The sequence below is a fragment of the Lemur catta genome, chromosome 11 (genome assembly GCF_020740605.2).
Source record: "Lemur catta isolate mLemCat1 chromosome 11, mLemCat1.pri, whole genome shotgun sequence".
Lineage (NCBI taxonomy): Eukaryota > Metazoa > Chordata > Mammalia > Primates > Lemuridae > Lemur > Lemur catta.
The window spans coordinates 46350970-46639327 of NC_059138.1; the positions used below are offsets into that span (position 1 = coordinate 46350970).

At 32.9% G+C, this 288358-nt stretch overlaps 1 protein-coding gene and 1 non-coding gene across 2 annotated transcripts; both read right to left on the minus strand.

The window, feature by feature from the left end:
* Positions 1-2165: 2165 nt before the first annotated feature.
* Positions 2166-205451, minus strand: SEMA3A (semaphorin 3A). Its single transcript, XM_045564699.1, has 17 exons — positions 204937-205451; positions 150681-150838; positions 146157-146219; positions 128931-129050; positions 88059-88152; positions 80026-80145; positions 48023-48165; positions 45568-45682; positions 45404-45473; positions 42254-42398; positions 40177-40396; positions 36515-36606; positions 27117-27158; positions 23008-23165; positions 19535-19602; positions 7286-7428; positions 2166-5590 (listed from the first exon to the last, which is right to left on the minus strand). The coding sequence occupies exons 1-17, from the start codon at positions 205046-205048 to the stop codon at positions 5135-5137; spliced, it is 2319 nt and encodes a 772-aa protein (XP_045420655.1). The 5' UTR covers positions 205049-205451; the 3' UTR covers positions 2166-5134.
* Positions 194163-194295, minus strand: LOC123647890. The gene has a single exon (XR_006738417.1). It is a non-coding gene; the product is annotated as a U6atac minor spliceosomal RNA (small nuclear RNA).
* Positions 205452-288358: the final 82907 nt, after the last annotated feature.

The following is a 288358-nucleotide window of genomic DNA, read 5'->3' on the forward strand; positions in this document are numbered from 1 at the left end:
AACAAATACAGCCTTCATATTTTATCCCTTTGTGAAGTCTTGTTTGTGAGCCACCTTGCTAATTAGCAAGGCAACGTTGGAACGTTACAGAGTAGTCTAATACTAGATGAGCGAGGTAAAGCTGTAGGTGGGTGGAATGTAACAGAAAGTTTCATTCGAACTGAGTTAGAGCACAGAGGAGTCAACCTGATGAGGCTAGCTTCTCCCAAAACTTTTATCTGTAGAATTTCAAATTCCAGCTGAAGCATGGTGGTTTGGACTAGAGAAGAGACTATGGAGTAAAGATTAGTTTGAAGGTGGTTGTGGGAACACTGCCCAGTGCCATGACTTTAGCTGAGTAAAGTTAAGTGAGGTAAACATTAAGAGGGAAGGTGATGAGATCGGTGGAGGGTGTAGCAGGCAGAGTGGATGACATATGACACCATGTGCCAGGAAAGAGAATGTGGGGTACAAATAGAGGGCAATAAATCAAAATCCAGGAAAAACCAGACAAATGTACCACTTTAACTCATAGTAGTGGGACATTTAACTTTTCTTTATGAACCCTGTGCTTTTTCTGTTTGGAATACTTGTTCTCAGAAAAAAAGCATTTTTCATACCTCTCTTCCTTTCTTATTTCTTCTACCCTACTCTTCTTTTAGGCGACTAATAATTCAATTCACAGCTCTCAGGTCACTTATTTGATGCACTCTATGAGCTCTTGCCACAAATTAGTCCCTCCTTCCTCTTTGTTCCCATAGAACTTTTGTGAGCTTGCATTTGGCACTTACTACCTTGTGACCTTTTTCATTTTGGCAATGATTTATTGAGCTCCTTTTTTGTGCCAGGCATCACGCTAGGCACTAGGCACAGAGATATTAATAAATTAGATGTAAACCCTGTCTTCAAGGAGCTCACAGTCTAGAAATGGAGATGGGGCTATAAACAAATAAATCACACCACTGCAATAAGTGTAGCAATTAAAAGTATACACAAGGCACTGATTTAGCACAGAGAAGGTGGTTAGCTTGACCTAGGGATGGGAGGACCAAGAAAGACTTGCTGGATAAGATGATAGACAGTCCTGTCATTCTCTGTTTCTTTCATTTCATTGTGAACTCTTTGAGGACAGGGGTTATGTCTCACTCATCTTAGTATCCTCATCACCTAACATAATGCCTAGCACAGAACAGATAGTCAAGATCTATCTGTGGATTTCACCTGAATAGGTAGGAATCTGGTTCTAAAAGGTAATGTGTCTAGAAACCTACTTTCTTTATATTCAAAATTATCTTTTTTTTTTCTTTTGGTTTGTTTCGACCTTTGCCTCTTCCTGTGTGTGCCTGCATGTTTGAAATGAATCTGTTTGGTTTGGTGAGGTTGATTGTGAAAATGTCCTTAATGAGGCACCATTTCTGCTGCTTTATTGTCTTTTTGATTTAGAGATTCCCCTTAACTTACTAACTTAAAAAAGTGTGCTTCTTCAATTAACTAGTATAAGAAAATCATTCAAAATCAAACAAACTAATCGGATTTTGCAGGCTTTTTGAAAAATAATGTTTTCTTCTTTATGGAAACATGTATTTTGCAAACATTAACATTGACTTTAAGTAATTATCACAGACAAAGTTAAAATAAAAAGCATAGGTGTCTTTGGCCTTAGGCCAGTTTATATCTAACACGTTGTTACACAATAAGGTGACATTGAATCCTATTTGTTAAGTGTATCTTTGAAACCATGAAACCTGATAGAGTTTCATTAAACTGAATACAAATTGTGTTTAAAAAAGTAATTCATAAAACAAAGGTTTCGAAATGTTATACTATTGGCTCCATATTAATAAAATGCTTGCCTGTGACCTTCAGGATAGGCAATTTCAATAACAGTCATCTGGCATCTTTGTAGCTCTTGAATAAAACCAAACTGATTATGATAATGACACATTATAGAATTTTATCCCCACATTTCCTTTTCAGGCATGACATTATAGAGAACAATATGTAATTTAAAGGATGTAAAAATTCACATCATCACCATAAATATAGAATTCAGTTTACAGATGACTACGATGAAGAAATCTGTTAGCTAATTATAAAGCAACCTGACTCTGGTTCTCAACATTTTCTAAGCTTATGTTCCTTAATACCATATGTTAGAGGGAACAGTAAAGACATCTGAATTCAAATATTTTGAAGAAATGTGTATTTAGCAACTGAATACATGCTAAAAGAAATAATTTACAGCAGCAGTTTCATTACATTTTTCTCTCCAATTTTCTAGTTCCCATCTGAAATGCAATGATAAATACAGATATGGAACATATTTCCTACCTGGCAAAAACATGCTTAGTTATCGGGCACATACCTTCTGCCCTTAAGTAGTACATAAACCACCTTGTCACCTGTGCGGGAAAATCTTGCATTTTAGGATGATGTTGAACACATTGAAATGGAGTACCTGCAGAAAGTTTTATTTTACACTGTTCTTCTTTTCTCAAAGTATTTACATCTCTTTTGCCTAATGTGTAGGTAGCAAAAATATTAAACACATACCATTGAAAATCACTAAATAATACATTAAAAAAGCATTAAATGTGCATTTACATGCGTTTACATTTTACATTTGATTTCAACTGGGCTATAATTTCTCTGCTGTGATGCATCTTTTTCATACCTTAAGACTGCTGTTATAATTTACTTAAGGTCACAAGTCTCTTAAACAAAGTTTCATCTCTGATGACACATGCATATGCCAAAGTCTATTAAAACTGAATTATTAAATGGGATATTCTTTTTCGTGCAAATTGCCCCCTCTCAATACACATTGGCAGAAGATTATGACTGCATAAGAGTTATTTATCTGTAAGTTGTATCTATAATTTTCTTCAAAAACTTAGACCTGATGGTATATAAAGACATGCCGGTAGATTTGTCCTTTTTTGCAACTTTTAATTAAAGTCTAGACTTTTTTTTCTATTGGCATTTCATAATGCTAAATAAAATGCATTCAGATTTTGGAAGGCATTCATGAAGTTATCATACAATCTCTATCCTTTCAAATCCTTTATTTTGAGTGCTAGTAAGAAATAAGATACTTCTGCTATTGCAAATAAATTTCTTTCAGCTGCAAATTTAGAATGAAATGCAACACTGAATTTTAGTACAGTTAAGATACTCTATGAAAATAAAAGTATGGCCTATTTCTGAAGCACTCTTTGTTCTTTGATTTGCATTTCAAACACTATCTTCTGTACAGGCGTGTATCCTTCAAATAATTTAACAACGCAGCTTATATGAGTTGTATAGCACTTCCAAAAGCAACACCGTATTAGTCAATGAAGCTTAAAATTGAATGTAGATTATTTATAGGCTTTTATTTGAAACAAGTGGCAACAAATTGTTTATTCAAAGTAATCATTAAAATTGAAACATGAGCTTCCATCTGTGAAATATTTTAGCTGATAGGGAATAAAAATTCACTGTAGTCTGAAGTGAGAAATTAATGCTGAGTTAATTAGAATCCCAAGACAGCTAGAGTTAGAATTTCAATGTTGCTTCATTAATTAGTTATAAGATTTTGTTTTTGCATTTTTGTGCATGATGAAGGACCTAGGAAAGGATTCCTGAAAGGTGAGTGCAGTGCAAAAGAAACCGTATTATAATGTTGAAAGTCTTACCTATCTTGAAGTCAATGATTCTCAACAAATCATTTTAAGACAATGAAGGAGTCAAATCCTTAATTATAAATCATTTACCTTATTTTGTAAGTTGGTGCAGGAAACAAAAGTTTTAACATCTTTCAAAGGTGGGTTGCATCCTGGAAAATAGTTTGTATAAAAGTCACTCCCAGCGACATAAAAACAGTCATGTGTACCTTGTACAGATAATTGTCTTAAACAAGAGGCAGCTGATACAGATGTAAATGGTTGAGAAATTTGCCTTTAAGGTGTTGTTCTGAATATTACTGATCCCTCTCTTTTCAAAAAATATTAAATGACAGAGATATAATTCCTAGCGGAATCATGAGAAAGATTTTATGTCTTAAATATCAAGTGCAGAATTAGATATTTCTATTAACACTATATTAAGACAATGCTTCTTATTTTCATGAGAAACACAGTTCCTTTTCATTGATACTTTAGATATAATAAAAATCAATTTGTTTCTCCCTTTTTTGCTGGTTAAATGCTCTATTTTTCTAAGAACATTATGCAGGTTAAAATTAATTTAGATAATACTTAAAGAATGGGAGGTGTGAACAGCTTCCATTTGTTTGATTTACTCAAAGAAATAGAGCATACTTTATATTCTGGTTTTAGAAATTCACTGTTAATGATGTACATATGTTTCTAGAACAATATCAGCTACCCCTCTTATGGAACTGAAAATAAAATGTCAAAAAAAAAGCAGCACACAATTGGAATTTTTAAAGCAAAAACTATATAGCACAATAACTGTAAGACAAAAACCTACTCTAGCTTAGAAAACAATTAATTTTTACTGCATATTTGTCATGGTACATTTAAATTATAGTTTTAATAAAATACATCTTTAGATCAAAGCTGAAAGAAGACATCAGTAGTAGATCAATGTATTCCATTTTTCTTCTGGATGATGGATGGTTTATGTTTTTAATATTTCCACAGACCATTTCATTCAGTATCATTTTACTCGTTTTACTCCTCCAGTACATACACAAGGGCTGGTAGACAAAAAATATCCTTGAATCCAACCACGTTTTGGAATATTCATCAGCTTAGTAAATCCATGCAGTTTATTTTAAACTTTTAGTTCAATAAAATGGCTTTGCTGATGCAGTTTTTCTCCTTTAGGTGGCAGTATGGCAAATGACATTTTTATTTCTCAGGCAAAGAACAAAGCGAAACCTGTACAATGAAATCTCATAGGAAACATTAAGTCTGCTAAAGTGAACATCTGCATCACCTGTGATCTCTGTTAAGTGGTGGTGTTAGGAAGAAAGCCTGTTAGGAAAGTTACTCATGGATTTAATTTATAATTGGTGGAACTCAGTTGAATTTCCCACCATTGTAAACATCCACATAATGCCATGAAAAAAGTTCATGTATATTGCATTTTTTCCAGTTATTGTCTAGGCAAGTTTCCACTTGCTTGAGGTTTCTAGAGGTAATGCAGCTCAGACACTCCTCGGTGCCCTCTCAAATTCGTGGGTCCTCCTGTTTCTACCTTTCTTATTTTCTTGTAAGTGCTTCCACTTGTTACTGTTCCCTTGGGTATGCCCTGGCCTTTGTCGACGTTGTTTTCGGTCCCTTTTCCAAACTTGTTCACAGAACTCATCCATCGTGTTCAGGTTAGGGTGGTTGATGAGCTGCATGAAGTCTCTGTACCAGACCTTCTGGCTAGGTGTCATACTGTTGGATATTTCTTTGGTCTTAGAGCCATCTCCATCATCATCTTTATGAAGAAGTTCTTCCAAATGTTCTGTGTCTATGACTTCCAGGGTCACTTTAAGAAGAGTCTGCATGAACCCGTGTTCCACGGCATGACAGAGGTAATTGCCTGAATCCTTCCGCTGTAGGCTACGCAGCAGAAGTCCTTGTTCTGTCCTGATGATATGATCATCCACTCTGATCTAGCAGGGGGGAATAAAGCAGTATAAAATAGACATATTTAAAAGCAGTATAAGATCTGAAACTCTTGTGTCAATAAAAATTTATATTTTGTGTTGACCCACATTTTAACAGTTATTAACCTTCTTAATTCAAGATTAATTATAGTATTTTCCTATCGTGAAAAAGGAGATATAATATTTGCCTATTAATTTTAAGATGCATTGGGAAATACTTGTTTTACTACTGTTTAATAGAATTTCTTATAATGATTTAAAATATTCAAGATAACTGGAGGGGCCAGCACAATGGCTCATGCCTATAATTCTAGCACTTTGGGAGACCAAGGCAGGATTGCTTGCAGTCAGGATTTGAGACCAGCCTGCGCAAGAGTGGGACCCCTGTCTCTACAAAAAATAGAAAAAAAAATTAGGTGGGCATGGTGGCATGCTCCTGGAGTCCCAGCTACTCCAGAGGCTGAGGCACGAGAACCACTTGAGCCCCAAAATTTGAGGTTGCAGTGAGCTGTGCTGATGCCACTGCACACTACCCTGGGCAACAGAGTGAGACCCTGTCTCAAACAAACCAACAAAATAAGGTAACTGGAGGAAAGAACAGAGACATACTTTATTTTATAAATTTGAAAGTATGTATATAAGTATGGGAGAAAGCTAATGTTAAATATTGAACTTGGAATACAGAACCGTGATGCTAAAAAACAATGGGACATTAGAATGAATTTATAAGATTTCAAAAAATGAAATAAATAGTTGAACAAGCAGAAGAAAATATGGGCTTTCATGCTTAATAATAATTTATTCAATTTAGTAGAGACATCTGAGGAAATGCTCTTGAATATTTTTAACCTCACTTTTACTTTGAATACAGTTCATGATAGAGATCTTGAAAAGCCTAACTCGGTAATGTATAAAATCAATCTTGGCATTTGTACGAGGTAATTATATAGTTTAAGGGCTGCTTAAAGTATACAAAAAGATAATGGAGAGGAATTTCACCTTTATATTCATATTGTTTATAAAATTGTCCACACATAATATATTTTACTAATCAACAAAATAGTCTGGTTACCCATATTTAATGCTTTTAAAAAGCTTTAAGGGATCAGAGTACTCACTAAGATTTTCTGTATACATTTCTTGACATTTACAGAGGAACAAATGGATCCATTGAGAAGGAAGATCCGCCTGATGCTACATCAATAGTTTATATCAGACTTGGTACTGTGACCTCAGGTCCTTCACCCTAAATTTACTACTCCCTTCTCCCAACCTCCCCCCTCTCATTGAAGGAGATAGTTAATGGAGAAAGAAAAACAGGCGTGGATAGCAAAATTAATTGAACAAAAGTTAAAATGAGTAGACGGATTTGATTTTTTTTTAGTTGTGCACAAATACAGACAATATAATTGATTTGTAGATAACCACCATAAGAAATAAAGGGACTCTAAAATATATCCCCAAACTGCTTCTAGGACAGAAACTCTCACAGGGTCACCTTTGTTTCTCCAACTCCTAGTGCAAAGTGGGTCACGTAATCAGCCTGCAATGAATACTTGCTTAATGAATGAGCTATCGATTGGTTTAGAAAAGAATAAGGGTAGGGTTCTCAGTACTTTTTCTTCCTTCAAGTCTACAATGCTGGGGTCACTTAATAGTATATTTTAGATAGAAATAATCCAGTCAATTTCATTCCTGTACCTCTTCTTTTCGCTCTTCATTTCGCCTCTGGAATTGCCAATAGACCAATGCTCGCTGTGACTTCGGACTGCATTCCAGGAATGTGCTACTATTTTCTACTCCGTAGATGATTCTCTCTTCAAGGCTGTGGCCATGGTGATTATCTGGCCGGTGATGAGGAAACGAATTGAGAAAATGTTAGAGAAGTAATCTCAACTTTCTGTAGTATTTATTTGGAAATTCAGGAGATGAATTGTTGCCAAGTTAGAAGTTGTTTTCAGATTGGTTGAGGATGGCAGAAATGTCAAGGATGTAAGGTCTCAGAACTCAAATGCCTACCTAAATAGACTATGTTTTTGGTGTGGATTATATAAAGCATATACAGAGATTTGTCTACCAGAAAATGGCATTACATTAACAAAATCAGTCATGTGTGCAGTATAACTATACATCTTTATACACCATGATAGTACTCTACAAGAAGTTATTTTCACTGTAAAACTCTGTGCTGTGACTAATGTGGCCAGTTTATATTGAACTATTTTCTAGTACAAGAGTTATTGGCCTGGGCTTTTGGCAACAAGTATCTGTTTCTGAGAAATTATTTGCTCCTTGTATTTGTTTTTGATCTGTAAAATTAAATTCACTAACCAATAATATTTTTCTAGCATTTTACAGAAGGTAGAGTTCAGGAAGTTTATTTTTCCCACCAGTAACTCCTAAATAATCCACAAGTTTGTTCTGAAGATCAATTGGTGTGAAATGTTTGGGATGGCTCAGGAGAAAGATGCATAACTATAATGCAATATGGTTTCAATTGTCCTTATTTTAAAATGACACATCTTTTATTATTTTCAAGAATTAGGCTACGGAATATGGCAAGGGTATATAATAAAATTCAGCAATAGAAAGACCTGTTTCCTGATTAAGTTTCTATTATTTTACCCTTTACGTAACCTTCTTCAATGCGGTAAATGAAACACAGTTCAGATCAAAAGTACAGCACAGGGAATCTAGGTAAAACTCATTTAGAGAACAAAACTCCTTATTATCTTGTATAATCCTGTTTCCATTATGACATCCTGTGTGATCTGGAACTCATTAAATTAATTTAGAAAATAATAAATATATTTTCACATGCATAGAAAGCTGACAGTGCAGACAGATGAAAAATTTTGCCTTTTACTTCAACCTCAGCTAGATTTTTAATTTAAAAAATGTTTCCCTCCCCCTTTTTTTGGCATCACTTTGACAGTTTTACTCTTGTCATAATCAACGAAGAAGCTTTGTCTGTCAAAGCCAATATAATTTACTCTCACTAGGTTTAAAGATTTTGAAAACCCTGTTTCCATACATCTCTGTATGAGGCCTAAGTCCTTCATCTCCTGCTCATCCTGCTGCAGGCAACCTTCTGCCTCCAATTGCTCTCTCCAGCGATGTCAACCACAATGCCTGCTTCTCAAATGCCCTAGGTATGAAACAAAACCCTTCTAATATTGGGAAGTATCTATCCCTTCTTACTGAAAAGATCAATTCCCTGGAAGTACGAAAAAATAAGAAATTACTAAAATGTAAAGAAATAACAATATTTAACTGATTCCAAGTGACTTTTTAAAAAATATTGGAGTTGCACGTCTTTGTGTGTCAATATCTACCTTGAATAGGCCGGCTTTTTTTTCTAAAATTATTAGCGCATATTGAATTGAATAGATATGGAACATATTACTGTGCTAGTTTGCAAGATATCTGCTTCCTGGGTTAGAGGTGAAGAATTGCTATGCTCAACAGGGGCTAGAAAATCTTCTGTGATTCAGGAGCTACTACGAATAATTAGAATGTTTTGTCACACAAATTAATACTATTATTATTAAATACATCTTTTTCTGTTAATTGTTCTGCAGTTTAAACTTTTTAAACCAAGAAATCCTTTTACTTTAGGAAGAGACATTCCATTCAATCTTTATATGTGAATGAATCACACTGTATTAATATATGATGGCATAACATAGAAAAATCCACTGGATTTAAAAACAAATGACACTGTGATCTGCCAGTGTATTCTCTACCAATACCCATGTCTCCCAGGCCTACTTTTTACATGTTGCCATTTATGATAATAACTGACTTGTCTTTTGTTTACTCTATTTAAGTTACCATAGAAATCTAAGGAATAAGTAAGTATTGCTCTCAAACATAGAACTCTGTTTCGATCCTTCAGTTCATTAGTTGACACAGCAAAGAAGAGCAATGTAACTTGTATAATAGGAAAGAAAAGTGTTTCTATACAAATGTAACATCAATTGGTACTTTGAGAAAAATCACTTTGAGTTCTCTTCTTTCTAAATAATTTAACCATTCTAGCTGATCCATAGATAGTTTTCTGGTAATCTTTCTTATAGTCCTGGGTAACTTGCTCAGTTTTTATGTTCTCTTCAATATATCCTCTAATGGTGACAAACTTTTCCCAATGTAGCAGAAAAAAAATAAAAATTAATCCTCTTAATAGTAAATGTTTTCTTATATTTAAAAGTATTTTATTTTTTACTTCCTATAGTAGAATTTAATATAAGATGGTATTTGGTTTAGCAAAGAATTTATACCAAGTTGTTTTTAGTTTTATATAGCAATATTTCATGGTCTTCTTCAAGAAACATGGCACTTGGGTATTTTCTCGTTTGTGTAAAATTAGAACTACAAGTGGTGAATTTGGTTCGTTGGTGTCCTTAGTTAGTTTGCTTTAATAACTACACTAGCCAATACCTTAAGGTCTCATTCTCCCCTTAAGTTGACCCTTTCTTTCTCCCTTTTTTTCCAAAAAAAGGGAAGAGAAACATCTTCTAGCTAATAACCAATAAAGCTAAAAGTCTTGTCAAATTAACTATCAATCATAGCCAGTATACAGAAGTACTATTGTATTTCTTTGGTTTAAGTTCTCCTATTTTATTTTTGTTAGGTTCTGTTGCCATCAGCAATAATCACAAAAAAGTAGATTTCTATTGAATACAGTTATTTGTTAATTCCTCTGCCAAAGACTGTTTCTACCATAAGCAACTTTTAATTTAAGAACAGAATTTTCATTTAAAATGGCCTCAGTCAAGCATCCATATATTTGGGTGCTCAGATGTAATAACATGACCAGTTTTTCTGTTAATTTCTCATCACCTGACACCTTATAAACAAATACCTAATAAATATTTTTTAAAATAATGATTAGGAGACACTCAATAAATATTCATCCCCTTTCCTGTCCTGACTTTTCCTTTTTTTTTTTTTTGAGACAGAGTCTCACTTTGTTGCCCGGGCTAGAGTGAGTGCCGTGGCGTCAGCCTAGCTCACAGCAACGTCAAACCCCTGGGCTTAAGCGATCCTACTGCCTCAGCCTCCCGAGTAGCTGGGACTACAGGCATGTGCCACCATGCTTGGCTAATTTTTTATCTATATATTTTTAGTTGTCCAGATAATTTATTTCTATTTTTAGTAGAGACGGGGTCTTGCTCAGGCTGGTCTCGAACTCCTGACCTTGAGCGATCCACCTGCCTCGGCCTCCCAGAGGGCTAGGATTACAGGCGTGAGCCACCGCGCCCCGCAACCTTTCCTGACTCTTCTATCTCAACTGCTTGCATACATTTTGCACAACATAGGAAACACTAGAGATCCAATGGCAATGTGTTCTATTTCCCCCTTCCTCCTCCTCCAGAAAATTTGTAAGTAGGAATAATATTTTGATTTTTACCTTCTAATATGATTAGATTCCTCACTTTTTCTTAGGATGTCAAACATACTATCAATTTTTAAATTATTTTTATTTTTAATTGATACATAATAATTGTACATATTTATGGGGTGATGTTTAATGCATGTAAACATTGTATGATGATCAAATCAGGGTATTTGTAAGTACCCAATATTTGTACCAACCATATTTGTAAGTACCCAAGCATCTATCATTTGTTTGTGGTGACTACATTCAAAACTTCTCTTCTAGCTATTTTGAAATATACACTATATTGTTCTTTGTTCTAGTCACCCTAATACATATTATCAGTTTGATTATTTATTAAAGCAAATAGCTCTACATGTAATTGGCAGCATAGCATAGCTGTAATCTAAATACTTTTCAGAGAGTATAATATTGAACCGTTACCCAATATAAATCAAAAGTCCCACTGGGAAAATATTATTGATCATAGATTTCCTGAAGGATATGAATTCTTATATATTCAGGGTAAGAGTAATCTAAAATTTCCCTCTGGATTAAACCAGTTGATCTGAGGGCAGTTTACACAGAACATATTGTGTTAATCGTGTCAGATAATTGATTTTATTAAAGTGTGTTTGGTCAGGTCCCCCTGGCCTATATTGAGGAAACCTATAAGCAATACTTTATTGGTGTTACTCACTATATTTATGTCACAATACCGTTGAGTACAATGTTCATTGCACTGCAGTATTTTCTCTATGGTCACCTTTGCTAAATTTTTCTTTTTGGTCTTAGTTTTTAGAAATTATTGAGATTCTGTTGAAAAATCGATTCTTTTTTTCTGTTTAATGAACTATGTGATCATATTTCCTCTCTACATTGAATGACAAAAATCTGTTAGATAAATTTATATTTTACTTGTATAACTTCTTGGTAAATATGTTCTTGCTGCATGCCTGGTTTTGTTCTGTCAGTATACTTGCTTTGTCTATGTGGCAGTGTTGTTATTTTTATATTATTTTCTTTTACTCAAACAATTGCAAATTGTCTCAAATATATTGTACAGGTTATTTAGCAATTCTAGACAGTGTAAAATTTTTATAACACCTTTTAACATATATTTGTTGTTCTTAGAACATACCTATATCAAAACAGTACGTGTGGGCACAGTAATAGTCATAAACATATGAGGTGACATTATTGTTATTATAGCTTCAGCTGTTAAATTAAAAGTTAAAGTCATTTATTCAGAATCCATACTAAGACAAATTATGAACTCTCCTTCCTAACATCAATCCTACTTCCCTACTACCATCACAGAAATTATTTCCTTTTTTATACTTCCTAAAAATTTCTTTTATTACCTCCTTATATATGATAGATACATGTAGTTTTATTTGTTACAATTATTGTTAAGTAGTTATCTTCTCCCATACTTTGTGTTTCATAATCCTGGCAGAAAGGTAATCATAAACCCTTAGCTGATATTTGCTGAATGGAAAATCTGGGTAACTACACTGAATTTAAAACCTGAAAACTCATGTAACTTTAATATCCTCAAGACATAGACATAATTACATAAAAGAAATGATTAAAAGTTTCACCAAAAAGAACATATATATATGAACATTTATAACCCTGATTATGATATAATACTTTATTGAACTGCTAGTGGATATAAGCATTTCAGATTTTTAAAATTTGTTAAGTTTAATAATGTTATAATAGTTGATTTGAGATATGGGGGAAGCAGATGATTACTAATCAAGTACATCCAAAATCAAAAATTCCAAATATGGAATAATAAGAAGACAAAGAGATTTGAGAATTCATATGAATATAGTCTCACATCTCCAGGGAGACCTATACCACAAAAAGATGTCCAGGTCATAGGTAATTTTGCAGATTTCCAGAAATAAAGCAATCTCACATTTTTAAACACATTTCACACGTAGAAATCAACTGCTTTGAGTACAAACTTTTGTCATGAAAATTACCAGTAGACAGAAAGGGTATCCTTGATAATTTGTCATAATGAATTCTCATGGGTTCAACTATCTGAATGGTTAGAACAAAATAATTGAGAAAAGCAAAACGTTAAAATTATTTTAAAAGCACAACAGTGTATTTGGATAACACAATGTTACACTATGTTGCAGCTGTTAATGACAAGAAATAATGTTTTTAAGGAAGCAATCTTCAATTAATCATTTCCTCTTTTAGTGGGATAATTTATGGAAATGAAATGAGGCTAATAAACCAGAAAGAATGGGAGGAAAGAAAAAAGTTAAATAAATTGCTTCCTTTTGTAACAACAAAAAAAGTCATGATATCCATCATTTGGCCAGAAATATCATGTTGCTAAAGGCCTTATTTAGCATTTGATTCTCTTCCAATATAGCAGAAACAGAAGGCATCGCATTTCAGCTTTCCATTTATTTCACTCTCCATTTTAACCCCATAAATGTCTCCCAAGATTGAAATGTTAATAATGCAACAATCTTGGGAAATTTGATGTCATATAGAAAAGACAGAGATGGATTGGGTAGTGAGCCATATATTAATTCAACTTTGATTGGTTATCAATTTTTATATTCTTTCCCTTTATTAAAAGTTGAATTTTATAAATACTAAAGTAAAATTTAATTTAGGAGAGGAGAGGATGCAAATTATTTTAAATTTTTAGTTAGGTTATTTAACAAATACAGTTAGTTGCTGGACTACATAAAGAAAAATAAAATTCTAGTTGTTTTCCTTACATTGTAATTTTAATACTTTTCTCAATAATATTCAATGTGAAAGGTCAACTAAAGGAGGAAAGAAAATGTTGCCTATGAATTCTTGGTGACATAGAAAATTGTAGCAATTCGTAACTTAAGTATAAAAAGCATTACTTAGGTTTTCCTTACTGGATTCTAGATGATTTTCTGCAGAAATACAACAGATAATTTATCAACAGAAAAGACTATAATTTGACTTCAAGTGGATGGAAAACATCTCTTTCAGTAGCAGTAGCTGTTGGGCATGTCATGGGATGAATCAGTATCTCTCGGGAAAACATAAAATATTTTAGAATTTTCAAAAATGAAAATAAAATATCATTTTTTCTTAACATTCAGTATATTTTGGACCTGAGTAATGAAGATGGCTAACAAGTGGTTTAATAGTCTTATATGTTATAGTGCGCTTAAAACAAACTCTATAGTATATGCTGAAGTATGTAACAGGGATCATGTTTATTTTATTAAGATAAGGCCTAATACACTGTTTTTCCAATGCTTATACCAATTAGATTCTCTGTAAATGTTTGTTTATTGTATGTTTTCAGGGATGCATGCGTGCCTGCACCAAGAAATGAATGTGTGCATGTGTAATAAAGCACATACATCTGTGCTTAATACATCTATAGATATGACCAATACATATAAAGTTTAGTGAATGTTACTTGCCAATTACAAAAAAAATTTGATGAAACCTTAGAGAAATTTTAAACATGTAATTAATCAACTTACTAAAATCAGTTTAAATTTTAAACTGCATTGTTTTACGTCCTAAATTAAGGTCTATCTTTGTTGCTGGGAAGTAACTATCAACCAGGATATAGTATTTAGAATTTTACAATTCAAGTACTTCCCAATCTTTCTTGAATCCACAGATTCCTGTGGATTTTTGTTTAAAATTTGATAGCTAGGTAGATGGATAAACAGACAGATAAGGCCAGGATATTTTAATTTTATTGCTCACTGGTAATTATTTTATTGGGAAAAGTCATCAGTATCTTATTTTTAGAATTAATTAATATAAAATATGATAATGATGTGTTATGACATTAAATATGAACCCATTTGAATAGTTATGTTTAACATTGTATTTAAGCTTGTGATGTCATAGGCTGAAATGCTTCTTAGTATAGGGCAGGCTGAAACTCATTTACTTAAAAAGCAGTACCAGTATGAAGATATATACTATAATATTTATTTAGTCTATATTGAACATCTGGTATGTTTTATTTTCATGATTTTGCAGCAAATGCATTACCAAGGAAAGCACAAATAATCTATATGCCAGAGCAAAATTACCATAGAAACGTTTACTTTAAACATGGACTTTAATGTTTCATTTACTTTTCCCCAAGAGATATGATGGGAGATGGAAAATACCCATTTGCTGAAGCAGAAACCTTCCATAAACAATAATGAAAATACCATCTTGTATTTTAATATGTGAATTTAAAAAAATAAAGCATACTTTAAAACTCTCTGTTTACAACAGTTAAATTGTAAGGGTATGAACAGGTGATCTCTGATGACATACATAAAGACTTTAATAAGGAACAAAGGTAGCATAAAATATTTCAAACCTGTTCTTATTCATGTTATTTGTGCCTGTGCCTTGCATACATATAATATGAATAACTGAATTGTTTGCCCAAGGTAACAACAAAAGACAAATATTACAATGACTGATTTATTCCAATGAAAATAGTTTCAAAAAGGGCATATAAAAATCATAGAAGGTAACACTGCAATGATTTGATTCTAGGATGCATCCTTCTTTATATTTTAATGTCTCTGATATCAGAATGTGTCTTATAATTGCTCTTGATCTGAACTGAAGTTGCTTTCTTCCAGAAAGAATTCTTTCTTGTTTGTGTGAATTCAAAAAGTAAACCTTCTTAAGTGCCACCCAGGAGTGGTACTTATGAAGTTCAAATTCAATTTCAAAGAGTATTTTTGTGTTTTACCACTTTCCACCCACCACCCATGATTATGATTGAAACAGGCAATATTCCTTGCTATCTTCATCTGCATAGGAGTTTATTTCTCCTTTAAACTAATACTGAGTCATTTTGTGTCCTACTTTGATGCTGGGATTATCTATTAGATTGTCCATCTTGGGTAGTTTATCTTAGTACATAAAACAGTGGTGCATTTTACATTCAGTGCCTTCTTAGACTTGATGAAATTTGATAATTTATTAAAGTTAGGGATTTTTTTGAGGCTGACATCATGCTCATCTATCAAAACTTGGAACTAAATGCTCAGATTCATAGTTGGAAGAGGCTAAGGCACAGACCATAATAGCACTGCTACAAAATACTAAATTTATAGTTTTGGAGACCATAAAGATGGCACTGCCAAAGATATTTTATGAAATTTTGGAATGATTTTGATGCCAACCCAGGCATAAATTGAGATGGGGTGGTTGTGGAGATAATTAAGAAGATCGAATTCTATGGACATTTTACTGTGTGATGCTAGAAAGGAAATGCATGGATGCAGAACAGCCAAAAAAACTATTAGGAAGTGAAATTCAACGATGCCATTAAATTAGAAGATAGGACATAAAATATTTCGAAGGTCCAGAAATCTGAGAAAATGTTATGATTTTAAAAAAATATTGGTACTTATGGTGTAGCTTTTTCCTTTTTGGACACATAAATAATATTATGGCTCATTCCTGTTTAGTAAAAAAGGGGAAATGGGAGATAGTTTAGAGTTAAATTGACTTGGCCAGTTTCTTGAATGCAAAGTCAGACAAGGTCCAGTTTTGTACACAGCAATTATTTTAGCAAAGGGAACAGATTGGAAACAACCTGAGATTTTTCTTTAGCATCCTTTATTGAGGTGTGAGTGGGAAGAAAAGATCTGCCAGTACATATATATTTAGGGCTTGATACTAAAAGCTCTCTAGGTAAACAGCCACCAGTGATGGAGGAGAGCGTGCTAGGATCAAGGGGAGGTGGAGATGGATTTTTCTATTTCACCTAGACCAGTTCACCCCTTGTGCTGCTTCATATGAAAGAGAGCATAGTACTGAATGAGTGTTAAAGGTTTCATCTAAAGTGAAATTTCTCTCACCTTAATTCTGAGATATTTTACATATAGTTTCTCTATTAAAACCTCAGGATATGTAAAATATAGAGTGTTACAGAGTATGTTTACCATTACAGCTGGAACTGATCATCCTGAAGTGTGTAATTTGGCTTCATGTTGCTTAGCAGCTTTCTGTGAAAACATCTCATATCTTTATATGTTTCCATATGAGCACATATATTTTATTCAATGTGAGAAGTGATATTAGCAAGAGAACATACATGATTTAATAGGGCTGGGCTCTGGATTCTTGCCCATTTTACTTCCAAATACTGACATCAACTATTCCAAAATAATTACTGATTCATTCCTAATGGTAAGACTCAGCCTGGCCAAAAGGGAATGCCTGACTTAGTTTCCAAACATTTGACATTCACGATAATCTGTGGTGTATGTGTTTTATGTCTGGTCAATTAGCAACACAAGCAAACAAGGAATAAAGAGGCTTTCAGAAAAAGATATGTTTTATTGCTGCAGAGCTTCTTGGGCTATTTTATCCTTTCCTCCCATATATCATAAACATCTACTTAGAGTTGTTTACCCACACACAAAAAGACCCTGTATCACTGAACTACAGTAATTCCCTTTTCGTCCTACAGTATGCATTCTGATTGAAAAACCAGGAGAAGAATTCATTTATGGTCACTTGACTTTCTATAGTTATGCAAGTCTATATGCCCAATTTTTACAGGCTTTATCTGTTCTAATTTTATAAAAAAAATCTTTAAAATCTGAAGCACTTTCCAAAGTCCATTAATTCAATGGCCAACAATATTTATTTATCCACAGTCTTACTTTTTTAAAATATTCTTTTGGTCAGTTTTTCCCTTTATGTATGCATACTTATGACTCTAACAAAAATTTTGTTTTGAAATATTAACTAAATCTATAAAGGGACTGGATTGCTAAACAAATAGATGTGTCAGTAAGATTATATGAATATATATATGTAATCGCTAGCAATCTTCAAAACATACATGATGCTATATGCACATGATAGTATATAATCGATATTTATTAGTCAATCAATTGGTTAAAAATTGTATTTCTTAAGATAGATTTTATTTTTGAATATGAATGGTGTTAACAATGTATGTCAATTTTTTTTAAAAACTAATGGATGCTATACAGTTCAAGTCTTTACTGAAAAACAGAAATAATAAGTACCTACATTATAACTTGAAATTTTTAGATCATTCATTCAACAAATATTTATTGGATATATACTATATTCATAATGTTGTACCTGTTGTAAATCTAGAGATATAACAATGAGCAAGATAACAAGGTTCATTTTGATATTGAGATTAAAATATGATTGGAAATGAGTTCTGGTCACATTCTCTTGATTTCTTTACTTGCAGTTGTTATCATTTACTCTCCACACATAAGAAAATAGATTCTTTAATATAATGGGTTACTACTCCTTACTACTTCATTGCAGAAATGGTGCTGATCATAATTCAATATTTTTACATGAAATAAATTAATGGAAGACTGGAAAATATTTTCTTGTCCAATTGAAGTATGCCATTTGAAAAATTTAAGGGGGGGGCATATCAATAAATGCACTGTACCCATGAAGGGACAGTCATAACATTTTCTCCCATTTAGTGGTCGCTTTCTCATTTATAATGAGGATATTGACACATAGCAAAATCCTTGGTGAGAAAATTCTACAAGCAAAGTGAGTCCAAAACATTGGCTTCTTTCATGGTTACCTGTCTCTTGGTATTGGCATTCCCAGCCAACCCTTCAGAAAGATAACTAGGATTTGGAATGTATGCCGGGGTACTATTTGTGGCCGTGTTTTCTTAACATGCATGTAACATGAATATTCTACACACAGAATTAGTACATCAAAACCATGTTAATTGATAAAAAAATTAAGACTGCTTTTAGAATTATTGTGAAAAGCACCAACAAAGTTACTAGGATAATTATGTTCAATTACAATGTTCACTTTGTACATTTTAGCTGTTTTACCTATGAATTGCTCATTAGCAGTGTTGTCATTGATAATTTTTCCCAGCAGAGGGAAGCATAACCTCATTATTATTTCCTTAAGTGGTTGAAGGTGAAAGAGATAGTACTACAATTTTACTGCATCTTAAATAAAGATTGCTTGATATTTTATCATTAATAAGCAACTTTGATATTACATAGGCCTTGACATCTTTTAGGAAACAAAAAATGAATTTGGGCCAAAATGCCCAGTTTAAGGGAATATCCCACTAGTATTTCAGTGTAACAACATTTGCATTACCTTCTATTTGACTAGGAAACACAATAACAACATTGGGTTTATATCATCAGTGTGTGTATGAGTAATTTGCATGAATTATTTTAAGACTATATTTTCTTCTTTAATATATTTTAATGAGGATTTTTTTGCCTACTTTTTGCAGGTTGCTACCACATACAAAAGTATGTACTTAACCCTGTCTTCTTTTTGTTAATGTAAGAAAGTTGAGTTTTAAATCTCATAAATCTTGAATTTATCACACCTGTGATAATAAAATATAATCTAGTTCTTTAGGATTTTCTTTCTGCAAGATTGTATTTCTCTTTAGCTGCATTTCTTTATGTATTCTGGGAAAGATGTGCACGCTGTACGCATATGTGTAGATATGCTTTATTGCCTATGATTTTAGCCTGGTCTTAGCAGGTTGAAAGATGAAAAATGTGACTTACCATGGTGCTGTAAGTCTGAACAGTGTGTCAGTGGGTCTCCATTTCTTATATCTTGTCGTCTTGTGCGTCTGAAAAAATCACATTTAAAAGGTATGATCATATCCTGATTTTCCCTCTTTGCAATTTGTCATAAGAAGGAAGAGCAATCAAGAATATGTATATCAAAAGACTCTAGGAACTTATAGGAGGACATACATCTACATTCGACCAAAAGACTTTTAAAAGAAATTCATTATCCCTGTAAGAGTAGTCTCCAAGATGATCAAAATAGGAAGCAAATATCCAAATGTACTAACAATGTTAAAATTCTAAAATATAGGATAACAGAGAATTTATGGCTTTTCACTACCAGATGTCAATCAATAACAATTTAACATCTAGAAACTCTAGGCTTAAATTCTGAGGAAAGAGCACAGAATTTAGAATAATAACGCACTTCTTCAATAAAAGGAATTAAACTTTTTTTCTGATTAGTAATAAGGGAGTAAACTTGAAAATTAAAATTCACATGAATGTTCTCTTTCTCTTAATTCTTGTACCTAATTCCTTAAATAGACTTTTGTTACATTTTATAACATTAAGGCTAAGAATTCTATTTTTAAGTTAGTTTTTAAATTTATTTTTTTGGTTGCTACATCAACTGTTTTTTTTTTAATTATTTTTTGATCATATGGCTATGATTGCAAACCCATTTACCTGTGTAGTGAATAAAAGGAGAAAAACAACAAGTGTTGGACTTAAGGACAAGCCTCTTTTTGTCAGAGGAAGTGAGAGACAAGAAGTGGACTTCTATCTAAGAGAAAAGTCAAATTTGTTTATAAAAATGAAAATTAAATTTTGTTTGCATTCTACTCTCAGATCATATGTTAGCTGCAGTAGATTCTAGACATCCTTTCTCTATGCTGTATTAATGATTGCCTGGGAAGGAGGAGGTGGGCTCTAGCCATTGTGGTGCAAAAAAGACGTGTAGTTCCAGGAAGAAGCTAAAAATGGAGATTGGCTATGTGTAACAGACTGGAAAAGATTGAGGGACACTTGCCCAACTGTTTTCCACAGCTATTTTAATGGGTATTGTCTTGCTGCAAAATTAGTTACTATCCCTAAAAAGAGCTCTCACAAAGGCCATTGAGAATTGCAAATATGGAATTTGTTACTGTATTCATAAATTTAGAAGTTTCAAGTATTTATAGATTTCTATTTGTAGAATTAGTGAGACTATCAAACAGATGTTGCACATTTCAAAATTGAGCCAACAAGAGAACTTGTGAAACACGAACCACAAAGCATTTGGGAAGGCATTTTTTCCCTGCCATTTAAGCTTTTGAAAAATGCCATCACAAAGAATATATAAATCTTGAGGCCTCTAAACATCCTTTTCAAAGATGGAGTGTCAGACTCATGAAACTGGATTAAGTAAAATCTGTAAGGCATAACAAAAATGTGTTAATGAAAATTCTTTCAATCTTGAATTACAGGTGTACAATAAACACTTTTCAAATATATAATAATATACAGGTTTTCAATTATTATAGGTGTGGTTATGAGTTTTTACTCTTTTCTTATTAAGAAAAGCTTAGAATTCAAATGGATTATTATTAAATTAAGCAATATTATACACTTTCACATGGAAAAGAAATAATACTTGTTTTTAGTTCAAACATGAATTCCATATTTTTAAGCAATCTAATAACCCTCTAGAGCTAAATGTTTAGAAGCATAAAATTTTAATCTTAAATAATTTAATTTTATTGCTGTAAAGATTTCATATTGTTATTTATTAAACAACCCACAGTTTCTTTAATCAATAGACATTATCTCCACACTAAGTTTTTATTTTAAATTTAAAATTCCAGCAAAATTAATGGATATCTGAAAGTCATCTAAACACGTTATCTCAATTCTGAATGTTGAATGCTTAAGAAAATTATGAGTATTTTTTATATGGTACGAGTTAGTTACATTTCCATTTAATATTATTAACAAGATATCGTGTTTTAATCCACATATACTGATTATATGATAGACTTAAGCTGTAGATGATTTTACACTCAGTCAATAATATCTACACTGTGTAATGAAAAAATTTAAGTAGATACTAGGGCCATTACTTTCCCCTAATATTTTTTCCAAACTTTTAAAATTATCCAAATGTTGTAGAACATACCTCACTAGCTATGAAAAATCCACATTCATAACTTCTTTGAAAACATTAGCTATAATAAAAAGATTATATTGCTCTTAAAATGCAATGCTTTGATAAGGCTAGTTTCTATTTTATGTTTCAATAGGTTTATGTACATGCCATTAATCTTTAGGCTGATATTAATGAGATACTGTATATTACTTTCATCAATCATTGCTCATTTCCTAAAGTCTGGCAAATATCAATAGAGAAAAATAGCCTTCAGTGAGTGGTAGAGGATATGTTGAGATGGCTATTTTGTCAAATGAAGGAAGTATTTTTATTTCTTATTTTTTAAAGCAAAAGCAAACCAAGTTCACTTTGCATTGTAACTTCATCTTCTGAAAATAACACTATATTAAATGATCAAATGTACATTTCTAATGCATTTAGTCCCATATATAGTAACTTACAGTTATATTTCATAAGAATGTATTGTTTTATATAATTCCTAGGTATATCTGAGCAACCTTTATTCAAACATGTCCAAAAAAATACTTCTAAGTATTATCAACAGTATACTTAAGATTTATGTATGAAGTGTATGTATAGAAAGATGGGTATTTTATTACATGGTTTTAAATTTCAAGTTCAAACACTGCAACTATGATCACAGAGTGGCATTTAAATTTTTGTGGAACAAATAAAGATATATTTTGGGATGTTAACCAACATTACATATATCACATACAAAAATGTGATATTTTTAAAACTAGACATAAATTCTTCTTGTCTTTTCACAATTGAGTCCCTGTGTGCTCTGTAAGACTGTAAAGGAAAATAAATTCCTTTCTCTGAGAATTTTCTGTTCATCTAGGGTATAAATTGCCTTATTAAAATTTAAAAGCAGGTACAATGTTGCTGATAGAAACAGAAGAGCATGTTTGGACAGCAGAACAGTTTGGTCAAAGTCACAAAGCTCAGTCAAGATTCTGTTCGTGACTTTCTCTGTGACTTAGGCCCTCAGTTTCCCCCCCAATGTAAAATGAAGTTGCAAAAGTGTATAATTTCCAAGTGTAAACATTATAGGATGTGATTGTGTTGCCTTAAATTTCCTTCAGTAATTTAGTAAAACCATCTGCTCTATTACATTTAGTACCCCTTTCCTCTTATACATTTTTCTAATTGTTTTGACTATTTTAGGGGAAAAAAATGATCCCCACTGCCTGCCCACAAACCTCTTTTTATTTATCGGTAAAAGATGATGTACTCATTGGAAGAAAGCAGTTCCAAACATGAATCAGGTAAGGTAACTAGCGGACGTTTTCTTTATTTTTAATATGTTCCCTACCTCTTTGCAGTGGGAAAGTAGCGAGAGCAGGCCGAGCCGTCCCAGGCGCAGTAGGGGTCTCTGGCGAGGCAGCACTCGGCACAGGCTTTCCCGTAGACGTCGCAGCGATGCAAAGGCAGCTGCGCCACCCCGGAAGCCGATCCGATGTAGAGTTGTTGCTGTGGAAAAAGCTTACTGTTATGGCAGGAACTATCTTGTTGTTGTTGTTGTTTTCTTTAATCTCCCCTTTTTCTTAAAAGAACGTTTATTTACATGTAACTCAACAGAGATAAAGTATATGGGTTTAAAAATATATCTTCTTATGATAGTGTCTTTAAACTCCTGGTAGATAATGTGACAGTTTAAAATGGAGGAAGAGCAAGTTCTAAATATTTGACTGAAATAGGTGTCTTCTATTAAGTATAAAAGAAAGGGATGATAAAGATAGTAATACAACAAGAAAAAACCTTCAGTTTTGTTCTTAGCAAGTTTACTTTTTCACTTCTACTGTTGATAATGTTGTTTAACCCACATGCCTTCATTGTCATGCGTTCCAGATTGGCTTGAGGCAGGACTCATTTGCTTCTGACTCCTGGGTCCCCTGTCACATTGCCTGAGATGGGTATGCCCTTCTATAAGAAGGGAAAGGGCAAGGTTTTGGTGCTTGCTGAAAAAAGTTCCGCTAAATGCCAAGGACGGCCTTGCCCTTGCACTACCTTCAGGAAGATGATTTTAAGCAAAACTATTAAATTATTTCCCTTTTGAAAGATTATCAGAGATAGGAATCAAGGATACTCTGGTGCAGTCCAGAAACCAAATGCTGAGGTGTTGTGGGAAAAGCACTGTATTGGGCATTGAGGGACCTGGATTCTAGGTCATGCCATATATTAGCTCTCTGTGTAATTTGGAGCTGTTCATATAATTTTTCTAAGAATTAACTTCATTATTCATAAAATAAGCATGTTTAACAGATCTTTAAAGTATGCATTCAGATAAAACATCCTACAATGCCATTATCCTCAGTGAAACTGCTGTTACTAAATTAGGCAGAATATGGAAGATTAAAAACATTTTTTTCTAGCAGCTATTGATTCATGATTTCAGTACAGCTTTCACAATGCCTTCAACAAAGTTGAGCCAGTGTAGCATATTAGCTGCAAATTTATGTACACACAAAGTGAAATAAAAATAAAATTATTTTGTGATTTTCTACATTTACTGTAATTGATACCAGAGCTCCATTTTCTTGCTCTAGATGATTTTACATAATTATAGTCAGGCTAAAATAAAAGTTATGTAAATATTGAAACATTTAATAGTGCACACTGAACAGACTTCAAAAGTGTATTTTAATTTCTCTAGCATATAAATGAAAAATAAGTTTCAGACAAGTCAGTCTCTGAACAGTGGTGTGCTTTTTAAGTATTACACATTGTCTAATAGTCAGCAATGGATATAATGAAAATTGCATTTTCAAAGACTATCATATATGGACTACTTTATAGATAATCAGATAAATTGAATGCAGAGTGAAGTATCTAGCAGAATCTAAGAAATTAATGAGGTTATAAGGAGAGTTTATGTAGAATATACTTCTGTGAATAAATCTAACCAGCTTATAACTTAGTATAAGAAAAGAAAATGAGGAAAAAGTAACACAATAAACACTAAACCATTGTGGAAGCATTTATCTTGATGAATATTGCTATTCCATTTCACTAAATGGAAAAAGAATTAAGTTATATATTACTTAATGCTCTTTTTACTATATTCAATTTTTATTATTATATTGAATTAAGCTATAAACCAGGACAAATTAAGAAATGATGGTTAAAATCCCTGGGAGGAAAAGGTGAAGTATTGTTAAGGTATTCCCTCTCCCCATCTTTTCTTTCTTCCAACAGTCTCTTTTTTAAAAAAAAAAGAATAAACTTAGATTCTATTGAAGATAAGCAATTTCAGTGTGATAAAAAATAAAACAAATACATAATATTTAAATCATAATGGAATTAGTTAGAACAGGGTAGTAATATCCAGAAACATGGTTGACAATAGGGTATATGGTAACCATATATTGTGATTGTGACTATTTATAAAACCTACTGATCAAGTGAGTCATGCTTTGAAAAGAGTTCTATGTTTGGTCAATAACTTCCAAGAAACATGAAAAAAATACATATTTATATATTTTTAAGAATATGATATTTGATTAGGAAAAATGTTATCTAAATAACAATATCTAAACCTGTCATACTCCTTTAGGAGAAAACAGAGAAATAATAAATGGAAAGAATACAAAACCAAATATACATCGGCTAAAATTATTTTAATGAACCTAAAGTGTGATAAAATGCCAAAATTTAAATACAACTCAATGTTATTTTCATTTTGCCAGGATGCTGCACGATTATTAATGATGTGCAAAAATAATTATGCTCTCCAAATGAAATATAGGGTAGGCTTGCAGGCACCATTGAGCATAATCCAGTCACTAGTAAGTAACCTGATGTGCTTTTTCTGCCCAATTTAACATCACCACAGGCTTTCTCACTATCCTCCTTAACAAGTTGAGAGCATAAGCAGGAGATGAGTCCATTTATCCAGAAAATTAGTTGCAACACTACTTGTCCCTCTTGAAACTACTACCTCGCTTTTAAAATGCCCATAAGCATGAATGAAATGGCGTCATAATCTGAATGAAATCAAACTTGCAGTAATAGAAGATGAAGGTTAGAGCTACTTTCTGATGTCGTGGTATTTTGAACTGATAGATTGTTTTTGTTTGCTGTTGAAATGTGGGGTTAATAGGAAATCTTTCAGGTAGCCTTAAAAAATCTCAAACAGAAAGTAATGTTTTGCAAAACTAGATGTGGAGGTAATGCAATTATGATTGGCTGTGAAGCCTAGCAGAGAAGAAATAAATAATTTTGAAAATCATTATGGGAAAGAATCTCTCAGTCTAATTCCCATCCTGGAAATCCCCAGATTTCCTTGCCAACCACTGACAATTTTTAGATTACAAGAACAGGTGAACACATATTTATGAAGTGTAAGGTAACAGTATCAGGTCAATAATATCTGCACTCTGAGTTGCTCTAAATATCTTGGAGATTATCAACCTATTTTGATACATCTGTGTGGAAAGGGTGCATGCTGAATTATATTGGCACAGTAATTAGGGTCTTTTTTAAGACCCTAATTAGTCAGAGATAAAATATGTAAACAGTCAGCAGTCAGCATTGAGATGAGTGAGCTGCACCCTACTTCATCCTGGCTTTTTCTGCCTTTTTTTTTTCCAAGTTGCCATTGAGATACTGGATAGAAAGTGTAGGTAACATTTATAGGGAAAAGATAACTTACTTGAAGTTAAAAGTATATTTGTTTTGCACATATCTTGTAGCATTTAGAAGTCATTCACTTTTCTTAAGTGTCTTGCCAAAGCTTTCATTCGATATAAATGGAAAAACTATTAACAAGCTGCCCTTAACCTTTGAATTCATGGAGTTTTAGAACTTATTATTTGGCAGTGGCCATTTTTTTGTTTTCCTTTTATATTTAGCCAAAATGAAAGACATTTTATTTTCTCTAACACACAATGCTACTGGAAAAGTAAAATTAACTTTTAAGTCAAGATCTTCCAAACATATATACCCAGTGAATAATTTTATTTGCCCATAAAACATATTTTGTTTATATTTGTAGAGTAAAATTAAATTATAAACTTCTTTGTATTCTGAAATATCCACCAGTGATTTTCAAGTATGTTTACATAGATAAATCTATACATACAAATAAAATCATAAAAGATGAAAATAATTATTGAGTATTGGAGTAAATTATATTACAGTCACCAAAAAAGAAATGCTAAATGAAAATTTACAACAAATAATGATCCAGGAAATGTGTCTATAGTATACAGAAAAGCTTGATCAAAAACTTGGGAGCAATGAAAATTATCTTTAGTTTTTAGTCTACTAACTTGTAGGAATAATTTCTTTTCTCTTGGTTTCTTTTCTTGTACAGTTGTTAACAAATCTGGACAATTTGATAGATAATAAACAGATCTATCTATTGGAAACACAAAATTAGCAAAACATAGAATATGGCTACATAATACATAATGATAATACCTGTTTGGTGGAAAGCTCCATTGCTGAAATGGTAGTTGGTTCCTAAAGAAAAGAAATATGTAAAGTGTTTGGTCAATTAGAAAAGTCATATACATAAATTAACACAAGGCACAGACACAAGTTTTCAGAGAGATAAATAACTTCAGTGCCTACAAGAAGTAATGCAATTGGGAAATAATACACATGAAAGAAACTGCATATATAAGTGTCAGATATGTGGGGCAGACAGTAAGATCCTGTCAATATCATACAGCTTACGTATCTGTAGTTGAGCAAGTTGGGTTTATCACTTGTTGCAATATAAGAGAGAACGTGGGACTGCACAGTAAGAGTACTGGAAAGGACGTGTTTTGGGCTTGTGTTAGGTAATTGGAGTGGGGTTTAAAAGTAGGGCTTTGTTCCACATTGGATGCTGTAAAAAAGCAGGGGTAATTCTATGATTAGGTATCTTCATAAATCATTTAGAAGGAGGGAATAACAGAGTGAGGCTAAAGCTGTGACTGGTATAGAAACAGTAATCACTCATGTTAGGATAGGGAGATATTTGGTCATTTTTGTGGTTTGGACAATGTTCATGTTTTTGTCTATTTAGACATGATTATAGAATGGTCTTGCTTTTATCTTTATTCACCGCGGTCTCAGAGTGGCCCTGTCTGATGTTGGTATTCTGTGAAAATTATGTTCACTGGAGAACAGTGTGGTTCTCCACTGTGAGAGTGTCAAGTCAGCTCCTAACACCACCAATGAAAGCTGATAATATTAGGCCAGTTTTCAGCTGTCAAGGACTGCAAGAGTTCAGTTGGGATTGGATTACTTTATTATTATTAAAAAGACCGTTTAATGTGCAAGGACCTACACTCAGGTCCTTGCCAGAGAATATAATCTCTTTGATATCTATCAACAGGTTAACATAAAGAACAACCAGGGCAGCAACACTCACCAGCGCACTTCATTAGGTGTTCTATCTGGAGTTTATCATGAACATATTATAGACTTGCATAAATAAATCTTGTTGTTTGGTGAATGTAGACCGCCAAAAGGCTATACACCTGAACACATTAGCTTATATACTTTAGATTCACTTTCATTGAACTGTTCTCCAGCTCGTATCTTTCATCCAAGACAAACACATTGCTAAGACAGAGATTCTTGTGGGTCTCGGAGGGGTGTGATGAGAAAGAGGCTTGGATCTTAAAAGGCCTCATTGTGTGGGTGACTGAAGCTGAGTCCTGAAGAAAGTGTGAAGAGTGGACTCTGCAGCCAAACTGCATGGACTCAAATTGTGACTAACGCCACAAACACAGCCAGTGGTATGGTGATTAGATAAGGTATTTCATATATAGACTCTTTGGAATTATTTTCATTTGAAAAATGAGGGTGATGGTACCTTCTTCATAGGGTTGGCAAGAAGATTAATGCATGTAAGACACCTTACAAATGTTCTTGGTGCATAGTGTTTATTCAGATCTCTCCTCCTTTTCTCCCTCTCCCTTTCTCTCTCTCCTTCTTTCTCATACACAAACACACACACTAATTCCATCTCATTTCCTTGCTTTAAATTTTCTCTTTAGTGCTTGTCACTGGAGAGATATATATAATGAATTAATACATTGCTAATTAATATAATGTGTTATTAATAAATTGTATATATAAGTTATCTTATGTCTTGTGAGTTCCCCACAAATCTCAAAGCAAAATTTGAAGTAAGAGCCTGTTGAAGCTACAGAGTAGGAGTGAAGAATTGAGGATTGAGAGGAAGGAGAAGTAAAAAAAAAGGTATGTTATGGAAGTCACCACTAAGAAAAAAATCTGTGGACAGTAAAAAATGACTCTAAAAATTGTCCACTGAGGTCTGTACCAGAAACATTATTTATTCATTCTGTTACTCATTGGATGCTCTCAGGGGTGTTCAATCTCCCATACCCCCTGCTGTGACTCTTGCTTGTCTTTTGGTCTTCTGTCAGAGGAGTCCTGGGGCACAGGTAAGACTCCAGGTGGGAATTAGAGGTGAAGCTGCCAGGATGTGAGGAGGCAGCAGAGGCATCTCATGTGTCTTATTAAATCTCTGTTCTCATCAATTTGGGACAGAGATTTAGGCTTTTTAGTTCACTGCCATATCTCTGACACCCAGAATTATACCTGCTATATGCAAGTTCTCATAGTTAAATGCATGCATGAATAAATGAATGAATGAATTCTTTACCAGTTTCCCCCTTTCTCCTATCTCTTCAACTTACCCCAATATACTGTCTTCCTTCTACTGAATTTGTGTGTAAGATAAGGATAACCATCTCATTAAAAAGTCTTTCCTTGATCCTTATAGCTTAGCTGGAATTTTTTCAAAAATAATCTAAATATTCTGCACTCACTGTCTTTACTTGTTCATGCCTTATCCAATGCCATCTACCCTTCAATCCACTGACTCCAGCCCTTACTCTAGAGAGGTGGCCTGCTATCCCCAGAAGCAGAAATCACCAATGAACTCTGTATTGCTGAATGGACACTTTTCTGTCTGAAATATTATTATTGGGCTTTTTTGTTTTATATGGCCCCACTGACCACTTATTTCTTCTTGACTGCTTTTTATAGTATATTCCTTCATGCCTTGGAATTCTTTCCTGACCATTTCATAATAGCCTTTATCACAGTCTTCTTCTCATCCTCCAGCCATTCCTAATGTGCTTGCTTTCCCCTGCCTACTCCTTTCCACTCTCCTTTGGATGCTACCTTTTTTTCCTGGTGAGCTCATTCACTCTTGTGGTTTCAATTATCCTCTATGTGCTGCAGAATTGCAAGTCTCCACTTTAAACCCTGATGGCTGAGCTGAGAACAGGATTTTATGAACAAATTTAAGGCAATCTGTCTTAGACATAAATGAGACAAATGATTTAAAATGTACATTAATATAATGGTATAATTTAGAGATTTTCCGTAGTTTTCCATTTTTATAGCTTAAATGAATGATATTAATTATTAACTATAATAATTTTCTACAGAAATTATCAATCATAAAGACAACTATGATGAAAGAAATGTCTACCAATTCTATCTATGGAGAGATAAGATCTTTAGAATTTAGTAGTATCAAATCACAAAAATCAAGGGTCTAATTTATCACAGATATTTAGCTTTAAAAGACAGAGCTGAAGATAGTGTTTAGGTTTGTAAAATATTGGAATCAATTAACCAAAACAGAAAATTTAGAAGAATTGGGAAAATTTTCCGCAGAAACTTCTTCCATTCCAACAGTTGCACATGAGTAATAGTTATGTGGTTACGTAAGCAGCTAACGTCATGCAAGTTTTCATGAAATACATTGTATGGTCAAAGTTCAAGGAAAGAGTTTCTTAAGCAGAGAAGCTGGTGCAATTGAACTGAAAGTTAGCTATCTCTAAGTTCTTTTGAAAAATGAAGCTCATTAATATTCATACATTTCATGTTCATTGACAATACAAAAACAAATATCCATAAGACTAATGAAAATTAATTATTTCATATATAAGTTGTAAAACATAAAAGAATCACTAATACACACCAGACTCCAACATGTTATATTAGGATTTCAACATTCTTAAATTAAGATCCTAGGAACCCTTAATTAAAGGAACTTATTTATTATTTAGACCAGAAAATTAATAACAGTTTGGAATAAGACATGCTATATGCTGCCTGAGGTTGAATTTTAGTAGACAATATATTAAGATGACATCCATTTAAATAAGCTATGTTTTTCCTGAGAAATAGCTGGTGGTGAATATGACTGCCATTTAAAACAGATGTAGTTTCACAGGCCTTTTTTTTTATGAAACTGGTTTCAATGGCAAATTTAATTGGTGTTCGAGTAAAATTGAAATTAAAAACTTAGCATCTTTTCAAGATTTTCTATGACTCCAATTTACCATTTTTTTTCAGATATTTTAATCTAGTTCTTATTAAACTTTCTTACTCTCAAAGCTTTCAACCTGCTCATCCCTGGGGATTCTGACACAGCTCACTGGATGCTAACCACAAGGACGCTCCTTTAGAATGAGTTAATAGACTAGATTTTGGAAAGCACCAATTATGTTTTACATTTGAATGAAAATTAAACTCTTTCATTTGTTTGCTCAGCTGTTCATGGAACATTGCATAAATTGGGTTTAAAATGCATGTGTTACTGATGTAACTGCCTTGAAATCCTCTGCAGTTCATGGGACCACAAGTAAAACCCACTGTCTTAAGTCCACTGCAACTTGATGTTGATACTTCACTGTCTCAAAAGTAAAACTCTCTTTGATGGAACTGGAAAGAAAATCCCAAACTGAGTAAAGTAAAATCAGCATGAGCCATGCTTTTATATCTTATGAATATCTTTATGAAAATAAGGTATATATGGAATCTTCAAGCATTTTTAAAGGGATTTTCATCTGTATAACAAGTTAACAATAGCCACCATTTACTAGCAATCTTAACTTTTAAAAAACATTTTAAAGGAAGTGTTCATAATCACAATTTTCATTAGGAAATGAAGAAATTGAGGCTCAATTGACTTTAAGCAACTTGTACAGAATCACATAGTAAATATGATTCAAATTCAGGTTTATGATTATGAATCATATTTAAAATTAGGCTTGTGTCTCAGTACTTTAATGTCATTTGAATATTTAATAGCAAATCAAAATCATTTCTAGAGTAGTACACCAATGCCAGTTTTATTTCACCTCTTATTACTTCCTAAAAACTTTAAAATGGAAATTTTTATTACCAAAGAATATTGTTCTTTCTACACTCTGATTGGGATTTGATTTCACTGAAAGTTAAAGTATCTTGGATGTAACTGAAACCACCGGAATGTTCTGTGATTAGCCAGGGTGTTTTCCTAAACCCAACCCAAGATGGCAATGGGCATAGTACTGGTTTTAATTCAGTGATGTATATGAGGTTTGGTTATTCAGTTTAGCAAAACCTCATAACAAACATGGTCACATGGTGATGATAATATGGCAAAATTAACTGGCTGATTAACATAAAATGTCTTTTTAAAAAAAATCCAAGAATATCGGATACTGCCGTGACCCTAAATATGTACCTTTTCTATTTACCTTGTCAAATTTTCCCTGAACTTTTTGTATAGTACTTTATTTTAAACGTAATGTCTTACAGGGCTCAAATAGAAACATAGAAACTGTAACCTTTCTTTGCTTGTTTCACTGTATATGGCTATGGCTTTAATGTGTTGTGTTTTTTTTTTCTCTCACTGCAAAATTAAACAAAGTTTGACAGTGAAATATTCCAATTGCTAGACCACAATATATGTATGAACTTTGCCTGATAGAATAGAATGTTGAAAGTAAATATTTCTCTAAACTTTGCCCAAATATGTTTTGTCTACTTGAGTGCCAAAGAAATAATAATGACAATGCATAGCAGAGAATATGGAAGAAAACTGGAACAGTTTTCTATGGGAGGATAGGGGTTCCAGGTTGCAAACAATCTTTTTACAAAATTGTAGACTCACAAATAATCATTTCTGTGCCAGCACAACATTGCTTATTTAAATTTAATTGTGAAACTGATAAAGAACCTTTCACATGATTATCTTAAATGCCACACAAATGTCATCAAATAGTTATCACAGGTATAAGCTGATTATGTATTTCTCTGGAAACTGCAAAATACTAACAAAATCTAATAGATACTAAATATTTTTACAGTCATGTGGCTTAATGATGAGGATCTGTTCTGCAAAATGCGTCATTAGGTGATTCTGTTCTTGTGCAAACATCGTAGAGAGTGCTTACACAAACCCAGGTGACACAGCCTGCTACACACCTAGGCTGTGTGGTACAGACTATTGCTCCTGTACAGCATGTTGCTGTACTGAACACTGCAGGCAACTGTAATGCAGTGGAAAGTGTTTGGATATTTGAACACATATAAACATAGAAAAGGTACAGTAAACATACAAAATAAAAAAAGAAAAAAGGCACACCTGGATAGGGCACTTACCATGAATGGAGCATGCGGAACTGAAAGTTGCTTTGGGTGAGTCAGTGACTGAGTGGTGAGGGAATGTGAAGGTCTGGGACACGACTGTGCACTACTGTAGACTTTATAAGCACTCTACACTTAGGCTACACTAAATTGAAATTTTTTTCCTTAATAATAAATTAACCTTAGCTTACGGTAACTTTTTTACTATATAAACTTTTGGATTTTTTTAACTTTTTGACCCTTTTATAATGACATTTAGCTTAAAATACAAACACAAGAATATATTCTGTCTTTATATCTTTATCCTATAAACTATTTTTATTTTTAAAACTTTTTATTTTTATTGTTTTGCCTTTTAACTTTTTTGTTAAAAACAAAGACACAAACACACATATTAGCTTAGGCCTACGTGAGGTCAGGATCATCAATACCACTGTCTTCCATCTCCAAATCTTGCCCTACTGGAAGGTCTTCAGGGGCAATAACACACATCTCTAACATCTCTGTATCAAAGGAGATAGGAGATTGTTATCTCCTATGATAGCAATGCCTTCTTCTAGAATAACTCCTGGAGGACTTGACAGAGGATGTTTTACAGTTGAATTTCCTTGTAAGTAGAAGTACACTCTAAGATAACAATAAAGAGTGTAGTATAGAAAATACTAGGCAAAAGGAAATTTTTATCTCCATTATAATCTCATGGGACCACTGTCATATACGTGGTTCACTGTTGACCGAAACCTCATTATTCAGTGCATGACTGTCCTTGCAAGATTATTGGCTACTAATATCTCATAATTTTGTTAAAAGTCCCTTAATAGGTCAGCTTAAATTAATAGCTTTTAAAATTAAATTTGTATTAATGTGCTAAAGAATATAGCTAAGAGATGAAATATAAACTTAAAATCCCTGTGATATGAAGAATACAAATTAGCTAGAACACAGTATTACTGCAAAATAATGCATATTCTGATTCATAAAATCCCCCAAATAAATAATAAAAAACAACCTTATTTTTTAAGTGTCATGACATAACTGGAAACATTTCTACAAAATAAACTTTAATTGTATTAAAAAGTAGAAAATCAAGTCCTAGACTAAGAGGGATGACACATCAAAGTCTATACGATGCATGAGGTCAGGGACCATATCTATAGTGTTCATCTCTGTATCACCAGAACTAAGCATTGTGCCAAGACCATGGTAGGTACTGATATCTATTTATCTACAGTTTAATTAGTAAATAAGCTACGTTTTATAATACATAACAACTGAAGGAAAATATGCAAAGGGACAAAAACAAAAGTAAGAGAGTCTGTAAATAAATTCTTACGGTATTTTAGTGTCTCCTATAACTTCATTTGCAACAGTGGTGGCAATATTAATCTCCAAATATATATAATTGGTAAATTTTTTTCTACTAGAGAATAATATGAGACAGAATCAGCAGGATAACTTGTGGCTATTCCTAGTTTATCATCCTCATACTCTGGTGTCTCACTTTAAACATGGTCTCCTTAAGAAGGCCTTAAACTCCTTAATTTCTCATATTTAATTTTTCCATCAATACTAATTTATTTATTCATTTAATAAATGTTAATTTAAAAGATATTTTAGGTTCTGGAGACATAACAATGAACATAAGACAGCAATTTATGTATCAACCCCTCAGTGCTCATAATTTGTTTGCTCAGTCTAAATGGACTCTTCATTGGTTAACATAGTCCATCTGGATAATTGTTTTTGTTTTTTTTTTTTAATTTGTAAGCTAAAGTACCAATGTGGTCTAAAGGGATTTTATGAATAATAGGGATTAGTCTTCACTCTATATCAGATTAATACTTTAGACCATGTATTTTAGACCAAATAAAATGAGGCCAATATACCTGATTTTAAAAATCATAATATATTTATGATGATTTTATTATTTTGAAGACTTAAGCCAAAGATCAGCAGAAAAGACTAAGGAAAATGTAGCTCATTTTCAGCTTAGCTAAACTAAAATAATAATATTATATTCACCATAACATTTCAAGCTCAGTGCCTGCCACTGTCTCTGTTGCTTTACATGTAGTGTCTCTAATTCTTCCAGTCTCCTGGTGAAGTAGGTATTATTCTCACTGCATTACTGATGAGGAAGCTCAGAGGGACCGTTTAAGTTTTCCAGACAGAATTGCCATGTAGATATGACTGAGGAGCCCCAACTCTTTCCATTAGGACATTGTTTAGTTTGTTATTACAAAATGTCACAATGTGCCAGTTATATATTTCAATGCCAATTATAATTTTAATGAAATGAATATATATTAGAAGCTTTCCATATTATACTTTGTTTTCTCTTTAAAATGCTACTGAACAGTGACCAAGAGCCTTTTGGGTTTGTACATTGGTATAAAAAAATACAGGGGTAAGAGAAGTCTTGGGAAGACTTTTCTTGCTGTTAAAATATTGAATCAGCTGAATGTTTTAATCCAGCCCCTTTATTTTATAGATAAACTATCTGATGAACCTGAAAATTAAGTGAGATCACTGAAGATTGTAAGATTAGATCCAATGTTCTCTCATTTTTCTGTCCACCATCTTCTTCTAATTCAAGTTTATTTTACATTTATAAATGTCTCAATTTGTGTGCACTCTATTATCAAAATTTTAAAGGCATCTACTTCCCTGTCATATTATAAATAATTCTTATCAAGGTGTGCTTCCATCCTATTGGCTAGCTTCCCAAAAAGAACAGCAGGCACAGTGGTGTATGTTATACTACTCCAGTTCTCCTCTTTCCCTTCAGCTCATGTCCTGCCGTTTCTACCCTCAAATCCTCAACTTTATACAAACTTACCTGATTACTTGGGCCATCCGTGACTCATGAGAAAGGGACAGATATCTGTACATTTCTTAAGTGTGTAGACTAGGAATCTATAACAAATTTACTATCAGTGATATAAAAACCTCAAGCTTTCTTTTACTAACAAGTGATTTTTTTACAAAATATTATAAAATAATGCATGATAAGCTAAAAATGATTGAAATGTCTCTTATTCTGTCACTATGAATATATTTCCATTAATACATCCATGGAAGTTCCACATAATCCCAGTTATACCATAAAGTGTGAAAGAGGAAATTTTAGGAGGGGGGAGGAGTTTATTCATTGAGGTAATTACATAAATAATATAAAATGTAAATCATATATTTTATCATTGAGAAAACAAAATATGAGCCAAGAATATATTTCTTTACATCTTTAGATTTAACTAGCATTGAAAGTTTCAAGGTTTATTTTGACTAGTGTCTGGCTTTTTAATTGACAAGCTAATTAGAAGGGTATGCTAGACTACTTGTCCATACCGAGTTCAGTTTGCAGCTGTCCTGGGGGAAAGACGTACGACTGAACTTGTTGACACTTGAAATTAAGCAGCACTCACCCGAAAAACTGTCATTTCTTCCAGCAGAACCTCTTCTAAATCATGCCAAGTCTCCTTAGGAATTGAAACTACTTTAAGAACGGTCCCAACATCTTTGAAAGAAAGAGGGGGAGAAGACCACGACTTAAATAGATCTGAATAGAATTTAGTGCTAATGCATGAAATTAGTATTTGCCCAAAAAAGAGTATTTTGACATCAATTTTCCTTTGATTTTTTGGTCAAAACATGAGTAAGACATATATTTAAATGCATTTTATACAATTAGACAAATCATAAAGGTAAATAGTAGAGATAGCCTTGGAACATAAAAAAATTAAATTTTAGTAATATATTAAGTTTGAAGACGGTTTTATCATAAGGTTGCATAATTTTTTTTTAAAACATGTGATAATCACTACAGAGATTGGCTAGGTTGAATTAATTGTTTTTATTATTTTTTAAACTCTCCTTAATTGTCAGGTGTCCCAGAAACAAAACCTAAAAATTATACCAGTTTGGCATGAGAGATTTTTCTCACTTTTATTACAAAATCAGAGTACTACTATGAAGACTACATATAAACGTAAAATACAAGGAAGATTGTCAAGTGGCAGGGGTAGTTAGAGCTTTGGAACCCTGGTTGTTCACCTTGTCACCTGAAATCCTTTAGTATGTAGAGGCCCTAATGATGGCTCCATGACCATTAAGTGATGAAACACCGAGAATTACTTATTACAGTGGTTTTTCAATAATGCAGGGATTGATTAATCAATTTGAGAGCACTAAAAAAATTCAAAATTTAGAAGCCAAAATCACAAAACAGTTAAGTTGAATATATGAATAGATTCTCTATGAATAGAGATTTCTAATTTTCATTGTTAAAAGAGACAAATTATTTTAGTGACAGGAGCCATCACTTTTACTCTAAAATGGGTTAAGAAGATATTTATTTTCCAATATTCCTTGATAGAATGAGGAACAGGGCCTTATTAAATTCAAAAGTTTGATTCTTCAACATTCCAGTTCTGATAAAACTTGATCAATTCTTTTTAGGTTCAGTTGGTTCATTTTAACCAAGCTGAACGGAGTAATTATGAAGAAAATTTTACTAATAAAGAATAAGTTACATTACTTGATATATTGTGATTTTAACAAAGAATAAGTTATACCAGAAAAATAATTCATTTTCAGGGGACCAACATGATGTGCTATATGAGATCAAGAAAGGTTGTAAATTTATCTCTTGTAAACTTAAAAAAAATGTCCACTTTTAAAAGGATCCTTCTATGTTTACAGGACCTTAGACTACTCATAACACTAAAGATTAAAGGCAAATTAGGTTAACCTACTTAGGATCTCTGATCTGGTCTTCAGTACCCAAACACAACTTTATCTGTGTTCCAGATCAAGTTTTACTGAGTAGTATTTCAAACAATTTCACACAAATTGAATCAGATTACTCAACTAGGATCAATATACTATGAAACACAATGTAGTTAAAAGATAAAATTACTGTAATCAATTTACTTTGCTGACAAGTGACCTTGGTCTATACTGACCGATAGCCATCCAAATCATTAGACATTCAACATGCTCATGAAATTGGTGCCTTTATAGATAGTTTGCATCTAAGAGGAATTAAAAGCTCATGATTGGATTTCTTTGGTCAAATACCTGGAAGCAAGCTTTGTTGCTTTGACAGTGAATGAGGGACTCCTCCTCAAATTTAAGGCAGAGGTAAAGAAAAAGGCAAGTGTGACATTATTGAGCAGACTTAATTACTCTGCAGAGAGATTCGACTATAATTTGACATTAAATGATAAACTAATATTAATTGATGGGAAATTCTATTATCTTCTATTTTCTAAAGATATTTATAACCAGAAGTTGGTATGCTCAATTCATTGACTTTTATGGAACCCTGAGTCTCATTGGGTTTATTTGAGAAAGAAACTTTCCCACCCATAAAAGTAGACTTAATGTATTGTTCAGAACCTGACACTGTTACACCTGAAAACATTAGTATTTCACAATTTTGTTATAAAACTTTAAGTCTTTAAAGCACTTAATGCGCAGTTGCCTTTTCCCTATAGTTAATGCATTTTTTTTTTCTGTTTCTCACCAAGGGAAAATAAATGTTATTATACAAGGTTTCAATGGAGCACTCACTCTGTTTCCCATTGATTTATGTCAGTTAACAACATTAATGGAGACTAGGAATTTATTACTTGGAATCTGACCCTAAGTAGCAAGTTTCAGATTTGTAACTGGTACTTTCAAAAATACTATTACTATGAAAAAGAGCAGGGGAAAAATAAAATAATATGTCATAATAATGATGGAATTCATTCTGAAAATATACCTGTGAAAAATTTGTTTCTAATCATGGAATTTGTAAAAATATATTGCTAAATTTCTGTAGAAATGTATTGGGGATTCCTTGGATTAATTTTCTTGTTTTTCTAATGAAGTTTTTTTTTTCCTTTTCTTCTTTTCATTGTATGGGAGAAACACTGAATAAATTTTGTTGCTAACATTTATTTGCTAGAAGATTTTTAGCTTATAGTAATTTTAATGTTCACTTAATTTTACTTAAATATATTCTGGAAATATTATTGAATGTTTTGGGAATTTCAGGCATAGTTTGAGCAATACATCTTTGTTCTAAAAAGCCACTGGCCAGAAAAGAGTTATGATGCAACTATAAACATTGATTTTTACCTACATCATTAGCTTTACCTGATTAAATTTATCAACTTTAAACTGAAAAAATTATTTTAAAATAATTAATATGTCTCCACTTGTCTAAAAATATAACACATTTGTAATGGTAAAATGTTCATGGTAGTCAGTCATTTATTAGAGGTGAATTATAGCTTGAAAGTAACCATATAAACTACCTTTGGTTCTTAGTACACATTTGACCCTTGAACAAGACAAGTTTGAACTGTGCAGGTCCATTTATCTATGGATTTTTTTCTGCCTCTGCCACTCCTGAGACAGCAATCCCAAACCTCCTGCTCCCTCCTCCTCTTCAGGCTACTCAACATGAAGATGACAAGGATGAGTCTATTCCACTTAATGAATAGTAAATATACTTTCTCTTTCTTACGATTTTCTTAATAATGTTTTCTCTAGCTTACTTTATTGTAAGAATATGGTATGTAATACACACAACATACAACATATGTGTTTTTTGGTTTTTGTGTTTTTCAGAATGACAGAGTGTCATTCGGTTGCCCTGGCTAGAGTGCCGTGGCGTCAGCCTAGCTCACAGCAACCTCAAACTCCTGGGCTTAAGCGATCCTCCTGCCTCAGCCTCCGAGTAGGTGGGACTACAGGCATGCGCCACCATGTCCGGCTAATTTTTTTTTTATATATATATATTTTAGCTGTCCAGATCATTTCTTTCTATTTTTTTAGTAGAGACGGGGTCTTGCTCTTGCTCAGGCTGGTCTCGAACTCCTGAGCTCAAACGATCTGCCCGCCTCGGCCTCCCAGAGTGCTAGGATTAGAGGCGTGAGTCACCACGCCCAGCCGGGAGTCAAAATTTATCCATGGATTTTCGACTACGCAGGGGTTAGCATTCCCTAACCCCCAAGTTGTTCAGGGGTCAGGTATACGTAATTGGTTAAACACAGTGTTCTGGAAGAAAATTTACAGATGAAGTTAAAAAATTTACCTGTTCCGATAAACATGACATCATACTGGCCATCTTCTGCATCCACTCGATCCACTACAATTTGTGTAAATTGATAGTTTACATCTGTTTTAATCATTATCGGGCGGTTATTAATAGGAAACACTGGGTTGTACATGGCTGGATGGCTTCTTGCAAAGGTTATAACATCATCAGGAAGGTCCTTTGTAGAATCAAACCCACCAAATGTTTTACTGGGACACTATTAGGATAAAGAGAAGAATATCTTTTGATTAAAATCTAATCAATAAGATTATAAATTATATAATAACATATGGCTTCAACGGTGTAGGAACCTAAACCTGTGATTATTTTTTAAAGTTAGGTAACCAGTGAACTAAGAAGTTATAATTCGTTATTATCTGTTTAAATTAGTAATTGACATATACAGAATTTATTTTCTAAATGTATCTGAATTCTCAGTGGGATTTACTTATGTCACCATTTCTTACCAAAAATTGTAAATGCACCTAATAAATTCAGTGTAGCAGAGGAGGTCTGATGCCTCTATTAGTGGCACCACTGTAAGTATTAATTACATAATAGATTAAGCATTTGATGTAATGAAGGGAATATGCTACAACTAAATGCAATTAAACATTAGATTAAGGAAGTTCAGAACAATTTTTTGTATACATTTAATTTTTTATTATGGCTTCATGCTAAAATACAAATGTGCTTTTTAAAACCATTTTTGAATTTTTCATTTTTAATATTTATGCATACATAATAGTTGTATGTCTTTATAGGGCATATGTGATGTTTTGATACAGGCATACAATGTGCATTAATCAAATCAGGGTAATTGGGGTATCCATCACACCTCAGGCACTTATCATTTCTTTGTGTTAGGAACAGTCTATTTCCACTCTTTTAGTTATTTTAAAATATACCCTAACTTCTTGCTGATTACAGTCACTTTGGTGTGCTATATGGTGGGCTGGGGTGGGGATAAAGTGGAGATAGTTAATGGGTGCAAAAATATAGTTAGATAGTTAAATGCTCATTTCAAACTTAAAAAACAATATAAACTATTCTTTATTGCTTTGTTTCTAAGGTAACCCTGAAAAAGTACCACCAATGACTTTAATAAATAAAATAATTGCAGAGATGAGGAAAGGTTTTCCTTAAAATGTTTAGCAACCTGCATTCCACAAAAACTCAACAATTAGAATCGGCATCATGACCAAGGAAATGAGATAATGGCCCTAAAAGCCAGAAAAGATGCCTTGTTGTGCACTGGCATGATGTCACCTCTGGATATAAACACACCATATAAGACAATAAAACCAAAAGGAGGAAATTAAGATTTCATTGTGTCTATTTTTAATTATGTAGTACAAATGTTCATAGAGTACAATATATGTGAAATCTCTTGCTTTTTATCTTACCCTTAAGTAATTTCTGCCTTTAATGTAAGAGATTAGGAGCTAAAATGTAATTAAGAGAGGTTCCTGATCTCACAAGAACCTTAGAATGAGAAATCAATTATCTTTGCAATTAGTTTAAAAGAATCAATAATTCATGAGAGATAAAATAAACCTGTTCTGAAGCAGGAGGAATATATATAATATATGCATATATATGTATATGTATTTGAACAAAATAATATAATAGTTAAAGGATTTAAGATTTTATTTTTTGTTTTCTGAACAAATTATTAAATTATTTATTTAATGTTGTAAAATATTAAATATCAATATAAAAACCTGAAGACATAATAAAATGTATTTACATGATATTTAAAATTATTTTTGTACTCCTCTACTATCATGTAAAAGTAGTTTGTAAAAATTTAGAAATGTGCAATTGAAAATTAAAATAAGGGATTTATGGATTTTGGATTTTATCTTACACTGAACTTAAACACTGACATCTGAAAAGAACGTTTTTAGATATGGAATTTTATGGAATGACAGAATATCCTTATCTTGCTTTCACTTATATTCTTAGAATCTTTGTTCTACATTATATGTATTTAATATGTTTGTAGGTGCATTATTTTTTAACGTTTAGTGGAATATATTCATTTCATATTTTAAACAGCTAAGCCACTTACAGTTCCTGGCCGTGGATAGGGCACTCTTCCTTGATAAGGCACCCACTGATAGTTGGGGCCATCCCTGTGAGCATATGGACCAAGGAACACCCTTCTCACATCACTCATGCTATACATACACACGGCTGATCCCTTGAAGATGTTACTAAAAAAGAGAGTGAGAATAAAAACATATGTTAATCTTTATATAATAGCAAAAAAAGGTTGATGCTGAGTTTTTAAATTTCAGACTTTAATGATCAAAACGCAAATATGAATTCTTACCAATCTCATATAGTATGAGATTTTTTAGTAACGTATATTTTTCAACAATGTACAAGAGAACTAATTATGATTTCTTAAAAATAGAAGGCATGAATAAAACTGGCTTTAGTACTCAGAATATATGCATTCATATCAGACTACTAAACTTTGATAGGAAAAACAGATATATATGATCTCTATAAATAAATATTTGATTTTAATATCATATGCAAATACAAATATAAACTTTGGTTAAGTCTCAAGCATCATTACTGAAACCAGAAAACTTTTTAAAAAGCCAAAATATTTAAGAACTCATTTTATAAACTGAAACTTGTGCAAAAAATGAATAGTCAATGTCAAATGATGTATCACGTTTTATTTTTTTAACTCCCAAGACACCAAAAGTATTAGATCAAGTAACAGAGTTTGATTTTTACGAAGACATTTAAAATCATTGCTTTCTAACACAGAAAATAGTTTTAAGTTAGTAACTACTTTTCTCAGTTAAAGAATTGTAGCAATTATCCCTACCATTTTGTTAAACAAAAATAGGTAATTGAAGTAAACTGGAAGTTTGCCACTGAGCTGCCATGATTTTCATTTTATTTTGCTTATATTAATGTGACTTGAGGAATGTATACAAATATCTTAAACAGTTGTGCATGCTTATCTTTTAACCAATCTCTCCCCATAGAAAATGACATATAAATCAGACCAAATGAAAAACATATGTTTCTAAGAGTTTATTATTGGAAACTGCTCATATAGATAGTGCCTGGTAGACTGCAAGCTTCCTGAGGGACAAGGCCATGCCTGGCTTCTTTTCTGACACACAAATGACATAACACAAGGCAGTTGATAGACAGTAAGCCCCAGTGAATATTTATAGAATTTAATAACATTTTCATAATAGAATAAATAAATAGAAAATTACCCACATATTTGACACATCACAGTTTGTAAGGTTTATATGTGCCTTTCCCATTCATTGTCATATACTTTGCTCATCTTTGATTAAATTAGCCATCATTGAAAAGACTTGATGAATATTATTTACAACTCTTAAGACTCAAATACCATCACATTGAAGTAGAGAGTTGAAATTATTTTAACCCTAAACCAGTTGCTCTCAAAGTGTGTTTCCCTAGACCAACAGCATGGGCATCACCTGGGAACTTGTTAGAAATGCAAACTATTAGGCCTAATCCCATTTTGTATTGAATCAGAAACTCTGGTGGCTTGACCTTGCAATCTGAATTGTATCATGCTCTCCAGTGATTCTGATGCATGCTCAAGTCTGAGAACCACTGCACTAAACAATGAAGAAGCAGAAGTGTATTATCATTCATTTAATTTGAGCTTCTCACATCCTTTAGTCGTTCTGTTTTTATACCAAAGGTGAGAAATATTAGGTATGGAAAATTCCATATAGTTTTACCAATATGGGTTTCTTAATTTTCATGTGTTATTTTTAAAATTATTAACTAAAAATGTCCAATTTGTAATGGCTTTAATATTTACAGAATAAACCAGCGTTGGACATTGAAGTTAATTTTCTCTTTATCCTATCACAGTCACTTGCAGTGCTTTTCCTTTTGATTTCAAATTATATTTTAAACATTTTATCCATATCCCAATGCGTATCTTTCTTTACCTGCATGTAAATATGTATGTGTTTCTTTCAACAACCCCAGGTAATGTGATCTTTATACTGAATGTAACAGTCTGGAGGGGAGATAATTGCAGCTTAGTTGAGAGCAAGAGATGTGGAGAGGAGGAAGAATAGGAAAAAGAGGAGGGTAAGAAAAGTGGGGAGAAGGAGGGAAGCAGGGAGAGAAAGGGAGGAGAGGGAGATAGAGGAAGGAGAAAAGAAAAAGAAAAGAAGCAGGAGAGGAATAAGTAGAGAAGGGGAAATAAGGTTTGCGTTTGACATTGTGTATAAAAAGAACATGGGGCTGGGCGTGATGGCTCATGCCTGTAATCCTAGCACTCTGGGAGGCCAAGGCGGGAGGATCATTTGAGCTCAGGAGTTCGAGATCAGCCTGAGCAAGAGTGAGACCCTGTCTCTACTAAAAATAGAAAGAAATTATCTGGACAACTGAAAATATATACAGAAAAAATTAGCCGGGCATAGTGGCGCATGCCTGTAGTCCCCGCTACTTGGGAGGCTGAGGCAGGAGGATCGCTTGAGCCCAGGAGTCTGAGGTTGGTGTGAGTTAGGCTGACGCCATGGCACTCTAGCCCGGGCAACACAGTGAGACTCTGTCTCAAAAAAAAAAAAAAAAAAAAAAAAAGAACATAGGATTAAACCTAGTGTTGATGCAGTGCTCAAATTTTTTTCTGTTTATTTTGCTTTGATTATTTCTTTTTTAGATGGTTATTTTAAAAATCTGGATTACAAGGTGACCAATAAAAAACTAAATGGAGTCTTTAAAAAAGAGTCAATTTTTAGAATGGAGAATCTATTTACTGACTTTAAAAGCTTTAAAAATATATAACTAAAACATCCTGACTTATATTAATAATTTTTAAAAGTACCTTAAACAATTTAATAATTTCATTTGTGAACAATCAACTTTCCCTAAATCTGTAAATTTCTACTTCACTTCCACAGGTATGAGCAGGAATATGTAGCAAATATTCTGTACGTGGAATAGACAGTAACGAGAAGTCAGAGCACAGGCTGCTTTGGCATTTCTAGATTTATTTTATCTCTGGATTCACATATTAACCATCTGGTCAGAAAGTTCATAACTTATTTCAGTCATCCAAGAACACACAAAGCTCAAAGATTAAAAAAACTCCTTGGTCTTTCAAAAATATATTTTCACAACTTATGGGTACTCGGATAGCCCCCGAAAACATGAAGTATCTATGATAATAAGGAAGTAAAAAGTTATTTACCTGGAAGTTGTAAACACTCCATATACAATTGGATTTTTAGGATCTTTAGAGTTCATTAGGAATACATCCTCTGTTTAAAACAAAATTGGGGAAAGTTGCATTTTTTATGTTTATGGTAAAGTCTGAACAAATGTTCTCTCTACAAAAACACTATAGCTACTTACGTAATTCATCAAAGTGAGTGTCAATGCCATTTGGACCTGGCACTGAGCAAATCAGACGAGCCTTGAGGAATGTTGTCCATTTATTCACCAGACTTCTGTGCCCTCCGAAGTCATTCTGAAAAGAGAGAACACCAGTGTTAGGCACAGTGAATGCAAATGATAATTTCAAATATTTCTCTTTTCTTCATGTCTTGAGACAAATATAAGATGCAATTTTTTTGTTTTTCAAAAGTTTTATAATCATTTTAAATAATTAGACATAAGTACCTCACTTATTATTAAATTGTTGGTAAAATCATTCACTCAAATTTTATTCAATGAACTACTCATAACAAATATGCCTTAAAAAGTCACATCATCAACAGATGAATGGATAAAGAAAATGTGGAATATATACAAATGGAATGCAATTCAGTCAGCCCTAAAAAGAAGGAAATCAACTAGACAGGAGGAGTAAGTTTTTTTCTTTGACATACATTGCATAGTGTGGTGAATATATAAATAATAATAGATTGTACATTTCAAAATCACTAAGGAGTACATTTCAAATGTTCTCACCACAAAAAAGTATTTGAGGTGACGAATCTGTTAATTAGCTTGATTTAATTATTACACATTATATTTATAAATCAAAACATCACTTTGTACTTCATAAATATAGACTATAATTTGTCAATATATAATGAAAAAATTAAAACCAAAAAAAAGAAGGAAATCTTGTCATTTGAGATAACATAGATGAACCTAGAGGACATTATGTTAAATGAAATAATACAGGCACAGAAAGACAAATACTACATGATCTCACTTATATGTGTAATATAAAAAAGTTAAACTCATAGAAGCAGAGAGTGGAATGGTGATTATCAGGGCCTGGTGGGAAGGGTTGTGAGATGTTGGTCAAAGAATACAAAATTTCAATCAGATAGGAAGAACAAATTCAAGAGATCTATTGTGCTACATCATGAGTATAAATAACAATGAAACTGTATTCTTGAAAACTGTGAAAAGAATAGATTTTAAGTGTCCTCACCACAACGAATGTTAAGTATGTCAGGTAATGTGTATGTTAATTAACTTGATTTAGCTATTTCACAATGTACACATATTTCAAAACATCATATTATACAAAGTACTATATACAATTTTGTTAATTAAAATAAATAAATTTTTTTAAAAAACACTTAACTTTCCATTCTACTCTGCAATTAACAGTTATTACTCATATATTTGTTTTGTTTTTGTATAAGTCTCTCTCTCCTACCCACTGTGTATTTCTTGAGATCTTACCTACGTAGGCTGGTTTACAGCCAGTGCTAGGTACACAGTAGGCACTCTCTGAGTATTTATTGACTGGATAATAAATGCATGTACATGCCTTGTAAGCTATACTAAAAATATATCTCAAACAAAAGCATTCTAGCATTAAATATTTCATAAGCTTAAAGAGTGGAAGTAATTTATATTTTACAAATAGCACACTGAGAAAATATTTGCATAACCCTTAATAAAGGGAATTCATTCCAAAGAAAACATTTTGAGTTTCTTCTCACTGCAAATAACACCAAGTTTTAACCCAAATATAGCAAGAAATTCTATTATGATGGTATGTATTTGCTAGTAATTATAATCTTTTAAAATATTATTTATGTGCTATATTGAAGGAACATGTTCCTTTAAAAATAGAGCTGATTTATATTTTGTTTATATGATTTTATACATTGTAACAAAAAAAATCAAGATTTTTAAAATTTTATGATGCTTTCTTACAAAGAAAGTATTTCATTTAAAGACAATTATTGGACCTATCTTCATGATTTTCTTTATTTGAAAGGTGCTTTAGCATATACTAACAGTTGACTTTGTTCACATTGCATATATACTACACTATCTTCTCATTGATGATAATGATTGATCCATAAATGGTTATTAATTTTTGTTTTATATATCTAACATCATAATGCAATATTACATGATGGTACACCACACAATAAATGAAACACCCCCAAATAAAGCTCAGGGCTCCAAATTATGTATGTCTGTACATGTGTACATAGGTGCTATGATCAATTTGTAAAAATGGGCTTTAATGGTTTTCTTTCTTAAATTAATACTTCACATATTCCAGCAACAACAAATATTCATTCAAAACATACAAGGTGTAGGAAATTGTAATTATATTCTACCAGGTAAAATGAAGATATTTTAGTACTCTAGAATGTCAAACCAAGTTCATTTAACATAATTGTGAAATAATGTCACTTACCTCACAACCTCTACCTGCATGTTTGACTGTGAAAAGTTATTCATAACAAACTATAATTTTCAATAATTTTTTACCATTTAAATATTAGTCAAAGTTTTAGCCTTTTTATTATATATGCACATAGATGGAAAATAAGAAGTGAAATTGTGATTGGACAATGGCACCTTCTCATTTTTTTCTTTACCTCACCTTGCATATCTGACCTATTCTAGCGTGAGTAGCTTTTCCAGAGTGTTCTCCATCTATTGCATTTTCACGGAAGAAAAAATATACTTTGTCATCTTCAGGATTGTCACTCTCTGGAATGAGGTGGGCACTAATGAACCTTGGATCTGGGAGAAAATATAGCATATGTATTAATTCACAATGTAATAAATAATAGCATCCATTATAGTCTATTTTTACTTTAGCTCTTATTTGATATATTTCAATAAATTAATCTTTCCTTAGTTACTTTTTTCAGTACATGTTAACTGCTCTTTATGCATTATAAAGTATCTTCCAAATTACCTAGTATCTCCAGAAAAATTTATTTGTTTTGTTTGGAAAAGTAGGAGTAGGTACAGAAATCCTCTGTGTGATCACATATTGCAAATTCGTTACTGGATATTAAAATATTTTGCAAACTGTAAGTACTATCGAACGTTACTTATTGCTGTCATCATTGTTATTCTTCCTTTCAAGCATAAAATAATTTAAATCAAACAACTAATTGGTCTATTTCAGTTTTCAGCAAAGACTGGGTGGGAAGACAAAAGTGAGATCTATGTGAGACAAAATAACATATCCTCTCCTGCTTTTCCCCTTCTCAGTAAATGGCATTGTCATTTTACTAGAGACTTAGGCAAAAAACCCTGGAGTCACCTCTGAGTTCTTGCTTTCTGTCATACCCCACATTCTATCTATCAGCATATCCTTATTTATCACCATGTCTTACCACATCCTTCACTGCCTCCTCTTCCCAGGAAACCATTGCCAGCCTGGATTATTAAAATAAATTCCCAATTAGTCTCCTTGTTTCTACCTTAGCAACCTTAGTCTCCACACAACAGCCAGAATGAACCTCTGATACATCACTTCCTCTCCAAACCATCCAATATCTTTCCAATTCACAATAAAATATAAAATCCTTCCAATGACCAGAGCCATTTATGATCTTGTCCCTACTCTCTCTCATGCCTTTTCTTGCTACTTATTCTTCCTTCCCTGACTTACTCCCAGCTGGCAATGACAATACCCTTTCTGGTCCTCAGACATGTCAAGCCTTCTCAGTCCAGCCTCAGAGTTTTCAGCCCTGTGTAATTCTCTGCCCTCAAATATCCTCAAAGCTGGATTCCTATTTTTATTCAGATCTTTGTTCAAATATTGTATTATCAGAGAGATCGATGGTGACTACACTATCTAAAGCACTGAAAACCTTGCTCTTGGTCATTCCCTCTTTTTTTCCCCTTGCATTATTTTTCTTCCTAACACTGTTTAATAACTGATATAATACATCTCCCTGTCTATGATCTATCTATCTATCCATTCATCTATCTAATCTTTATTTGGTTATTGTTTGTCTCCCTCATCACCCCAATGGATCATTAGTTTGATGAGAACAAGGACCTGACATGTTTCGTTTGATGCTGTGACCCTAGAGCTTAAAACATAATGAATATCTGTGCAAAGAGAAAAAAAAAAAAGAAAAAAGACTGCCTAGGTTATGCAGAATGTATATTAGCAATATTTAGAGCTCCACTTCAAAAATAATTTTGTAAGTACCTGGGTTGAGATAGCTGTAGCTTATATGAACTACATAAAAATATATAATAGCTTCATGGCTTTAACATGTAATGTGCTATGAAGCTGAATTTATCTCACTGAAAGAACTTAGGACATTACAGACATTTAAATTCTTACAGTGATCTACCTTTATCCCATGGTGTATTACATTATCAAGGTAACAACGAAATAATACACATACAGGTCAGCACCATTCTTAAGAGACCAGGAAAGAGATCAGAAGCCTGAACCTAGCTTTACCCGTATATAATCCAAGCTATTTAGTCCTGATCTTTACACCTGTGAATAATTATCATTATCCTGTGTTCTATGCTTGTAACCTTTCAAACGTTTGCTCTGGGACTATGCACTGAGTATATTTCATAGAGCCATACTTTACTATCCTTTTCAGGAAAATTATACAGACTCTGTAAGTAATGTAAAACATATGAAATATTACCTATTCATATTTAAAGTTCAGTGTGCCAGTTAACAAGAGTAGGAGAATATAATTTTAAAATACAATTGCTTAGCACCAGATATTTAAATAAGATTCATAAAACAATACATTACTTTAGCCTGAATAGCTGTTGCAAAGCTTGCTTTTTTTTTTTTTGTTTTTTTTGAGACAGGGTCTTGCTTTGTTCCCCGGGCTAGCGTGAGGGGCTAGAGTGAGTGCCGTGGTGTCAGCCCAGCTCACAACAACCTAAAACTCCTGGGCTTAAGCGATCCTACTGCCTCAGCCTCCCGAGTAGCTGGGACTACAGGCATGTGCCAGCAGGCCCAGCTAATTTTTTCTATATATATTTTTAGTTGTCCAGATAATTTTTATTTCTATTTTTAGTAGAGACGGGGTCTCACTCAGGCTGGTCTCGAACTCCTGACCTCGAGCGATCCACCCGCCTCGGCCTCCCAGAGGGCTAGGATTATAGGCGTGAGCCACCGCGCCCGGCCCCAAAGCTTGCTTTTGTTCATAAATTTCTCCTTGTTCCTATGCATACATATATTTAGATATACATAGTGACACATTAGGAATTATCGTCAAAACTGAAGAATTACTACCACATAAAGTTAGCCTCCTAGAAATGCATGCGTGTGTGTGTGTGTGTACGTGCACATATGTAACACGAATCTGTACTGTATGTGCAATGACTCAGTTCAGTCACTTGCAACTTCTGTGAGCTTTGGCAAGACTCTTACCACTCTTATCTCTTACTTCTCATCTCTCAGGTGCCTAATTTTCAAATTAGGTTTATTTCCAATTGAGTTACTTCAAACTGGGTTTTATTCATCTTGTCTTTCATACATAGTTCATATAAAAACAAATTTTTTAAGCTTAAGGCATGTGAAACAACTTTGTAAAATGTTAACCAATGTATTATATTCTTATCAATATTATGATACTGAAAGAAAGCCTCTATCACATGCTGAGTTTGAGTACCTCATTATAATCCAACTGTACAATTAAAATAAAAAATCATGCATTCTTCTGCCTGTGGAACAATGGAAGAAAAATTTGTTCTACTATTACCTCCTAAATTATGTACTTGTTCATACAGACACTTGGATAACTTAAAGAATTTCAAGTAATTAAATCCAACTACCTTTTACAGGATCACAAATACATACAAGATATCATGTAAAAACAGAATGAATAATATATATTCCTTGTTCTCAGAAAGCAACAATTTAGCAAAAGCCATGTTAGTGGCACAAAACTGACTACAGAGAAAATGATATTTTATATTTATAGATTCTTATGGTCTCTTAACTTGGTGTTTGGGCCTGAGAGAAGGTATTATCAATCAACTGTAGGATAATTACTATCTTACAAATGTGGACTCTAGAGGCAAATAACTCAGGCAAATTATGAAGCACATTCACTGTTGAGGGGCCTTCAGTTCCAGTCTCTTCTTCAAAATCTGGTTCTATAAACATGGAGATGTCTCAAGTGCAGCCAAAAAACAAAAGCATACATAGAAATTGAAAATTAAATTTATTAATGTAGAACAAAAACACTGTCAATTTAATGTAACCTGTCTTCAAGAAATTTAGGTTCTATCTTAGATTTGGAAAAACATTCCTTCTCATTTCCAAATAAAATAGCACTCAGTTTTAGTTGATTTCTTCCAAAAATTTAAAAAGAGCGATTTTTCTAACATTTCACATTTAGAAAATCTTTTCTTTGGTCAAAACCTCTGCACACTATACATTTTCTGCTTCAATTCCACAAATTTTGCCTTCCCTTTTCTCCTTCCATTCTGTCCTTTTACCCCTCTCTCTTATTCTTCCAGTGCATTAGTCTCATTGATGAATCTCCTCTTTATCTAACCTTAACATTCTAATTAGTCATTCCAATCGTCTTCCATATAATCGTCAAATTTCTTGGGCACCTGAATCTCCACTGTACCTGCCTTATAAAACTCCAGAACTTATTGCCTTTGTCCCTCTACCTAGGCAAGGATGAGGAAGGCCATATAATTCTATAAAATGGATTTGTTTTAAATTCAAGCTATTTTTCCCAAACAAGAACCCCAGTATTGCAAAGGAAAATGTTTTATTTGCTTCCAGTGGCTCAATATAGATTTATTATAAGCAACTGTTTAAAAAACTCTGATTTCCTCAAATCAAGAATTGTACCATCTCTTACTTTACTCTCCAAAGATTGCCTTGTTATCAACTGTACTGATAAGACCAACAACATTTAGTAATAATTCCTTGCTTCTCCTTCCTTCACCTCCAAATTTCTCTTTTCTTTCTCTCCATAGAAGAACGATTTCCCTTTATTACTAAATCTACGGCCTCTTTCTATGTGTTCTCAATCCAATATACTTCAGACTACGCTCAAGTAACCTTCTCTATTCTTCTTGCAATCATTCACCATTTAAATTTTCATGTATCATATATGTGCTAAGCACTAACCCTGTAGATTGTGGAAAATTAGGGGATATTAAGGTGAAGTGCTTTCTATCTACACGGTGGTTACTGTCTGCAAGGACATTCTGACAATTAAACAGAACAATTATTAAACTTCACAAAAAGAAACAAAAATAAAAGTTTATAAACAATGCAGTGGGTCAAATGGTAGTTCTACTTCTAGCACCTCTTGTATTATCCTGGATAGAGCTGGAACCCATTCTACTAAATGAAGTGCCACAAGAATGGAAAAATAAGCACCACATGTATTCACCATTAAATTGGTATTAATTGATCAACATTTATGTGCACATATAGTAACATTCATGGAGTGTTGGGCAGGTGTGGTGTGCACCGTCTGGGGAATGAACACACTTGTAGCTCTGACTCTGGCGGGTCAAAGGTAATATATATAACCTAAACATTTGTACCCCTGTAATATGCTGAAATTAAAAGAATATATAAAACAAAACAAAAACAATACAATGAGGAATAGTGCACTGAAGAAATTCACTTTAGTATAAGTTTTACTCAGAAGATGTAAAATATACTTTAAGACCTGAAGAAGAACCAGGATTGTCTCAGATAGAAAGAACGTATCTGCAAGATCACAGAATCAGCAGAGAAAGTTGTACACACAGAGAATAGTCCATGAAGAGGGAGGTTGTCAGAAATGATGACAGAAAACTAAGCAGAGATGAGAAATGAAAGAAGTCATGTACAGGAGTATATTTGTCCTACTGGCTCTGGCGGAAACCACTGAAGTATTTTAAACCTGGTTGGTAATGATATTATCAGGTATCTATTTTAGGAGGATCACTCTGGCTGCTGCAGAGAAAACAAAATAAACATTACAGTGAGGCAAGAATGAAGGCAGGCAGACAGTCTGGTGGCTATCACAGAAACACAAGTGAGAAATGACACTGACCTGGACCAGTACAGGTCTATACTGGTCCAGGTCAGTATAGAGAAGGGGAATACATGAATGGAAAATTTAAAAAGAGAACTGTTGATAAGATGTTGAACTTAAGGAATAGTGAGAAAAATCATAAAAAATGGAGAAACTTCTGATTTGAACAACTGGTTGGAGAGGAGTCATTTACTGAGATAGGGAACAGGTGAGCAAGGGTAGATTAGAGTGTAGGGAAGGAAGCTCAGCCCTGATTAGTACATCTTTAGAGTGAGAGGGTTGTGAAGTTTCCTAGGTCATGGATAAAAGAGTTCAGGAAAGAAATGTGGGCTAGAGCTGAAGTTGTTTAAAATTGAGCCAGGGGAGAGATCAGGAAGGGATAGAGTAAAAAGAAAAAAAAAAAAAAGACCCTAAGACCCTAAGAAAAGTGAGGAAAAGTAGAATCAATTCTACCAAGTGGGGAGTAGCAGAAACCAAGAGAAGAAGGTATTTTTTCCTGGATTTTCAATCTTTTCTTTTTTAATGACTCTGTCTCTGTGTGAAATATTTATTTTTAAAATTTCTTTATCCCGGGGGTTGGGGGGGAGAACAACCCTTGCACCGATAGACACTCTATTCTGCAGAATCTTGTGATTTCTTGCATTCATTAAACCATAGGACTTCTTGAACCGGTACCCTGCTTTCTATTCAATTTTTTACTATCTAGCTTTTTGCATCTTTCACTACTATTTTACTGACAATCATCAGGAACTATCAAATCATAAAATATATTTTGATATTCATCCTCCTTTCGTTGTCTTCAGCCATTGGCACAATAAAATACTCTTGTCTTCCTAAAATTTTCACTCCTTTTTCTGTCTTCTTGTGGTTTTTATGAACCTGAACCTCAGTTGTCAACTATCTAACCTTTACTATTTCATTTATGACATCTATTTTCTTTTTCCTAAATCCCTAAATATAGATACTTCCTAAATTTTTCTTTGGGTAGCTTTTATTTTCTTTGACTCTTATAAATGAAGTCATCTCCTAGCAGTTCTTATATTATTTCAATATTCTTAATTTTCTTATGTTTGTTTATTTCTCTTTAAGAATTTATTCACTTCCATAGCTTCAAGTATCACCAACCTGTATTAGACTTCCTTTTTTTTCCTAGATCCCATTCTGCATTTCAACATTCTGGCTAAAAATTTCTACCTAGATATCTCAATGCAACTTTAATTCATCAGACCTAGTAAGGAATGCATAAAGTTTCCTTTCAAAACTGTTTCTGCTCCTACCTTTCTCATTTTGGTCAATGTCATCATAAAGTCCTAGATACAAAATGTTATTTTACCTTAAATATTTTGTATCTCTTGCGGGACTTCTTTTTTGTTTCCTAAATTTATTATCAAATCTATTGCTACTGTTTTCACTTCCTTTTATTGTTTTATACTGTTAATGTTGCCAGCACAATTCATGTCCTTATTACTTTACAGTAATATTTTTGGAATAATATAACTGGTCTTCTTACCTGTATTATCTATTTCCTCTGAGCTATCCACACAGTGCTACAGGAAAAAGTACAAATGCATTTATAAAATGTATTTTCCTGAACAGATTTCAGGTGTCACAGATATGAGAAATTAGCATAAATTAAGATGTAACAAACAAAAAGAACAAGATTGATGCTACTCTGAGTCAGTACTAAGGCTAAAAGTGCATACCACATTGACTAATATGTATACTTGAAGTGGGTCACAATTTTGGCTCCAAGTTCTCTAGCACAAGAGGAAAATGTGAAACCCTGTCAGTTACATTATTCATAGTGTGTCTAATATAGAAAATAAACTGAGGGCAATGAGTTTGTCATCCACAAGTTAACATTGACATATCTTTCTTTTAATCTATAGGATTAAAATTACAGAAAACATTTCTCTCCATTTTATGTAGCTAAAAATAATGTATATATTGGAGGTCAGAGATTTCCATTGTCCTGAGAAACTACAGGCAATTAAGCAGCCGAAATTGGTCAACAGAGACAAGCCAATCCTCTTGCAAGACAACGCTCAACCACATGTCACACAAACAATGCTGCTCAAACTACAGAAGTTGGACATAGAAACTCTCTGTCATCCACTGTCTTCACCAGACCTTGCATCAACTGACCACCACTTCTTCCAGGCTTTGGACCACTTCTTGCAAGAAAAAATATTCAATTCTCAACAAGCTGTGGAAAATGCCTTTGGTGATTTCATTTCCACTCACTCTCCAGGCTTCTTTACTGCTAGCATAAACTACCTACCATTAAGATGCCAAAACTGTGTTGATAGTTTCAGCACAGACTTTGATTAATTGAACTGCTTCTTGTTTTAGATATAATATACTAAACTTTTGATTCAAAATCAGACATTTCATATTTAATGACCTAATATTGTTCAGTTACTCCCATCAAATGGCAAGCAGCAATGAAAAACCCAAACCCATTAGTTAGGTTTTCTTTTTAAATCTGTGTCCTATATTCTGCCCACTTTTTAACGGTGTTGTTTGATTATTTCTTGCAGATTTGCTTGAGTTATTTGTAGATTCTGGTTATTAGTCCTTCATCAGATATATAGCATGCAAATATTTTGCCTATTTTCTCTATTGATTGTTTCCTTGACTGTGCAGAAGCTTTTTAAATTAATCAAGTCCCACTCATTTATTTCTGTTGTTGCTGTGATTGCCTTTGGGGTCTTCTTCATAAATTCTTTGCCTAGGCCAATATCTATCTATAAGTGTTTTTCTAACTTTTTCTTCTAGAATTCTCATAGTTTCATGCCTTAAGTCTGTTATCCATCATGAATTAAGTTTTGTGAGTGGTGAGAGGTGCAGATCCTGTTTCAGTCTTCTATATGTGGCTATCCAATTTTCCCAGCACCATTTATTGAATAGGGATTATTTTCCTCAGTACCTGTTTTTGTCTGCTTCATCAAAGATCAGAAGGCAATATGAGGATGGTTTTATATCTAGGTTCTCTGTTCTGATCCATTGGTCTCTGTTTTTGTACCAGTACCATGCTGTTTTGGTTACTATCACCTTGTAGTATAGCTTGAAGTCTGCTAAACTCATGCCTCCCAGTTTGTTGTTTTTGCTTAAGGCTGCTTTGGCAATTCGGGGTCTTTTATGGTTCCATACAAAGCATAGAATTATTTTTTCTAGATCTTCAAAAAATTATGTTGGCATTTTAATGAGATTGCATTGAATCTGTAGAAATCACTTTGAGTAGTACAGACATTTTAATAATGTTCGTTCTGCTGATCCAGGAGCACGATCTGTTTTTCCATTTGTTGACATCCTCTCTGATTTCCTTCCTCAGTGTTTCTTAGTGCTGCAGAGGTCTTTAACCTCCTTGGTTAAATATATTCCTAGATATTTTATTTTCTTTGTTGCTATAGTGAAAGGTATTGAGTCTTTGATTTGATTCTCAGCTTGACTGTTGTTGACGCATATGAATGCTACTGATTTGTGTATATTGATTTTGTAACCTGAGACTTTGCTGACTTTATTTATCAATTTCAGGAGTCTCTTGGCAGAATCTTTGGGGTTTTCTAGATTTAAGATCCTATTGTCAGCAAAGAGTGATAGTTTGACCTTTTCTTTCCTTATTTGGATACCCTTCATTTCCTTCTCATGCAGGATTGCTCTGGCTAGGACTTTGAGCACTATGCTGAACAGAAGTGGTGACAGTAGACAACCTTGTCTGGTTCCAGTTCTGTATAAAAGCATAAAGTACCTATTTTCAGTGTCTAGATACTAATTCTTAATTTCAACATGGCCAAACCCACGAAAACTAATAGACAGATCTTTTAATAATGTAAACAGTTACAGCACCCCTAGATGCCTTTCCACATTGAAAAGTTCTCTGCTCTCAGGTCACAACATTCCAAAGGCAATTATTTCACAAAATCTTTTTGAAATCAATTTGAAAAGATTTCTTGTGATGTGAAGCAGGAAGTCATTGTGGATGTGTATTAAAAGTTGAACATCAAAAGAAAATGACAAAATCCATTTAAGCAAGATCAAAGTGCATTAATTTTGCTAGCATAAAACTGCAATGTAAACACCATGAAAGGTAAATAGAGTTGGAAAGGATTTTCTCATCTGGATAGCTTAAATGATATGCCTTTGGGGAAGAAATTTTGTCTTTACAGATACTGTGGCACTTTTGCAATGCCCTGAGCACATGGTGGGAACTGAACGAGTAATCACATTTAATAATCTTGGGCCAGTGCTATCATATGAAGCATGGAATCTTTAGTCATGATAATAGCAATAAACACTGAGTAAATTACACCACTCTTCTTCCCTTTATCTCCTTTACCACCCCCTTGACATTCTTCCACACCTCGTCCCACAGATGGCATTTCTTACAAAATTCACGTTTGGGCACCACCTGCCACTTGTAACAGTACCACTCTGTTGAAATATTTTTAGCAGCTGCAAATTAAACTGTCCTTCAGGTGCAATCTTACACTTAATGAAAATGACACCTTGGCACAGGACAGGCGCCTGCACTTATGATTCATTTGGCAGCTTAAGCATATTTAAATAATGAACACATTCTGCTGCTCTCAGCATTAGCATCAATCTGAATCTCTAGTACGGCAACATTTTGACCAGTTTTTGGCTGGAACTATCTCTTCCACCAACAAGCCCCCCCAAAGGACAGGAACAGAAATATTTTTCTGAAAATGAATTAAATTTATAGAATGATTAATTAAGGCTTTTGAAGTACTTGTAAATTTAAACGTTAGGATGTGTATTGGTTTTCCGGGACATAAATTATGTAATTGTATAAAAGGGTAAAGGTAATGGTTATAAACTCTCTTGCACAAGTGCTGCAAGGCCTAGTTAGTTTCACACCATGAAATGCTCAGCCAATCCCTTTTAAAACATGTTAAAGTTTCCAGAGCAGAATAGGACTATAACTCCACTGCAGAAAAACAACCCCTTATAATTCTCCGAACCAATGGTGACACCATCTATGCAAGCAAAATCAAGGCTTTAAAATGTAGATAGTTCACAAAATATACATATACACTCTTCATTTTCATCACACTTGAAATATGATTCCACTGACATTCTATTTGTGAAGGAGAACCTTTTGAAAAACAAACATAAAAAGAAGCAAGTCCTTCCTTCACTGCACATGTATACAAACTGTTCTGTGATAGGAGTTAGAGAAAATGAGTAGAAACCAGGCTTCTCCCTCTCAATAGATTTCTAACTTCAAAAAATTAATATCAACTAGCCTCAGTTTCCTTGACTGTCAGAAAGCACTTATCTTTGAGGAATGTTAGGAGAATTAACTAGGATACACACACACACACACACACACACACACACACACACACACACAGACACCTAACCATGTATACCCAGTGTACCACAGGCCTTCACAATTGCTAGCTGTTACTAATTATAACACCTTATAAAACTTTGGGAAATATCCTATAAAATATACATGTTTAAAAGTTAATGGTAATATAAACTTAAATTGCTAATGAAACCAAGTTGAAACAGTAACTAGCTGATAAGCAATTTATAAGCCTGTTGAAGTCAAATGGGATAAACAAAAACTAATTGTAAACTATGCAAATTGTAAAAGTCTATTAATATTTCCAATATCACAGCCTCAGGCTTCGAAATACTTGCAAGATAACTAGCTAGGAAATTGGTAATGGGGAACACTCATCCCCAGATGACGGCCAGCGCACCAGGTTGGCAGCCATAGTAACTGGTTTCTTCCCCTTTCAGCTGTGCCACAACATACGGGAAAACAAAAGACCCAAAAAATCAATAGACCATGAATGGGAACTTCCAGCACATTAAGAATGCGGGGAATGCAGCATAAGGTCATCTCACATTCTTAGCTAACAGTCTAAGCACAGTAGATATATCATTTTTGGCTGTGGAATAGAAAAACCTCTGGCTGCCAAGGAACAGGCCTGGAAAAACTTCTGATGCTTAGCTGACTGGGAAACTGTGAATAGCCTTTGGAATAGTTTAACCCTAAGAAAGGTTCAAGATCATCTCAGGAGGGAAAGAAAGGCTGACTAGAATGAAAGATAAACACACAAGTTAAGTGAGAATACTAGGTATGGTTTATTGCACCCTTCCCTTGTTCTTTATATACATTATCTAATCCACACTCATCCCAGAAAGAAATCCTGAGATTAAGACTCAGCAAATGTTCAAGGTGCAAACTAGTAACTGGCAAAGCATGACAAGAGCTGAGTTCTTTCTACTACCTCAAGCTGCATCAAGTGTTTGCACCTATGTACTTTGCAATATGTCTCTAAGTTGCATGTACTTATACACTATTTGGTTATTTTGTTGACTATTTTAATAAAGAGGCTTTTTAACATTAATGAAAAAATAGAGGAAAAGCTTGCTACTCTCTACCACTACAAAATAAGGCTACTTGAATTAAATGGTCATAACCAAAACAAACTGTCCACAGCTTTCCTCAGCTGAAGGCAAGTTACTGAAGAGGAAGTGAAAGCCTTTGAGACATTGGATTTACAAGAACAAACACATGAAGTGATTGCAAACATCACTGCTGGGTGTGGTGCCAACTCTGCATGTCAAACCAAATTAATTACTTTGTTTCTCTTATTCAAACCTTCCTCTGAGAACACGTTTTCTTCTACTTTCATCTTCTTGGATTCATCTCCTGTTGCTATTTAATCAGCAATTCCTACCAATTCTCTCTTACCATATTTTTTGAGAGTATTTTTCCCTTACTTCTTTTGTCCTATTTAAAGCCATCTCATCTCCCCCCTGAAGTATTACTATGTCCTCTTAAAAGAGCTGCCTGCTTCAAATCATTCTTCTTTCAAATCAACACTTCACAATATTGGCAATGTATATTTCTAAGTACACACTTAATTTTTCATTGGTTTTCCATTGGCCACACAATTAAATTCAGGCTCCTTTAAAAGGCATTCAAGGTCTCTGCTACCCGGCCCTCATGTATAATTCTGGGTTCCCTTCCAGTTGGATATCCCCCTGCGTCCTCCTATCGCATCACTCTGGATTCTCAAAACTTTCATTCTTAAATTACTTCATTTATGCAGATTTCTCTACCAAGAATCATGACAGTTTTTCGGGACTCTTTTCAAATAACTAACAAAAATACTTTCTTTAAATTCTTCAGGTGGAAATTCCTCCTCTGCACTTCCATGCTGCAGTATTTTGTGTGAGTTTTAATTAGAGTCACCTGCCCACTTGCCCTCAATTATCCTTTAGAGCAGGATACATCTGTGATTCTATTTTACCAAGTTCTTTCGAGGCAGAGTTTGTCATTCGTCTTTGAATCCTCTCCTGTTTTTATGACAGTATATTACACTTTCAGATTCTTGCTGACTTGAACACAACTGAACCCTATTTTATAATTGGCTTATGGTTTGTAAACTGCTTTCACAGAGACGATGACAGTGTTACTGCACGATGATTAAGGAGCTGTCACCGTGTCCAGCTTTCCACTACCACTTGCTGTGTGACCGTGGGCAAGTTAACATCTCTGTCTTGAGTTCACATTCACAAAGTGAGGATATGGAGAATTAAGATCAAATAACCTAACAGAGTTAATACACATGGACTTAGAATAACATGCTTTTGTGAAATATGATCTATCCTTATTGTTATCCCATCCTTGGTTACTTCTGCTTCATCATTAAGCCATGTGTTGTTCACCCAAAATCATTTCAGAAGGGTGTCTTTGAAGTCCACAAAAAGCAAGTATCCTTTTTGAAAATAGTAGTGGAAGATAGAGTGCAAAAACAAATGGCAAATCAAGAGCTTCCTTTTTCATCTCTAATGGCCATAAAGAAAGGGATCAAAATGAGTCAGAAGCAAGAAAGAGCAGCAGCAGCATTGTTCTCTACAGTGATATAAATAAAGACACCAGATCTAAAAAAATCCAAAGGAGGTTTTACTCTCAGTGCTGGGGTTTGAATAGTTATGCTCTTAGTCAAGCAAAAGTAGGTATGCTGCAATATTTATAGTGTTTTCTTGTTTTCACTTGTCAACAAAATAATTTATACAGTGAGTAAACTCATTAATCATTACCCTTGAGTTATTTAAATTATTGTTTTTTAATTACATCAAATATAAGTAAGTTTATATGAGGGTGTATAATCATTATGGAGTAATTAAAATTATTTCAGCTGTTAAAGAAGATAATACAAAAAATGAAAGAAAATACTCATTTAAAAACATACCATGCAATGGTAGAATTGATGCCTTCTCTCCTTTTCTATAAACGTTTCTGGTTATCTTTCTCAGTTGCACTGCTTGATTCTGAGACTGTTCTCCTATGACTGGGCAGCATTTTTTTGCCTGACTTTTGACCATGTCCATGTAGTATTGCATGTTTAGCTCCTCAAAAATAACTCCATCATCTCCCCACCCGGTCCTCCTGGATAACTCATTTTTCTTGATACCCCCATATTTATTAGAACTCAGAAGCCTAATATTAGTCTTGATATCTTCTTCCTCATCATCAATATTTTATCAAATTTTATTTTAATCTTCCTCCTAAATATTCATCTGTATCCTTAATATCTTAATTTAGGTCCTTAAATTCATCCCATTCTTTGAATAGCTTTTCACTAGTTTTTTAGTTTTTATTATCAGTCTTACCTTCTTACCTTTTTTCTTCCACATGATAGCAAGAGTGATTATATCAATATTTAATGTTTTTGTGCCCATTCATTGCTTAACATGCTCTTTTGTCTATTTTTTGGTGAGGGTATAAAATGATCCATTTGTTTTTTGTAAAACCACACATATACCTACCCTATGTTCCAGCCATTCCATTCCTAGATATTTAATCAGGAGAAATGAAAGCGTATGTCTACAAGACTTGAACAGGAATATTTATAGCAGGTTAAGTAAACTCAGATGTTTATCAATAGGAGAACAGATAACACACTGTGGTATATCCACACAATTGAATACTACTCAGTAATACAAAAAAAATTACTTATACACAATGACACAAATGAATTTCAATAGCATTACAACAAAGGAGTACATATTGTATATCCAACTTTTTTTTTTTTAAGAGATGAGTTCTTGCTCTTTTGCCCAGGCTGGAGTGTAGTGGCTCAAACATAGCAAACTTCTGAGCTCACGTGATCCTCCCACTTCAGCTGCCTGAAGTGCTGGGATAACAGGCGTGAGCACACCTAGCCTGCATAATTCAATTTACATGAGTTTCTAGAATACATAAAATGAATCTATAGGGAAAAATCAGAACAGTGGGGTCCTCTTGGGACACAGGTATTGAAACCAACTGAGAAGGGACATGAGAGAACTTTTTGGAGTGTTCTATATATTAATAGAGGTCTGGGTTACAGAGGTATATCATTTGTCAAAACTCATTGAGTAATATACTTAAGATTTGTGAACCTCATTGTATGTAAATTTTATCTTAATAAAAAATACATAAATATTGAAGAAATCATTGTTAATCATATAAGAAAGGTGCATTGATGCTTGAAACTACTTTTATTGCATAAAAAGATGACTGATGAATGGAGAGAGGTGTGGATGGATAGATATGTGATACATTATAGTAAATTGTAAATTTGTAGAATCTAGGTGGAGGACAAAAGTGTATCATTGTAAAATTCTTTTAACTTTCTTGTATTTGAAATTTCTCATTTCAAAATATTAGAAAAAAATACTTTATGTCTCCTGAGACAAAAAGTAGCATTTGTTTTTTAACTTTCAGCAAAGGTGATCTATAGGTTAAGGTGGAGTTAAGAAAATATAGTGTGTAAATATGATAATTATTATGGGTGGTAAATGGTATCACTTACTTTCTTTTACTAATTCTGTACTTATCTTTATGGCACAGTCTTTTTCTCCACTCTTAGAACTAAGAGATGGCTCAGTCTTAAAGTGTAGCAAAAGCACCAAATGCAAATAATATAACTGAGCCTGAGCTCCAAGCATCACTACAGATATTCATAGAGATGCAAATTTAGTATGATAAAATTTCAATGCATGGTAAGTTTTCTATATCTAGATAGCAAGCATGTTCTTTTTACTTAAATATTGTGGTCTTTAACATCTTATAATCAAATAGGAACATTTTCATAATGTAATTGCCCATATGTTGTAGAATTACTTTTGGAAAGTAAATTCATAATAAATAAAGTTTCTGGGCTTCTTTTTAAAGACAATAAAGCCTGTGGTTTTCTGGTTTTGTTTTTCTATTTATCGATTGATTGATTCCCATCATGTTGTTTTAAAATAACTTTTCTATCATGGTGAATACCTCAAATTGCAGGAACATAGTGCCAAGGACAAAATATATTTTATGGAGACTGCTTGAAATGTTAATCTATTGTAGCCTAAATAGATGTTTCAAAAATAATGTTTTCATTATCATTAAATTTTGATAATTAATTATTATTTACAAAATTGTGATCTACACTTCCACTCTTTTATCATATAAGTATGTGTGGTGTGTTTTTACTGATTGGTTAAGAGGCAGTTCTTCAATATTTCAATGTGGGAATGATATAATTATGTACCTTATTTTTTATATTTTAGAGTGATTTTTTTTCAATTGCAGATTGTGGGAGTTGCATATGGCATTTGTTATTTACAAGTATACTATGTGTAATGATTTAGAGGTCTGTGTTTTATAATGTTAAATATGGATTAGAAATATTTTGATTAGATTTAATCCAGTTACTTCAAATATGTTTATAGGCATTTTTATAATTTTTGGTTATTTATTCTCTTAACTACAGGAAGCTACCATATGTATAGATGCTTCCCTGTGTTAGATCTTCAATAAATAAACTCACACTATGAATGTCCTCCTCTATCATCATCAACTGTCCTTTTATAATTTACATTATTATGTTTGGGAATTATGTTAAATATAAACTAGTATGTGATTAGATTACATGGTTTTGTCATTTGAGAATATCTGATAGAATTTAATGCAGTAAATAATCTCCAGGAAGAGTTTTTTTAATACCTCATAATGGTTATATACATGCAGATACACACGTGCACACACACACACACTATTTTGCAAGTAATATTGATATTGATTTTGATTACATTTAAAGACATCAAGGACTTAATATGGATTTTTCCCCATTGAGTTTCTGTAAAATTGAAAAGGTTTGGAGAAAAAGCTGATCGTCTTTTTACATTTTATCAATATAGGAGACGTCAACATAAAGGGACATTAAAATGAATATGAATAAAATAAACTCTGCTCTTTAAGAACAAAACTATTCTATAAATGAAGTCCATGTTCATGAAGTAATTAAAATATTTTTCATACAATACAATTAAACATAACTTTTGAACTTGGATGAAAAAAACAAAGCCACCAAACCTTAATTTCCTACATGCAAATAAAATAGAACTTTCTATCAAGAAAGCCATTGTTCCACGATAACAAGTAATTTAAATGATCTTAATCGATGACTTCACACTAAAACCTTCTCTTAAAAGGGAAAATTGGTAGAGTTTCAAGAAACATGGTATTTCCTAACCCACCTCATTTTAAATCAGAGCACGTTTTTCTTTCCTTTGCCAGAAAGTTCATCAAATTTTTAGACAGTGTGCTTACTCTGCTTTATTAAATGAGATGAAACAAGTGCATTTAAGTGTGTGTGATTTATTTTTTAAAAGTTTCAGTGCTTAAGCAAGGAGCTAGAAAAAAATCAACACACCAAAGAGATATAGTACAGGCATGATTTAATTCTTTCTGAGAAGGAAGAGAAATATAGCAGTACTTCCTTTCAACTCTTTCTCCAATCCACAGTCATATCTCACTCATTGGTAATGTTTAAAATAGGAGACTGGATAAGTTTAAGATACATTTCATATACATATACATGTTCTCAAAGAACAATTATAATAACATATTACCTGAATTAATAATGTCTTTCTATTAAGAACTTTGAGATTCAACTCTTTTTTCTTTATTATGTTAAGAACATTTTCTTCTGCTGGTACCTAATATATTTAAATTTATCAGAAAAATCATTTGATTTCATCTAACTTCTCAACACTGAACAAGAGAAAACATATTTGATTTTTAAATATTAAGGTAATAAAATGAGCTAAGAAATTTCCTATTATGGAATCATCTCTATACTATTAAAAGTGATTTTGTAATTTTATTTGGTATATTTGTGTATTTATGCATATATTTGTTTTTAGTTTTATTTTTGTCCATTGTTGTTACTAGTAATATTATAGCTTCATATAACTTGGATGACTTGAAAATCTTATCTATTTTTGTCTATACTCAGAAACATTTCTTAAAGGTTTCATGTAATTTCTTGCCCACATAATTTATACACAATTCAAAGACAAATTGGTTGAAAGAATGAAATTTTGGCCCAAAACAAACAAAACCTCTAAGCAACACAAAAACAAAAGAAAACGTAATATCAACTTATTTTTTTCTTGAAGTCTCTTAAAATATAGTGTATACTCAATTTCAGCTTATATTTTTTCTCTGAAAGATAGGTCAGAATCTATAGATGACAAAATTAGTATTTGTGAATTCCAGTAACAATTTTAATCAGAATTTAAAAAAGCATTTTCATATAATCATAAAACTTACTTTGTCAAAAATTGCTGAATATACAATATCATAAAAAATTTTACTCTGTGAAATAAAAAGTCAATTTTATGAGAAATGGAGAAAGTTTGTTTTTGATGTCTGCTTATTGCCTAGGGCATGTTAATAGTTCAAACACTCATTTAAAGATGGCATAGGCAGCGTTGGTGGCTTGTCCTCTCAGTTGCCCATAATTAGACCCTTGGGTTCTAGTGAAAGGGTGATATGTATAAGAATGTGGCCTGATTCTTAAAATAAAATAATGATTTAGGGACCAGCAAAGATTTAGGTCAATTTTTATTTGACACAGACATTGGCAACTTTTAATAACATGAATGTCATTATAGAGAGAACCTAATTATCCTGATTGCTACACTAGAGGAGCTTCAGCACTTCTATTCTTCCATGGTCAGAAAATGTTATCAAAAATACAGGAAATTCAGGATATCTTCAAAGAAGAAAAACATGTTTAACTGCAATATAATTTCCAGTTTCTATGGCTTTTGTTCTAAAGAGACAATAATAGTTTTGATTCTTGAAAATGTCTAATTATATAGGGAAGGGAATTCAAGGCAGAAAAGCAGATAATTTATAACACAATTTTCAAAGTAATTAGAATTTATGGAAAACAATCCTTATTACACACTCTGTTTAATCTGCAAGATCTTATTATCCTTTAAGAAATACCTCAAATTTAACTTTATCTACCAGGATTTTTTGTACTTTTCTAATCTCAATGTATTGAAAATAAATGATTATTATTTATTTTGGGTTTTTTTGGCTTTTTTGTTTTGTGTTTTTGTAGGATCACATGTATGTGAACTAAATAAAAAGTTGTTAAACTTACATGAAATTTGAAGTTCTTTTATATTGAGGAAGCTATATTAAATATTTATTTATATAAATAATCATACCACATGACTATAATTTAAAATGTATGGCTGCAACATAAAATTAAAAGTTGTAACATAAAATGTATAATTTGTGGGTTTATATTTGGGTTCTGTTTTGTTTCTTTGCACTAAAAATCTACCTAGTTTTTCTTCCCTGAAATCTTCTGACAATAAGATATCGACACAGAAATAGTAGTCAGTTATTACATATTTTAAATGTTCTTTTACTGTATTATTATCCACTTTATTATTTAAAATAAAATATTACTCCTAGCCTAGTTCCAGTGAAAGTTAATTCATACTAACTTCTTCTGAAATCAACTTTTTAAAAAATGACTGTATTTGAGACTTCTCTTGAGATCTAGAAATCACCATATCTACCACATGTTTTTTACTCCTAATATGTAATTTGGGAAGATTTTGTAGGCTATTATAAAGGTATTAGAAGCTGTACTAATCTGACACTGTCTCAGTGGAGTGATTCAAGCACTGTAAAGGTGCGTCTTCAGTGACAGCTGCTTGAAAATCTTACCCACCTGTTCAAAGAATACACTTAGCCTATGTTTATATCTCCCCAATTTAAATGGAACGAAAGTGAAGGCTGAAGAGCTCATCCTTCTTAAATTACAGAATTTGAATTAGACCACAACATGAGCAGTAAATTTAATCTAAATAATGACCTCTTTCTCTCCCCTCCTCCTTTTCTCTCTCCCTCTCTCATACACATACGAACACACACACACATTCTTTCCTGTTAAAAGTTGAGATATTAGATAGTCTCCATGTCTCTTTAACAATCAAAATATAATATATTTTACATTTATACATATATTCATTAGTTAAAAACACCAAAGAAAAGTAAGTTTCCCCACCCTTTTAAATAATATCCCTCAATATGTTACTGAAACCAATAGAAATGCTTACAGATTATACATAAGTAGAAGGGCAGTTTAAAAATGTGTCAACAAATGCAATTTGCAAATTTATATAGTAAAGCCCAAAGAAATTAGAAAATAACTATATTTTTATTTCTTTAATGATAGAAAGGGAAGAAAGTATAGGGATTCATATGTAAAAATTCCATAGCAAATACTGTGTTGTGTTTATTATCCATCCTGTGTTGTGTTAGTGTTTATGATCCTTTAAGATAATGTTACCTAAGAAAACTATTCAGAACGTGAGTTTTTAAGCTCCTATTCTGTCATTGTTTTAAATAATCATAAATTAAAATCTTAAAGCAAAATGAAACATTCTTAGAAAAATTTATCAAGAGCCACAATTATTTGTAATGATTAATTAATTATAATTATATATGTGAATTTTAAAGCTCAAAGACTAGATGCAGAGATCTTTGCTATTATAACAGTTCAAAGTGTCAATTATCAAACTTGTGCTACATAGAAAAGAATATTGTTTCTGGTTTCCTCCCACTATGTATTCCTTTCTAACCACCACTCTGTTTTTCATCTCATTATTTTGTTATGACTTCCCTTAAAAATGTCTTTATAGTTAGGAATATATGTCACTGAAATAACAATTTAAAAATCTTAATCATTATCTACAAATAATGTACTGTTTTTCTGATTCCAACTGATTCCCATCTTTTTCCTCAAAACTTAAAAAAAGTTTCCAATTGCTTGTCTTTTTGAACTCTCTTCTACACATATTTCCTAAAAGAAGACTGCATATATTTAGACAAAAGACATCCTTCCTCATAAGTTGTCATGTCTTGCTATCATTTTATGGTGAAATCCTCCATCTGTGTTTGTGATATTAGGTCAAAAGCCTAAAAAATCAATTGTATCCAAAAAATCATGTTTCATCTAAAAGGAAATGGATAGTAGGGACTCCTCCCTTACTTTATGAGTTAAACAATGATTTTGAGACATAATGACATCTCAGAAATATATGCATTTGGTCCCATAGATGTGCTAAGACCTCTAGGGTTTTGAATGCGATAAAAAGTACTATAAATATTATCTTGGAGTATAGGGGTCTTACTCAATTCTGTTTCTTTTTTTATGGGTTCCTAATGGGTGCTCATTTCATGTAGAAAAGGGAAGTTGCCCAGAGCAATATGTTGGTAGCTAGCAAATGTAGCAGTTCATTCACTGTGTTATTGTTGCTGACATGGAAGTACTTAGAAAAGAGCGGTGTAGGGAAAGGAGGACAGAATGAAATTTGATGTGAATAACTGGGGTGGTTTATAAACAAATTTTTGACAGATAAAGAGAAACACTATTGGATGAGATAAGAAGAGACTAGATTTGGGGAAAGAAAAATACTCATTAAAAAAACAAAATAAGAAAAGATACAAATTGATAAACATTAATTGAAATGAACACTTTCATCTCTGCCAAAACTATCTAGTCTTAACTCCCCATTAATATTGTAACTATTTCACCTCCATCATATCCTATTACACAGTACCTTAATTGTTTTTACTGACAACCATATAGTCAGATATAAAACAGCAATCTGAGTATTATCAGAAATTAATATATTTTCCAACATTTTACAATGCTCTTAATCTGTTAAAAAAAAAACCCTTGAATATGTGTCACATGTAATTGACATTACAAATTTGAGAGTTAAACCTTTAGGTAGGAGACTTTATAGTGTAATTTGTGGACGTTTATTTCAGTTGTAATATTAATTCTATTATGATGATACATGTTGTTTATTATAATTGAGTGATGATGACAAAAATCTAATCAGGAAGTTATTATTAAGCATTAGGAATTATTCTTTTCTTTTCTCCCTTTATTCCTCCCTCCCTTTCATCTTTCTTTGCAGGTTCCTTCCAAACAGCTGAGTGCTTTTTACAAAAACTATTTTTTTCCTTTTTGTGATAACCTATGTTTTCCAATGCTAGAGAGCATTTAACAGTTCTAAGTAGTCAATCAGAATAGCAATGACTGACTCAGCTTGCACAGTTTCACTAAAGAATTATCAGAGGAAGTTTTATTTTGGTATTACCATCAAAGTATTCCTTACTAATGTACTAGTAACATCTTTTGCTTATGAGCTACGATCCTTGTGAGGACAAATGGTTTAGGAATTCATGAGTAGTTTACAGGCTGTAATGATAAATAAAGTTGCAGCAGATTTGTATAAAATCAAGATGACAAAATTAACAAAAACAACAATAAATTTGGTAGAGTTTGCAAACCTCCACGATGTGACTACTTTCTTCTCTAGTGCTATCTGCTGTATCACTACCAGATGACATCTGTACAACACACCTTCTAAGGTGGGCCTGCCAACAGTTTAACATTGTTGCTTCTATTTCTTACTGCCATATTTCTAGCTCCAGCCAATTTTTCCAAATGCCTTCTACAAATTGCATTCATTCAGGAATTAGTTAAAAATTAACAAGAAAGAAAATAAAAGCAGATTCAATTAGGAAAGAAAATTTCAGACTTTATGATTCATTAACACAATTATCTCAAGGTATCTCAAAGGCATTTATGTTACAATTTTATTATTTGTGCAATGATTGTTTGATCAGAGTTGGCTGTATTTACCTTGATACGATCTATGAAAAATGTAATTTTTCTCTCTTGTATTTTTAAAAAGAAATAAAGAGGAATAACACAATAGGAGGTCAATCGGTATAGCCTTCCTATGGCAGACAGCACTATCTCACTACTTTGAAAATTTCTCTTCAGTCAAAATATTTAATATGATTACTGTAAACACATAATGCCCAGTACCTTGTTGATTAATCCTAGCCCTATACAATATTCTATAGTTTGAATTTTTAATACTAGATTTCCTTTTAATTGATCTAAAAATGAGTACGGCTTTGTGGCAATACATGTATTTCATTTTCTGTCTTCCAAATTCATGTCTTTTTATTTTACTTATAAGATTGTTTTCTCCTTCTCCTAAACATGGGTATAATTTTGTCATTTGTTCTTAAATGTTTAGAAAACACATTTGATAACAAGCAGTGATTCTATAGCAATTAAGAAATTAAGTGGCAGTCAGCAGTTTGGTATCAGCCTTGGAATTATTTAACTTTTAGGATCAGTAAGATTAAAATTCACTAAACTATAATGGGTCATAACACAATGTATAACCCCAAAACACAACTGTGTAATTTAAATTTTAGTGTATGGTATGCTGGAAACACTGTGTAGATCTCAAAGGAAAAACTAAATCTGTTGTCACTATTTTGCCATACATATTTCTTGCTAAGACTTTTATAAAGATATAAATTGGAAAACTCTGTGATATTGAAGCTGTGGTATTTTTTTAAATCAGTGATTAAAATGAGCAAAATAGATTATTAGGACTTACATGAATACAGACAAATTTATAAACATATTGAAGAAACATTTTGATAGGTATTATGTTATTAGCCTATATTAATCCAAAAATTGCTATAATTTAACAAATAATCAGGCAAAGTAATAAAAACTACACTTCTAATGAAAAAAAATTACATCTAATTATAAAATTACTAACAATAAATTATAATTAATTTTCAAATGGATGACTTTATCTTTGAATCAACATTTTAAAAATAGTAACAGTATCAAATGTATAATGGTATACAGTTTAAAATGCAAAATGTGATGATACAAATGTGCCCTAGAAAATCAATACATTGCTGAGAACAGTGTGTGAAAAGCAGGGGCAGGGGTGAAGGGGCTTTGCTTTTGTCTAGTTTCTTAAGTCACATTGTGAGCCATCAATTCTACCTTGAAACGGTCCTTTAAGGACATCTAAACATACTTAAATCAATCCTCCTTACAAATATTATCAGGAAAACATTTTAAACCTTTTACATAGATAGTATTTTGTAATTTGTACTTGGATGATATAATTAGGCTTAGAACATTTTTAATGCCTTTTTGTAATTTGTAAGTCACTTAGCAAGAAGTATGCCACTAAGCTTCGAAAAATACTTTTTTGTTTTATGGAAGCAAAGGAGTAGTAGATTTATTTTCATGAAAATGAGCAGACATCATTAGGCAAGAAATCCTGTATGTATAGTAGACTCATTCTAAGGAAAGGGCATAGATCACTATCACTTCATCTGGTCTTGTCTTCCTTAAGCCATTTTCATTGCTTTCCTAGAAGGATGTGGCTGCTCAGTTTAGTGAGATTGTGCATTTTACTATGTTTTTAGTGCCTTGATATATTTAGGTATTTTTCTTGTCCTATTCTTTGAAATTCTTACATAATATTATGAAACAAGCTAACATCAATTTAGTTTTTTTTTAATACTACTAGTAGTAGTCACTTTTCCAAATTCTCATAACAACCAAATGAGAGAGAAACTATAATTATTTCCATTTGCAAAGCAGAAGTTAATCACAGACAGCTTACACCAGCTGTCTACAGTTGCTCAGCTAGTGCCCAAGACAGGCAGGCAGCAGGGCTCCAGAAACTCCACGCTGTCAACTACCATCCCAAAGATTATAGATTGATGACTCTTCATGAAAAAATTTAAAAGTTACATTGTGATACAGCAAGAGAAGTGTCCTAGATTCATAAATGTAGCCAACATCTTCTTAATTATTGTATTGCAAAAACTTTAATAATTAACCTAACAGTTTCTTTAAGTGGAAAGTATTATACTTACCAAAGCTAAATTAACACTTACAAAAACTCATTGTTTTGAAATTTAGCCTTGGTTATTGTTCATCACTTCATTGTTTCATCTGCTAAGTTTGCTAAACCCAATGTTTTAATTTACTATTTTAATACTAAAGCTAAATATTTTATATATTCCTAATGTACTAAATTCCCCATACAATGATAGTTATCAATCAAACAAAATAAAACAAAATAGCTTAAGAACAGATGAAAGGCATGCATAAGCTTCAGACATGTTCATTGTATTAATTTGCCAAATATGCATTAGGCACTCTGGATAGAGGGGTGTACAAATGACAGCAGCAGCAGCATCCACAGTTACCATAAGCATTTACCATTTTATTAGACACTGTTCTGATTACTCTACAAGGACTGTCTCCTGGATCCTCAGAAAAACAGCATGACCCTCTTTTAACTGTGTGGTAAACATAAATTACTCCCAAAGTCACATAAGTAATAAATGGGGGACCTGGGGTACAAACTGAAAAAAATGTAACTCCTGAGTTTGCAAAGAGATTCATTAAAGATCCTAGAGTATGAGGCAGGGTGTTAGGCCTTGAGATAACTACAAACATACATCTATGTATTCTTGGGGTTCAAAGGTGGAAACATTTAAAAGCCATTGGGAGAATGGTAAGGTTAAATTGAAAAGATAGCAAATTTGAGGACACCAATTCTATTTGATTTGAGCATGGTAAAGTTTAATATTGGAGAGGTCAAGTAGGATTAGATGATAAAGGACTTGACAGGCAGCAAAATCTGGATTCAATTCACTTGTAAGTTGAGAGACATAATGATTTTTGAATGGGAAAGTTTGGTGATAGCAATCAGTGCTGTATTTAGGGAGATATCTACCACTTGTATCTAAAAAAGTATATATGACTTCAGGTGTTAGGCAAGCTTATAAAGTTAAGCATAACCAATAACTCTTTTTTATTAAAACAAATTTTAATGATTAAAAACTGCACCCAGAATTCTCTGTCCTAAGCCTGCAGACATCATTTCTAGAAAAAATTATCTAATTTGATATTTATAAAAATAAGTAGCAGAATATAGGTTTTCATGAGTCAACATTTCTCTCTGACTCAGGATTAATTTCACAGGGCATCTGAGGATTACACTTTATATAATAGTGGAGTGAATATACAAACAAACATTTTATCATCGTGGAAACAAAGGTTACTTTAAAACTTTAAAAAAATTTAGATATATTACCTTTTGAAACATTATAATTAATATCTTCCACACTGAAGGTATTTTTGTCAAACCTACATTGAATATTTAATAATATTGTAAACATATTCCTTCCACTCAGAGTGATTAGAATGTAACAAGTGGCTTTTTTTTTTTTTGGTCAAAACTATCCATGCCATTAAAATTCAATGGCATTGCTTCCCGTCATTCAGCTTTATCTGGCTAAAATCCTTTAATTCCCCAGCCCCTGCTGTTGGGGAGCTCTAGGCTCATCACACTTAACCTCTGCCTAGGCTTCTCAGAATAGAATTTGTTTCACTCCATTCATAGCTTCAATAGTTGAGCAAGCCACACGCAAGTGCACACTGGTCTTTTACCCTGAGCACACTAATCTGATTGTTTTTCCACTCTACAAACTCTGGGTCAACAATCAAGCTGCCGCCAGAAACTAATTAATTTGCAAACAGGCTTCTGTTTTCACAGAGGGAAAGCTTTTGAGAGCCATGTCAGGGAGGCCGGTCACACCATGGTTACACGCATTGTCATGGCATCCACTTCTCTGGGTAAATCTCTTGCTTGATGTCACTGCACACAGGAACCCAGATTACCCAGTCAGCAGTAAATCCCTTTTGAGGCCCACAGAGCTCTGAATGTAGTGACTCTAGAAGAGGAAATTGGTATAGACAGGCTCTGTATTCATGAAACTGATGGTGAGACGAGAGAAAAATGTAAAAAAAAGAGGAAAAAGGAAGCTGCTTTTAATGTACAGAACTGTCCAAGATATTGTCTCATTCTGGAAGCTTTGATCAACTTTCGCTCAAAAAGTGGGATTACCTTAACAAAATGTAATAATGATGCTCTAAAATGTTACTTTTCTACTTTTATTCAACTGTTAATTCTGAAATAAATAATTCTAAATTTGTTGCTAATATGCCACATTTGAGAACTGCACTTTTTATCACATCATTAAAAATATTAAAATAACATATCCTAACAATTTTATTCAGGTACATTTTCTTAGAAGCCTGAAAAAAATAAAATCAGTTTCTAAGCATATTGCCACTAATGAATTGATTTTTATTTCAGAACTTTATTCATTTTTCCTCATTAGTAATTTCAAACAAAACCGGTTAAAAGTGGTAATGTTTCTTAGATAAAATGTGACATAGAAAGTAGGTCCTTAGAAAATGACATCAAATGAAAGTATATTTTGGTAACTTAGTTCTTTAGCAAAAAAGAATATATTTAGTGATTTTTAAAATTTATCACTACTTAGAAAGTAGAGTAGTTTCACCATGCATATTTATTTTTGGAAACATTACACGGCTAATGGATGTGCACTTTTTGTTAGGATAAACAATTTTTCTAGGTAATAGACGCATGAGAAAATAAAATATTACCAGGTTGTGTTTTGGTATAAATATGAATAACTATTTTGAATTATTACATATTCAAGTTTCAATATAATTTCAGGAAAAATAACCATAAATATTCCCATTTTTTATTTCTGTGACTCTATACATTGATAACCCAGGATTGCTAACTAATGGATACAGTGTTAACTCATAGAATATATAATTCAAAAGTTAAAAAAATACTGTATCCTTGTTCCTTCTTTGTTAGGCTACAGAAACTAAGAGGACCTTTGCTGTTGCTGCTGTTGTTTTAACAGAATCATCACTCAGCTTCTATAATATTCATCTGCTCAAATGACCATAAAGCATAAAGGGCTTTTTCTCCAAAGTCAGCAAAATATTATTAACTTATTTAAGCCAAAGAAATATTGCAAAATGGCATCATAAGAAGTCTGACATTATGCAAAACTTTTGCAGATAGCTCATTTTACTTATTAAAGAAAAACACAATTGGATACTCTGACAATTTTTATGTCTCTAAAGATGGCAGGATTGAAATAGTGTATTAAAAAGGTTGTATAAGTGATTTGAGATTAGGTATCTGGTACCATGCACTGCTAATTTGTGCATTCATAGTTTATTTGTAGTCATACTTCTTGGTTCTATTTTTTCTACAAATGCATCTTGTGGAGAAATTTGAATCTTAGGAGAACATGAAACATCCTAGTACATGACCACAGAGGAAGCTATGCTGATTCCAAAAAGGGCAGGCCATCATGGTATGAATGTTACAAGTGAGAGGAAGTGGAATGATGACTTGCATGCCATTTCAATTACGGAAAAAGGCAAGTGGGTTAGTCTATCTACAGGCACGATCCTTTTAGGAAATTCCACTAAAAGAAAACAGGTCTTCCTGAAATGAGTGGGAAGGCCTCACACTCCGGGCACTGTAATTAGGTCTGTTTGTGTTCGCCGGGTCTTGGCTCTCTCAAGGATCCATGTGGTTTCATATATTAAACCCAACTCTGGCTGCCCTTTCACCCTGACTCAAATATAATCACTCACAGAATGAGTCTGACCAAGTTTCCTAAGCATGCTCCACCCAGTGGAAGTGGGAAAAAGGATACAGAGATAATTAACATTTATTAAGTGCTTACTACATGCCAAGTACTTGCTCAGTGCTTTTATATATATAATCATGGTCATTCTTTTCACAAATATAATCCATTAAATGTAAGGGCCAAAGTCAAGGTAAAACTTTGCCTCATGCTAAGGACTATAGTCTGCCCTCCAAATTGAATATCATCCTGATATTAATCCAAAACATAAACAGGTTTGGAGAACAGTCTCCATCAAATAGAAAACTACTGCTGGCCAGCCATCCATCTGCTCTAATGAATGGCTAATACATACAGTAACTGGGTAGTAGTACTTTCATGCTAAATGTTAAGAAGTCATTACTATAACAGCACTATAAACTTGTTTCCTTACTAAGAATATACAACAGAACAATTTTACTTTATTTCCACATTCTTGGTAAGTTGAAATTGGAATTGAATTTTAAAACCACATAACATTGAAAGAATTTATGTAGCACAAGAAAAAGCAGTGAATTTTGCTACATCATGTCAAACCCATACCAGTACATTTCCTGAAATCAAAAGTTGCTCTAACCTCTATAAACTTTAAATTAGAGTTTATTATCAATGATGAGGGTTTTTTAGAAACCTGTTACATATTAATACTTTAAAAAAATCAATAGATTTCATTTCTCTTAAATTTCTTCACCTAAAAGTGTTATTCATTTCTAATATTTCCTGTTAAAACTGAATTTAAACTTTTATTGGCACTATTATATAAATGTAAATTTAGTAATTATGAAAGTAGCGAAACTCCATTTTTAAAAAATCTACATGTTTCAGGATCCAATTTGAGACAACTGTTTCTGTTTTTGTTTTTTTGCTTTTGTTTAGCAGGAACAAAAATTAAAGGTCATCTATAATAGGAAAATTGATTCTTCCAAAAGAGTTGAATTGTTTTGAGAAAAATAAGCCCTATGCCAAAATTAATTTTAATAGCCCATAGACCCCTGAAAAAAAATACCTTGTAAGGCTATGTTTTACTTGTGGAATACGGATGATTGTGTAGTCTCTGCTGATGCCTCAAAACTAATTTATTTTATGCACGAGTGTGTAAACATTATGTTTCCAATTTTATTCAGTAATGGTATTTAATTTCACGAGGCTTGTGATTCAGGGGCCCTTGGTTCTGTCTCAAACATGTCTGTATCCTCCATCTTGCAGCAGTTCTGGTTTCTGCACCCTGTCAGATGTAACCTTTGTGCTAATTTGGAAAAATCAGTTCTCACGTTTAGTGCTGAGAGACTGATAACCGAATTCTCAAATGAACTACACATTTTCAGAGATGAAGTACAGAGCTGTGGACAATGACTGTGTTTTCCCACAGTGTAAATTCTTCAGCCTCAGCTGTCAACATGTGAGTGTGCAGCATAAAGGCAGCTTTAACTTGACGACTTTTTTTTCTCTGAGGCCATAAAACTGAAATGGATACTATACTCTCCTTTATGCTATTCTATCTTCTAATGAGATTTTGTTTCTCATGGACAGTGAAAGCCTGTATGCCCTTTAGGGATCCTAGTAGATCAAAGTCTCCTTCTTGCTGAATTAAAAACAAACAAACACACAAATATTTCCCTCCCACACAAATATTTCAGTTTGAGAACAGAACAGATAGCAATGTTAAAAGAGGCTTTCTTCTACTAATTTTGACTCCACACATATTCTAGACTTAATAATTGACAGTGGAGATTCCAAAATTGTCCCCTGGGCTTTTGGAGTTTTACACACATCTCTCTCTTCATCTCAGCATCTTTTCTTTTTCTTGGTGAGGCTTCTACTTTCTCAGACGTTTAGACAGGTACCATGAGACCTCCTCTATCCCCAGTGGCAGGGGGACATTTGACTACATGGCCCATCCCCTTTGATGACCACAGTGTTTGTAGGTCACTCATAAATGATTTCAGGCATAATCTTCGTTTAAAACAACCATGGAGAAATGATGCCACGTTTAAAGGAAACATAATAGAATAAGAAATGAGGGAAGTTAAGAGAAGTGACTAATTTAAAGAGAATAAGCTAGTTAGTGACAAATACTTCGGGAGAGCTTGTCTAAGTGGAGACTGATAGAAGCTATCAGAAGTCATTAATGATCTGTGGAGGAAGAGTTTCCTCGAAAAAGACTGCTGGATGAAAGTCAAGTTGAAAGTGGCTAAAGGGAGTGAAACATGTTGAGGAAACAAGTCCTAACCAACCAGGTTATGAAGTTCGACATATAAACTGAGACTTTGTGGCAACCCATGATTAAGAGAGAAGGTTTTGCATGGGATAGGTGAGCAAGATTTCAGGTCAGGGGAAAAAAAATTAGTGCTAGAAAAGAGATAAAGACAGCAAACAAAATCTAGATTGGGTAAATTTATGACAGAACAGCAATGCAATTAAGAACAAAGGCAGAAGGGTCAAACGAGGAAGTAGGAGGCATGCTTTTGTCACTATTACATGAAAAATAATAGGACAATCAGAAATCCTATCACAGGAGGGAAGAGATGCTGACTCAGGTAATTTGAGGTATGTTTTATGTTTTGAATGGGCAGCTTTGAAGTATAGGATAGATCAGAAGAAATATTGTCATACAACTCATGCTCCCTTGAAATTTCAGTGAAGTCTAGAGGCAGCCTTGTGATTTTTCTCCAACAATCCAATGAAGTATAGAAATAATGGAATGAATTTTGGGTTTCTGAGAAGTAAGGCAGGAAAAACAAGTGTGGCAGAAGTTCAAAGACTGAGATAATCAATCATCTTACCAAGAACACAGGTGAACTGTAAACCATAAGCTTCATTCTTATTAATCAGTCATGTGAAACCAGGAAAAAGTTCATGGAGAGGAAATTAGGGATGGGGTAACTTTATTTTATAAGATTTAAGACAGATATAAATATAGACAAGTAATAATTAAAAATAACCATTATAAATATACCAGGGAACATTATAAAATCTTTGGTGAATGTGTAAATGAATAACCAAAGGAAAAAAAATCAAACTCTAGATAGAAGGATTTCTAAGGATTATTTAAAAATATGAATGAAAATAATATTTATTTACTTTAAGCATATACCTTTTGTACATTTTCTGCTATGCTGAAATTATTTATATACCAAAAAGAAAATAGAGAGTAATAATAATAATAAAAAGCATCTACTTGATCAAGTACTTGAACCAGTGACTAAAGTTCAGAAAACTGGGTTCCTGGTCTAAATCTTCTACTATTGGGTTACATAGGATACTGGCCTTAATTTCCTCACCTATAAAATGGGAGAGGGGGGTTTTAGGAAAATTAAAGGTAACTCAAATGAAATAATGATATTATATAAAAAGCCCTTTGAAATTTTGAAAATACTATTACTATAATGTTATTAGCACTGCAATTTTTTCTGATATTCAATAGTTTATATGATGATGATCTCAACGCAATAATGAGATATATGGATGAAGAAAGTACCACACTGTGAGATTTACTGTGGTGCCCTTGTAAAAAGACAGGGTTGGTAAGTCATCTTATCTTTTTCCATTGCCTCCCTTCCGTAGCTCCAGCCCAGATCTCTTTCTTTCCATAGCTAACTACTGAGAAACTTCAGTTTTGGCACAAAATAAATATTTTCCTGAATTTTTAATCTGTCTTTTCTCTTTTTGCCCAACTTTCTCACGCCCACAGTCATGAAGTCACCATCATTAGCTTAACAGCACACTAAATTTCAAGTAATATTGCATGTACTATAAAAGTTCTTCAGTGACTTAATACAGTTATACATGTCACAATCCTGGGTTCTTACACATGCCACCTACCATTGAGCCACCTGGAATCATGCTGTTCTGTCCTGATTGGGTGGTGGTGTCCAAGAGTTCGGAAGATGGCAAAGTCTCGCCCCATAAAATCAGCTGCAGTTCCAGAGTATAATTCTCCATCTGTGTTGTGACAAAATATAACCACATACACATGCTTTAATTCAATTAAGGCAAGAAAAACAATACAAACAAAATACAAGTTTGATGTTTTGACCATGCTAAAGAGAAAGCAGAAATGCTCTCTGCATCATTATCCAAAGCTACTTATATTTCATCCTACGTTCTTATTGAGGGGAGTATTTTATAATCACTGATTAAATATGTGACTACTCATTTAGCATTAACTTAGAAAATTTGTGAAGTCTGATTCAGTTAACATTGCTAAAACATGAAATTTTATTCTTTTCCACTATGACCAATGGCAAAATTACAAAATGCAAAATGCAAACTACATTTATTGTATCATTTGCTTTTATGGGTGTAAAGCTACTATGGTTCTAATATCCTCATTTAGCAGGGTAAAGTATAATTGTAAAATCTTGCCTATAGCTTTTATTTTAGTATTAGTTAAATCTTCCATACACGCTTTTTTTCAGTGGGATCTGACTTAATCAGATTTTGCTATTATTTAGAAAGGACTGACATTTTATTTGCAATAGCTTGCTTTTTATTTTTAATATATCTATTGGGGAAAGTGTTCTTATTTGGTATAAGCTATCATGCAGTCCAAAAATAAACCTACCACATGGCATCAGATATTACAGAAATATGTTTGAAGGGAAAGAAATTTTGATAAATCCAGGTCATAATCACTGCAATTCTAACTTCCATTGCTTTTTGACTCATTACTATTTAAATTGAGTTAACTCGAGGTCAAAGTTTAATAATGGAGGAATCATAACCAGATGGTAAAGAATAGAAGGAAAAAGACAAAAGGGAGGAAAAAGAGAAGTTAAAATTTACTGAATTCCACTCAGTGCTTGTCAGGCAGTCAGGCACTCGCTTGACACTTTCAAATTATCTCATTCAGCTCTGTCAACAACCGCATGACGTAAATAATGTTATCCCTATTTTACAGTTCAAGAAATCCAAGGTTGCTCAGCTAATGGCAAGTCAAGGTGAAAGTCCAAACCCAGGCCTGTTTTATCCCAAACCTTTTACACTAAACCATACCACCCTTTAATAAACTGAATTTCTGTTTCTTTGAAACAGAAAGTGCCTCATGTTAATTCTTCCAGAAAACATATAATTTACCTGCCTACTTAAGTGAATTATTTGAAAACAAAATAAAAATGATCAAATTTTCTTCAAATAAGCCATGATAATTACAGTAAATCATAATATTATCTGGTTGATTGTTTGGATATGTTAATGTTTTTGCATTCATTGATTTGGAAAATATTCAGAAAGTAAGGAGGGCGCAGATAAATTATAACTTAAACACCTGTATGGCATTAACATTTGTTCGCATCCTCAATTCTCCCTTGCAAATAAGGGCTTTACAATGTAAAACAGACATTCACAGTGGTCTAAACCAAAGCAATTCCTTTGTTATAACCTGTGTCTCTCTAACATGTCTGAATGAACTTGACTTTCGAGACCCTCTTGTATAGTGGAGAAGAGCTACATGGAGAAAATCACTGAGCAACAACAAGTTATTGCTTTCAACATCCACAGGTAGATATCTTGGACATTGAGTTAAAAAAGTGATCATTTATTTCAGATTGTTGTAACTCAAGATAAATAAAAATAATGATTAGATGATATATTGAGTACAAATTACTAGCTAAATGAATAGTTCTCCTATGTTATCCTAAATTGTCACAGTATGGTATCTTTTGGATTCAAAAGCACCTTGTATTCTTTTCACTTAATTAAATATCAAGTGCAAATCTGACTTGCGCTCACAAAAATACAATGCAGTAATATTTTACCTAACCACAAGGAAAAGAATTAACCCTTTTCTGGAAATGCAAAAATGCTATGAATACAAGCTATCTGTAAATTTCAAAGGTACCTCAAAACATTTACATGCCTCTTGTTTTCTTAATATTAACCTATATTCAAGCACTGTAATGTTTTTATTAAGGTTAATATTTTATCTTTTTACAAAAATTAATAAATAGATGTGATATATTTTTAAATGTCAGGTGAATGATTTTTTCCTTGTTCTGTGTGAATAAGAGCATGTTAGTTAAACATGTGTTGTGAAAGCAGCCTACAACAGTCATGCCAATTTCAAACATTTTCATGTTGGAACATCTGTGAGACAACGCCTCTTGTCTTTTTTACCCTAAAAAATCAATAGCATTAAATTATTAGTTGAACTTCAGTGCCTCTGAACCACATATGAGGTGATATAAATCAGAAAAAAACAAAAATAGAAAAGAAAAAGGTGAAACTGAACAATTTAGTATCAGAGTATAGTCAGACAGAGCATGCCAACAAGAAGTTTAATCAGACATATTAATAAAGAACATCATTAATCATTCTTTTTGTCATTTAGCATGCTTTAGGGTAAGTAAAATTCATAATCATATTTGTTATAAAAACTATTTAAGAGGGAGCATAAGTAACAAAACCAACAACAAATAAAGACTTTTACTTGGATATAAAAGGTGTTTGTTTCTCTTGTTCATCTGGTTGTATTATAACTTTTTTTATCCACTCTCATACTAGAAAGACAAAAATCAATACAAATGAATGCAAGGCAGAAAGAATGATTTTCTTTTGCATTTCACAATAGATAGGAAGGTCACTCAGAGAAAGTGGAAAAACTATTCAGGAGAAGAGCTAGTTACTCAATTTATAACTAAAAGAATCAAATTAAATAATTGACTTATAAACAAAAACAGTTTACTGTTTAGGCACCAGTTGCCTCCAACTATAGGAAATTACCTCCTACATGAATATTATTTTTGGCAAGAGTCAGAGTGATTTTCTTGAGCTGGAGGGTACCAGATGATTAGGTGGCCATGAAAGGCACATTCTCATATTGTCCATGTTCAATGTCAGTAGCTATTTCATTGCACCAGGCCTTAGATCAGATTTCCTGCTGAGATTTCTATGGGGAGTCTTATCAAAGATGATTGCTATAGATAAGGTATGACATCTTTGTTGTTTTTACTCAGAAATATAGGTGGTGGAATATCCTATTATTGCTTATTTCTCATCAAGCAGACATATAATATCACTTCAGAGTATGTGTCATTTAACATACTCAAACATTTTTGTCATATTAAAGACTTGCTACATTCTGTGGCTGTCTGAAATGATCTTAAGATACTTGATCATAAGAAATTTTCTATACCTCAGTTGGCTTATTTTTGGAGAACACATATTTAACAACAACAACAAAAGCCTACTTGTCAAATTTCTTTTGTAGTTTCTAGGTCATTTATAAAGTAATCAAATTATATGTTAATTTTTGAGCATAGCATTAACTTTATAATTTTCTGATCCTAAATATAGGTCTTATTGAAAATCTGAAGTAGTATAGTAGGTAAATGCTGTTCTGCAATGATTCAAATGACATTATAGTTGAGATACATATTTTTGGGCTTTCTACATATACTAAGCCACTATTGAAAGAAAATATGACATTTGTCCAATTTTATTAAATTGATGGTAGGATAATATACTCAAGGAATTGTCGTATATATTAAAAAGTGGTTGTGGATACTCTGTCCAAAAAATCCTTAAGTCTCTCTACCAAAAAATACCACAAGGGCAGTTTGATGTCTCAAAAATAACATATTGGACTCAGATAAATTAGTGCTGACAGATGTAACTAACCATCTAGAAACTGTCAAATACAAAAGCTGCTGTTTGAGTCTACTACCATTCTTTCTTAACTGTCTCAAAGGAAAGCATTCTTTACTGAGATGAACAAAAACAGTTTTGTGAACTGTGTTTCCACCATGGCTGAGTTACCTGAGAAGCACATATTAAAAACAAAAGTTCATATGTACTTTAGACTGTCTGTTCACAACTCAAAATGAAGTAAAAATGTGGCTTAGATCAGTTCATGTATTGGATTACAATTCCTAAGAAGGGTGTGATGAGGAGAAACAGAAGGCGAAAAAAACATTTCCTGATAAAATTGCAGTGTTACTAGCACAGGTGAAAAGTGTGACATGGATGTGAGCAAAAAATCAAACAAACCTAAAGACCAAGCCATTATGTTGTTAACACCTTAAGTAAATTCCACTCACAGAATGGAAGCAGAGTAATTAGAAACAGAAGGAAAAAAAAATTTATGTCTTTCTGTCTCTTGCTCTCTCTCTCTCTGACTCTCTCTCTCACACACACACACACACACACACACACACACACACACACACAGCATGGATGAAATCCATTCCTGGGGAATGGAAGGCTGTGGGAATAATTTTACATTATTATAATTATTGATCACTTTCTCTATAGCAATAAATATAATAAATTGACTTTGTTACTTATTTTGATCTTTTAAAACTAACAATTTGAACAGTTAATATGTGCACATGATATAAAATTAAAAATATGAAATTTATAAGGTATCAAAGATTCCTCCCTGCAGGCAACAACACACCAGTTTTTGTTTGTTTGTATCTATTTCACATGTATTCCAGAAATATGCAAGTACTCAACATAGTAGTATACTATTACATTGTTTTATTTAATTCTCACAACAAACTAGTAGAATTAGCCTGGCCATATCATTTTATATTCTAGGACATCGAGGCTCAAAGAACTTCAAATAATTTTCTCAATTATATTTAATTAATTCAGGGAGTACCTTGCTTGTTCTAATACCAAATGACAGCATTTTCTAGTATCAAATTATGCTCTTTCCTGAGGCAAGGCAGAATTCCAGCTTGAAGATAGAAACCTTGCCTAAAAGTTGCAGACCTTTGAAATACATACATCTCAATAATATCTCTTTGTGATGAAATATTTCTAAATTATTCGTGCTACATTGCCTGGAAAAGATTTCAATGAAAAAATAAAATTGACTCTCCCTTTCATGTCATGAAAATTAGTGCAGAAAATACTGGGTTTTATTCTTATATTGTGCTCACACCTGGCATTTATTCTGATCAGGGGAGTATCTGCTATCTTTAATAAAGACCTTTGAAACAAAGTCCTAAAAATATTTGCAGGTGGATAAAATAAGAAATATTTTAGAAAGAAATACTGGAGCAATTTCATATTGACACAATGACCATTATTAAAGAAGACTGGGAAAAATTACTGTGGTGATTTGAAAAACTTAGGGCATGTTATAGGATTTGGGGACTTAATTCAGTAGCTTTGTATTGCTCAGGAGAGAATTCATATTTTCTATAGTCTTCAGCTTAAAAAATTAGGGCATTTTGGAAAAAAGTCATACTAAACCTTGGTAGTTTTTGTAAACTAAATTTTTAAGCTGTCATCTGGCTTTAAAGTTTAATGCTGGTTGAAACTACTTCATAGTGGTATTGATGGTATAAAAAAATATTTGCTGCCAAGATCCATCTGGCCAGTTTACAGATGGTTTGAACCAAACCTGAAATTTTGTTCCCCAGTATTGAGGAAGAAAGCAGCCTGGAACCACCTTAAAATTTCTATCTTATGTGCTAAAATGAGAAGAGTGGATCCAAAATCTTTTGGGGAAGATAGGATTTTCCACTGGCCATTTTCTCATATACAAAGTACAACCTGTATATTTCTGAGACAGCTGTTATCCTTGTATGTAAAAGAGTCTGGGAAGTGCTGTAGAAAATATTTATGTTAAAAGGCTCCATGAAACTAGTGAGCATTCTTTTTATAGCAGTATAAGAGAAAATGCCAAGAAAACCCAACAAGGGGAATTCAATGTACTGTGAGAGGAAGAATTTATAGCATGGTTATAAAGGAAACAAACTGAATACAGGCAGTTACAGTTGTTGAATTAAAACAGAGTCAAGGTACTTTGAGGGATTTTGCCAAGTCTGGTATGTCCTTGTTCCTTTTTCAGTATCTTGCTATTCAACTTATTCAGAAATTAACTTATTTGGGCATGTCAATAAGCACTACATACTTCTGAAAGTTACAATTATTTTGCCCTATTGGATAGGTTAGGTCTGGCCTTCCATTGAAAGTTTGTTTTCTGAAATGCCTGTTGTTCTTAGCCACACATCCTCTCCTTGACTCACTGAACTTTCCTCATTCTCTTTGCCTTTTCAGAAACCTATATAGCTTTTTCAAAGAAATTCTAATATAAAACCAAAAACCATGGAGTTTCATATTCTTTGCAGACTTTGTGTGGTTGCATACCATATGAACTATGTAATACCTACTTGTCATCATCCTTTCTCAGCAGAATATTAAAATAAATAATCAACCAAATCCCTATGGGGAAACATACCACAAATTAAAGCTGCTTTAGGCACACTTTTACATACTGCTTTTTGAGGAATATCTATCCCCTTTTTCAGTGTGCAATTTAAATAAGTATAGACTGCAAGTTCGAACAAGGTACAACTCCTCTTTGTTTAAGACAACTTTCAAATTTCAGTATGTACTCTTGAGGAAGTCATCCACATATAATCACTAGGCCATTTGTGAATAGGAAAATTATAAGTGTGTTAAATTTGCTGCATTCCTTCAAGTCTTAAACTTTTCTTAAAAAGCTGCATAAATGGATCAAATGGACTAAAATTGTCTACATTTGAAAAGCAATCGAGGAGATAATTCATGCTACAATGGTTTTATTCTTAACAGAACAGGATCAGTGAAATACACTGATAAAGTAAACACAAGAGAATACTGAGAAGAATACATCTTCATGGTTAATGCTGTAGTTAATGTAACTGGAGTTTATTTTCTTGAGTAGGAAAAAGTAATTTATAAAAAGAAAAAAGATACAAAACTTTAGAAACTTAAGACACATCAGCAAATAACCTAATTTTACTTTTTAAAACTTTAGATGTATTATTCAAAATGAAATTAGAAATTTTACATTTAAGAAGTTTTATTATCTCTGTTGTGCTATTATATGATTACTTTACAGAAAGAGAAACAAAAAGGCACATAATTTTTATATAATTGTGTGGAAAAATATATTCAGGAGCAGAATCTTATTTTGTGTGTGTGTGTGTGTGTGTGTATTTTAGATTATTGATATGCTCAAAAGTTAGAAAAAATAAAGAAAAAGAAAGTGAAATGAAAGCAAGAAAAAAATAGAAAAATTGCTTCATGATTGATCACTTTTTGTTTGTGTGTTTATTTAACCTTAGTATAGAGGTGGCTAAAGGGATTTGGAAAAAATTATTTTTCAATATAGACTAAAGTTTTCTTCAACTTCTACCTACTTCTATCTTCCTATAGCTATCCTTTTGAGCTATAACTAAGCATTCCCCACCCATCTGCAATGTTGAAAGAAAAGAAGAGGGAAGAAAACTAGAAAAGAATATGATTAGAGAAAAGGTAAGAAGAAGTCACATAAAATATATTTTTTTAATAAAATAGAAGACCTAAAGTCATAAAAGGTGGATACGGAATGTCTTCTCTAAGCCAGTATATCTAACAAGATATCAGGATGAGTCGACTCAAGGTAACACAAAGTAGTCTCTGCCAATTGTACCACCATTTAGATTGATTGTGCTGAAGAAATTGTCCAAATGTCGTGAAAGTGACAAATCTTTGACTTTTATTAACATGATAGACTGATTCTCATTCTTTCATTATAACTTGTCAGAATTCCATATTTAAACGCCTTTTTCATAAAATGTAAATAAAAATATTTTCTTATAAAATAAAAATTTAAGCTCAAGTGGGGATGTATAATGATTCAGCAGGACATTTTAAGATACTATTAAACCATTTTAATTAAAAAGAATCAGACTAAATAGGGCAATAACTAAAATAGCATTTTATGTTTCTTCTTCAGATGTTCAGAATATTTGAATATATCACAACTGATCTATTTTAAAATTGTGATTAATATAGAAAATTTTGGTAGATAAAAAAGAACATGCAACCTGGTTATTATCTATAAAAAATTCACTATTTGATTATTGACTACGCACCTATTAAAAGAGATGCTGTCAGCAGTTTAGGGTCATATGGACTTTTCCCACGGCCATTTTCAAAATGCGAGTCCTCCAGTTTAAAAGTGTTGTCCTGTAGATTTAAAAAAAAAAAGGGTTTCATTTATTTAATATAAGAAGTGTTTTAAACATGTTAGTTAATCTGAGACAGATTGAGTATTCATGTCCAACAGCAAAGGTTATTTTTATTTGTACAAACTTTAAAGATGGCAAGATAAATTAAGTGGATTGAAAACAGCTATTATTAGCTAAATATCTACTTAGCTGAATGATTTTTAGCAGCCGTTAGCATGTTGCAAGCAATAATGTGTAAGTTAACTCTAAAGAACAGAATATGTCATGATAAGAGGAGAGTGATCATTTTATTACACAGGTATGCTAAGATCTATCCTAATGGCTCTTGAAGAAAAAATTTAAATTTAAAGAAAATGATTCATTTTCTTCCTTTGTAGACAAGAAAAATAGCAATTCACTACATTAAACGTCTAGAATAAATTACAATATCTTACTTTTCTTTATGTACTTTCCAAAAGGGCCTTCTATATAAATAACCATAGCAATCATTTCCCCCACTCTGTCCTTTGTACAACTTTGGTGCTTACATGCTTCTTATGTATTTTTAAGTTACATTAGCCCAGGTCAGGTACCTGAAACTATCCTCATCCATCTCTAGAAGAGGGAAATATAAAACTGTATGATAGGGGTAGTGTGCCTGGAAGTAGTGTCCTTAGAACAAGCACATTATTATCACAGGGAAGTGTTCTCTGTTGGGACCTAAGTATTCAGAAACAGGAATGAACTTTTGACTACATACAAAAATATATGCACACGTCTCAAGGTAGAATGTGTTCAGGAAAGCACGAAAACAAAAGTCTTGATGAGGAGGTAACTAATTCAAGCCGGAAACCCTGTTGTCAGAATGTGTCGAGCTACTACAACATTTATGTGACAGTGGAGTAAGTTAGGGGACATTTCTGAGCACTCTTCAAAACCAGGTGCCCTGGGAATTAATTAGGTCAGAATATGTATGCATTTTCCAGTAGCACATTAACTTGTCCACAGACGGAAATAAAATAGCTTTTTTGGCAATTTATCTACTATTCATTATAAAAGTATTTTTTATCATCTTGGGATGGTAAATGGTGTTCATTTTATGGTCAATAAGGATCATTTTATTTAACATTTAATATTTCTGATGGAGCTAATGGCAGGGTTTCAAATCATAACTCTTAAAACTCATTTGAATTAGAGAGGAAGGTAAAAAAGGAAGCAAACCAAGTCTTCTCTATTTTTGTTACTGTGAGAATTACTGATTCTATTCTTTCCTTGCATTGATTGTGTATTTGGTAATAAGCTGTCCCCTAGCAATGATGGTTCTTCAGCTGAGTTCTAAAATTTACATTTGCAATAATTTGTGAGAGAATTTTCACAAATAATTTTCACAGAATTGTGCTAAGCTGTAGTGGGAAGGGCAGTAAGCCAGCTACTAGGGCCCAGCTGGGCAGATTTTTAGCTCTGGTTCTTCGGTCACCATCACATATCTCTGACCCTCTAGTCCTAAATGTCAGTGCAGATAAGGATATTTAACCTCACAAATTTATCATGAGAATTAAAGAGTTTAAATAAAGCATTTTTAAAGCAGCAAAGTAAAAAAACACATGCAATTATTTTATGTATTTTTTTTTTTTTTGAGACAGAGTCTCGCTCTGTTGCCTGGGCTAGAGTGAGTGCCATGGCGTCAGCCTAGCTCACAGCAACCTCAAACTCCTGGGCTTAACTGATCCTACTGCCTCAGCCTCCCGAGAAGCTGGGACTACAGGCATGCGCCACCATGCCCAGCTAATTTTTTCTCTCTCTATATTTTTAGTTGTCCAGATAATTTGTTTCTATTTTTAGTAGAGACGGGGTCTCGCTCAGGCTGGTCTCAAACTCCTGACCTCGAGCGATCCACCCGCCTCGGCCTCCCAGAGGGCTAGGATTACAGGCGTGAGCCACCGCGCCTGGCCCAATTATTTTTATTCTATTAATAACGTTCATATACTAGTACCACCATAACAAAATAAAATGAAAATTTAAGAGGTTGTTACCATTATTGTCAACCTTCCTAACATAATGTGAAAGAAATATTGCTTAAAGACAGTTATATAAATCACCAAATTTCAAACTTGTTCACAAATATAAATTTATTATAGGCACTGGAATATTAAAATTATAACATGAAACTTATTGATATATGCTAATAAAATGCACAGATCTGTTAAAGAAATACTTAGATGTATATGCATTTTGATTTAAAATTAGGAAATATTAAAAAAGAAACATAGCAAAAGATCTACACTCTACTGCCACAAATCATAGAAAATATTAAAATTTGTATACATGATTATTTATTACAAGTTAGAGGAAGGAGCAGGAAAAGCAGTGGGATAGTGGAAAATACTGTTATAAATATTGTTATTATTTCTTGTATTCCTACGACATTTTACAATACTGAAAAAGATAGGGGATCTATCCCCGCAAAGCATGGGACACTGGGATCATATGTCCAAGTTAATCAGACAATGCCAAATAGATGAGAATTGCTTCCAATTTCATGTAGTATTTGATTTACAAGGTAAAGGATTAGGCTTCATAGGAAGAGAGGTTAAGCATGTCATTTATGGTTTAAGAGAAGATGAAAACCTATCCTTTATCATGGTGTCAGGTAATGTGCTCAAAGCTGACATCCCCTTCCTTCCCTCCATTTTATTCAACTCCATAAATAAATACAAAGTTAATCACCTCTTTACGGATACACAATATCTTTCCTTTAAATGTAACTCTCACTCAAATTTCTGGGAATCTACCATATAAATCTTCTATATCCATATATGATGCTCAAAGGATCAAAACAAATTGAATTTCCTTTGCGGTCTAGTGAGATGGTAGCCTGAAATAAATGTAATTTGATTTCCAGATTGGGAAGCAAAATTACATTTCTTACATATAAATGTATGTAGTGTAAAATGCATACCCATTACATGTAGTAATGGGGTCCAATACGTTGAAATCAGACAGAACTGGGTGTTATTCCTGCGGTCTGCCTTTTATCATCTTTGTGTCTCAGGCAAGCCCTTGTACCCTTCCGAAACTCAGATTCTTCATCTGTAAAAGGAGGATAAGAAAATCTCACAGGTGATGTGAAGACTTATTATAATAATGTATATAAAACCTACTTAGTATGCCCTTGAAAAACATTTATTAATTTCTGTTTTTGATTGTTTATAGTTGTTACAATAAACTCATTCTGTCCTGTGCTGATTGAAATATCTCATGCCACAGTGGAAAAGCTTGCCTATATTTTCATGAGTGGAAATTAGGACAAGTGTTTATTAAATAAAATATATGTAAATGTTTTGACCTTCCATAATGCATTGAAAATTGTTCTTTACTATAGGTAGGTAGATGAAAAGCTAGTTGAAAAGCTTTTCTGAAAAAAACAATTTAAATTAGAAAAAAATATTTGTTTTTCATATGTGATTTTCTTTCAAAAAGAACATAACTACTAATACAATATTTTGTTAGAAATCTCTTAAATTTACAGTAATGTTAAATAGAATATCTACAAATATTATCAATTAAAAAAGGACCCTCTTTAATATGTCTGATAAATGTAATGTTATTGATACGAAGAGACACTAATATTGCTGTTTCAGCTATCTAACGAACAAGATCATTTTAGATGTGTGAAGGTACTGACCCATCATTAAAGAACATTGTGTTAATATAATTGCACATTAACATCCTATGGTATCATATGTAATATATCACATAGCTCATTGGCTCTAATTGGAAGGACTTATGAAATGTTTGCTACCCAGTGGTTTTCTCTTTTAGAAGACTGTTAATAGATTACATATGCAAGTAGTGAGATTGAAAATCGTAAAGACTAACGTACACAATTTAACTGCATAGCTTATAGGTGTTACTTGGGCTGAAACAGTTTTCATTTTTAGTAATACATGAACAAAACTCTAGCTACGTGGACTCTAATTGCTTTAGCAGATACTATGAGCATATCACATAAGTTATTGTGCCATATTTTATTACATGATTGCATCAGTTTTCAACAACTGTTTTTAGCTTTCAAGAGCACTCCTTCCCCTTTGTCTTTTGGATTTCCTGAATGTTATTAGACTGTGGTGAGGTAAGGCATTAGAGGAAATAATAACTGTGCTAATGTCTAATCCAAAGACTTATAAATTATAAACCATTGGTGACATCATGGCAATAAATTTCCTAAATCTCAGTCTTGTCCAAGTAATAAATTTGGGTAACAAAGTTGCAATTTTAGTTGTTTTATTTAATGATTAAAACATAAATAATGTTTGTTAAAAAAAGGAAAAACAAAAACTCTACATCCCTACATATTTGTGATAGAATGAATATTTTGGGTGGGAAATTATACAAAATTATGTAAAAACCAACACTTAGGCATTACTTGAAATAGTGTACATTATTACATTTTTTCAAATTGCTCTTTATTTTCCTCCTACTCCTCAAAAAACACCTTGTGTCCCAGTTACAACGAATAATCCAGTATTCCCTGGTAAAGCCATGCTTTTCTCATTTCTTCCTGGAACCTCTTCCTCCTCCTCTCCCTACTCATCCTCAGCTCTCAACTCCAGGGTGACCTTTTCCTTTAAGATTAAATTCAAAAGTCACTTCTTAGAAGTCTTCAGAGATTTCTGCAGATATAATTTATTAGTTTTCCTTTGTGCATATCCTTTTAGTATACAGTCAATGACTACACAGGGTAAAACTACTGGCTCAGCAAAGAGAGGATGTAATAGTATCTCACAGGAAATATTGTGGCATACTGTGTTTTGACCAAAGGAGATCCTTTTGTGGATCAAATTCGTCCGGAATTTACATTTCCTAAAAAGGTAACCCTAGATCTGCACTATGCAATGCTATAGCCACAGGTCACATGTGGTTATTTAATTTAAATTAATTAAAGAGGAAAAATTCCATTCTTCAGTCACATCAGCCACATTTCAAGTCATCAATAGTCACATGGGGCTTGTGACTACATTACTGGGTAGAGGCAAATATAGAACATTTCCATTGTCACAGAAGTTATACTGGACAGCATGGATCTAAATCCTGAATCCTAGGCCCTTAGCAGCGCACAGTAGAGTCAGTAGTCAGAGGGCCTCCAGGGAGACAAATCTTGACATCAGACCACGATGATAGTAAAGTCCAGAGGGATCATACTGAAAACATTAGTTTATTTTTTTAAGCCAGGAGTTATGCTAAGTAACATTTAATGGCAGTACAGATGAAGAAATGCACACCCTACGTTTTTTTGTATGTCATTCTTCTACTTTGAATCACTTTTCACTAATCTATGCAGGTACAATTTTTATCTATTATTTAAAGATCAAGCCATGATACAAAGTGTATTAAATGTTCATTGATTTTCCCCAGCAGAGAAAAATGGTTTCTGTCTGGAACTTGCACAGCAATCTATTCATGCTTTTTTTCTGTCATTTGTTTTTACTTCAAACTTGATATTCAATGATGCATGTGTTCTTTTTTCCTATTAAATTTTTGAAAGGTGAGGAACAAATCTTACTGTATTTCTTTCGAATACAAAGAGCTTTGCACTGAGTTAAATCTCATTAGAAGAATCAGTGAATGAGTGCATAAATGAGGAACTGAGTGACTGAGTGTAAGAGACTATGGAAAACCTACATCCAAAGAATAGCAAGGACACATCCTTGGCCTCTAGGAGCTAGTAATTTAATAATCTGACGCAGACATGAACACAACTGCACAGTAGATGCTAGCCTACAAAATTCCAATGTTAAACCAAGTTTTAAAGTGACTTTTGGGAAATATGATACTCTTTAACTTTTTGGTAGTAGTATATGTTATTATTAATATGTTACTGATACTTATACACCTCAAATATGAGAACAATTTTGCTGTAAAAGATAAAAAATAAAACCTAATGACAGTTTTACATTAAAATCCTGCATCTTTATATTCTTCATCCTCTTTAATTTTGATAGAGGCTTGTAATTCTTCACTTGTTATTCAATTAAGGTTATGAATAAATATTACCCCTCTCAAAAGAGCCAACTTCACTGAAGGATTTTTCATCAGATTATCCCTCTGCATAACTTAATCTTCTTTCTGATTAACATGATTTCTCTCCTGTGCATCTCACCATTCCAGTGAAGCTGTTTTACCTGACAATTTTTACTCAATAGCAATTACTCTGAGATGTAGGCCAGTGGAAGAGCAACTGGGGAAGCTGCTTGGGTTTGACAAACGTAATTTTTTGTTTGTAGAAATATATAATTCATTATAGGTATTTTCATTCTTATATTTATTTTAGAGAACTTACTAAATGTATGTAATTTTTGAAACACTGATATAAATAATAATTGATGCAGTAAATGCACATTGAGTTGTTACTATTTATATAGGATTTATGTAGGTATTTGAAATATGGAGGTGCAAGGTCTAGTTGTTAATCTCAAGGAGTGTACCAGCATTTACAACAAAAACTATGTAACAATAATACATTATATACAATGTTACAAGATTTATAAAACATGTGGCAGCTATTTTCATTTCACATTGAACACATAGTAAGTGCTAATGATATCTTAAAACTTCATGTATATATTATTTTACAAGGTGGTCCGAAAGTCTCCATATAAAGGAAATATTTTGTAAAATTTTGTAATGACTATTTTGTAAATAAAGGTATATTTAGCTACAATTTTCCATTTTCCCTATATATGGTGACTTTTGGGACACTATACTTAATCTTCACAACAACCTTACTATTATTAAACCTGTTTTATAGATGAGAAAACTGAGACATTTTACACATAATACTCAAGTCACAAAGCTAATAATTGATGAAGTAAGAATTTGATAGCATATCTGTTTCCAAACACATGGTTTTAACAACTATATTAAAAAGTGGGATTACCACAAATATTCTGTGAAATATATCCTAAAACAGTAGAAACTGGAAATGACAGTTCAAAATGAGAGAGGCAATTTTCTGTTTCAGCATATGAACAAAGGCTCTATTTGACTTGATCTTTGAATGATGTATTTTGGTGGGAGATGTGTATGTGGGAGTGTGCATGTGTGTGCATTGGGTGTGGGGCAGGGGAGCAGTGGGGGCCATAGAGAGAGGGCAGGGAAAGCAGGGAGGCCGATTATTCTATCTAGAGGAAACAGCACCAGCAAAATTTCCAAAGAAAATAAATGTAATTCACACTTGTGGAATCAACACAAAGTTGAGTTTAGACAATGAAGAATATATATGTATATATTAGAAGATAGAGCTGAAAAATAAACATGGCAGCCAATCTGTGGAAAGTTTTCTGGGCCAAAATAAGCTATTTAGTCTGTATTCAGAAGGTGTCAGTGACACAATGATAATTTTAGTTGAGGAACAATAGCATCAAAGAGGTGTAATACTGTGATGAACCTGACAGTGATGTGTGGGATGACTTAGAGACATACGAATCTGTCTGGCAGGTAAAGAACTATTTGCCATAGCTGAGGAGGGAAGAATTAGGTCTTGTTACACATTAGGGAAGGTTGAGGAATTTCGTATGTTGTATGTTGTACCTTGGTCAAGTCACTTAGCTTCTTTAGCTCATGTTTCTTAACCTCTGTTGCATCTGAATCCTCTTTGATGTTCCAGCATAGCTATGGATTCGTCCCTCAAGAAAACTGAAACAAAACTTAACATGTTTTATAAGCAATCTAAGGGTTTATGGACTTTATGCAGTCATGGTAAGAAGTTCTAAAATGAGTTACTCTGCAAAGATTTTCCTATCACTAACCTGATGTGATTCTAAGATCATTATCACTCTAAACTTGTACATTTGTTCCCTCTGTTACTTTTTGGCTCCCCTCCTTGTAAATAAACATAGAGATTACCCAGATTTTTAAAATTCATTTTCCTTTGAACTCTCTACATACTATTATGTGGAATTCACTTATTTTATAAATTCAGCTATTCAACTTCAGGCCCCATCCCTCTGCTAATCAGGTCGTTCAAATTTGGTTTCCTGGCTTGTATGACATCTCTTTATTTTCCATAGTTATTTCAAAACCGAGGGCTATTAAGAGTCCTTGGGTCTTCAAAAGAATATAACAGCAATTACTAATAATAAGGTTCACAAAATTAGTCTGTCAGAAATAGTTATTTAACAACATACATTGTGGGAAGATACAGAAAAAATATAAGCCTGGTATCTGTCACCAGGTTTTGAGAAATTTAAAATGTACTGGAATGTGAATAAAGCAAGTATAAATTACTGTCCTGAATATAATATATTAGCCCTACTTTAGATTTAACCATGATTTATAGCTATATTGCATTAGAATTTTATCTTTCCCTTCAATAAAACAAACAAAATATTGCCACAAGTAAATGACAGTTGTTAATTAAAAAAAGAAACTAGGTGACAGATAAATTTAAGGAAAAGGTATAACTGTAAGGATATTTAGTTCACATACATTAATAATAACTTGGTTTGTATTAATTGACACTTTGGGGTAGTTTTAGATTTATAATAATTATAATATTTGGTTTATATCTAAAACGTAGTTGTTGACCAAAATATTTTGAATTAATAATTATAATTATTATTCTTAATAATTTCCCCTATTTTTTCAAAAAATGTTTTTTGGGAAAAAATATTTTCCTCATCAAGTACAGTCACAGAGCCAACTATATAATAATTATGTTGATAAAAATGCACTTTACCTATTAAATTAAAATATTCTAGTTGTATAAATGAAAATATAATCCCATTTAATACTCATGTATAACATATGATCAATCTCTCTCTCTCTCCATATATATATATATATATATATATATATATATATATATATATGTATATAGAGGCAGAATTTTTTTATTGATTACAACTTCTGTTTCTAGACAATTCCTATTAGGATCGAAAATAGAAGGAAGGATAATATTTATTATCAGGGTAGAAAACATTCCCAGGAAGTTCATTACAGAGTTAACCTAAGTAGGGGTGGTTTTCCTCTGGCCTCATTAACTTTCATTTGTGTTATGTGTGTTTAGCATTGTTTTAGTATAGTAGAAATCTTACCTCTGATATTGGTGCCCAGACATTATATGGCCTTTCTGTGACCCAGAATTTTCCCATTATCTAATTTTTAAAGTTGATGTAGTAAAAATGTTATTGTTTATAGATTATGAAATCTCGATTCTATGCCTCATTGTCCCAATTATTGATTCTATATTTTAGAACAAGTTTTTAAAATCTCTTTGAAATTTCAATATTTTTATCCATGAAATGAAAATACTCCACAGAATTATTTCAAAGACTAAATGAGATATATTGTGTATTAATATACACAGGCATTCTTAAACCATATATTAATAGAAATGTAGTTAATTATAATTTTAATTATCACAAATATACTATTAATGGTATATCTTTGCTATAATAGCATGTGAATAACTAACTCATTTTCTGTGATAATTGTTAATATTTGTTAAGTAGTTATCACACATTCTCCTAAATGCTCTGAAGGTATTTATGTTTTTATCCTCACAATACCCCTTGAAATACATAGCGTGTTTATCCCAATTTGTAGATGAAATAATGAAGAGACAGTGAAAAGTCATTTGTCTAAGGTCACACATGAAGCAAAGCCAGGTAATCTGTTTCTGAAAGTGGTAGTAAATGGAGAGATCATAAAATCCTGATTATTTTTTTGTACTTAATTTGCTTAAATATGTTACTTTATGAACATACATCATACATAAAGTGTTGTTATACTGTTTATAATATCTCTTAAAATAACTTTGTAGTTTCTGTAGTCCCTGCATATGTTAGGCCCGGAATTAATCATAACCAAATCAATCATGTCAGAAGTGGTATATTTAATACAGTCCTCATATTATACTATTAATATATTAAAGGCAAATAAAAGGATTTTACACATTTCCAACTTTATTTGCAGAAAATATATAAAGTAACCTTGATTCCAAGTTGGTGGAAAGTTAGTATCATGTTATCCATTCCCCTCCTAGTAACAATAAGTACAAGCATACAGTCCTTCCAGCTGGATTAAATAGGATTTGCCCTCTTAAATTTAAGGGACCTGAATTTATCTAGGTTCCCCAAACAAACATCGGAGCCATAATTCATCTGCTTTTTGTCATCATTAAAATTAATGGTATAAACCAAGGAAAACAGAAAGCATATGTGTTCATACTCCATGCAGATTATGTTTTTAATAGGAGCTTAATTTGAGTTTATGCAGATATCACATGCCTGTCATGGTATAATTATTCAGCTACGAATGCCTGTTAACTCCCAAGGTATATAACAGTGAAAAGGAAAATTCTGTCTTGGCTAGAATGAGAAGTTCCAGAACATGAACAATTTACTCTATGATGTTTTGCCCCAGTGAGACCTGGTAAAGAAGCTCAAAGAGCAAATCAATGGCTCACAAAGAGTAAAATAATGGAACAATCGACTTGATCTTTCCATATGTGCATTTTAAGTCTCTACAGTCAAAACACACTTACTTTTATTTATGATCTTATTATTTCTAAAAACATCAGTGTTTTTTATATTAAATTATGAAAGTACAGCTATCACTTTTTCCCACTTCCCACTTCTTTTTATAAATGTGTTTGTCGTATCCATGATTAGACACCCTGGGGAAATTTTATCAACCCAAATGTAAATATGTCAACAGAAAAGAGCATATGTACTGTAAAAAGAATTGGAATCTATTCATATGGTTTCTTTACATTTCAACATTTTTTCACAGATGCCATCTGGGAAGTGATGAGGCCAAAAGGATTAACATTTTATTTATACCAAACTTTGTTTTAGCAAAGCCTTGTCATTCAACTGTGGTTATAATGATATGATGTAACTATACAATTTTCTTTTAGCAAATTAGCAAAGACTTCAAAAATTATTATTATTTGGCAAAGCTGCTATAGGGAAGAGACAATCCTGTCAATTCTTGGTGAAAATGCAAATATTAAAGAATAATTTGGGAATTAGGAAAAGCCCTTAAATATATCCATGCACTTTAACTTGGTTATTTTATTTCTGTAAATATATTCTAATGAAAAGAAAACAGAAAAAAATTAAACCACAAAAAGGTTCATTATGATGGTATTTAGAATTTTGAAAAAAAAATTTAAATGTCAGTAAGAGGAGAATGATATATTTATGTAATTGATTATGAGGCAGGTATTAAAATAGTGTTTATATTAAATATTTTAATTCATATATCGTTTCACTGTGGAAGCAATATGGAATTATGTGACAACTATATAAGGTGTACAGAGAAAAAACTTGAAGAAAATGCATTAAAATATTAGGTTTCTAACTTATGAGATTTAGGTATTTAATGCATTTATATTATTTTTCTCTATTTTTAATACTTTGTACAATGATCATATAAGACATATATTTAAAAAACATGGTCTCTATATCCTATTATCTAAGTAAATCAAATTCACAGTGCATGGATTGAATCTAGCCCAGACACATGCTTGATTTACCTGACACAGAGTTTTGAAATCTTTAATTTGAATGCCTTTTAATGAGACTTAAGACTTTTCATGGGACAATTTAATGTTCCAATTACTTCCTATTCTTTTGTGTTTCCTTCTTTTCCTTTTTATGTCACCTGCAATGGCCACTGTGGGCATTTGAGTTTGCAACCTCTCTAAAGCATTGTAACTCACTTCATCACCAACAACTATCACATTTATTTTATGAACAGTTCCCATTCTTTAGATTTACTTCAAATAGCAAAGTCTCCAGAAAAGCTGTGGTCATGCCCTGCTATCTCATGATGGAGGTACGACATATATGGTTTAGTAATTAATCATGGTTGAACGTAGAAGTTAATGGGAAATTCAAAGTGATTTGAAACTCTACATTAATTGTCATGGAATCATAAATCTTCATAATTTTCACTCATTCCTTTCTATATAATTAAAATTGATCTATATATACACTGCCTCTTAACAATATGTCTCTGTTTTATTTAGGGAAAAAAACGTGACTATTCCAAATATTTATGTCTAAATTAATTATCCAGAATTCTTAAAAGTTGAAATATATGGTTGCATGTTTGATGATTGCAAACTACAGGCAAAACAGCTCTTAGATGACTATGCAGATATCGGATGTCTTCTTTTGGTATCAAATTAATCACCATAGAGTCATTCAACACCTGTTGATTGACTTTTAGGTCATTATTTATAATCTATTATAGTGAACACTTGAATTATTTATAAAATAATATCTCTCACTGATAAAAGTCAGTTTCTGTCTATAGAGCAAGACTTCTTTGCATCAAATAAAAATTATGATTACATAATTTAGAATAAATCAAGCATTTTATTTGGTTTATTAACTAGAATGTTTGATGTTGAAAACTATACTGTAGGCTTACAACTATCATTCACATTTATTGGATATTTATATCATTTCAAATTATATTTTCAATTAGAGAAAACATAATAAATACTTATTGTAAATTATTTTGAGTAATTAAAAGCTCAATAATATCTTACTCAGCTTATTCATGGCAATTTACAATTCTTAAAAATTAACCTTTTTAAAAGTATATTTTTTCTGTTGTTAAGAACTTGAAAATTGTACACGTGGTAACTATTAGCACATATATAAAATTAAGAATAGTAAAAATAATTATTTACTAGAAATTATAACATATATTCCTATATAATTTGTATTATATATTTTCAAAATAGAGAGATGGAGGAGAAGGTTTAAATAAGCCAAAGCAAGAATGCACAGATCTATATCCATATAAGATACATATACATTTACTAACTACATAGATAGATATACAGATCTGTATTTAGAAGCATGGCCCAACCTGAACAATGCACTGAAGGAAAAACAACAGGAAAGAAAAATTTAGCAACATTATGTTTTCTGTCTAGGCAATTTTGAATTTTTAAAAACTGGTACTATTTTCCCAGACTGTGTTTGATCAGTGTTGATGGGTAATTTAAACAATTATAATCAGAAAGCCCCTAAACAAAGATGTATGCAAATAAACGGGAAGGGAACATGCAGATATAAAAAAGTTACGTTGGACTTCTTGTTATATCTATATATGTATATATATGCATATGAATTTATATGTACATTTGCACATATAAACACATATATTCCATATATTTGATCTCACATACTTTATACATTACATATAATACTAATTAACATTATATATTATAATTTAAAATTTATTAACTATGTTATTGTATTTATAATTACTTTAATATATATATACAAACTATAATGTATATTTTAAACATTAAGAAAACAGAAGCATTTAATTATCAGATTAACTAAAGTTTCCCTCTTTTAATTGTTGCCCCCCTCCCTTTTTAATGTTTTTCTTTAATAACACCATTGGGAACAAGATTAACAGTGGCTTGCTCCATAATGGTAGAAAAAAAAAAGACTTAAATATAGGATTTACCTTTTGAGTACCTTCTCTGTCTGCCTCATAGTTTTGCTTTAATGCTGCTCCCTTCAATATTGTTTTAACATTTAATCTATTATACTGATATGTGCCTGCACACACAGCAGCAAGAGGTATATAATCTTGAAAGAGAACATATTATGTGTTTCACTAATTTTCAAATTGTGAACTATTTATCTGAGCTGTGTTCTAGCTATAAAGCTAAGTGAAAAGGATGAGTGGTAGGAAGTAGGAAGTGGAAAGTGGAAAGAGCTCAATTTGCTGATATTAACAGATCATAAGAAAGGTGTGGGAAATATAACAAAAAAGACATTGGGTATATTGTGAAAGAGTAATACCTGAGAAATTTAGGTAACTTCTAATGCTATTGCCATCATTCCAGAAATCTTTTATTACTAAATAAAGCAAAAGCTATTTGCAAAATAAATATACTTAGTTTTAGGCCATCTTTATTTATAATCATGCATAAAAATGGTGCTCCTTAAAGAGAAAAGGTGATGCTTTATTAAAATTGTAAAAATTTAGTTCTGAGGTCCTCTTCAAGAGCTGACCAAGGACAAACTAGGAGCATGTTGGATACAGAAAATCTACAGGTAAAATCAACGATGCTATTAGCTTTTGAGCTCAAAGAATTCCTATAAGTTACTGCTATTAATTCAATCTCATAAAACATTCAAATCATCCAAAATCTGCACATGGATAGAAAATCAAGATTTTGGTTTTGTGGCAAAATTAGGTTATTACAGATGTCGTGATCTCAGAGCCATCCTCTATACCTAAAAAGTATACATTCAAATCTTGTCTAATTTTCACAGGATAACTTAAATGATACATAATGCCAATTGTTAGTGCTACTGATACCTGTGTCATTATAGTTATAATAAAAAATACAAGTTTCATTCTCAAAATTTGATATTAGAATTTAACCAGTTAGACATTTCTTTTCACAGAAATATATAACATAATTTAAAAAACCTAGATTGTCAAAATGCAAACCAGTTCCAAATTCCTTGAAAACTGATCACTTAAAGTTATTTTGGTAAATAAATCAAAGTATGATAATGTTTCCTATCATTAAACTAATATTGAAGGGCATTAAACAATTGGCACCTTATCAGACATGGAAACATATATTTTTATTATTACTATATCAAACACTAATTATAAACAATATTTCTTTAAAAATTTGTTATAAAATGGTCTATAAATATAAATCAAACCAAAATGACTGACTGAAATAAGTAATAACCATGACTCTTAGGTAGTTTAGATTTTTTTTAATATTACTATTTCACATAATTCATCAAGATATATAAAATGCTGAGGTTCAAAGAGATTAAGTGACTATTAAATATCTCAGTTTTAGAATATTTCCCACTAAACAATCTTGACTTCACAGTAACCTTTGGGGGTTACTGTTATGGTCATTCTGATAGTTAACTATATAAAAGGAGTTATTCTATGTACAATAAAAGCTAAATTTCAAATGCTATTTTTAATTATGATATGTTTATTAGCTGACCTGTTTCAAGTTTAGGTTTCTGCCTGCCGGAGCATCAGTGACCGTACATACCAGTGGTGGCTACAGGGAAGGCTTAGAAGCACCAACTATGTCAATGCAATTTCAGCTGGTCTTATGGGTTTAGTATCTTTTGATTCTTGAGTGTGACTTAATTTTACAGAATCATTTACAGTTCTCAATTTCTTTATCTCTTTCATGTCTCTAAGAATTATCTATTTATTTATTTTCATAATAATGGTTTAAAAAACTGACTATAAAGACCAGACAATGACTGCCTAGCTATTGTTCTCATATAATCTTTGAAATTATTATACATATTTTGAATAAATGACCAAATAGTTGTTAGATAATATCATATTTATACTTCATTTGAAAATAATTATGAAATTAGCATAGATAATAACAATGACACTGTAGGAAAATTATATGTAACTTGTAATTGTAATTCTGTACATGTAATTTTAGAAATTTTCATTCGGAAACATTTGAAAACATAAAGAAACAAATCAGTTTTCTGGATAGTTGAATTGAGACAGTGAATTGAGAATAAATGTATAAAAATTTAGGTGAAGTCACTTATGACATGATCAGGTTATTCCAATTTTCCATGACATAAATCATAAAATAATTCCCATTCTATTTTGTTTAAATGTCTCATTGCTAATTTCAAATAGCAAGTATTGGGGTGCAAAATGCATTTAGTATTTTAAATGCCTAGCAAAATAAATATGGATTCTCCATGTGACATTTTTAAAAGTCCTCCTAAAAGACGAAAAACAGTTTTAGAGAGGTGCTTATTTTGTGGTTTCCAAAAATCAACATTTCTGGAATTTAAGCTTAGTCTCTCATTTAAATTTATGCTCCCGGATATGGCACATATTAGAAAGCTAACTCTTCTTTATTTGGAGACACTCAGATTTCACTGATGTCAACTTAGTACGCTTAAGGAAAAATGGAAAATTTAGACAGATCTAAAGTTGATTAATAAAATGCCATAACAACACCTATGTGCCTCAAATATCCTAATGCTTGAGTCAAAAGTTCTGAAGTTCTGATCTCAAACTAAGCTTATCACAATGGCAAGCGAATACTTTTTTCATTGTAGATATAGTTAGAAAGGGATCTCTCTCAAGTAAAGAGAATGCCTATGTAATGTGATACCTACCAATGTGGGTGTCTCAAGGAATGTTAGAAGTAAAGGATAAGGATGTGCTAATATTAGTGAGGGAGGATGCTTCATTTGGAATGAGATATTTTTTGGCTGACTGCATCAATGGGCTACACTGAAGTTTAGGAGGAGCAAAGGGAGGATGAGTGGGGGTGTCACAGGAAATGAGAACATAGATGTAGGAGGATATCACATTACACAGAACTTTGAAACTGACCATAAAATCATAGACACTGTTCTGGGAGGAAAAAAGTAACTGGTGGGCTGCATGCAGGCAGTGAGTGAATACAGATGGAAATGAAAAACTGCAGCAACACCAGGAAAAATGAAAATATGATAGGAACTAAGTTGAGGAATATCCTGAATCACGTACTAAAGCTATAAACTGCAGCACAACTGTAAATTTTGAGATGTTGAAATTTTTTGCAAGTAAAAATGTTCATTAACATTTAACAGAGAACAATTAGCATATATAGAATAAATTTGTTGAACTATTTATATCATAAAATTAATTTCATTTTAAGCACCCTTCATTATATTAATACTTTAATTTTGTATCTTCCTTAACCCTTTACAACAAATGAAGCCATCATTCTCCTCTCATGTTTTGTCCTTGCCCTTTAGAGAGTCTCTAAGATGTGAATCATTACCCCCAATTCCAACTCAATCCCCCCGACCCCTGCAACCTTCTACCACTAAGTGGGCATTTAGCAGCCAAGAATCATCTCTAGTTAAAAGCCTGTGCTCTTTACTATATTTATGTGTCCCATAATATACATAACTATGTTTTTCAATTTTATCAATTGAAAAAATGACCATTGCTTTCTTTCACAGCATCAATTACTGTTCATAGAAAATTCTTACCAATAAATTCTGTTAAATTCAAAAAAATAAATGAGGCAAAATGGAAAAGATGCCTATGAATGGGTTGTCAGAAAGAAAGGTTTGTTAGTATGAAGCTTTGACATGTCTACTCTTTTGGAAGAAAGATATACAATTGACCTGAAAAATATGGTCAGCCTCAACTGCTTTTTTTCCATAAAGATATGTGCAGGGTTTTTTTCTGGCCATTGTTGGACATGTTGTTTATTTCATCTTCCAAAAATATGTAGCCACACAGGATCAGGGAAGGACCAGAATAATGCTGTTTTTCCTGTTTTCCCTACAACTGTGCTATTATAAATTCTCTGTGGGTGCTCTGTGTGATAATGTCACAGAACCAGAACATAGTGTACATTAAAGGCACAAAGCCTGCAGCTGTTGATGTGGCTACTATTAAATACAATCACTATACTGCTATCAACCTTTGCCAGCACTCTCCCCGGTACGAGAGGTAAATCACAGCAGCACAAGTTGAGAACACAGGAAGGTGCTAGATCCTGTGCTGGACAATACAGCCTTCTCTGGAATTAGCACACCTGTGTTTGAGTTCAAGATCTGCTACTCTTTGGTTGTGTGACCCTGACTTTAACCTCCCTCCTTAATGCTATTTGGTCTTATGTGTGATGATAACATACAAACTTATTGCTATTATACTTACTGTTATTTTTCACATCATATTTATAATTCTCTCACAAACAACCTATATGAGGCAGATATTATTTTCTTCATTTTGCAGTTAAGGAGACTGTTTATGCACCACGAGGTGCAACTAATAATTAACTAACCTGAAATTTACAATAATTATATGCATGGCCAAGATATTATAATAGAAGATAGCAGGCTTAACTGTTCAAGTTGTTCCTACATGAAATGTATGCTTTTAAAAATGCATAGCAAAAAAAGATGTGGTTTGTGTGCTGAGAAAATATTCTAGGAACAAGGGACTATTATTTCTAATCTCCCTCTGCCACAGGTTGTCTTAACTTGTTGCTTCATATGCTCAAAATGATAACCAGAGGTCTGTTTAACAAATGATAGAGCTGAGAAACAAAGATAAGCCTTGACTTTTTCAAAGAATTAATTGGGAAATATATTTCAAACCCATAAAGATAAATTTAGTGGTTGCACAATTTGTTTTTCTTGCTGACCTACACTCTCTTGAATTTGATTCCTTTCACAGCCGAATTTCATATATAAGTCATTTCATACTTGCCCTTTTCCTCGCTTATCCCTTCCTCATTAACACTTTATTCTGAGTTCCATTCCTGCTCTTCTACTAAAAGGGTCCCGTAAGAAAGCACCAGTGACTTTCTTCTTCCAGCTCCCCTGGAATTTTCCCAAGGTTTTTTTGTTGCTTGGTATTTTCACTGAATATGAAAATTCTGAGTGCTTATTTTAAGGTCTGATCTTCTGTTTTCATTCTACTCTGTATTTGTTCTACTCCATCTCTTGTTTTCTTCATTTCACTTAATTATTCCTCCTCTTTCTTCATCACTCTTTGCCCAGCTTCACTAAAAGTACCTTTGCTAAGATTTAGTTTGGCTCTTATCCATTTTATTTCTCCTTGAATGTTGAAATTATCATTCAGAACTGAAAAGTCATTTACATTCCTCATTTTTCATTTTCTCTTTTAGCTCAGGACTTGCCTAAGTGACACCTTGCTTGGGTGTGCCTTCCTAATCTTAACCTCAACAGAGTGAAACCAAGCACTGCACTTTCTTACCTCCCAACACCAGGATCCTATCACTGGTTCTCCTAATGATGCTCCCAGTCTTGGCAAAGAAATCCTCGTTATTTGTTACCCACATTCAAAGCCTAGAACATACTTGTGGCTTATCAGATTTATGTATTCTTTATCAACTATCAGTTATTGAAACTTTTTGGTCATTTACAAATGAGCTGTTATATTTTTCCCCCCATTTACCATTCAAGCATTGGCTATGGTCATATTAAAACTAGATTTCTGCTTAGCTTCCTAACAGACTTCTTTGATGTTCTTTCTTTATCTAATCACTTTATCACATACTCTACCAGCATTTATAAAACATGCTGTCATCGTGTCAATTACCTATGCCATAATTCTCGGTAGCTCTTTTTTCATAAAAGTCATTTTCTGTCAAGATTCTCCATGATTTTGCCTAATCTTAATTGTCCAACTTTTCTTCCTCTTAATTTATTGTATGCAAAATGGTTTGTTCAGAAGATTTTCTGTATTATGCAACAAAGATAGTACATTTGCTATTAATTTCATGTTTTTGTTTTTAAGTTATATTGTTATTAATGAAAATATTTACCTAGTTCCATCCATTTATTCAAATCCTTCCATGTCATCATCAGAATTTACTTTCAATGCTTTAACACAGTTAATATACTAAGAGGTTAGTACTCAGAAACACTTGAGTTCAAATCATGGGTCTGTGATTCCCTAGATGTGTGATTTTGTGTTAGTTATTTAACATTTCAATTTGCAGTTTTTCTCATCTATAAAATGCAAAAAGTCTCATCTTCCTATTTAGAATGTTGTAGGGATTAAATAAGATAACCTAGTCGGCATAGTGTTTGGACATGCCATTAATTCATTTCTACAGTATTTTTTGTGAAACTACCTCATTCCAGGGGCTGGAGTTACGGAACTGGAGAAGATAGATACAGTATCAGCCCTCCAGTACTCACAGTATTATAGGGAATTCGGGCATTAAACAAATACTCTCATTCATAGCATTCGTGTAATTTTAATGTATATTTCTAAAACACCTGAACACCTCATTCCCACGAACCTCGGTTCTCTGGAAACATACTGCACAGCATTATATACTATTTTTAACCTTCCTCTATGTTTTGCATTTTGTTTTACTCTTATTCCACTGCGTGTTGCAGTGTTCTTGTTTGCTGAAATGACCCTATTCTTGTCTTGACCCTTCTTTGAAACTAGCTCAAACACTTCTGGGAAAAATAGGATATCTCTGATTTGGGGCTTTTATAGCACTTTGCATGTGATTATATTATACCAGTTATTGCTTTATGTTACATGTAATTTTTCCCAAAAACCCATGGAGTAATGAGGGCAGAAAGCATTAAATTTATCTTTATGCTATAAATCCATAATGTTATCATCACCAAATGTGAACAAAAAGTGTTTATTGAAAATATGTTTGTCAACTATGCCAGTTTTACATCTCTAAACTCTAAGTTACTTTGGGCAGGACTGCTTCATTAAAAAATTCAATTTTATTTACCACTATCATAATATGGTACAAATGGTATTCTGTGTGTGTGTGTCTGTGTGCTGATTGATTGTGAATACATTTTTGACATCTATTTAAAGATGACAGAATCTTAATTATCATTTGACCATAAAATTTACGTATTTAGAAAATAATATGAAATGCAAGATTCTATTTCTTTTTTCCACCTTCCTGCCTAACAAGATAAAAATCAATATAATATGAAATATTAGTTTGGGAATTCAAAAATAAATAGGGTTCACTTTGATTTAGTTGATGTTTCAGTCATTTGCAGAATGATTAATACACGACATTATCCCTTCACTTGTGGGAAGGCTCTGTTGCTCCTCGAAATGTTCTTTATGCTACAGTTTTTTTCTTTTTTTGGAATTTTGTACCATGAAGGGGAGTTATTTGTTCAAAAAAGCAAAGTTATTTTCTTAACATTTTAGAGCTTATACTAAAAGTAAAAAGGCATTGAAGTAATAATTCTCCTAGGACCCAGGGATGAGTCAATTTAGAGCTGTTAGGGAAAAGAGTGCCATTTAGTGAAAAAGTATATGTAAACACTCATCTCGAGCACTGCTTTGCAGCATATTTTCAGTGGGTTGTGTAAAATACTTCCCTTTAAATAGGGATAGAAATCTCAAGATCTCACTCAGCTTACCTATTACTGTTCTGTTTGCTATTCTATTTACTGAATATATCCTCTCATATATGTTAGGGTTGCTATGAGTATAACTAGTGCAGATTTTGACATTTTTTAAATGAATCGAGTCTTTATTAAATGCAAATGCTTAAATAAGAGTAAGCATTTTCAAATTCATAGGTACATATCTACAAAATTTGTCAATTATTAACATTTTGATAAATACCATACTGCAAATACTATTTCATAGATAAAAATGGGGAATGTTAAAATTATTGATTTTAGAGCAGTTACATGTTTGAAGATAACTGTTTAACAGTACGTAAACTTTACTTTCTTGACTGAAATCATACATATCTAAATCACATAAAGTCATACTATAAATGCAAATTGCCTAAACATTTAATGACTAAACATTTAAAAGATAGTCATACCTTCAAAACAATTACTGGCATAAAAGATAGTCATACCTTCAAAACAATTACTGGCATTTCTTATGGTAAATTAATTATAGAACTTGTTTTACAATTGAGTGCTTCTCTTCTAATTACAAAGTTCTAAAGGGTTTTAAATATATATATATATTTGGTGAAAATATGTACATACACATACATGCACTGACACATACACACAACTCATAGTTTACACATACTGACATACTATGTATCATTTTACTTAAATTTATTACCTGGAAAGAAAGCCTTTAGTGCTATCAAACTAAATTTTAAAGGTTATAATATGTACTGAAGGTTCAATATTGATTTTAAACTTGAATATTTAATAGATAGAGCCTGAAGTAAGACATTTAAAAAGTTCATTCTTAGGACAATATGTTTGAAAATAGCATTATTACACCATAAAAGATTTGAAGTTATATCTGTCCTGTTATAGAAAATAAATTACAAAATTTGTTAATATTTGAAAGATTTTAAAGTTTAACCCCTTATATTCTCTAAGTAACAAAATAATACAAAATATTATATGACATTGTTTTCATTTTTTATGTTGCAGTGGAAGAGTAAGTGCATGTAGTTCCCAGATTTGAAGTTTGATTTGGAAAAAAGTTGGTAAGAACTTTATAAATAAAACTATGGAGGTTCAGAGATTAGGTAAGACAATTTGACTATTTCATAGGAAAGATCAACATGTACATTTAATAAAAAGATAGGAACTTGACAATCAGAGAACTAATGGCTGCTAAATCTTGAAATATACTCCTTTCCATTTTTGAAATTTCTAGTCTTAATTGTTTTCTCCTTAATAAACAGGCAATACAAATATTACAGATAATTTGTCTAAATATGTGTAGGAATAGTCTACCACATGTCAGTAGCATGTTTTCTCTGCAAAGAGAAAAGATTCAACTCAAATGCAAAGGAAAGGAAACACATGACACAGAATTGAACAAACAATGCAAGCATGCATTAAAGCTTATATATGAAAGCAATGAAAATAAATCTAACAGGGACCAAATGCATGCTTTTAACTAAGTGATTATTTCCATTAGAAACAAGAATATTTTTTAAATGGATACTTTTAGAGGTATGGTAACTATGCTGATACTAGTACTTATATTAATTTACTTAAATTAACAAATATCAAGTGGCTAAAATGTATCACACATCATATGTCGACTGATAAAAAGAATATGCTTTTATGCAGAATATTTTGTATTTCACATCTAACCTAAAGAAAAAAGCTCCAAACTAAAATAGAATACACTTTATGAGGGGGAGTGCTGGGTTAAGGATGTGGGCAGAGATTTAGAATGAGAAATATTGACTACTGCAATTCAGAAACTATTCAGCAGAAACTATTCACCTACTAAATAGTTTTACTAGGTTATACACATTCGATCACAATATCCCTTTGAGGTTAACGATAGAATTAAATCTCAACTGAATACAGTGGTGAATTCAAAGTGGTTTCTAAAAACTTAATCAGAGAAAACTGCTTTACTTTGAATCCATTTTTTAGGCAATGTCTTCATACTTTTCTCAAGATCAATATCCAGAAATTTAATGATTTATTAATAACTGTACGTGAAGACCTTAAGTAGAGTCATTTTGATTATAACGTTCTTTTTCCAACCTGTTAAGCATTATAGAATTCTGAGAGCAATGCTTTATTTAGAATCCACATCACCAAGTTATGAACAAATGTAATTCCATAATATTAAAATGTCATATTTTTTTCCAATAGACAGGCAGGTTGTATTTCTATATTACTCTATATCCTGCTAAATTCTAAATTCTAGTAATACTCTGAGAGTATTAGTGTATTAATGTTTTACACAAGCTAAACACACGCTGTTTATACATAGACCAAAAAATGCCTTTTCTTTTTCCAAAGGGATTTAAAGAGAGTCCAGGGAACTTGCTTTCTCTCTAACTGCTCAACCTCTAACATACCTGATTATTGAGCAGGTTGTGTCATCTCCTGCCAACTGAAATCCTGATGTAGGAAGATGAAAGGCAATTCTTCTACCAGAATAAAATTTGCCTTTATCCAGAGAGAGCTTTAATTCTAAACTCAAACAATGGAGCATAGTTTTCTTGCAAAGCAACTTTCAGTCATTATCATCTCAATGTTTGTGTGTACCACCTTTGCCTCCTACTTGCCTCCTTTGCCCTCTCACCTTAAAACTCCCACTTCCCTACAGTGTCAGGAAAAATGTTGCTGCTGAACATCACGTCACCTCTTATATTTATTGCTTCCTGTGTGTCAGTCTTCAGGAACAAAATGTAGACTTAAACACGCTGCATTTTTTTAAATGGTAAATGAGTGAGAAGACGCAACAACTCTTTGTGTCATACCTAGTTCAGACGACTGAAGTCTATAGATAAAAAATTTCTATTCTATCTTAAACAAAGGGCCCAAAATAAAAGTTAATAGAAATTATTAATCTGATGTCATAAATTCCAGTGTTAGCCAGACCGGTTTTATCAAAATGGATTTTGAGACTCCAACAGCAAAATAACTTTTAATTGTGCTTCTTCCATGTAAATACTACTGTGAAAAAATCATTTAAATCTGTTCTCTAGTAATCTGCGGTCCCCAACCCCTGGACTGCAGAGCTCTGCCACCGTGCCCCTCACCCCCAGACCCCCCACTTCCCCATCACATGAAAAAACTGTCTTCCGTGAAACTTAGAAAGTTTGGGCGGGGCGGGCATACAGTGGGAGGTGAGCAGCAGGTGGGGCCACATGAACAGAGCTTCATCTGCATTTACAGCTGCTCCCCATGGCTCACATCACTACCTGAGCTCCACCTTCTCCCAACCTCCTCCACCTTCCCCCAATACCCTCTGTGGAAAAACCATCTGCCATGAAACTGGACCCTGGTGCCAAAAAGGTTGGGGACCATTGCTTTACTTATGTCTTATGGATATGAAGAATAAAACAATTATACTATCCCCTCCCCAGAATCAAATGTGCTAAAATTACAGGATAATTATTTGTTAATCAGTATGGATTATTCCTGACAGGAAAGAAGTAATATATGTCAGATACAGAAAATGACACAATGAAATACTGAGATTCTACTTTTATTTTATTTTGTTTTTTGAGAGACTACTGTGGTGTTATTTGTCTGAGTTCAAATCTGCTGGGGACATTTATTTCATTTTCTCATTCTAATTTGCACCCTGTGCTTTTTGCATAGGAAAAACAAAAGAATAGTTAACCTTTAAGAAATGAAGAAAAAGTCCTAAACAGTTCAGAGAATTTATGAGACGTGAAGTCTACCTTCAAATATATATCCTAATTCAGACAAATTCACTAAATCTTGTTACAGCACTTATCACAATGTGTATATCTATTTACTGGTCTGCCTCTTAACTTGTGTTGCTATGGCAGTATATGTAACAGTAGACTACAATACAAGTCAGTGGAACTTGTTATGAGGAAGTAATGCATGATTTGAGATCAGAGGGATAAGATGTATTTATTAATGCAAATATGTGAAGGAAGATCTAGTTAGGCAACAGAAATAATGAACAGAAAGACCTAGGAGACGAGAGGCTGAGAATTTAAAAAAACTGCAAGAAGAAAAGAAACTCCACAGTGCCAGGAGAAGGTAAGGAAGAGTAGAGGACAACAAAAATGTAGAGGCAGGAAGGACCAAGACCGAAAAGGCAGATTTCCCTAATTGTTAGAATCAAAGGTAGGTAAAGGAATGTCTATAAACAGAGGCTATGGGCTACCATTTTCTTTTTGAGAAGCTTACTTTGCCTTCAATGTGGAAACCTAATTGGATACAGTAAGTGAGGGGGGGGGGAGTGTGAGGAGGAGACAGGATATGATTTAAGAGCATTATATCATGAAGAGGAACCATATGTCTTGGTCACCTTTACACCTCTAGTCTGGTGCCCAAAAGAAGAATCTACTTAGTCAATTACATATAGGCACCATCTTTCAGGCAAATATCCTCCTTTGTGTATTCTTAAAATATTTTCTTACTATTTGAAGATTATGAGTTCTTCTATTTTTTGCTCATGTTATACTCTCTCTGACTTTAAATATGGCTTGCTTTCCTGAATTTAAATTACATATACTTTTAACAGCTTTCTTTTCATATTATTTTAAAGAAATTATAGCCAATTCAAATTTAAGGGTCTACTGTCATTATTTTACCCACTTCTAGTCCCAAAATATTCATATGAACATAACGATGGGTGTCCCTATGAAAGAATGTCACAAATGTGCATATCATCTACCAGACTTAAGATTGAGAACTGCAGCTATGACATTCAGAATCTTAGAAAATATTAAGTTTCATGGTAGTGGAACCAATACTTATAATAGCATAATATGAAACCCATTCTAAAATCAAAAACCACCACCACTAATAACAACTAAAACACACTTTGGGATACAAAAACTCACAAACCTGAAAGTACCTTTAAGTATTTGAAATATTATAGTTGAGAGAGAGAGACAATGCCCAGGCAAATCCATCTGAATATAGAACAAGTCCATTTCAAAGTAATCAGTTTTCCCACAATAGACATTTATTTCCTTAAGTTAAATGGAAAATTGACTAAAGTCTACATTTACAAATGTATGTCCAGGCAGTCTAAAATCTATTATATTCTTTATATTATACCTTCATAATTTTGTCTAAGATATTATCATCCACTATAAACACACACACAAGATATAGTATATATGTATTTATATATATATTATATACATACTATTTTTCCCATTGAAAACACTTATAGAAAACTCATTACATGATTTTGTCTATTTATATTTTAACTATTATATTTAAATATAAATCAGACTGTATTTATTTTAATATCTTTTTCCTATGTCAGACTTTATCTCTTTGGACTGTTGGGGTCTGTGACTGTAAATAACTAGGTTTCTACATTTTATCTCTAGCTGTTTCCTTTCTCATGCTTTATGTCTCATGTCAACTAGTCTCCACCCTGTTCATTAAACCTTTATTTTAACAGATGTTAGTTTTTTTCTTTTCCTCTTTCATGTTATCCAGGGGAGATCAAAGCATTTAGTCATTCTTGTCCATTGTATGCAGAGGTGTGTGGGTGAAATTTTGCATGATTCTTGTGTTCAGATTGCTTCCCTAATGTTTTCAATTATTTTCTTTGATAATATTTGATATGCGTTGACTGCTTCAACTAATAGAAATCATCTTAAATCCAGCTACTTTTAAGAGAATAAAAGTCACCAGCATAAAGTATTGAAACAATATTCAGATTTTATCTACTTTGATGAGGCAGTTGACTCATTTTTAATAAGAAAATATTACTTTTATAAAATAAATTATAACATTTTTTCCTAAATTACATGATATGGTTTATAATTAGACAGGAAAGCATGAAGAAAAAAAGGTAAAAGATAACTATATTTTAATAGTAATTATTCAATGCTACTAACAGAAGCTGATTCATTGTAATTTTGAAAAAAAATTATAAACAGCTTGAGGTATATGGAAAATTGTGGCTTTCACTTCCTTTTAGACATTTGGCAGTGAGAGTGAAGGCAATGTAATATAATGGGAAGGACTCTGAATTAGGTGTCAAGGGACTTCAGCTTCTACCACTAAGTAGCCATGGGATTTGAGGACACTATTTTACCAGTCTGAATTTAAATTTTCTATACTCTAAAATGAAGGATAGGAATTAGAGGAGCTATACAGTAACTATAAGCTATAGTATTTTATAAACATAGTTTTGAGCAAGAACTTTATGAAAATTGTGGTCACAGTTTATCCCTGGACAGATATTTTTTCTTAAATTAAGATATCATATACTGCTGAGCTTTGTGTTCAGTATAGTGTTAGTATTAAGTGGTTATGCATATATAAAATTTTCCATTAATTTTTTGTACTAAAATATTCCATATGTAAATAAATTAGCAGCATAGTTGAAAATAATTTTCATTTTTTTCTTAGGATATTATTAAAATTTTTAGACTTTGATAAATATAAGGTAGAAAATGGGATTAAATTTGTTGTCATTTATGTGGCAAACACATCATTTCATTTTGTCTTTTTTTTTTCATCTGAGGTTAATTTTAATCAAGAGACCAGAAACTACTGATTGCCTCTGATGCACTTTATAAATAAGGTACATCAGTTCACTTCTAGTTTTCTGAATGTTTATATGTTAAAAATAGCAATATTTTGCCTACCACTCGTATAATCTTTTTTCATTCTTCTATCAAATAAGTCATTATACCTTTCTAGAAAAAAACATTTTTCCACATGACTAATATATTGTGCAGTTTTAGCATGAATTTAAAAAAATGTTTCCATATTGCTGTTAGCAAAAATCTGATAAAGTGTCAAAGTAGCACCTAGGATTGCTCTCTAGCATGACATTATACAAAAAATAGGTATTGCTCATGGCAAATCTTATATTTCCCTCAAGATTTAGGCCAGCAAAGGGTAAGTAATTGTGGGACACCAAGCATCCATCCTTTCTAGGTGAAGCAATTTAAATATGAGGTAAGACAGCTATTAAATGCCAGAAAATGTAAATCAAAAAAAAAAAAAAAAGAAAGAAAGAAAAATTTGCCAGGATAAAAGCACTTAAAAGGAGCTTGAACCCTGGCACATACACAACACTGTATTTGCAATAGTACTCTAGAAAGATACAGACTTTTAGCCTTTGTATAAAGCTTAGTGCTAATCTCAAGTGAGGTAACTGGTTGAAATAGAAGCTAGTCTTGTACTTCTTAATCAGTAACCTATTTTTTAAGTGTACATGCATAGCAAATATAAGTATTTTTTTAATCACGAGACAAATACTGAGGAATAAAAATGTTGAAGAGGCTGGGCGCGGTGGCTCACGCCTGTAATCCTAGCACTCTGGGAGGCCGAGGCGGGTGGATTGCTCGAGGTCAGGAGTTCAAGACCAGCCTCAGCAAGAGCGAGACCCCGTCTCTACTAAAAATAGAAATAAATTATCTGGCCAACTAAAATATATATATATAGAAAAAATTAGCCGGGCATGGTGGCGCATGCCTTTAGTCTCAGCTACTGGGGAGGCTGAGGCAGTAGGATCGCTTAAGCCCAGGAGTTTGAGGTTGCTGTGAGCCATGGCACTCACTCTAACCCGGGCAACAGAGCAAGACTCTGTCTCAAAAAAAAAAAAAATGTTGAAGAGACTGGTTTAATGTCATTTCAGTGGCAGCAAAAGTCACACAATGAATCAGTGGCAGATCTGTGAATTGATTTTATATCCCATTAGACTCCCTTTCTAACTGCTCAGCAATTCCTGGGATTGCTTTCAGTGATCAAAGATGCACAATTAAATTAAAATGCCGGACTGGAAAATAAAAATAAGATAAAAATGGAAAGTAGTCATAGCATGTGGTTGGATTTCTGATAATTTGAAATGGCATTCTTTTTTTTTTCTTTGCCTGTAAATGGACAAATCTCAAAGCTATATTAAAGTAGTACCAACTTTTCCATCACTTATAAAGAAAGGGTCTTTATAAATTTCTAAAGTATAATAGCAAAATATTAAAAGATAAAAATAATTGTATTCAATGAAAGCTGAATGTCTATGTCATTTTATTTTTTCTTAGGCAATGATTAAAGGATGACCCTTCACAAAAATGTGCATTTCTCCAAATACATTTGTTCTAGCTGGAATTTCTAAATATTCATTAATTACAAGTCAAATTTGAGTAAAATTTAGCTATTTTAAAAACATGGTAATATTTCAACATCTTTATATGTAGAGATAGCTTCATAAGCCTATTAAAATTAAGAATAATAGAATAAAGAGTATGCTGGTCTTCTGTTATTTAATAATTTTTGTGCTACATAAAATTAAGTATTCTGTTTCTTATATTTTCTAGAATTTATGGGAATTTTTCCATAAATCATTTGGAATTCAGACTTATCTGTGTTTTTGAAATATTACAATGTCAAAAATATTAGGAAAAAAGTAAAAGAACATTCTTCATTGCTAAACTTATTTTGAGTTGGAAAACTCATTCTTTTATATTTTAAGAACTCTATTTCAAATATATCTTTATTAATGCTACAGATTCAAACTTTTACCTTTTGGAAAAAAGAATTATGACTTTCTTTGATTGTAAAACATATTACCACTATCCTTTGCATGGAAGTAAGAATAGGTGGATTTTGTTTATTTTTGCTCAATCCCTAGGTTATATATGGAGAGAATTAGTAGTAAGGATGTAACTGTCTATGAAGGATACACTACTCCCTGGTTATATTATTGCCACAATCTTTGAAGGATTCTGTGAATTTGCCACTGCCATGGGATTTTACCAAGTTGACAGGCACTGTCACATTTTCAGCACAAAGAATTTAATGCTAATTTCAAGAAGATTCTTGATAATGCAAATTTTAATGCATCTAACTTGAAATTCAATGTTTTGACAGTGTTTAGACCTTAATATTAATAAATACATGACACAGAATAATCTCATTGGGATATAATATTGATGACACCAGAAAGGCTATATGCTGATGTCATTTAGAAAGGCCATATGTTATGATGATTATGAGAACAGATGATTTACTAACTGTGTGGTGGTAAGTAACATGCTGAACCTCTCTGAGCCTTAACTGAAAAATGAAGATAACACATTTATCACAGAGTTATTACCAGTAAATAATATATTGGTGATAAAGTTATTAATATGCCAACAACAAAAGCCTCTAATAGTAATAAAAGTAACAACAATCATGGAGAATAGTTACAGCATAAGAGAAATTAGGCAGAATAACCAGGGATAAATCAGGAATTGCATTTTTATAAGAAATTTTCATAATTAGTATAAGTTATATTGTAATAATGACTTATAAATAAAGTATGGCTTAATAATTTTCATTTAAAAATCACTGTTTCAAAGTGCTATGTATTAAATTGTTTCTTTCTGTTTAGCTAATTTTTGGATTTTTTTTAAGCGAAGTACATTTGAATTGCTTTCACAAATGCATTCCACAAAATAACATTTTCTCTATTTCCAAGTATGGAGAAACTATCTTCTGTGGTACGCTATCAAGTGAGAAATCAGTTATATGCATATAACTAAGCATATAATAGCTTAATGTTTACATACAAGGTAAATGCAGCTTAATTATAGATTCAGGGGTGAAAATTGAGTGTGCGTGAGCCACAATACATTACAAAACATGTTTGACTATCACAAAATAATTGGAAGCCCGTTTTTTTTTAATGGGGAATTTAAACAATGTCATCACTTCAGTTATATTTCATGTAATGGTTTATAAGTTCTGGATGTTATTTATATTTCTTGCTTTTTATTGATAATTTAATATTTTATTCAGTATATTTCACTCAGTCTTACTCTAGGATCTCATCGTGTCACTACTGAACATTTGGCATAGTGTGAAAAATGTATATACCTATATATCTATTAATTTTTCTCCCACATTTACACCAGAAATATGTTTCAAAATCAATCATGACAATAGTAGTCGTCTCTTGTTAAAAATTTGCATGGCTCTTGATTAGCTTCTCTAAACTCAACTTGATCTTAACTTTCCAGCCTCCTGTTTGAAAAGCATTATATTCCATGCATACTGGGTTATTTGCCATTTTCCCATTGGACTATGGCCTTTTTTGTCTCCATATTTCTATTCCCTGGCCTCATAGCCTTGACTACCTTCCTTATCTATCAATACCTCATCCATTTTTCAAAATCAGATTTGAATGGAATGGCTTTTTTAAATTTCATCAAGGGTTCCTTTGTTTACGCTCACCACCTTGTCTGAAGTAAGTGTGCATTAAATATTTTTGAAGTATAAATACAAGGGAAAAAGACTATGACTTAATCCACTAAATCAGAAGTAGTCATTTTATCTTTTCTCTTGTGCTGCATGCTGCTAGTATTTCTTTTAAAAGGTGCAGCCTCTGGAATCAGACATAAATTACAGAATAGCGCTTGCCTTAGGTCCATTACAAAATATAACCACTAAAAACTTAATTTTCTTATTGGTAAAATGAGAATACTAAGAGTACCTGCATCATTAGAATTTGTGAGAATTAATTAAGGTAATACATTCAAAGTACTGAACATATATTAATTGTTCAATAAACATTAATTGTTGGGAACATAATTCTTATTATTATTGATGTTATTACCTATGCTGAAGTTAGACTGTTATGTGTATGTGAGCTCTTTGAGGGAAGCCATTTGTGTTTGTATTTCTCACCATTGATGTTAGGACCCATTTTTTCATTAGAGTTAATTTTATCACTATTGAATAATTCATCTCAATACAAATTACTTCCAAGGTCACTTGGGCATTGATTGCCGCAGTTGAGCACAACTGTAGCTTCAAATCTAAAGAAACACATATGTATATGCTAACTTCCATTATTTCCCAGTATTCTCTCAAATCTATTTAACAAATAAAACATCAATTCCAGAAGTCCTGGTTTGTTTGCTTATCATACTTTTCCTTTTCACTTCAGTGCTATCCTCGTCACCTCGTGCTGATTCTCATCCCCAGTCTCTGCTATTTCCACTTCCCTAGCTCTCATCCTGTCCTCACAACCTCTCGGTGCAATACTAATATCCAGTCTCCAGTCTCACCTCCTCTACAAGGCTACATGTGACTAATATGACTGCTGCCCAAGGCACCTCATGATCTCTTTTTTTTCTTTAAATTTCTATTGCATATAGTCAGTAGAGTCAAGCACAACTTAGCAACTTAGATAATGTTATCTCTTCATGGCTTGTTATTATTCCATGTGTTTACCCTCACAGAAAAACTATTAGATCCACAAGGTTAGATCCTTCCATGTAAGAAGTATAGGAACTTTCATGAAATCTCATCAATAACAAGCAGGGGTTCCACAGTTTTTTGATACAAACAAAGCTATGACATCATATTCACCTTCTCAATATTCCAGAGAAATAGTCATTTCTTCCCTTTTCTCTTGGAAATTAGGACCGTTTCCACACATTTGTACATTGATCAATGACAAGTTACATCATGCAATGTTTGGAACTTTCACCATAAAATGATCTGAAAAATATTACCATCATGTTAAAACCACTGTGCAGTTGTCAGACAACGGTTTTTCTCCCTCCGCGCCCCATCTTCTTGATGTTCAATTGTGTAACATGTCAGAATTGCTAGGTTATAGTCTAGTTAGTTCTAAGTGTTAGATCTCATTAAGTTTTGGGACAATGATGCTTTAATGGGGGTAAATGTACAATAGGTCAAATGATATTATTATAAGCAACAATATTGGATTTCAACTATCAGATATTAACTTTTACACAAATGCTAATGTAGACATGATGATCACCTGTCATTCTACATTCTATCCTTGCTTTACCTTCTAGGACTGAGCTGTTCTATATGGTAGCTACTAGACACATGAAGCCACTGAACTTGTGAAATGAGACTAGTCTAAATTGAGTTGATCTGTAAGTGTAACGAACAGTCTGAATTTCAAGAGCAGTGCAAATATAGTGTAAATGTTATTAATACTTTTATATCGATTCCACATTTAAATATTTTGAATATATTAAGTTAAATGAAATATATTATTAAAATTAATTTCATGTGCTTATTTTTATTTCTTGTAATGTGGCTACTAGAAAAATTAAAATTACATATTTGGCTTATATTATATTGCTATTGGATAGAGATGTTCTAGAAAACCCTAACATAGAATACAAAGAGAACAACATAAAATGAATAAGCTTTAAATAAAGGGGTTAATCTAAGCTCTATCACTAATAAACTATGTGACTGGGTCAGTGAAGTCAACTCATATGTCTTATTTAAAGATGCTAATTTAGGGTAAGTGTGTCTATGTGTGATTTTAAGGTGAGCTTTTCCATTTATCTGTTTTAAGAGAATTTCTTGACCCATTTTTACATAGAAGGGTGATGTTTCTATTATGAAATATGCATTCTATTCATTTTTTCAAACCACAGGTTAGCTGGCTTTGGCTTTGGAAGACAATGATTGACATGCTCTAACTGCATGAGACATTCATCCAGTGAAGGAAAGAGCAGTGTTAAAATTATGCAGAGCACATGTGGTAAGTCTGGAGCAACTGAGAGCCATGATGACCCACAGAAAAGAGGTTATTATACTAGGGCAAGGGGAGTGTCCTCAGTTGTGAACAAAGGGAATTAGGTTACACTATTCTTAAAAACCACTTCAAGGTGTCTTCCTATTTGTGCTGTGAGAGTTACCTTACATTACAATGTACATTCTTTAACAGTAACAAAGTACATGCTCTTCAGGCTTAAAATTAAGTACCACAAAACTGGAAAAGTAATACAATTAAAATTAGCTATAGTAATGCAATGTGAAAATGAGTTTGCTATGTATACTGAAAAGCAAATGACTTTCTGCAATGTGAATGTGGTTCTATTGCCCTGAAGCTACAGTCACTGGGGCTGGCAGTTCTACCATTTCCTGTGCTCTGCAATGATCTAATTCTCTCACCATTTTTTCCATTTCACCTACAATGAAATCTTCCTTCATACAGTCCACTCGGACCTTACTTTGGCCCTTATTTTGCAGAATACAACATTTGCATATCGTCGGCCTCTGTTTCTTTCTCATTAACGCAAGATAATTAAATGGATATTCTTGGCACTCACATGATCATAAGCATCAGGCAAATGAGGGCACTAAAATTTTAAGATTTTTCATGATTGTGAGGTGGCCATCAAAATTATTTAGAATGTACTTATATCATTTTTCAGATTATTATCTGAATAAATCATCACAGTTTAAAATAAGTCTAAGAAATAACTTGCTGATGCCCGTTTGAAACACATTGCAAGAGGAGATGAATGTATTCTGATTTGTGGAAATTCAGTCTAAGTTTGTTATGCTATTTCTCTGAAGTTTCAAAAATGTCAAACTAACACCTTCCTTCTCACCTGCATATCCATGCCTGCATGTCCACTATCTTAAACTTTGGTTTTAAAATGGAGTTATTTTCACAAGGAGACAAGGAGCTAAAGGGAAAAAAAAAAAAAAAAACAGAACTAGAGTCCAGGGGCAAAGAAAGGCTCATGATGGCAGGAAAATGAAAGAGAAGTTGAAAAGGTACAAAACAGGTAAGCAGGCAATAATGGAGTTTAATGATAATTTTATGTTTTTTTAATTTAATATATATAACAAATAAATTGAAGCTTTGATGGATAGAAAATTTCTTCTTAAAATTGATTATATGGGGAATGAGTACAAAAGAATCAATCAAAAGAAGGCACGCCTAGAAGAAAGAGTAAGTTGGGGAATATAAAACTCCAGTGACTGGCTGGCGCCAGTAAATGTAAGATCTTTGATCCAAACTAGGCATTAATAGACCATAAGGAATAGAAAAAAATTGTCAAATACTAGCTGTATATGATCTAGTCCTTATCTGCATTGATTTGTTGTGAATGAAGATGTCATTCAAAAATGGAGTACTATAGATAATATAGTCACTTAGTAAGTGATTAACAATGGCATCTTTGCACCAATATGGCCCTAGGAAAACTGTTTACATTTGTCTAAATACTTTACCTGACAATAGGTGAACAATATGTGCTAATATTTCCATTTTTGTCTGTAACTCTTCTTAGGAATAAAAAGTTGTGAAATATTTTAAGTAAAAAAAACTTCTTAGAATTGAACCAAAGAAGTGATAGAGGGTAAAGAAATGCTAATCTCATAACTATTGTGTTTATATAACAAATATTCAGGGAAATCAAGTCAAAAAATAAAATAGCAATTTGAAACATTTTAATTAAGGGTGTGGGGGATGCTTATTTGGATTTGGGGGTCTCTAACTTTTTCTTTTTTATTTACCATTTTTTATCTTTTTAATCTATCCTTGTTTCTAATCATAACTTAGATCCCCTTCTTCCCTCATTTGGGCACTAGTTCTATTAATTTTGAGAAGTAGCCTTATTGATAATATTAAGAGTTCAGAATTTTAATAATTAATGGAAAAATACATTGGTGAGCTCTTACATTCTCTCAGAATTTATGCACTGTGAAGCTTCTCCTCAAATATAAATATGAACAGCAGATCATTTTAATACTTATTTTTGAGCATAAATAATGATACTGTTTATTAAGCATAGTAACTTGTACAGGTCTGCCTTCTAATGTGATTCAAGTATTGAAAGACTAGGAAAGAAAAATCTAGGAACCCCTGCGGACTTACTCTAATTACCTTTGGCCTCAGGTCAGTAGTGCTAGTGCAAATGAAGAACGCACTGTCTCTGATGGAGACAATGAATAGCTAAGAAAGAATTGGCCATGAATCTTGACTTTTCTCACCTAAGCTAGCTTACTACAAAGTAAATATAGACTCCAATGGATGATCTAAGAAAGATGGAAAGGTGCTACCTACCCAAAAGCAGTTCCTCATTGTTTTCCCAAGATATCTGAATTTCTCAGCTTTAGTATCAATTCTTAAGAAATAAACCTGTGCTTCATTAGACTAAATAGCATAATAAATCGGGAGAGATAAATCAATTAGAAGGCATTAGATTAGATGTATAAATTAGTGAAAAGAGCACTGCCTATTACTTAAATAACATTTTGGCCTTGGAAACTGTTACTAACAGTATTTGCTTTAAAGTTCTGCATAAGAGCACACTCCTATTCTTGGTGGAAAGGAAGAACCAGATAAAACATTTCATTTTATATGTAGATATATTAGTTTTCATTGTAGAAATGACCTTAGAGATAGCCATTTAGCCTCATTGCATTTCTTAATGTCCCTTGGTTCTATCATAAATTGAGATCATGACATTATGAGAGTATTTATAGAGTTAATACCTTCCAGTTCTCATCTGGGTCCTCCTTTCTTTAGACTTCCTGCCTGTACATAGAAAAGGCCCATTTGGAATTTGAGAAAACATCCAGAGACTTCTTCAAAAACTCATACTCCTCCTAAATTCATACTTTTAAAAAATCAGCAGATGTCAATTTGAAGGGGAAATATCACATACTATAAACCATTTGGGAATATTCCACCTCTTAAGGATGACTTATGTTTTTCATTTGAATGGCATGGATACTGAGAGCTTACAATTCAAAACTCATCTGTAGTCTAGCTCTGAATCATTTTTTCTATGTACTCTGTGTGGATTTTATGATAAACACACACATATGTATGAAGTATATGACCTCACTGGCAGTTATCTGCAGTGTCAACTGTTATTGGCAGATACCCAGGAATTGATTGACACACATCTTACAGAACTGGAGTTAATTAATATGTCTACCAATTCCCAAATGTACCACAGGAAACAGAAAATCTGTTTAATACAGCAATCAATGACATACTCTTTGTGGTCAGAAGGCATTCACAATACAGCAAAAGTAGATTTTGGAATACACTATTCAGGAGTGTAAATACAGTCAAGTGCTGCATAATGGCATTTTGGTCAATGATGGACCTCATATAGGATGATAGTCACATAAGGTTAGAATAGATCTTAAAAATTCCTGCTGCCTAGTGACTTATTAACCATTGTAATATTGTAGCATACTACATTACCTTTTCTGTGTTTAGATATGTTTAGATGCTCAAATATTTACCATTGTGTTACAGTGGTCTACAGTATTCGGTACTCAGTAACATGCTGTGTAGGTTTGTAGCCTTGGAGCAATAGGCTATAACATATAGCCTAGGTGTGTAGGCTATACCATCTATGTTTATATAAGCACACTCTATGATATTCCCACAATGATGAAACCACCTAAGGATACATTTCTCAGATCCTATCCTGGTCATTTAGATGACTCATGACTGTATAGCTATTAAGATGCTAGGAGAGTAAAAGAGGTTTATTTTTGTAACTAGAAAGCTAACTTGAAGGTTGTTTTGCAACTGTTATGTTATTACTTAAAAGTGACTATTGATTTCCTCCTGTAAGATCCAAAGATATTAAATGATGAAGATGGCCTTGATTTGTTTCAAAGGTGAGTCTTTACTTTTGTGGCATTCTACAATCTAGAATGGTAAGGCCATATGTCATTTTTTGACAATGGGTTTTCAACATTTTTGGGAACATGGTGTAAGACAATAAGTTATTTTGAAGGAAGAACACCAAAAAAATGTTAAAATGTCCATAAGAGTCTTGATAAAAGCAAAAAGTAAAATGTTCTTTTTTCTATGATAAAATTATTTTTAATATGTAAAGACTGTACAAATTTTTAAAAGGAAAATCATCTTTCATTATTTCATATAGTGTGGGGCAGTTAACAGCAAAGTATATATGCAACTTCTAACCTTGAATTTAGGGAAAGATGAGATGTGTCCTTTATTTGAGAAGTCATCCTTGTAAATAAAACTTGATACATTCAAACTTGATGAGAGTTTATGAACTCTAACCTAACAACTCTGGCCTCTGTCCTGATGGCTATTATACTTTACTTTTCCAATCCTTTTATTACTGTTATTCTTTTCCTAAAAATATGAAGCATAAGCTCTTTTCCTCAACTTCACAAGCAGCATAACTTCTCAAATCCAAGGGTAGTGTTTTAAGTATCAGTATAGATCAATTTAAAGCAGATTCTCTCTTGAGGCAGTTTAAACATTGAAAATTAAATTTGATGTAGTCTAGACAAGCTATATGATAATATCTTTTCCAGAATTTCCTAGATTGACTGTCTAGACTGCTCCAGATTCCCCAGATAATTGCATAATCATCTTCCTTCTGACCTCCTAAACAGTCTGGAACAGTATTTCCTAGTCTATAGTTGTCAAGCAAATGGAAATCACTGAGCTTCTAAAGGACGACCTCTCTTAAAGGCTCTGAGTTTCAGAATCTCAGGAAAATACTTGCACTTCGATCTCTCACCTCAAAGAGCTCAGATGGGAAGCTTTATTTATTTATTATTTTGGTGGGGGTTCTGCTGGGTAAGTAGTCTGGCTCCAGAACTTGTACCTCTTCATGCCCCCACCTTCCCACCCATAAGGCAGGAATGAGCAGCTGATGAGTAGAAGAGGGAATATGCTGTTAATTCTATTAAATAGCGACTTCAGAAAGGAAAAAAATAAATGAACATTTTGGGAAGAATGATAAAAGTGTAGAAACAACATACAACATTTTAATTTAAGTGATCATCACCATGTAAGCAAAAAATTTAAAAATGGGAGAAATTAAGTGCAGAATCACCCAGCAACCATGAGAGCCCACTGCCATAATTTACAACCTCTAATGAAGTGTGAAACATTTAAGAAGCTAGGTGACAATTACTAGCAAGCAAAACAGCAACAGCTTTTAGCCTGACATGAAGATTTATATTTTATATTTAAAAAGACAGATTTTTATTTTAAAATATGTATATTTTCTAATATTTTTACTTTTTTCAGTACCTCCTATCTATTAGACAATGTTTAACTCTCACAACTATATGAGGTAGAGACCATTTTTATTACAACTTTAAGCTTAGAAACATAGATGCAGAGAAAATAAATAATTTGCACCAGATCAAGCAGTCAGTATGAAATTGAGGTTGGATAAAAGCCTCCTGAGGCTAAAGGACATGGCCCATCATCTAACAATGTTGGGATTAAAACTCCTTGCATTTATATAGGAAAAAAAGGAAAAGACAATGAATCATATCCTTCTAGGAGGGCTGGAAGACAGATATAATTACTCAACCTCTCATTTAAAGGTTATGGACACTGATGATCAAATGGGTTTGTTTAGTTTGTTTTGCATATTATGAGACAGAGTCTCAGAGAAGTTAAGTAATTTTTCTAGTGCTCTACAGCTAGTAAGTTGTACAGCAAGATTTGAAGCCGTATGTAATCCCAAAGTCCTAGTCTGTGCTAGAAGCTGAGCATTCCTAACTCCATTGCCAATCATGTACAGTATCATTCCTGACAGATGTAAAAAGTGCAATACGATGTGGAAGGAGCTCTCTGGAGCTATCTCCAGAATACAGAAAAGTGTTACGATAACCCTGGGCCCAAGTTTTAGGATACCTTACTTATTATCATAGGAAATAACTGAGAAGATAGCAAAGGGGGAGCAATTTAACTCCATGATGCAACAAATTAAGTGTACAATGTCTCCAGGACCATGTGCATAAACATATTCCTAATTGCATCTACATAAAACAAGAAATTTAAGTAGAACTGCCTTTTCTAAAGTCACTTTTTACTTACCATTCTTGAATATGTCAGCAAAAACAGTACATGTATGTGGCTTGTGAGGAAGAGGAGACGAAGGATGTGGTAGGAGGAATAGGCTGATGTGGGAGGGGGAATTGCCGAAACTGGCGAGACCTTGGGAAAATGTCTAAATCTTCTCAGGTTTATCAATAACGATAAATAATTGTGTTCAATCTAGAAACCACATAGTCTCTAAGGTGCCTTCTTATACAAAGAAGGTACAACACAAACTTTTTTGATTTCTAATCCATTTGATCAAAAGACACAGTTGTATCATTTTAGGAAACTTTATGAAATTTAGAGAGAGAGAGTGAAAATACTAAGTTATAAAGAAATGACTAACCTACAAGTTATATTTTATCTTTAGGATTACGGAAATATTGGGAGAATATGTCCTTTATTTGTTGGGTACATCTGAATTCCAATTTCAAAAAAAAATTCTATCACAAATGATTTTCTCACCACATGAAAGCTTTTGTTCTTCTTAGGATTTTGTGCCAAAAATCATACAAGGGTTTATACTTGAAGGCTACTTATAAGCCAAATGCACCAAACTTCTTTCAATATTAGCAATTTTTCCTTCTATTTTTACTCAAATTTACTTAAACACTAAATTTTCTCACTAAAACATCTTTCAGAAGTAATAGACAAATAAAAGAAAATTATTTTCTGTTTTTTCTCTTCCAGATCACCAAAGTAATAACCAAAAATATTAATATAAAAAAAGCAAAGCTTAGCTGAGTAAGCACACAAATGTGCATAGTTTGGATCAAACATGAGAGCACATCATTGTGCATATTTATGGCATCCTTTCTTAATCCCTAGGCAGAAGAAACAACTGGGTGGCAGACACTTCAGGCTGAGGGTGGAAATGGAAGGGAAAGCTGGCAATATATAAATGAAAGAGAAAACAGTACACATTCAGCCTGCTGACATCTGCTGCATATGCAAAATGGGTTGGACTCTGTAATCCAGGGTGAAAACAAATGCTTTCTTCCTTCTTTCCTCCTGTTTCATGGTTATTGTTGAGTGATAGTCTCATTCTTTTTGCATTCACAGATTAAAATTAATAACAGCATCTGAATTTGAAGTAGGTTTCACTGAATAGTGAACCAGAAGCAAAATAAGCTGAAGAAATGAGTCATGAAGCATTTGAATAGGAAGGGGTCATGGACAAACACCATTTTTTTTAAAAGCCAGATTTACCTCAGGATGATGTCCAATTTCAATGTAGGTGCAAATTGGATGAAAAGCCCCAGTTCCACAGGCATACAAGTGAGTCTGATTATATGCCTTAAGTACCTTGATGAAATTAGCACATTCTTTCTGTAAGACAAAAGGAAAACCAGTGAGTTTTAGCAGTCAGCATGACTGAGGTATCCTCTAGGGGGCTAGGCATGCTTGAACAAATTTCTTTCTTATTCTTTTTTGGTTTCTTTGGCATCCCTTTCACAACATTTTTAGGGCTTGCTTATTATTCTGTTGTTTTGCTTATATCACTATATGCATTAAAAATAAAAATATCTTACTCTTGGTGGGGACACATATGATATGTCCTTCCATAACTCTTTTATTAAAACTATTTTTAATTTGTTTATACAAAAATGGGATAAATGTTTTAGATAACCACTAATCACAGGTGACTTTTCCAGAAATGAGGAGAGTAGAAAATTATTTAATTACTTAATAAATTAAATAAACAAACAGGATGTTGAAAATTTCCTTGCAAAATCAGCTTTGAGTGTAATTTTAGGAAAAGAAAACAAAAATAAAAGATAATATGATCTTCCATTATACACAAAGTTTAAACATAATTAGTAACCTATTTTGACAATATCCAAATGAGTATTCATATGCTAAATAATAAAAACTACATTGAAATTATTTTGCTGTTGGTCAGAGACTTTCTTAACTAGTTTTTTTTTTTCCTATAAACACTTGGAATTAAGAACCAAATATGTAACCACAAATGCAGATAAAGATCAAAATCTGACGATAGTGCAAGCAAGAATGGCAAACATAATAGACGATTGGGTTAGTCCTGGCACTTCTAAGTGTGTTATATCCCCAGTCATTCTCTATGACTTGAGACTTTTCAGGTAGAAAGCTCAGAGTGTATTTGGAGTTATGTAGTCACTTGGAATTTATCACTGAGTTGTTACAATAGTTTGAGCACATGACATTTGTATTCTATATTTGCAGCTGACTATTTTGGTCTCAATTCCATTGCCCCCATGACAGAAGGAGTAGGCAATCAAACTTGAACATTTTAATTAATATTTAAATTCAAATACTTCCTGTCCTGTCCCTAATCACTGATTTTTCTAGAATGGACCCTGATGATGTTCTTTAAATATATTTTCCTAAAGATGAATTAGGCCTATTTAAAGTGAAATGCAAAAGTTTCCAGTTATGACTCCTTATGCATTATTAATATATGAAGAGTATTTTCAGGGTAACTATAATAAACATATAAGTTCTTCCACTGTCTTGCTACACAGATTCTGAGTTTTTCTTTTGTCTGGCAAGGCATTATAGCATATAAAATTACTCTCTGAGGTAAATTGATTTTGCAAGTTGTTCTGAGGAAAAATTCCCCAGCTTAAAGGGTATGTGGATCTCATCCATGTTTCATTTTGAACAGGGTACATCCTAGGTAAAACTGTGAAACAGATACAACTTAACGTCCACTACTCTTAGCAACAAACTCTTCATTCTGTTTCTCCTTCCCCAAGAGAATAGGGCATGAATGCTTGGGCAGAGGAAAGAGGTTGTGGAAAGGGAAACATCTGATAAACTCATTTACAAATGAGGCATTCATGAGTCTTACCCAAAGGATTTATTTGTACTCTTAAAAAAATTCAGTCATTTGCAAAGAAGCCATTTTCAGGAAAATGTTTACTTTGAAACATTTTCAACATGTAGGTGCCCACATATTCTGCTTTTATATAAAGATAATCATCCCTGATTGTGGACTCAATATTATAGTATTCACGATTATAAATAACCAGTTTCAGCACCATATGTTGAAACCAAGAAATTGGCTGTGGATATATTGGTAAGCAAATGGATATTCTATTAAATAATAGTGGCAGGCCCAGATGTATATCTTTTTCATTTTAGAAAAGAAAAGGGTTTTAGTTTGCCTGCCAGACCTTTAAAGATATGCATGTAATTTTGTCCACAAACCCAAATTCTCTAATTCTATCAGTGACAACTGAGTGCCTCTTAGAAATTTAAGAATAGAACTTAGTTCTCCATAATAAAAAGGAAGAAAATATTTTATGAGTAGGAATACTTGTCACAAAGGCTCATTCTACCTCTGCAACTGTTATGAATCCTAATATTACAGAATTTGTGGGTTCTTTATCTCTTATAGATTGAATAACTGATTAGCAATTTATTAGAGAGACTACTTCTGTCCTCCCAAGGAATTAGCAGATTATAACTGAGGACTGAAAAACTCTCAGCGTTCTTAAAAACTATGGAATTGGGGCACACTGCATATCATAATTTTAATTTTTTCTCTATTAACTGTTAAAGAAGAACCACTATAGTATGACAATTCTTCTACAAAGCTGATGGAACAAAATCAATCACAGGAGTATATCTGAGAAACTTGGCAAAAGGTCCTACTGAGAATGCTGATAATGGGAGTCTATCTGTGTTACAAAGCAGTTAGACCCACCCTATTGGCCTAAGGCCTGGAATGATTCCCTTTAGTTCCCCACTGAACTCTCCCAATTGGCAGCAGTTTCTATTGTTGCCATGCCTTGGGGGCTAGCTCAGCATTGTTTGAAAGTGGAGGTTGATGCAAATGGAATGGAGAGAAATTTCTTGGGCTTAGAGAGTATAAAGGTGCTAGGAATGAAACAAAGGAATGGAAGGAAATACTTTGAAAACTGGTTAAAAATAACAGGGAGGAGACTCATTGAAAACAATGGAGGAAGAAAGTGAATTAAAAGAACTGGACAGAGAAGAACCAAAAACTTGAAAGAGACATTGTCAGTAAGGCTTTGTTCTTAACAGAAAACCTACATAAAAGAGTATCAATCCTGTCATTCATTTGCCTTCATTCTCTAGCTTGTTGCTGCCAAGGTTCTGAATGTTCCAAAACAGGATATTGATTTTATTTGGAAGCAGCATGGATATACCTCTAAAAAGAGGGAAGCGTGGCAGAAAAAGGAAACACACTTCACACATTTCTGCTCTAGGGAGGCAGAAGAAGAGTGTTTCTGACCTTTCCTTGAACCATAACGATTCTGAAACTCAGAATGTAATGTAATTTTTGGCCTTAAACTACTGCACCGTTTTGCTCAGCACTGGAGGATTTACAATGTAATAAAGAGAGAGTGGAATCAGTTCAAAATGAATTCATTTTTCAAACCTTGATCCTTTTTGGAATTTAACTTGATGTACAAAGACAAGTTTAGCAACAAGTTGGCTTCCCCAGAGTCAGGCAACCATATTGACCTCTTCCTTTACTGAAATTTACTCCAGAGAAACTGCATTATAAATTATTAGCTTAGAAGTAAAAGTAAGTAAAACCCAAGGCCACACCTGAGGAACAATTCATCATCCTTAGTGACAAACCATTTACATTTTTTAAAGGGATTCTAGTCTTTTCAGATCAAATGGATAGAGGAATTATGCATAAAAATATTAGCCTTGAAAAACAAATTTAGAAAAAAAAATGTCTACTTCTAGAAAAAGATATAGAAGCCAAAAACACAAGGATTCAAAAACAAACATTACAGATATGTAGGACTGATTAGACTGTGTTACACAGACTTTTCCTGGACGGTTACAAAAATAAAGTCCATCCATCTGTCAAAACAACTGCTCCATGCATGAAAATTAAAACAGAACTGAGGTGTTTTTAACTAACTTCCGATAATTATACTTTCTACAAAAGAATATGATTTACCTCCAATTCCAATTACCTCCTTGCATGTTCTTAAATTATGGATGGAACAGTGAAATTTTACTCTAAATAAGAGAAGAGAAGAAAGGAGAGAAGACTTGTGAATATGAACAATCTCTATTCCAATATATTCAGTTCATGATTAAATCAAACAACTTGTTCTGGTTCAAATATAAATCAGTCCAAAATGAATAGGTAGAGTACAGCATTGCCACAGGTCAGTGAGAATTCATTTAAAAAGAAAAAAAAAATCTCTATCCTATCAGCAGTTTATGTAAAAATATTTTAATATATATTCTAGCAGCCGGGAAAGCAAAGGAAACCCTTTTCTATCATGCTGGGTGGATACATTTATGCATGAAAACCCATTAATAAGCTTAATTCCTGCAGTTTATCTGTTGACTTTCTTTTTCTTTGGTCAATTTATTTGGCAAGCTAGCTGAACACTAGAATCTTCGTGCCAAAGCAGTAATCCATGAAATTGTTCCTGTCACTCACTATATCCCTCCCTCTTTTTAAGCTGTTCCATACTTATCTGGCAATAATGTTTAGTCTTTTTTTCTTTTAACATTGTGCTATTACAGCTGTGATCCAATCATCCATAATAGTGTCTTCCTAATACTTCACTATTCACTAAAGGATGTTAGAAATCTCTTCTTTGAAAAAGCATATCTAACAAAACTGAGATATAACCATATGTAATTATAATATCCATCTAATGTTGAATTTGTGACTTGGAATTTTTTAACATAGACCTTTTAAATTGAGGAGTAGGCTGACCTGTCCATTTTGGGAGACACTTTTACCTTCACTATTTAGAATAATAATGGCATAATAAAACCAATCGACCTTTCCATGTTAATGCTTTTTAAAACTAATTTCAGAGATTTTTAAAAAATTACACGTTCGACTAAGACAAAAGGTTGGTGTTACCTTATAGGTAGTTATTTAGGTACATAAGCATATTCATGTTAATTGAACTTTATCACCATTAAACCTATGATAACTGAAAAATAAATTTTAAAGTGGCTTGAATGACGTGATAAATTAAATGAAGAATCTCTGTACAAGGCTCCCAAATCATTTTCCTTAAATGCTCATTTTAGTTAAGTGCCTCATTTGACTGCTTCACTCTCTAGAAAGACTATTTGTTTTGAAGTTCTAGAAATTCTGTTCAATATTCTGTAAACACTTCTTTTTCAAATCACTTGAAACCTTCCAACTCGGTCAAAACGATTATACACATAGGCACTATCACTGATAATTTTTGCAAAAGCTGACCAATGTGGCTCTCTTCTACTGTTTAAAAGAGCTTTGATAGAAGCTTATGATATCTAATTTTAGGCCTATGTTTTCTTTTATATCCTACTATCAATCTAACTAATCTTCATATTTGTACCATTCATTAGCATGATTTGCTTGTGGTCCATTTTATGCACCTAGCATAACGTTTCTTCTCATATTCCAATGAACGCAGACAATTATAAAATATTATGTTGAAATCTACCTAAATGTGTTTTCTGCCAAACCATAAAAACTATTAAGTAGTCATGATCCTTACTCTGATTTCAAAAATTATATTCTGTGGTTTCCAATTTTATGCAAGGTTTTGAATACTTAGTGCTCATTGTCTTAGAGCAACCAAGTCATTGATTTACATCAAGTAGGATGAGTTACAATCTAAAGAAATTTATTGTGGATAAGATTATTTGACATATTTAACACGTATCGTGTCATAACCATTACTCAAATAAGAAAGATGAACTGCATCTTTAATTGCATATGAGGTGTAGCCTTGGGGAAGGAAAGAAAAAATGTAGCCCATGTTGTAGAGAAATGCTTGATTTCATTCATACACATCTCAGTTCTACCCTCTGCCTTCTCTAATATCAAAAATTAATATATTGGTTGGAGTCCTTAATGTCCAAAGTACTAAAGACTGTTACATAGTTGATAACATACAATATTCTATTAACAGATCTTTTGATAATTGGAGACTCCTTAACCAAGTTAAGTATTTGTAACATCGATACCAATATATCAGACTTATTCAAAAGCAAGTGCCTACAGCATATTCCACATGTTTACTTTTTTTCTTTTCTTTCTTAGTGGCTTAAAGTTTAGTCGCTTTAAAAGTGGCTTAAAAAATAGAACATTAGGAAAAAAGAATGTTTACAGTATAAAAAGGGCTGAAAATAAGTCAAGTTCTTAAAGTGTCACTGAATTATCAAAGCAGAATTATAAGACCCTGTCATGGGCAGAATTCTGTCATAAAATAAATTTATCCCTTGAAGCCCTAACCATGAGTACCTCGGAATATGATTGTATTTGAAGATAGGGCCTTTAAAGAGGTTACTAAGTTAAAATGAGGCCCTTAGGGTGAAGCCCAATCCATTCTGGCTAGTGGATTTATAAGAAGAAAAAAATTGGACATATAGGGAAACATCAGGAGCACAGAAAGACAACCATGTGAAGAGGCAGCGAGAGTCTGGGCATCTATCTATCTGCAAGCCAAGGAGAGAAGACGCAGGGAAAACCCACACTGCTGACTCCTTGATCTTAGACTTCCAGCCTCCAGAACTGCGAGAAAACAGATTTCTGTTTAAGCCACCCAGTATGTGATACTCTACTATGATAGCCTTAACAAAGTAATACAAACATTAAAGAGACAATGAGTATGTGGGTTATTGGAGGACCCACACTGCTTAATCAAAAGACAATGAAATTATTATTGCTTAAAATATTTTGGCCAACAGAACACATATGATTGCATATTTTTGTCCCTAATCAGCCAAGTTATGATCTTCTGCTTTGTACATACTAAATATTAAGGAGAAACTTTCACAAAAATTTTATTTTCTGGAATATTTTTACTGAATATATGTTCAAATAATATCTATATATAATATTCTTCCTAAATTTACACACACATATATGTGTACATATATATGCATACACATACATATATATAGATATATGTATTAACTTGTAGAAATAATTTCTGAATACAATTACAATTTAGAACTTTGGATTTTTGAAATTTATTTCTATTAATATTTAATGAAGATGTTACTTATTCTAAGGTCTTTACATTTGAAAAGGTATTTTTAAAAAGTTTAAGAAAACATAAAGGGAAAAAATAAAAAGGTCCGAATGATAAAATAGAAATACCATGGAGGTAGTTGATTTTGTTAATCTTAGGCCTTAAATTAAGTTAGATCCTAGCACTCTGGGAGGCCAAGGCGGGTGGATCACTCGAGGTCAGGAGTTCGAGACCAGCCTGAGCAAGAGCGAGACCCCGTCTCTACTAAAAATAGAAAGAAATTAGGTGGACAACTAAAAATATATACAAAAAATTAGATGAGCATGGTAGTGCATGCCTGTAGTCCCAGCTACTCGGGAGGCTGAGGCAGAAGGATTGCTTACGCCCAGGAGCTTGAGGTTGCTGTGAGCAAGGCTGACGCCACGGCACTCTAGCCCAGGCAATAGAGTGAGACTCTGTCTCAAAAAATAAATAAATAAATAAAATAAAGACATGGGTTAGAGTTACTCAGGCATCTTCCATTTGCTGTGTGACCATCAGAAAGTTACTTAGAGTCTTTGAGCCTCAGTCTCCTTAATGAGAAATGAGATTAATGGCACATCCATGTGAAGCACTTAGCATGAAGCCTAGCACTTGTTAATTGATAAGTAACTGGTTATCCTATTCTTAAAATAATCAACCATCTCTATTGGTTTGGATATTTTCATGACTGCTTAACTCACAATATTCCACATACTATGTTATTCCACACATTATGCCAAGAACTCAATGACTTGTTCAGTCTTTCTAAGGATATAGTTAGCAGTATTTAAGCATGTACTTGGTGCTAACCAGAAGTAAATTTGAAAAAATTGGTTTTGAATATTAATCAACGCCCATTTCTGTTACAAATGGAAATTACATATTGTTCATTAGAATTTTCACGAAACTCCAGTCCTCAAACAGTGAAGGACTATAAATTATAATCACTTTCGTTATCAAAGTGGTAAATACCATGATTCGCTGTCTCAATAAAACAGCAAAGACAGCAACTATTTGTCAATAGTTGTGATGGATTTGTACTGTATTAACTTAGATAAGATTGAAATACCTTTGCTTGAGTTCTCTTTCCTGTAGGTTGGTTAAGGTTGGTTAAGCTTGGCTATAAAAAAAATTTCCATGAGATTTGGGAGGCATAAATTAAGCTGCAACCATAACACTCTCCAGATTGGTCTGATCAGCTGGGCACTTTGTTAGCATGGGGCAGTACCTGGGCCGGCAGCTCCTCTGGTTTCCACCACATCTTACTCTTTAGCTTTCACAAGGCCTACTCCTGATCTTTGTGGAGCTCCATGGCAAAAGGCACAAGGGTCTACTTTAAGTCACCCAGATTGACCCAAAGAAGGTTGAAGGTAGTGAAAGACAGACTCTTTTAACATTGAATACATGGGAACACATATATGCACAGACATATGCATACATATGGTCTATAATACTAATACTATATGATGGGATAGTATATGCAGCACCTAATTTAGGAATGTAATAACGAGAAGCTTCAAGAATTGTCTGCACTTAAACCCAAAACCAATGTTAAGATTCTCAGTCTCCAGGAATACTGTCAAGTTTTTAGAGATACCATAATTTTGCACTCTGTTTTCCTTACCACCATTAAAATGTGTACATAGATATACTTTACAATGAAATAACACAAACACAACTTTGGGAAATTTTCATGATGCCCTGTGGACATAAGAAGGCAGTGATTCTTTATTGCTACAAATGATTTTTTATTGCTTCCAAATTAAATTAGAGAAAAGCAATAAAAAGTTGACCACAACATATTTGTCTTGAGACAGAGCATATCTAAGGAAAATATTCCCAGAGTTCATGTTAAATATATGCTATGATGGTCAATATACCTCAGAAATGAGTAGAAATCCATTTATAAATATTATTAAGCACCTAAACAAACAGCATACCAAAGACAAGTGTTAAAAATTACATGTCAGTGGGACTTGGATCAACTTGCTAACTACGAAGTCAGAAGACATGGGCCCAAATCCTTTTCCCAGAGGAACTGTCCAAGTCATGATAATGAATGTTCCGGAGTATAACATACTTACCATATTCTAAAAGCATATATACTGATGCATGAGGGAATTATGGTGTCCAATCAAATCTAAATAATAATTTGTTAACCAGTGCCAAATATTTGACCTTCTTCTCAGCCACTTAAAGGTATAGTTGAACTTTCCAGTAAAATGAACACAACTCAAACATCCCAAATCTTCTGAAAGTTTTTATAAAATGTTACTATTTCAAGTGCTAACGCTACTTTGCAAATAAGCAATTAAATTACATTTAAATTTTTATTCTGACTCTAAAAAATTTCCAAAAAACTAAGTGCATATATACATCTGGAACTTGGTTCATGGCAATTCAGACATAATATTTAGCAACTTACTTTGCTTTATTAGTAAAACATATTACCTAAAATATGAATAATGCCTAATTTATAAAATAAATTTGATGGCAAAGTTTTATTTGTCATGTATATTCTACCTAACACACACAATTGGTTTTTCAAATTATTTAAAAAAAAAATGTTTACTTGCAACCAAATATGAGTCACCTAAATGAATTAATATTAGAAATGCATTTAGATCAATATCAGGTAAATAGTAAGCTCTCAAAAAGTATTAGCTGTTATTATTACTTCTGAATGCTTAATTTAAACTCTAATCATTCAGTTCAGCTTGCCTGATATTTATCTTCAAGCAGAAATACACATGCATACACAGGAACATGCATGTGAAAAGATACAGTCATTCCTGTGACTTTTAGTAAGATAAAATTGTCTCTGGCTTTCATAAAAAATCAGTTATCTGTATAACTGAAGTGTCATCAAATTTAATCAGGGGAATTATACTTAAAAATGAATAAATAGATCATAGACTTTCATTTGTGAGATCATCTAGAATGTCCACAAAACCTTATAATCAATATTGTCAAAAACTGCAAAGGGTCTGGAGCTTGACCTTACTCGTAAGATAACAAGTTAGCCTGACATGCTTTCAAGGACACTGACAGAAGATATGTGGCTCTGGGGTCACATATAAAGGACTTCATTACTCACAGAAATAGAAGTAGCCAGAGAACCAGCATTTCTTGTGCTGTTCCCATCAGGCAGTGGGAAGAGGGCTCGGTGACACCTATATATACAGTGAGTTGTACTATAGGATAAGAACCTTGGATGAGAAAACCTGAATATTTTTTAATAGGTACAGCACGCTGGCCTGTAGATCTTGAAGGAGATATTATGTTCATTATAATGGACAGTTAGCATACCTGTCCTGTGCTCCAGAGGGAGACACTGTCTCTATTTCCCAAAGCTATTTGCAAACCAGGTTTTTGCTTCAGAGGGAGACACTATCTTCCAAGGCTCTTAACTGTATAAACATCCTTAAAAAATAGTCTGCAACAAAGGCAGTCCATGCCCCTGCTCATAAGATGTGAGGAAGTGTGAGAGACCCATGAAATATTGTCTTCCAACAATTATACATAAGGAATTTGAGATTTCATGAAACCTTATGATTTTTGTAGACTCCCAAATTTGAAGGTAATTCTGTTTCCACTTAATAAATTTTTATCATGTTTTGATACACCTAAAATAAAATTAAAAAATCAGTTTTGACCTCTGTCAAAAATTTTGTTCAATTTGACTTTTGAAAAGGTAATGACATTCAAGGGTTGTCATGTGTATTTTGGAATATACTGCAACTTAAAATGCATGTGCAGCCTTAAATTCTCAATTGTATTCACTTGGCAAAAAAATTAGTGTTGTTGAGGTCCTGAAATTTGAGCCATGGTAAAGGTGATGCATATGATATAATATATCACAGTTATTAAAATGAACAACCACTAAGGACAAAAACATAAAAATAAATCCCTCAAGAATTTAAAAAATGTCCCAAAGTTCAGGTACATTCGACTACACTTTGAAATGTATCCAAGAATCAGAATGTTATGAGAATCTGCTTTTTTCTTTTTGTTCCTCTCAGATGGTTGAAATTTTGATTTCCAATGATGTTCAAAATATTTCTAACAGTCATACGGTTGCCATTTGGTTTTATTGAAATTTAGTGCAAAAAGAGATGGTTTAGTAGGATAAACAAAGAAGATTCAGAGAGCTATTGATTCAAAACAGATTCTTTTACCAGCTTAGCATGTATTCAGTTTTCATTTGCAAAACAGGGTCAAGGAAGTTAATCCTTCAATAGAAGTGTTATTGTGAATAACAAAGTGGATTTTAAGCACTAGAAAAATATCAAAAATGAGAGTAAAGGTGAATAATGGCACTTAGAATACAGATATCTGGATTGAATTTATCTTCTTATTCAGAGTCTTTATCCAATAGTATTATATACACTGTATTACATTTTTTAAAAAAATAACTACTCAAGTAGCAGCAATGGAAAAGTTCATGAGTATTTCACTCATTTAATGCTAGAAATGCCATAGGAATTTAAAGGTTCAGAACCTACATTAAGTAAAAAAGTCATATTAATATGATGATATGTTTTATATTCTATATATTCACTTCTACAAAGTAAAAATATATTTAGATTAATGACCTTTTTAGAAATGTCATCATCTGCATGCACACACACATTTTATTTATGCATGCACACACACATTTTATTTATGCACACACACACACATACACCCTGTATCTATATATCTATCATCTATCTATCCAGAGAAAGAGAGAGCACGAGCCTGTGTCTCAGGCTGTAGATTCCCTCTTTACCACAAAGTCCATTCTTTGTGAAATAGTTGCTCAGATTACAGTTGCTGATTTAATATATGTATTTGATGTAAAACTGAGCAGAGAGTAGTGATGGGTTGTATTGTCTCAGCTGCAAGGGAGAATGGTGAGAAGGTTCACTTTCCTGTATGAAACCATACTCAGTGACATAGGAACTATGTGGGTTCAGTCCAGTGGCATGTCCTGACTTCCCAGTAACTGTGCTGTCTTAGCCATAGGAATAGAGCATTCTCTTAACCAGACTTAAGAATGACCCACTCCGGAGAAATAAAATTAGCTAGTGTCTTGGCCTGACTTTTCCTGTTGTATCCTTGCATCTGAATCTGGTGCTAAGAAAACAGCACTTCCCCCCATGATTAGTTTAAAAATACTTCATTTGCAGTGGACTTTTTGAGGAAACCAATAGGGAAATGGTAAACCCAGGCTTTAGAAACCAGAGAGAACACACAAGGGGGCTGTTAGTTTACTTTACTATAAATGTTCAGGTCAGTTCCTATTTTGGTCACAATTCTATCTTGGAGCCCTGATGGCTGCAAAAACCACTCAAGCCTCATTCTTGTGGTTTTCAGCATTACAAGAGCGCTTTGAAAAGAATTATTGCCCGTAAGTCACAACTATTATTTACTCAAGATAACAGTGCAGAATTTCCATCAAACCGTCCATGTGTCACTTTGCAAATCAGGTGTTGAATTTGAAAAAAACTTCCTTCCTCCTAATATTTCTTTCTTATTGGTTATTTAAATCATTGTTAAAAATAATAATACTATTATTTTCTTGTGTTTATTAAGGAATAAATCCCAGGAAGTCATCTGATAGCCATTTCTAAAATCATATATTAAGAAAGAAATGCAAAACAAAAAATAGGTCTGTAAATTAAAGTTTAAAAAAAAAAAACCAATGAATGCTATGCGTGCTATTTAAGTGCATTGAATATATAAATTGTAATATTACTTAAATGAGGTTAATTGAAAAATAAAATGAACTTTAATAAAATTCTAAATGTATAAAATATGTCTTGAATAAAAACTAATGAAAAGCAATATTAAAAGAAAAATATGGGTTACCAGATAAATAATATGAAATACATTTTAATGATAAGTAAAGCTATAGGGAATATACATTTTTCCTTAAAACAAGATATATAAAAACTCTTGTGTTTCCTTTGTTAAATATTAATGCAGAAAATTCAAAATCTAGAATTGATTTAATGCAGGATATGAAGAAATACAAAAGCACAAATATTTTATAATGTTACATTAATTAATTGATTTTGTAAAAGATTAATAAGACTAATATTGTCATACCACTGAATTTTAAAAATATATATATCTCTCAATGTACCTATCTTTATCATAACATATGGGGCATAATTTAAGAATCTTTATTATGAGGTGCTATGAAATGATCACATGCCTCACATGCCACTGTATCAGATTTAGCAAACTCCATGTTTTAGTTCCTTTAAAAATCCATAAGCATTTTTAGTAAGAATAGAAAGTATAATAAGGTAACCAACCCTTCTTCTTAGAAAGGATACCTCTGAAGTCATCATCAAGTGATTACCTTATTCATAGGGCACTGTGGCCCATGAGTTTATTGCAGACACTGAACTACCTGCATTTGGGCTAACACCAGATTCCCTCATCTTTCAGTATTAATAACAGAATGAGAGAGAGAGAGAGAGAGAGAGAGAGAGTTCCATAAAAGATGAAAGAAATGCATCAAGGTGAATAATTATGGAAATCACAAACACAAAAATTTCTGCTATCTCAGTAATTGAGTTGATTCAATCATGGAATCAAATATGCTTAGTACTTGACTTTGGTGCTTATTATAATATCCAGATGATTTTAGAGATAAGTAGGTAAATGTGATTATTACCTTCCATTTCAGATCAAACCAAATTTAGAACAATGCAACACTGCAGTGGTCATGATCATTAAAGAGTACCAAACTAATTTCACTAACAATATTTGCAGTTAGAAATTGTCCATTCAATTTTATTATATATACCAATAATAAGAATTATGGTTAATAATTATATCATTAATGTTGTTAACAGTTAATATTACAGTTATATAAATTCACTTGTGTTCCTTTGAGCCTTACAGAAATTCTTTGAGGTGGATATTATTCTACTAACACTTTTGATGATCCAGAAAAAGTAAGATATTTGCTCAAATCTATTATCTGTGTGTAAATGGGCAAGTTCAAATTCAAACATTATAATCAACATCAAAAACATCATCAGGGACACAGAAATTTTCATCTCAACTTCTAGCATAGTAGCCAATACATTAAAAAAATTTTAATGTAAACATTTTTAATGAATGTTCTGAATCATTTTATTTCCTGATCAAGAAAATAGGAGTAATCATTTTATTTCCTGATCACTACTAAAACTACATTAAAAATGCTATGAAAATTATCATAGTGCTTGGTATAGGAAAGATTGTCTATAATTGTTAAGTTTCTCTGTCTTCACCTTTTAGACTTTAATAGAAAGGGGGAAGTCTGTGTTCTTAAAAGTAACAGATGTATACAGGTAAGACAGCCATTTTTATTCATCCTCTGCTATCATTACACTGAAAATTTTCAACATAATTTGGCAATAGTAACTCTGGTATTTTGATGTTAATATTGTCCCATTTAATATATAGGATACTAAAGCTGAAATACAGTTAAGGTACTTGCTCAGTACATTTAACGGGTAAGTGGGGCTACCGCCATCAAATTCTTAACCTCTTTGGACTCCTACTTCATGGCGTTTTCTATTTACTCCTTTCCAAATGTTTCAACATAAGCATCAGTTTGCGATAGTATAAAATTTGATAGAAGAATACATTTTTTTAAATTTTTTTTGTTTTTTTTTTTTTTGAGACAGAGTCTCACTTTGTTGCCCAGGCTAGAGTGAGTGCCGTGGCATCAGCCTAGCTCACAGCAACCTCAGACTCCTGGGCTTAAGCGATCCTACTGCCTCAGCCTCCCGAGTAGCTGGGACTACAGGCATGCGCCACCATGTCCGGCTAATTTTTTCTATACGTATTTTTAGTTGTTCAGATAATTTTTATTTCTATTTTTAGTAGAGATGGGGTCTCGCTCAGGCTGGTCTCGAACTCCTGACCTCGAGAGATCCACCCGCCTCGGCCTCCCAGAGGGCTAGGATTACAGGCGTGAGCCACTGCGCCCAGCCAAACACACTGTTTTTGGTACACTGATAGTTACATAACCAGAAAAATATTTACAGTACTATGAAGGTGTAATGTGACTTACAATTGACCTAACTCTACTCAGACTCTTCTGAACTCTCTTCTCATGGTGGCTGTAAATTTGGGGTTTCTGCGCACATCTCTGCTTAGTACAGTTTTAGCAAAAATCCTGCTGGGTCAGTTTCGAAAATATATCCCGCCCTTGATATATGATCAGATTCCTTACTTCCCCATTGTCAATATCTATCACCCTGGCCTGCCTTCAGTAATAATCCTGTCAAACCCATTTAGCCAGCATTCCCATTAGCCCTGATGTTCCCTCATAGTAATTTTCCATCCAGTAATTCCTACCCTTCTTCTGGGCTATAAATCACTGGTTTTTGTGTTCAGATTTAAGCTCTGTCACCCCCTTGCTACTATAAAACTCCATTGTAGCAGTCCCCTGAATAAAGTCTGCCTTATCCTTTTTGTTAAATTTATTTATTTATTAATTTTTTAATTATTATGGGTACACAATATTAATAGTTGCATATCTTTTTATAGGGTACATGTAATGTTTTGTTACAGGCATAAAATGTAAAGTAATCACATCAGGGTAATCAGGCAATCCATCACCTCAACTATTTAGCATTTCTTTGTGTTATGAACATTCCAATTCTACTCTTTTAGTTATTTTAAAATATATCCTAACTTAATTGTCGATTATAGCTAAATATTGGAAACAATTGATCTCATGTAGACAGAAAGTAGAATGATGGTTACCAGAGGCTGGGAAAAATAGTGGAGAGAGGGGGGATAAAGTAGGGATGCTTAATGGGTGCAAAGATATAGCTAGATAGTTAGATAGAATGGATAATATTTGATAGCACAAATCACCTTGCCATCTTGAACAAGTGTCACGGATATTTTTTAACATAATTTATCACATTTAATATGTAATTTTCAAGGATGAACTCCCCATGTTTGCTAAAATATGTCGGTATTACAAATGGGGAATACCTGTGCCTTGCACTCCTTTATCTAACTTCCTTCACCTATAGCCAACATTGCTACTAGATTGAGGCATTCTTTTCCCAGAAACTCCAATTCCAACTCTAAATCCTAAATGTATACGTCATTTTAGGTAGCTGCTAAAATCATTCAGGTGGTCCCTTGAAAATATCTATATTTCTATGCACATATATACAGATAGATTTATGTCTTTAGGTAATACATAGGATAAATTTCTTTTAAATGCTAATACTTCAAAACAGAAAAAACTTTTAAAACTATTTCTTAGTGTTTTAGATATCCCAAAATGTCAATAAAACATAAATAAAATGAAATTATATTTTTAATTCTGTAATTCATTTTAATTAATTTATGCAAATGATTATAATTACTTTTCATGATCTGTGCAAATCCTTGACTATACCTCAAAATTAAGCTCACTTAATTTTATTGACAATTTACCTTAGGAAAAATGGTCTCTATCTTTTTACAATGGTAAAACCAATGTAGGCATTGCTCACTACTCATCTTTTGTTCCACAGTGCTTAGGACAATGCCTGTTACTTGGTCATTTTTCAATCCATATTTATTTAAGGAATGAGTGCATGGAAGGAAAGAAGGAAGAAAGGAGGAAATGAAGAAGAAGAAGGAAAAGGAAAGGAAAGGGAAAGAAATGAAGGAAAAGGAATGAGAAGAAACAGAAAGGAGAGAGAAGTAATTTAATCAAGACTCAGAAATAGAAACGTATCATTCAAGAAGAATTCAAGAAGAATTAACATATGAAAATTAACTTGTAAAAGGAGTTGATTTATTGAATATAAGTATATATGCCATAAAATTATATTTTGTTAATTATCTTTTGCATATATAAATCTCCAAAGGGACTATATTTTTTATTTATTTAGGAATATTATTATTGTCACACACTTTCTTTACATAAATCTGTCAATGCTTCCAGAATTGAATAGTATTATTTTTTTCTCAGTGATTAAGTCCACAAGTAAAACATGGTATTTAATAGAACAATGAACAAAAATAAATGACAGAGTAATAAATTATTTACGTAATTACTATAGGTTGAGCACCCTTTATTCAAAAACCCATAATCTGCAATGCTCCAAAACCAAAATTTTTGAGCACCTATATGACACCACAAATGGAAAATTCCACACCTGACCTCATGTGATGGGTTACAGTCAAAATGCAAGAGTATAATACACAATTTTTTCAGCATCCCCAAGGGAAAAATAAAATTACCTTCAGATTATGTGTATAAGATGTATATGAAACATAAATAACTTTCATTTTTAGACTTGGGATTCATCTGCAACATATCTTATTATACAGACACAGACATTCTAAAATCTGAAAAAATCAGAAATCTGAAACACTCTGGTCCCAAGAATTTCTAATAAAGGTTACTCAACCTGTATAATAATTTGAGACTGATGCTTACCAGGATATCTTTTCCAGCCCACTTGCATTCATCTCTTCTGGTGTAGGATACTGGCCACACAATCTATGGACAAAGATGAAACATTGTTTTATGCCAATTAAGTTCTCTAAGAGATTCAGCGCTATATAGTCCTTTGGATGAGGCTGGGACAACTGAAGTAATGAAAATTCCATAAAGCATTACGTGGCAGAAACTTTCATTTTAGACTTTCCAGTGGCATTAGCAAGGACTTGAGTCCTTCATTCTCCATCTATCCATTTAGTCTCTGTTGTACATAAAGTTGAGGGAGAGGAATTGATGTAGACAATAGACCTAAGCAGCGTAGGGTGGAAAGAACTGTGACACAAGTTGAGAGATCATCTTGAGAAAATGTGAGAATTTAATGAAGAGAGGTAAAAATTGTCATAGAACATGGCTCATAGTTTTCTAAATTAGTCTTTATTATGAAATAGTGATTCTGAAATTTTAACATTTGGGTGTTCTGGATCTATTTCCCTCATCCAAATCTCAGCATGATGACATGCTAGACTAAGCAACTAAAAGCGTTAGAAAAACCCATCTTAGAAAGGAATCTTTTCTTTGTTCTTCTTTTTTTTTTTTTGGACAGGGAAAATAGTTAAAAGTAGCATTTTATATTTTTGAGATATAAAGGCAGATTGAAAAGGCAAATAGCTCTAAAAAATCACTGTCTCCAATGTGGGCTAAATGTAGACTAGTTTAGAAATAATTGTTTATGTTTTCATTCTTAATATTTGTTTTTCATCCTTCCAACAGTTCCATATTATATGAATACAGTGATGGTGGTAGATAAGCCAAGATGTTAGTGGTGGCTTGGAGGACAGTGGATGTATACCCCTAGACAATATTAATCCAAATCTCTCATCTAAATTTTAAGATAAAATTTTAATATAAAATCCCCCAAGCAATTCCAATGACTCCTAACTATATTGGGCAGAATAATTTATTGCTGCTTTACTTATCTTTCCCTTCTAGTAATATTAGTTAATTTCAGGGGAAACATGTCATATATAAAAGAAAAATCCAGAAATGGTGGCAATTAATCATTCATGTCTGCTGGAAAGCTTTTAGTCTCAAGACTGATTGTCATTCATTTAGGAACCTCTAGATAATTCAATGCAAATGGTCATAAACTTGGGCAAAGGCTGTTATATTTAATCTAGGGAATTAAAAACAAAATATAACACAAGTATAAACAAGAATTTAGTACATATTGAAATGACATATGATGACTTTATAAATGCATTTCAGGTCCATGTCAAAATTATAAAAGCCCTAAAAATTCTTGGATATACCTTCATTTTTATCATTAAGCTCTTATTGTGAGTATTCTTTTTGTTTCATGTGCTTTCTTTTTCACATATATCTTTTTACAAAGTAGTCACATAAAAGTATTCCAGATCAGTAAATCTATCACCCTTACAATTAACATTATCCTGACACCTGAATTTCTAGAGCAATTACTGGGCAGTCCCATTCTACAGTTCTATCTTCACATTGGCTATGGAAAGGCTAAGTGATCTATTCTTATTTAAAGTTTATAATGTAAGAGGTTTTATATATATATATATATAATTATTTTTTTTTAAAGGCAAACTGTCCTCTCATACTTTCCTAGCTATTGATTGTTAGTTGTTGAGACAGTATGGGCCTTATTTTGTCAATCTGTCTTCTGTTAAATATTAATAAAAATTATTTTTATAAAATTCATGCTAAATGTTCTCATACTTAGAAGGGTCTGTACTCTAAACTTTCTAGAGTTCCAGAGTGAATAATAATAATAAAAATTTAAAAATCTAACATAAGTAAAATAAATTTTTGTGTACAAAGGCCCTTTTGGAAGGTGATTTAATGAGAGTAAGTTTAAGTCAGTGTAAGTTTAATAGTCTTTCATAATAAATGTAAGTTTAATAGTCTTTTCTAATGGTATCCATTTCCATAAAGAGTAATTACTAACATTTTGGTTGGATTTGTTATCTTGTTGATTACTGGGATTCTTTTCTTTCTTTGCTCAGATATTACTCAGTTAACAATCTAAATTTCTTATCATCATTTCTAAAGTACTTCATAATCTATTTTGCACATTCTCTTCTTTATGCCTCTATGCTTCTACTCAAGACAGGCCCTTTTCCATATGCTTTTTTAATTTTTAAAATTTTTATATTTTTAATTATAATAAAAATTTATACTTTAAAGAGATTACAATCTTTTATCAAGGTCAAGAGTCTTTCTATGGTTCTACCAAACCTGAAAATGTGTTTTTGCCTTTCATAGGAATTTGCCTAGTATTTACCTTTAAGAGCACACATCTTACCTTTACTGTCACCTTGTAAGATCATCAAGAAGAATTATTTATGACATAACATCCCCTACAGGGCTTACGACAATAATAGATGCTTAGGAAAAAGCTGATACGCTAAAAAGAACATTAAAACATACCAAATATACATAAATAAATGTAAATTCTTAAGTAAATTGGGCTCATTCTTATAAACAATGTGATAACATTACATTATCTCTTTGTAATAGGATGTTTTAAAATTATAACTATGTCTTCTTTTATTAGAATAATGGTTTTAAATTCAAGGGCAAGAGCTATAACAAGAACACAATGACATTGGGCAAGTTCCTTATATTTTAATTAATTCATTAATTCAAAATATATTTAGTACAAGTCTAGTTGATAAAAGATACCAACTTTTATGATGATATATGCTGAGTGTAAAAATGGCTATAGGATTTTTCTCAGCTATAAAATAGTGGTTTTTATATTATAATTTGTTTCTAGGCAGTTTTAGAAAAAATTGAGTACCTTGATCAATTCAAAAATTTATTCCACAGAAAAATGTTAAATAAATTAAATATATAGTCTGAGGTCATCTGTGCTCATATACTATCTATCTATAAATATATATGTGAATTTCACAGTAATACATTATTATAAATATCAACAATTTTAACAGATATAATCTCCTAAAATGAATATATAAAATTCATTAGTCAACAGAGTTTTGCATTCATTTTATAAAAGAATGGTTTCCTTCTGGTAAAACAAACAAACAAAAAAACCTGCTTATTTTATGACCTTTTCAAAGATGCTAAGGTCAACATTTATATCATTTCAGAAAAACAAACAAATAACCAGTTTTCTTAGACAAAAGATAACCTTAAGCATTTATTGGTATCATCTGAGGAGGTTTAGAAGTCAATCAAATCGAAAAATCAGAAAAAGAAATATCCAGGGTGATTTTTTAGGTTGTCATATATCAATTCTGAAATATATCATAAATACATTGCCATTTTATATGACTATAATGAATCACATTTATTTTATGCATATGGTCAGATCTATACTGTTCGAGTAATGGAACAAAAGAAAAAGTATTAGGTTTAGTGCTATGCTCTATTAAAGGTATGAATCAGCTTTAAATTTAAACCTTTATTTTATCTCATAAGCAATATTCTCCAACCAGAACAAATAGTTTTTAAAATTGTCACTTTTTTTTAAATTGATCATCCAATCAGTGATAGCTTATGAGGTGCTGAGAGACACCATTTTAAAGCCTTCACTGTTATGAAACAAAATTAATATAGATACTGAAGTGGACATATTCCAAAATGTATATTGTACTATTCCTCTTGTGAAAGCTATTGTCTGAAGACCTTTGTTCTTCAGACAACTATGACTAGAAATATTGTCTGTGAAAAAAAATGGTTGACTTAGAGTACATGTGGACTTAGTAGCACAATTTCCACTAATTTGTCACCCTGTGTTTATTTTTCAAACTGTATAGCTTTTTAATGAAATAAGTCAGAAACACTATAGAGAATAAGGATAAAGTTGGTGTCCTGTGCTGTCTACATGACCACATTTGCAAAAACCTGATGGTTTAAAACCTGATTTTCTAGATAAGCGTTTGGCAAACTTTTTGTTTAAAAGGCTAGATAATAAATATTTTAGGTTTTGTGGTCCAGATGATGTCTGTTGCAACCACTCAGCTTTCTTGTTGTAGCATGAAAGCAGAAATAGACAATATGTAAATGAATGACAGTGCTTGTACTCCAATAAAACTTTATTTACAAACACAAGTGGCATGCCAAATTAGGCATGTAGGTAATGGCTTGATGAACCCAGTGTTTGCTGGCAATATAGAGAAATATATAAATTTATATACATAGATATACATGGTACATGAAATCAATTATGATGTATTTCTATGATAGTCCAAGTATTTATGTTTATGCAGAAAAATGATATAACTATGAAAAAATAAGCTGAAGGTAGTATATCTTATAATGATTATTGAAAATACTGTGATTTCTTTTTTGATAATTTTTATGGTTTACTGTATACATTGACTTGTTATTTTTATTTGCATCTAAAAAGATAAAATATTAATTCAAAACAATTTTCTGTCAGTTGTCTTGCTGTTAAATAGTTAGACAATTCTATTTAACTTTAGAAGCTTCAAAACAACCATAGTTTATATATTGAAATAAAGATACCTTTTGAAAATCCTTGATATTAACCAGGTTGAATGAAAATATGTGATCCTTTGCTCCAACATACAGCCTACTTCGTTCCTCATCCAAAAGGAAGGTATGATAACTCGAGCTGTTGGCCAAGCCATTGAAAGTGATCACATTGTTGGATTCCAACATTTCTGCAAGGGAACAAAGCAAGACATTGGGTATTAATGTGAAGTCCTACATGAGCACTGACTATTCATACATGGTAATCTGACTAGTGCATGCTATAGTTTTCAATCAGTGCTTATTCTTCATGGTACTAAGAAATATATCGGAACCAAAATTTTTACATTTCATTGAAATGGAAGTTATATTCCCATTTGCTGATTTCATACTCAAGATGGCATTTTTTTCAGAATATTATGGAGGAATATACATTTTGGTTACATAATTTGCTTTTGTACAGTTTGAGTCAAAGTTATAAGTGTGTCCTTCACTCAGACAATGTGCACTGTACCCATTAGGTGTGAATTTGCCCATCTTCTCTTCCCCCTTCCCAACCAAGATGGCACGCACATTCTTAAAAGAAGAAATGGAAAGAAATAACTTGTCTACACAAACTGGTCTGGCAGGATCTATTTGCAAGTAGTAATGGATTAGAATGATCAATATTTTATATAAATGTCTTTAATCTTACAAAGGCTTTTTAAAGTGGTTTTGTTTGTTCCCCACCATTAGCTAGAAGGGTAAGCATGGTGACCAACAGCCAGGAGTTTGGGAGAAACATTCAGTTTAATCCCTTAGGTTGTTTGAGACCTCTTTTTATTGAAAAATTTGAATACATATTTTTGGCCATTAAATCATTAACTTCACCATCTAAATCCTTTAAAGTATTTGGAGCTGATATATATAGAGAAACTGACCTGAGCCTTTTATAAAAACATCAATTAACTTGTTCACCATATGACCTCAATTTTTCCCCTTGTTTTTGCTCTCCAATTTGCTTTTGCTATGAATAGGTAAATACTGCACATTAGACTTATTTATACCTTAAGTGACAGAAACATTTTCAGATTAAAAATAACATCAAATGTAAACCCACTTTTGTGTTAGAAAGCTAATTGTTTATAAAGGGCCTTCTTAAATATCCATTTCTCTATAGGATAGAAATGAGGATTCTCCAAAACTATATGTCCTGAATCATTTCTTCAGATTCTCCAGTGAACATTTAGCAGGAGACTTTCATCAGCATCCACAAAGTATAAAATGTGCCTTCCAAGGAGAGAAAGCTGCAATGTAGACCCCTTCCTCTGTCCCAACTGTTAACCCCTGAAACATATATTAGCTGTGTGATAGATCACTTTGCTTTATCTATTTCTCCTACTGCCTTCTTTATGTTATCATCAAAAATATGATTTTAACAAAGGATAAAATTCACTCTTTAACTTACATAAAAGGTCATGTTACTACCATTCAAGTTTAGAACCTACCCCAGTTCTTCCCCTCACATCCTCTCTTATGCAAGAAAACATGCTCTGTACTCGTCCACTCTTTGTCCTTTGTTGAATCCTACAACTACATGGTACCTTGACAGAATATTATCTACTCTTAGAGCTGGTTCAAATGCAACCTCCAAGAAATTCTCATAGAGCTTCCTTTTATATTTTGCTTGAAATTGCTCTTATTACTTACATCACACTGTGAATTATTGCAATCATTTGTATGAATGACTTATCTACCAGAATTAACATTCCTTCAAGAAATATATAATTAATAGTTCATCATCCACAACTCACATGGTTTCTTTTTATATTACCAAGTCAACAAATATTAAATTGAATATTTATCTTTCTATATATTTACCCATTCTATTCACAAAATTGTTAAATTGTTAACAATGCTTTTCTGATTTCTTCATGAGAAATGGTACAATAGTGGGCTGTCCTCACTCATCCCCATTTCCTTCCCCAAAAAAGAAAGGGAAAGAGGAAGGAGAGAAGAAAGGGAGGTAGAAAGAAACAGATTTTTAAAAAAGCATTTTATTTATGTGAGTCATGGCTGAAATAAATGAGAGCTATTAGTTTTCAGAGACAAAAGACAGATAATCCACTATGTGTTATCTGAATTTAAGTGGCATTCATTTCACAAGCATCCAAATGATTGCAAAGGAACCATGCTACACAGAGTCAATGTAAGACTGAAATTTCAGGCACGCTGAGCTGTGTGAGGATGGAAAAGGGCTGCCACCAGAGGCAGTGGCTATAACATCGGATATGTTCAAGTGCTGCTTGAATGGTCATTTAAGGAGATATCTTTATCAAATGGGTACCCTCATCTTTCCTTCCAATTCTAAAACCTATAGTTCTACTTCGGTATCAGAGAAGCCAAAGTATAGGTAGCCAGGTGAATAAAAAAAAAAAAAAAAGGAAAAGCCAGCTCAGCCTAAACCAAGGAAATTACGTAGAGATATTAATCAATGGAAGAGTCACTTGAGAAATACAAGAGTGGATTTTACTTGGAAACTCATGGACTATGTAAGGGATCTCTAAGCATCAAGTGAAAGAGGTTATAGTGAAATAACTACTGTAGCTATAAATTTTGGAATCATTCAGCTATATAAGTTAGAATGTGAACATCATCACAGTACTTCTTTACTAGGTGTGCAAATGGTATGCAAACTAGGACAAGTTCCTTAAGCTCTCTGGGCCTTAGTTTTATAGAAGATGGGATTAATAATATATCTTCAAAGCAGTATTGGGAAGGTGAAATTTGATAATGCATGTGAAGAGCCTAGAATGATAATTTTCATAGTAAGCACTCAATTAAAAATTACCTATTTGTATAAGGAGGTTAAATATTTGTATGTTTGAGCTTCTTGACTGGATCTAATAAACTAGGGTCCAGATAGAATAGACTGAAAACAATAATTTTTTATATATCTTACTAAGTCCACTAACTTAACATCAGTAATTTTGTATGGTAAAGGGATAAATAAGAATAGTAACATGTTCCTTGATTTATTAATATAATGATATTAAATGTAATGATATTTTAAGAACAATAATGTATTCTTTTTTGTTCCCAATTTATATATCCTCAATTTTAAAAAATTAAAGGAATGACTTTCTATCTCATAAATCCAGAAAATGAAAACACTTATCCAATTTAATATCTTCCAGGTTGAATAATACAAATTGGTTTGTGAGAATTATTGGTTTCTACAAACAAATAACTTAGGGAAGTCTTTGGTGGTTTGCATATGAAATCACTGTGAAAAACTACACTTTTAAAAATGTTACTGATGTCATTACAAAAGGACAATATTTTCCTGGCATAAGGGTGAGCAGCTGTTTTCCACTGCTTTCAAAGGTACTTAATTTTGTCTCATCTTCAGATGTTCCTCTCTAACAGGAACTTTTTATACTGCTTCATAACTGAGAGGAGAGTCTTTTGGAGACCCTCATGTCAGTGAACAATATAAATTCTGAATTGCTTAGGTTATCTCATCACTTTCCAAGGTGAAAATACCTGGGTTAAAATCAGACACCTTTTCTCTAAATCTATTTCTCAGATTCTTCAGTGTTCTCTTTTCTTTATTTGAATTTATGATTTTGTTTTTCCTAACTGTAGACAGCTGCAATTGATATTAAATAAATTCAACTTTGAATCTATTCCTGCAGAATCTTAGGTGTTTCTTTTCTGTTTCTGTTAGTTAAACCTTACAATGACATAAACTGGTACTGGAACCAAAGTAAATATTCAGTGGCGTAAGATGTTTAATATTTTTCTATATTCTCATATCTTGCCTATGCTCATATTCAGTCAAACAACAAAAGTTATTTTAAAAAAAAAAACTAAATTTCTATAGAATCAATTTGACTATAGTGATTCTGAGTAAATCAAAGCTTATAAAGGCATTAATTTTCTTTGGGTATAATTTAGTTTTTCTACAGTTGAGACATTACTTCAACTTCTACATGCTGCATCAACCCATAAAGAGAAGTAAATGTAGGATTATAAGAAGAGATGCCATTTCAGAACAAACATTCTTTAATAAGTTACATATTCTGGAACAAAACTAGCATTCTGTTTATTCCAGATTCACCATGATTTAGTATTTTTACGATTTGCTTAATGACAAAATGGAAGACATACTAATCATAAAACCAGAAAAATAGTGCTCAATAAGTGCTAATTATTATCATTATTACATGATGTAAGACAATGTAGACAATAAGCTTAAGTATATAGGTGGCAACATCAATTCATATCGTTTCAGGCAGCAATGTTGTCAATTATAAGTTGATGGCATTCTCTTGTGATGTTTCACAAAGTAGGGTCTCATGAAACTCAAGACTTTTATATAAAAGGCTATTGAATAGATTTATAATTAATGTAATAACATGTCACAAAAGAAGAAATTATAATTGATAGCTTCTATAATAAAAATACACTACCAAATAATCATGGGAGAAGAATCATAACTGTTTATAATGAGTCAAGTATAATTTTTATTCTATTTCTTTATGGGATTTTATTAATAGATTTGCCTTTTCCCCTGAATTCATCATAATCTCTAAAGTAGAATCATCTGAAAAAAGAAGAAAAATACGAGACATTGGTAGCAATCACTATCAGAACATTATTTGGGATCTACTGATAGTGATGGGAAAACTTACATCAAAATTATAAATGATGATTCACTTCTCTATAATAAAACTGTATGGTTTCTGTGGTATTTTGATTATCTTTAGGATAAACACAGATTTACACACATGATTATATTACAATGACTGTGTCAGATTCTCAAAAAGGCAATGAAATGAATAATGGTTTCTATGTGAGACTGCCCAGAATGAGACTTTTTATAGTAGGATAGAGAACTCCTGTATACTTGACCTTCAAATCCAAACAATATCCACCCTGTTCTTTATATTTCTGACTTCCGTTACATTTCTCTCTCTCTCTTTTTTCCCCTCTTAAGTTTTATAGCATGAAAGGTAATAGGACCCCACCAGTTGCTGGACCCAAATGAATTGCCTGTATTCATGGTGGCTTTAGGCTTATGTGCTTTTTCCATGACTTGAACTTTGTCCTTTTCATAGAACAGTCAAAGATCCCATTTAAAGTATTTAAAGTCTGAGTCTTCATGATGCCAAAACATTTTGGCTAAGTGGTGACCACATCTAGTTATTTGTAAATATTAGAAAGTTCAGTAAGGTCCACAAATTTAAGATCCTATTTGCAGTGCTTCCTAGATTTTTTTTTTATTTCATGAACCAAAAATGTTCCAAAAGCAAAATAGACACTGAAATAAAATTTTACAACTTTTTGTTGCATTGTAAGAATGAAACAAAAAAAGCAGGTGCTATTTGCTATCATTATCATTTCATTCAAAAAAAAGGAGGCATTTTATTTTACTAATAAAATAGAAAGGGCAAAAACATAAACAAAGAATAATTTTTAGAGATGAATAAATTTACATAGTGGAAAATTTTATGTTACTTTCACTTTATTTTCCTTATTTCACCAAGGACTAGTTTTCAAAACTTTAGCACACAGAAAGTTAGTACCTTTCCACAGGCAGATGTTTGGCAAGTACTGCTCTAAGATAAACCGTGTGGACGGTGAACTCTATTCCTGCCATTTCTACTACGCATCTGGTCACTGCATAGATGGAACCAATACCAATGAATGTCTACATGCTTTTATTTATTTAGTGATGCTGAATATATCCTCTCAATTTACAAAGTTTGGTAAGTATTGTTTGAATATACTTAGAAAAATTTATCTTCTAACTTAAATATCAGTAAACACTCAAAATATGCATCAAGTTTATACATCTTGGTCTGAAACTAACTTTTACCTCAACTACTCTCTCCAGCCTGCCACTGCAGTCTATAAAATGCAGCTATATCACCTTTTCCTAGGACATTTCTCCAAATTCTTCTTCCAACTTATCTCTTTGTATTTGCTGATGGTCTGATTCCTAATGTCTCTATCCCACTGAATTTACGACAGGACTCTCCTCTACCAGATGTTTCTTATTGACAGTTAATATGACTAATCAGCTTTTTTACTTGTATAGACTCTTCCTGATCAAAGCATGAGATGCCCGCACGTGAGCTTTGGACAAGTAAAGGTCCATCCCAGCCCAAACCCTGCTTCCATTCTTCTAGATCCCACACAATACACAGGCGTCTTGGGCCATGTTGTCAAAGAGGGACAATATATTTTCCCCCAAACATGCTTCAGAAGCATCAAGAACAGGACTATCTATGATATTAAGTTATTTTCCATTTCTTATAATGTAAAAAGTACATATGGAAAGTAAATTGTTCACAATGTAATCTGATGATTTAGATTTTTTATCATTTAATGATCATTCATTTACTAATTCAACAAACACATATTCAGCCTGTACTATGTGTAACCCATGGGATAGACATTGGCTAAAAAGTGTGTGGAGTATAAGGTAGACAAATGCCCTCAGAGAAGCAAAAACTAAATAAACAAGAACAACAAAAAGAAGATAACAAGAGTTAAGGAAGTTAACAGAAGGGAAAAGCTTATGCCACAAGGAGAAATGGAAAACGTTTGGAGAAGCTTGGCCTTAATACCTAGCCGTAAAAAAATGTATAGGACTTTAAGCAACAGAAAAAAGTGTTGCAGAACATCTTATGGAGAGCACACGAATAAAGATCGGATGATAGAAATAAAAACAAACGCAAGGAGAAGAGGATGCAAGTACTTACTATGTGCCCAAAACTGCCAAATTATTTCTAAGTATTATATATCCATTTAAGCCTCCCAACAACACTGTGAGGTAGAAATTTTCATTTTCCATTTTTCTGGTGAGACTCAGATATGTTACCAGAAATATCCCAGGGTCACAGAGCTGGCATAACGTTGAGTCGAGATATCCATTTCCATCTGACACCAAAGGTCAGGCTCTTTCTGCTTTTCTCTATATGACCTCTAAGAAGGGCACACTTTGGAAAATACTAAGAACTGACCTTTTGAAAAGTTTTGTTACCTCTCACTATCATGTATCTAATTTTAGTTAACAGCTTCTTAAATATTTATATTATTTGCTCTGTACTTGGTTCTTTTACATAATAATGACTTGATGTGTAATCTTATCTAAGATGATGGCCTTCGTCACTAGCAGTATTTTGACACATCTTAAATGTATGACTTTCCTTCCAAAGGCCAAACAAAAACTTACTAGAAACCTCTATTTAGATGTTGTACAAACATCTCAGAGCCTGCATGACTTAAACAGAACTCACTTCCTTTTCTTCTTTCCGTTTCTGACATCATCATCATTCTGTATGTTTTAAATTTATTACAAATACAAGTCATACAAAGATTCATGCAAACCAGATCCTCTTCATCACCCACAGATCTGATCCATCACTTCAGTTGTGGTTAATACAGTAATTTGTCCTATATTTACTTTTGCTTACATACTCACTGCCACTATCTTAATTCAACTCCCTATAATATCTTCCCTGGACTACAGTATTAGTAATTATCTTCTAACAGAACTTCCTCTCCAGGTTTACACCAACAAACCATGTTATGCACTGCCTTCAGAGTAACCTTTCTACAAAGCAAATATACTTTCTACTGGTGAATGATGACAGAGTAAATGCATTTTTACTTGATCTCTTTCCTTTGAATCTCATGGACAAAAAAGAAAGAAAAGAACAAGAGAGGAAAATACACTTATTACATGAAGAGAAAAATAACACCAGTGGAATATCAAATTATTAAGGGAATATATCAAATATAGTGAAACTTGTAACAGTTTGATAAAAGATGCTGAGATCTAGCACATCTGTCTGTATATTCCAGGTAGGATAGAATTATTGAAAAAAGGGTTAACAAATCATAGAAACTATATCCACAAATTCTTTTATTATTACAGAAACAAACTCTAGAAATGTTGGAAAATGTTTCTAAAGAGTGGAGGTACAGCTAAAGTGCAAATCATCATCATTGTCATCATCCTTTTCATCATCACACCTAATACATGCCTACCTGGTACTGTCCTAACCACATACATACACACACATGCACACATACATGCACACAGGATATTTATTGTATGTATTATCCTTCTACCAAAAGATACCACTGTAGATAAAATGGAGTGAAGGCAGGAATGAAAGGTGTAAACACCAGACTATTCCACGGGGTATCTCTGGTAGGGCTTCATGAGAAACACACCAATCACACCAATTAAAATGTGAAGAAAACGAAGTGACACGTGTTCCCAGAAGAGAATACAGTAAAGATTATGGAGTATGTTTTAAAGTCAAAACAACAATCATGAGCTGTGAACTCCTCCAACTCTTTCCCTCACTGTCAGGAGGAGGAAAAAAGTTCACTAAAATGCAAATAAAGCATATAGAAAAGAAGAAGAATTAGCATGGGAAACATAATTCATTCTGGTTCCCAAAATTCCAAACTAAGTCATAATAATAATGAATTTTACTTGAAAGAGATGAAATTAATAAGATGATAGAAATGAAAGATAGATAAGAAAATAAAACTTAAAAATAGACTTGAATTTACAGATTAAAAGGTCACCATCTTCTAGTAAAACCTAATCTTACAGAAGGAACAATTATGAAACTTATTAAAGAAAGAAAGAATATATTTGAAATCCATGCACAAAAAACAAGTCATGTACAAGAGAAGAAAGCAGGGCCTCATACTTGTTCAAAACAATATTATTTGCCCAAAATCAGAGAACCATTTTGTGCAAATAACCAAGTGAAATACCTGTGACTCAATACTTTTATACCAAGCAGCTTGTCTTTCAAATAAGAGAAGCATCACCAGACATTCTCAAACATGCAAGGTTTAAGGAAATAGAGCACCCATTCAAGAAACTATAGCAACAACTTCTTTCTAATGAAATTCATTCAGACAAAGCATGAATCAAAATCAAAAGAGCAAAAATACTACTTCAGTCATTTTCCTCCTTAATACCTGCCTAGAGATTTTCAATATCCATGTTATTTGGGCTCTTTATATTTTTCACACTCATGTTTTATCTTTTGCTCATTCACCAATATAGTATGTTTAAGTGTATGTATATGTATGTTTCCCTATATATAAAACAATATACAAATACATATTTACACACACAGGATTATTTCCAACAAGCTCAATGACATGCCATATATAGTCTCAGATTAGAATGCTCTTTATCCACCCCACCTCATGCTTTCTACCTTCCGCCCTCACCTGGTTAGGTAAATCTATTTACCCCCTTCAGGATCCAAGTAAAGTTTCTCCTGTGAATTCTCTGGCCTTCTAAGGCACAGTGTATCCTGCCTTCTTTTGTGAATCACAGTGCCCCTACATATGTAAGTTAATCAGAGCTTTATCCCTTTGGTTCTCCTTCTAGAGTTAAAATATTCTGCCTTTACTTATTTTTGTATGTCTAGCCCTACTATACCTGATTTATGCATGGTTCTGGCACATAGAAGCAAGTATCTCAATACATAGTATTTGAGACACATTTTGTTTTTTAATAATGCAACAAAAATTCAAAAGAGTAAGTGTAATTAAAAATATCTAGGAAAAATCAAATGCAGCAATATAAATTATATATCAGGTTATATTGCATCATTAAATATGAAATGTCCTATTTCCTTAGGTACTAAGTTTGACTGTTAATATCTCTGACATTCCACTTTGATCCTTTTTGGGTTTATTTTTTTTTTCCTATTGTGAAGGTACATCCTCAGTCTTTCATCCTCAGTCTTTGTGATTATCTTTCACATTTCTTTTTAGAGCAATTTTTGTGAAACTATGGATAAGTCAAAAATTCGTGCTATTTTTGAATATGAGTTCCATCATGGAACCAGTGCAGTGCAGACAGCTTGAAATATCATCAAAGTGTTTGAGAAAGATGTGGCTAATGAATGCACAGTACGTTGATGGTTTGAGAAGTTCCATTCTGGTGATTCTAATTTTGAAAGTGAGCCACATAGGTGACCTGAGACCAAAGGGGATAATGATGAGCTGAAAGCCGTAGTGGAAGCGAATTCATCTCATCCCAAGCATGAATTAGCAGCAAGATTTGACATTACTATTCCAACAATATCGGACCATTTGAAACAAATTGGCAAGGTAAAGAAACTGGATAGATGGGTACCACATGAATTTAATGAACATCAGAAGAGAAATCATCTCGAAGCTTTGCTGTCACAACATAAATGCAAACCATTTCGACACCATATTGTTACATGTGACGAAAAATAGATTCTTTTTGACAATTGTAAGGATTCAGCACAATGGATGAATAAAGATGAACTGCAAAAACATAGTCCAAAACAGAATATTCATCCAAAAAAGCTAATGGTGTCTATTTGGTGGTCCAGGCTGGTATTATTCATTCCAGCTTAATGAAATCTGGTCAGGTGATGACAGCGGATGTCTACTGCAACCAATTGGATGAAATCATGAGGATGCTTAAGATTAAGCAGCTGAGATTGGTCATTAGAAACAGGCTAATCCTCTTGCAAGACCACGTGCTGCAAAAAACAAATGCTGCTCAAACTACAGAAGCTGGACTTAGAAACCCTCTGTCATCCACCATATTCACCAGACCTTGCACCACCTGACTACAACTTTGTCCAGGCTTTGGACCACTTCTTGCAAAGAACATCTTCAATTCTCAACAAGCTGTGGAAAATGACTTGCAATTTCATTGCCACTCGCTCTCTTGACATAAACAAGCTACCCTTAATATGGCAAAACTGTGTAGATAGTTTAGGCACATACTTTGATTAATTGTACTACTTCTTGTTTGAGATATAGTAAACTACACTTTTGATCTGAAATCAGACATTTCATATTTAATGACCTAATATATTAGCTTTTCGAATTAGTTATACATTACCTTCAAATGACTTAAATTTATACCATCTCAGCTTTAAATTTTTTCATAAACTGGCTACAAAATAACAATAAAATGACTATTTTAAAAATCCTCTGTGCTAAGCACTGTCATAGTTGTTTTATATACAATAATCACATGAACAAATTTCTCGAGAGTTCTTTTTTGCCAGCAATACTAAATACAAAAACTATTAAAACAGCAACTTCCTGGTCCTCTATCTTCAGTTGCTCTCAATTTTAATACACGCTTCAAGTCACCACCATATAAATGGAGAGCATATTTTGAAAATGTAACATTTTTATTAAAACAAAACAAAACATGATGCCTACACTCATCACTTTTGCAGTCTCACTAACAAGAGTTGCACTCTAATCTTCTTTCGCTACCTTGTTGTATGCCTGTTTCTATAGGTTTCCACAATTCTATTTGAAACGGGCAATTTACTCTTCTATAAACCTGACTTGCTCCTTCTGCTTCTAGTTTATTTTCCCTGTTCTTATGCTTCAAGGTAGAGTTAGAAGCCATCTCTCCCATGAAAGTCTTGAGAATTAGCAGGTATTACTGTGTACTCTGTTGGATGCCTCACTGTGCTTTTATTATAATGTACAATAATAAATTAATGGCATGCTACTCTGCTGTATGAATATTAGAGTACACGCCTTAGATTTCTGAGATACAAAGGTTACCACAATGCCACAGGATCAAATTATATGTAGAGAAAATCGTTATAGATAATTAATCATTGAATTTGAGATCTAGAAAAATCATTAGAGTAACTGAAGTTTGACGACTTCATTTATAAAAGTGAACTTTATTAACAGTTGCTGAGGTCAGATTTACATATATGTCTCCTGGTTCTAAGTTCAATACTCTTTCTAAATAATTTTCAGGAAAAATGATGACTTTAATTTTTTTCCTCATTTTTTTCCTTCCTGACCTATGATATTGATAATAGTTTTGGACACAAATATGTAGGCAAAAAATAAAAGTTGCTAATAATTTACAAACTAAGTAATGCACAATATTAATTTTTACTTATTTGGAGAATAACTAGAGTTTAAAAGTAATTATTACATAAAGCAACTAAATGTTATAATGTGGATAAAAATGGTTAATTCAAATGTTTATTCTATGTGCTAAGTACTGTTACAGTTATTTTACATACAATAATCACATGAATAAATTTTTTGAGAGTTCTATTTTGCAAGCAACATTAAACACAAGAACTATTAAAACTGTAACTCTCTGGTCCTCTATCTTCAATTGTTCTAATTTTTTTACCTTTTACCTTTGCACCTTTGTTGTTGATCTCTCATTTTTGCATAAGATGATTAGTCGGTAAAAATTTAGAATTAAAGTGTAGATACTTTTTAAAAAAATTCACATTGGTTTTATTTAGTGCCTTGGGTGATGAGCTAGTAATACAGACGTTAGAAGATAGGCTAATGGCCAACAAACATGTGAAAAAATGCTCAACGTCTCTAATCATCAGGGAAATGCAAATCAAAACCACAATGAGATATCACTTATCTCCAGTGAGAATGAAGTTTATCAAAAAGTCCCAAAACAATAAATGTTGGTGTGGATGCAGAGAGATAGGAACACTCATACGATCATACACTGCTGGTGCAACTGCAAACTAGTACAACCTCTGTGGAAAGCAATATGGAAATACCTCGAAGAGCTAAAAGTAGAACTACCATTTGATCCAGCAATCCCATTACTGGGCATCTACCCAAAAGAACAAAAGACATTCTATAAAAAAGACATCTGCACTAGAATGTTTATAGCAGCACAATTCACAATTGCAAAGATGTGGAAACAACTCAAGTGCCCATCAATACATGAGTGGATTAATAAAATGTGGTATACGTAACCATGGAGTTCTACTCAGCTACAAAAAACAATGGTGATCTAACACCTCTTGTATTACCTTCAATAGAGCTGGAACTCATTCTACTAAGGGAAGTATCACAAGAATGGAAAAACAAGCACCACATGTACTCACCATCAAATCAGTATTAACTGATCAACACTTAAATGCACATATAGTAAATAACATTCATTGGGTGTCGAGGAGATGGGAGTGGGGAGGAGTGGATGGGTATATTCACACCTAATAGGTGCGGTGCACTCTGTCTGGGGAATGGACATGCTTGAAGCTCTGACTCAGGTGGGGCAAGGGCAATATATGTAACTTAAACATTTGAACCCCTGTAATATGCTGAAATAAAAAGAAATTAAAAAAAACAAACAAAAAACTTTGTTTTTGACTCTATGTCTCAATTACTTATGATACTCTCTATAGGCAGTTCTCTATTATTGACCCGTCCACCAAGTGATTATTAAATACCTATAAGTGGTAAGCATTGCAAAAAAGAGGGGGCTTGTGTGCTTCATACAGCTGCAAATCTAATTCAGGCAGTCTTGTTCAATTATCTACATATAATACAACATATGTTTCAGTGTGTTAAAAAAATGTATTTCACATGGCTGTAAGAAAGTACATGTTTTCTGGCTTTTACAAATTTTATACTGCATATTCCAGGAACAAAACTGTGGAAAATATTCACATATGGAGAATTAAATAATGATAAACCACTCAGTCACCCTTATCTATTGCATATGGCCACGATAAGAATTTTTTTAAACTGCTTAAGCATGATTTATGTAAATTGTTCTAATAATGAGCAAAATGAGCTTTTATTGAAGAGATTCAGAATTCCATCATTTTCATTCCAAGATGCATTTGCAGGAGGAAAAAAGTCTTTCTTATTTACTGACAAAAACTGATCCATGTGAGTGCAAGTATATAGGAGAATATATTCATTTTGGCGTTCATGGATGTTCTTTTTTAATTTGAAATATTAAGAGGGTACAGATGTTTTTGTTAGATGGACAGCATTTGTAATGCTTTAGTAAGGGCTGTAAGTGTGTCATCACCTAATAGTGTTCACTGTATCTGTTAGGTATATTTTTACCCCTCCCCTCTTCCCCCAGACCCCCTTTCTTGATTTCCAATGATTTTTACTTCTCCCTGTTCCCATGCGTGCCCATCAATTAGTTCCAAATTATTAGAGAGTACATGTAGCATTTGGTTTTCCATTCTTGAGATACTTCACTTAAGATAATAATCTCCAGTTCCATCCAGATTGCTGCAAAAGACACTAATTCATTTCCTTTCATGGCCAAATACTCCACATTTTGTTAATACACTCATGAAATTAATGGGCACTTGGGTTGATTCCATATCTTTGCAATTGTGAATTGTGCTGCAATAAACATTCATGTGTAGGTGTCTTTTTGTTAAAATGACTTTTCATTTGGGTAGATACCCAATAGTGGTATTGCTGAATCGAATGGTAGGTCTACTGTTAGCACTCTGAGAAAGCTCCATGCTGTTTTCCATAGAGGTTGTACTAATTTGCAGTTCCACCAACAGTGTATAAGTGTTCCCTTCTCTCTGCATCTACACCAGCATTTGTCATTTTGGGACTTTGTGATAAAAGCCATTCTAATGGCTGTAAGGTGATATCTCACTGTGTTTTCAATTTGCATTTCCCTGGTGATTAATGACATGATTTGAGACAAGCATCTATCTCATTTCTAGAATGAGAAGGGAGAGAGATGGTCATAAGAAGGTCCAGGAGATCACATGGACATACTCAAGGGTCAATCAAGGAACCAAAACAGAGGGGCAGGCTTGTGTAGCGGAGGGTAGAGATTACCTAAACCCTAGATTGGGCTGACAAAAGGTACCATGTTTAATGAATGAATAAATAAATAGATTTCCAATTACATGGATAAAATGGGTATGTTTATTAGTGTGTCACAGTGCACGTGGGTTAAATAACTTCTAACCTATTCTGCTACCCTTACTAGTTTTAGTCTCAGCACTCTTCAAACTGCAAAGAGTCTGGGTGATACAAGCAAATGCAATTTAAGTTTGTCTTTTAAAAACATAGAATTTGTTCACCTATAGGTTATTTTGACTCCCTCTCTTTTTATTCATTCCTTCATTTCTTTTTTTTTGGAGGGCATTTCTAGCCATGTCCTGCTCCTTTAACTAGAATAACTACATTCTGATTATGAAGGTTTCTGACTTACCTATTAAAGAATTTTATTTGAATCAGAGTTCCTTGCAGAGGGATGGGAAGGAGATGGGAGAGAAGTATATCAAAAGCCAGTGAATTCAAAGAATCTCTAGAAGAAATGACACAATGTGTTTTGGGTACATTATAATCTTAGGTACAATATGTCCTATTTATGATAGCATATTATATATTTTCTTCCCTAATAGTGTGCTTTAATTTTGGAGTGGACACATTTTAGAATTTATTACTCAATTGAAGTCAGATGCCCTAGTGAAACTGGTGAATAACAATTCATTGATATTTTATAATTATTCTAAGTTGACCCTTGAACAACATAGGTTTGATCTGTGTGGGTCCACTTATACATTGATTTTCTTCTGCCTCTGCCACCCATGGTACAGCAAGCCAACCACTCCTCTTCCTTCTCTTCCTCAGCCTACTTAGTGTGAAGACTATGAGGACGAAGACCTCTATGATGACCCACTTCTACTGCATGAATAGTAAATATATTTTCTCTTTCTTTATGATTTCCTTAACATTTTCTTTTCTCTAGCTTACTTTATTGTAGGAATAGAGTGGATAATACATATAACATACAAAATATGTGTTACTTGACTGTTATCAGTAAGGCATCTGGTCAACAGTAGGCTATTAGTAGTTAAGTTGAGGGGAGTTAAAATTTATAAGCAGATTTTTGACTGTGTAAGGAGGGGGTGTCCCTAACTTCCACATTGTTCAAGAGTCAACCGTATATACAAATAAAAGAAGAAAAAATGAAATTATCATACAGATAATTTGGACAAGATTAAGATTTCCTATATCCAGCTCTCTCCAAATAATTTTTTTTTTTTTTGGTAAAAATGACCTGATGGTATCAGTTCTAGAATTTATTTTGATGGCACAGGAAAAAAAAAAAAAAGATTTTATCTCACGTAACAAAAGATCAAATTGTTTTCTTTTCCAAAAACATTCTGCTATCATTATAATATTTTAAAAGTGAGTCTTGTTTAGAAATGTTCTCGGGTTGAAGTTAAATATAATATGAGCCAAATTTGGTTTAAGATCCCTAAGGACAATTCATGATTCCCTAGAATGAAGCTAAAAATCTGGCTTGTTTGTTGAAAATCCCCGCTCTCCCAGGGCCCATTAAATCAAGCACACCTCTGTGCTGGAAAGGACAATAGACACTAAAGATTCTCTGGGCCAGTGCAGGACACACAGACGTTTAACCCCATAAGGACAAAAATCTAATTCAGAACCATATTTACTTCTTCTTCAAGATTGGGCAAAAATATATCATAAACTACTTTCTCATTAAACTTCCTTCTATATGGCATCAAAAAATGTGATTGCATGCCTTTTACAAAAACAAAACACAAATAACAATGTTAAAATTACAAGTAATAAATGTTGTTTAGAGTGAAATATGATCTCCTTTTAATCCCTGCTGGTCACAATATTCACTCAAAATGAGACACTCCCGTTAGTCTGAAGGCAGAGAATAGCAAGGCTAAAATTTGCCTCAACACATGAAAGAAGAGGAAGTAAATTTAGTGCTATTAAGTTCTAATAAACCATCAAAGCAATTCAATGTGAGCAACAAAAAAAGTCCTATAACATTATCTAAAGTCACCAATTTCTTAATTCTTTCATTTTCTAATGCTTGTTCTGCATGTAGAGAGTTAGAAAAAGAGCATCTCTGCCAATCACATCTTTATGACAGTACAGTCACTAATAAACTTTGGATTAAATAATTCGAAAAATGTTATGTATTTAAAATTGTCTTTTATCTATATGAGTGTCTGGTAAAAAATGAAGAAAACTAAAAGGATAAAATTGAAACCTTTTTTTGAGGACACAGATATTATTTTTTAAATTTCTCCGCAAATTAATAAATTTTAGGAAAATAATGACCACTATACTTCCAACCTCCAAAACTTGCTTTAAAAGCTGAGATTATGTATTTTGCTGTGTCTCTAAGTGGCAATACATTTTTATAAGATTCCTAAAATTTAATTCATTTTTATAGTTTCTTATAAGGGAATTATTTAAACAGGCATTTGTTTCATATTAGGCTAAATGCCACTGCTGACAGTAAAAAAATTATAGAAAGTAACAGAATTAGAAAATTGAGAAAAACTGTCTGGGTTTTCTCAATTATAAGTCTTTTTATCATTTCTAAGTACTCCAAGTGGAGAAATTACTTCCACTTAAAAAAAAAATCAAGAAATTGGCTTAAAAGTTCATAGCTGAGTTTCACTTCATTTAGTAAATCAGAATCTTAAAAAATGCCACCCATCACCCTATCCCCTACATAAACTCTGGAGTTTATCATCCCCGCTTTGCCACTTCATTAGCTGTCAAGAACAAGTGATACTGGTACGAAAGTCTTGATTCAGGTAGTTGAAAATGCTCTTGTTGCCAAAGTACCAACTATCAACAGACTTAAAGTCAAAAGATAGTCTGTCAAGGGAGGCGTACCATCTACATATATACAGTTGCTTATCATCTTTGTAGACATCAAAGAAACAGGGAGCATTTGAACTATCAGTGGTTCACTTACAGCATTCAGAGAAAAGGACACACGTTGATTTAATAGACACTGCAGCAGAGTTATCATTAACCTTAGAACTCTTATCTTAAAATCATCTGATGGCAACAAAATAGGAACAAAGAGTGCATATTTTCTTTCCAAACGAAAGACTATAAAATTCATAAAAAGAGTGCATGTTTTAATCTGTGTATTTAAATAGATTCTTATACTTGGCCTTATACTGTTGTTGTGGCCAATCTTCTTAAATGTATTTTTGTTTGTTAAACAATTCTACCATGAACTTCCCCTTTAATACTGAATAGATATACTATCTGAGGTTCAAAGTGTTACTTAAGTGTTGTTTAATTTTAATTATAGTCCTTTATTTCTTCTGTAGTTTCTACCATACTTCTACAGATGTAAAACACAAAACTAAAAAGGAAAAGCATGTTGATATAAAATCTTATATATTTCAAATATAAGTTAGAAAATATTTTCTGTAACATATTTATGACAGTATTTACATATTAAGGACAGTTGACCCTGTTTCTTTGCCTGATGAAAGCAAACATACATGGTAATGAATGAATAATTCTTTACTGTGAAGTTCTATAGAACACTAGTTTGCTTTCACTCAATAAAGAATTCCATGAGAAAATTAGTTTAGGGGAACACTATATATTTCATTACATTATCCTTTAAATAAACATATTAAAGACTGGAATGTCTAGGTATAAACAAATTTGGTTAAAAAAACATGATTAAGCCCAGTTTTGTCAACTTTGTAAGACATAGAACCTATTTGCTTTTTGTAAGAATTCTTATTTTCAAGGATATTTAAGGAGATACTGTGCTATTAATGTCAAACTTGGATTATTAAAAATACAATGAAATTTATGAATATAGCTGGATGTTAACATATTTGGGGAAAAATCATTTGATGGGAATTATTTTAAAATCATAGACATTGGATTAATTATTCTGAAAAAGTAATATAGACCAGTTCCTTTCTTCATGCTCTAATGTTGTATGCCACCCCTTTGTTTTTTTGGAGGGTAAAAGTATTTTAACAATAATGCCCCATATTTTCAGTACATTCCTTAGTATAATTTTAGTTTATTTAAAAAATACTAATTTCTAAATTAAAAAAAATGATCATCTTAGTGTAAATAGAACACTGAGACAGGTGATGGAATTAGTGCAACAAATATTTAATATCTAATTCAGCTGAAATTGATTAACTCACATTGTGTGAATAAAAAATTTAGATGGTTTCCTAGAATTTCAATCATACACCTAGAACTTGAAAATAAAACATAAGTGACTTTATGTTTGCTGTAAGTTTTAGGAGACAGTATTCTTTTTTAAAATTATTTATATCAGTATATTTTGGTCAAGTTTTTCTGTTATTGATTTATTTTGGGAAAATCATTATTTTCATGAGAAGCAGCATATCTGAAATGCTGGCGTCCAAATGTCCACCTCTCTTTGAGAGTTGTGGAATCTTTAAAATGACAGTAGCTAGTTTAATTCCATTTGTGTACAAGATACTACATTTTATAAAAGCACAGCTGTTTTTCATGGAATAAGTCCAGGTTTTCTCCTCAGGATATAAACCAGTGACCTCATACTTCCAACTCAAGACCTATCTATCAACACTCTCTTCCCTGCAAGATTTTCATTATGCAGGGTTCTTCCTATAATTGGATCAGCATATCCAGGATGACATAAAATAGTGCCTCTTAATTAGACTCAAATGTGTTCAACTCCCTTTAAATTTTCATACTTTTTTTGTATTTACTCCAAACTTTCTGGGAGAATTGGGGTAACTTTTACCTTTCATCAAACTCTATACCTTAGTAGTCCACAGCTTCCACATTTTGAGAAGTTGATTTGCTTTGAGCAGTTGTGATTCCTTTGTCCCAAACAACTTCACAGAAACATTTGATCTCATATAGGCTATCTTTTCCTCTTGGGAATGTCTCTCAGTTAGATTATAAATTGTGTCAACTTTCACCAAACATTGCCTTACAGGGTTACCAAATGTAGTCTTCTTGGCTTGCATTACTTGTTTCTGCTTTATACTGATTAGCTTAATTTAATCATGTAGGAGAGGATAAGGAAGATTGGAGTCAAAATGTTTTAAATATATTTCTATTCTAATTTTCCAATAAAATAGTGTTTAAAGTATGCATTCTATTTGCTTGTAAGATATGCTGAGATTTTGTTAAAATTATGTTAATAACTTTTTTCTTGTATTTAAATCAACATGGTATAAGTTTTACTTTCAAATATATCTAGTTTAACTGTAGGGTTAAGGAAGATTCAGAAAGCTCAGTTTTTGTTTTGAACGCTATATTTAACTCTGTAACTGATTTATGACAGAACTACTGGCAAAATCCTACATCTTTCTCTGACTCTGTTAGACCATATGTAACATACCTGCTCCTAAATATTTCTCAGGCAAAGTTGAAAAAGAATGATATCATGTCTGAATATCTTTAAGGCCTTTTTCTTTCTGAAAATGTTATAATGATTCCAATTTTTAAAAATGTCTAGACAACTCTTTCTAATTGGGATTTTGTAAATCATAACAAGATATTTTTATTTGTTTGTGTTTCATATCATCCTCTGAAATAATAGGTTATTGGTATTTACATGATAAATCAGAAAAAAAGAAAGAAAGAAATGATGGGGTTTACATTTTCTGAGTTCCTGAGGTATGTATCTGACCAAAGTACGGCATTTTTTACTCATGCTCTGGTTGTTTGGACTCAGTCAAAGTTGAAGTCTCCACTGATGAACTTTATGTCACAAAAGTTGACTTTCAAAATTTTACCTGTGATAGGTAATCATGAACCTCTGAGAGTGTGACACTTAATAAAATACTATTGTTAGGGCTATGATAACACTCTTGGACCATTCTATAACTTGCAAGCATTTTCAAAATAATCCATTAGAAAAAATGATTTAGATTATTGTTTCATATTTGAGTAGGCCACAGAAAAGATAGTTTTAACACTTCACTTAGTATTTATTGACTGGATTGTGTGTGAAAGAATTATTTGTAAAATTCACATTTCAATTCTACATATGTGGCATGTTTCTGTGGGAAAGTTTGTATGTATATAAGTCTGTATACAATGAAGATACACATGTCAAAAAGACATGAAATGTATGTGGGAGGATTATGGTTTTTACCAGCTGTGCATTTTAGCTGTACGATTTTTTTCTCTATATATTTATTTGAATAGAAGTCATAGTCCCTCAGTCTGACCCATAAAATGCTAATCTTTTCAAGAACATTTCAATTTCTTTTGTTAAAGGAATTCTGTATAGCATTATCAAGCCCACAGCTGATTTAACAATACATTATTATCAAATTCTTACTTGTAACTAATCTTTTCACCTACATTATGATGGCCAACTTGAAATGTCTATTATTCACGCCAACACTGATTTAAAATACATATATGGAATCTTTTTTTTTTCTTTAAATTTCTGAAAAATTAGCAGTCAACACTGTGATTTCCAAGCTTGGTCTATTTTGATCAAGCAATTAAATGCTCTATGTGATTTCAACAGTCCTGGAATATATGCATGGGGGGAAAAATATACTTTTGAATGGAAGTAGGAGAAATGCTGACTATTAACATTCCTTTGAGAATTAAAATCTGCTAATTTTCCTTCACACTGGTACCTCTAATTTTCCAAAATTCTTATAACAATAGTTCACAATGTATATATTTACATGCAAAAATGCAGATGTAACTACTTGCTATGAACCATTTCCCATGCTGTTCAATGACCACATCCTTTGAAATCCATACTTCATTGTAGAGAGGGGAATAACAACTGCAGGAATCTCAAAAGCCTTGTGGTCACAGCCTATTGAGTACTAATTTGAGAATTCACATGTAAGGTTTTTTTGATGTTATTGATGACCACACACTGACTAATTAATATCTACTAAGGTTTAAGGGACTCGGGAGAGCAGAGCTGCTCAGGAAAAAATTAAAAGGTGAATGCTGAATTCTTACCTACTTTAATGGGTTATATATGTGCATGAAAATAGCAGTAGCAGTCTTTTCTGAGGATCTAGTATACAGCTAGCTCAAGTAATTTTAATATTCTGACAAGATCTCTTCAAGATGTTATCTATTAGGGAAATCGAGAGAAAAGTCCACAGTTGTTGCAATTATCCAAATTTGGAAAGCCAATGTTAATTCTGGCCTAAAAACACATCTCAAACGTACACACATCTTTCAATTGCCACCACTACCACCCTAGTTCATCAAGACATTTTTCTTTTTTACCTGGACTAATGCAACAAAATTATAAATAGGTTTTGTGATTTGACTCTCTCATTCAGTGCATTCCACACAGAACAATTAGGAGTATGTTCTTACAGATCATATCATGCAACTCCTCTGCACAAACTTCTTAAAATGTTTCCCATTATGCATGGGATAAAAATTCCAACATTTCATTGGTCCTTAAGTCCCTGCCATAATATGGCCAGTATATAATTAATTCCTCCCTCCCTCCTTACACTTAGAGATATAATGCTTCTCTGTCTTAGGTCTTTAACAGATGCTACAACTTTGGTTTGGAATCGTCTAGTTCCCTCCCTCTCCTCTCCACTTTGCTAACTTGAAACTTACACTTTAATGTAAAACACTTCTTTAGTGATGCCTTACCTGATATGACAATCTAAAATAAGTCCCACTGTTAGGTTTTTTCATGACATCCATTTGCTTCATAGAATTTATCATAAGGTGGATCTATCTATCTGTAGTTACTTTTGCCATAATTTTGTTTATTGTCCCTCTCTGCAACTAGATCATAAGTGTCATTTCGTAGTGCCATATATATCTTTATATCTTCTGCACCTAATACCATGCCTAGCACACTGTAGGTGTGCAGAAAATATTGATTAAATAAATCCTGGATAAAAATTATTGAGAAAATATAATGGCTAATTGTTGTTACATTGATCATTACATATTGTTGCGATGCCCTAAATTGTATTTGTTTTTCTAGAATCTTTTAATATTAAGTGTTCTATAGAATATAAGTAAATCTGCAAGATGACAGCAAAGAAAATTTGTAGATTTTCCATGAGAGAATTGTATACGTCAGTTTTTGTAGATGACAAGTGATTCCTAAATTTGTATGATAGGTCACAGTTCAATCCTCAATTAAAAGTAAATTTCATGGACTAAGTTTTAAGGTTGGCCTCTATAAAAGAGGCAATTTTTAAAAAGCTTCATTTAACTTTCTGGACCTGGTAAATGATGACTTTATATTATCATTAACTCAGAATATTTTACTTTTTAAAAAATGTTTTTTTCAAAGAAAGGGACCATATCTACCACCTTCCTTTCTCTTTTTATAAAAACCCATTACAACAATCTGCCACTGTACATAGTGAACAACCATTTCAAATTGTTTACCAAGGTCTTAAGGATACATTCCTAACATTCTAATTCATATTTTATTGCTTGATACTGTTAAGGTGATACTAAAGGATCATTTTCACATCTACAAAGGTAGTTAGTCCAAAACTGATACATCTTGCAAGAATAGCAATTTAAAAAACATTTTTTTCAGTACCATTTTTATGTTAAAGTAATTTAAAAGAAGAACAGTGATGTTTTTGGAAGCACTGATCTTTACAAATGTATTTCTCCCAGGAAATATTACACATAAGTCCCATCAAATAGCAAAACACTTGAGATGCAAAACTCCTACATAAAGCTCTGTCATTCTACCCTTGCTTTATTTCCGAGGGAGCTGACACAGTAATTGTGGGGAAAATAAAATTAGAATACCACCTCTTCACACCAGTTAGAGAAAAGCATTCCAAAATTAAGGCAATTTGCAGTTGGAGAAACACGTTACTTAATGATACTATAATTCAATCACAAAAGAAATTGTTACAAATATGGTTAGACCTTTTCAGCTCTTGGTGCAATCTAAGAATCAATGCTTCTAATAATTTGAGGACTGGAAAGACCCAATTTTGCCATTAGCTTTAGATAATGAGTAATGTGCTAACAGGTTGTGGACAACTGTGTTCTAATGGGCTTAATATCAGTTTCCTAATTTCGAAATTTTGCTCTTAGAAAGCCAGGAAAAAACAAAACAAAACAAAACATTGAAACCAGTGTGAACAAGAGTCCTACAATGGAAAGCATCAATTTTCACACCAGAAAGAATAAAAACAGGCATAAAGATTATTAATTGAGCCTCAAAACATGATTGATTTTTAAGCTTTAGGAGCTATGAGGTCCTATTGAAATCTAAGGTAATTATAATCTTTGAGTAAATATCTATTCTTAAGAACTATGATAATTCCCCATCTATTCTTATTAAAAAGAATTGCACCAAATACTGGTACTTCAATGTTTAAATATAAACCATTTCATAGTATAAGAGAAAAATATTTAGTTCTAACTTATACCATGTGCTTTTTCATACACTTTTATATACATTATCCTTAAAATAACTTCATGAGGTAGGTAGTATTACTCCAATTTTACTGATGGGAAGACAGTTGTTTAATGATGGAAAGAAACATGGCTAGGACCTCAGAGCTAGCAAGTGCCAAGGCTATGAATTTAAAATACCCACAGGTCCCTTATCACAATTGCTCTTTCTGCTTGCTCCAACAGAATTGGTCCCCAGAACAAACGGTTGTTCTTTTGCATGACTAGGAGTGAGGAATACTTTTTTATGGAATTATTTTTAAATTTAGTCCAGAAATTAAAATGTGAAACATAATCTTTAGACTACAAACACTGTCTACAGCACAAATCATCCCAAGCACACTCATGGGACATCAGGAGTCCTGGCTCCCCTGCATTAGAACAACCAATGTTAGAAGCTTTTTACTCTACCAAACTATAAAAGTAGTTGGCCAGCTCATGAAATAGGTGGCTTGAAGTGATGTGTGAAATGATTTCATTGTATAATGTATATCTTTCCCTGCTTTGGAGATTGTAGCAGTATCTTGATTTATGGAGAGAACTGCTATAACTCTATGGTCTAATTGTGGAACTGGTATGGAGCAGACACAGGACAGACATGCACATTCATATGTAAAAAAAAGTTTGCACATAGGTTACTAAAGAACAAAAGCAAGTAGATATTTAAAATGTGAGACGCCAACTGTCAGGAGAGAGAATATGAATATATTCTATTAATATTTTTTTTTAATATTCAAATTCACTTAATGCTATTAATACTTTTCCTCACATGGATATGAGCTTATTAAAAACAATAAAAATAATATATCAGAAAAGTGCTTGGCTCTGTAGTCATTTTAATCCTGACTCTAATTCACAGCCCTGAGAGTTTAGCCTGTTTAAGTATAATATTTAACATAGGATCTTACTGTATTTACTAGAAATAAAATGTTTATATTTTGAGTTTAATATTACTGAACAAGAACATTCAGCCTCATATAGCACCTACTGAATACAATAAGTATATATTTTAATAATTGATTTCTGTATTAGTGTGCAGAAGTACTTATATGTTTGAAATATGTTCCAAAATACCATTTTTAAGTTTATTTTTTTTCTAATAAAAAAGAGTCACTCTAGAAACAAACTGGATGCTATTCCTCTCTGTGAGTGGCTAATAGAGTTGATGCCACTGCACAGTATAGCAGGATTTTACAAATGTAGACTGGGGACGGTGAGAGGGCATGGGAGAGTGGGGAGCAGCAGCACACCCAGCTGGGGTCAAACCTGGGATGCAGACTTGGCTATATTCCAGGAATTGGACCCGGGGACCCCTCATTTACTTTATGGTCTGGGAACGGGGAGACAAGAGAGGGAAACTTCATAACAAATCTCAAGAATAAGAATGGAGGGATGATTGTAAGTACAACAAGTTGTCATTAAATTTGCCTTTTTATCCATATCCTTCTGGACTGGCATTGTTTTTTTATTTGTCTATTTGTTTGTTTTTTTAGACAAAGAGGGGTTTAAGAAAAAATGAGACATGGGTTTTGCTTAAAACACTTTCTAAAACACAGGAGAATTTAAGACAGGCTGGGAGGGAATCATTACTGTCATCTTACCTACAAACAACCAAAGAGCTCGGGCACATCAAGGTCTTAGAGGCAATGCCTCACTGAGAGGTTGCAGAAAGGTCTCAGTACTTGAGGGCTTAGCAAAGCTGTAGTTATGTTTACCCAGTGCTTCAAGGGTCAAGAAGGCTAAGGATGCACAGCTAAGAAGAAATAGCAGTATCTGGCAAATAGTTCATGCTAGCTGAATTAGATTTGTTACTGAAAATTCATAAGATAACTTCTGGGGAACTCCCATAAATACTTAGGGTGAGAGCTGCTATGTGAAGGCTGGAATCTTGTATTAGGAGTTGTGTAAGAGAGTCAAAAGAATATAAGGGATTAATTAATGGAATGACTGGTAAATCCTTTAGAAATTCAAATTCTGAGTATTTGGCAAAATAAGCACCACTAAACTTTATAGGTAGCCAAAAGAGACTATTAGTAGTAAAACAAGTTGTCAAAACCCATACAGTAAGTTGTAAGAGGTAAATTTTAATCCAAAACAGTTGATTCCATGATCCAAGATGTTTCCAGTATTCATATGCTTTGTATAATATCATCTTAGTTCCTGTAAGTTATACTTAGAGATATAAATATGTAGTTTTAATGGTATATGTGTGTACATGTGTACCTAGGTGTGTGTGTGTGTGTATATATATATATATATATATATATATATATACTTATCTATTAAAGCACATTTATAAAAGCAATATAGTGGGTGGATATTGAGAGTAAATATATACCAAGAGGCCAAATAAAAATTCAACTGTCCTTATACTATGTGAATGAGTATTTGTATATTGGTCTATAATTTTCAGGCAAAACAAAACTAAAATAGCTAACTCTGATGACTGAAAATTTGGCTTAAATAATGTGATTATTCAGCTATCAAAGATGAATGGAAATACTTTGAATAAAATGCTTTCATAAAATATAAGATTGGAAAAAAACAGTATCCCTTATTATTTTATATGTATTTTTAAATTAGTGAAGATCAATTAATAAAATTAATAGTATAAACAGATATTTCTCTACTTCCCTAAATTTTATAAATTCAAGTTGACCAATATTTAGAAGAAAATTTATTTGTAAATCAGAGATCCCCTTCCAATTGATCATTTTTTCCATTGGCCTATATTTATGTTTCTGATGGAAATCATATTTATAGGGAAAATGGCAATTGATTTCACATAGTACTATTTTTAACAGACATATTTACTCATAAAACCAAATATAATACTTGTAAAAGATACTCAAATGAAGCATGGAAATCATCTCTTGTAATTCTTCTTATATTCTAATTTATCAATAAATGCATTGCCATGATTTATTCTAAATTATCAAAATAAAAACATGTTTCCAATGAACTTTCTGGAGTAAATTTGACGTTTTTATCACCAAAAACTCTTATAAAATTATGAAAAATTGGAAGTATATTTAAATAATACTCAGTTGCTAATTAAATATTTCTCTTTTGTGCCTTGGGAGTCTACCTACTCCCAATAATGGATAATTTTGTGTTTGCTGATGATAATACTCTGCTAACAACAACAACAACAACAACTGCTTTGACTTATGTTGTGCTTATATAGGTCAGGAACACTCATATATGTACATTGAGTCCTAGCAATAATTCTATAAGGTAGATACTATTATTATTCCCAACTTACAGTGAGAAAATTTACATGATGCATAATTTGTATGAAGTAAATTACTTGAGATCAGAACATGGACAGCTGGCTTAATAATACTCTTGTTTATTGTATCACATTGCCTCTATGCCCTGAATCAATAAACCAAGAAAATTATTCTTAATTCTTACCACAGTCCTGCCTAGTGAAAAGAAATATGATATATGATGAGCACATGAGTTTACATTGGTTATATATCAGTACCTTCTTAGTAAGATACTTTGGGGCTTACAGTTCAGCTTAAATTTAGGGTATACATGAGTATACATGATATGTAATAATATAAAATGCGGAAGGTAAAAAGTGAAAGATGAGATGGGTAGTAGCAATGTTGAGTTAATGAATGAATGATGTATTCTGTGAAAACCTTTTGTGTCTATTTTGCTCATTACTGTATTGTCAGTGCCTATCACATAGTAAGTATTGAATACATATTTGCTGAGTGAACAAATACTGCAAAAATAAATTCTGATTTGCTGGATCATGCATGTAAATGACAGCAAGATGATGAAATAATAAAAAGATAGGTGGATATGAAAACATAATGCATCTTGGAAGACATGATAAGAAGTACAGAATTTATCCAGAAAATGCAGGAGAATTGTTGAGGAGGAAAAATAATAGAAGTGGAAGGGACCTGATTAGGATTGAACCCCAGAAAGATCACATGGGGTTCTCAAGCTGCTTATGGGACATATGGTTGGCATGTCCAGGTGGCAGCTGTATATGTACTGAAGTCATGAATACTCAGTGTACACCACACCCATAGCATCCCTCTGAAAAGCAGAAACAGTAGTTCCCTGCCATGCTTTATACCATGCAACCACAATTTAGTGGATCGGAGACCTCTGACAGAGCCAAAGTCTCTATTCCATATACCTCTGATGTGGCCTGGCACAACAACTCTTTTCAGTAGAAGAAACAATTTGTTATTGAATTCAACTGAAAAGACGAAAACGACTCTCTTATGGAGTCCAAATACTACAGACACAGAGATTTGAGTATGGCAAACATCCAGACATAAAGGATGTAGAGAGAGAGGGTTGTAAGAAGAACTCATGACAACAAAAGTCATGAAAAGCAGTAACTATGAGGTGGAGTACAGTACAGAAGAATTTGTAAGTGGTATTAATGGAACAAGACAGAGAAACGACAATCATCTGGTGCAGGTTTTTCTGTGTCAACAGATACACAGTTAGAGAATTTCCCATGTCTTCATTTCCTAGTTCAAGCTTAATATCACACAAAGAGGATAAAAGTTATTATATCTCTTCTTAAATACAAATGTATGAAATAAGCAAGAATCATAAGTATTATGGCTATTTGTTGAAATGGATTAATTTTGAAATGCATTGTAGTGTTTACTCCAATGTTTTATAGCCGAAATTGAAGGAAATAGAGAAGCAGGTCATAAACAAAATCAACAATTAATGGCTGTAAGTTAATAAAAGAAACTATTGTGACAGAGTTCAGACATGTTGTTTGCTTATATTTACTATTGTCGTTCCCGGAGATTATACAACATTATCTCATTCAATAAGTGAGGTGTTACCTAAGAAGAAATAAAGGCACCATGATTTAAGGTGAAGGATAATTCATAAATAAGTGAAATAAAATTCCGGTATTCCATGTTCCAGGCTGATATTCAATTAGAAGACACTGCTTCTGAAAAAGGACAATGCAACATAAACAAAGGTAGCAAAAACAAATAATGTGTCTCCAGTTATTCCCTATACTCTCATGATTTTTGCAAAAATCAAACTAAATTGATGGGTATATTCTCTTTTTACTCATTTAGTTTATGACATATTTACAGATTCTTTTGTCCTGTGTGGCCCATATGCTGACATAACAATCTATTTTCTACTTTAATATTTTTTTTTTTTTTTTTTTGAGACAGAGTCTCACTCTGTTGCCCAGGCTAGAGTGAGTGCCGTGGCATCAGCCTAGCTCACAGCAACCTCAAACTCTTGGGCTCAAGCGATCCTTCTGCCTCAGCCTCCTGAGTAGCTGGGACTACAGGCATGCGCCACCATGCCCAGCTAATTTTTTATATATATATTTTTAGCTGTCCATATAATTTCTTTCTATTTTTAGTTAGAGACAGGGTCTCGCTCTTGCTCAGGCTGGTCTGGACCTCCTGAGCTCCAAGGATCTGCCCGCCTCGGCCTCCCAGAGTGCTAGGATTACAGGCGTGAGCCACTGCGCCTGGCCAACACTTTAATATTTTGGATTTGCCAAAAAATAAATGTACACAGGTCTTTCTACATTAAAAATATCTACTCTTCTATAATGTTGGTTGTTTTCATAAATAAAGATAACAATAATATTACAAACATACCAAGAAGTACTAAAAAGGAAGAAAGAATTTCTACAAACTTAACTGGCAGCAGAAATAAATGTATGTTCCAAATAAAAGCATCACATTTCTCTCAACCTAAAAGAAAATGAATGATGAATATCTAGTTATTAAAATTATGAATCTTATTTTAATCAGTTTATGCCATTTTACAAAAAAAATAGATGGTTACTAGAATGGAATATTATTTCAGAATCTGATGGGAACCAGTTGGTATACCATACATAATACCTACCAGTTCAGAATATATGAGCTTTACTATTTGTGTTAATATTTTAATCTGAACTTTTACAATTATCTCCATTAACTAAATTTGTCAGATAATAGTTTAAATTTCTTTCCTACTTTATTTTCTTGAAGGTTCAAGTTTGCATTAAACTATATCCTACTCAACAGTGACCATATTAATTAATGGTGCCTGACAAGCTTAAAAAAAAAGTTGAGTCTAGTATAATTGATCCTGGGTTGAGGTCCGGTATCAGTATTTTATTTTTTAACAATCTCACCAGGGGATTCTAATGCATACTCAGTGTTTCAAACTGTGCATTGTCCCAAAACATATTAATTATTGTGATGAAACTAACATGTATATTGTAAATTATAAATATCCAACTGCTATTAAATAAAATACTTCCCAAAAAGGAGAAGAAAATAGGGGAAACTTTCTGGACTGTTTGTCTGTGAAAATAATAGAGTATGATGAAATGTTTCAAAACCTTGACATGAATGAAAGCCCAGGCTATAATCCTATCTTTGCTACAAGTATTCAGGAATGAAAGCCAATGAATTGGGTATAGGCTACAATTGTATAACTAATAAAATTAAAAAGTTGGCCTACAGGGTATCTATTATTGTTTGCTATTATAAAATTTGATCATTGCAGATAATCATTATTATGTATCCATATAAATGTTCTTCATCGTAAGCTTTGTTTACTGCAAGAACATATAAGAAGTAGTGAAGGATTTTAAAATTGATTATAAAACGTTTACTGCATTTTAACAGAAATTATGACTATAGATAATAATCATATAATTTCTATCCTTCAGATATTGCAACTAAGATTCACAATATTAAGATAGAAGAATTTTTCCAGCAGTTCCTTCTTTGCTTGAAAAAACAAAATACCATTTCCTTGCTGTCAGGTCACCATGAATAATAGCCTGCAATTAATCAATCACAAAAGAATGACAGTTTCTTTGGAAGTAAGATTAAATAAATTACAAAGTGTAATGATGTTAACTTATTAATGCACATAATAAAGGTAAAGTCTATCTAAAAATAAGATTAGTTGTTACAAATTACCATAACTGGTAACAATTTCTTTGTACAAATCTTTAAAGTCAGTAGAAAAGATATCAGTCTTCTCTTTAAATAGTTTCATATTTAACAAAATTAAGACCTAAAGCTCTTCTTTCAGTCTACCTTTATTTAAAAATAAAGTGCCCTAATTAAATGAGAGTTCCAGCAGGAAACGTAAAAATGAAAAAAAAGAAAAATGAAAAGATAGGCAATGACAAATATAAGTGTCACCAAGCATACTGCAATTTCAGTTTTTAGGTTGCAAAGATGAATGAGACTTCAGGTGAAAACAGCTTTGTTAGCACAGCCCGACATAAGTTATGGAAGGTGAACACAGCTTGGCGCTCTTACTTACAATGACTCACTGCCTTGTAATGATAAAACATTTTAACACATGCATTGTTTTACATCTTGCTTATCTTTTTATTTATAAAAGACAACATTTCATTTAAAAAGTGAAAGTGACTTTTTTGTAATGTAAGAAGTACACAAAATTGAAATGTATATAAAGTGCAGCTACTGCAATATCTCAAGGTACTTTACTCCATGTTGCAGTAACTTTTAAAATGGAATGTAGGAGTCTTTTTATGGAGCTAATTTTTATACTAATAAGCCTGCACTATTACAAATATTGTGACTATTTGGATTATTTAGAAACATGGTATTGCACACTTTTCCTATATTGACCATATTTATATTTGTGACAATCATATGAGATAAATTTTATATGTGTACAAAAACTTTATAGACAGTTTACAAATAGAATAGAGCAACTAAGAATTATTCTAGGGTATTTTGAATAACATAATTAACTTGTTTTCATATAGATAATTATCTATATATTAAAATCTCTGGGAATGTTTACAAACTTTCCCTGCATTTAAAATTTTATTATTGGATCTCCTTGGGTGTGTACAATTGATCCTCATGAAAAGCTACTGCTGCATAAAGGGATTTCCAAGCTGGAAACAGACAGTGTGTGGCTTTATGTTTGCCAAATGTTGCCATCTTAAAATCTTGACTGTTGAAACAATAACATTTTGGCTGCTTTTATAACACTCATTTAATGTTTGCAGTTTAGTAAATGTGCATTTTTATAAACAGAGGGCTTACCTAATTAAACTGGACCAGTGTAAGAAGTAGGTCAATGTATTGTGAACAAAATAATCCCAATATGGTTGGGTTATGGAACAGCTCAATTTTGCTCATTGAGTTCTATCGATTTTTGGCAGAGAGGAAAGAAAGAAAGAACAGATGGTGAAAGAAAGAAATTGAGCTGCTGGTGATGGAATACACTATCACACTGAATTATAAAGAATGGTGCTCCAATCCCCTGAATAGTTATTTCAATTAGAGTAGAAAATCAACACATACTGCTTATCTCTGAAGCAACAGAATATTTTCAACAGAAATGAACATAGAGTTTAGTTTTAAGTTGTGATGAACCAACGTCAATTATATGATATCATATGAAGGGGAAAGGTTGCTATCTGCAGTTGGGTTAATGAAACAGATAAACTGTATTTCCCTGTTTGGGTTAGCGAATGGAGAGGGATTTATACTTCTTCATTCACAATTTGAGTGTTCAAACCTGAGGGATTTATAACACTTAGAAATAGGTGAAGCTTTTATGTATATGTAAATTACATGTAAATATGTAAATTCACACCTTTGCCCTGACAAAGAGTAGAAAATATCCTATTTTAAAATAAACAAAATCACTAAAAAAAATTCATCCTTTTCAAAATAATAACATGAAATTCTCAATTTAGAATAATTTAGCAAATTAATTTCATGTAGGTATTTGTATCTATTCTATTGTTGTATCACATAAGTCTAGATAAATAGTATCTTAAACAGTTAAAGAGTAGTTGCATGTAAGGTTTGTAAAAAAACAAAATGAGACAAATATAAAAATATTTATACTTTAATTCTTATACTTTAAATGAACTGTTTTGATAAGAAAAAAGTATCATATTAAGAGAGGACAAAACTATTTTAATGCTAAACATTTCAGGTTGTTTTAGCAAACACTATATTTTATTCTGCTTAAATAACAGCATCACCATTTTGAGTCTTTTGTATATGCTGTCCCATGAGAATAGCAACTTAAGCCATATCAGGTTGCTTCAAACAAGGGTCAAAAAGAGAAAGAAGAGCCATTAAGTAGTAGAGGAAGGCAGCTAAATGATCAATATCTCATTATACTTTTTCAAATCTCCCAAATATTCTTTTTAAGTGTTAAGCTAGAACTTGTCTATATTTTGTGAGTTAACCAACCAATATATTCATTTGTACATCTCCATATTGGTAGTCACTAGGATAAAACTGACCTCTGATCTCTAAAAGAGCAAAATGAATGGCTCACTCATTTTCTAGTATCATTTCAGTGCAGGCATCTGCAAACTTTTTCTAAGGGTCATAAAGTAAATATTTTTGACACTGCAGGCCAAGAGGCAACACTGAGAATATCGTCTGTATGTATAACATTAGAGAACATATTTCCATAAATCTTTTATTGACAATATTCAAAACATTATTTATGGAACTGAATTTTGAATTTCATATAATTTTCATGTCACAAAACATTCTTTTGATTTTGCTTTTAATCCTTTAAATATGCAAAATCTCTTCTTAACTTATAGGCTGTAAAAAACAGGCAGCAGGCTGGATTTGGACCATAGACTAAGATTTGCCACACTCTGATTTAATCTATTGTTTTATATTTGTTTAGGAAAGTAGTTATAGAAAAAGACACAAATTTCTTTACCTGAAGAAATATAGATCTCTTAACCCGAGATTTTTGTTTCTGAGATATGTACCTGGATGAGTTTTAGAAAAATATTAAAAAATTCAGTGACTGAATTCTGAGTTCTCTTGTATACCAGTCACAAGGTAAAGGATAAGGTTTTGTTTCTCCCAACACTTTATGATTTTATTTTAAGAAGAAATATATAGTGAGAGGCAACTATTTTTTAAAGCAAAATCAGTTATTATTTAATATTTTAATTATTGCATACATCCCAAGTTTCTCTCTAGTTGGCCTATTTTTCTCATACCATCTTTTAAAGTAACATTTTTAATCATTAAAAAAAAGTAAGAATCTTCAATTGAACCTTCGGAAATATTTTTAAAAGTTTTACAAAAATTGCTATTTTGTTTATTAGAAAGATATAATCAAATACATTTTAATATAATGTCAAAACCCAGCATGACTCAAATTCTCTACCCAGTTACCTGATGGTGCCATACACTGAATGTTAGAGGATAAAGAAAAGCTTTGGAACTTTACATGAACCAGGTCCAAGTATCTAGCAATGCTGGGGTAATATTTGGATATTAGGAAGTGATTCATGGTTAACAGAGTAAATCATATGAAACATAAAGAGTTTTTGCATTATTACAGCCTCAAGTAGACACAATATAGAAGTTTCACTTGAGTTTTGAATAAAATTTTCTTGAAGTCTATAATATAATAATGGTTTGTATGCTGAAACAATTTAAGTATTAACAAAAAACAGAGGCTAGAATTATTTGCTTTTGCAAAAGTTACTTTTTTATATTAATATATTACCTTTGTTATTTCAGTAAACTTAATTATGTAATGGTATGATTAGCTATGCACCACTGGAAAACTGTACATTAGAATTCTCTTCAAAACACAATGAAAGTTTTTAGAGAAATCCATATTTTTTCCCAAATAAAGATAGAATAAATGAAGATCTAGATTAATTTGCATGCAGTCCTAATTGTTCATTTTTATACGCAGTATTTAAGCTTAGAGAAAAAGATTTCACTTTTTCTGAAGATTTTAGGTATTACTGTGTGCTTTAATTTATGAAAAGAAAAACAGTCTCTGGTTAACTTCTTGGAAACATAATATTCTTTTACATGTTTAGCATCTCAAATCTAATAGCAGTAATTTGTAGTAAGAATTTTTAGGATTCTACTTTTAGTTCTTTGAGGATTCTGTGAGTTTATTGCTAAGTTTTTCTAAAGTTATTTTTTTCTACTGTAATGATTATGCACAATTGCACAGTTGCAGCCTTTGAACAATGGTCTCTGCCAGTTTTCCGGAATCAGATCTTCAACTAGAGCATTGCTTAAAAGTAAGTAATGGTGAAAATTCTGGCTTTTTTCCCATTACTTGTTTTATGTTTAGCCTTAGTTTCCTCATCTGTAAAAGGATGGAAAATAATTTCCATTGTCTGGGATTGCTGTATCAATTCCATGGAATAGTTTACATAAAATTTTAGTACTGTTTCTGCCCAATAATAAATTTTCATTAAGTGGGTATTATTTTTATCATCACCATTATTTATTGTAACAGAAACATAGAGTTATATTTTAACACATTAACTGCGATGTGAGTTGTATTTAACTCATGCTAGTTTTGTAACTCACAAGTCTCTTTACCTTGGGAACTGCCTGAACTATTTTTCAAGTTGCATATAATTCACACACAGAAAACAATAACAAATTTTTCATTAAATTAGAAAGGACCATTTTGTTTCCAAAGTTTTTATTCTATTTTTGTAATAAAACACTGTGGCCCCAAGGAAAAAATTTTTTTCTAGTGTGGCAGTCAATGTGTTAAAGTAACATTAAAAGCAATTGTTTTACAGCTAACCTTATTTCAAACTGCAGTATGTACCAACATTAGGGAATGCCAACCATCCTCAGTAAAATGGAATAGGAAGATTGATCTCAAGCTGGCACCTGACCAAATTACCTAGCCCACCTGGACATCCTGACTGGCACCTTTCCCTTGCTTTGGGAGCAGGAGTGTTCACCACTAGGAGGCACACGGGCAAGTGTAGTAAATAGCTGTCTGTGTTATTTGGGACACTCGTTCTAAGGTTGAAAAGGGGAATTTTCTTGATAACAAGTTCCATTCATTTCCTTCACAAAGTCATCTGGATGTCTTAAAAGCAGAGTATGAAACAAACGGTTAAACAGCTTTGGTTACCTAAATGATAACTGACAAACATTTTGGTTGGAAACCTACAGCAGCCTTTTTTCTTTTCTAGGTTATAACATCCAGCATTGTGAATAAAACAATCTGATGATCACTGCATCAGGTGTATGTATGTGCTATTAAAAGCCTGACATGTGAATCCTAAAGGTCTGGACTCTGGAAGAAGACATTGGAGCAGACTCTATGAACCTTGCCTGCCCCACAAAAGAATGCTCTGAAGTTTTATAGCAGTTTTTATTTATGGTCACAGTGATTCACCAACACTAACAAGCATTAAATTTTCATAGCACTCCTATCACTTTATTTGGCACGAGAAATGCTAAATATACTACAATCTAAATATGCAATTCTGAATTACTCCCAATATTTTTCTTTCCTAAGAACCATTGTTTCTATTTAGTTGCTGCCCTTTTAAATAATACAATAATTTTGTTTCCTGGAATTTATAGATTGTTTAGGATGCAGTTCTTGTATTTCAATTGATACAAATCTTGGTACAAAATGCGCATTAAGAGGTTATGCTGTGGTATGTTGTAAATTGCTGAAGCAATTTAAATAAAGGACTCAATTAGCGTGAATACTTAGAACTTTGAAGAAAAGGACCATCCAAGTCAAAAAATTATTATCCAGACTGGAATAAAGATCAGAGGAGTGTAAATATGTTTCCTATTGGGATTTCTACCACAAATGGTTCCTTTTTCCTGTATTTAATGGAAAACATACCATGAGTTTGATGTATACCTATCAAAAAGAAAAAAATCATTTATCATCTTCTAAGACGTATGAGCATATTTATTTATGAAAGATGGTATGGCAAATGACTAGGGTGCCAGCGTAATGCCTATAGGAGTCTACCAAGTGAATAACTTAACATCTAAGACTTAAGAGTGGTAAGAATGTTAAAGTATTTCTTCAAGCATTTAATGGAACTTTCAGATCTGACAGGGAGCATATCCTGGCATTCCCTGTTTACTCACGTTTCCAAGCCACTTGGACATTGTCAGTTTGTGAACTGGAAGCAATGACTTTAACAAAAGTAAATAATTCAAATAATTCAGTCTAGAGTGATTTTTCCTACTAGAATGCATTAAAACTTATTGTGTGCAACATTCTATTTCAGTAGTGAAGATAACGGACTTTGGAAATTGGAAAAACAGCACCATCTAAGCGTTCTTTCATTGTTGCATAATAATGTTTAGGCTTGGGCCATAAAATTAGACTGCATCAGGGGTGCTATCAAATTTCCTGGAAATATTTTTGGAATAGTCTTCTATTATTAGGAACACTCAGGGAAAAAGTTAAGAAAATGCTACTTCAAAAGTAAAAAGGACGTGATGAAGCATGTTTGTTCAACTAAAGCTCATCCTCCTGCATGAGTCATTTAAGTGAAAATATTTGAAAGAATAGACCTATAATCTAGAGGAATGCCTTTGAATTGTGATATCAGAAGAGAGAATGAAAAGAGGGTCAAACATACAGCCTTTACTTTATGTAGCTGGTATGCCATATGAAGCATATTTTTATCCATTACATATCAGAAAGCACATTATAATAAACAACCCTAAACATAGGTTATCTGTGTTTGGTTATCCTCAGTAGCCTATGCATTTCATTCTCTTAAATAATTATGATATAAAGTGATCACCTTGGTCCTTTAGCTACAGCTAAAAAGAAATGATGTATTGTTAAGCACATTTTCAATAATAAGTGAAATTTAATGAGATTATGGGAGAATGTTATCATTTGGTAATAATGACAGCTTAATTTTTATGTTTTGTTCTGTGAATGATATTTATTATGTTCACTTTTTATAAAGTGCATGCATAAAAGATGCCAGTTATTGTTATCCAATAATTAAATTTCATCTATAAAAGTTTAAATAGTTTTGCAAGTTAGAGTTGTTTCCTGTCTCAAATGAGTAAGAAATGTTAAGAAAAAAATGAACGTGTTAACTGATTTATTTTTAAGGAAGATTTTTCTCTTCCCCAATCCACCTCACAGCATCTATTTCCTTTCCTGGATTCTGTTCTTCTGATTTGATTTACTTCTATCCCTTTAATTGCCTTGAGAAATTTCTGGATAGATCATTATATCAAACACAGTATTGTTAGCAGTAACTACTGGAATATCTAGTCATCTTGGTCTTTCAACTCTCTCCTATTACATACATCCTGGGTTAGTTACCATGCATCAATCTTTTCAGAAAACAAATAGAATAATAGACAGTCATACACAACAATTATTATCTCCTGCAACATGTTTAGCTACACTGAATGAAATAATTTATTCAACCAAAGGGTTAATACAATGTGGGAAATGAGCAGTCAAATGAATTGTCTTTTTCCTCCCCAAATATAGTTCATGTATTTACCTAATTGCTAACACCATTACCTCAACTCTTGAGTTATCTTACTTATGCTGTTCCTTTAATCCTCAGCTCTCATTTCAATCCTTTGTGAAGAATGCATTTTTTGCTTTTTCATTACACTTATTATTTATTCTTTACTTTTATAACTTGACCTGATGCCTTATATTGTGAAGAAGTCTTACATTTTCTATTACTAATATTAATATTTTCTGAGCACTTTGCTTAGTGCTCCACATGTATTATCCAATACACATTTTTAAAAGGCACTGGCCAAGTCTCATCTACATGAAAATACAAAAGGGGTAGACCTTTTATTATCCCCATCTTACAAGTAAATACTGCAGCTTAGTCAAAGGCAATCAGCGTCAGATTTGAGCTCAAATCTCTCTAATCCCTAAAACCATACTCTTAGTTTTACTATACTGATTCCAAATAGATTGTAGCTCTGAACTTGGTGCCTTGCACTTAAAATGTACTCAGATATATCAATTAAAATAATACTTATTGAAATTATATGAATTATTTAATTATTTTCATTGGAAACTAAAGAGGGTACAGATAGATACCGAGTACCTCTTTTGTGGCATGCATTGTACGTTCAGGGAAGTCAAGTTATTTGCCAATAGTTATTCAGTTAGTACCTGAACTTATCTGATGTTCTCTTATATGCCTAGGCAATGTAAAATACCAAACATTTAATGAGATGCCCTTGACACTTTCTTGCTTTTTCATTTATTCTAGTTTTTTCACCTAGATTGTTCTCCATTCTCCCTCCCATTAATGCCTGCTAAAAGGTTCTTTGATGCCCACCTCAAATGCTGCTTCTCACATTAAAACTTTCCTCATCCTTTGCTTTGCAGTGGTATCTAAATTTTCTGAATTCTCAGAGTTTGGGATATATCACTCTTTGCACATTTTACCCATAATGTGTGTTTTGATATATTTGCCTATCTTCCCCATTGTATGTAAGCACTTTTAGGTAGAAAGCATGTCATATATTTATCTGTGCATATCACACAATCTATATTGTACTGCATTATATATCACATTAGTACTTATCAGAGGAATGAGCAAAGTTTATAAAGAGTCATTGGTCACTGACATACTCAGATTTTCAGAATTGGCTCCCACTGCATCATTATCTGCCACTCCGTTCCATAACAGTCTAAATCAAATTGCTGCTTCTCAGGTATGCAGTATGCATTAATGTCTTGTGTCTCCAGTCAAGTGCTTCTACTAGAAAGCCCTTCTCCATCTTTTCTTGCAAAATGTTTCTCATCTTTATAGGGTCACCTTAACTTTCATTCCCTGTATAAAACCTGTTTTCCTCATGGCTCAATAGCATACCATTGTTACCTCTGAACTTCAAAGCATTTTGTTCTATATCTAAATGATAGACAAATTTTCCTTATCATTATGTGGTATGCTTTCGCCAGCACTATGTTGTGATGTCTTGAGAAAAGAGATTAATCCTATGTGTCTTTCTACTCCTAGTAATCAGTACAGTGATTGGTGTACAATAATATTTAGTAAATCTTTGTTCATTTGAAGTGGATTTAAAAGTTTTAAAATAACATTTCCTGGAGGAGAAAGAGAATAATAAGTAAAGAAGCAAGAGTGCAATAATACAGATACACCCCAAGAGTTACCAGAGTTGCAGTGGAGCCCTAGACCAAACTGCAACACCCCCACCCCCACATGCACACACAGATTTATCTGCATTGAATGAATTTTCTCTCTTCTAGCACTTTTCACTTTCAGTATGTTTAGTCATTGCTTCTGTGCTCGGCCCCTCTGTTCCTGGTCATTCTCTTTCACCTTTCTTTCCTCTACCATTTTGGTCTGAAATGAACTTTAAAGGGCAACTGGCATTTATTTGGGGGACTGTGGAATCAATTCTATTTTTGAAAATTTTATGGTTTTTTAAAAAAAATTAGCCTGGATATGTACTAAACCCTAAGTATCCTAAGTTGATTCTGAAAGGTAAGGTCCTCTGCACAAGGGCTGTGCCCTTTTCCTCTGTCCCAGGTCTCCTAGGTCCTGGCACAGAACCTGACTGCATGAAGGATGTCATGCTGAGCCAAGACTTGCAGGCTATTTCTTTCTTTTAAATATTGACAAATTTTATTGAGATACTTAGTATAATGATTCAATTCTTGGTTCCCTTAAGTAATGATGCTAGAATGACTGAAGTTTTGTTTGTTTGATTTTTTTTTTTTTAATAAGCAAGTTGGGAATGCAATGGAACTACTTTCTAACAAAATATAATCTCCTACTTTTGGTGCATTGTAAAGTTAGTTATATAATGCTTAAATATTCATCTTTGATTTATTTTATTTTGCTCTGTTTTTGTTCCCTCCTCAAATTTGTGTGTGTGTGTGTGTGTGTGTGTGTGTGTGTGTGTGTGTATGTACATGTCTAGTAACACTACTTAAAATTTGTGTTATTTTAATATCTGGCTTTACATATAGCAGATGATAAAAATATTTTAAAAGAGGCAGAGCATCATCATATTGAGACTATGAGTTTCATTGTTTTGAATTTGAAGAAAGGAAACATTTATTTTTATTATATCCATTTCCTTTTCAAGGAGATTTGATTCAGGTTTACATGTTCAAAATTTATGAGATGTTATGAAACATATATATATACACACACACACATATATTAGTAGAAAGAGTATCTTATAGGAAAAAAACCAAACTGATATCATGCTAAAATAAAATAGCAGTGGGGCTATTTATTTTAATAAAAGTTAACTGTAGTCAGTTTAAAATGCTACTCTTGGCAAAAGTACTTTTTTAGGGATAGAGTGACGTAATTATGTCTAACTACAGCTACTTACATTTTAACAATTACTTAAGGAAAAAAATATTTGCCTTTGAATATTGTGTCCTAAAAATAATTTAACAGCACAAAGCAGAACTATATTTTACATTTATTGGACTCTACTAAGAAAACACTAATAGCTTTACAAATTCATCACTGATAATTTTACATTTAAGTTACTACTAAAAGAAAAGCTGCTCTTTGTGATGTGGTTATAATTTATAACCACAGACAGTCTAAGTTTTTAAGCTAAAACTATACCTCACCTTCACATATCATTTACATATACTGATTGCTTCCACATGTTTGGCATAAGGTAAAATAGTTTATGAGTATTGTAATACAGTTAAAGCCACAATGAAATAAAATTCATCTTTGTCTAGAGTACCTCCGAAATGTGTTCATGTTGGTACATAAAGTGTTTTCCAAAAGAGTTCTGTCTTCCAGAAATGCCCTATAAAAAGCTGACTATGGTTAGTGTCACCTCCTTTTCTAACGATGTCTAGATTTCCCAGTCTGGCTTCCAAGTGTCTTCTGTTAGACAAAAGCCCCTTTAAGTTACTCTCAACATGTTCTTCATCCTATTTACTAGCTTCAGACTGCAAGTTTATTTATTTATTTTTTTGAGTGACTGAATATCCTCTTTCCTGCAAATGGGTTATTTGCGATCACAGGTGGTTCATAGGATTGGTCAGAAAGACTCAGACTTTATGTCTACAGTGTTTCATTCAGACTCGGGGACATATTAAATAGGAATATTGTGCTAATTCCTGTGTGGATTCAATACTTCTTAAGTTGTCATGAAGGATGTTGTGTCTTCATGGACCAGGTCATAATAAAATAATATTCAGGGCAACCATTACACCATTTGAGAGGATATGCTGTAAGTACAGGAGCAAATAAAACTAGTCATTTCCTGGTTATTTTTACTGAATGCTAAATGACTGACTTTAGTTCATGTTGAAAACATGACTTGGAACTTACAGTCTGTGAGATGCAGCCAACCCTTTTCCTTAGAAACAGGTGCTTCCTTGCTCAGCCTGGCCCAGTGAGTATTCATAGCCAGAAGACCTAAAAATCAGGCCTCCTTTCATCCCCATCATTAACTTCATGTATACACTCATTATAGATTCCATTGCAATTACACTTACAACTGTGTTAACCACCAAGAGGTCTACAGTCTAAAGACATTTAGCTTCACCTAAGTGTAGGTGAAAGACTGAAAGACCTAATTTTAGATTCAGCTTTTTTTTTTTTTTTTTTGGATCAGTTGTTTATTTGAAACATTACCTTTTTACAAAGCCTCTTCATATCTTCACTGGCTAGCTGATATTGACAAATTTTATGTTTTTAAATATTCACACTATTATACCACAGTTATTTGAAAGCACACCACAAATAAAGCAATTTTGGTTTTTGATATTATTATTTTTAATATAATTCACAAAATAAGTAACAGCTAAAGAATGTATACAGGTAAACCCACTCCAAAGAAGCAAAACGCTGTAACCCAGAACCTACACGATTATTAATCTGCCTCAAGGATTTAACAGTTATTGAATATCTTCTATGTATCAAGCACTGACTGGGCACCCTATACATGTATTGTCATTGTCCCTATAACAGCTTTCATAAGGTAGCTGTTTTCTTCATATTAGAGGAGGAGAACTTGAGGCTGAAAAAGTAATGCCATCCCACAGTCCTCACACCCAGAAAGTGCCAGAGACAATTCAATGCTTTCATCACTATGATAAACTCTTGTCTTTGTGAATTTTTTTTCCAGTAGTTAAATTTGAAAACTCCATTAATTTTCAATAGGCCAACATGTAGGAATTGGATACTGTAAATGCAGTATGACTTACCACTCAGTAATCATAAGTAATAATAGTGCATATTAACAAATATATTTTTAACTGAATAGATGCTATAATTTTGCAAATTCTAAGAATGAAATTTTATTCTTTTGTTTTTTTTTGTTTTTTTTGTTTTTTTTTTACAATCATTAAAAATAATATTTATTTTAATTTTTACTGTGAGCATATATTACTTTAAAAAAATTGTGATTTAACAAAATGGAAAAGAGCTAATGATTTCATTAAGAAGTGGGACATAAAATTGTTTACTTATAATTACAACTATAAAACACAAAAACAAACAAAAACTGATGCATAGCTTTACAAAATGGAGGAAATAAACCAGAATGCTCACAGTAATTGTTCACCTCCATAGCTCTACCTCCTAGCGCAATTAAGTATGCAATAAATATTTGTTGTTCTTGAATAAGCATTGGGATTAGGAATGAATTAATCTATTTTCCAAATTTGGTATAATGAGATTCTGTAACTTTCATAATAAAAAAAATTATGTATAAAAAAGATGCCACGAAGTAGGTGGCAATGCCTTAACTGTATGCGTGTTGTACAGGCCCGAGAGCCTCTTCCATCCTTGTCAAGGGGAGTGCTAACCTTCTCTCCTTTCATACAACACGAAATTTTATTCTTTTGGAAATAGGAAAACACAATACATCTGGCACACAAAGGACATTCAGCCACTATTTTCATCTATGAAGAAAACTCAATGGTGTAAAAAATATGGTGTGATATGAATAGAACATTAAAGTGGGTGAATGTGGTCCATGGTGTGTGTTATTTGTGGTACAGCTCAGTAGTACAGACTTAGATCTGTACTAAAGGAACAAATTATTATACCATCACTAATTTTACTTTCTTACATGGAATCTGATTAAAATAGACTAAACAGATTCTGTCAAAATTAATGTGATGATGTTAATATAGTTGTGGACAGAACTGTCATAGAGTAGATAGCTTTCCTCAATTTGACAGCTGGAGAGCAAAGTTAATCAGATAATTATTAATCTAGGTCTTATGAAATCAGAGTGGACTAAACAGACTGACTATGCTTTGCTAAGCAATTTTACAGGTGCCAGAAAGAAACTTTTTTTGATCATTTGGTCTCATTTGGTTGTTATATTAGAAATCTTTCTTAAGTAGTTGTCTGGATGAGGAGGTTGAATGACAGAGAGGACGTCTCTGTGTTGGAGCGTGCAAAGAAAACCTTAATTCTATACTGAATAGGCACCTTGGGAAGCAAAAGAAGTCTGGGACGCTATTGAACGTGAAGATCACGCAGTGAAAAGTAAGAAACTCCATGGCTCAGGGCCAGTGTGTGCAAGCCTAGCTCTAGATTGATCTGCTAAAACGCCGCCACAAAAATAAAAGGTTTCTAACCTCCTTCCACAAGGAACTTGAGGGCTTTTGATGTTTAAGGCCTGGAAACTTTTCCCATACCCCCAGGAGAGAATTAATAGGATTTTGTTTTCAAAAGAATAGCCTTAAACAAGATTTATTTGGGTAGGTCAAGAAGATACGGATTGAAGATTTGTACTTCCAGAGAAAAAGGGGTGGTGGTGGTGCTGAATTAGGTGGGGTTTTATTTTTGTTTTTTTTTTTAAGTTCTATATTTCAAACCTGAAAAGCTAGAAGGCTACTATATTGGGGGAATCTGTGTCCTGATCACACCTTGCACCCTGGAGGTATAAGGACCTGAGAGTAGAAACATTACTTGCACGCCTGTGGAGGCAAGACACTAACTGCGATGGTCTGGAGCCAAGATGATGAGGAGGCTCAGTGGACGGGCTGCTGAAACAGGCCTCTTGGGAACTTCCTAGAGTAGCAGCACCCAAAAGAGAGCAGAGAACTTGGCTGGACGCAGCATGGAACAATAGAAACTGCCCTGGAAAGGTGCAGGACTGAAGATCATACCCAATCCTGAACCACTTAAGACCGGACACGAAGCAAAGAGAGAAACTGTCTCCAAAGACCCTTACCCAAATCCTCTACTCTAATGATTGGCATTCCACTTTCCATAATTCCCAAATAAGTGTAATATTAGTTAGGAAAATAACAGCATTTGTATTAGAGTATTATGGATGCACACACACACACACACATATATACTAATTATAAACACAGGGACTTACGTATTTCTTTATCTATATACAATTCTGCAAGCACAAGGAACTATACTATTATAACCAAAATTCCAGAAGTGAATTTTTAAAATTTGCATTGCAAAATACCATGAACCTACAACTTTGTCTACTATATTATGAAATGTTCCCAGATCTCATTAGTGTTTGTTCTGAAACTAATTTTTAAGTGATCCAGAGAAACATCCTGAACAAAATCAATGTGCTAAGTGGATTAAAATATATGTAATAAGTGACTTTACATTTAAAGATATGTGGGATGTGACAGAAATACAGTTAAAGGAGTGTTTTATAATAATACCTATGATATAGATGCCATAAGTATCTCCATATGAAAAGCAAAGATGTTTGTAAAATAGAAACTGCTCTTTTCATGACTTATTGGTGAATTAAAGAAATAATAAGTAAAGCAGAAAAAATAAGAGTCAACTAGAAAAACACGAAGAAACAAACATTGTAAATCAGCATATTTTATAATCTCAAAAAACTATAACAATAGTGCTTCATACATTGGATAACCAAACTCAGCTCACCTTTCTTTTTTCCTTTGGTTAGAAAGAAGCCTGTTCATATATTTTACAGATAAATTCTAAAGAATAGATAGATAAGCTCAAATAACTCTGTGACCACCGTGGACAGTTTTTATGTGCCACTTGTCCCTCCTGATGTCATTTTTAATCATACCTAGGCAACTGCATGTTAACTCAATGAAATTCCTAGCCTGCTATGCTGCAGCTTAAGTTATATAAATTACTTAAAATATATTGCTGCTTTTCTAAAAAGAAAAATCACAAAAAAACAATTTTTGATAGCAGTGGTTACCACTCCTCTCTACTTTTACCTTCTCACATTTTTCTTGTCATTCAAGGCTCATTTCCTTGTGCTCTATTTTAAAAAGCCCCCTAAAGTCTTTAGGTAGATGTGATATCACCTTCCTCAGAAGTCCTACTATATTTTCCTTTTTTTAATCCAAAAATCTATTCATTCATGAAGAAATCTGACAGACGACTTATGTGGCTTTATGTCTATGTCTTATATATAGAATGCAAGTAGGAGATACTTAATAATGATAATAACTAATATTTGTAAATAAAGTTTGCAAAACTGATGAAAATGTAGCCTCTATTACACTAATTCTTAAAGAATGATAACAGAGTTTATTCTCTTGAAATTTCAAATTTGAAGATAAAACTTAAAATTTCTGACCCACATTATGAAGATTCATAAGTAATTGTATAGCTTGGATTTGACTTCAAGTGTAAATTACTTTGTTTTTAGCTTTGCCCAAATATATTTCTTAAAGATTGGGACTAAGTATTAATGATATTTTAATACCACTTAATAGATAGGATCTGTATGTAACAGTTCTGTTGGTACTTGTCCTATTGTCCTTTCCTAATGATATTTCTACCTTGTCACAAGAATAGCATATGTATATTTTAAGAAATTTTCATTAAACATTATAAATTCATTTTATTCTAAATACCAATCTATAGACCTATACATAAGTTGCCCAAGGAAATTAGCCTTATCTTTCCACACTCTATCAATGATATGAGCTCAGGGCTTAAACAAATAACTCAATATATATTTTGTATATTTGCACTTCAACACAGATTCCTGTGGTATTTCCTATCGCATTTACTCTCTTGAGCAAGTGGAGGGAGGGAGCCTGAGCTGAGGATGGAAGTGGGTGGTGCTCCCAGGCTGCAGAAAACAAGGTCAAGGGGAGGAAGAGATTGACTTGGAGATGAAGTGCAAGGGGCAACGAGCAACTGTTGCTCTTGATAAGTGCAAGAAAGGAAGCAAGAAAGGCTCTGAAATGCTAAATCTCAGCAAGGTTTTCAAGAGCAAAACGAGGATTCTCCAAAAAATGTAGACAATGAAAAACCGTCAGTTTATTCAACAATTATACTTTCAACTTCTACTCAAATGTTCAAACACAATGAGACTGAAGATGAGACATGTTCCTTTATCTTCAGCCACTACTTTGTTTTAGCGTAATCTCACTTTCTTTCCTGGCTGTGTGTACTATGACATAATAAGAGAATAAGGAAAATCAGGGTATTCGTCTAAAGGAATGAAACAGTTTCTCAGTCTGGTTTATAGAATCTTCCAACATGTATATATTGTATATTTTCCATCTTTTACCTGCAGGCAAATAAACATGACCTGGATACTTTCTGATTCAGACCCGCAATAGGCTTGGTTCAGAAGGAGATGTTGCCTGTGGAGACAGCACTGCCTCACACCCTCTGTGCTCTCCTAAGTGCCTCCACTGATACCCTCCTACCCCGGCATCTAGCACTGCACTGACTATCTCTACAATATTATAACATACACTTTACTTATAACAAATTGATTTATTATAAATTTGCATTCTTTTTGTATCTGAAAGGAATTTTGTTTCATTAACAGGTATACTTTTGATTTAAAAACAAGGTGTGCCAAATAAAGCACGGCATCATTCAAAAGTGAGTGACTCTGTGCTAGTCATTGACAATATAAAGATGAAAATATTATGTATCCAGTCTTGAGAACCTTATAATCTGGCACAACAATGATGATTCACACAAGTAGTTTCACAGACTGAAGAAGTTATTTGACGTATTCAATAGAACTAAGCTTTTACTGATGAAGACTCAAGTGGGTGATGTGATATTTTATCTAAAGATATGCTTATGATTGCAGTAGTACTTTAAAAGTTACTGTAAGATTTGGTCAACATTGATAGTTTCCCACGCCATATCTGTCCTAGCAAGGGAAACTCAGAAAGGCAGGTTTAATGACTCATTCAGGAGATGACAAGACTCTTTAAATTTGCGGTCCCTTTACGTTTTACCCTCAGCTTGTAAAAAATAGTAAGACCAAATTATTCTCCATATTTATCAACAAAATTTTATTTTTGCTTATCCTCTTTCCCTAATTCAAGTATAAATTGTGTATTTTCTTATCCTGGGTTTGACAGAGTCCAGCTTTGTTTCTGTTTGGAAATAGTGTGCGAATTCCCTATTTATACTGATGTTTATGTCTTGGCAATAGAAGGAGATAGTAGCTGGAGACATTTAGACTTATTAGTGTCGGATGGAATTTATTCATTCTTCCATATGTTTAATTATGATAACAATTTAAAACAACCTACAATTTAAAAGTAGTCATTTTTAAAAAAATACCAAATGTAATTTTTTAAACATTATTTTATCTTCTCAACTAGCTACTCTCAAATAATAAATGATTGCAATAGTGTGCCACAGGCAGGCTACCTCATTCCTGGTAAGCACACTTTAGGACATTAAATATATGCACATACACACATATATAAAATGTTATATATTATAATGTGTAATGTTTAATATCTAGGAACATGAAAATGTCCTTCCATCATTCTAATGATTGGTATCATTATTTCACTCATTATTTTGTTTTATACTTTATAGATCAGCCTCACATATAAAGTATCATTTAAGTTAAAGCATATTTCTTTAGTTCTTTACTTACAATCATTTACTTTTTCAGGGTCAATATGTATAAATAGATGCATGCAAAGAGCACATAAATATCTTCAGCAAATTCCATTTTAACTAATGCTTCTGTTTGGTGCATGTAACATCTCATGACTCTTATGCCAGTTTTTCCCAGCTTGGCCTCCACACTCTTTCCTGTGTGTATTTATCCTAGCAGCCTGTCCATTTGTAAACTAATGAAAGAGCTGTCACAAATTGCTAGTGCCACCTATTAGTGGAAGCGTAGAACTGCAAATCATGATAATTCCTTTTAATAGCATCTTAGAAGTCATGAGGGCTAAAAGCCATCCCAGGATTCACACTTGTTCTAATTTATGTTTACAACTGCTAGTTTTGTTTAAAATAAGCCCTAACTCCATACATTAAATTTAGTTCAATATTGTCTTGAGTTTTGGTTATTTTACTTACAATGTTGCATCCATGGATCATTTTATTATAGATTTTTAAATAAAGCTTTGATAAAAGCAATGCATTATCTAATTAATATGTAACTCTCTACTACGTAATATCATGACTTGATAAATAAAACTTGTTAGATAATGATCAATTCAAAATTTAGTTTAATATTGATCATTTTGGAAGATTTTATAAAAATTCAAGTATAAGTTTTATTTAGGATGGTCCTGACTTTAGATTTAAAAATTCTTCAAAAGTTGTGAAGGTGTGGTATTTTGACCTTTGAAGCTATGATGCATAGGTATGTCATTGAAGTTTAAAAGAGAAAAATTGGGATGAAGCTAAAATACATGATTTCTTATAGACAACTTACAAAGTTCATAACTTTAAAATACAAGCTTCTTAAAGCACACACCTGAAAACATGACACAAAATTTAATCCACAATATAATTATATATCCACACTAAGCATAATATCTTCTGCAACCAACAGTTTAACATTTATTTTTGCTACAAGGAACATATATAATTGTATTTATTCTAATTAAATTTATTCCTGAAAGATCCTCCAATTACATTAAATCTTGAGCATAAAATTTAAATATAATTGACCCAAATTTGCAATGTATTTGTTAATTGTGTTATTTGATTTATGCGTGATAATTAAAAGTCAGAAAACAGAGAAATTAGATATCACAGATCTCTATAGCTACTTGGCTAAATATGTAGGTATTTCATGTCATTGACAGTAATAGAGTCTTAGAAATAATTCATAAGAAGAGAAAAAAATACAAAAGTTAGAATAGAAAACATCTATTCTGTATTCAGATTTATTCAAGTTAGTAATGACTGAATGTCATTTTTAAAAGTTGACGGGTTAGAGGCTTACATGAAATTGTTGTGTGGTCTCAGCTTTTGGCAACTTTAAGCAAAGAAGCCACAAACTGGAGATTTTCTCCAGCCCTCATTTGTTATGACCAGCATTGAATCACAAGATGTGTGACTGAGGATTTTGTTTTATTTTATGTTCATTTTCTATTATTTTGCAAGGGCATACTTGTGGAATAGATGAATTAAAAGTTCTAGATTTCAGTGGATTTAAATTCAAGATTTCAGATTCAAAATATGATTTGTAAAGTTAATAGCATTTGAGAAGAAAAGGTCACATTAAATAAGAATCAACAAGTCAGTGACCCGGTGCCCAATATGCAGTGACTATCTGAGAAAAGGCATTGCAAAGAATAGATACATTCTTTACTCTGTGCATATCTATGTGTGTGCACACGTGTGTGCACTGGCACTTGTGTGTCCTCCCCACCCCCATTTTTCCTAGAAACATTCCATTTTAGATGTGAGGAAATTTTTAGTATAAGACTAAGTCTATCCTATGCTATTATGTGAATACTTAAGATACCTCTAAAAACTTTCCAGGGCGCTCAAAAGATCACTCTCACTCTATTTTATATATATATATATATGTATATGTATAAAATTTAAAATATGAATATCCTTTTAAACTAGTAACAATTTTATTTGTGAAGAATTTTATTATTAAAACCTGTGGATTGATGCGAATACTTAATTATAAAATGAAGTTATGTTATTTTATATATTCAACTACATGTATGTGTTTACATATTTGTACATATATATGTGTGTGTACACACAAACACTGCTTCAATAAAAGAAAATCTCTGAATGAAGTCAAAAAGTTTGATTAGAAAAATCATCATTCATATTAATTAGTTTTGGAAGCAATCACAAATTATTGAACAAAAGGTAAAGAAAACTTTTGCAAATTTTACTTCAGAATCTTTAAATAAAATTATCTTCTAGTATCAGAAAAATATGATGATTTTGATTTAACTGATAATCTCATTCTTACAATAATTAAACAACTTGACTTTGGGGGAAAAAAACTTTAGAACATATAAAAGGAAAGCCTTTAATATGCCTGCCATTTATTTAAGTGCCCTTTACTAAGTCCTCTCTATCAAGGTAAGGTTAAAATCATTGATTTAACCTTTAGGTTCACAGGATCATCATCACATTGAGACTTACATGTGCCTTTGATTTCTACTAAAACTGAAGCACACAATGTCCTGGAAAAGCCCATTATATTGAATGATGGAATATTTGTCATTTATTTAAAACCCAAAGCCCAATCTATTTTCTTGTGATTCCCGTAGTTTTCTGAAGACTTCATTGTACCACATATCCCAAATGGAATGTAACGTTTTCTAGTAATTCATGAGAAAAGTGAAATTTGACTAGCTTTGTAGAAGAAATAAACAGTTATACACCATTTTGAAAAGAAACATTTTAACATTTAACTCTATTACATATATTTAAAGAGGACAAAAGTATCTCTGAGTGAATGTTTCTTAAGGATAGTTTCTATGTGACTGCTGAGATTTACAGAGTTCTCACATTTTCTTCCCCCATAAGGATTCTAAATCAGACTGGTTTAGAGGAAAAGCCAGCATACCCCCATTTTTCTAATATTATCACTTCTCCAGATGGTCCTGAACACATCTATTCAATTCCTTTTTCCTAGAAAGTAAAGAGGTATCTTATTAGGTATGTATGTATATCCACTACAAAGGCTACCTTTTTGTCTTTACTTATTTTTCTTTCTAATTTAACATATCAAATCTCTTTCATCTCCTCCTAGGCAAGACGACAAGTAGAAACTAAGCACAGTGATTGCCTGAAACTTCATCTTGGCAACCTTAGCAATGAGAGAGTTAATGGTGGATCTTTGAAAACAAGTGACCATGGGAAATTAAGGTTGGCAGGGATTTAACTCTTCATGAATCATGCTAGAATATTTTTAAGGGTAATACAGTGGATGTTTTAACTGTGTTTGACATCTAATTAGGGAGGAACAAGAAGTAGCTAAAAAGAAGAAGAAAACCTCTATTATACTTTAGAAACAAAGTACTGACAATTGGCTACCAGGTGCTTTCTTTGGCAAAACAAGTATACATATAAAGACAAAAAGGTAATGACAGACCAATAAAATGACAGAAAATAATTGACTGGGTCATTCCTTTTATGCTTCTTGCTGTTGTTTATTTCACAATATATTTTACCAAATTGCTAAGTTCCAGTTAATCAATAGAATTATTATGTAGCTATAGGTCAATTTTTGATTTAAATGAAAGCAAAATAATTCTAATGGATGCCACTGCTATGAAAGGTATGTAAAGACAGTGTCAAAGACACACATCTTGTCAATATATAAGCTTGTTTCATTAGAAAAGTTTAAAGCATGTGTGCACAACAAAGGGATATTCCAATTAAATGCTATATTTTTAACATATAGAAAGGACAAGTGCCTTCTCTATAATAGAGAGTTCATTACTATGGAATGAAATTCTTGCAAAATAAACATAATTCTTTACTTTTATTTTATTTTATAATTTATTTAGCACAGATATACTCAAATGTATTCAAACCTAGTAGATTTTAAAAATTTATTTCATGATTTTAAATTTGTTAATCTAAAATTATAGCCAATCACCACTCACATCTTTCAGAACTAAAGTTGTAAGTCAAACTTACTCATAAGGAACAAAACTTGGATACAGAGGACCATCAACCTAAGAATTATTTGATGACACCTTCCCAAGGAATGAAAATAGAAAGCAAAACTGATGAAAACACAGATGCCATAATATCATATACTATGGAAATAATTTTTAAAGATAGTTACTAAATAGAAACATAATAGAGATTTAATTAAATATTTAATTGATGCTGTATGATATTTTAAAACTTGAAAAATAAGTACAATTGTAATTTTGCTTGTTTATTCTTAAAATCTATTTCCAATTTGATAACCAAGAAAATATTATACTAAAAGATGAATATATTTTCCAATCAATGTATTTTATCTAAAGAGTATTAAATCCAAATAAACACATTTTATAGGTGTTTAATTTTCTAATCCAAAGTGTGAAAATTACATCTTTCTTCCTTATTTGAGATCCTCATTCACACCAGAGCACTCAGAAAGAGATGTTCCCCATCATGTGAAAATTAAAGTATATGTTTTCTGGCATAATAACAATGTACAGCAGACAGATATCTCTACAGATAGATTCAATAATTTTCTTTTTCCTTATAAACTAAAATATAAGCACAGAGCTTCTCACTGCCCCACCCCCAATTCTGGAAATCTGAGAATCATAAGAAATCAACACCTTAGGGAGTAAAACTACTTGAGTTAGAACAGTTTAATCTTCAACTCCATTTAAATAATACCTGAGTCATACAAATATTTTCAGCCACTACAGTTATATATATCATTTTGGAATCTATTTTAGGATTACTTTATACATCTATCTATAAAATCTATCTAAACACATGTAGAACAAATATTGTCTTAAAAATTCTCATTAAAAAACAAGCACATACATTAAACTGTAACCAAATAAAGTACCATTTGATAAAGCTGCTTTTATTCTTCTCTTTAATGTATACTTTTTAAAAAAGAAGTTCACTCAACTATCTATGCAACTAGAGAATAATGTCTATTCAATTCTCACTGAAGTACATATGGAATTAAATAACATTATATTTCAAAGACTTTAGCTTTATACCAATTAGCCAAATACACAGCCCTTTGTACAGTCATAACACACTGGAAAACTAGTCTGTTCTATCCAGTTTATATTCTCTTGGCAAACCATGATCTACTGCTTATGTTAAGCATCTGATTGTCAGATTTGAACAAACTGAATATTCATGATGACTATTAACCATTTAGTGTCTAAAATTAAGAAAATGCAATTCATCCTAACAATTATTATAGGTGAGACATGCACATCTACAAAGAGACAATTTTGCATTAGTATTTTTTAGAAAATATTTTCATAGAAGTAAAGTCAGAAAAATCAACAAAACATAGATAGGATCATAAGATATAAGGATCGGCATGTACCGGGCATGCAGCTCTTGTCTGCAAATGTGATTAAATGTTCTTTGTTTGCATTTAAATTGTCATATATCAATCAGAAGACATGCTCTTTTTTTTAAAAAAAGGGTTTAAATCATCTCAGCAAAATACAAATAATCACATAGGTTTTCCAGATTAAACTAAAGGTTTGATGGTTTGGGTTGAAAAGGAGTTCAAGGAATGAAAGGGGGGGTGGATTACAAAGCTAGCCAAATAAAAGAAAAATAAAGATTTACCTTTGTAGGATAATTTCAGCCTTGGCACATTGTTCTTTCCATTTTGATAGTTTGCTCTTGCTGTAAGTAATACTCCCCAGAAAAGACAGACAATCCTAGTCAACCAGCCCATGCTGCAGACGCCGTGGGTCCCTTTGCTGCTGTAGTCTTCCTTCCTGTATTGTGCCGCCAGAGAAGTTCAAACAATCTGGAAACTGGAGGTAACAGGTGATTTAGGTCAGTTTCATTCATAAATGCAGACAATCAAGACCTCATGGCAACACTAACACCTCTTCTTCTGTAACAGTCACTGAAGCACAGAAACTTCAAACCCTCAAAAAAGAAAAAAAAAAAATCCGAGCCAGGCACCGGATAATGAGGTACAACTGTTGTGTGGAAAGAAAAAAAAAAAAAAATTAACAAGGGCTGCTGCAGTGGTGCTTAAGAAGCAGTTCCTTTTATCTAAGCTCCTCTGATAGCCGGTGGCAGACTCTAATCCCGCTCCCTGCTTCATTCGGCTCCGGGGAAGCAGAATGAAAGGGAAACAGAGAATGAGAGAGAGAGAGGGAGGGAGAGGGAGAGGGGAGAGAGAGAGAGAGAGAGAGAGAGAGAGAGAGAGAGAGAGAGAGAGAGAGAGAGAGGAACCGTGAGCAGCGCGGACTTTTCCTGTACACATGTAGGGAGAGATGACACAAGATCCCACAGACAGGTTTTCCCAACACTCACTAGACTGGCTGACAATGGGAGAACAGGCGAGCTCAACCCACTCCCCTTCCCTCCTGTCACACAACACATGCAAAAACCATCTCGTAGAGATTAGAGCCGGGAGCAGAACCCTCCAGCGTGCCTGTGAAAGGCATGTAGCTATAAATTTACTTCCCAAGGCAAGCGTTGTTTTATAGCCATTTTTGGGTGCAATTTTGATTTAAAAAATCTGAATTCTGCTACCTACAAAATTTACAATTCACGCTCATTATACAATCTTGCTGAACTTGTGTATTATGTGTGTGTAAGCATGTGTGTGTGTGTATATATATATATCTCCTCATCAATATAACTTTAACCTCTGAAGGTTTTAAAGCCTTGTTAGAGATCATTCCCTCCTTCTAACAAACCCTCTAGGCTCAACCACCCCCTTCCCCCGCCCTACTGCAATTTCAGCGCAGAAATTCCTAGTAAAGCCCATTTCAACAATCAGTTCAAGACAAATATAGGTCCTCTGAGAATTATAAATTACAACAGGGGATTCTCAAAAGGATACTCAGAATTTAAAAACATCTATGGTTTTCCAGCTTCTGGAATGCTCTGGCTAACATTTTTAATGCATCACATCTCATTAATTAAAGCCACTTCCCTAGTTTTGGTTTAAAGGGCAGAAGAAGATGACAAAGTTCACAAAAGTCCCTGCTGAGTGTCAAGGACCAACATAAAAAGAACATCTCTGTGTCTTCCTGAGCTGGTGAAGGGTCACTAAATTTTCTGTGGGACACACACGCATGTATTCGGGCAGTCATACAAATACCATAAGTTCTCTCAGAAAGAGTCATGTTGTCTGTCATCTCTAAAATTTTCTCTCCTATTCTTCTTTCAGTTTTCCCCAAAACTGATATTCTTGTAAGAATTTTTGAGAGAGTTGTATAAAAGTTGACAGGACAGAACTTTCCTTTCTTTCCTCCTCAACTCTTTCTGCCCTACCCCTCCTACCACTGCTCCCCACCCCCCACAGGCATACAGCACTTAAAACACAGAAAAAAGAGCTCAACTTCAATAATATGGAAACTTCTGGGCTGAAAGGAGAGGGTAAGTCTCACAATTAAAAACATAAACACAGAAAGTGGCTTGGTATTCTTACAAAAAATGATCTAAGCATTGTCACTACCGCTTTCATTACTTAATGTCTACAGACCAATAGAGAAAGAGCAGTTTCTCTCTCTCTCTCTCTCTCTCTCTCTCTCTCTCTCTCTCTCTCTCTGCCTGTAGGTGGAGGATGAAGAGGATTTAAAGAGAGAGAGAATGGGGGAAGGGGAGGAGGGTGTCTACCTACTTCACTAAATTGATTCATCAAACAGATCTTATTGTATTTGTCAGTTACTGCAAGCCTATTGATCAGCCAGTATTGTTAAGAAAATAAAATCCAAAAATAATGTTGATTTTACTGATCCCCACACTTGTTATCCTGAGGACTTTTCATGCTCTAGGCAATGGATTAAGGCTACAAATGACAAGAGGCTTGTCTGTCTTCCATGGATTACTCTCTATAGACATTCATTCTGCACAGGAATTCATGTCACTTTGGGCTTATTTAAAGCAATGGACTAATGAATTATCTTATTGAAATAGCACATAAACTAAGTTTAAATACTTTAGATAGTTTCACTATTTTCATTAATATGTATTTTAAATGTCTTAAAATTGACTTTTTTTCACCCTAGTTCTTGTTACCTAGAATAGGAGAACAAGTTTATTTTTGTCAAAACTAAACAGGATAAGCAAATTTAGAAGTGTATCCATTTCACCTGTGTAATGTCTAATCCTGAAACATTTTGATGTGTTCCAGGAAAAATAAAAGGCTGTAAGTAAATTCAGATAAGAAAAAGGGTCAAAATTGACTCCATGGGGAAGAAAGACATTCAATCTGGATTTTGAACCACAAAATCAGGATAAAGTTATTTCATTTTATAAAACAAATAATTTAAATTAATGTTGATGCATGGAATTTGGTAGCACAGATGCCCCCACATATACACAATTTTTTAAAAAAACTTTGCTATATTTATTTATATTTGATATTTTTCTTACTCTCCAAATTATTTATGATCTTTGTATTTTTCAGATGTTTGAAAGTTTAATAGATTTACATTAACATTTGCTTTTCTGAAGATTTTTTATTTAAAAAAAGTAAAAATACAAAATTCTTAAGACAATCTAACTGTCCTAGACTGATTAAATTATAAAATAGTAGAAAAATCTAGCCACACGTAGATATTTTAACTGTGATTTAAAGAAAAATAAAGAAAAAAAAGAAAGTACATGCCTGAAAAATACTTTTAAAAGGATTAAAATCTTATATTTCTATTGCTTTCTCATTTGACTTTGGTCAGGGTTTAATAAAGTTGTTATCAACATTTTTTAATATCCCCAAACACCTGAGAGGTAACCAAGGTTAAGCCTATTTCTCAACTAAAGTAGAAGCAAGGTAGGGGTGGATATGGGTGGGTGTTTATCAGAATCTCTCAGAATCTGACTGCATGCGTGAAATGTGAATTTTGATCCACTCCTACAAAGATTACTCCTTACTCTGAGAAATCTGTGGCCCAAGGCCTGAAATGAGAAAGCCTGCATTTGCCACCATAACCACTGATTTTACTGCATCATTCATTTACTACCTATTAAATGTTAGAAATATTATACTAACCTTTGAACTTTGAATTTTATTTAAGGTGTAAGTGAAATATTCTTACTTGTTTCATCCTCAAAGCGGTCTATTTTCAATTATTCTCTAACCCACAGGCAACATCATGTACTATAATTAACTCTATTTGTAACTGAGTTCCTAATATGTTCTTACATTTCAAGTTTTCAAATGTGATTAACTCTTGCCACAGAGTCAAATTTGAGCAGGTATCTAATATGGTGATCATGCTATTGTATACGTTTCTGTCAAATAAATCAGTAGTTTTTAACCTCACCCCATTCCATATTAAGATGGATAACTAAGATTTTTTAGAGTGGCAACTTTCTGGGTGACATGCTTGATTTTCTGGAGAAACAACACTTCCCACTTCACGACAGGTTAGTTAACTTTCGTTTTTCAATAATGATCTGTATAGCCATACATGATACATATTACATTATTTTCCATGCAAATGTATTTTTGATCTTTTCATGTATTGGATGAAACCAATGCATACATTTTTTAAATGTTCACTTTTTTGTGCTTTGTTATTATAAAACAAATTGAAATGACAATAAATTGTAATTTAAGAGTAGAAATTGTTTTTTAATTCGTGAGATAGTATTCTAAGTATTTTCCTAGGTTATAAATACCCCAAATCTTTCTGTGAGTAGAAGGTAAAAAAAAAACATTTGCTGTATTTGTGCATAAAAAATACAAAAAGAAAGTATATTTTAGATGTATTTCAAAGATTTAGTGGATAAAATATACCTGAAGTTGTGGAGCATTTGATTAAACAAGCTTATCTCTCCCTGCAATTTCCCTCCACCACCACTTTATTGTGATTAGACAGATGAACTCCCCAAAAGTGTGTGCCACCCTCAGAAATAGATAACTTCTTTACAGGAAATTACTGAGTTGGGAATTTCAAAATGAGTTGGTTAACCAGTTCTTCTAAGAAACACCACCAAGAAGGAAACCAATAATAAAAACAAATTTCAGTACTTTTCCCAAGGTGTTTTTCAATTGAGTCATGTAAAAAACATATATAATTTTTCACCCAACATCTGTTATTTTTTTTCTTTAAGGGGTGCTTCATTAGTATTTGAAAAAGGCATATGATCAACAAAATTACAGCAAATGTCATAGTGGAACATTTGCCCTTGCTCTGACTTCTCATGTTGGAAATTCATTTTTAATGAGGATTTTCGAGTACAGGAAATTTGAACCTTCTTTTTTTCTAAAAAAGAATTGTGTGGGTGAAAAAATTCTTTAGAAGACCAGAAGACATCCTATTAATTGGGAAAACTAAATAGTTGATGTATTATTCATTCTAGCCAAAAATGATAGTGATTTAAGAACCACTGCATTTGTCCCTGGGAACTGGGGGTGGGAGGTTAAAAGCAATGTTGAAGAAATTAAGTTAAACTTTTCATAATCTGACCCTTATGAATGCTTTTAGTGTAAGCAACATGTGAAATTACAGTTGAGAGAAGGAATTGATAAAATGCAAGGAGAATTCAATCTCTAGGGAAGCATTAACTCCTCCCTTTCCCTTCAACTCCCCCCCCACCTCCTATGAATAGTGATTTCAGTAAAGCAAGCTCCTCCCCCTCTGGACTGAATTTGTAACAGTTTGGGGGAAAAAAGAATTTTGTGTTTTCCTGTTTTCTTTTGTGATATTAATGTTCATGATATTTTAAGGTAAAGAGAGACTTGGAAGATAAAAATACTCCTTGTTTTTCAAATGAATAAAAGTGATAAGTATTAAATCAAAACAGAAGGAGACCAGAAACTGGACAAATAGTCACTTTAATTGCGGCTGTAGATTTTAAGAGAAACCTAGACAATTAAGGCTATCAGAAATGACAGGGAAAGCCTTTTAGTGGTGAACTTCTCTTTCCAGGAGCGTTTGAGTAGGGGAGCCAGTAGGTGAATTTTTTTAGGTTAGTAAGTTTGAGTGGGGGATGGAAGAGAGTGACAAGAGAAGGAAGGGATGCATAAAATTTCATAAGTTCTGGTTAGTATCTAAGTTGCCAAAAGTGGCTAGAATTCAGTTATAGGAACATCATTTATCATTTCTATGGTCTCTCTTTTCTTTTGTCTCCTTAAAGCCATCATCTTTTTCAACATTCCAGAATGTTTTAAAGATGACATTTTCTCTCTGCCATTTCTATCTGTGTAAGGAGCTTGTCATCGCTATGCTTCTTTATTAGATTATCTGATGAATGAATGCAGTGTTCGTGAATATCGATACATTAAAAAACAATAAAACACTGAAAATACCTGGTTTTCTTTAAGTAAGTGTCTCCACCTCAACTCAAATGGAACAAGAAAGTTTTCAAGTGAGACAAAAATCCCATTGTTAATACTGATCAGCACAGGCTAGGCAGTGAGGAGGAAAAAATGAGGCATCTGTGGAATACAAATGAAATGAGCAGGTTGGCTGTTGAGTGTTTCAGGACGTGAAGTTATTAGTTATTTGCTTTCAGTAAAAGCATACCACACACCTTTTCATCGGGTAAATAAATAAGCAGATCTGCGCTAAATAAATAAAGTGAAGAGACTAGGGGATATTGTTTAAAGGATTGCTTTACATCTGACTCAGGCATAGCAGATGCATAGTTTCCCTTTGTTATCCACTGAAAGAGAATGTTGCACCTCAGATGTAAGTTCATTACCATCTCTATATTCTAGAAAGAGGCCTTTTTTGTTTTAAATGTGTTTAAAGAGTTTGAAACTGATAAGGATAGGGAACAGAAACGCTGAAACCTAGAATTAAAGCTCCTTTAAAGGGTTTATTATAATGGCAAAACCAACTGTTTGGTGGACTGTGATTCAAAAACCACAGTGCATTCTGCTTTTCAAGGGCACAAATTTCTTTAAATTGCAAGAATTAGAAAGAAAAAGACTTCAATTATTCTTTCCTATTCCATATTGTCTCAAGTGCAAAACATCATTTGATCTAGTCTATACCTACTCCCATTTTTTTCTTTTGTGATGTGGGGATAGAATTATATAACAGGTTTCATTTCACAGTCTTAGCTGCAAAGCAACTGTCACCTTATGGAAGAGATTAGAAAATGCCTTGCTTATTAGTTAACAATTTTATTATTATTATTATTAACAATGATTTGTGAAAAAAATCAATGTTCCATTTTTCCTTGGAGCATATCCATAGAATTAGTTTTTTTGAAAATCAATCAACATAAATTCATTTTCTTTTCTCTGTTGTATCAATGAGAAGATAAATAGCATCCAATATCTACAACTTTGAATCTTCTCAAATTACAGATCCAAGTTGAAAAGGTTTGACTTGAAGGCTTAAATGACAATGTGATTATTCCCTTGGTTGTTTTTTTATACAGTTGATACATGGCTTTGGTAACTTAAAGCACTTGAAAGACCCCCAAATATCTAATTGAATTTTATAATCCTCTTTTTGAGACAAAAATATTGTCTGCCTTATCCAATTGTGCTCTCATACAGTTTTTAACTTGATTATCTCAACTAAAGCTTCATAAGTAACTATCATAATATGCTGATTATGCATGAGGAAAGAAAACTCGTTTTTTTTTGACTTACGATTTTAACAATGAGTGTATTTCTCATTGCGTAACTTTGTAGAAATGGCATTTGATATTTTTTATAGAACTGTACAACACAGTGACTATAGTTAACAACACACTGTACCTTTGGAAAATGCTAAGAGAATGGATGTTAAGTATTCTCACTACAAAATTGATAACTATTTGAGGTAATCCATGTCTTAATTAGCTAGATTTACTTATTCCACAATGTATAGATAATCCAAAACAGTACGTTGTACATGGCAAATACATCTAATTTTATTATCAATTTAAAAAATAAACAAAAATAATGATAATCAGATATGTTGGTGTCCTCATTTGACTTATTAAATAATCATTGCACGTTTAATGCTGCTGTGAAACCTATTTCAGTTCTGTTAAGCCAAAATGACAGAGAAACAAGAAAACTAAAATTGAATGACTCAAGCTAAATGTGGTCATCTGTTTCTTGGGCTGTCAATGTGAGTTTGTAGGTACTTGCCATAGTATGCAATCCAGCATACCTGATTTGCTTTCAGAGACACAATTTTAAAGTATCCGCTTTCTCTACTCTCAAAACCAATACCATTTGAAAACATTTTACTTATCACATTTCTTGTACTGTTTCTTTTTTATATACCCATTCATGCAACAAAATTTTGAGATTTTCCTAGGTGTAGTCAATTACAAGTTTTTTGAGAATAATGATATATATTCCCAGTAACAAGTGTCCTAATTCCAATTTATCTTTTCCCCCCACCACAAGTCATTTAAAACATCTATAAATCTTTCTGTATCTATTTTGGCATAGTGTGCTTATTTTTTTTTTTTACCTCTCTACTGCTATATTCTTTTCATTAATTCCTGTATCTTTTTTTCATTCCCTCTAGTAATATATTCTCTATTATTGTAGAAGACTGTTGCTGATGACAGATTGTCTACATATTTTGTTGAATACTCATGATTACTGGCTATTGTATTCCCCTAAAGCTAACCTGCCTATATTTTGCATTAGGGACTCAGGATATGAGATTGTTTTATATTTTTTAAAAAGCCATCATATTTTCTAAGTATCCTGGGAGTTCCCTCTTCCCATGTTTCTACAGTGCTGGGTGCATTTATCCATTACAGTTCTTCTTACTTTATATCATAACAAATTTCCTTAGTAGGCTCTAATCTCAAAGAGAACAGAAACTATTTTTTCTCATCATTTTATTTTCAGTGCTCAGCATAGCATCTGGCACAGAGTAAAGCTTAACCTATTAATTAATGGATAAATTAATTAATTAGCAAGTCAGGGGAAATATATGTTAGATAGTTAAAAAATTGTGCCCTAGAAATCTCACAATTTTAATAGTTTGTTAGAAATTATATCTTTGCAAATAAAATTCCACTAGTTGTTTATGCTCTTATATTAAGCATGTAATGGAGTGTAGACCATAACATTAGAAAGAGTTCTAATTTGTTCCTATAAAATGCTGCTAATATAACCATATTATATATAGTCCATAAAACAAGATGTTTGGTCACTCCTTCAAAACATAGTTTCATCATTTTGTTATTATTATTCTTTTTATAGAATTATATATTTCTTTTGAAAGTTAAGACTCTTCAAATTTACTGTAGCCTGTGAACTATCACAGTGTGTTGCTAAAATCAGTGTTAATCAAAATTGTATTCTACAATGTTTCTATATGTGTAGTGCTTCTGAAGGATAAAAAGATCTATTTTTATTAATTTAAAAATTAAGAATAGAGGTTATAAAACTCCCAGAAATGAAGGGAACCACAAATTGTGAAAATATATGTATTATATGAGACAGCATACCTGGCTTGAAGTCACAAGATCACAGTTTGTAAAAATGTATTATCATTTTAAGTTTCTTTGTCTAGAAATGCAGGTGATCATCATCCCCTTCTTTCATCATGGCTGTCAAATTGGATATATTTGTCATTGCCAACTATGAGGGTATCCAAGTAGCCATACTGTGGAGTCAGACTCTGAAGTCACAGAGTTGGGTTAAGCCTCTGGGCATCAGTGTGGGGGATGGAGGTCTCATGTAGACATTGGGGAGGAAAGGCAATGATTCTGAAATACTATTTTGGAGAAAGAGGGGAACTTATTGAGAATCACCTGAAGTAGGCATCAAAAATATTAAATGAAAAAGACGAAAGGAAGATCTGGGCTGCTATTAATTTTATGGCTTGAAAAATTGTCCTTTAAACATTACATACTTTAAGCATTAGATTTTAAATATATCAAATTTACATATCAAGTGTAGTAGATGTGACTATGAAGAATAAGATTTTCTAAATTAAATGTGAAGAGAAGAGAGGGTATTAGTAAACAGAGAAACTATGGCTTACGCTAACAAGCATGAGGTTGCCTTCTCTAATCAGCCCTACAACTGCAGGCAGCTGCAAATTGAAGGAGAGCAGCATTTCACCACTTAACAAATTGCTGGTGACTCACTTGGCCAGATGTGGATTTGAGATCCTCCCACCTTTCATGGCTCGCACAGAAAGAAGGATATCTTTTATGGTATATCAAGCCTTAAATTATTGAAAGACTCATTACTAGTCCTAAATCTTCAACATGTGAGTGGGTTTTAATAACCTAAGTTGCAAACTTCATGAGTTAGTGAGTATTTATGTTTCAGAGCAAATTATTTTCCCAGATAAGTGTCATACTTAACTTTAGGAAGCAGAGAAGTTAAGGTCAACAGGTGAAACACCTGTACAATTATTAAGGGAATATCTCCTGCTACTATTTATATTTTAAGTCATTACATCCCGTAGGTCAATAGCTCTCTTTAGTATTTTAACTGTTCAACAAGTTTTGTTTCATGCTGTTTTCCGAACACTAGGGAATCCTGATTGGCTGGTAAATAAGTTAATTTTCCATCATAGTGCGATTTTTAGTATAATAGTTTCAACAGGAACATTCTCCTTTTACCTTTCGTGTCTTTGTTAAAATACATTGACAAAAATTGACAATGATTAAAATTATACAACTGTCTTTGAACAGTTTCTCACATCTACAAATGGATACCTACAAAATATCATTTGAATTCATAAGATGAATTCTTACAGATACTTTAATTTACACAATAATTCATGTTCATAGTTATTGTTTCATGATTATTGTCAGAAGTCCAGAAACAGTACAAAGTTAAGCATGAAAATAGGATTGCCACAATTTGAATAGAATTACAATTCATATGTATAAGTATCAGTCCATGGCAAAAATTTCTAGACTTACTGGCTATAAATAGTGAAATGTGTTCCGAGGATTCTAAGGAAAGAATCATGGTGTATAGCCTTATCCAACATTCTTAAAGTTTATTCCTGTTGTACTCCCTCAAAAATACTGTTTCAAATGTATTCAACAGCATTTTCAAATGTGAATTCAATAAATGTAGAAAGCCATTTAGTCTCTCACTAAATTGAGTCTATCAGAAAGTGGTTCAAATGACACTAATTATTTTATTGGAATAATCATGTTGTAGCTTTAAACAAACTTAAGCTTTAGTCTACTTTAAGACTGGAGTGCCAGGATGAAAATAAAGACCCTTCTGCTGAAATAGAGATGATTGAGTTACATTTAACAAGACGCAGGATGTGGCGCTTCAGCTATCTAACAGTGACGGGCTGTTTGCCACCCCAGCAGCTAGATCGGGTTTCCTTTGCCTCATACAATTTCAGAATAATTTTATAAAAATTACATGATTGACACCATGGCATTCTTCCCCTTCTGATTTATTTAAATGTTAATATCTCCATAATAAATACATACTTTAAAAGTACTAAAAAAGAAAGAAAAATAAGCCAATTTTTACTTTGGTGGATTTTTAAAAGCCCTGTTTATTGTAGAAACTAAGATGACATTTTATTTACTCTAAAAGTTGTTTTCTGATTACTGTTAGTTTTCTATTTTCTGTGTTTTCATTAAATGAATTTATAGTACTTTCTACAGTTCTTTCTCTTTCAGCTACAAAAACAAGTGATAGGATACAGTAAAAAAAGGGGTAAGATATTTTTCTATGTCTATTATAGTAAATACCCTCTTCTTTAGCTTATTCTACCTCTAATTTGATTCTCTATGTTTTTATATTCAATTCTTTACAAACTCTTGCAAAATTATTTATTCTAACTGTAGGCACTCCAGCACTCATTATGCACTATGAGTTCAAGCTCCATACATATATATCATGTTTGGGGCATGTTTATATGTACTCATTCTGTCAACAAAGTGCATATTTCATGAATATATTTGTCTTGTAGCACCACTTCTATTGGAGGACCTCTTCCAAGGCTCGTATGGATTGTTTCCTGTGAGGTTTCTAGTACAATTCCTTTTACACAATGGGGCCTTAATAAATGTAAGTGAATGACTTCCTGACTATTGTCATGGTTCCTTGGAGATGCAGGATGGGGTGGGCAGCAAGAGACAAAGTGGCTGTCAAAACTGTTATATTTGATCAACATATAACAGAATTTTTTTCAACTTTCAGAAGTTGAAAAAAATTCTGAAGGTTTTCAGAAGAACTCTACCAATTCTGTCAAAATCTGATTCAAAATTCAAATCCAGAACCCATTAAGATCAGTTTGAAAAACAAATCCCAGTATTCAAAACGCTGGTCAATGATTATTTGATTATTTTTTAAAAAGGAGTTTTTTTTTTTTTTTAAAGGCTATGTTTAAAAAAACTATATTTAACAGAATAAATTACTATGTTCTATTTTAGGATGTGTAGAAAAGTAGTTTGTAGTAGTAGGGTGATGAAATATCCTTAAATAATAGAATTTCATTAGGTATAGGTTTGACATAAATGGCTTTCATTTTGCCCAGTTTTCTGACCTATGAGCTAAAAATCAGGTGTTATAAAATTTAAGAGGTAAGTCCTCTTCCTGTGTAAGTAGGTGTGGGAAAAATGTGTCTCCCTTTTCTGAGGAGGTTGGTGGGGCTGTTGGTATGGGAGGCAGGTTTTCCTCAATTGCACTACAATAAAGTAATACTGCAATTGAGAGAATAAGGCCATATATGTAATGAGGACCTTAGAACAGTTGAGACAGTGAGGAGATTGTAGTTGAATGTTTTTCCTCCCAAGATTAAAAAGCATTTTAGTCTTTTGTATTTTATGTATATATGTATGTATATATGTACATGCATGTACATACACATTATACATATATACATAAGTACATATGCATATTTATGTATACATATATATTACATACACATATAAGTACACACTATATATACATATATGTACATATCAAATGTAATTCAAAAAATACTTATTGAACTTTTCTGCCAGGCACTGTGCTAAAATTGTAGGAATTTAAAGATAATGACATATTCCCTGCCATCAAGAATTTGCAGTTGAATTGAAGAAGCAATGTACGACTAGGCTTTTAGCAGTATACAGCAACAATATTCTACAAGCCATTTAACTAAACTTTAAAACATTGACAAAAGATAATTACTCTTGTCTCTTTTTAAGTACTTGGTTAAACTGAGATAGTTTCCAATAATGTGTTGTAAAATATTTTTCTTCTCTCTTGAATGATACAAACCCATGTGTGATTTCTGGCATCTTAAATACAAGTGGAACAGTTGGCTTTGACCCATTTCCTTATTCTGAATTACTCTCAGATTTCAGTCTTGGAAAAAGTGATAAAAGCTATTTTCAGAAATCAAACTCTTAGGATATAGAAAACTGTAGGTTTCTGATTACAGCGTTATAAATGGGTCTAGAGGTAAACACTATCACCTGAGTTTCATTATAAGCAATGGATACTATGTATATTTATTGCTCTAAAAATAATATCCACATCCATCTAAATAGTATATTATTTTGCAACTGATGGGCTAGTGGCCTATTTATACTTCGATTCAATTTTAAATATTGGGAAAACTAGTTTCTTTGTGACTAATATTTGCATTTCAAAATTTTATTTATTCTCTAAGTATTTTATTTCATGCATCCTGGAGATCAAACACCACTTCTCAGACATCCATTTTGTCATCTATACTTGCATAGAATGTGGAATGAAATTGCAAAGCAGAGAACATTCTGTAACAACTTCTTAGTGATTGTATTAATTTTATAGATGAGCCTTCTACTACTCGGTGGTTCAAGTAGGAAAGACAACAACAAAAAAAATTCTGTTATTTAACCACTTCATGTAATAGGTTGTACACTGAAAAGGCAGTACAGTGTGATGAGAGAAATTCAACCTCCTATTCCAGCTTGGGCACGTCCAATTATGTGTTATTAGATAATGAATTTTGGGGGGGCCTCAATTTCTTTCTCTATAAGTGAATTAGTTGGATTAGATAAATTCCACCTTCAATTCCTTCTAACACTGAAAATACTATATTTTGAAGTATATTTCCAAACCACAGTGTGAGATTTATCACCTAAATTATTAGCAATATTTAATGATTTTAGTTAGGAGTAAGAATTTAATGATTCATATTGCTCCATGTAAAACTATAATTTCAGTTGAGGAATACAGTGTGAAGGCTATTATATAAAACTCTATCATTCAAAATATTCAACAATATCTATGATAGCCCTAATAACAACATACCTATTTATTAAATAAAATGTTTATCATATACCTTCTACACCAGACTATGAAGTAGGAACTTAGGATAAAAGTCCATTACATGGTTCTGACATGAAAGATCATTGGTATGAATTTGGCTCAAGTTAAGGCTTCCTCAGGGTGTTTACTATTCTTACCATTTGAGGAAGAAAAGTTTTTTTTTCTTCTGAGAGGATTAATAGAGACAATAATATACATGTTCAATTTACATTCTTTTCATTTGATTACATTGAGAAATACATTTAATAGAAAGGAAGATAATATCATTGATAATTTTAATTCAACTTACTTCAATGAATATTTATCATTTTCAGACACTGGAATCATTTCTAGACACTGTACTAGCTACTGTAGGGAAGAAAAAAATAAATAAGATGTGATTCTTGCCCTTGAGGAGGTCCCAATCTTAGGGAAAGAGTGACATAAAAAGAAACTACAAATATAGCATGCTAATTGCTCAGATAACACAAATGATAGGCATTTAGCCCAACTGGGGTTTTATAGGAGGCTTCCTGTGGGAGATGGTGTCTGAGCTGTATCTTAAATGATGACTAAGAGCAGGTGAAGAAAGATGAGGAGGTTGTGCCAGGGCTTCAGCCAAAGCTACAAAGCCACAAAGTAGAAAAGCATGTGTGATTGCAGGAAATGGGAGCAATTGTGTCATTACCAGGGTATAAACTGCAAGGAGGAGAGAAGAAAGAGATGAAGGAGAAATCAGCAGGGGCCAAATCAAAAAATGTCTATACGGTCGTTCTTGTAATTCTAATATAGGTGATGAAAAGCCACAAAAGGATTTTAAAGAGGAGAATGCTATAGACAGATTTGCTTTTTAGATAAATGAGTCTGGTTGCATTCTGAGTGATGTATTTCCTAGGAATAAGCATGGAAGTAGGAAGGCCAGGTAGGTTTCTATTGTATGGTCTAGACCAGAAATGACTAGGCCCGGAATCATCACAGTGGAATATGTAAAGAAGAAAGAAGACAGATTAGGCAAGTATAAAGCAGGCAAAATTTGCTAGTCTTGGTAAAAGATTGGATATAAGAGGAGGATAAAGAAGTGAAATTTTATAACATTTCTCATAATTCCCATGATTACGGTACAGATGAATAGACCTATCAACTGATACTAGCAAGAGAAGAAGAGGAGCAGATATGCCTGAGAAAGAAAAGGGAGCTGAATTTTGAACTTGCTGATTTTGAGATTACCAAGTATGTATTTTACGTGTACATAAGCAATTTGGTAATTAGTTTAAAGCTCTAATGCCAGAGACAAACATTGAGATATATGTGGAATTCAAGAGGCTGAGAATAGAACCCTGGATTACAATAAGGAACAGGCAATAGAGGAGAACCCCAAACAGGAGAATAAGACAACGAGCCAGAGAAGAATTGGAAAAGGTGATGTCATGGACATCTAGGTAGAAACTTTTAAGGAGGTCAGGCAAATGTGGGAGAGGCATGTGGAAACTGGACAATGCATGTACTATTTGAAGCAGCAGGAAGAAAATTATCTGTAACCTCTGAAGACAGAGTTGGTGGTGGGAACAGAAGCCAAACTGCAGTGGGTTACAGAGACCAAACTATTAATACAAGTGAAATAATTAATAATTTACTGATTTTGGCTAATCAGCTCTCTCCTTTTCTCAACAATAAAAAGAAATTCTTTTCCATCCTAGAAGTTTGAATTCACAACGAAAATCGAGACATTTACTCTAAAAATGGAAACTACTGAGAATATACAATTGTTTACATTTATTATCACCACAATGGGGAAATTAATTCGCTTTTCTTCCAAACGATTTGGTTTATTTCTCCAGCTTTTCACCCAAGTGTTTTCACAAATTTTTCACAGAAATTGATCGAAAGATCACAGTGTAATATTATACCCTTTGCTTTTATTGTAGGTTGATATAACAAATGGTCTTTTGAAGAATACTCTTACTAGGTCTGCAAAACCACTATTCATTGTACTAGTCAACATCTCAATAATAATACACATGATAAATTCCTCCTAGAATGTAGTGCCAGAAAATGCTTTCTCTAATAAAGAACTGATACCTTTTTAAATCAATAAACAAAAATATATATCCTTTTTAACTGTGGTGAATGGGAAATTTAAAATAAAATTTTATGCTCATGTGTGGAAACCAGCTACTTTTATTTTCCTAATTGGTAGCTGGAGTATATATTTCCTTTCTTTTATGAGTTTTTTCATTCTATAATATTTTAATTGTGTGTGTACGTCTATGTGTATGTATGTTTACCTAACTCATCATCAAATTTTATTAAAAGTCAGCATCAAATTTTTACTGTTGCAAGAAACAACAGTAAAAATAATAGTAATAAAGTAGTTGGCTAGTATTTTATTTCACTTTATCTTCCTCACCTTAGAAGCTCCCTTTTCCTTGCCACACAAACCTAGGCATGTATTGTCTGAAGAAAAAGTGATAATTTCTGTGATATTACTTCAATGAAAAATAAACCTTCCTATGTTTGAGTTTTGTTATCAGTTATTTTGTTCTTTTTCCATACATTTACTTCTAAGGAAAGAGATACAGTAGAATTTAGTTCAGGCTCAAATAGTATTATCTATTAATTTATTATGCTTATCCTAATTTTTAATTATATAATTCTGAGCCTAATACCAACTAATATAAATATCAGCAGCAATTTTTGTAGGACATTTAGTTGCATTTAGCACCACTGAAATTGTAACATAATTCAAATAGATTTTATGATATTCTCTTCTAATGGCATACTTTTTGTGAGTGCTGCTTTTATACTTCATTTTCCCCAAACAGAATTTCTGAAGAGCAGCATGAAGAATGGCTGGTGCAAGTAAAGAAATACAAGTTACATCCAAAGCTATGGAAAATTCACAGTTTGAGTATAGGTGTGATAATTATAGAAAGGAATTTGATATGAGAGCTTGTAAAGCCTGCTCCTTTTTACAAGAAATCCCAAGATACACTCATTAGATAAATTTCTTCCCATCTATCATGATTCATCTTAAATGTCACTTTCTCTTTCAATCCATTCCCAAACTTTACACAGTTATCTTTGCCCCTTTCTGGATTCCTGACACTCTGTTCTTAGAGAATATAATGGAATCTCAAAATATATTATAATCATTTGTTTAAAAATCAATTTCCTTCCTCTATTCAAAAGGAGGAATTATGTCATTTTTGTCTTTTTAATGTAAGCAGTGAGCATACGCTATGCAATCAGTAAAGTTTTTTTGGAAAGCTGAAATATGAATGAGTGAGGCATATACTTGGGTGAAAGTACAGAATAATGAAGATAATGAAGCATCACACTGGATTTCAGATATTTCACTTTCTGGATATTCAAGATGATTATAAAATTGGTGGTGACATTTCTATTGACGACATGAGGTGGTAAGAGTAAGAGTCCTAGCAAGAAGTTGAGAAATTGGAAAATAAAACTGACTTCTGTGCAGTCAACATAATGTTCTACAGTAGTGATATAAAATTTCCTCTAAAAGATCCAATATATCCCAGAAGAAAAAGACTTGAACTGCATTTGCCTGAATGTGTTAGTAATAGTCAACATAAAAATGTACAAATCGCAGGAGGTAGAACTGTCATGGAGACACCAAGAGAAATGATCCAAAGGCAGCTTTGGAAGTGTACAGTGCTTCAATCTCCCCTGGACTTTCTAAAAAGGGAGGTTGTCCCAACACTATCATGGTAATTGGTTGGAGACATTGGACCATGCTCCTCAATATGACATACAAGTATGTTACTAACTTACCTTTTACTTACTTCAAGTGATGTGCCTCTAAGGAGAAAATGGAATTGTCATGAAAATATGAGCATTATGGGTTTTGTGACATTTTAGTTTCTCATAGTACTTTAATAATGAACAGTCTGATTAATTGCATGATAATAACATGCGTCGGCTTTCGATGTCCACAGTAAGTCTGTTACTGGACTAGATACTCTGTTATACAAAAACTTTAACCCTCACAATTGTATTCCACAATATAAGAAGTTCCTATTTGCTCCATTTTGCCCATGACAAAAACGAGGCCTGGGCAAATTAAGTAATTTTATGTCTGACAACAAAGCTCAGATTACATTTTTTAACACTCTCTCTCCATAGTTACAACTTAATTGGACTTATATTGTTATGCCTAGTAAAATAACATAAAAATATTAGCTATATAAAGGACTATGTTTTTAAAAACTCAATGACACTCTGAAGCTGAGACAAATATGCTACCAACACTTTAAAATTTGTTTGTTAAAATGATAGTTTATACTGACAAAACGGGAATGATGAGAGAACATTTTTTCCAACTTTCTGCACACAAGGGAATAGCTGAATTATACACGACATATTCTCTCTTCTTACCTTAGAAGAGTTCCTGGGTTAGAAACCCTGAGCTCTGCATTCTAGGCCATAAATAATCAAAGGCCAAAAGCTGCTGTTCCCTGGGCCTGCCATGCTCTTCCCTAGACAGCAGCATTGCCCATTGCTTCATCTCTTTCATGTCCCTACTCAAAGGTCACATTCTGAATGAGGCTGCATTCTGCCTGACCACCCAATTTAAAGCTGTAACTCTTATTTCTGTCCTCTCACTCTATTTTTCCTCACAGCCCTTATCACCATCTGAAATATTTATGTGGATTCTGTCTGTGTTCCCCCTTAGGAAGCTTCCCCTAGTCCCAATCTGTTTCATTCTATATCCCCAGAATTTGGGACTGTACCTGTTACATAGTAGGTGTCACTAAATATTTATTGAATGAATGAATGCATAACACATCCCAACGTATAACTGTGGAAAACTAATGGACTTATTTTTCATTCACTCTCAAACAAATATTAGTTTTCTATGTCATGTAGAAGACATGCAATCTTTTATAATAGGGCAAAGACAAGACTGTAGTCTCAATTTTTGAAAATGCACATATGTACATACATATATAATTATTTTAAAATTACAAATAAACTATTAAACATTAATATTCATTTATTGAACAAATTATTAAGAATGATCCTTTTTGTCCTCTATTTAAAAGTGACTCCTCAAGTATTGAAAAATGATCTATCTTGTGGATTTTCTTTAGATATAAGAGCAATTGGAAAAGAAGCTCTTTGCATTAGGGTATTCAGAATCTATGGCAAATATATTTTTAAAAGCATTTTTTAAACCTGATCCCTTTTCCAGCTTGAATTATACTGATATTTTTTGGACAGATTAAAACAGCACAACAGGAGACTAAGCTCAAGTTATGCCACTGAGAATAAGAAAGAAAGTGTGTAACAGTCATGCCTCAGTCGTGTTAGGGGGAATGACAAATGGACAATGACATACATAATGACATGGGAGTCTTTGGCTTTGCACAGAGGTCCATAAATATTTTGCACATGCTTGGAATACATGGACATCCAGTTGACAGGCTCTCCAAGAAAATTCTAAAATTAGATACTAGATCTAAATTGGTATCAGGAATTTAATAAAAAGGGATGTCCTCAGAGGCTTTTAGGTCATCCCATAAAGTGGTCTTCATTATGTTTTATTTAGCATTGCCTTGTAAGCCATTTTGGAAAAAATAGAGTACAAAGAACTGAACATTAAAACATTGATTCACTTTCCCCCCATATTGCAATCAATTTGAATAGCAGCAGATATGCAATTCATGTTAATTGTGCCAAAACAGCAGCAGCATGAATGTTAAATTATTCACCATGTTCACAAACTGTCAAATGGGGCAAATAGCCAACTATTCAAAATAATTGCAAAAAGATTGGCACAGCTGTAATGTGTTTTCAGTGTGTGTATTCCATATCCTTCTGAAACCAACAGTTAATGCAGAAAGGAATGCTTCTCTTTGATAGACTCAGATGGAAATTTAAATTTCATTCATAACTATTTCAAGCAAAAATTAATTAATTCATTTGTACTATAATTTTCTCCTCTCTAATAAATTAAAAATATCAAAATATTTCCAGATTAGGAGAAATCAGCAATAAAAAGAAACCCTCAAATATATGTTGATGATGCCCTGAGATGTTCTTTGTCTCCTATGATTAAAAAGGAACGAAGTTATTATTTCTAAATTGCAGGCCAGACTATTTTTATGCTAATAAAAAGACTTGACCCTATATAAAAAATCCAGTTTCCATTCTAAATGTTATGTTATAATATGGCATGCTAACTCTACCATGTGCTACAACGTTTAAATAAACTACATTTTTAAAAAGATGAGGGAGAGAGATTGAGGGGGGGGAAGCACAGAAGGAAAGGAATGAGAAAATAAGGAAGAAATTCACCAACTCAATGTTTAAAATCTTCGTAAAAATATCTTCCTATAGCAACATAGAACTGTCCTTTAACCTTCTTAAGCACTCATTCTTCTTCAGTAAGAATAAAAGCTATGAATTTTCATACCTAATTCTATAATTTTGAAAAGAACTATTAATTTTCATACTCACTAATAGTTAATATTATTTCATAGAAATAACTTCAAAATATTTGCTATTCATATGTGCTGAGCAACTAGTTTAAAATATCAAATAATCAAAATATTTGTAAAATTAGTTTCATAAAGGTCTTTTAAAATTTGTTGAAGATTTTATAGAAAAACCCATAGTGATGAATAATATAGGAATGTTTGAATAATGATGATAGAATATGGAGAAAATAGAATTTTGATATAGCATACTTATTGAAGGATCTCAAAAAGAAATTTAAGATTAATCTTAGAAATATGTTAATGATAAAAATATCATAATATGCCAGGCACGGTGGCTCACGCCTGTAATCCTAGCACTCTGGGAGGCCGAGGTGGGTGGATCGCTCGAGGTCAGGAGTTCAAGACCAGCCTGAGCAAAAGTGAGACCCCGTTTATACTAAAAATAGAAAGAAATTATCTGGCCAACTAAAAATATATATAGAAAAAATTAGCCGGGCATGGTGGCGCATGCATGCCTGTAGTCCCAGCTACTTGGGAGGCTGAGGCAGTAGGATCGCTTAAGCCCGGGAGTTGGAGGTTGTTGTGAGCTAGGCTGATGCCAGGGCACTCACTCTAGCCCGGGCAACAGAGCGAGACTCTGTCTCAAAAAAAAAAAAAAAAAAAAAAAAAATCATAATATTGTATAAACAGTAAGATGATGTTTATAGGAATGTTGTACCCTAATCCTAAATCTGAAGTGCTTAGATATTTTTATTGAAGTCTCTACTACCACTTATTATCATTATTAAGGATATTTGTTCAATGCTACAGTAATAGTTATAAATTTTTCAGTAGCAATATGTCAGATTTTTGCTTTTATCTCTGTGGTAATAAATTGAGATAAGGGCAGTTCATCATTACAATAAAGTCAGATAGGTGCACATATATTTATGAAGTTATGAAATATACAAAGATTTTTTTTCTATATCAGCTTAGGAAAAAACATTTATCTCATGCAATGTTAATTGACTTTTGTCTTTATTCAAAGTGTCCAGGTGCTATTTTATATATAATTTAACATACTTGTTACTTGAGAAAAAATTCTTAAATGTTGTATTTGTATAACAGATTTCTAGGTAAACTGTATTTCTAACTTCTTAACATTCAAAATCCTTATTATTTTAAACATTTCTGATATGATTCCTTGCTCTGCAAATTACCAATATTTGGTCCTTATTGAAAGACTAATGCTAATGATGCTTTATCATTGTTTAAAATGTAAGATGCTTTATCATGAAAAAGAGTTCTGTCCCAACAACTAAGTTGCATCTATTACTTGAAAAAAGAAAAAGCTAAATTCTTAGACCTAGTAAAATCCATATGGGATTATATGACCATATCTTCTGCTATTCAGGTAACTTACAGAATCACTAAGAATTTACTACTTTTACTTCTTCCTAATACAAAATTATGTACACAAGAGATGAAATAATCTAGGAAAATTGCTTAATGTTAAGGAGAGGAAGTCATTTAACACTTTATAAATTTGAGACTATACTTATATGATTTCCTGATATTTTTAAAAATATCAAACTACGTACTGAAAACCACAACTATCCTAATTATATTTTGGCCTCGGTGAAAATATTAAATTCAAATTTATGCTATTCAGTTGACCTTCATTATATAATGGAAAGAAGTGTATTTTTTTTTCCAAAAAGAAGGCATTGGCATCCTTAGGGGTTTCAACAGTGTATGGTAATATAAATTCCACATTTAGCATGACCTTACCTTCCTATGATTTGTCCCTTTAATTTTTCATAATTTAGAGGGGCCAACTCTAAGTGGTGAAGACATATAATATTTTATATTTAAGCTCCCTATCATATTACTCTGTGCCTACCTACCTTCAATTATGTTGAGATTATAACTCTTGTCTTAATCAGGATCCCAACATGAAATTGATGACTCATCCCTATTTAAAATAGAATATTTTGAATAAGATGTATTTACCAAAGAAATATTTCAAGAATGTTGTCATTGAGGACCCACAAAACACTCACTGCTCCTCTCAAGGAGGCCAACTCTATGTAATTCTTTCCCTTTGGGTTCTGGTAAGGGTTTTCAAAAAGATTAACAGAAGGCTGATCAACCAGCAAGAGTAATTTCTAATTAAAATTATTTCCCATTAAAATTTTTAACCAAAAATATTTAAATAATTATTTGTTGCCTCTAAGAATTCCATATCCCCACCTCACTTGCAAATAAAATGAACTAATTATGTATAGCCCATCAAAGAATAGGGAGTATTTCCAGATGTCTGACAGATCTTTAAAACTAGGGCTTAGTATGGTATAAGGAGGATAAACTGCCTGAGTAGACATTGAAGATATATTAATATAAAGATACTATTAAGGATCTAAACATAATAATCATAGTACCCACAAAAGCACTTGTAGAACTAACCATAGAAATTCCTAAGGAAGCTTGGCCTCTTATGTATAGGCATACCTCAGAGATATTGTGGGTTTAGTTCCAGATGACTGCAATAAAGTGAATATTGCAATAAAGCAAATCACACAGATTTTTTTTTGGTTTCCCAGTGCATATAAAAGTTATGTTTATGCTATACCAGGCGTGGGGGACCTTTTCATATTGAGAGTCTGTATTAATTTAGCTGTAATCAAATAAGGCCTCATCCAAGAAACTTCAATTAGACATACTTAAATATGCACATTATTTTATAAAAATCTAACTACTATGTACTTAATAATTTCAAAAAATGAAAACTATTTGTTAATTTTAAAGTTAACTAACCTTTTAATGACTTTGTTGTGTCTGCTTTTTGTTGGAAAGCATTTGAATATTTTGTTGAAGCATGGAGGTCTGCAGTTTCACTTGATCCTCTAGATGTGTAGCATTCATTTGTGACTTTAAGGGCTCTTTGATTTGGGTTGGATAGGAGGATGTAGATTAGCAGCAGTAAGTGGCTAAAAAGCAAGAAAGCATTTTTGGGACATGTTGGCAAAGGCATGGGTATTCTACTGACTTTTCCCATATTTCAATTGGATTTTTCCTATTAATAGTATCAAACAATGACTTTAAAATGTCATCTACTGAGAGCTCAATCAGTTCCATCAGTAGTTTTTTAGGTCCCTTGGTGATATCAAATAGGTGAGGCTGAAATGCTAATTTGAGTGTGATATCATGATTCTCAAAGTCAGTGAACCTTTCATTGTATTCTCCAATTAATAGGTCTAGAACAGCTGTGTATTCTTCAAATCAATGACCTTTGCTAACTGGGAAAACGTTCATCTGAAATTTCCTTTTGAAGAAGTGTTTTGCAAAAAGATAGCTTTTTTCAAAATCCTGGGATTTTTTTCCACATATCATATATAGACTGAGTTTTACCTTGCAAAGAAATATTCAAGTTGTTGTGATTTGACATGATATCACACAGAAATTCTGCATTTCTATAGAAATCTTCTTTCAGTAATTCACATTGCTGATTCTGTTCTTCATGAAATTTAACTATCTGTTCTTGCAGAGATAAAATTTTGGCTGATACCCGTCAATGTGGTAGTCAACACACTTTAGAATGCTATAGCAAATCCACACTGAATACATCATGCTTCAACTTTAGCTTTCACTTACATTAGTAGCTATAGGACAGAGATTTTGCTGATGCAAGATACAATCAAAAGAAATGAGAACATATGGATTGTTAATACTTTTTTTATTTGTGCAATAAACCCTTCATGTTTTCCTGTCATGGAAGGTACACTGTCTGCACATACACTCTCTAAATTTACCAAATTCAGTCCAACTTCATGACATTTATCTTGAAAGTTGTTGAAGATGTCTAATTCCTCGTGTTCTGTTCACAAGAGTGCCCAAAGTGAGTAACTCTTCATAGCAAAGAATATCTTATGTTATCACTCAAATGAAGTATAAAACGTGGGCCGAGTCAGTAGTATCAGTAGATTCATCCAAAGCAATTGAATAATATGTATTTTCCTTTTGAAGTATTGCATGAAGTTGTTCTGTTAAGTTGAAGGCTAATTCATACTGCTGATCAGTTATGGTTCTCCTTGAGAGAGGCAGTTGTTTGTACTTTGAAACGTTATGAGGGGCTAAGCATCCTACAACTAGACAATTCATTCTTTCACAATTTCTAGGTCACTGAATGGCTTCCCTTTTTCCCTAAGTATGTAAGCTACTTTATAAGATGCTTTAGTGGCATTATTTCCAGGTCTTATTGCTTCTTGAAAGAATCGTCTTTGCTTTTGCTTTTCATCTTTCAATTTCTGCAACATCACCTTTCACATCTCTATCTATAATTTAAAATATTTGCAGTCCTTATGAGTGTTATAATGCTGATGAGCATTGGATTTCTTTAATGTTGATATTGCAGTATCACAAAGCAAGCAAATCATCTTATCTTTAGCAGAAACAAGATAATATTGCAATTTCCAATCCTCATTAACAAATCTGTTTTCTTACTTCAGTGTTCTCTTGGTATTCTTTGACATAATAGGCTGTTAAGCAGACAGAATTAAAAAATAATGTCCAGTTGTGCAACTATTCACCAATTCCACTTCAAACAGAAACACAGTGCACCATTGTCAAAAGCTGATAGCAGACTGGTATACTTGACCTCCAAAAATTCTCTCCAACCAGGCTTATGCAGTAGTGGTGCCAGTTAGGCAGGCAAATTAGAACTAAATTATGAGCTTAGCAGCTGTTAATTTAGCCTTTATGGCTTACTAATGTTTTAATTGTGCTGGTCAATCTGAAAGGATTATTTCATTGAAACTTATTTTGTTCTTTGGTATTTTAAATATGTTCATTTTAATAAAATAAAAATATAAAAGATGAAAAAAACATATTAATAAAAATAAAAGTATTTGTTCTGTAAAATTTGGATTCAGTCAAAAGGCTGCACTTAAGGACCTAGAAGGTCACAGGTAGCCTTAAGGCTGCAGATTCCCCATCCCTGTGCTGCACTTCAGTCAATTAAGCATGCAAGCATTATGTCTAAGAAAACAATGCCCATACTAATAGAAAGTATTTTTAATTAAAAAAATGCTAACAATCAACTGAGCCTTCAGTGAATTGTAATCTTTTTCCTGGTGGAAGTTCTTGCCTTGGTGTTGAGGGCTTCTAATTGATCAGGGTGGAGGTTGCCGAAGGTTAAGGTGGCTGTGGCAGTTTCTTTAACTAAGACAACAATGAAGTTTGCTATATCGATTGACTCTTCCTTCAACAAAAAATTTTTCTGTGGCATATTATGTTATTTCATAGCATTTTTACGCACAGTAGAACTTCCTTCAAAATTGGTGTTAATCCTCTCAAATTCTGCCACTGATTTATCAACTGAATTTGTGTAATATTCTAAATCCTTTGTTGTAATTTCAATAATGTTCACAGCATCTTCATGAGGAGCAGATTCTATTTCAAGCCTTCACTTTCTTTCCTCATCCATAGGAAGCAACTTCTCATCCATTAAAGTTTTATCATGAGATTATAGCAATTCAATCACATCTTTAGACTCCACTTTTCATTCTAATTCTCTTGCAATTTTCACCACATCTGTAGTTACTTCCTCCACTGAAGTCTTGAACCCTTACAAGTCATCCATGAGAATTGTAATCAACTTCTTTCAAACTCCAGTTAATGTTGATATTTTCACCTCCTCCAATGAATTGTTACTGTTCTTAATGGCATCTAGAATGGTGAACACTTTCCATAAGGTTTTTTATTTACTTTGCCCAGACCCAACAGAGGAATCACTGTAAGGCAACTATAGCCTTACAAAACAAATTTCTTAAATAATAAGACTTGAAAGTCAAAATTCTTCCTTGATTCATGGGCTGTAGAATGGATGCTGTGTTGCTGGCCAGCATGAAAACAACATTAATCTTCTTGTACATTTCCATCAGAGCTCTTTGGTGACCAGGTGCATTGTCAAGGAGCAGTAATATTTTGAAAGGAATCTTTTTGTCTTGAGCAGTCAGTCTCAACAGTGGGCTCAATAATCAGTAAACTACGCTATAAGCAGATGTGCTGTCATGCAGGCTTTGCTCTTCCACTTATGGAGCTCAGACAGAGTAGATTTAGCATAATCTTTAAGGGCTCTAGGATTTTCAAAATGGTAAATGAGCACTGGCTTCAACTTAAAATTACCAGTTGCATTGACCCCTACCAGAGAATCAGCCTGTCCTTTGAAGCTTTGAAGTCAATGTTGACTTTTCCTCGCTAGCTATAAAAGTTCTAGATGGCATATTCTTCCATAGAAGACTGTTTTGTCTACATTGAAAATCTATTGCTGTTAAGTGTAGTCACCTTCATTAATTATTTTAGCTAGGTGTTCCGTATAACTTGCTGCAGCTTCTGCATCAGCACTTGCTGTTTCGCCTTGCACTTTTATGTTAGGGAGACAGCTTCTCTCCTTAAACTTCATGAACCAACTTCTGCTAACTTCAAACTCTTTTTTTGTAGTTTCCTTACTTCACTCAGCTTTTACAGAATTGAAGAGACTTAGGGCCTTACTCTGGATGAAGATTTGGCTTAAAGGAATGTTTTGGTTGGTTTGATCTTCTATCCAGACCACTAAAACTTTCTCTGTATCAGCAAGAAGACTGTTTAGCTTCCTTATCATTCACGTGTTCACTGGAGTAGCACTTTTAATTTCCTTCAAACATTTTTCTTTTGCATTCATAATGTGGCTAACTGTTTGCCACAAGAAGCCTTGCTTTCGGTTTATCTTGGCTTTTGACATGCCTATCTTACTAAGTTTAATTGTTTTTAGATTTTGATTTAGAGTGAGAGATGTGCAACTCTTCCTTTTACCTGAACATTTAGAGGCCTTTGAAGTGTTATTAATTGGCCTAATTCAAATTGTTGTGTTTCAGGGAATAGGGAGGCCCCAGGGGAGGGAGAGAGATGGGGGAATGGCTGGTCGGTGGAGCATTCAGGACACAAACATTTATTGATTATGTTCACCATCTTATATGGGTATGGAAAGTGGCACCCCAAAACAATTACAATAGTAACATCAAAGATCACTGATCACAGATCACCACAACAGATATAATAATGAAAAAGTTTGAAAAATTGTGAAAATTACCAAAACGTAGTACAGAGGTGTGAAACGAGCACAGATTGGAAAAAATAGCACCGATAGACTTGCTCAATGCAGGCTTGCCACAAACATCCAATTTAAAAATGCAATATCTGTGAAATGCAATAAAATGAAGCACAATAAAACAAGGCAAGTCTGTATATCAATATTATAAAGCTTTGTTATGATGACATGATTCTCTACAGATTTACTTACTAATACAATCTAGTCACTTTTCCCCAAATTCATTTTTATACCTATAAGAGACTTCTCCTATAGCAAGGTTTATGTCAAAAAATAAAGAACTTTAAATCACCATTGATCCTGCCCCATGTTATTTAATGATAAAGTGATCAAACAATAATTGAATTAAAATATGTAAAGGGAATTAGATTTCAAGTATTATACCTTGAGACTGACTTTAACCTCTAAACTATAAATATCATGTCCTATCTCCAGGTCTTACAATTATGAAAAAAGTAGAAGACACGGTCACCAATGATAAATATCTGGATGCAAATATTGCACAACTTTTCTTATACCCATCAAAACAAAAATATGGAGGGCTGGACACATGAGAATAGATACAAGCAGACTAATCCATCAGTTGCAATATAATGAGCAGATAAGATAAAACGGAAAAAAATAACATTTAAATTCCCATGTTGCCTTAGGCAATTTGGCATAAGTATTTGTTTTGAAGTGACAGTCGCTGACAAAGCAACCAATAAGGAATTAGTTTTTGTTCTAAACTTAATTTTAACAGTGAGTATAGGGTAGGTTTTCTCAAAGAATAATGTCTAAATTTCATATAAACGAGAGTTATATTTTAAAATGCATTATAGTTAGTTTTAGTAAAGAAAGGTTTATTGGTCCTAAATGTATATTTTCAGCCTTTTTCATTTACCCATTAAATCATTCTTTAAGCACATAATGCCAACCCTTTGTGACACCTGTGCTAGGGGAGTGGTTCTCAAACTTGGTTATATTGGTATCCCTGGGGAAGCTTCTTCAAAACACAAATATATAGAAATTACTCCAAATTTTCTGATTCAGTATCCAAAGGTGTGGGACATAATTATCTGTGCTTTCAATAAGTTCCTCATATGATGCACATGTCAGAGACACAGATCAAACCACTAAAAAATGCTTCTGAATAAAACATCATAACAGAGAAATTTCTTGACACATTATAAAGGTACAACAAATATTATACAGCAGTGTCCTTCAGCAAGGCAATGTAGAAAACAGGTGTGAATTGATAAAAGATTTGCCTTTATTAACAGGTTGAGGACTAAAGACAGGGAAGGGAAGATGTTTGATAAAAGGAATGTTAACAATAAGAAAATTGCCAGAGTCACAGCAAGTTTTCGTTAATGTTTCCAGAAGGAGAAATGGGGAAGACAAACCATTAGAGTACTGAAGAAAACTGGTTTGTTACCTCTTTTTACATAGAGGTGTGTGTCTGTATATGTGCATCTGTGTTTATGAATGTACATATATGTGTAATGCATATATTATGTGTAGACATATGCATACGTAAGACTTGCCCAGTATGTTATGTTGATCTGTACTGTTATTTTCGTGATTAATGCTGAGGTTAATCTATTGATAGATTTCAAATCTTACTGATAGAATGTTTCTAATTTAATTCTTTAATATTTTAGAAAAAATAAACTCATTTTATGAGATTGCACATAATTTCATATCCCCAAAATCTAAAATTTCAGTTACTTATGTTTCAAAATTCAACTCAACATATAGTGTGTTTCTATATGTAAGAATTTGCCAGCTAGAATGGGGATTTTAAAAACCATAGAACATAGACTCCGAGGGGGAATACTTTATATGCATATAAAAAACGAAGGCTTCAACATATGAAACCAATATGGGGAATAAAGATAATAAAATTAACATGACATCTAGAGAATTTCAGCTATTATGAACTTTAAGAAAGATAAGATGATATCATAGTTTAGAAATAAAATAGAAATCTTATCTTAACTGAACCCAGTTGCAGGGTTCACTGGTAGAAAACCTTGAGACTTGTATTACATATTTCTACTGAAATAAATATCCAGGTATACATAAAGCTAATTACAAGAATGAAATCTTGCCCAAAACAAGGACAAATATGGAAATAAAAGCACATGGCCAAGGAATATTTTTAAAAAGATTCTATAGAAATGTATCAAAAAGTAAAAGAGGTTAACAAAATAATTTACCAAAACTGCGCATTATTCAGATGTTAAGGATAAGCAAAATGGACTAATTTTCTCATATATTTTTTCTCCATCTTAAGTTCAATCATTCATTTGAAAACATCATTGACTTTCTATTATACATTAATTTAAAAGTGATGAATTTAATTTAAAGGTAACTAATTTAACGAAAGGATAGAAGAAAACATTAAAGTGACCTATATAAGAGATGATGCCCCTAAATCAATTATTCACTTTTTTATCTGACAGTTTAACTCAAAAGATATGGTCTTTGCATACAATTAAAGTTTGCTGCTTTCTAAGTTGTAGAAAAATTAAGCAAAATCCAAATATTGCAGTATTAATTGTATTCTTTGTATGACAAAAATTAATACATTTTCGGCGATCTTCACAACACTTTAAATTCTCTGAATTTAATTATTTATACGAAATTGTCTGGTAAATATACCAAAGGGTAAGAGCTCACGTAATCGTTTGCTCTATTTAGGTTTTAAAAAACAAACACCGTCATGATGAATGAGCATTGACACAGAGCTAAAACATTCCCATGAAAATATACACAATGCATTAAACAAGACAAAGTCCATTCCATTTTGGTTCCTTCTTAGGCAGTGTGAGTATTGAGAGAGAGATTTAGGACACCTTGAATACCCTTTCAAGTACCATTAATGAAATAAATAATATTTGTTGTCACATCACCCACTGGGAGGAGGGTGTGACTTCATGCTTGTTCATTTGTCACTTTCCAATTGTATAATGCCTCCTCTCGTACACAGACCTTTTTCCCCACAGCTAATACCTACCCACATAGAAGTCAATTGAGTCATTGGTTTTCCCTTGAATCTGTGAATGTTTGGGATTGTGAACCGTTAACATTGCATGTAATAAGGTGGTAGTTCAACCCCTCTTATGGAAATAAGATGAGCCTGGTTTATATTCATATATATATATATATTTATATACTCAAGTATATGTAAGGCAATCCTATGTCATTAGAAGGAACAAAGTTGGGGGAAAAGTGAATCAGGAAGTATGGAATGAGAACAAATTTCCTGAAGCTTTATAGGAAGTACTTTAAATAGTATTTATTGTTGTTCACCAAAAAGTTTGAATTTATTTTTCTGATTGATTATAAATTAGTGACTTCAATTGTATATCTTATAATTCTAAGTTTCAGATTTAATACAATTCTAGAAAAGCATCATATATACTGTAAAGAGAGATGAACCATGATCAAGAGATATAAGTTTGTGGTCATAACTCTGTAGAATAGGAACAGCATATGATCCAACAATTAAACATTTCATCATATTTCACACATTGTACTTGATTTTGATATGCCACAGGTTTTGCTTCTGGAGAAAGGATGACACATCCACAGTTGTAGTAAGAAATTCAAAATCCCCAAACTAGTTTATCTATTTGGAGAGAACAAGTTTATTCCTTTTGAGTGACCCATAAGAAAGTAAAGAAACAGGGCTTGAAGGTTTGTTGTTGTGCTATTAGTGGGATATCCCTTTCACAACCAATAGAATGAATGCAGACGAGGTTTTAGGGCTTCCTTTAAAAGTAAGGAGGCTCTGTTTATAAACTAGAGAGGTCATTTTTAACATATCAAAGCTCATGCAATATATTCAATGTGTTTGCTGCACCAATCATGTGCCTTACTGTCTAAAAAATACCAATAGGCAGATTGTAAACTCTCAGGGAATCTCATGGAAAGGAACCCAGAGACACTCGTGCAGTATGTGCTCTACTTTGAGGAGAAGTGCACAAGCAAGCTGCCGGTAGGGTATGGGCATAATAGGATAGAAGAATTCTAGGCAGCTGGAGTGGAATAGTAGAAGAAAGTGGAAAGAGTAAGATAACATGCTGTCTGCTTTATAAGCAGTTGCACGAAGATTGATGGGCTAATTTCTGAGAAGCACTTAAACAGTTGTGGATGCCAAGTTTAAATATTATTATTTATTAGTTGGCTATGTGGTAAATTTCCCCTGAGAGCACCACTGAAAGCCATATAAAAATGTATCTTCTTATTCAATTTCAATATGCATATTGTATATATGGTAGATTTTAATTGTGTGAGAGCATTTAGAAGGATAGTAAATCATCTAGAAGTAAGTCTAAGGGAAAAATTACTTCTCTCCAAATACTTAAGAGTGTTCACAATTCAAAAGGTGAAGAATCAGAAATTAACCATTAAATGAGACTTTCTGTCTCTAGAGAACAGGATTCAGGATAGGGAGCATAAATTCAGAATGGTGCTGTTGGGAACAGAGAAGGTGTCAGAAATCACATATTTTTGCCATGGACTCTCTTCTAAGAAGGTCTTTAAAGAAAATATCTTTAAACGTACAAGCAGAAGCCATAAAGCTTCACAAAAAACAGAATGGGAAAACCCAGACTTTCAAATGTTCTACAGAAATTTTGAAGAACTTTGAAGATTTGTACACAATAAGGTTACAAGCACAGGTAACAAGAATAAGTGTTCATGCAGCAAAAATCACATCTATAACTTTTACAATGTAGCTTCTTGTCTATTAGAGTAACCAAGATTTTTTCCATATACTATTACTATTGTTATATTTAAAATAAGGGTGATTTTTAAAGTGTCACAAAGTGGGCAAAGATTTACAGCTAATAGATCTATTTATAGCTAATATCATGGTGGTGATACTATATTTTGATTATTAATAAAAGCCAAAGAGCCAAACATTTAAAGCCATTCTGTATTGAACATTCATAGCTATGTTCTACAATAAATATCTGATATGTACTCCACAAAACTAATATTTGAAGCTAAAAGAAAGAAAGATGATTTGACATAAGGTTATTAAAAACATCTAGTACAAATTACATTATCATTGTATTCCTGATGGCTGTGGCATTTGGAAAATGAAGATTTATAGTTAGTTATCATTGCCTATAATTATAGAGATGCCATTAAAAACCCTCTTTGCATTAAATATGCCTCACCAATTCAACCCTCATTATTTGTTTAATGCTTGAGGTTTGTTCTTTGTAGGACAGAGAGGCACTGAATATGAGAGTAGCTATCCTGTACAAGGTTAATTTTTGAATGATAAGTGCTTTAAAATGAACTGCATAGGTTACAATTTAAACAGGTTCTGGCAGAAAATCAGTTTATTCAATTTGAGGCACACACACAAAAATGATTACTATTCAAAGTCTTTCTCAAGACAGATTAAAAAGTTTATTAGGATATTTTCAATCTTGAAGCAGGTAAGATTTGTGGTCCTAACTTGGATTCAACAAGCATTCATTTGCTACCTCATTTCTATTAATAGAAAGAACAGCAAAACTAAAAATACATTTTTGCTTTAAATAAGTGTGTCTTGTGTGACAGTTGAAAAAACAAAACACATTTTAATGAAATAGCTGCCTGGAAAAGTCATCCTATCCATGCTTTCAATTTATTCAGCTGAACTCTAGTAAATCAAGGCAACTTTATTATTAAATTAATTTTACTCTTGAAAATAGGACTTCTGTAGCCATGAATGTTTTTGCAATAACTGAGTAAGCATCCTCACATGCATTCTACTTAAAGGTATTAGTCCTGAAGCCTGGGGTAGGGAGTAGGGTTAGGGAGTAGGGGGGTGGATTATTCCTTACTGTGTAAGACCACCTGTGTGATGTGATTTGAATGAAATTGAAAGACCCTGCTTATGCAAAATAATTCCACCACCAGATTGTCATAGAAACTTGCTCTTCTTTGCCAGCTTAAAATTCTCATCACTAAGTAATTTCTTCTTTCCCTAGCTACTGGAAGCTGGTAGGTGATGTGTGTGGGGTGTGTGTGTGTGGTGGGGGGTAGTTAAAAATTTGCATGGGACTGGTAAGAGAAAAGGGAATCAATAATGAGATAAAGAAGGAAAAAACTAGATTAAAACATAAAATGTGTCTTTAACAATTTGTTAACATTCTCTGCTTTATCTGTATGGAGGAAAAGACATGACAGGGGTTGGCTCAATGCAGAGATGTGACTGCGTACATGTGCTCTAGAAAGGAGTGGTGATGAAGCCAGAGTACAGTGGGCTAGCATTAGCTGGTTGAGCCTAAAATAAATGGAGGATTGGGTGATGGGTTGATTGGGAACTGTGGAGTACAGCAAATGTTTCACTAGTGAGAAAATAGAAGTAATTTTGAACAATGTTTGATCAAGATTTAGGAACGCTTCTATTTGCCACCCCCAATCCTCTCTCCATCTTGTCTATACTTCTTTGTGCCCAGGATGCTTAACAATAAAGGTAAAAATTCAATGTGTACATACTTGGAAACATCATTTTGTGCACAATAAATACATATAATCTTATCTGTCATTTTAAATAGATAAATTTGGAGGACAAAGCCTTAATTGGCGCTTGTGTCCTCTGGTTTATGTTTGGGGTCTGCCAATGGGGATTAACAGCAGAAGGTCAGAGTGGGTGGGAAAAGGGATGAAGGAACGTAAAGTCCCATGTTCATTTCCCTGGTTTCCACCCTGGGAGATTTCATGGGCTAGCTGCATTCTTCCTGTCTCTTTTTCTAATTTCTGTAAATACTTCTTCCCTGCTATGCCGTAAGTCCTATGGTTGGTAATGGCACATTCTATTAAAGCCCTGGAATACAGTATTATCTCTTATGGTTTCCCTATCCTGACCATACTTTTCTATAAATTGTCCCTTTATTAAACTTCCCTCAAATTGCCATTTTGAATGTGCCAGCTGTTTTCTTCCAGGAATCTAACTCCTCTAATACAGTACATATGTTGTGGGACTTACTATTTATTTGAGATTGTCTTTCATATCATTCTGGTTTTTTTTGTCATTTGTGACTAGCAGTATAAGCATTCATGCTAGCTAAAATGGCTGATCAAACATGGATATAGTTACAATATTGCTTTAAAATTCTGGGTTAAACTTGGCAAAGTAAAAAGTTTTATACTATATTTTTCTCAAATCTCTTTTTGAGTAGTAGCATTTTCACTTGATAATAAAGCCAGAGAATTCACATATTTATTGGCCATGAGCAAATGAAAGGTATTTTTAAGAAGTTTAATATAACTTTTAAATACAAATGAAATTCACAAAAAGGACTCCCTTTGAGTGAATTTTCTTTTATACATATGAGTTAATAAGACAGCAGTTTCTAGAATATCATACATAAACATATTGTTTTTCCTTCTAGTTTCATTATCAATCCAATTTCATCTTGGATTACTGATTAAGTACAACATATCATCTAGCAGAATTTGTTTTCCCAGATGGATTCTCTTTAAATTATTTCTTACTTTCTGGTGATTACCATAATGGAGTCTTGCGGCCTCTATAATTTTTCAATGACTTCAAGCCCATATTTCTATGATTATATCAATGTTAGTTCTTGAATGGAAACAAAATAATAAAATTTAATCTTGAGTTTTGCAAAGCAAAACTATTAATTTCTGAACCTTAAAATATACCCATAGAATGATATCATATTAATCCATCTCTCTATTGTCTCTAGTATACCTCCCCTCTTTCCTCTTTCCTTGGTTCTTTTCCTTTCAGTCAACAAGCATGCTCAATTGCCTGATCATATGGAAAGAAAAACAAATGTGGTAAAGAACATTTTCCTCACCCTCATATGTCCCCCTTTTGCTTTGTACCAATCTTTATTTCACTTTACAGCCAACCTTCTTGGAAGAGGATATAACTAGGAGTGTTTCTAATCTTATCCTCACTCAGGGTAAGATTATTCTACTCAGCTCTCTGCAATCTTCAGAATGTACTAAGCAGGTCATTAATGATTTTCTAATTATCCAGTTATTACCTTATTTTGCATCTCTGGCATTTGACGCTAGGTCTTGACCAACTGAAATTCCTACTTGAAACTTCCCCTTCTTTGTTTTTCATTATAGATCTCTCACCAACCTCTGCTACTTTACAGATCTATGACCCCCTTCATCTTTGTTGTCTGAGTCACTTTCTCTGCATATACTTACTTTTCATCAAGGTTTTATCCCTGACTCTTCTCTTTTCATCCTAACCACTTTTTTAAAATAATATTTTCTCTCATTACCATGGCTTCAACTTTTAGATATATTCTGATATTTTCCAAATCAATGGCTCTAGCCTCTGACTCTCTTTCAACCCCAAAACTCACATTTGCATCTACTCTGAAGTCAGAGCCATACAGAGAACCTCTACGGAACTCAAGTTCAACAGGGGCAAAGTTAAATACATCATTACCACAAATAAAGCACTGTTTTTCCAATTGTATTTTCTCTAATGCAATCAATCATGTCCTTTCAGCTATGTTAGCTCATGTATCTGCTAGTTTTTTTTGGCTAATCAATCACCATATTATTCTTTTTTAAAATTAAAAAAGGGGATACAACTATTTTGGTTACATGGATTGCTTTTACACTGATTGAGTCAAAGTTATAAGTGTGCCCATCACCCAGATAGTGTGCATTGTACCCGTTAGGTATGATTTCATCCCCTCCTTTCCTCTCCTACCTGCTTGATTATCTCTGAGTTTTACATCCATATGTACACATGACTGTTGATTGATTAGTTCCAATTTAATAGTGAGTATATGTGGTGTTTGTGATACTTCATTCTTGTGATACTTCACTTAGATGAATGGTCTCCAGTTCCATTCAGGTTGTTACAAAGGTATTAATTCATTTTTTTTATGGCTGAGTAGTATGGTATACATGATATACATATACCACATTTTATTAATTCACTCATCAGGCAAGAGAAGGAAATTAAGGTTATCCAAATGGGAAAGAGGAGATCAAACTATTACTCTTTGCTGATAATATGATCCTATATCTAGAAAACCCCAAAGATTACACCAAGAGACTCCTAGAATTGATAAATTCAGCAAAGTCTCAGCTTATAAAACCAATGTACACAAATCAGTAGCATTCCTATACGCCAACAGTCAAACTGAGAACCAAATCAAAGACTCAATATCCTTCACAAAAGCAACAAAGAAAATAAAATACCTAGGAATATATTTAACTAAGGGGATAAAAGACCGCTACAAGGAGAACTATGAAACACTGAGGAAGGAAATAGCAGAGGATGTAAACAGGTAGAAAACCATACCATGCTCATAGGTTGGCACAATCAACATTGTTAAAATGTCTATACTACCCAATGTGATTACAGATTCAATGCAATCCCTATTAAAATACCAACATCATTTTTCATAGATCTAGAAAAAATAATTCTACACTTTGTATGGAACCAGAGAAGACCCTGAATAGCCAAAGCAACCTTAAGCAAAAAGAACAATTCAGGAGGCATTAATTTACCAGACTTCAAGCTACGTTACAAGACTATAGTAACCAAAACAGCATGATACTGGCACAAGAACAGGCACATGGACCAATAGATCAGAACACAGAACCCAGATATAAAATCATTCTCACACTGTCATCTGATCTTTGATAAAAACATACACTAGGGAAAAGAATCACCATTCAACAAGTGATGCTGGGAAAATTGAATAGCCACATGTAGAAGGCTGAAACAAGGTCCAAATGTCTTACCAGTTACAAAAATTAATTCAAGATGGATAAAAAACTTAACAAATTAACTGCCATGTTAGCTGTATTTAACTCATGCTGGTTTTGAGCCCAGGGGCTTGTGAAGCATATGTGTAACTCACATGTCTCTTCACCTTGGGAGCTGCATGAACTATTTTTCAAGTTGCTATAACTCACTCATAGAAAATAATAAAAAATAAATTTTTCAATAAATTAGAAAGGATTATTTTGTTTTCAAAGTTTTTTTTCTATTTTCATAATAAAACATTGTGGGCCCAAAGAAAAACATTTTTTTTTTCTAGTGTGGCAGTCAATATGTTAAATCTAAGACATGAAACCATAGGAATACTAGAAAAAAATGTTGGAAAAACTCTTTTAGATATTGCTCTGAGCAAAGAATTTATGAAGAAGACCCCAAAGGCAATCATAGCAACAACAAAAATTAATAAATGGGACTTGATTAAATTAAAAGCCTTCTACACAGGCAAGGAAACAATTAACAGAGTGAATAGACAGCCATATTCTTCTTATTCTACTCTAACCATGACTTGTCTGGTTCTACCTCATCCTTGCTGTCATCAGGTTAGTTTAGTGTCTCAACTTCTTTAGATTATACTCTTGCAATTTCCTCGAAAAACTTGTAACTGTGAATACACAGTTATTTAATTAAAATGAAAATTGTTCTTATTATTCTATTACACAACATTATTGTATGACTTCTTTTTCCTTGGCATTGTAAAAAAAAGGATTTTTAACAATATAGCTCTCATCAATATTTCTAATTTTATCTTCCAACATTCCCCTGTTAGCAGTCTGTCCCAGTTACAACAACAGTATTTATAGTTTACTCAAAATTTTAGAGTACAACAGTGAGGTCTGTATGCACAATGTAATTGTTTTGGCTGAAATGCCATACTATTCTGTTTCTGACTGGAAAGTCCTAATCTTACTTCAAAAATCTCTTCACCTGATCCTTCTTCCCAAGCCTCACAAAGAGTAACCACACCAAGCTTGGTGCATCCACATATATTTATTTGCACATATCTCACTATACTGAAATATTTCATTTACACATGTTCCAAATTATCCTGTGGTCTTCTTGACCACAGAGGATGTCCCTTAGTTGCTTTTATTCCTCAGTTCCTAGCATGGTGCCTGCATCATAATAAGCAGTCAATAAATATGTGTCTACCCACAGGGTATGAGTGTAGGAGAGAGAAGGAGACAGATGACAATCTCATAATAGTACATCATGTAGGCCAGGAATAAGAATCCATGATGTTAGACAGAGATGATGTGAGTCACCATCAAACCAGAGAAGATCAGAAGGAAGAGAAACTCTTTGAAGATAATTTTTCTGGGAGTGGAAAGTATAAACAAGGTGATAACAGCATTCTAAAACTCAAAAATAAAATGAGAATGCATCTTTCTTACATAGTTTTTAAAGAGAGCCCTATTACACTATTTAAAAGCCAATTAACATAGTGTACCAGATATCCAGGGGAAAGCTTCCAATGTGGCACAGCTACAGAGAGAGTCTTGGGAAGTATGAGAAATATTTTGAGGCCAGAAAGAACTGGAAAGCATGAATACTGTTGGTTAAATTAGCACCCTGAGGACATCCTTTGGCCAATCCTTGTTTTAAGAACATGTTTTAATAGGCTGGGTATAAGAAGACAGGAGACAAAACTAAAACCAATGTCAGGTTGGGAAACTACCTCAAAGCCTGAACGGTGACTCTCTTGCTTTTGGAAATAGAAAGATACACTTCACACAGAGGATACAATGGAATTCTTAGCCTTGGTTCTTAAACTTGGTTCTTACAGTAGAAAGAGAAAGAGAGATGGAAAGACGCATACATGAAATGAAAACAAAAGGATGTAAATATTAATATATATTTGTATAAATATATGTATATATATTATTTAAATAATAATTCAAAGAAAGCCAGTATAACTATTACTATCTGATTAGTCTTTACGTTAAAAAGTGCTACTTAAGAGCAAGATATACACCAAATATGACAAAATATTCAGCTCAATAGATGTATATTTTTAAACTTGCATAAAACTAAAAGCATAGTCTGAAAATATAAAAAGCAAAAAAGTCCAGTTTTCCAAACAGAAATTGAAAAATCCATGACCAGAAACAGATTTTAATACATCTCAGTGATAGATTGTTCAATTTCTCTCTCTCTCTTGACACACACATAGATGTATACACACACACACAGAGATCAGTAAAGATATAGAAGACTTGAACAAAGGTAACAAGCTAGTAGCCAACAATTGAAGAATGCAACTATCCCTTTGTAAATAAGAGCAATGCTATCGCTTTGTTTTTAACCATATTTCTTTTGACATGTTTTTTTCTTCATTTTAACTGAAGCACCTAAGAAAACACTGCATTCAATTTCAAAGTACTTGTCTGAGACAAGTTTAAGACATTTTCCTTCTAATTTTCTTACAAAACTTGCTTGGTGTTTCTATTTTCATTCATTTTCTTGAAATGCCTCCAAGTCCTCTTTATATGCAAAAGAATGCTTTACAAAAACACAGATTCCTCTTTTACAAACATTTATTCCTCTTTGCTCTTCTAGGTACTTTCCCCTCTCACCATCACCTCACAGATTCTTTCCAGGAGTCTGAGCCAAGGGTCAGCTCTTTCCTTGGTGGTAGCCTATGTGGCATTTGATATTAATAATTCTCTTCTTAGTATGTACTGAGTAAATAAAGGAATAATTTAATAAAGAACATTGTTTTAGCCCTAGGAAAATGAGAATTGATTAAGGTGGAATTGTTCTTTTGAGTTGTTCTACTCCTTTTCCAGGTATTTGAATAACTTAATAGACTTTCCATACACCATTTGCTGACTTAAAGAATTAATGTGACCAAAGATAAAGGTGAGGGTGAGTTAGAACTTCTCAATCATGCAATATTTTCTTTAATTTAATCTATTTAAAAAAAATTTGTTGATACATTCACTGGTCAAGAACAATCCTTTTCTTGATACATTTGTTGTCTTGGGTAAAAATTATATTCTGATCAATACTTTACAAAGCAGGAACACTTTTAAACATGTTTGAAACCCCAAATCCAGATCTTTGCTAGTTTTGTTATTTGGCTACTTACATAACCTCGTTAATTTTTTCATCCAAAAGAGAAACGAAGAAAATAGTATTTACTTAATGGAGTTGTTGTAAGGATTAACTGAATGTAGACTATCTAGTACAGGATACACTGTGTGGTGAAATGTTATGGGCAAATTTAAAAGTATGCAATTTTTGTGCATAATGAAAAATGAAAATTGTCTCATTGTCAATGAATATAATTTAAATTAATGAGGAAATTTACATTTAAAAGATAAAACAGCAAGCCAAAAACATCTCAAAAAGGCCTTGAGAAAGATTTCAATCATGAAATGACATATTTGATAACATCATACTGCTCTCTTATTGCCTGAACATTTGTAGTGAGCTGAGTAGATTTTTCCTTCTGTTTTCATTCAGATTTATTTATATTAAACTAAATAAAAAGGTAGAATATTTTAAAAATAATACTTTTGTTGTATTTACTAAGTGCCCAGTTAGTATATCTGGCAAATTATGCCATGCAAAAGCATAACAGTCCATTTAATGAGGCTCAGGGCCTTGGTAGGAACTAAACATTAAGTAGTTACTCAAATTTATGAGATATATTGAACTAATAATAAATTTAAGTATTTTGGCTACCATGTGTATCTAACAGATGCTTTGTACTAAAACAAAAACTCTCATATTAATAAAAAATATTACAGAACACTGTTATGTGCTTTTTTTGTTCATTTGTTTGTAATAATGGTTACCTCATAACCATAATAAAACATACAAAGCCAATAGAAGGTTGCACAAACATAAATCCATTGATTTGGGGAGGTGGGGTAGCAATCATACTATCTATTCTCATTCTTTGGACAATTCTAAACTGGAATTGTTTCTGGCTACATTCTAGATCTTTTAGAGAATTTAAAAATCCTAAAGTCTAAACTTTTTCTAGAATACCATCTCCACTTTCTCACTTGAATCAAAAGCTGATCTTACCCTGATGATGCTAAGTACCCTGAAACCCTCCCACATCCATAGTCATGAATGCATAAGGAAGGGCCAGTGTTCTCTACTCCTCATTGCCACGTTGACACTACGGCCTGGTTATCGCCTATCAATAACACTGTGCTTTTGGCACACATGCTATTCAGTTATGCTGCTCTTGCCCTTTATTTGTCTTTATCTCTCCACTTCGTGGGGCTTTCTCTTTTCTTCATTTACTTTAGTCTAATTTGATCACAATACTTTTTGATTACCCTTCTCTGCTCTGCTTATTAACATTCAAGTTGAGAAGCCTTTTAATCACACTTATAGGGCCTAGATACCTTCAACTCCAAAGACTTCCATTTTTTATTATATATATGTATTTCTTCATCCTAACTTTTTGTGTTCTTACAAGTTTTATCCCTTCCAGGTGAGCTCCAACCCTCACTGCATCCTTACCTGTTCTAGATTCAATAGTCTGACGTTCCATCATTTATTTCATGTATCTGTAGATTTACTCCTTATTCATTTTGACCTTCTGCCTGCCATGTGTGTGTGCCATTTCAATTTTCAAATCTTGGATTCCTTTTTCCATTTTGTTCCTGAGTGCTGAGCACTGCTGAAAAAGTTCAAGTAACAAAGGTAATTGTACCTATTACAAATGAAAGCTAACTAATATCAGTTGATATCCCAAAGCTGTTTTGCTGCCTTTAGTCTGGTATATGGGGAAATTTTTAGCTCAACTTACCTAAAGTGCAACTTGATGAAAACATTCTAGAAGGGCATTTGGTAATATGTATGAAAATGATTTAAAATACATCTATTCTTTAAAACAGGAATTTCATTATCAGCAATTTATCCAAAGAAAATTATCAAACAAGTACACAAATATGAGTGTTTTCAGTTGTATATAATGTATTTGTCACAGAAATTTTATAAATATAGACAACTCATGTAGTCATTAATTGCATATCTATATTAACAATGGTAAGATAGTTTTCTGTACTACTGAGTGAAAGGAAAAATAATAAACTGACATATTACGTTCAGTTATATATGTGAGTATATATTTAATATTATATACAAACATTTATATGTGTCTTGTATGTGAATAATTGTATGTATTTTGTAGTTTGGAAAATGTTTTCTAAATTATTAATACTTGTTGATTTCTGGTATCAAAATTTTATGTAATTTTGATATTCCTTTTTCTTATTCATACTTTTCGTACTACTTGAAATCCCTTAATGAATATATATTATTGGAATAAAAAATAATACAGTTAAATGATATTAATATGGAGGAAAATAGCAGTCTAGCTATAATTGTTTTAATTATTTTTCTTCATTTTGTTTCCAAAAAAACTGGAATTTTATTTCCTCATTCCAACTATTCTACTAAAATGGTTTTCATAAAGATCGGTTATCAGTGAGCTCATCATCAAACTCATGGCCTCCTTATTTCTTGGGCAATGCCAAGGAATCTGATATGGTTGAATATACTGTCTTTATTAAAACAGGGCTACTTTATATTAATACTTTATACCATTACATCTTAAGCTCTTTTCCTTTACTTGTCTATTTTCCTTTACTTGTTCCCTTAGTACAGACATTTCCTAAAGTCCCATGTTCAGAGTGCATTCCTTTCCACTCTACACATTCCTCACTAATCTACTTCCCTCCTACAACCTCAAATATAACCCTTACTGGATGATTCCCAAATCATTATCAAAACATCCAAGGTGCATGCTTAACTGCCTGCTGTTTACTGCACAAAACAAGCCTGAAGTCACCTCAAACTCCATAGGTGTGTATTGTAATTCATTAGTTTCTCTTCCAAACTTTCTTTCTCCTATGCCTTCAATTTTAAGTGCACTGCCAGCCTCTCCTTTGCTTGGATTTAAAACTCCAGACTTCTTGAACTTCCTCTCCCTCATGCATCATAGCCAGTCACCACATCTGTATTGATTATGTGCCTATCACATATTTGCCAGTGGTCAAACAAAGTAAAGTTTTGGATGAGGTGCTATTTCCTTTATGTTTCCAGTTATACTGACCTAATTTGGACATTAATCACTTCTACCCTTGATAACGAAAATAACCTCCTAATAGAGCTTTCTAACTCTCTTTTCCTTCAGTCACATAGTCCTTAGAGTTAATTCTCTAAAGTTCTGATTATGATGGTCTCTTTTTGTTAGAGAAAAGAACATAATAAAACATGAGTTTGATATTTCAAGCCCTTCTTCCAAGATATCTTTCCAATCTTCCCTTGAAACTTCATTTCCCACACACATTTATCCTCATCTCTCAAATGCTCTATTGGCTACAAAGGACTAAACTCATTCTCCTAAAATGCAGGATTTTTCCATCTATGACATTAATGTAAACTAAACAAAGAGTTTTGAATTTACTTGGAACACAGGTAATTATCAATTATGCATCATTCTCCTGATTGTCTTGCCTCATCTTATCAAAACTAATTCAAGTGTGCTTGCTTCCTCTACCTGGAATGAATCTCTTTCCCTGTTGTTTATGAGGTATGCACCTGAATTACTGAGCATTTCAGTTAATTCTATAAGTGAGTCACCCTCCCATGATTGTGAATACCTTCAAATAGAGGCCTTTTAAATAGGATAGATTTTATTTATTTTATTATTTTATTTTTTTGAGACAGAGTCTCACTTTGTTGCCCAGGCTAGAGTGAGTGCCGTGGCGTCAGCCTAGCTCACAGCAACCTCAAACTCCTGGGCTTAAGCGATCCTCCTGCCTCAGCCTCCCGAGTAGCTGGGACTACAGGCATGCGCCACCATGCCCGGCTAATTTTTTCTATGTATACTTTTAGTTGTCCAGATAATTTATTTCTATTTTTAGTAGAGACGGGGTCTCACTCAGGCTGGTCTTGAACTCCTGACCTCGAGCGATCCACCCACCTCGGCCTCCCGGAGGGCTAGGATTACAGGCGTGAGAGATTTTATTAATTACCTGGAAGAAATGACAGTGACTGATACACTTAAAGCATTATACACATCCTATTTAAAATAAATTCTTGGCCTGGCGCGGTGGCTCACGCCTGTAATCCTAGCTCTGGGAGGCCGAGGCGGGTGGATCGCTCGAGGTCAGGAGTTCGAGACCAGCCTGAGCAAGAGTGAGACCCCGTCTCTACTAAAAATAGAAAGAAATTATCTGGCCAACTAAAAATATATATACAAAAAATTAGCCGGGCATGGTGGCACATGCCTGTAGTCCCCGCTACTCAGGAGGCTGAGGCAGAAGGATTGCTTGAGCCCAGGAGTCTGAGGTTGCTGTGAGCTAGGCTGATGCCACGACACTCACTCTAGCCCGGGCAACAGAGCAAGACTCTGTCTCAAAAAAAAATAAAATAAAATAAATATACAAAAAATTAGCCGGGCATGGTGGCACATGCCTGTAGTCCCCGCTACTCAGGAGGCTGAGGCAGAAGGATTGCTTGAGCCCAGGAGTCTGAGGTTGCTGTGAGCTAGGCTGATGCCACGGCACTCACTCTAGCCCGGGCAACAGAGCAAGACTCTGTCTCAAAAAAAAATAAAATAAAATAAAATAAAATAAATTCTTCAGTGTTAGAAAGGAGGAGAAGGAAGATAAATTTAAGTACTCAAACTTAAAATGGCAGGATAAATAAATCAGGAGAAGCAATACCTAGCATTAATTGTAAAAGCATATTTTTAGAATAATTAACATCTGAATCATAATTAGCAATTAAGTGTAGGAAGAAACCTATGAGGCTGAAAAAAAGTGCGTACTTTATCCTAGAGTTAGAAAAAGACAAACATGAGTAGATAGGGACAATTGAATTTCTGAGCACCCACTTCTGAGCAACTGAAGTTTCACTTACAGATTTATGATTAATGCTTGAGATAGTATATACTGACTGCTGTCCTTATTAAGCAGTTAACCATTCATTCTCTCACTCAAGCTTATTGTCCATCGAGTGAATATAATGTGCAAGCCACTGCATTAGGGAAAATATCTTAAGACATTTTCAAGAAAAGATAATCAAGAAAAGAGAAGATAAAGGAGAAGGAGGATGCAGGGTGAGAGACGGGGTGGAAGAAGTGGAGGGAGAAGAGAAGGAGGAGGGAAAGGCAATATATAAAATTTACTGTATGCTTATAATATAATATACCACCCATTTTTCTAAGTGGTTTACATTTATCATCTCTTATAATCTTGGCAAGGTAGCTACTATTATTTTCTCCATTATACGTAAGAGAATATATACATTAGGGAACTGGGACATAATATGGCCAGATAACTTCTTACCAAGATCACTTAGGAAAGAATCTGAGCTAGTGAAAATGAGTACCTTCAATCCCAGAAGATATTCATGTTCTGCGGTTTATGCCTTTAGTTACTATAGTGTACTATAGGTAATATGCTGCACTGAGACCTGAATACAGTTATTAGAAATATCCTTCAGGAATGCTTTTAAAAAATTCTGTGGAAATGCAGATGAGAGTGAAAATCATTGCTGACTGAACAACAGAAAACTCACCCATAAAAAGAAGACAGTACTATCTATCCAGATCCTCTATTTTCCTCTCTCTGGATATAGGAATAGCAAGGCTGTAGGGGAAGTGCTAAGGAAACCACATTTCTTGAAGCATGGGTTGTTGGGTTGTTTTGGGGAAATAGTAGATGAGAGTGTCCCAGAAGGATGTTTATTTCATTTTCAATGGAACTCGAGTACAGGATGGTGGATAATCTGCAGTAGGCACAGCAAAGGTCTATACCATTTAATTTTCATTTATGTATTTAAATCAGCTGTTTCAAATCCCTTGGTTTGAAGAACAGGGAGAACGGTAGCTTGTGAATCAATCACTGGTAATCACTCATACCTAACATTAACTTAATTTTTTCTTTTTTTCTTTTTTAGAAACAGGGTCTCACTCTGTCACCCAGGCTGGATGCAGTGGTGTGAGCATAGCTCACTGCAGTCTCGAACTGCAGGGCTCAAGCAATCCTCCCACCTGAGCCTCCTGAGAAGCTGGAACTACCAGCACACACCATGGCTATTTTTTTTTTTTTTAATTTTTTGAAGAGACAATGGCCTTACTACGTTGCCCATGTTGGTCTTGAACTCCTGGCCTTAAGCAATCCTCCCACCTTGGCCCCCCAGCGTACTGGGATTATAGGCATGAGCCACCACACCTGGCCCTTAATTTTTTATAAGTAAATATAGGGGTATAAAGCCTATAAACAATACTTCTGTTTTCTAAAACAATTTTAAATATTTAACTCTATATGTAAAACTGCAAAAGTGCATATGTAGGCATCTCTCTAACTGTATCAATGAAAACTACAATGATTTAAAGCCATGTATCAAATCCAAAAATTTTAAGAATATAGACTCAAATAATGTATTATAATGGTATACTAAAATAATTTTTTTCAATTTAAATGATAAATTAACATATTGCAGAGGAATCTGCAAAATTCCATGCTGGGCAACTGTGCATATCTGCTTTACATAAAATCAAACATTGTTATTTATTATAGCTTATTAGGTATCTACTTATAATTATCATCAGAAAATTATTTTTTTTATTTATAAAACATTAGAGATTTTGTCTAAAAAACTCAAGCAAAAATTTTTTTTGCAAATAAATTGAATCCTTTGCTCATAGGCAATTGCATCCACTAAACACTTTGTAAGTAATCCATTTTATGTAGCAAAGTATCATACTCATTTTCTACTCAAATATCAAAGAGAAATTAAAGACATGGTTAATAGCTAATATTTTTAAAAAGTGGAACTGTCACAGGAAGGAATGGTTACAGAACAATTTTTGAAAATCTTTTATAATGAATTCATTTTATAAAGTATCTGGTTATATTTCTGACTAAAATACAGTACCAATTATATTTTATAGGTAGCTAATTCTTTTTAGTTTAAAAATTGGATTATAAAAGGAAACAACTGTGGTTAAAGTATTTTTTAAGTATTTTTAAGAATAAAATGATCTGAAGTACTAAATTGGAGGAGTTAGTGTTAAATACAAAACCACATGATTGATTTCTACCATCTTTGAGACCATACTTAAAAGAAATTGATTTCATGAATAATATAGATGCGTACACACTCACTACTTTTGTCACTGTGAGTCTAGTTAATGAATATTCTGATGAAAACAGAGGTCATAAAAATTCACCTGCTCCAAATAAATATTGAAGTTTGATATACTATGGTAGAATATTTTTTCCATAATTTTATAGGCAGAATTCACATTTTATTCCACTGTTACTAGTCTGAATAATGTTAGCTGAGTGTTTTAATTAGAAGCAATCTGTGTAACTACAACACAACAATATCATATAGATTCTCAAGTGCTTCAAATCACCATTTTACATCCAAATGGTAGGTAGGTCTCTGAGAGCCCCAAAGAAATTGTACTACTTGTAAATATTATAAAACAACACCAAAACTTGTCTAGATATAGTAGATTCAAATGGAGAGAGGAAGAGAAAGGGAGAGAAAGAGGAAAAGGGAGAGGGAGAGAGATAGAGAGAGAATATTATAAGAGGTTATAAGAGGTCTTAAAAATACAGAAGTGAACATTTAACTTATTAGAAATAATTTTTGAAGAAGGATTTTAGGAGGCTGAAGATGGCCAAAGATAACAGTCTGGAACCTGTGAATGTTACTTTAAGTGGTAAAAATTTTTGCAGATGTCATTAAGAACCATGAGATGAGATTTCTCATTATCCCAGTTGGGCCCTAAATGTGATCACGAATGTCCTTATATGAGAGAAGCAGAGGACAATTAGGTGCATACTTAGAAGACAGAAGACCATATGAAGATGGAAGCAGAAAGAAACATTTGAAGATGTTACACTGCGGTCTTTGGAGATGGAGGAAAGGGCCATGAACCAGGGGTGATAGCTTCAGAAAGTGGAACAGGTAAGGAAAGGATTCTCTTTTAGAGCCCTGGAAAGAAGTGTGGTCCTCTTGACACATTGATTTTGACCCAGTGATGCCAATGCTGAACTTCTGGCCTTAGAATTGTGAAAAAATTAATTTTTGTATTTTAAGTCACCACGTTTGTAATAATTTGTTACAGCAGCCCTAGTAAATAAATACAGGGACTTTCCAAGCATAAAGGCAATGGAAAATTGGTTAAAAAAATGGACCTGACAATGTAAAATCTTACACTTATGTCTGCCAAAAATAAAATAAAATATAAACTATTAATATTGCTTGACTACAAATATTAAAAAAGATTAAAAATTTCAATATATTAAACATAAAGAAAACAAGTTACTAGTACTCCACACTAAAATAAGACAAACGTTATAGAGAGACAATCTCCAAAATAAGAAATTCAAGAGATAAAATATACATGTATTTTGATAGCCAACATGAAAAGCAATCAAATAAATGCAAAAGAAATGAGCTACTAATTTTGTCCCTAAATTGACAAAAATCCCAAACCTTCTTTTTCTCAGTTTAGATGAGGGTATGATAAGTTAACTACTAGCATCCTCTTCTCATGGGAGGACAAATTATATTATCCTAGAAAACATTCTGATATATATACATGTATAAAGAACCATAAGTGTGTATGTATTTGATTGTGTAATTTAATTTCTAAAAATTAGTCTTAAGGAAGTCAACAGAATGATTTATACAAAGTTATTTTGCATAGTGCTACATATAATAGAAAATTACTAAACACAAATCAAATGGTTAATAATAGAATAGATTATAATAATTGCAAAATGATACAATGCAATAGGATAGTATCATGAATCATGGTTTATAAGTATAATTAATGACATCAGAAAAGTTTCTAGTAATAAATTTGATGACATTTCAATGTTTAATAATAAAGTAAAATGTCAAATTGTACAGTGTATAAAAAAATTTGTGGAAAGCAAATCAAAACAACAAAAATTTATGACAATGTACATTAAAAAATTAAGCATAGAAAAATCTATTCTCAAAGTTTCATAGTAGTTAAGTCTACATAGTAGCTGGTAGGCAAATTAGTTTTCTTATTTTGAAACTCTAGTGGTTCGATAAGATTTTATTAGCTTTAAAATTTTTTAAATATAAGTATTTCAGCATTACAGAAAAAATGCATAGCATGCATCCATTTATTCAGCATCAAGATTAACATATTGTAATATTTCCATCAGATTTTCCAGGTTTCAGTAAAAATGGAAAAAGTAACAATATAAAAAAGTAGCATCTCCCTCTCTCTCTTGTTTCTAGACTTAATAGATGTCACAAAGTTGATGTAGTTAATTTGTAATGAGAAAAAATATCAAATTTTTAAACAAAATAAAACTTTGGTTAAGCAAGGATAGTTTAATAAAGAGTGATAAAAATGTGTAATATTTCACACAGAGTATTTTGACTGGCCAGTCAACAGAAGAAGAAGATAACTATCTGCAAGATGTAGAATAAATAGCTGTTTCTGCCTCCAAAATTCTTTGAATAAACTCAGTGAGCCACTGAGGCTGTGTAAACCACAGCAACCCCTGCCCTGCTCATGACCACCTCTACCCCCAGGTAGCTGTCCAGAAGAGATTGCTGCTGCCCAGAAAGTGTGGCAGACAGTGATGACACAGTGTTTAGAAGGTGAAATATGTGTTAAGTTTAAATTATTTCTTCAAGAGCCTTTTGGCATGATTTACTTACTGGATTACATCTACATGGATTGACTACCTAGGCTCTTTTATAATTGGGGGGAACAGTTTTGCACTGAACCACTTTCTGCTTTGTGTTGGGCAGTATGATAAAATAATCATTCTCTCATCAACATCCAATAAATAAATACATAAATAAAATTTTTAAAATGGATAAATAACCATTTATACTATCTGTCTCTATCACCTCCATCACTTCAAGATAAAAACTGGCATATGTGGTCTCTTTTCCAGTAAATTACAGGCATAACTGATACTTAATCAATAGTTATTACAATTTTCTCATGTTCATATTTTCCCTTCAATCCTCTGCTTTCTTTTCAAATAACTTCTGGACTATCCTTTAAAATGTCTGTTAATATATTATCTGAGAGAAAATTATTAAATGGAATTTTAAAGAGTACTTCAAATTCTTGACCACACCATCTGACAGATTAAACAGCACAAATCCTCTCTGCACTGCTCATGTGTACGTGTTGCATGCTCCAGCCAGCAAAAGGGAATCTTGAGAACAGTAGCCTTTTTCCTGGAGTTTGTGGCATGTGGTCAAGCAAATAATTCCACCATATGCTGAGGACTCACTTGTCTTTTCATGAGAGTCAGCAGATATACATTCAGATTCCTCTAGAATGTGTCTCTATTCTGCCTAATGATAAAACTGCATTCTTTAGCCCTGTTATCTATAAAGGTTAAAATATTTTTTTCAGACACGTGTTTCAATAAACAGCACGTCAATGATTGTTTATAGTGCTAAAAGGTTTTTGCTAAGCATATCACCTAAAAAACTCCACTCTTTGATTATCTTTATCCTCTTTTTTTTCTTTTCTTTCTTTATTTCAATTTTTTTTTTTTTTAAATTATGCAGTGTGTGTGTGGTGGAAAGGTCTCCACCTAGAAAAGACTACAAAAAAGCTCCTTAATACTTTTAATAGCCTGGTGTTCCTACTATACAGGAGTCTAAGGCTTCAAAGAATAAGAAAATAACTGCTCCTCAGAGGGACCCATTCATCCCTCATGGTGTGATTTGGGTCAGCGTAAGGCTACATTTGACTAAACGTTTATGTTCCAAGCTCTAAGCTCATGGGGAATAGGAGACACGAGTGTACCTAGACTTGGCAAATCATATGCAATATTTTGTGCAGTTCAGTTTTCCCCTTTCCTGTTTCAGGGGAATAAAGTGCTTCCCTGCACTTGGTTGGATGCCAGTCTTCTCTGGCTTCTCAAGGACACCATGTCCCTGCCCCAGCTACTGATCTGAAGATTGCCCAGAATCTAAAGAATCTCTGGAAGGGCCATTCCTCAAACCTACCCCTCCTCTTTAATTGACCCCTTTATAGAAAAACTTATTTAGATTAACTTCAGGCAGATGGTATTTATTCTGAGAATAGCAATTAAGACCAAGATGGGGGAAAAATTAGTAAGGAGTGGACTTGTGCTGAACACGGTCCAATTTTTTTTTTTTTTACTCTTTTTTGACAATATATGCAGGTACGATAAACACATCTAGGTCTGTTCCCCATGGTGGTGCATTAAGATATTTCTCCACGCACATAAGATTCAGTAAATAATATGTTAACTTTGTTGGTAATGTTAAAAGGTTACTATTTAAGAATACCACCTAATTTTTTTGTATTAGAGATAAAACCAAGTACTACACAATACTTAAAAAAAAACATGATTCTAGGCCTTATGTCAGGTAATATGTGGAATTATTAAATAGTAGTGAATTTGAGTCTGGCTCCAACTCTTCCTGAATATGTCATCTTGGACAAGTTAGACAATCTTTCTGATTTTCGTTTAAAAAAACTCTTTTTTTTCAAGTGTCCCTCAACCTTATACAATTATGTTAGAAGTCAAGTGAGATAAAAAATTATTTCAAGTCAATTATTTCAGTCAAGTGAAAATTATTTGTATAAAATACAGTAGGTTATACTTGCATCATGCTCTAACGGAGGGAAACCAGTTACATGTAGGCTTTTTGACTCTGTGACTGGTTTTCTTTCTAATTGGCCATACTCAAACAAACATAAGTAATTTTATTATCCCATTTCAGCAAGCCTAATTTTTTTCCTCTCTAATCGAAAATTATAGACTTTAGAAGTCTTCAGACATTCTATTGCAAAGAGAGAAATCTTACAATCAGTTATTGGTTGGAGAAATACAAACTACTGGTGTGATGTTTTTTATTGAAAAAATAATGTATAGAAACATATAATTAAGCATAAAAAGCAATTTCTTATATATCATATTGTTACTTAGAGATATATAAAAATCTACAGTTTGGTTACACTGATACATTTTTTTGGGGGGTGGGTGGGAATCTGTGGGCTAAAACAAAACCAAAAAAAGTAACATTATTTAACCGTTTAATTGCTTCCATTTTGTTTGGGAAACTTAACCTCAATTTAACCTTTGTGGCTACTGTGCAAGTCAAAATCAAATGACTTTGACGATCTCAGTCCCAGAATAATAAACTCTTTGGGGGCTTTAAGCCTCTTTACCTTTAACAGGGGAACTGAGCAGTCTTCAACTTGTTTGTGTTCATTGATTGATAATGAGCAGTTTCTCTGTCTACATCTGTGTGGGACTATGTGAGGTCTGCTTTAGCCTGCTGGGAGTTGAGAGGAGGGAGAGGCAATCACAGTGTGTTTAAAAAATTGTTCTAAAGATGACATTTGGGAGGCACATATTTTGGCCACAAGCCAATGTAATTTTTTTTTAAATGCTAAAACAAGCTTGGCACTTTACATTTTCATTTTAATCTGTTTTCACAATTGAATATAACTTGACATTTCACTATTTCTAAGTAAGGGGAACTTCAAGTGGCTACCCCTATCAATAGGTTATTTTAAAAATACATGATGAAGGAATAACTCCAGAGTTATGGTATTTTATTCTGATTTTATCACTTGGTACAAAACGATTAGGAATCAACTCTTACTTGTCAATTATGACATATCTGAGTTTAACCTTGTTTCCTATTCAATCTGGCAAAATATGCCCATGTCCAAGATGTAGATAATCTCCTGAAGACTTAAATATTTCTTATTAAATGGAGATGAGATAGTAGTGATAACATTCATAGAGCTTACTTTTTCTATAAGGTTTTCATTATCTTAAGAATTTCACAATGTAAATCAGTTCAAATATAACCTATGCCTTTTAGCCATTTATGTAACAAGAGAAATGTGTGTCAAGTTTTAACATATCTATGGCCTTAATAACACTATCGACCTCTTTATTCTATGCTACTAGGTATCTTTAATTCTATCAATGTTATGTTTCTTTGGGTTTTCAGGAGCATTGGTCAAAATGAAAAGTGTGATTTGCTGATCCAAGGTGCTATGCTTTGGAAGTGATCGGGAGAGCAGCTGGGTTGGAATTTCTGACTGAGATACAGCAGGTTAGAAGCCAGGAGGGCTGATTTACATGACTGTTAGCCAAGAGTCTGCTTCCAAGTGGACAGGAGGACTTGAAGCTGGTACACATGGTCAGAAGAACTGACTCCAGCATAAGCAGCGAGTTCCCATTTATCCTTAAGTGAGGACATCTATGCTTACGTGAAGATAGAGAGACTGCCTTTGAGCCAGAAAGCTGACTCAAGAAAACTATATTTCTTTATAGCTTGAAAGGCTACCCATAGAGTGGATGTCCCACAGCAACCATGCTACACATCTAGGGACCGCCCCAGTACTCTTTACATAAAACTCATTATTACATGACTCATTCAGCTTCACCACATACTGGGCTTCTCTTGAGCAGTGACAGCAGTTTGTTTTATCCTAAGAACAACTAGAAGGATTTTCTGGGTCACTGAACCTACAGAATTCTTGTAAGAATTAGGAGCTCTCTTCTTCTTCTTTTTTTTGAATGAGGAAAAGACTTTCATTTATTTTTTTCAGAATATTATGAGGGTAAAAACATTTTGGTTACATGAATTGCCTTTGTACAGTTCAACTTATAAGTGTGCCTGTCACTTAAATAGTGTGAATTGTAGCCATTAGGTATGTATTTACCCATCCCTTCCTCCCCCCTTCCATCTACTTGATTTCCGTTGAGTTTTACTACCATATGTGCCCATGAGTGTTGATTGATTAATTCCAATTTAATAGTGAGTACATGTGGTGTTTGATTTTCCATTCTTGTGATATGTCACTTAAAAGAATGGTCTCCAGTTCCAGCCAGGTTCTCGTCCGATTACCCTAGAAGCCCAAGAGAACACAGACCTTCTTTTTCCACTTTTGTGACTGCTGATTAGACAATGGGGGGTTAATATAATCAAGAATGTGATTCAGGGTCCTCAAAAAAAAAGAAACCAACTGCAGGTAATGTATATTTATTGAGACTATAGAAATTTTTTCTTGGGTTCTTGAGAAATTTGATGTCATGTATTCTTATAATAAATAAAGCCATAAGAATAATATAGGTTTCAAAATAACATTTCATAATTAAAAAAAGTAATTCTACCTGAGGTTAAAATGATGTGTTACTTTGAATAGTCAGCTGAATCTAGGATTAGACTCTTCTGAGTACCTGCTAGAGTGGATAGAAAGAAAATGCTCCAAGCAATTTTCTTCGCTAATGTCATCCCTAATGTTCCCTGTAGAGATTTTGGTAAGCATTGAGCAGGTGTAAGATCAATGTTAGGCCACTTAACTGTTACCTGGTGGGCAGTCATTCAATGGTGCTGTTAAAGTGTAGCATCACCTAATTTAATAGCCATGGGGAGACAGGATTGACAATTACTTATAAAAGATGAGAGATGGGAAAACAATTCATACTCAAATAGAAGAATACTGACCTGCATATAAAGGCAAACCACAGAATAACATAGAAAGAATGAGATTTTTTTTCCAGATGTGATAGTGAGTCTGCTGGAACACATACAACAAAACGGGATACACATACAAGACCCATTGTTGAAAGTGAAGACTTCTTCATAAGTTATGAACTTATTACTGCTTACCTAAGATATTTTCCTAATTCTTAAAAGATACTTATAATTATTGAAAACCAAATGTCCCCATATATAAATTAGGAAAATGAGTTCTTACCTATATATTAATTCAAGATGATATGCAAATATTAAGAGCTTCTATCATATAGTAAAGAATCAAAATATATTGGATGATGTAATATAAAATACATTATTTAACTATCCCACCCATTGCTAGACATTGCTTTATATAAAATGACAATTTATTTTAAAATGTCAAAAGTTCGAATTTTAATAAAGTTGACTAAGAGCTTGGATCTAAAAGCTTTAGTGAATATTTCTTTTGTGTTTAAGTAATTTGGAAGTATACTTTCTACAAAGACCCAATGTTTTTAGAAATACAAGTTCTGGTTAAGAGCTTTATGATTTTTTAGAACAGTAATTAAAACACAGTAAATATTTACTGAGCATACACTGAGGGATTTAGAAATGCATACATAAGTGGCAAGACAGATCTAGCCCCAGCTCTTATAGAGTCTCTCGTCTGATGGAGAGAGAGTCTAAAAGAGCAAAAATTATGATAAGTGTTTCAGTGTGTCTACCAGATTAAGTGACCCAGTTGTCAGTTAATTGCAACTATAGTGATATCAGTTTTGTAGAGATAACAAATATGAAATATAGATATAGATAATTTATATATTACATATGTATGTATATATAGTACACATTTAGTTAGATATAGCTATACAATATATGTATTACATACATGTATATAATACATATGCTTTATATATAATACAGGTGGCAGAAAGTTGGGATAGTCTCACTAATGGTTATTATTTTCTCCATTGCAGTAGGAAACTAAATTATCTCTGAGGGAGGGATAGAGGAGGACAAAGACTGTAAGAGAAAAGATAAATCATTATGAAATGATTGCTGTAGAGAACTACAGAGAGAGAGTTGACAAAAATTAAGTCACTGGGCAGCATCAGGACTAGGTTGATGCTGGTCATCATGAATGTATACTGTTACCAACTTTCATTGTTTGGTGATTCTTTTTTCTAGTAGTCCTGGTGGAAGCATGGAGATGGCAGACTGGTTCAAATGATCCAAGATCAGGGTTTAGCAGAAAGATGCAAAGGATGTTTAACTGATTTGGAGAAATGAGATATTAACATGAAAGCAAATTATAAGCTAGATGGAAAAATGGAAAAGAAATGGAAGAAAATGACAACAATTGAGAAAATGGAGAGATCAGGCTACTGGATGTACGTATGAAACAAAGAACTGAATTACTTTACTTGAGTAACTGAGTGAGAAAACTGGAAGGAAGGAGGCTGTGATAGATTTTAGTCATCTCAATCTTTTATTCCAAACTGTTCATGGTGATGACAAGGCCCAGATATAACTATGGAATTTGGTCCCAGAGGATGAATAAAGTGGAGATGAGACCAAGAAAGTGAAAAAGCAGATTATTGTCTGAGCAAAATTAAAGACATTAAATTTCCCTAAGATGGTAATAGGTTTTGGATGGGAAAAAAAGAGAAAAAGACTTGAGTTGGATGCTAAAGTTCTCAGTAAATTACAGGAAATGATTTGAATGTAAGTAAAACTAACTAGGAAGAAGAATGAAGGGATAGATATTGCTGTGTGCTATGGCCTAAAAGTAGATGGGTTCACAACTAAGAGTTGAGGTGCAGTGACTTAGAAACTTCCCTGAGAATTGAAATCAGAGGGCGATGATCTGTAACATTCCAATGTTAATTCTAAATAACATGCATTTTGTTTTATAAAAAATCCTTAATGCTTGATATCTCTTTTTTAAGAATTTTAAGCACTTTCATTATAATCTGATGACTATAAAGTACACATATTCAATTGCCAATTAACAAATCTTTACAAAATGGACAAACCATGCAACCATTAGCCAGTGAAGATAGGAAAGGTGACCACTAACACTTGCTTTGTGCTCCCTCTCAGTCATTACCCATAATCTGAATTTAATCATCATTTTGTCTATTTTTGCATGCATTGACCGTGTTTGATGTCCTACACGTGTGTACCAAAAGGCATTTATTAAAAGTTTATGACAGCATTATTTGTAATAGATTTCTTCAAATTTTAAGGAAACAAAGTTTGGCAAGTACAAGAAGAATGTGAGTTTTGTCAAGTTCTGTTTTTTGACTGCTGGGGAGAAAGACCAAGTGAAAGGAGAGAATTAGGATGAGACTCTAAAGCTTTAACCTGAATGCAGATCATCATGGAGTGAAGCACTTGGGAACCTTAAGTACCTGACTATATCTACAAGCACTTGCCCATGTGCAGGCTGTGGCTTAAAGGTAAATTTATCAACAATAACATAGTAAATAGAAATGACAGTTTATTTTTATTGAGCATTTATCATAATACAGGTATTCTTTTAATAGCCATATATATATAATCTCCATTACCTTCACAACAATTTTGTAAGGTTGTTATTTATTACCACATTATATCTGACCAAACTGAGGCATATAGAAGTGAGCTTGTGAAAAGCTTACATCGTCTCCAGGCAGGAGGCAGGATTTCCATTCCAGCCTATCTGCCCCAAGGGCAACTCACTCACAGCCAGACTCCTTCCAAACTGAACCTTGATTCTCACAATGATTGTGGAATTCTAACTAGAAATGGGGAGGGACACATCTGCCACCCCACAGCAACGCTGCTGAAATTTGAAACCTGAAGCATTATTCAAATGTATAGTCTTCGGTGATTATCTCTTGAGTCTACATTCTCCCTTCTCTTTGGTCTAACCTAATAAAACTTCAGAGGCTGATCTCCCATCTCTGTCCTTGTTGTCTTATTTCCATTGATTGCAAAACTCCTGTGACTTTATTCTAAGCTCATGTTCATTACCAGTCTCATTATGAGAACTAATTGAGAAAAGGAAAGATGGTGTATACATCAGTAGGCATACCAAAATTACTTCCAAAAATAAAAACAGAAACACTCAGCAATAACTACACTAATGTTTTCTGATCCTTTAAACAATTGCCAACTGATAAGATAGGCAAGACTTTTAAAATTTTAATGTTCTTTTTATTGTGATAGAAGAGGAAACAATCCTGCTTCTATCACTTTTTAATTCAGATTTATTGAGTATCTAGAGATTTATGATCCTTTCCCAAAGCACAAGAATAAAATGTAATATGCAATTAGCATTTGGAATTTTTTGAAGATGATGTGATTGATGGGGGTGACATGATGTGATGATGGCAATAGCACTTAAGTCTCTGTATGCTTGATTGTGCACATTTGCACCCCCTATATTTGCTTAAATATATACAAAACATAGAGGAAAAATATGAATATGACTCTTTTGTACATGAAATGACATGTTACAGTAGATGAAAGAATGTTGCTTTACCATATTTAGCAGTCGATAAGTGGTATGTGAATTTGTGACGTGCAGGTGGCATATATAGATGTTTTGTATATCTTATGGTAATAAAAGTTATATTATTATCTAAAAGTAATGATTTATCTGTAACTCATTTATCTTTGAACAATTAAATATATTCCTAAAACCCTGTTAAAGTTCATTATGACTGATCATTGCTCTGAGACTTAGAGATCTTTGGACATTATTTAAGCCATTATTTCAATCAATATTTTATCAAAACATAGTGTTTTATAAGTGGCACATAAGGAAAACAAAAGCCTAGTGAATTTAGGCATGTGTCTGAAAGCATTCTAGTTAAATACAGTAATGAAAATGATGTGAGGTACTATGTTTGCTGAACAAAGGAAGTCCGCAACACACTCAAGAGTAGCAATGAAGGGGTTACTGTTTATCATAGTGTACAATGGAATGGAAAATGCACACTGGCTTTCAAGTTCAAAGGGCTTGAGAGAACTTTGGTAACTTTATCCCCTTTAGTCACAAACTGCGAGACGACATATGGTTAACATCCTTTTTTGGTGTTATTTTTAAACTTGTTTATGAGACATAAATAAAAAGTATTCTAAATCCTATGATGACTTTTCTCCCTGAATGGAAACTTGACTGTGATCGCCAAGCAGTACTTCTTGCAGTTTGATTATTTGATGACTTTTCTCTTCCCTGGTAAAGAAATAACAGACACTGGAGAAACCAAAATCTAGAAGGATAATATATTACATGGTTTCTCTTCTTTTTCCCCCCTTTTAGTTTTCCCATGGCACAGGTATTCCAGATCTAGACAGCTAAGATAGTTGAAAAAGGGATTTAGAGAACTGTCAAAAATCATAGATAAAGAGAGTGTCTCCATGATTTTCCATGAATCAAATGGTAACAAGGGAATATTATTTTCTGACTAACTTAATTTCTGACTCTATAGCAGTTTGGCCCTCCTAAATCAAACAAGATTTTTTTTTAAGGAAAAAAGAAAGCCAAAGGAAGTAATAAATGTCAAACACTCATCAAAAACAGGCTAGGCACTTTAATTTTTTTTATTTTAGTCTTCACTGGAATTCTTTGAACTTGTAACAAGCAACCCATCTGCAGTTCAAATCTACTGTAAAGCTGGTTTACCATGCTACCAGTTTTAAAACTCTCATCTTTCCCCAGGAGATCAGGAAATTGGGGCCACAATACATTATTAAATATAGGCCTCTATTCCCTTTAATTTTCCTTGCTATATATTTAGAATCCCATACACTATAATCAGGTAACATTTAAAGTATTAAGATGCATAAGCATGTGGGCACTAGCTATAACGTTCAAGTCGTTTATTTAAGGACAAGAGCATGTACCTGCTCTGAAACATTAATCCTCACAGAGGATGGCCAGGGCCTCCCAGTAGAAATTAAACAGTGCCTGCTGTGATTTTCCCTAATCTGATTCATCAACTGTGTGTGATTGGCTCTCCTTAAATGAAACTGAAAAGCAATAAAGACCCAGAATGAAATTTCATAAAGACACTAATTTTTGCCAGTGCTTAATTGTAGCAAAAATTAGGGTGTTTGTGTTCATACAATGTAAAGAAAATGGTTTAGATGGGGCGAATGTCATGACACAAACAACTTAATAAAATACTGAGACAAAACATATGGAAAACAATCAAATAAAAATATGTTTAAAATTTTCTCTATTTTCGACATGTAAATAGAATGGTATTTTATTTCTTGTGTTTGATACCTTTTCCATGATAACTCCAGTGTAATATATATACAGTATCTGACAAGAGAGAATAATCTCTCACATAAAGCTCTTTGATACATGTCACTGTCTTTGCGTTCAAAGACTCTCTCTACCTTTCTTTTGACAACACTTTCCTACACAGGGTCAACACATGACTGGTTACACCTTCTTCATCATATAGATTCACATCCAGCACTTCATTTACTGAGGTTGATCCTTTTTGGGGAGTCAGGGGATGGATGAGAACTTTGGCTTTCAAGCTAGTCTTCTGATTATAAGCTCCTATTTCCAAAGGTCAAACGCTGCCTTTGCTTAGTTATGACTGTTATTAAATTCACCTCACTTCCCATGTACAATGGCTGTTCAAAGATGAATGTCTACTAACGTGAGGTTTCTACTGAACTCTTGAGGAATTCTTTTCCACATGTAAAAGTTCAAGGGAAAGAGAAAATGTGACATAGTAATCCAAGGAGAGCTTTATATGCTGTATTTTGAGAAGATAATTCTACCCAATTCAATATTATGCTCTCAACCTTGTGCAGGGGGAAAAAAATAGGGGTGATCACTTTGGTTTCCGGAGGATTTTACACATTTTCAGACTAGTAAAAATAATCTCTCCTATGTTTCATTTTTTTGCCATCTGATATTTGAATAATAATATTTTCAGTACTTCTGGTGACAATGAATATTTGCTTAGTGTGCTTTTCACAGAGCCCTAGAAACAGTCTGTCAATATTTATTTATTAATCAGTGATACTTTACTGCTCCAGAGACAATGAGTAAATGGTGCAACCAAAATTATAACCCAGGATTCCTCACTTCTAGTCATAAATTCCAACCACAAAACCTCATTCTTCTTTTTAAAATATTGCTGTAGGAAACTAGTCTTATTCCAAAGCCAAAACTCTAGGGATTATCTAAACCAGAAGGGATGATTATTTTTTTCTTTTCTGAGCTGTGGCTTTGCCATCTGTTGTATCTCCCTTGTTGCACAAAACTGGTTTCTATGACCAAGAAACTAAAGTTCTGGCAAAGAAATAGGATATCTTATGACTTTATTTTATTTTTGAGACAGATATGTTTGACTAACCTCAATACTGAGATACCTGTATTTTATATATTTTCCTACAAATTAGTTTTTCCAAGAGGACTGAAATAAAGCATTTGCACATTTAAAGATTCACACTGTATTTTTAACTAGTCAATGACAATTATCAACAACTTTTCACTTAGTTTATACTGCGGAGGTTAGGTTATGTGGGATACTACATAACCTATTAATTCCCTATGACACAGATAATTTTTAAAGGGAATGTGTTTCTTATATCCTTGATCTGGATAGCATACCACCCCTAAATTACAACCAAAGGGACAAAAACATTGTTTTCCTCCTTTATACCTCCATCTCATCCATTCTGAGAACAGAAATTGGTTCCCTAAAGCTATGCAAGATTGACTTCTCAGGTCAAAGTTATGTATATTTGTGTATGTGCGTTAGGGGAGAAAACTGGGAGGAGTTTGTGGGAGAGATTTGGGGAAAGTGTTACCTGAATATGCTACTGAAATAAAAAGGAGAATATGAAAATGAATATTTATTTTTTAATTTTCCTGAAATAAGTCCTAGGAACTTATTTTAGAAAAGAGAAATATTTGTGGTTTTGGGAAAAAGGGGGAATCTTCCCTTGCTGAGATCAAATGTTGCTCAGAGGGCTATGTAGATGCCATCAATGGGAACATGGTAGGAGAAGACATTAAAGCAAGCTGCAAGTGAAGAACTGAGAGATCAGCCCAGTTCAAAAAAGCAAGGAGGGCACTTGGAAATAGAACACGCCATAAACTAAGGGCAAGGGCTCTTGCTGTTCTCTGGTGAATGAGAGTGGTCCTGAGCAAGACTCATTGCAGATGCCCATACATAGCAAAACTTTTGGTGCTCTGTGTCATCACATGCCTACATTTTTTTCAAAGCCATTTTCTTAAATTTTGTTGCATCTACAACAAATAGAATGATGCTTAGCATATAGTTGGTAGTAAATTAATGCTTGTTGAGTAAACAAATAAATGAATAAATGAGTAAATGAATAAAATAATATGAGAATGAAATGTTTAATCCTAGTATATCTTCAAGAGCGTCATAGAACAAGATAAGTAAAATATTACCCTCTCCATAACAGTAAGTCATAATATATTTAATAAATACTCTTTACCAGGCATATATAACTAATATTATTTATAATCCTCATAGTCATTCATTAAAGTGAATATTGTTATCCTCTTCTTACAGATGAGATCCTCTTTTAACAAATGTGTAGGACCCTTTTGAACCAAGAGCATGTACAAAAAAAAGGTTATATATTTTGACCTTGCCTGTTAAGACTTTGAACACTTACATTGGAGAACATCTCTGAGTTCAACGCCGCTTTTATCACATTCCTGCTTTTATCAATGGAGAAACCATAACAAGTATATCTTTTACCTAATGGCCATCATACCCTTTAGGATTGCTATATTTTCAATACATAATCACATTAATGTATGTATTCAATTAAATATATTCAACATTTTAAAAAGATGGAAACTGCTTTGCATTACATTACTTCCCATGAGAGGAAGAGCTAAGGAAATATTTCCTAGTATCCATAACTATATCTCCATCTGCCAATCTACCTACAGATACATAGGCGGTAAAACAACTTTCTTACAAATATAACAATCCTTGGTAACTTGCCCCATATTTGGCAAATATTGAAATGATTTTTTTTTCTTGTTCATATTCCATTAGCCTTACAGGTCAGATGATTATTTCACAACGTGAAGACTAAGAACATGTGGAACCTCTGCCAGGCTTTTATTCAGAGTGTCAGTAACAAGCTCAAAGAGAAAATAGATATTTTATGGATGTTCCATGGAGAGAGGAAAATATGTGAATTATTTTTAGAGGAAGTGAAAGGATTGGCTTTGAGAAGCTGTAATGTTGGATATAAAATATAAATTTATAAGTCTTAAATGTGGCATAATTTTTAAAGTAAATTATGGCAATTATACCTTACCAAATGGAGCTTTATTATTTATTTATAGTATTTTCCCTTTATATTATCCCTTGTGCAAAATATTTTCCAACTGCCTCAATTTTTAAAAGATAGTCCCAAATTCTGGAATAAGTTACATTCATGGATATGCGATAGAATTTGTTCTCTTATTGAATCTTGTGGACCAATACCAGACATGGGCAGGTAGAAATACTTGAGGTCTAGAAGTCCCAGTCCCTCCCACTTGGAAAGTCTTATAGGTAGTGCAGAGCACAACACCAGGAGTCATTGCTTCAGAGCAAGAAAATCTCAATCTTCAAGAGCATTTAATTTTACTGTTGGCAACAAGAGATATGGTATTTTTTTCTTAGCTTGCTTTTGCATTACTTTTAGCTTCCCCACTGAGATATTTTACACTGTATGTCTCTCTGTGTCTGTGAAATGTGTTTAATAAAAATATCTAATACCTAATCTTATGAAGATTAAATTAATTTATATTAAATAAATATAAAGCATTAATAATGTCTAACACATAGTCATTGCCATTAAGTATTTGCTGTGCTTTTTCTTCTCCCTCTCCCTCCCTCTCCCTGTCTCTCCTTCTCTTCTCTCCCTTTATCCCCATCTCTTGCTTTCTCTTTCTTCTCTCTCACATTGCCTTTAGTGTTATGTCTGGAAATGGTGTTTCATGCTCATTATTTCCTGCACCAGTTTTTACAGTGTTTGAAAGCAGAAGATCTATTCTACATCTTTTCAGTGCTTATTGAAGAGGGAGTACATATTAAACATATATTATAATTATATCATGATCATAATCATGACTCTTGTTCTTAAAAGGAAATAATGCATCACAATCTAAACTCTACTAGCAATTAGCAAACCTTTTCTTTACAGTGTTACAACTGAGATTCGAATAATGGAAACAAAAATCTACTCTGGCATATTTCAAACTGTCAAGTATAAAACGTAGCATAATTGTTTTTAAATTAAGTTGTAAACAAATTATGAAACAACATTATCACTGTTGGCCACCAAAGAAAGACACGAATGACTTACCCTACACTACTGTTTATGATATATTTTTTCTTTTTTTGTATTAATTCAGTCTTTATTTTTGTTTTAATCAGATAATGAAGGTTCATAAGTCTGTCTTCCTAGGAATACAAGTTTACAAATTCTTCTCAGCTATTCGCATAGATGGAATACTTTAGACAATTTAACATGATGATTCCAGAATGTGTTAGAAGAGAATGTAAATATTTGAGGAAAATAAATAGTAACCTGAAGCAAACTACTTGGGGGGCCTATAACAATGTGGATAGTTCTTTTCCTTGTTCTTTTTAATTTTCCTGAATATTTATACACTGTGCTTCTGGCTAAAGATGGCAGTTGAATAGCCAAAATTCTATAAGAATAATTACTTCTGTGGTTTTTTCTGGCTCCTGTAACAGCAATAAATTCAGGGATACTAGATATATTAAGATAACGTATTTCCATTAGATTTCTAACCCAATTGTGGATCCATGTGGTTCAGATAAAATGCATTCAAGTATACAGATCTGAAATGCTCATGCTAACCAAACTGAACTCCAGTGCCCAGAGCACTATTCATCATGAAAATGAGCCACATTCATGCCTAGAAAAATAAAATCCAGTTTTTAATTTGGGCAGGTCGGGGAAGGGTTTGGAAGCTCTTTTTTAGACTGCTTAGGGTTGACTTGAGGCAGGAAATGCTCTCTCATCTTCCATCTTTGTTTTGCTCTGCAGTAGAAATTTAGGTACTAAGTCATTGTCTCCTGGTAAGTTATCCTGGGTCGTAGTATCTAATGTTGAAGAGTTTGTTCCCAGATTCTAACGAGTTGAAGTTGTCCAAAGTTCTGTCCAATTTTCTGAGCCAGGTTCTTGTGTGGCCTCTATTTTGAGTTTCTCTGCCACTCATCAGCCTGCTTACGCATTTCTGTAGCAATCTAAGGCTCTACCAATAGAGTCCACTTCCCACCCCAAAGTACCCCACTTCAAAGATGAAGGCTTCTACTTGAATTTTGTTTTAGAGTTTTCAAATCTTTAACTGGGGCTTAGATAGTTAAGAAACTCCACAGGAATGAGGACTAATAAACAGCAAAGCTGAGTTTGTAATCATATCTAAACATATTCATTTGATTCCAAAGCTCAAGCACATATTCTCTAAGCTATTACTTTTGCTTTAGCTTATGTCTTTTTCCTGTGAATACAAACACACAAGCCTCTAAATCTATTCCCAGAACAGAGCCTGGCAACCCAGGGAATGGCCCCTTAGACACTGTTGGATGCTTGATCTTCATGTATTTTGTAAACCGAATCCATTGTAACTGTATTCTGCTTTTTTCTTTGGGTTTTAAGAGAACTACCATACTCTATTAACAGATATTTTGAGTGAACCCAAACTAAATATTTCTGTTCTACTGTGTCCACCATGACTGCCTGACTATTTGAGAATCTCCTTCCATGGTAGGCCTGTCTGCACCACTGGGTCCAGCCTAGTAGACTCATCTAGTGAGAGGTCTCATCCCTGAACCTCACTGCTATCTCCAATAACTCTATCACTTTGCCTTCTGGAAGCAAACAATTTTGCTTAGATAAAGCCCAAAATATGTTTGAAAGCACAGGAGATGTAAATGACATAGAAGATTCATAATAAATAGTGAGGAACAATACTAGAAAACCATTAGGATCACAGCATGAATGATTTTTCTTGAATACTAGGCTAAAGAATTTTAACATAATTTAGTAAGAAATGAGGATCCACTGACTATTTTTGGGTAGGTCAAAGTGGCGTTTTAGAAAAATTTTTCTAATGGTATCATAGTAGCAGAAAAACAAGAGGCCATTTCATCAATAAAGAGAATAGATGAGAATGGATATGAGAGAGTGACTATGAAAAGTTAGAGGGTTTTGTGTGGATCCATAACTGTGTAATATGAAATAATCATCTTTTGGCAAGTTGGGGGAATTTATATTTTGGGTTAACGAGAATGTGAAAAAAAAGACTTATGAGTCATCTAGGAAGAAAGAGGTACTATGTAAAATTGCAATGAAATGGAAGGCCAAATACAACTCAAAAAAATTAAAAACATAATTGAAAAGAAATGTGAGGTGCCAACTGGCACACAAATGGAAGGAAATTGCTTTAGCTGGTGAGTGAGAAAATGAAATGATGAATTAGCTGAGGTTTGGTCACCACAGGACTTGCTAGAATGTTGTGAATATTACACACAAAAGCTTATGGAGAATATTTACAACTTTAAGTATAAAGATTACCTAATCATTGATGTGTTTATCAAATCAGCTATAGATTATCATGTTTTATAGAAATAATAAATTATAAATGAAACATAAAAGCCATTTCATATTCCCTAATTTTATTTTCAATATATCAGATTTTATAAAAGCCATTTCATATTCTCTAATTTTATTTTCAGTATATCAGATACAATATGCCTGTTAAATCAATTTCACCGATTTTAGCAAAGGTACACATATGATGCTATCTTTTGAAATACTTATAATTATTAAGTATACAGGTAGAGCATCACAAATCCCCAAGTTTGAAATTCAAAATGCTCCAAAGTTCATAATTTTTTGAGTGCAATATTATGCTCAAAGGAAATGCTCTTTGGAACATTTCATATTTTCAGATTTGGAATGCTCAACCACTAAACAAGTATTCCAAAATCTGAAAAAATCTGAAATCTAAAACATTTCTGGTCCAGAGCATTTTGGATAAGAAATATTTAACCTGTATTATCAAAATAATACGCTTTCATGACTCTCTCACCCTTTCCCATGTTTCCTACACATGCATGTGTGTGCATGCACAATTATCAACTTTTCAATGGCAGAAATTGTTAAATCTTTTTAAAAAATTCCCCAAGCTTAGTACTTTTGCCTGACACTGAGTAAATTTGTCACTAAATAGTATTAAAGTTAATTTCTTACTTTACTCAGCAAAGTATACATATGATTTGTAAACATGTCATGTCTTTAAAACATGTATTTTTCCTATATCTGCATTTGTAGACCTATATTTGAAAATATATATGCTTTTATTTGCAAATTCTTAATAAAAATAAAGACATGTATAATGTCACATTTTACAAGATGATCTTTAATTTTGTGACTGTTATACAAAGTGGTTTGAAAGACAGTTAAAATAAAAGTGAATCAGTGGTCATTTAAATGTCTAAAATATTTCAGAAAATCATCAAATATTCTTTAACACACATATACACAAACACAAGGACTAGTTAACCAAAGTAAATCAACATTGATTTTTAGATACAGCTATGAAATTCAAGTTGTAATTTTAAGGGAGCAAACACTTGTCTCTTTTCTAAATCATTGTAAAGACTTTTTCATATATCCCATGATTCACACAACCTGATTGGTATGTTAATTTCTACTTTTGTTTGTAACCTGCTTGATTCCTTTACAGAAATAAATAGGCAATGTTTATTTGAATTGCATTAGGGAGGCTATAAAAATAGCATTGATAGCTGTGTAACTATATTACTTTGTTTCTCTAAATGTTTTTTCTAATCTCTAAATGTTATTGAAGGGAATAATTGAATTAAGTAGACATATAATAGCATCCATTTGATTGTGATGGGGCTGTAATTTATCATAATAATATACAATGTATACAGTGCATTTTTTCTATGTCCATGGTGATTTTTCTGTAAGGAGGAAGAGGCACCAAACTGAGTGAAACAGAATTCTTTCCTGGGAGATATATGCATGCGTGTGTGTGTGTGTGTGTGTGTGTGTGTGTGTGTGTGTGTGTGTGTAGAGAGGGAGAGAGGGAGAGAGAGGGAGACAGAGGGAGAGAGAGAGAGAGAGAGAGAGAGAGGGAGAGAGAATATTGGAGTGCCTACCTGCGGCAAACTCTATCCCTGTTCTTCCCAGTGGTTTACCTTTTCCCTTAGGATATGTTGGGTTGGCCTTGTATAACTATCTCCCACAGTGTTTCCTTGACTTTCTCAAGCAAGAGAGGAACTCACGCTCAGGGTTATGAACAACTTACAGCCCTCTATTACTCCACCCTTTGTTTCCTCTCTAGATAGAATGTCAGAATGGAAGCAAGGGGCTTATTATTATAGGCTTAACCTAAATATGTTCTGATTTACTTTAAAGAAAATCATTTGCAAACTCTGCTTCTTTAACAAATATCGAATTACTTGAAATTTGCCTCCCAACTGATCATGACCCACCAGTATATCCACACCACTCGAGAATTGCAGCTCCAGCTCAAGGAAAACGAATGGTTCTAATTTGCTTCTCATATACTTGGCTGATCAATGAGCAATCTCACAGTGACTCACTCCTCTTGCTAGCAAAGAGGACCTTACTGTATAACTAGAAGAAGGCTGAAGGTTTTTATTACTATCACTACTCTTTCCTTCCTTCTTTCTTTCCTTCCTTCTATCCATCCTTCCTTCCCTTTTTCCTTCCTCCTCTTTCTCTTTCTGAAATTCATTCTCCTCTCTCCTGACATCCTTCCTGGATCAATAAATAGCCTGAATTTGTTAACAAGTATTTTTTTTTCTATTTATATTTCATATATATACTGGATTATTTAGCCTGAATATGTTATTGGATAGATTTTTTTCTATTTGTATCTCTCATATATATTGGATTATTTAGAAATCTTTATCATCCTACAGAATTAGAAGACTCTGTTCCATAGTATATCTGATTTGGTTTAATTGTTGGACTTAAAATGCTACTTATTTAGCAAATAAATTTTCAAATATATTTTAACAACACCTATAAAAAAGTGAAACATGTATTTGAAGTAGCTTATTCCTATACACACTTCCCATGTCGGTAATCCATATAAACCTGTCAAAAACTAGGACATGTGAACTGATGGAGATGGGAATTATACAAGGTTAGTTTTTTAGCATCATTGAAATTTTAGAGCTTACAGGGACCTAGGAGATAATATAGTCAAACTCTCCAATTTAAGGATAATTGAATTTAAATCAAGAAAGGGTAGGGGAATTGCACAAGATAAAACAGCTAATTGATGGCAGAACACAGACTAAAATTGGGGTCACCTGTCTCACAAGTCAAACATCTTGCTTCTGCCACATGTCCTATGTTAGTCTAATGTTAAGAAGATAAACATTGTTATATTATTATTTTTACCATTTAGGTCTGTACAAACAACTATCCATTTTCTAAAAACGAAAAAGTTGGTTGTTTCATACTTCATTATTATTTACCTCTGTGGCATAAATTATTTTTGGTTAAAATATTTAATTTAGTATCTTTGGACATATGCATGGTTTTCCTTATCAACTTTCATAAACTATATAAACACATTATAATAATCATTGTATAACAAAAAAATAACCCTTTAAAAGAAGTATAATTTAACTTCTGAAGATAAACATAAAACATTTTCTTTATAATGAAATCATATTTCAAAACAAAGGCATTTTTTTCCCTACAAAACTTGTTGAGCAACTGCACTTTAAAGCAGGAATATTTAAATGGAGAATATGATTTGGTATACCCCTGAGGTAAGATCAATTTTCAAAGGATTAAGCTTAGAAATCTCAAATGATTTACCTGCTTGTCTGGTTGGCCATGAGTGCTGGAGTGGCACTAAGCCTTGTTTTATTTTTCAGCCTGGGTGGGCTTAATTCTGTGAACCAAGTAGAAAAATTTTTGTAACTTATTTTCCTTAAAAAATTTGCTATTGGCATGATGGAAAACAAAGACTGAAACACCTGTGTGCCAAGTACAAACATCTGTATGTCTTGCATAATATTTGCAGCACATACCACATTGCAGACCTTTATTTGACCTGCTGTACAAGAGGATACAAGTGAAGTGGGTGAATCAAGAAAAGATGACAAAATTGAGAAACAAATCCTATCTCTTTAGTTACTCCCAGCAAGTTTAAATAACTCTGGGTTTTCCTTTTGTTGTTGTTTTTTTAGATCTACTGTTTATTTTTCTTTGGCCATAATATCTCTTTTTTTTTTTTTTTTATTTTTGAGACAGAGTCTCACTGTGTTGCCCGGGCTAGAGTGAGTGCCGTGGCGTCAGCCTAGCTCACAGCAACCTCAAACTCCTGGGCTTAAGCGATCCTACTGCCTCAGCCTCCCCAGTAGCTGGGACTACAGGCATGCGCCACTATGCCCGGCTAATTTTTTCTGTATAGATTTTTAGTTGGCCATATAATCTCTTTCTATTTTTAATAGAGACGGGGTCTCGCTCTTGCTCAGGCTGGTCTCGAACTTCTGACCTCGAGCGATCCACCCGCCTCGGCCTCCCAGAGTGCTAGGATTACAAGCGTGAGCCACCGCGCCTGGCCAATATCTCTTTCTCTCTATTCTTATCTGCATGCACCTTTTATTGATTTAGTCTGCTTTCTTGTTTAGCAAATCTCAGGAATATATTAGGATTAAGTGTTATTTATTATGGAAAAAAACAGTTGCAAATATTGAATGTTAAAATAATCTACTAACATTTAAAAAAATAGAAAGAATCACAATTTATAGACAGAAATTTTGTTTCGTGAGTTCCTTTAACAGGTCAATTTCTATAAAATGGAACTTTCAGGTAGATTGCTTTCTTTAATCTCTGGGCCTATCTGGTTCACCTATTGAATAGGTAAAGATTTGTTCAGATTAGTAGTACCCAATTTTGCCGTTTCTATTATCCATTCATATTTCTGAAGCAATTTGCTATTAAGGGACAAATTTCAGAATCATTAAATATTACAAAAATTATATAAGGACAAAATATTGTGGACAATATTATCTTACTTTCTGATCTCAGTCTGATTTCCTCTTTCCTATCTCTTTTTCTCTCTCTACCTTTTAGGAACCTCCTCTAAAGTGATAGTACAAATATAAAAGACACAAATACACATATTTAAAGCTACTAAGATAACGGACCTATGAAACAAAAGTGCTTTAGCAGTTTGCAGCTTCAGTCAGAACATGTCAAGTCATTATCATAATTTCTGGACAAACACATTCACTAAACCTTTAATAGAAACAGAAAGGTGAATAAAAGGAAAATCAAATTATCATCCCTATAGAGACATTTTATCTGGTTTCTGACTATTGTTATAAACCTCTTGTGTCAAGTGGCCAGGTAATTCTGATAGCTGAGGGGGATACTAACAAACACAATCATCAGTAAGCTTATATAAGGCATCCAGTGTCCTTTATTTTGCAACCAGGACTCCCCCTTTAACCTTAACCATTAAAGGTGCAGAAGGGGTTAGTGGAGTAGGCACAGATCTGTCAGCTCTCTTCAAAGGTCACGCTCCACTGCAATCCAGTCAGAAAATTATCCTCATTATCACACTATCAAAAATGCAAATATAATGACTATAACAATATGCTTCCCCTAACTCAACTTTTGTCTATGATGGAAGATAATACTTTATACTTCCTAGCACTCCTTCAATTACTACATGCAATTACTTAGTCTGTTTACTTGCATTGTATATTGTTCTCACCAGTTTATAAACCCCTTTTTGGCAGATACCATGTATGTCCTGTTGACAGAGAGTATCTAGCACCTTTCATGGTATAGATTGGATACTTCATATAATGAATGCACAAAGTAACTAAAACAAAATATTAGCTTGATAAAAGTAATATCAGAGATTATATCAATAGAGCCATTACAATTAATCACAAAAAAGACTGAAATTCAAAGAAAATTTAGAATCTGTGAAAAAAAAGCAAATTATATTGATAACTGGGGTAACTGCACATGCCTGTTGCAGATTTTATGAAGTTGGAATCTATTTTGTTTTGGTGATGATCAAGGACATAATACCTATTGATACTTGCCTCTCTACTAGTTTATTAACCCAATTATTATTTGTTTTTTATTACATAATTCATATCCATTGTTCTCAGTAATTAATACAGATTCAACTGAGTATTAACATTAATGCAGTAACAAAAATTTGTTATTCTATTTAAATATATTAAATGATTCTGGCCAAACAACTTGCTTCTGAGTAGGTAGGCAACAAAATAAGATCACATCTTAGGACTTTTTAAAATATAATTTTCCTTTACCAATCCTATTGGTTTTATTTTATTCTACAAGCTGCATCAGTCATATTGATTATAAATGAGATTAGATTACAAACTCCAGTGCTAAAAGATATTTTCCCACATTTCCACCAAGTTAACCTTAGTATAGGCAGGTCAGGTTACACCATTATCTCTGAGCATCTGGAAAACTATACTATTTGGTCCCTAGGCACCAACAAGCAATTCTTTAGGGAATTTTCTGTTTTTCTAGCTCAGCCTTTTTTTTTCTCCATGTTAAGAAATAAATAATAATCATGAGTTGAAATGTAAATACAATTATTTTCCAACAGTGTATCACTTAAATAGCAATAATGATGATTTTGTACATTATACTTCTGAGATTATGTCCATCTTCTTTCAAAAATGTGCAGCTTAAAATGAACATAGTTTTGTACATATTAACATTTGTAGAATCACAGGTTCCATACCTAGGAATGTTTCAATACTATTTGTCAGGTTCCTAGTCAACCGGGTCTTTTGCCGATACATTATCGCAGGCATGAAAATAACATTGCTATTTCAGACACAGAGAAAGGTTCAAATAACCAAGCAATGGAAATCTAAATTTACCTAAAATATTTTGAAATACTTATCCAATACTGTTTTTGATATTCTTTAAACTTAGGTATTCATGTCAAGGCCTACAGTATGTAAGGAATAGTAATGCATCAACAAATTTGCTCTAGCTCAGAAATTCCCAAAATGTTTTCTGTGGGACACTAGTCTCCTGGAATATTAACAAATTTCACTCAAACTAAAGGTTTTATAATTTAAGAATCTTAAGTAATGATGGAATAAACAAAGTTAAACAACTAGTTTAGCTACGACAAGGAACTTTAAGACCACTAAGTATGTGAATGTGCAAAGTGAATTTTATTTAGGACAGTAGCAGAGTATTGTATAAGTTTTCCTAAATTTACTTGTATGTAGCATATTCTCCCCAAGGCCTACTGGAAAAGCTAGTGTTCCAGGTAACACATTTTAAGAAATGTCCCCATGTTTAAATAAAAAACAAAATTATATTTACACAGAATGGAGAAATACATCTACATAAGTTTCATTTTCTTAAGATACACTTTTAGAGCTTCAAAAGATTTTCAGAGATCATATAAACATCCATTTATATAAAGTATGGCCCTATTTTTAACCTTGAGATTTTTGTTGCTCTTTCTACTTAAACATGAAATTTCTATTTCTAGCATACATTTAACGCATCCCAGGAGAACCATAACTGGGTGATACACTTTATGATTTGCAAACTTGTCTTTAAGGCCTTACATGCTACTCACTTGACTTGGTTAAGTTAGTGCCTCCTGGTGATTCTGCCTTTCGTTCTGTCAGTAAACAATATGCTATGCAGGAAAGGCCTCTGAAATTCCTAACAATTACTTCTCCCTCTTCCCACAATTAGGGGAATAGACAGAGGAAAGAAAGTAAAGTATACAGTTCTGCTTAGACTGTCACTTTGCATCAGTCTGAGAGGGAACACATATTCCCAGCCTGAAAAGAGTTGCCGGGAACAATTAAGCATGGACTAAGAGTGAACCTGGGAAAGAGTCCAGTTTCTCACAAGTCAAGTTTTCACTGTGTGATCTTCAAAATAACCAAAAATAAATGAATAAAGAAATCTTTCCTAGAACATATGTTCATTCATTCCAAAATTATGTATATGTACCCTTTACTGTACTTGTATATTATATATATTGTAAAATACCTAAAAAACAAATTAGGTGATAAACAGGGTGATCAAATGATTTATCTTCTAAACAAGGCCTCTTTTGAGAGCAAAAGGGGGTACTATTAATGATTGGAAAACTCACGTGAGTCAGAACTCTCGTAGGCAAACCTGGATGTAGGACATGCCCAGCAAAAGGAGATAGAATTAAAAATATTTAAAATGTCTTACTAATTATAATAGCTTTATATTGTATACAATGGCTAAGTTCACTATTAACTATAGGGGTGTGAATCTATATTTCCAGAGGATATTTTGACAATTATACAGGTTTCATCTCTCTACTTAGCAAGTCTGATGATACCATCGTTACTTTTTACCTATCATTCAATCTGAGAAAAACTTTCTATAAGGATTAGAAGGGTTAGCTCTGCCACTTTTTTGTTTTGTTTTCTTATATTTGCAAAAATGTACTAGCAAAAATATTTTATAGCCTCCATTTTGTGAAGATTATTTTAATGCAAGGAAATATAATAGATAATAAAATCCATAAATCCTCTTATCAGGCACAGATAACAGATGATACATACTTGCTTCCCTTTATGTAACTTGAATTCTTATCTCAGGTGACCAGACATTAATGACATGAGACAATCTGACATTTGGACCAAAAGAATGCATCAGGATGAATACAATATCAAATATTTGTAACATTTAACTCACTTTGTACTTTTAAGACAAATTAATATAATTTGTAATTCTAATCTAATCTTCTTGAAGTTCAATAGCATTTACTTTATGTACTGTCTGGCATGCACAGACCTAACATTATAGCTGAGTCATCTGGACCAGTGCGTCTCTGACTGCTTTGTGTGTACAGCTACCTGGAAGGCTTGAAAAAATGCAGATCTGATTTAGTTGATCTGGAATGCAGCCAGGATTCTCCTTTTCTATGAAGTTCTCAGGGATTGCTGATCCAAGGACCACATGTTACATAGTACGAACCCTAGACTTGTCCTCTTTAATACAGTAACCATTAGCCACATGTGGCTATTGAGCATTTGAAATGTCACTAGTCTAAGTTGAGAATCACTCTAAATGTAAAATACACATCAGATTTCAAAAAACTTAGTACAAAAAGGAAAATATTTCATTGATAATTTTAATATTGACTACACTTATGCAATGCCCTAAGTTTCAGCTGTATGATGCCATTTGATATTCATCCATCTACTTTTTTCATTTATTTGCTTATTCAATAAATATTTATTGAGGATCTATGCTGAATCAAGCAACACTAGTTGGTACTGGAGTACAGCAGTGAAAAAGATAAACATGGCCCCAGTTTCATTGAATATATATATTTTTAATTTCAATATATTTAGGGGGTACAAATGATTTTGTTATATGGAGGAATTGTATAATGGTGAAGTAAGGGCTTAGTGCACCCTTCATTAGAATAGTGTACGTTGTACCCAACAAGTAGATTGGTATCCCTCAAGGCCCTCCTACCCTCCCCTTTCTTAGCTTTTAATATCTATTATACTACTTTATGTCCATATATACCCCTGATTTAGCTACCACTTATAAGTGAGACCATCTAGTATTTGTTTTTCATTGAGTATGTTACCTATAACTCTTCTCATTTTGTTAAAGAAAAAAAGGCCTTTTTATCCCTTACATCTCTCTCTTTCTTGAAGTCCCCTGCTGTCTCCTTAATCCATAATTCTATAGTGTTATAGACGTCATTTCTTAAAAAGAATTTCCTTATATTTTACATATATTGTATTAATTATATGTTTTTCCTCAAATATGTTGCTAAGTAAATATTTGACAACATGATTAAATTATATTTATAGCTTTCATTCCAGCACAATTTCCAGCATATAGTAGTTCCTTAATAAATCAATTTTTGAATGGATTAATTATTTCACAGTAAGTCGGTAAAATTTTAAAACACCAGTCACTTCTATAATCTAATCTAATTTTAAAAAGCACTGATAATTTGATTTCCATTTGACATGGTTCATTCCAGCCCTTCTTTTGTTATTATAAGTATTTTACATAGTAATGTACTATCAAGCTCAGCAGATTTAGAATCAGTTCAGCACAATTTGATCCATGCCTGGTGCTCTTACTACACTCTAAGCAATTCATTTACTCTTCCTGAATACTGATCTAATTAGTTAAATGGATTTTTAATTACTATTACCTGCTTCTGTTGAAATGATTGAAAGATTTAATTCATGAAATAGTGGATAGTTCATAAAAGTCCCTCAATAAATATGAAATCTAAATAGTTAAGATTTAGTCATTTTATTTCCTTTTTAGTAACCAAATATAAAATAATGTTTTGGGGGCAAAATATTAGAACCACTTATGAGGAATTCCAAGTAAAATATATGTCTTCACATTTACCTAAATGTGCTGCTTTGGCAAGTAGTCTCATTTCCATCTGTATCAATTATTTTAGGTGTAAAATGAGGGGATTGGACAAAATGACATCTCTGTCATGTCTAAAATTAAATGAAACTTTGAAGATGATAGTGATAAAGTCTTTTATAAAAAGCATCAATAACAAAGGCTTTTTAATCTTTTTCCTTTCTTCCTTTCTTCTCTCATATTTCAAAAGTCATTGGGCAGGCGTGAGTGTTGGTAGATTAAAACTGGGTCTCTTGGTATGAAGTCATAGTTTAATATATAGATACATGTATAGTTACAGATATAGATAGAAATGTAAAGTTGTGTGTGTGTGCGTGTATGTGTGTGAATATATATACTTTCTAGTTATGTCCACCTAAAACAATGAGCATACCTTACACTCAAGTCTTCTTTTTATATAATATTTTTCACTGAAAGGAACTAGTGCACCTTGGAAAGATGGCTGATTTCTGGCCTAAGGCTGAAAAGATGATCCTGCAATATTATGCCGTGGCAGATAGTAATGAAATACTTAAGGAATGGTTTGGACATGTCAAAATCATAAAGGATCTAGTTTAAAGGACTCCCACTGTCCTATTCTGGGATAATTACATCAATGATTATTAGACACTGAATAAAATGATTTCATTAGTTCATACTGATATAAACAAATGAGTAAATAAATGAGAAGATAAATCTCTTCCTTACAGTAGAATGCCAACTAATAAATGCATTAAAATACAGTAAATTAGAAAACCATTTGGCAATCACCATAGTAATAATATAGGCAAAAAATCAACGGTTTCTAAAATTAATGGATAAAGTGAGATGAGGAAAAGAATATTTATTTAGTCTCAAAATATCTTCCTTCAAAATACTTATTGATTATAAAGGGAAAAAGAAATTTAACTTTCTAATGGAGAAAACTGACAGTGACTAGGCTACTTGTTCAGTTAAAATAACTTAAGTTTATAACTTACAAAGCTGTAGTAACTAAACAGTATGGTACTGGCATAAAAACAGACACATAGGCCAGTGGTACAGAGTAGAGAACCCAGAAATTAATCCACATATCTATATATATCAGTTGATTTTTGACCAAAATGCTAAGAACACTAACTAGAGAAAGGACAGTCTCTTCAATAAATGGTACCGGGAAAATTAGATATCCATATGCAGAAGAATGAAACTAGAATCCTACTTCTTACCCTATACAAAAATCAACTCAAAATGGATCAAGGACCTAAATGTAAGACCCAAAATGATAAAACTACTAGTGGAAAACACAGGAGAAATGCTTCAGGATATCAGTCTAGGAAAATATTTTATGAATAAGATCTTAAATGCATAGGCAACAAAAGCAAAAATAAACCAATGGGATTATATAATATCAAGCTAAAAACTTCCTGCACAGCAAATGAAACAATCAACAGAGTGAAAAGACAACCTACAGAGTGTGAGAAAATATTTGCAAGCTATTCATCTGACAAGGGATTAATATCCAAAGTACACAAGAAACTAAAACATCTTAACAGCAAAAAAAAAAAAAAATCCACTTAAAAAATGGACAAATAATTTGAACAGACATTTCTCAAGAGAAGACATACAAATGGCCAAGAAATATATTAAAAAAATGTTCAACATCATTAATCATCAGGGAAAGAAATGCAAATCAAAACCACAGTAAGGTATCATCCCACCCCAGTTAGGATAGCTATTATCTAAAAGACAAAAAATAACAAATGCTGGTGAGGATACAGAGAAAAGGGAACCCTAATACACTGTTGGTGGGAAGGCAATTAGTACAGCCACTATGGATAATAGTATGGAGGTCCCTCAAAAAAGTACAAATTGAACAACGATATGATCCAGCAATCCCACTACTGGGAATTAATTTATCCAAAGGAAAAGAAATTATTATATCAGAGAGACATCTGCACACACATGTTTATTACAGTACTATTCACAATAGCCAAGGTGTGGAATCAACCTAGGTATCTAACAACAGTGGAATGGATAAAGAAATGTGGTATATATACACTATGGAATAGCATTCAGGCATAAAAAATAATGAAATCCTGTCATTCATGACAACATGGATGGAACTGGAGTACATTATGTTAAGTGAAATACACCAGGAACAAAAAGTTAAACACTGTATGTTCTCATTCATATGTGGAAGCTAAAATAAGTTGACTTCATAGAAGTAAAAAGTATAACAGAGGATACCAGAGGCTGGTCAGGATGGGGGAAGGGAAGAATGGGGAGAGATTTGTTAAAAGCTACAAAATTACAGCTAGATAGGAGGAATAAGTTCTAGTGTTCTACAGCACCATAAGATGACTACGGTTAACAATAATATACAGTTTCAAATAGCTAGAAGGAGAATATTGAATGTTCGTAACACAAAGAAATGATAAATGTTTGAAGTGATATGCTAACTACCCTGATCTTGTCATCATACATTACATGTATCAAAATATCACTATGTACTCCATGAATACATACAATTATTATTTGTTAATTAAAAATAATTTAAATTTAAAAACTTAAAAAATAAAATTGCATTGGCATTTTTCTTCACATTTGGATGACTTGATGAAGTTTCTCCTATTATTTGGTTTTTAATTTTTCTGTTAAAATTTAACAAATTTTCACAATACCAAATTTTAGGCATTTGATCTTCCAAATAGTGTATTATTGCTATTTGTTTTTTTTTTTTTCTAAACAAAATAGTGGACCTTTTAATATGGAATTTTCCCATGTACTTTACTATTATAAATGATATTCTTCTTTGTCCTTTAATGCCATGCTTCTTTGACATCTCCTTTATTTTTGTTAGTGGGTTATGTATTATATAATTTGATTTTGAATTCACTGTTACATTGGAAAACAGATGTCATGTTTAAAATTTGCATGTCATTGCTTTTAAGTTTTCAAAAGCATTTTTAAACCATTAGCATTTTTTCTAATTGTTGAGGGCATAGTTTTTTTCTCTTGCAACCCAATTCTGATATAAGAATTATTATCTCTGTTTGTTTTCTTTGCAATGACTAGGGTTGGATTGAGGAGGGTCGGGTGAGAGTGGGATAGTGATCATCCATAGAACAGGTCTGTGGTGCTAAAGAGAAAGGCCAGCCCTAGGGTGACCACTTGAAGAAGAACAACAGCAGCCTGTGGAGACTATCAACATGATCCATTGGTAGTTCCAAGGAGTCATATGAAAGTTGGGTGAAAGTTAGTCAAGATCTGGGGATAGTGTTTTGAGAATCAAGAGCGCATCACCTATGGACTATATATATTTGGAGAGGACTGGATAGGGATGACCTACTCCACTTTTCAATAAAAAAAGGGAAAAACAGTTTATTGCATTGGAAAGCCTGAGTTTCTTTCATGCAAACTACTTCTCTCAATTTGTTCCAACGTGAAATCATTATCAATCTCTCACAGGTTTTGCTATTTGACAATATAGTATGGTGTTTAAAAGAATAAACTTTGTAGCTACATTCACTAGGTTAAAATCTCAATTCTGTTGTTCATTATCCCGCACTCTTGAATGTTTTACTTAGCTTCACTTCCCTATCTCAGTTTCTTCAGGTATAAAATGGGGAAATATTTTTGGATAACAACATAAATATTTGTAAAGATAAACTGAGTCAACATATATATGCCAATGCTTGGCTGACACAGTAAGAACTCAACAAATGTACATTGTTATTACAAATGTTTATATTTTTTTAGAAGATCTCATTCTGCTGCTCAGGCTGGTGGTGTACAGTAGCCCTATCATAGCTCTTTATTCAACCTTGAACTCCTGGGCTGAAGCTGATGCAATCCTCCTGCCTCAGTCTCCTAAGTAGCTGTGAGTGCCACCATATCTGGCTAATTTATTTTATTTTATTTTATTTTCACTTTTTATAGAGACAGGCTATCACTGTGTTGCCCAGGCCAGTCTTGAACTCCTGGCCTCAAGCAATCCTCCCACCTTACCTTCCCAAAGTGCTGGGATTACAGATATGAGCCATCACACCCGGGCTTAAGATGCTTTTTGATCACATTGAGATGTTTTCTTTTTCTTCTTTATCTTCATGGATATTTAAAAGAACAGAAAGTTTGCCATTTGGATGCTATCCAGAAGCCATATTGAAGTGGAATTTCTTGATCATCTATTTTAAATGATCTTTGTCATAACATTCAAAATCACCTGTGCCCTTGACTACACCAACCTTGCATTGACAAAGGTGATGCATATAGAAACCCTACCATCTGTGCCTACATCAGATCATCATCCGTTTCTGGAATAAATCCACTACTTTCAATTAGCTCCACAACAAATTCATGTTTTTTAACCACTGCTAGATCCTCAAAGCTCATTTACATTTTAAGAAAATTTATTTCTAGTCCTAGTTACATTGCAACTCTTTGTTGCATTTAATTTTGTGGCTGTTATAAAACTATTCCATTCTCCTTGAACTTGCCAAATTATTTCTCCAACTTCCAGAACAGGTAACCTCCAAAAGCTTTCAAAATAAACTCATTTTTATGTTAGTGATTAAACTAATATCTATTCTAAGCATCCTCCTGATCTTTTTCCTCATTATCATAATTTCTTGAAATTTCATGCTATCTTTATTGACCTCCCATTTAGTAACAAAGACAAGTGTCTTTCCTATCCTAAAACATCTTCTGTCACCTTCTCATTTTTAAAGTTTGTAAACTTCTTCTCTCATTCTTTATCACAGCCTGCTCTAACTCATTAACTTTAAACTAGTGATTCCTACAGGAAAAATGTTTACATTTTTATACATTAATAGTATCCATTAACAGCCACACATTCTGTTACTCTTTCTCAAAAACAACAAGAAACAAAACTCTCACACTAAAATAAATTTTGGAAATAATGAATAAAATTATGTAAAGGTTTCTTTATTGGAAATATTTCAGTATTTTAATAGGTTAATATAAGTTCTTAATCTTCAAAAACTGTGAGAGTGCTTGTGTGTGTGTGTGTGTGTGTGTGTGTGTGTGTGTGTGTGTTTGGGGCTGTGAGGGTTATGAGTGGTAATAGGTAACTTAGCTTCCAAACCTACTTGAACACTTAAATCAGTATACCAATGAACACATGCTGACCAGCTCTAGGATATACATAAATCCAGATACATCAGATACATGCATGTGTTCCAGTATAAGTCAATACTTCTAAATGAATGTATCAAGTCAAACCTGATCAATACTAAGCTCATTTTTCTCCTTAATTATCTGTTTAATTATTACTGTTAATGTTACACACCATCTTCCTGGGGTTAAAATCCCAGAAAAATGCTCAAAATAATCTGTAATTCCTTTCCAGTGCTCTAATTTACTAAGTGAAAGGTAAAGAGGACTCAAAGAAAGGTGATATCAGTGGAAACAGAATTATAGGAAAAGATATAGTAATTTGTGGACAAAGTATAAAATTTGGCAATTGATTGGATGTGGCAAGTAAAAACATTAAGATGATATTAAGAAAAATGGCATGATATTAATAGACTCTAAGTACCAAACTAGCTGCCTATTGGATATAAAGGAAGAGTTTTCTTCACATAATTCACATAGTAAAAGTGTTATTTAACATATATATAAATAAAATAAGAGACTTGGGGTTTACTTGTCTAAGTGCGGTGTATGCCACTGATTCACTGGTCTTGGTGAAGGTTTAAGTTTCCAAATGAGAACACAACCTGAAGTTCCAGTAAAGCAAATTTTGATAATTTTTTAAAAATGTCACTTTATTTAATTGTGTAAATATACTTGGTACTCTCTAATGATAAAAAAAATTTAAATTTCCTCATTTTTTTCCTGGACACTGGACAATCAATTATTTAAGATTTACTTGCTCAGAATTTTTGGCTGTATAATTGCAGGAGGCAATGAATGCTAAAGTGCATGTAAAATATTTAAAAGAGACTGCCTAGGTTAATATAGGGCATGAAAATGAGCATTACTTTCTTTTTTAAAATTTAGATAGTTGCATGATAGGAGGAAATCAGATGACTAATTTATAGTTAAGTGTAAGCGAAATATAAGCATTTACATTCTCTTACAATGTAAATGTTATGTGTATCTGTCTCTGAGCGGGTGTTTACTTCAAACTTCTGGCTGACAGTGGTTGGTGGAAGCAGCAAAGAGATCACCTCATAAGGAAATATTCAAATTGATTCTCCTGACTGTCAAAGGCCAGCTTCTCTTATTACTTTTTAAGTATTACATTCTCATTGTATTTCAATTGCTATGATTTAGGAACAATCTTAAAAGTGGGCTGTGAGATACTAAAAAGTAGACAAAGCAGAAAGCAATAGCCCCACATATATTCTAGCTGAAAATATCACCATCTAAGTTCATCAGACTCTCCCTACAAAATTTGGGGCTGAAAGCAGATAAGGCTAAGTAGAGGGCCAATCTCAGAATGGTAGAATTCTTTATTTCCTTTAAATCATCAAAATTAAAAAAAAATGACCTTCAATTTGAATGTGTCTTTCTGTGAAGAGTATTGAGCAATTTAAATGGAATACTAGATCCCAGTTAGATATTGTGTCCTATAAACAGAATGATTTTTTTTCATAGTTGTTGACAACAAGGGTTATGAAGGAGAGGAATGTGCTTATTTTTTCATTTCACAATCAAAACTCCCAATTTTATAGAAGATTTTTTTATATTGATGGGCCTATTAAGTTTCAGGGAATAAAAGCCAAACAAACACATCATACAGAGGTTTTCTTTAGGCACGCAAATTCAAGTCCTGTTTAACACAGTGGAGTCACCAAACATCCAGTAAAACCTTTGCCAATGTTTGTGTTTTCTTGCAATTAGATGAAAATCAAAGCCATGTGGACACCAACAGGGAAAACAGCAGGTCTCAATGTGTATTTGGCAGGGTACGTTCTGCTATTCTCTTGTACTCTTTTATTTTTTTGACATTGTAACCAACGCTTTATTTATTTTATTATTTGTGTTGTGGTGGTCCGAAAAAATTTCTCCCATTTTACTCATACTGTTTATCTACAGTTCCCAGGTGGTTTCAGAGAATAAAATCAAACTTCCCTCTGTAATGAGTCTACTTCCTTTACTGTTTAAATACAAAAGACAATATAGCAGGTGCCCTCAAACCTGTAGAAAGACATTAAACAAAAAGGAAAATGTAAAGAATTCTGACTTTACATTCTACCAAAGTTTTTCCAGGAAATTAAAGCAATACAGGTATAATGAAAGTATCTAAGAAAAAAATAAGTGTGTGTATATACATGCACACAAACATTCACACACACAATTTAATCTTAAAACGTGGTTATGGCAATAGGGGTTAATAAATTCCAATTTATTTAATAGACAAATTATTGTATTTCTGTTTCAACTAAATGTTAAGATGTAAAGGTTGGTGATGCTAACAATTTTAAGTGACTAATATAAATACAAGCATAAAAATCTTTATT

Excerpts from the sequence above, each read along its gene's own strand:
- SEMA3A (XM_045564699.1), bottom strand. The coding sequence starts at position 205,048 with ATGGGCTGGTTGACTAGGATTGTCTGTCTTTTCTGGGGAGTATTACTT. Across the intron at positions 150,839-204,936 it reads GCTGAAATTATCCTACAAAG|AAATGTTGGAATCCAACAAT; the intron begins GTAAATCTTTAT and ends GTTCCCTTGCAG. Across the intron at positions 5,591-7,285 it reads ATGAAGAGCGAAAAGAAGAG|ATCAGAGTGGATGATCATAT; the intron begins GTACAGGAATGA and ends CCCCCCTGCTAG.